This window comes from Notolepis coatsorum, assembly GCF_963971535.1.
Source record: "Notolepis coatsorum genome assembly, chromosome: 18".
Taxonomy (NCBI): Eukaryota; Metazoa; Chordata; class Actinopteri; order Aulopiformes; family Paralepididae; genus Notolepis; species Notolepis coatsorum.
The window spans coordinates 77,182,617-77,449,022 of NC_140182.1; the positions used below are offsets into that span (position 1 = coordinate 77,182,617).

General features: G+C 44.1%; 6 protein-coding genes across 6 annotated transcripts in view; 5 read left to right on the plus strand and 1 right to left on the minus strand.

The window, feature by feature from the left end:
- The first annotated feature begins 15,219 nt into the window (after positions 1-15,219).
- armc10 (armadillo repeat containing 10) lies at positions 15,220-28,450 on the plus strand. The gene is made up of 6 exons (XM_084335627.1): positions 15,220-15,720; positions 17,551-17,696; positions 18,163-18,297; positions 20,699-20,875; positions 21,795-21,866; positions 24,908-28,450. Exons 1-6 carry the CDS (start codon positions 15,444-15,446, stop codon positions 25,157-25,159), a joined length of 1,059 nt encoding a protein of 352 aa, XP_084191753.1. The 5' UTR covers positions 15,220-15,443; the 3' UTR covers positions 25,160-28,450.
- Positions 28,451-29,103: 653 nt separating this feature from the next.
- Positions 29,104-136,036, plus strand: LOC311245233 (DENN domain-containing protein 5B-like; the record flags this gene model as incomplete). Its single annotated transcript, XM_084335064.1, has 21 exons — positions 29,104-29,212; positions 41,449-41,558; positions 52,996-53,713; positions 54,334-54,521; positions 58,159-58,665; positions 63,376-63,607; positions 69,857-70,007; positions 74,660-74,750; positions 79,439-79,558; positions 80,040-80,192; positions 84,081-84,159; positions 84,277-84,352; positions 85,093-85,221; positions 87,795-87,916; positions 92,688-92,833; positions 94,382-94,500; positions 104,349-104,533; positions 106,985-107,067; positions 111,835-111,961; positions 113,815-113,989; positions 134,577-136,036. 21 exons carry the CDS (start codon positions 29,104-29,106, stop codon positions 134,758-134,760), a joined length of 3,804 nt encoding a protein of 1,267 aa, XP_084191190.1. The 3' UTR covers positions 134,761-136,036.
- Positions 136,037-137,289: 1,253 nt separating this feature from the next.
- Positions 137,290-172,226, plus strand: LOC311245405 (SIN3-HDAC complex-associated factor-like; the record flags this gene model as incomplete). Its single annotated transcript, XM_084335248.1, has 6 exons — positions 137,290-137,423; positions 139,486-139,613; positions 141,637-141,736; positions 150,953-151,079; positions 168,458-168,608; positions 171,866-172,226. The coding sequence occupies exons 2-6, from the start codon at positions 139,486-139,488 to the stop codon at positions 172,224-172,226; spliced, it is 867 nt and encodes a 288-aa protein (XP_084191374.1). The 5' UTR covers positions 137,290-137,423.
- Positions 172,227-175,595: 3,369 nt separating this feature from the next.
- Positions 175,596-183,057, plus strand: kxd1 (KxDL motif containing 1). The gene is made up of 5 exons (XM_084334834.1): positions 175,596-175,771; positions 176,329-176,436; positions 177,488-177,640; positions 178,246-178,292; positions 180,871-183,057. The coding sequence occupies exons 2-5, from the start codon at positions 176,339-176,341 to the stop codon at positions 181,125-181,127; spliced, it is 555 nt and encodes a 184-aa protein (XP_084190960.1). The 5' UTR covers positions 175,596-175,771; positions 176,329-176,338; the 3' UTR covers positions 181,128-183,057.
- A 4,257-nt stretch (positions 183,058-187,314) lies between these two features.
- Positions 187,315-215,375, plus strand: ergic2 (ERGIC and golgi 2). Its single transcript, XM_084334267.1, has 14 exons — positions 187,315-187,460; positions 188,038-188,204; positions 188,314-188,422; positions 189,007-189,053; positions 189,195-189,262; positions 189,961-190,001; positions 200,621-200,722; positions 200,889-200,984; positions 201,441-201,496; positions 202,710-202,808; positions 207,172-207,269; positions 208,945-209,107; positions 209,635-209,714; positions 214,261-215,375. Exons 2-14 carry the CDS (start codon positions 188,099-188,101, stop codon positions 214,378-214,380), a joined length of 1,185 nt encoding a protein of 394 aa, XP_084190393.1. The 5' UTR covers positions 187,315-187,460; positions 188,038-188,098; the 3' UTR covers positions 214,381-215,375.
- A 10,102-nt stretch (positions 215,376-225,477) lies between these two features.
- Positions 225,478-266,406, minus strand: part of magi2b (membrane associated guanylate kinase, WW and PDZ domain containing 2b) — a gene marked incomplete at its 3' end in the record, with an annotated part of 475,453 nt that continues 434,524 nt past the window's right edge. The window contains 12 exon segments of the mRNA XM_084335313.1: positions 225,478-225,826; positions 225,828-225,938; positions 225,940-226,115; positions 226,117-226,175; positions 230,801-230,939; positions 232,063-232,206; positions 242,828-243,047; positions 253,549-253,870; positions 255,193-255,378; positions 257,858-258,103; positions 260,645-260,837; positions 264,538-264,629. Of these exon segments, the coding sequence (XP_084191439.1) occupies positions 225,478-225,826; positions 225,828-225,938; positions 225,940-226,115; positions 226,117-226,175; positions 230,801-230,939; positions 232,063-232,206; positions 242,828-243,047; positions 253,549-253,870; positions 255,193-255,378; positions 257,858-258,103; positions 260,645-260,837; positions 264,538-264,629 (2,237 nt within the window).

The window sequence follows — 266,406 nt, forward strand, 5'->3', positions numbered from 1 at the left end:
TATGTCATTTACGACAGGCGCTAGGCGCACCTTTCTGCTTAAGTACCTGCACACAGGGTCCTGATGGCCAGTTGGCTGCTAGCCTAGGATAGAGTCACACTCATGTTGCTGACATTGCAATAAAGAAGCTAACTACTCTCCTTGTCCCGAATGATTATTTATCTAAAGCATAAATACGACATGGTGTCAGAGTAGAGGATTCAACATGGACTTTGTTAAAGTTAGAGGTTCTATGTAGGATTGCAAGTAACTGTCTAACTGCATATATAACTGTTTCCACTTGAGGGCGCTCTAAGCGGAGCCACTCATGATACCACCAGGTAGCGAGTATTTAAAGAGATGTCTCCTCCCCCTCTACCTCTTTCCCACCTGCCACGCCAAAGGCTATATAGAAACCATGCCTCTTGACCACATTATTGTCGCCGCATAGCCAGATTCTGTCAACGGGTTATGACACCCAGAGCGCTTCACAGAGTCCATTATTCGTTCATACACAGTCATACCGGTGGTGGTAAGCTACAATTGCAGCCAGAGTTGCCCTGAGGTAGACTCACGGAAGCGTGGCGAATAATCATCATATAGGCTAGGTTAGCGCCGGGAGCACCGCGTGGCTAGACGCTAGGCCAACAAGAGCTAAAGCTACGCCTACCATCAACCAAGAGGATGGCGACCAAGGGAAGGAGCAAATGGCCCTCATTCAATGGAAAGGCAGAGGACTACGAGCTCTGGGAAGAGCGCATGTTATGCTGCATGCACGGTGTGGGACTGAAGACGACGATCTTGACGGCCCCCACGGGAGACCTGACGGCAGAAGCACAAGCCCTGGACGACAAGCGTAACGCAGACGCGTAGGCCTACTGTGAGTTAGCACCACTGCTCGACGACACAAGCTTGGGGCTGATATTCCGTGACACTAAAGACAAAGGCTGAGAAAGCCTGGGGGTGTTGAGAGAGCATTATATCGGGCAAGGAAGACCCAGAGTCGTGGCCCTCTACATAACACTAACAGGACTGAGGAAGGGGCACGGTGACCGAATACGTCATCAGAGCTGAGCAGGCCATGACGGCATTGAAGAGTGCAGGAGAAGCACCAAGCGATGGGCTAATGATGGCGATGGTGATGAGAGGACTACCGGAGCTGTACAAACCGTTCACACTCCTGGTAACACACGGTTTCCCACATGACGCTGGGAAAGTTCAAGGCCAAGTTAAGAAACTTCGAGGCCTCAGAAGATACCCACCCAGCCGCCGCGAAGGCGGGAGAGAGGGTGCTGAAGGCCCGAGCGACGCCAAGGGAGAGGACCAGGCCCACGGCGGAGCTGGCGTGTTGGCGATGCGGAGAGAAAGGCCATCGGAGAGGCGACTGCACAAAGACTGTCTGGTGTAGCTTCTGCAAATCCATGAGGCACACAGACAGAACGTGCATGAAGAAACGCGACTGGACAAGATGGCGGCAACGGTCGGCGTGAGACGAATCGAGGCGATGCCCGGAGAGTAGGACTATTCTCTGTAATAGCTGCTACTGCGAACGGTGCCAGAGTGTTCTTCATTGAAGGTAAAACATTTCTTGTAGAGCCCAACGGTACACGATTTAACATAGAAGTGTACCAGATAATGTATTACCTACAAACAGAGTGTAATGACAACGACAAGTGTAATGATGATAATGATATGTGTAACGTAACTGTCAGTCACGATATTCAGACATGACATGAGATTATGGGTCATTGTAATTACGAGGATTTACTGAAACTGCAAGCAGTGACAGAAGGCATGCACATTGAAGGTGAAAAGCGTAGACCTGACAAAGAATGTGTAGTGTGCAAAACGGGGAAGTTTACTCAATTGAGAAACAGAAATCCCACAGAAAAAGTAAAGGTACCACTTGCGCTAGTTAACACGGATCTAGCCGGTCCAGTAAGCAACAAGTCCATAGGAGGCTTTAGATATGTACAGTATTTTACAGATGTGTGCACAGGAGCAGTGTTTGTTTACTTTCTTAAAGCAAAGAGTGACACACTCCAGGCCACGGAGAAATTCCTGGCAGACGTAGCCCCTTATGGTAACGTAAGATGCTTGAGGTCCGACAACGGAACCGAGTTCACAAACAGAGAGTTCCAATCACTGTTGAGAAGGTACAAGATAAGACACGAGACGTCATGTCCATATCCCCCACACCAGAACGGAGTGGCAGAGAGGAAATGGCGCACCCTTTTCGAAATGGCTAGGTGTAAGCTAGTAGGCAGTAACTTACCTAAGAGCCTATGGCATTATGCGGTGCAAGAAGCCGCTTACACCAGAAACAGGTGCTTTAATAAGCACACGGGCACCACCCCGTATACAGCACTGACAGGAAAGAAGTGTAATCTAGCTAGAATGCACCAATTTGGATCAGTGTGTCATGCTTACCTGCAGGACAGGGGAAAGCTTGAGTCCAGATGTGAAAAAGGACTCTTTGTAGGGCACGACAAGGGAAGCCCCGCTTTCCTAGTTTATCATCCCGGTAAAGGGAGAGTGCAGAAACACAGGCTAGTCAAGTTTGCCACAAAGACAACATGTGAGAGCGAGACACAGACAGAGGAGCCAGAGCTGGACTCCAGAGTAAGGTGTGAAGAAACAGAGACACCTCAGCCCAGTGTACTCAGCACGGTCGTGCAGACAGACAGTCAGCCACCCCCAGAGGGCGATGACGAGGAGCACCCGAGGGTGACGTCATGTGCCACAAGCAGTGGGAGGTATCCCTCAAGGGAACACAAACCCCCAAAGTATCTGACAGACTATGCCCGGAGAGGAAGTGACGAGGATGACAGTACACTTACCACCATTGATTACTGCTACAGGGTAAGGTGGGGTACCCCCGACCTTTTAAGAGGCCATAGTGTCCCCTGAATCAAGTAAATGGGAGAGAGCAAGGGATGCGGAGATGAGGTCCCTAGAGGACAACCACACCTTTACTCTAACCAAGTTACCAGAGGGCAGACAGACAGTGGGAGGGAAATGGGTGTATTCAATCAAGGAGGGTATTGAAGGCCACGACAAGTACAAATTATGGTTCGTAGCTGATTGCTTAAATGCAGGAGGAGGATACTCCAGGTTTAAATACGGAAGGAGTAGAATCCAGGTTTAAATACCTGAGTGGATTCCATGTTTAAATACAGAAATGGATCCCATGTTTAAATACAAAGGTGGATGATTTACCATGTTCTAAATGATTTAATTATGTGGAAAAGATCCTGAAACAATTTGACTGATGTAAGAGATGTATAGAGAAGCTGTGGGTAGCCTCAGTTGTTTGACAACCTGTACTCGCCCTGACCTATGTTTTGTAGTGAGTAAAAATTGTCATAGCATTTTGCTGACCCCACAGAGAAGCATTGAACTACGTCAAAACATGTTTTTCGTTATCCCAAAGGTACAGCAGACGAACAGCTGTGCAGAAAGGGCAGCGAGGGTTTAGGGCTTAAAGCCCACAGTGACACTGTCAACTTGTGAAGCCGAATGTGTTTCTAGCTATGACAACGCAGGAATGTGTTTATCTAGAACAACTGCTCGAAGTGATGGACACCTATGTATATATGAAGACTGTTGTTTATGAGGACAACCAGGGAACCATTGTGATTGCTAGGAACCCAGTGTGCCGACATAGATGTAAACATGTCGATATAGGATATCATTCCATCAGATCTGTCATCAGAGAAGAAAGAATTACACTGATTTATTGTCCAACGGACGACATGGTAGCAGACACTATGAGAAAACCTGTTTCCAAATTGAAATTGAAGAGATTTGCAGAGGTCATGTTTGATGTGTAAATATTGACTGCCATATTCTTTTTGATGTTCTGGATTGTACTATTTTCTTTGTAAATTGTTTTTGGAGAAGTTATACAGTGTGCTAAACAACCCTAAGTGGGAGTGTTAAAGTTAGAGGTTCTTTGCAAGTAACTGTCTAACTGCATATATAACTGTTTCCACTAGAGGACGCTCTAGGCGGAGCCATTCATGATACCACCAGGTGGCGAGTATTTAAAGAGATGTCTCCTCCCCCTCTACCTCTTTCCCACCTGCCTCTCAGAGAGAGGAGAACTCTAGTACTTCTGCTTACCATGTGAATAATAATAAACCACGCCAAAGACTAAAGATAGAAACCATGCCTCTTGACCACATTATTGTCGCCCCATAGCCAGATTCTGTCAACAGACTTCAACAGAGTTCCATCGCCACGGATGAGTTGGGACTCTCTGGACTTGCCGGGAGAATGGAAGAAGTTCAGACAGCACACAGAGCTAATGTTTTCGGGCCCGTTAAAAAAGAAAGGAGAGGAGGAAAAATGTAGCTACCTGTTACTGTGGAGTGGAGAAAAAGGGAGAGACATTTTCAACACATGGACTCTCAGTACAGAGGAAGCAAAGGTATTGAAAAGCTACTATGACAATTTCGAAGCATACTTAATTCCAAAAAGGAACACGATTTTCGCTAGGTACAAATTCCATGAAAAAACCCAGCAACCTAGCGAGTCGTTTGAACAATTTGTCACTGCATTGAAACTGCTCGTGAAGGACTGTGCATATGTGAACAATGATGAGAAGAGACCGTATAGTGTTTGGCATACACTCAGCAAAAGTAAGAGAGAAACTTTTAAATGTCGGATCTTGTCGTTAGACAAAGCAATAGATGTAGCTAGAGCTCACAAGCTGGCACAATCTCAGATAAAAAGTTTGATTGGCGCCACGAGCAGCGCGCATGAGCAGCTCGTGCACGAGGTGCACAGACATGAGCAGAAGAATGCCGCTCAGAGGTATCGCCCCAGAACAGAGTGGACAGAGAGAGCTCACAGAGTGACAGACACACGAAGGAACTGTGGATACTGTGGGAACAGAGCACACAAGGAAGGAGAGAACTGTTCGGCAAGAGGAAAACAATGCACGAAATGTGGAAAATGGAACCACTTTTCTAAAGTTTGCAGGGCAGGTAGCTTCCAGAAAAAGTCAGTGCACGAGCTGAGCATGCGCCCTGAGTCAGGCGAAGAGTCAGACGAACTATATGTAGACACCGTAACAGACAGACGGTTTGATGAAACAGAACACGTTTTTGCAGACAAATAGGAAAACAGGGCACAGAGCTCAAATTTAAACTAGACACAGGTGCACAGGTAAATGTAATTCCCTTGATAGAGTATCACAGCTTGCAAGGTAAATGCAAAATCCAGCCTACTTCACGCAGACTGACAGGATATGGTGGAGAGAAGCTTGCAGTAAAGGGCACATGCACGTTGAATTGTAAATACAAAGAGTGTGACATGTTATTGGACTTTTACATTGTAGACACTCAGGCACCCCCAGTTCTAGGCTTACAAGCATGCCTGAATATGGACCTTATTAAACTAGTGTTGTCAGTCACTGCATACACAGACAAACAAACCATCATGGAAGAATACCACGATGTGTTTAAAGGAATTGGACTGTTCCCGGGAGTGTCACATCCATATAGACCCAGATGCCACGCCAGTGGTCTGCCCACTGAGAAGGACACCGATCGCCCTGCGTAGCCGCCTGAAAAAGGAGCTACAACATATGGAAGACACACAGATCATCACCAAGGTCATTGAACCAACGGAGTGGGTCAGTGCACTAGTCATCGTTGAGAAACCACGCACAGGCAAGCTCAGAATATGCTTGGACCCAAGGGAGCTAAACAAGGCTATCAAGCGCCCGCATTACCCTTTGACGACACTAGAGGACATCACACCCAGACTAACAGGTGCACGCTATTTCAGCGTACTGGATGCAAGATCAGGATACTGGTCCATCAAGCTCTCTCAAGAATCATCAAAGCTGACGACGTTCAACACACCATTCGGACGGTACAGGTTCCTACACTTACCATTTGGACTCGCCTCTGCTCAGGATGAATTCCAACGGAAAATCGACGAGACATACAAGGGTTTAAACGGAGTAGCAGCTATAGTAGACTCAATGCAGACAAATGCACCATCGGAGCCACCGAAGTGAGTTACTTCGGGCACGTTCTTTCAGCTGACGGCGTGAAGCCGGACCCAGGCAAGATAGCTGCCATCAAGGAGATGGAGGTGCCAAAGAGCCGTGCAGAGCTGGAGACCGTGCTAGGTATGGTCAACTACCTGGCCAAGTTCGCCCGAGCCTCTCCGAGTTCAACGCACCCATGAGACAGCTGCTGAAACAATCAAATGAGTTCCTGTGGGACGCACAGCACGACGCTGCATTCCAGAAAATGAAAGACATACTCACCAGTGAACCGAGGCCAGTTCTCATCTATTTTGACCCTGAAAAGGAGCTCAGCTTGCAGGTAGACTCATCGAAGTATGGGCTGGGTGCTGTGCTGATGCAGGAAGGAAGGCCCATTAGCTACGCATCCAGATCACTCACAGACAGCGAAGTCAACTACGCACAAATCGAGAAGGAGATGTACGCAGTCCTATATGGATTCAAACGTTTCCATCAATATGCCTACGGTCGCCATGTTATGGTGCAATCTGACCACAAGCCCCTTGAGTCGATCATGAAGAAGCCTATCGCCGCAGCCCCACCAAGGCTACAGAGAATGATACTATGTGAGATTGTGGTCTGGAACACAGCCCAATTGCTGAATACACAGGAGAGGAGATAGGAGTGTTTTCAAGGGTTTTAATGAAATGAGCAACACAGGAATTGGGGGGAATAGAACGGGGTTATGTTCTGTCTTGTGGCTGCCGTGGCGGCAGCGAGCGAGCAAGTGGTCCTTGTTCTTGTCTTGGGAGCTGCTGGGCTGCAGCGGGTGAGCAAGTGTTCCTCTTCGGGGACAGGAAACGTCCAGGCAGGGACGGCGGTCCTTGGGGCACAGGAGAGAACAGGTTAGAGTAGGCAATACAAAGGATGGAATCCAGCAGAGCTTTAGGTAGAGACGTCGTACCTGGGTAGTGGTAATTAATACCACGACGGCTTCTGGTCAGCGTCGAGGAGTAGAAGTAGGCACCTCATCAGGGGAGGATAGGGTGCAGCTGTGAAGAGTGAGGTGCCTGACCGCGTGTGAATTAGGGGGATGGAGTGCAGCTGGGCTAGGTGGCGTGAAGTTAAGTGATGCTGGACGTATAAGGGTAAATGGAGGGGTGGATGGAGAAGGAGAGGATGAGGAGGAGTGTGTAGTGGATGGAGAGGGGGGTGAAGAGGAGCGTGTGGAGAACGTGAGGGGAAAAGGAGGGGGAGTGAAGTATGCCCGTGCTGTGATTATGACAGGACCCCCCCCTCTACGGGCGCCTCCCGGCGGCCCAGGCTTGTCAGGGTGAGCCCGATGAAAGTCCCGGATGAGACCCGGGTCCAGGATCATTGGCCGGGAGATCCAGCTCCGCTCCTCCGGGCCGTAGCCCTCCCAGTCGACCAGGTACTGGAAGCCGCGGCGACGCACGTCCAGCAACTCCCGGACCACGTAGGCCGGGTGGTCGTCTATCACCAGCGGAGGAGGGGGAGACAGGGGACTGGAGACCACCGGTTTGAGCTGGGAGACATGGAAGGAAGGGTGAATGCGCATATGGGGGGGGAGCTGGAGCTTGACAACAGAAGGATTTATGAGGGACAGGATCTTGTAGGGCCCCACGAAACGGGGGGTTAGTGTCCGTGAGACGGATTTGAGTGGCAGGTCCCGAGATGAGAGCCATACCATCTGACCTGGTACATAGGCGGGAGCCAGGGTCCGGTGGCGGTCGGCGAAGCGCCGGTTCTGGTCCGTAGTGCGGAGCAGCGCAGCCCTCGTCACCTCCCAGATCGTCCTGCAGCGGCGGAGATGGTCTTGCACCGACGGCACGGCGATCTCCTCTTCCTGGGCAGGGAACAGCGGGGGTTGGTAGCCCAAAGATGACTCGAAGGGGGACTGACCTGTGGCCACCGAAGACAGGGAATTGTGGGCGTATTTGACCCACGGCAGGAAGGTGCTCCAGCCGGAGGGGTCCCGGGCTGTCACGCAGCGGAGTGCGGATCCCAGGTCCTGGTTGGCCTGCTCCGACTGGCTGTTGGTCTGTGGGTGGAACCCGGAGGAGAGACTGACCGTGGCCCCCAGAGCCCGACAGAAAGCCCTCCAGACCTGGGATATGAATTGAGGGCCCCTGTCGGAGACGATGTCTGCCGTGTCCCATGGAGTCGGAAGACGTGGAGCACCATCAGGTCAGCGGTCTCTGCAGCAGAGGGGAGTTTGGGAAGAGCAACAAAGTGCACAGCCTTTGAGAAACGGTCAACAATGGTGAGGATGGCTGTGTTACCGTGTGAGAGGGGAAGGCCGGTGATGAAGTCCAGGGCGACGTGCGACCAGGGCCGACCGGGGACAGGGAGCGGACGAAGGAGCCCGGCGGGCGGTCGATGGGAGGCCTTCGCACGAGCACAGACGGTACACGCCAGGACGAAAGCGCGGGTGTCCTCTCTCATGGTGACCCACCAGAAGTGCCTCTTCAGCAGGGATAGTGTCCGGTCGATCCCAGGGTGGCACGCGAACCGGGAAGCGTGAACCCACTCGAGCACCTGGGAGCGGACAAGGTCAGGGACAAAAAGCCGGTTAGGTGGACCGTTACCTGGGTCCGGCTGGGCACGCTGTGCCTCCCTGACGATGGACTGGATCTCCCAGGTGGCGGTGGCCACCAGACAGGATGTGGAGAGGATGGTGTCGGGGTGTGTGGGACCCTCCTCTGGGACGAACTACCGGGAGAGGGCGTCTGGCTTGGTGTTCTTGGAACCAGGCCTGTAGGTCAGGGTAAAATTAAACCTGGCGAAGAACAGCGCCCAGCGAGCCTGGCGAGAGTTCAGGCGCTTGGCCGTTGAGACGTAGGCGAGGTTCTTGTGGTCCGTCCAAACCAGGAAGGGGACCTCCGATCCCTCCAGCCAGTGCCTCCATTCCTCCAGGGCTAGCTTGACCGCCAGGAGCTCCAGGTTCCCGATGTCGTAGTTGACCTCGGCTGGGGTTAGGCGGCGTGAGAAGAAGACGCAGGGGTGCAGCTTCTGGTCGGTGACGGAGCGTTGGGAAAGAACCGCCCCTACTCCGGTGCAGGAGGCGTCCACCTCCACCACGAACTGGCAAGACGTGTCCGGCTGGACGAGGATGGGTGCGGTGGTGAAGCGCCGGCGCAGCTTGGCGAAGGTGGAGTCCACTGCGTCGGACCAGACGAATGGCACGGAAGGCGAGGTGAGTTGGGTGAGGGGCGCCGCGACCAGGCTGTAGTCCCTGATGAAGCGCTGATAAAAGTTGGCAAACCCCAGGAAGCGTTGGAGCTGTTTGACGTTGGTGGGACGGGGCCAGTCGGACACCGCTCTGATCTTCTCGGGGTCCGCCCGGATCTTGCCGCCCTCAATGATGTAGCCGAGGAAGCCGATGGAGGAGACATGGAACTCACACTTCTCCGCCTTGACGAACAGCTTGTTCTCCAGAAGACGCTGGAGGACCCGGCGGACGTGCTGGACATGCTCCTCCATGGAGCGGGAGAAGATCAGAATGTCGTCTAAGTAGACGAAAACGGAGCGGTGGAGTACGTCACGGAGAACGTCATTGACGAGGGCCTGGAAGACAGCAGGGGCGTTGGTCAGTCCAAAGGGCATTACCTTGTACTCGAAGTGGCCGAGTGGTGTCTTGAAGGCCGTCTTCCACTCGTCTCCCTCCCGCATGCGGACAAGGTGATAGGCGTTCCTGAGGTCCAGTTTTGTGAAGATGGTGGCACCTTGCAGGGGCTCAAAAGCAGAGTCGATTAAAGGCAGGGGGTACTTGTTTTTTACCGTGATGTTGTTGAGGCCCCGGTAGTCGATACAGGGGCGAAGGGAACGATCCTTCTTGGAAACGAAGAAGAATCCTGTGCCGACAGGAGAGGAGGAGGGGGTGATTATGCCAGAGGCCAAGGATTCATGGACGTACTTCTCCATTGATTCTCTCTCTGGGGGGCGTGAGAGGTTGAACAGGCGACTAGCGGGGAGTGGCGCTCCAGGGAGTAAATCAATGGCACAGTCATATTGGCGATGAGGAGGCAGGGAGAGAGCCTGTTTTTTTGCTAAAAACCGCTTTTAAATCATGGTAGGCAGGCGGAATTGCAGACAGATCAATGTTCTCATTGGGGGGGTGCGAACCGGCGCCCTCTAGTGGCGGCCGAGCCGATTGCAGACATGCAACGTGACAGTGGGCGCTCCAGCTGGTCACCAGGCCGGTAGGCCAATTGATAACTGGGTTGTGTAACTTGAGCCAAGGCATGCCCAGGACAATGGGATTGTGGGGAGAGTTGGTAACGTGAAACCGAATATTCTCGCTGTGATTCCCGGATAGCAGAAGGCGGAGGGGTACGGTGTGGCGAGTAATCCGCGTGAGAAGTTTCCCGTTTAACCCCCGGGCGTCACGGGGTATCGGCAAGGTGTCAGTAGCGATGTTGTAACGGGAGACTACTCCGGCGTCGATGAGGTTCTCGTCGGCCCCTGAGTCAACCAGGGCGGATAACGGGAGTGATTGGTTATTCAGACACAGCGTGGCGCGGAATAGCATGTTTGGGCCGGAGCTGGGAGCGATATCAAGACTCGAACAGACGCCCAGTGCTACTGTCGAGCCCCGTCGTTTGGGCGAAGCGGGCATGAGGCAACAGAGTGACCTGTTTGGGCGCAGTACAGGCATGCTCCTGTGGTGAGCCTGTGTCGGCGTTTGCTGGGAGGGAAACTTGAGCGGTCGAGATCCATGAGCTCGGAGGAACTATTTTCTTCAGCGCGGGCGGCGCGACGAGGCAGACCGGGTATAGGCGAACGAGCGGTGCTAGCTTTCTCTCGACGACGTTCCCGAAGACGCATGTCCAGTTCCCTGGCCAAATGGATTAGCTCACCAAGGGAGGTGGGTCTTTCTTTGGACGCAAGTTACTGAGGAAAGAAAACAATGCCCCCAGAACATCACTGAATACTGGAACCACCGAGATGAACTATCCAAAACTAATGGAATCATCTTCAAAGGGGAGAAAATAGTCATCCCCACCATCCTCAGAGGAGAGATGCTGATCAAGATCCATGCAGGCCACATGGGGATGGAAAAATGCAAACTGAGAGCACGAGACATCATGTTCTGGCCTGGAATGGGTAAGCATATAGAGCAAATCGTGGAAAAGTGCTCAATATGTCAGGAGCGCCGCCCATCAAACACCAAGGAGCCCATGATGCCTCATCGCATCCCAGACCGTCCCTGGCAGGTTGTAGGGACAGACCTCTTCAACTGGAACAACCAGGACTACATTGTGACCGTCGACTACTACAGCAGGTTCTTCGAACTAGACAGACTCCACAGCACCACATCAGCAGCTGTAGTCCACAAGCTAAAGGCAGCCTGTGCCAGGCATGGTGTCCCGGAGACCATTGTCTCAGACAATGGACCACAATATAAGTCTATGGAGTTCGAGGCATTCGCCAAGTCGTGGGAGTTTACACACGTCACGTCAAGCCCACATTATCCTCAGAGCAACGGACTAGCGGAGAGAACCGTAAAGACAGCAAAATCACATGGACAAGGCTAAAGCAGACGGAAGAGACCCCTACCTAAGTCTCCTTGAATATCATAACACCCCAGTCGACAACTTCAAATCGCCGGCACAGCTGTTGATGAGCCGCAGGCTGCGCTCAACCCTCCCAAGCACCAACCAACAGTTGCAGCCAGGGGTAGTCAGCCCCAAAGATGGACATGACAAGCGAGTGCAGAGACAACAGCACCAAAAGAGATACTATGACAAGTCAGCTAGACCACTGCCCCCACTACACAGTGGAGAGTCTGTCAGACTCCAAGAGTATGGACACTGGAGGCCAGCAGTAGTCATTCAGCCAGCCGACACTGCACGTTCATACCACGTTCGCACCCAAGATGGACACGAGTACCGCTGTAACTGCAAGCACCTAAGGGACACAAAAGAAGAACACTTTCTGGCAAGCGACGGTCTGCCAAGCACAGAAGGCGTCGATCAATCACCTGATACCAACACCCCTGAACTGTCAGATGACTCAGAAGCGAACTCAGCTTCATACTACACCAGGTCAGGCCGAGCAGTAAAGCCTTGGGACATACTAGACCTGTGAATGTACAGGGTGTAGGCGGATCGCTGCCCTATTTAGAAAAAAAAAAAGGAGAAATGTAACTTGAATACTAATGTCTACTGAAATGGATGACTTACTAATGTTAACTGAAATGGCTGACTTACTTACCTTGTTTACCTTGTCGAATATGTTCCAATATTTAAGCAGGTTGTTCTGTGAATAAGATTTGCATACGGTAAGAACTGTGAGACAGAGTATACTTTAAGCTTTGATTACATACCTTATTCACTTGTTGAAATGTTCAAATATTCAAGCAGGCTGTTCCATAATTGATTGATTGATTGATTGATTGAAAAGTTTATTAACAGATTGCAGAATGGGTACAGTACAGTACAGCTCAATACATACAATTGTTAAGGGGATGCAGACCAGAGAAAGACTTTCGTCTTGTTTACATCAGGGTCCCCCATTTTCAATTCATCATAACATATATGACATACATGACATACAGATAGACAGTACCGCTACATCTATACATTTATGACATATCAGATTTGCAAATACAGTACTGTTTGTGATACAAAAAGTGTCCAGAAAAAGAGTGTATATACATTTGACGTAGAAACTGTACATTGGAGGAGGTTGGGTGGGTGGGGTGGGGTTGGTGGGTGGGGGCTGTACATTGGAGGGGGGAGGGGGTGGTTGGAGTAGGGGGGGAATACTGACAAAGCCATACTTGGTAATTTACTGTACAACTGGGTTAAGACATTTGTAGGGGCCAGTTTCGAATTGCAGTCTCCCGTAGGTGTTCTTTGAGAGTGTTTTTGAAGGTGGGTAGTGATTCACATTCCTTTACAGCTTTGGGTAGGGCGTTCCACATTGATGTGGCATAATTGCGAAACGTGTTTAGTCCCTTGTTTGAGCCCAATCTGGGTTTAACATGATTTGTGGAGCTCCCTCTGGTGTTGTGATCGTGGTATTCACTGACCTTTGGGAAGTATTTTGACATGTACATGGGTACCTTGGTCGCGTAGTGTATCTTGTAGACCAGGCCTATAATAAGAGTGCACACGGTACGAACTGTAATACCTTTGATACAAGAGTATATTTTTTATGTCTAACATATTAATGCTTACCTGTTTACATTGCCTGGCCCTGACATAGTGTTAACACACATGGTTAATGTTTACAAAGAATGTCTTACAGAGTAATGCATAATATTTTCTTTACTTTCAGTCTCTGTTAATAGCTTATAAAGTTTTCTTTAAAAGAAGGAGGATGTAATATTCATGCCTTGAATATGTCATTTACGACAGGCGTGCTAGGCGCACCTTTCTGCTTAAGTACCTGCACACAGGGTCCTGATGGCCAGTTGGCTGCTAGCCTAGGATAGAGTCACACTCATGTTGCTGACGTTGCAATAAAGAAGCTAACTACTCTCCTTGTCCCGAATGATTATTTATCTAAAGCATAAATACGACACAAATCTAATAGATACATGATATAATGTAGTGTTAAAGTGAGTGTTTGTTTAAAAGTGAGTGTGTGCATGTGGATGTGGATGTGTGTGCAGTGATGAGTGTATATGATGGGTTGTTACATGGAGTCACTGAGCATCCTGATGGCCAGGGCCCAGGAGTTCAAAACATTGAATCCCTATTGATTGATTGATTGATTGAAATGTTTTATTAACAGATTGCAGAATGGGTACAGTACGGCTCAATACACACAATTGTTAAGGGGATGCAGACCAGAGAAAGACTTTTGTCTTGTTTACATTTTCAATTCATAATGAGTTGAAATGAATGAATACAAATCTGATCTGATCAGATAGGGATTAAAAGTTTTGAACTCCTTTGGGCCCTGGGGATAGAAGCTCCTTCTGAGTCTCTCTGTAGGCTACTGGCCATGATACTTCAGTAGCGCTTGCCTGACCACAACAGTTCAAATAGGCAGTTGCTTTGGTGACTAGAGATCATAGTTGTGAATGTGAAATATATATCTATACAGTAATATTATTCTATGTAAGGTACTTGTTTTTATTAGCTAACGTTGTAATTGACCAGACCAACTGTCAACCGTTCACAGAAGGTTTAGAATATTTCCTCCAGCAAGGCAGCAGGTAACCATGGTAACTGCTCCCCAGACAGTCTGCACACTTAAACATACAACAGCTTTACCAGATCTGCTTTTGTTTTTCAAAGGTAAAATCAAATGTCAAAATAAACATGTACCTTTCACACAGAATTGTCAGTTTTATTTAAATCTGCACAGCTGTACTTCAGAAGTATGGTATTTAGACTAGGGCCCTCAAAATGAATGGATGGGAATGAGGAGCCTGATCCCTGGGATGAATGTTGTGCTGCTGTGTGGTCACTAGCTTACTCGTAGATGCACTTGGAGGAGACTGCTGAAACTTGACATAGTTCTACTAAATTGAAATATCCCTTTAACGTTACCTTATATATCCTTTGCGGTAGTGAATGTTCCAGGAAGTACTCTCTCGAAGGAGGGTCGGCATTTAGGAAAGACTGCATATCACATCTATGATTAAAAAGTAATGAGAAAGAGAGCCAAAAGAATTAGCACAAATTTGAAGACATTTATAAAAGTTCTGCTCTTTTAATCTTCCTCCCACTCGATACGATACCCATTTTGATTGGAGGCTGGGCGACATGTTGTCTACCGTTGCTAAGTAACTAGATGTCAATGTTGGACAACTATCATGTTACAACTGTATTATGCGGAACTTATAGTTAATTGCTTTGGATGTTTATCCTGTTTTGGCAATAACCAATTTAATTTGGGTTAAATCTTGATATCAAATTAATGTTGTGCGTTAAAGGTAACGTGCACATCGTGCACAGTTGTACAGTCCTGTCCTATTTTATAATTATATTCTATTGTGCTTCTATTTAAAATTTGTTTATATTCCATTTGATTTTATTCCACCTTTTTATTTTATTATCAGTCCGTTCTTTTCTGTCACACCAAAAACGACTAAATCAAATTCCTTGTATGTGAAAACTACTTGGCAATAAAGACCTTTCTGATTCTGATTCTGATAAACGTGCAACTCCGCGATACATCTGGTCGGCCACTATGAAACGGAAAGCGACGGAGGAGAAAAGTGTTTTGACAACTCTGCTGGTTAGCTTGCTGGCTAACGAAGGTGTCACAATGAGTGTCGTTGGGTGTGTCGCTAGATATTTCGTCCGTCCTTTCTTAACGGTGTCTTAAGTGAATTAAACGTTTGGCGGACTAAGTTAATCAGAGTAACACGAGAAGGCTTGATTTAACAATATATTTTGTGGATCGGGTAGCTGTTCGAAGCTAACGCCAATGTTAGCTACTGAGCCGAAGCTGGTAGCCTGAGGAACAGACAACGTTAGCACTAGCAGATAGCAGCAGCATGGGCGATGGCAGTGTCACTCCCAGGTTCGGCAATATGAAGGCGTTGCTTGGGATAGTCGCCGGGGCTGGAGCCTCGTATGGGATTTATAAACTCATCAGTGGCGGAAGCTTCAAGAGAAGCTACAAGAAAAGTTCCTCTAGTGAAACCCATGGCGTCAAGGGCAACCAGCCCGGGGAAGCAGCTCTACAGCCCGGGACCTTGTTGGCCAAAGTGTCTGGGCTGGATGTGATCTGTGCCCGTGGGTTTGACAGTAAGACCGCGGATGTATCATCAAGTAAGACGCTATGTAACATCTATTATTTAGTCATCTTTTTCTTTTCTTTTTTGCTCACTGACTATTGTTAGCTATTTTATCATATCATGTCAGCATGGGGGGACCCTGATGTAAACAAGACGAAAGTATTTCTCTGGTCTGCATCCCCTTAACAATTGTATGTATTGAGCTGTACTGTACTGTACCCATTCTGCAATCTGTTAATAAAGTTTTCAATCAATCAATCAAAGCAGCCCTCAACGGACAGTTATGCATAGTCTCCATTTTAGTTATGTTCAGCCTGGCTGGGGCTAGCCATGGGCAGGTATGGTATGGTTGGGTGTGTGTCTCCATTATCGTATAACAGACATTTCTTGTCAACTCTCTGGTTGCTGGCTGGGTAACCATTCAAAATGCACACCAACAACTGTGGTACACAAGCTAAACCATGATGATACAACAGTCCCAGCCGGGTTAACCCTGGCTTGTGGTGGATTACTACCTGTCAAAAAGCCATGGGATTTTCAAACGGCATTTACAAAATTGAATACAATGCCTATTTGAGTTTGAGGACCGCTGCTTTACATGTATAGTTAGTTGCATTCGGTAGTTGGGTCATTCCAACTAAATGTCCGAAAACCCTACACACAATACACTATACGACTCACTAAGGTACCCATGTACATGTCAAAATACTTCCCAAAGGTCAGTTAATACCACGACCACAACACCAGAGGAAGCTCCAAATCATGTTAAACCCAGATTCGGCTCAAACAAGGGACTAAACACGTTTTGCAATTATGCCACATCAATGTGGAACGCCCTACCCAAAGCTGTAAAAGGAATGTGAATCCCTACCCACATTCAAAACCGCTCTAAAAGAGCACCTACGGGAGGCTGCAATTCGAAACTGGCCACCGTAAATGTCCAAACCCCCCCACCCCCTCCTAATAGACAGTCTCCTCCCTACCGTATGTATATTTCTCTCTCTCGCACCCACCCACCCCCTCCTAATGTACAGTCTCCTCCCCACCGTATGTACATATATTCTCTTCCCACCTTATGTATATTTCTCTCCCACCCACCCACCCCCTCCTAATGTACAGTCTCCTCCCCATCATATGTATATACTCTCTGTCAGGATCTATGGGTAACAGTACTGTATATTTGCATATCATATATGTCACAAATGTAACAGTACTATATACCTGTATGTCATGTATGTCCCTATGCCATAAATGTCATGATGTCATATTGTCATGTATGTTGTGTATGTCATAAATGTCACTATGAATTGAAAATGGGGGACCCTGATGTAAACAAGACAAACGTCTTTCTCTGGTCTGCATCCCCTTAACAATTGTATGTATTGAGCCGTACTGTATTGTACCCATTCTGCAATCTGTTAAATAAAGTTTTCATTCATTTCATTCATTCATTCACCCTCCCACCCACCCACCCCCTCCTAATGTACATTTCCCTCCCCCTCGTATGTATATTTACTACTGTTAGGATCTCTGTTTAACAGTACTGTAACTGTATATTTGCATATCTTGTATGTCACAAATATAACAGTACTGTATATCTGTATGTCATGTATGTCATAAATGTCATGATTAGATTAGATGATTAGATTAGATTTTTAATATATCTGTATATCTGTATGTTGTGCATCATAAATGTCATGAATTGAAAATGGGGGACCCTGATGTAAACAAGATGAAAGTCTTTCTCTGGTCTGCATCCCCTTAACAATTGTGTGTATTGTGTTGTACTGTACTGTACCCATTCTGCAATCTGTTAATTAAATCAATCAATCAAACCAATTCTGGAATACATTTTGCCCCACAGGCGACATCATCTCAAAAGCACCCGGGAGTCTGGAACCTCGGCATCTGAAAATGCTGCTGTTGCTTCTTCAGAACAACACCAATCCATCTGACAGATCTCAGATCCTACTAACCTTAGGAAACACTGCCGCCTTCACTGTTAACCAGGTACATCAAAGCCAGGCTTTCTCTGTAGTCTTTGCAAGTATGTCTGACTCCTACTGTGCCTATATAGGCTATATTACTACTATGCTAATATGTCTATACTACTATGCAGTGCACTCAAGACTGCAGTACTCAAGTTCAACACTGTTTGATGAACAATGTTACTGACCCTTAGCTGCCAGAGTTGTACCCTTCCTACTGACTTGTTGTACAGAACTTGTCGTTTGGATAAAAGCGTCAACTAAATGACTAAAATGTAAATGACTGCCGGTTTTATTACCATCATTGTATCACAACAGTGTGAGGGCCGGAATTTTATAATTATCCCAAATATTTTATGTATAAAATGTTATTGTTTATTTAGCTTTTGTCAAATATTTCACTTGCAGTTCGTACAACATGTTTGTCAGTTGACATTTTATGTCGTGTTGTCAGCTGTGCATGATTATTCCATTCCACTCCTTTTTAGGATCTCATCCGGGAGTTTGGGGGACTTCATGTCATAGCTGGCTTCCTCTCGGATCCTGTGCCAGACGTTAGAGTGCAGACTCTGAATGCCTTGACCAATCTGAGCATGAACATCCGAAACCAAGAACAACTCAAGGTATTTTTCTGCATTCACTGTGCAGGACATGTTGCGTAACCCTTATTAATAGCATCCTTGTTATTTTCAAGTTCTTCATGGGGGCGACAGTGGCTGAGGAGGTAGAGCGGTTGTATGGAATGGAATGGACTGCATTTATATAGTTATTTTATCCAAAACGCTTTACAACTTATGCCTCACATTCACCCCTAACCCTTCACTCACACATTCACAACGATGGCGGAGGCGACCATGCAAGGTGCCGACCTGCTCATTGGAAGCAGTTAGGGTTAAGTGTATTGCTCAAGGTCACTTCAACACGCTGCCAGGAGGAGTCAAAATCGAACCAGGAACCTTCCAATTACCAGACGACTGCTCTATACTCCTGAGCCCTGTGTGTGTGTGTGGGTTGTTTGCGTGCGTGCGTCCATCCGTCCGTCCAGAGCTAATCTTGCTTACTACAAGGCCGTAGTGGATGAAACTGGCCAGTTGCCACGTAGGCTGACAGCAGGCCAAGGACATGACTCCTGCAATTCTGGCCCGGCAGCATGTCGAAGTGTCCTTGAGCAAGACACTTAACCCTAACTGCTACCGATGAGCAGGATGGCACCTTACATGGTCGCCTCCGTCGTCTGTGTGAATGTGATGCATAAATTGTAAAGCGCTTTGGATAATGTGTATCATGTGTGTTTACATGTTTTGATTGATTGATTGAAAAGTTTATTAACAGATTGCAGAATGGGTACAGTACAGTACAGCTCAATACATACAATTGTTAAGGGGATGCAGACCAGAGAAAGACTTTCGTCTTGTTTACATCAGGGTCCCCCATTTTCAATTCATCATAACATATATGACATACATGACATAGACAGTACTGCTACATCTATACATTTATGACATATCAGATTTGCAAATACAGTACTGTTTGTGATACAAAAAGTGTCCAGAAAAAGAGTGTATATACATTTGACGTAGAAACTGTACATTGGAGGAGGTTGGGTGGGTGGGGTTGGTGGGTGGGGGCTGTACATTGGAGGGGGGGGGGGACACTGTACACTGTACATTGGAATACTGACAAAGCCATACTTGGTAATTTACTGTACAACTGGGTTAAGACATTTGTAGGGGCCAGTTTCGAATTGCAGTCTCCCGTAGGTGTTCTTTGAGAGTGTTTTTGAAAGTGGGTAGTGATTCACATTCCTTTACAGCTTTGGGTAGGGCGTTCCACATTGATGTGGCATAATTGCGAAACGTGTTTAGTCCCTTGTTTGAGCCGAATCTGGGTTTAACATGATTTGTGGAGCTCCCTCTGGTGTTGTGATCGTGGTATTCACTGACCTTTGGGAAGTATTTTGACATGTACATGGGTACCTTGGTCGCGTAGTGTATCTTGTAGACCAGGCCCATTGCAAGTTGCTGTACTCTGTCGTCTACTCTAAGCCATCCTAGGTTGTCAAAGTGGGCCGGGGTGAGGTGGGTTCTAGGAGTCAGGTCAAGCAGTAGACTGACTAGCTTGTTTTGAGATGTTTGTAATTTGTTTTTTAGTGCCTTTGAGGTGCTTTGGTACCATGAGGTGCAAGCATAGTCGTAGTACCCTTGAATGAGTGCTCCTGCCAGAGTCTTCAGGGTAATCTTGTTTACCAGAGAGGAGATCCGGTACAAGAATCGAGTTCATTGGTTGACTTTTTTTATTACATTGGATGCCATTTTGTCACAGGAAAGATTAGCCTCTAGGATGGTAATTTCATCTTTCCTTGTGACAATATTGTCACCCACTGTAACCGAGAAGCCGTCGGTCTTGCTGAGTTTGTTATTTGAACCGAAGAGTATGGACTCTGTTTTGCCCATGTGTAATGATAGTTTGTTGTCGGCGAGCCATATGCAGATTTTGCCTAGTTCCGAGCTGAGGGCTTTTTCAACCTGTAACTTGTTCTTGTCAGAGACCAGCAGGGCTGAGTCGTCCGCAAACAGGAACAAGTTGCAGTCACAAGCTGACGACATGTCATTTGCATAAATTAGGAATAGTAGCGGTCCTAGTATGCTTCCTTGTGGAACACCACAGCTCACTGTGAGGGGGGGGGGATAGGGTACCGTTTACCTCCACCATCTGTTCTCTCCCCTCCAGGTAGGATTGTATCCAGCTCACTGATAAACTATCAAAACCTATTGCTTTTAGCTTGTCAATCAGAATGGTGTGATTGACAGTGTCGAAGGCCTTTTGTAGGTCCAGCATGACCATGCCGCAGTATTTGCCCGCGTCCACCTCTTGTTTGATGTGGTCGTTCAAATAGAGAAGGCATGTGTCAGTGGAGTGGGATGTCCAGATTGGAATTCGTAGATTAGATTTTTTTTCCGCGAGGTACTTTTCGATCTGTCATTGATAAGACCCTTAAGAACACATTTTATCTCGTCCCCATAGGTTTATGTGCCACGAGTGCTGGAGCTGATTGAGATGTCTCCAGTCAATTCTGATCTCCAGCTGGCTGCCCTTAGGCTGCTGACCAACCTCTCAGTCACGGACAAGTATCATTACTTGCTCAAGGGCTCAGTCACCCTTTTACTCTCTCTGCTCATTGTGACCAGCGAAGCGTTACAGGTGGGTTGGCCGTGCCGTCTGCATTCTTTCAGTTGTTCTTTTATAATATAATAATAGTAATAAACTTTATTTGTATAGCACCTTTCATACAAGAATCACAGCAGCAAAAGGCATACAAAATTGGCATAAAATGAGCACAAAATTGACAAAACAGTGCAGACATAAAACAAGTATAAAATAGATAGCAGCAAAATAGACAAAGCCACGGCAGGGCGGGAAACGACACATTCGGTCTACCCTTCTCGGTGGCAGGTGAATCTAAAAACGTCACCTGTCATGTCACTGAATTTTTTACTAGCCTAGATCTACTACTACTAGATCAGATGTCAAGAACACATCCCAAGTGCCTAATGGAATTGAGATGAACCAAGTCAAGTCAAGTGAGATTTATTTGTACAGCCCCAAATCACATTGGAACAACACGGTGGAACAACACCCCCTGGCTTAACCCCCTAAGAATGTGTACTGTTTACTTTTACTCTTACTCATAGTATACATTCAAATTCTTTATTGCTTATATTTATTGTAACATACTGTATACTATAACCAATGGGGCATACAGACCCTCATCTGCACCTTTTGTTTACACAGTTTATTCTTTATATTCAGAGTTAATTATATTGTTTACACTGTTTATTTTATCCTCATATTTTTATATTCAGATCAAATTTTATTGCCTATATTTATGTCTTTCTACTATTACCCCATACCTGTACCTCCCCTCCCCAAGGAGATCAATAAAGATAAATTAAGATAATTATCTTATCATAAGAAAACTAGGGAACAATTCTACCAAGTTTATTTCCAACCCTATAAAGTATCACTCCCATTCTGAGAGTTTTGATGAATATGACTAATATTTAGTTTGGAAGCAGCAGGATAAACTGTATCTGAAGCTGTTCTAACGTTTTCCTTCCAGATCCAATCTTTGAAGGTGCTGGTGAACGTGTCATCTAATCCAGATATGATGGATGACATTGTGGAAGCCCAGGTAAAAATGACTCAATTACATGCCGGTGATAAATTGAGCTAAATAACACGCTGATGGACAATTGAAGCACATTTAAATGTAAAATGTAAGCAAACCAGCTCTAAGTAGGCAGGTCATCACCAAAATAAAACCTTTTTTTTCCATCGGTAGTAGAGCCTATATTTATTTAAATAGCATATTCCACCTCTGTGAAATGGTCTACAACATAAAAACAAATCAAAACATTTGTTTTTAGTGGCGAAATGATGAAATAATTATTTTTGTCAGCACAACTTCCTGTAATCACTTTACCCGCTATAATCCATTATAATCAATCATGGAAATGGCCTTTTGAGCCTCCGAGAGGATTGTAAATAGCAGCGCGAGAATGAGATGGCTTTAAATAGTAGAGAGATCGAGATGATTGTACTGTAAATAGCAGAGAGAACGGTCATGCCGCTTTGGCCGCATTGAATTCCTAATAGTACAAATATAGATATAGTATCTACAGATATGTAAAAAGGAGTATGTACAGACAGTCAATATATATATTATATATATACAGTATATTATAGATATTTAGTTTGGAGTTGAGTTTTGTTGCAGTCTCAGAATGCCTTAAAACGCAATGAATGAATCTCTAAATGCTTTTGGTAAAAATGGTAAATGGTTGCATTTATATACTGTAGCGCTTTTATCCAAAGTGCTTTACAATTAGTTCCTCACATTTCTTTACCCATTCGCACACCGACGGTGGAGGCAACCATGCAAGGTGCTAACCTGCTCATCAGGAGCAATTAGGGGTTAACTGTCTTGTTCAAGGGACACTTTGACACACTCCCCGGGAGGAGCGGGAGTCTAACTGGGAACCCCTGGATTACCAGACGACTGCTCTACCTCCCGAGCCAAAATTAAAGAATTGGAGGCAGATTCCTTAGGATGTCAATGCTTTTAATTGATGTGATTACAAAACGTACTCCTGACTCCAATTCTTTGTTTTTATTTATTTTTATTATTCTTTATTTTCTGTCTCCTTTTTGTGTTTTCTGTCTAACTATGTGTTTATCTTTATGCTGCTGCATGTCTGTAAAATAGATTATTAATCTCAAGGGGAATTTCCTGGTAAAAATAAAGGTTAAATAAAAATTGTCTTTATAGTCGATAATCATCAATCTTTACATTAGATGTAAAAGTTACAAAAACTCCATACCTTCTCAATTTAGCTACATCTTTTCTACCTCCTGTTTTTCTATTTTTGGTTGCAGTATCTCATGCATGTTCAATAAGGCCAGAACAGGACTGTTGGCTACTTTAAAAAGTAAAAAAAAAAACACTTTGCTAACTAAGGAATCTTCCTTGCATAATTATAGACCTGTTCGCTGTATACAAACATACCACGTCCGAGCCAAATCAGCAATACCAACTGAGTCACGTGACTAAGTGGTCCCCTACCTGCGCGAGTTGCTGCGCAAAAAAAGTATGACGTGCTATGGCGAAACCTCAACACTCCCCTGACTAAAAGTCAAGTTTCAAGAGTTTATTCATCACATACTGTACATACCAGGGCATACAGTGAAATGTGGTGGCATACAGTGAAAGTTTTTTCAAACGAACAAGCTTGCCAAATCAGCATGGCTGTGAGTGTGAGTCTTTTACCTTTTACATATCTAGCTTTGGCATGGATTGGTTGGATCGCTAGCATGGCTAACAAATGCAAATATTTTTGTAGTCTGCCCCGTTGTTCTGACCAGGATTACGTTCCTTTTGCCCCCTTGATGCGCGCGCACACTGAGTCTGACGTGGACAGGGAACAGGTCTATTTTAATACCTAGTATGTCTTTTAGGGCTGTCCCCGACTAAGGATTTGGATGGTCGACTATGATTGGCCAACATTTTCCATTAGTCGACTATTGGTTGACTAAAAAAAATAAAAAAATAAGTATAATATAAAAAATAAAAATAAATTATTATTTAATTATATTTTTTTTTTATCATTCCATTTGGGCTGTGGGGGGTGCTTAATGTCTGAAGGAGTCGACTGAAGGCTTCTTGTCCTCTGCAAAAGCATGCAATTGGTCCACTGATGGATACATCTTGATATTTGTCTAGTCTAGTGCAGTGTTTCCCAAACTCTGGGTCGCGGACCCGTTTTATTGGGTCGCCAATAAAAAAAAATATATATAATTTTTTATTTTATTTTTGCCCCCCACTTGCCGGTCTAGGGAGGGTTGATAGATACTATCACATGTCCCCTCCGATACATGTGGAGTCAGCCAGCCGCTTCTTTTCACCTGACAGCGAGGACTCTCACTGGGGGAGCGTAACGCGTGGGAGGCTCACACTACTTCCCCCAGTTCCCTTCCTCGCTGAGCAGGCGCCCCGACCGACCTGTAGGAGTCGCTGTTTACAACTACCAGGATACACACCCCACCGGCTTCCCACCCTCTAACACTGCCAATTGTGTTAGTATGGACGACCGACCAAGCTGGAGGTACCGCTGACAGCTGGATTCGATACCAGTGTCTCTGCGGTGGTAGGCAGGTGCTTAGTCCGCTGCGCTACATGTTATGGCAATTCATGATGTATTTTTGTAAGTTTGGGTCCCGGGGAAACACCAAATTTCTCTTTTGGGTCTCGAGCTGAAAAAGTTTGGGAACCCATGGTCTAGTGTGTTCATTAGATGGGTGAAATCCTCTTTCAGTGCCTCTGTGCCTGTTTTTTTTTTTACTATTCGACTAAGAGGTTGGTTAGAAGTCGACTACGGCTCCTTTCGACCGATTAGTCGACTAATCGACTAATAGGGGTCAGCCCTAATGTCTTTACTACTATGCACTTAAGTTGTACCTTTCCTGCTGACCTGTTGTACAGAACTTATAAGTCGCTTGTTTGGATAAAAGTGTTCAGCTAAATGACTAAATGTAAATGTACTATAGTGTTTTCATTGCTTTTCCAATGGTAAGCAAAGAAAGCTAGTGTGGGGGTAGAGAGTTGTCAAACAGCTCCCAGCAGTTTGTAGTGTTCATACTTCCTCATTTTGATGTCGTTCCCCCCCCTTCCCTCAGGCCCCAGCCTCGGTCGTGCTGCTGTTCGACGTGCGGACCAGCCCCGCCGTGCTCCTGCGGCTGTTGACCTTTGCGGGGAACCTGAAGGCCTGGAGGCCCTCGGCCCCGGTGGCCGATGAGCTGAGGAGGAGGCAGGACTGCCTGTTCCGTGTCCTGTTGGACGAGTCTTCCCAGCTCCAGGGCAGGCTGGTCCAGCTGCTCTCGCACCCCGACGGAGAGATCCAGGCGCAGGTGGCCCGCATCCTGACGTAGATCTCCCCCACAAGGAACTCCATCCATCCTCGAACCAACCTTCATTTCTACAACTTTTACTCTGGTGCCATCTTTTGCCAAAGCCTTCATCCCACCACCTTCCAACCAAAACGGTAGCTCTGCCACCAAGCACCATCAACGGGACCAGACTGCATAGTCTCATAGTCTGCCTGGTGTTCTCGTTCTGCCAGATTTGCTCGCTTCTACCCAATTTACTGAGCAACGTCAAGATATGCCTGTGTAGAATAACTTTTACTCTTTTTATTTTTAACCAAATGCCTATGTCTGTAGCAGAGAAGTACGCACAAGCTCTTAGCTACATCTCCTTACCTTAACTCATTCACGGCCAACCACGACTATAGTCTGGTTATCTCGCCAACCATTGAGCGCCAAAACCCGAGTATAGTCGGGTTTTCGATTTGTTTTCATAATTTTTTCTTTTATTCGATTTTTCTATTCTATACAGTCTCACGGACCTCGTTGTTACCATTGGAACTCTTTCTGAGACCCCGATAGTGCAATACCGGCCGAATCCTGCTAGGTGGCAGTATCACTACCCATTGAAACCTTATTTCACACTGTGTTACATTGTATATGGTCCGGGTGGAGAATTTAGACCAAGCCAAGTGAATCGCTTCATCCGAGCACTTTGAAACGCGTTCAGCACACTTCATGCATATTTTGTGCCAGTTCATGTCAGGGACCAGATGGACATCAATACTGGAAATCGCGATCAGACAATTGGAATATTCTTTTTGGGATACCTCCAAGTAAAGGTAAGGACTATATGACATCAATCCTACTTTGATCCAACAATGATTTCACATCGATTGCAACGATCATATGTCACATACTCCAAAATGTATGCCGTTGCTGACGATCAGAGCATGCTTTGATGCATTCATGATGAAACATAATACCTATTATATACCTTTTGATTTGGAAATAGTAACGTGTCCAGGCGAGCAACGCAAACGCCTTTAGCAAAATTCACATAGCGCTCCATAATGCAGCTTCCAGGAATTTGCCAGGATCACTCTGAAACTATACAATATTCACCACAGGATAAAACGCGAACGTATACATGAAAAAATTTACTCTTTCTTACATGTTGGATGAGAGATAGTGACTGTCAAATGAGCCATAGTATTGTCTCCATAGCTATAATATAGAATATAGATATAGCTCTGCAAACATCGTGACGCACAGTGAAATTCCCTATCTTTTAAAGCGTGGCCCATTGACTACAAGGATGGATAAAATGGCTGGCGCTGAAATGGAGTTAAGATTGGCAGTGAACATTGTTTTACAATAACGCGTTCGATTAAACCCTGCACAGCTAGACCAGACGGGCAAATCGGGTCAGGGCGAGAAGATTAGGCAGACGTATATAGACGGACGTATCGAGGCCTTTCCGTGTGTCCTCCCCAGACCCGCCTTCCTCAGACCCGCCATCCCAGACCCGCCTTCCTCAGACCCGCCATCCTCTCGCAGAAGATGGTCCGTAGATCCCCACCATCCCGTAACGACTACCATTCATCACGACGAGACCTCCCGCCTGCGTCTTCTTCCAGTTGTCTCGCCTCCAGATGATCAATAAACAAAGCGTCTGGAGGAGAAAGAAGCCATTAATAAAGAGCACTTGCACGACACAGACCACCTCTCCCACTGCTTCGTCTGTCCCTGGGGGACACCTTTTATTTTATTTTTTTCTTTTTTTCTTCCAAGCACCATTTCCCAGGTGAATTCCCTGGATCCAAGCCCACTGCCAAAACGTCTCGAAGAGAATGTGTCTGAATGTCCTGTACAGAATCTACTCTATTTTACTTGCCCCCTTTTTGTGTTGAACTACGCAGAGGGCTGTTCAGCCGGACAGACGAGGTTCCCTTGCTGCTGCTGCTGCTGCTGCTGCTGCACACTGGAAGCATGCCTCTGTGACGTTGATGCATGGATGCACAGCTCCAGTACTCACAGGCCACGTCGGGGGACACACGTTTCCCCCCCCCCCCCCCAGAGCCTTTTCTGTAACTTTATTTACGTATTAACTTTTTTGGGGGGTCATGGTCTTATCTCCACAATGAAACAAAACAACAGTATATTTCTCTAACGTATAAAAAACGGAAGTCTGCGATAGTAATGATTTTTTTTCTCCCTCTTTTTTTTAAGGTTGTTTTAAGAGAATTAAAGATGAGAAGTGATTTAGTGCCATTTGTATGATAAAGTACCTTCCTCCTTAAACGAGAAGGTGAGTGACGGAACTGGCGATATGCTGTGCCTGCCTGGAGGCCTGGAAGTGTGGACCCAGACTGCTGCCTTGCCTTGTTGCACACTAACCGTTTACAGAGATGGGGGTGTGGGGGGCCTTGTCGGCCTCATGTTCGCATGTCTAGAATGTGATCGTTATTTGAATGGAATCTTTTTTCTTTTCTATAAGGTGAGCAACATCTTATGGCATGAGCCAGTCCAGGTGTATTGTATAAAAGAAAAAAATGCTGCACAATTTTGATGTTTGGAAACTCTTGTCGGACCCAAATCCAGTAGTTCTCTCAGGCGTGTGGTTTACTAGAGCAGATGGGTCGTGAGGTTAATTTATTGGTGACCTGGAGAGTTATATATATATATATATATTTAACTTACTGAAGTTTGTCAATGTTTTTGCCCAATCAAATTGGGATTATATGTCTGTTTTGTCTGCTTGAATGGTCAAATAAATAAGCCTATGTATGTTCTACTATTTCAAAGATGTTGGTCTACAAGACTTCTTCTTGTTTAGTAATAATAATGGCCAGTTGTAGGAGTTGAAAGTGCTTCCAGGGCCTGTTCAGGTAGTATTGAGGTTATGACAACTACTGTAGATTTACATTATACAGTTGAATGCTAAATGATCTTGTATTGATGTCTAATTAGCTGTTTTCCCTCCATGCTTATCAAATTAGTATTTTAAATCAAACCATTATTGTAGGTGAAAGTTCAGAATATCTTGTTATTTTTTTTATTTTTATTTCCATTATTATTATTATTATTATTATTATTGTTTTTATTTACATTTTCAACTACAGTATATTGGAACAATGCCTTTGACTATGTCAAGTGAGTTGTCTGATTTCAAGTTTGGGTAAATATGTTTGAAATGGCACAGATGATCTACATTGCTATACTTAATGTATATATCACATCTATAGTTTGTCTTTAGGGGTTTGGAACCATATTTGATTTACAATGTTGATAATTGAGTCTTGAATTTGTATACATTTGAATGGGTATATGGTTTTAAAAAGATTTATTACTGGAGTGCGTGCCTGGACTTGTTTCCCTATTTTTTATATGGTTGAATGCTCCATAGAATACTAAGCACAGTATGATATGTGGTTGACTTACTGATGGTATTTAAGGCCAGTCCGAGAGGGTTCTCAATATTAATCCTCACACTTGTATCATTTGCATCTTCAAATAAGATAACAATACGAGTCAAAAAGCAAGGATAACAAATCAATTAAAACACGTACAACTTGATTGACAAAGGTTGCAGATCAAGGTTTTTAATTCTGCAAATTGCCTCATATCCCGAATAAAATCTAATTATTTTGACACGATAATTTGGATACAACATTTTAATGTATGCGTATTATATGAGAACCTTACATACATGTGAAACCTCAGGTATATCATGCAGGTCTCCATCTCCCTCAACACAATAACACGGGGGCGGGCCTAACTGTGTCGCCTCCCCTTTTTCGTTGACGAACGATGACGCGGGTCTACATACAGCGGTTCCGAACGAATCAGAACATTGGACACACAGTGCGAGTGTAGACTGACGCCCCGCGCAGATCACCAGAAAAACAAGTGTCCGAGACCCTATTAGCTGACAATGAACATGCACAGCGCTAAGTAGAAGCGGACCGAGCTACATCATATTTCATACGGTATTATCATACCCGAGGATGAACCCACTCGCCACGGCCACGGGCACGGCTGCGTGCCGCTTCGCCCACTATTTCGTTGTGTGCGGAGTGGATCCGGACACTGGCCTGGAACCCGACGATGTAGCAGGTACGGTTCGGTGCTCCGCTCCCTCCCAGAGTGGACAGACAATGGATCTGAAGTAGAGGATGGCCGGGGGAGCAATTTTTATTTTATTATTATATTATTGACATTTAACCATCTTGTTTTAAAGATGACAATTGGCTCATAAATAACCATGTATTTTTGTGAAGGGAAGTGATAAATGTAGCCTCCGCTTATTATAAAACAACCCGATTGTTGATGCGTATAAGCGTATTGTCACAGAAGCATACAACAAAAAGTGGCTGGGCAGATGGAATATAGGACTAGCCTACATTATATAACCAGTATTTTGATCAAATGAGGTTGTACAGATATTCGAGGCACTCTAGGCCTACAGAGAAGAATATTAGCCCAGCTCTTATTATCTGTATGTATGTATGCTACACCTGCCATCACTGGAGTGGAGAACGTCGAGAAGATTACAGAAGGATACTCTGCCCTGCTCTCCGATGTTGCAACACAGAGCTGCTTCTCTAGTCTATTGTTGTCACTGTGAACATAGAGAGTTTTGTTTAAGTGGAGTATCATCTGTATGGCCCATTAGTGGCCAAGGACTGTCTGTCTCTCTCACTCTTTCTCTGTAGGCCTAGCCTATGTGTGAGTGTGATCTCTCAGATTAGTCCCTAGAGAACTCATAAACCACTGATAATCTCTTGGGTGACCAGTCAGAGCCTATGTGTGTGTGTGTGTGTGGGGGGGGGGTCATCCTATCATCCGCCTGGGTCCAGAGATAGTCAGTTTACTCTAAATAACACACTCTGTCTGTAGCATGGGGACGCCATATAGTGATGGTTTTGGGTCGCCATAGTGACAATGACAGCTACCGTGGCGTGATGTTGTCCTGTTGTGCCGATAATGTCCTTAGGACGGACCGTTAACCTCCAGCACCGGTATTGTCCTTCGTCCCTGGCCGCCGGGGTACGTTTTCAGACGTGGAGATATTCAGTTGTATCACTTTCCTCTTTCTGATCCGCCGACACCAGGATTATGAGGGTGGAGGAGGGATTTGAGTCACAACACTACATACATGCATGGTATAATTTGGATTCAGCCGTAAATCCCCAGCGAGGAGGTGTGTGTGTGTGGGGGGGGGGTTAGGGGGACATGTCCCCCTCAATATTGCGAAGAGGTAAATTTATCCCCCTAAAAAAATATAGCTAACTAAACACTTACTGAGAGCCTTACTGCATTATGATCCATTATATTTGTGTCAGTGGGTACCTGAATGTTGTCTTCTTTTCCTTTACATAAATAAAGACATTTCCACCATACATTGATGCAGAAATCTGTGCAGAAAACTACACCAGAATGCAGGAAATTAAGTGTTCAACGCTCAAAATATCCTGGGGGAGGACCCCGAGCCTTCCCGCTTAAAGTGCCCCCCCTCCCCCCCATGTTGAGACCAGACCTACACTTTGTGTGTGTCTCAGGGTGGTGGGTGCCCACCTGGGTGTTTTGTGTGTGTCTCAGGGTGGTGGGTGCCCACCAGGGGTGCAGTCGTAATATGGGCAGAGGCCAAACGGTATCCTATTATTATGCAAAGTCTAGGCACTTATCACCTAGACTTTGCATAATAATAGGATGCGCGCACTTCGAAGCCCAAACGCCGTTTGACCGCGGTTGCCCAGCACTGCACCACTGGTGCCCACCTGGGTGAGAGCACCATCACCATCAGTGTACCAACGACCTGATCAGTAGACCCCGTTGACCCAGTGCTCTGCTCTCCTTACCTGCATGTCTGTTTGAGATGTGAGTCATGGAACTAGACCCACCCTGTGGTCCCCGGAGGACAAGGCCGTATTCTAGGCAGGAGTGCTGCTTATGTGGAGCAGCTCCGCAGGGGACAAAGACAAAAGATGGCTCTGTTACAAGACCGTTTTAAACCCTGCCGCATTAGACCTATGTGTATGCGTTTCCACAGGAAACTCGTAAACACGATAACAATAACACGAAAAACGAGAAGCGTATCTTTCTTAGGACCCCGAGGGCGCCCTCTATGAAACTGGACTTTGAAGAAGCCTTTATTTGGAGCACATTGCTACACTGTCATGCAGCGAACACACGCATGCGAGATCATGGGCGACTCATAGGACACACACACAGCCGGGAGCAGACACCGGTTGCGACGTGGGGACCAATCAGAGTACTCCTGTCCGTTTTCATCAGGGACGCGACAGCGTTAGTGATCTGTTATGCAAGTTCCATTGGGTTTCTCTTTTTCTGGAGGGGAAACCCTTGTGAGCACGGGGAGAACATGCAAACTCTACACAGAACACAGAAGGCACCCGGTAGATAAGTGGGAATCGAACCCAGGACCTTCTTGCTGTGCGACGACAGTGTTCAAATTTCTTATTGAGAGTAACGTATAATAATATAACCGATAGGGCACACAGACCCTCATCTGCACCTTGTTTACATTGTTTTATTTGTCCTCGTATGTTTTTTTTTAAAGATTTTTTTTTTTAGCGTTTATCGCTTTTTACTACTGGGCAGTCCAGTAGAGAGAGAGAGGAGGAACGGGAGACAGAGTGGGGGGAAGACATTCGGCAAATAACGACTGGTCCGGGAACCGAACCCGGGTCGGCCGTGCCGCGACTCAGCGCGTTATGTGGTTCGCCACGGGGGCGCCCCTGTCCTCATATTTTTATATTCAGATCAAATTTGATTGCCTATATTTATGTCTTTCTACTATTACCCTGCCCATACCTGTATCTCCCCTCCCCCATGCTGCTACGACTCTTGAATTTCCCCAAGGGAAATGGCTGGATGGCTGTGTGTGATTGTGTGTATAATTGGTGAGTGTCTGCACAGAGACAATCTGCTCTTGTTGGCTTCTCTCAATAGATGCCTCTGTTTCTGCAGCCTAATCAAATTTCACATGACGTTCCCTGTTGGAATGCCGGACTGCCGTGGCCTCAGTCCTGGCTCGGGGAGGCTGAATGTCACAGGGAATGACATCAGAGTGGCAGGGATAGAGCCACAGCAGCCTTTCCGGAATCACTTTATTAATAAAACTGATTAGAAATACGGGAGGTGGCGTTGACGACGACCCTACATACAATGATTTTTTCCTTGAAGAATGATTTCCTTGTCTCTACTAGCCAGGGTTTCGCCGTACTGTGGCCTGTCTGGCACACAATGAGTGTCTCCATTGTCTTTAGAATCTGGCCAAACCTGGCTGGACCCTGGCTGAGACAGACACCTTCCACAACCTGGCCAGACCTGAGCCAAAGCCGGCTGGGACTGTTGTATCATCATGGTTTACCACAGTTGTTGGTGTGGATTTTGAAAGGTTGGTTTGAAAGGGACTCAAACCCAAGCATGCCAGACCAAACCTGGCCATGGCTACCTAAAGCTAACGTAGTAACCAGCACCAGTGCTCCAGGCTGACTCCAAAGGTAGATTTGTCATTTTGGCTTCATTAATGTAAACCACGGTTGAGTCGGTCGCTGTCAACCAGCACCTGCTAACGGGTCTGACCCTTTAGCTCAGCGGGTTCAAATCCACTCGGTTACATTAATATGCCCCAAGTCCTGCTGTAGATCACTGGGTGATGAATAACAGGTGTGCCTCCTCGCCGAGCCTCCTGGCAGGGTACTCTTGTCACCAACAATGGGTTCAGTAACAAAGACACCGTGAGTAACATGGGAATGAGGGCAATACCACACTTTACCCTAATTTATGACCGTGTCAGGCTAAATGCCAAGATACGTCATGCCCCGATAGCTTCCTGGCCGAAAAACATGTTAACTTTATGTGTCCGTTAAAGAAAGGAGTAAAATCGAGGCAACGTATTGTTTCAGCTTTTCCCATGTGTTTCACGTTTAGTTTTTTGTGCCTCTGCAAATCGATAGGATTGCAATTAACCGAGACAAACTATCTGCTTCTTGGATGAGAGCCAGTTGGCCTTCGTATTCAAACTCAATCCTTTTGCACTTTTCCGTATTATCTCTCTCTCTCTGATGTGGAGACGAGACGGATGGGGTAGCGAGGGTCACGGAGTTGGCGAATATGACAGACGTCCACCTCTTATGTCTGCTTACTCATCCCTAAGTGAACGTCTGTTTGAGGAATGGGGGGCGCGTCCGGAACCATTAATCACACGGTGATGGACTTCAGTTAGTGGATATTAATCCTGTTTTTGATCTTCGTCATCTTCACAGCAGGCTATACTTTCAATATAGACTCAGACTTTTCTCAAGGGTTAATACTATTGATGATGTGAGAAGAACATTCCAGTTGGTTAGTAATGCAGTGTCATCATGGCCACCAAGTGTGTGTGTGGGCAAGCGTGTGTGTGTATCTGACTGGGAGGAGATTCCTGGCAGGGGAATGGTGATCACAGCCTAAGTGGAGCAGCCATTTAGGCTTTCATTTTGACACACAAACAAACCACCCCCACCCTCCCTCTTCATCTATTGGGTTAGCTGAGAGAGAGGGTGGGGCACGTGGGTGGTGTGATCCCCACGGTTGGGGGGGTTATTGTGTCATTGCCGGTGGGTTTAATTAATTAATTGGTCCCGCTGACTACTGTGCTGACCTCTTCCTGACGGCTGCCATGTTAGCGTGGCGGAAATGGCTACCATGGCAACTAGATGTCATTCCATCTTTGTTTGAGACTGGATGCTCTCTCTCTCCCTCTCCCCATCAGTTAGTCCTTCAGCTCAAATAAAATAAAAAAGAGAGCGAGCACGGGTTATAATTACTGCTCCGTGTTCGCCATTCCTCTGGAAACCGACACCAGAGCATCTCGTCCATATCAGAGAATATTGCACTCCCCTGTTGTCATAGTAACGCTCCTCTCCCTCAGCGCTGCTGTTCTCCTCGTCCTCCTGTCGCCTCCGGCGCAGGTCTGTTGACATCACCGCTGACCACAGAGGCAGCCGGATGGTCATGTCTCTTAGCGTCAAACCAACTGTTGGGAGAAGGCTTGAATTGTGATGGAGGTTCCCGCTACTGTCGGTCGTATTGATGTTGACGTTGTTGGCTTTCTCTCTGGCAATAATGCAGTGATTTTGGGTTATTATAGCACTGTGTGAGGTAGATTAAAGGGCAATACCACCCGTTTTAAGAATTTACATATTTATAGGCGGCTGGGTGGTGCAGCAGACTAAGCGCTCGTCACCAACGCGTGAGACACTGGTATCGAATCCGGCTGTCAGCGTTGCCTCCGGCTTGGCCGGCTGTCATACTGGCTCAATTGGCAGAGTCAGCGGGAGGGAAGCCGGTGGGTGGTAATCTGGTCGTTGTAAACAGCGACTCCTACAGGTTGGTCAGGGCGCCTGCACAGGGAGGAAGGGAGATGGTGAGGGTAGTGTGAGCCTCCCACACGTTACACCTCAACAATGAGAGTCCCCGCTGGCAGGTGAAAAGAAGTGGCTGGCTGACTCTGCATGTATCGGAGGGGACATGCGATAGTATCTATCAACCCTCCCTAGACCGACCAGTGGGGGGCACATGAGAGCAACGACCAGGAAGGGGAGGGGGGAATTGGCACGACTAAATTGGGATGGGAGAAAAACACAGAAAAAAAGGTGATTTTTTTTTTAATTTGTATATGTTCGTTCTGCCCCAGGACAGTTCAGCAGTATTTATGAATATAAGATTATTTGTTGGTCCCTTGGGGTAATTCGGGCATCATAGCAGCGTGGGGTAATCAAAAGGTTCCCGGTTCGATTCCAGCTCCTCCCGGGCAGCGTGTTGAAGTGTCTTTGAGCAAGACACTTAACCCCTAACCGCTCCAGATGAGCAGGTTGGCACCTTGCATGGTCGCCTCCACCGTCGGTGAGTGAATGGGTGAGTTGTTAAAAGCTGCTAGGCTTCCATTTACCATTTACCATGGGGGAGGGGAGGTACAGGTATGGGCAGGGTAATGGTAGAAAGCAATCAAATTAGGATCTGAATATGAGAATAAATAAATGCTAAACAATATAATTAACTCTGAATATAATGTGCACCACTCTCTCCTGAAGCTAGACATCAAAGAGAGAGGGAGAACCCTCCAATCTCCATGGACTATTGTATTTATATTCTAGCACTGCTGCCAGGATTAATCCCTCATTTGGGCGTAAGGGCTCACACAAACATTTTATGGCCTCATTAAGTCTAAGGTGTGTGTGTGTGTATATGTGCACAGGATGAATGCAAGCAAGCGTATGGATATATATTCAATTTTTATTCTAAAACGCAATGCAAATTAAATAATATATTGTCTGTGACAATATAGAAAATATTATCCTTCCCCTGGAGTTGAATGTTCATTCAAACTAAGCGTTGTCTTTAAGTGGTATTTTATTGTTAAGTATGTGTTTAAATAGCTTTATATTCCAACACCTATCACTGATAGAGTGTTTGGTCAGTAACATGGGTCTCCCAGTCCCTCCGCTCTGTGGTAAACACAAAATAGATTGTCTGGTATCCCTTCTCACTTTATCCAATCGGGACAGAGAACCCTAGATATTTTAACTTATTTCAAGAAATCTTACCAAGCCAGATTTGCTTAATGCACTAAGAGATTATTTCACTAATTTCAATGTAATGGAACTATAGCATTCACTATAATGTACGATGCACTTTATGTGACAAATAAACCCAAAGGGACTTGGTTGGACTTGGACTTGAACTCAAGGACACATTTGCTTAAAACTAGTTTTTATTTCTTTTGTCAGACCATTTTTGCAGTGTGGAGTTCTCTCTCCTGATTGGATAAAGTGGGAACGGGATTCCAGAAAATGTGTTTTCTCCTTACCGCAGAGCAGAGAGAGTCAGGGAGATCCATGTTACTGACCAGACAAATCTATCTATCTAGGGACGGTTGTCGGAATGTAGAGGTAGAGCTATTATTTTAACAAACTCAAAAACACCACTTACAGCACCTTTAACACCAGGGATCTGGTTCTCTGTGTAACTCCTAATGGTGAACACTGAACAGAAGCTCCAGAGTGCAGAGTGATCTCTGTGTAACTCCTCGTGGTGAACACTGAACAGAAGCTCCAGAGTGCAGAGTGATCTCTGTGTAACTCCTCATGGTGAACACTGAACAGAAGCTCCAGAGTGCAGAGTGATCTCTGTGTAACTCCTCATGGTGAACACTGAACAGAAGCTCCACACTGCAGAGTGATCTCTGTGTAACTCCTCATGGTGAACACTGAACAGAAGCTCCAGAGTGCAGAGTGATCTCTGTGTAACTCCTCATGGTGAACACTGAACAGAAGCTCCACACTGCAGAGTGATCTGAATGAATGAATGAATGAAAACTTTATTTAACAGATTGCAGAATGGGTACAATACAGTACGGCTCAATACATACAATTGTTAAGGGGATGCAGACCTGAGAAAGACGTTTGTCTTGTTTCCATCAGGGTCCCCCATTTTCAATTCATATAGCCCAAGCTCTGTGTAACTCCTCATGGTGAACACTGAACAGAAGCTCCACACTGCAGAGTGATCTCTGTGTAACTCCTCATGGTGAACACTGAACAGAAGCGCCACACTGCAGAGTGATCTCTGTGTAACTCCTCATGGTGAACACTGAACAGAAGCTCCAGAGTGCAGAGTGATCTCTGTGTAACTCCTCATGGTGAACACTGAACAGAAGCTCCAGAGTGCAGAGTGATCTCTGTGTAACTCCTCATGGTGAACACTGAACAGAAGCTGCAGAGTGATCTCTGTGTAACTCCTCATGGTGAACACTGAACAGAAGCTCCAGAGTGCAGAGTGATCTCTGTGTAACTCCTCGTGGTGAACACTGAACAGAAGCTCCAGAGTGCAGAGTGATCTCTGTGTAACTCCTCATGGTGAACACTGAACAGAAGCTCCAGAGTGCAGAGTGATCTCTGTGTAACTCCTCGTGGTGAACACTGAACAGAAGCTCCACACTGCAGAGTGATCTCTGTGTAACTCCTCATGGTGAACACTGAACAGAAGCTCCAGAGTGCAGAGTGATCTCTGTGTAACTCCTCATGGTGAACACTGAACAGAAGCCCCAGAGTGCAGAGTGATCTCTGTGTAACTCCTCATGGTGAACACTGAACAGAAGCTCCAGAGTGCAGAGTGATCTCTGTGTAACTCCTCATGGTGAACACTGAACAGAAGCTCCACACTGCAGAGTGATCTCTGTGTAACTCCTCATGGTGAACACTGAACAGAAGCCCCAGAGTGCAGAGTGATCTCTGTGTAACTCCTCATGGTGAACACTGAACAGAAGCTCCAGAGTGCAGAGTGATCTCTGTGTAACTCCTCATGGTGAACACTGAACAGAAGCTCCAGAGTGCAGAGTGATCTCTGTGTAACTCCTCATGGTGAACACTGAACAGAAACTCCAGAGTGCAGAGTGATCTCTGTGTAACTCCTCATGGTGAACACTGAACAGAAGCCCCAGAGTGCAGAGTGATCTCTGTGTAACTCCTCATGGTGAACACTGAACAGAAGCTCCACACTGCAGAGTGATCTCTGTGTAACTCCTCATGGTGAACACCGAACAGAAGCCCCAGAGTGCAGAGTGATCTCTGTGTAACTCCTCATGGTGAACACTGAACAGAAGCTCCACACTGCAGAGTGATCTCTGTGTAACTCCTCATGGTGAACACTGAACAGAAGCTCCAGAATGCAGAGTGATCTCTGTGTAACTCCTCATGGTGAACACTGAACAGAAGCTCCAGAGTGCAGAGTGATCTCTGTGTAACTCCTCATGGTGAACACTGAACAGAAGCTCCAGAGTGCAGAGTGATCTCTGTGTAACTCCTCATGGTGAACACTGAACAGAAGCTCCAGAGTGCAGAGTGATCTCTGTGTAACTCCTCATGGTGAACACTGAACAGAAGCTCCAGAGTGCAGAGTGATCTCTGTGTAACTCCTCATGGTGAACACTGAACAGAAGCTCCAGAGTGCAGAGTGATCTCTGTGTAACTCCTCATGGTGAACACTGAACAGAAGCCCCACACTGCAGAGTGATCTCTGTGTAACTCCTCATGGTGAACACTGAACAGAAGCTCCACACTGCAGAGTGATCTCTGTGTAACTCCTCGTGGTGAACACTGAACAGAAGCTCCAGAGTGCAGAGTGATCTCTGTGTAACTCCTCATGGTGAACACTGAACAGAAGCCCCAGAGTGCAGAGTGATCTCTGTGTAACTCCTCATGGTGAACACTGAACAGAAGCTCCAGAGTGCAGAGTGATCTCTGTGTAACTCCTCATGGTGAACACTGAACAGAAGCTCCAGAGTGCAGAGTGATCTCTGTGTAACTCCTCATGGTGAACACTGAACAGAAGCTCCAGAGTGCAGAGTGATCTCTGTGTAACTCCTCATGGTGAACACTGAACAGAAGCTCCAGAGTGCAGAGTGATCTCTGTGTAACTCCTCATGGTGAACACTGAACAGAAACTGCAGAGTGATTGAGAACAGGGGGTGCTAAGTGCTTTGCCGGCTCCTCTAGTCTGTCTCTATGGTAATGACTGGAGTTACATAACTCTTGGCAGGACTTCCCCCTCTCTGCTGCAGGACGACTCCCGCTGTCTCACCCATGCATGTCCCACCTCTGTCTTGCTGACAGCACAAAGACATTTAGCTGGTGTCGAGGCCAAGGATGTGTCCCCTCTGTTCTGTCCTCTCCTTTATGACTTCTGTCCTCTCCTTTATGACTTCTGTCCCTGCAGCGCTGTTTCCTCCTCTCCTTTATGACTGTTCTGTCCTCTCCTTTATGACTTCTGTCCCTGCAGCGCTGTTTCCTCCTCTCCTTTATGACTGTTCTGTCCTCCTTTATGACTGTTCTGTCCTCTCCTTTATGACTGTTCTGGCCTCTCCTTTATGACTGTTCTGTCCTCTCCTTTATGACTGTTCTGTCCTCCTTTATGACTGTTCTGCCCTCTCCTTTATGACTGTTCTGTCCTCTCCGTTATGACTGTTCTGTCCTCTCCTTTATGACTTCTGTCCTCTCCTTTATGACTTCTGTCCCTGCAGCGCTGTTTCCTCCTCTCCTTTATGACTGTTCTGTCCTCTCCTTTATGACTGTTCTGTCCTCTCATTTATGACTGTTCTGCCCTCTCCTTTATGACTGTTCTGTCCTCTCCTTTATGACTGTTCTGTCCTCTCCTTTATGACTGTTCTGTCCTCTCCTTTATGACTGTTCTGTCCTCTCCTTTATGACTGTTCTGTCCTCTCCTTTATGACTGTTCTGTCCTCTCCTTTATGACTGTTCTGCCCTCTCCTTCATGACTGTTCTGTCCTCTCCTTTATGACTGTTCTGTCCTCTCCTTTATGACTGTTCTGTCCTCTCCTTCATGACTGTTCTGCCCTCTCCTTTATGACTGTTCTGTCCTCTCCTTTATGACTGTTCTGTCCTCTCCTTTATGACTGTTCTGTCCTCTCCTTTATGACTGTTCTGTTCTCTCCTTTATGACTGTTCTGTCCTCTCCTTCATGACTGCTCTGCCCTCTCCTTTATGACTGTTCTGTCCTCTCCTTTATGACTGTTCTGCCCTCTCCTTTATGACTGTTCTGTCCTCTCCTTTATGACTGTTCTGTCCTCTCCTTTATGACTGTTCTGCCCTCTCCTTTATGACTTGTTCTTTTTTTTTGAACAAATGTTTTTTATTTTCCCTTTAACATAAAACTAGACACACAATACATTAACAGTAGAAATCCACAATAAATCACAGGACTATGACCGACATAATAATAACAATAATGACTGTCCAGTACTTAAATCAAAATAAATGTAGATTAAAAGATATACACATAATAAATACAATACAACACATGTGCTCTCGCTTGCTCTTCCTCACTCTTTCCTTCTCCTTCCCTTCCCCCCCACCCCCACCTCAGGACCCCCTCTTGGACTATCCATCCATTTATGACTGTTCTGTCCTCTCCTTCATGACTGTTCTGTCCTCTCCTTTATGACTTATGTCCTCTCCTTTATGACTTATGTCCTCTCCTTTATGACTTATGTCCCTGCAGCACTGTTCTGTCCTCTCCATAATGACTTTTCGGTCCTCTCCTTTATGACTTATGTCCTCTCCTTTATGACTGTTCTGTCCTCTCCTTTATGACTGTTCTGTCCTCTCCTTTATGACTGTTCTGTCCTCTCCTTTATGACTGCTGTCTCTGCAGTGCTGAAGGTAATCTCTGTCATTCCACATGTGTATGTCTGGGTCATAAATAATGACCTTCTTCTCTCAGGAGAGGGCTTTGAGTCATAATGACCTTCTTCTTCTCTCAGGAGAGGGCTTTGAGTCATAATGACCTTCTTCAGAAGAGGACTACTGCTTGACCTTACTCCTAGAACCCACCTCACCCCTGCCCACTTTGACAACCTAGGATGGCTTAGAGTAGACGACAGAGTACAGCAACTTGCAAATGGGCCTGGTCTACAAGATACACTACACGACCAAGGTACCCATGTACATGTCAAAATACTTCCCAAAGGTCAGTGAATACCACGATCACAACACCAGAGGGAGCTCCACAAATCATGTTAAACCCAGATTCGGCTCAAATAAGGGACTAAACACGTTTCGCAATTATGCCACATCAATGTGGAACGCCCTACCCAAAGCTGTAAAGGAATGTGGATCACTACCCACTTTCAAAACCTCTCAAGGGACACCTACGGGAGACTGCAATTCAACACTGGCCCCTGTAAATATCCTAACCCAACCCCCTCCAATGTACAGTCATTTACCTAGTATGGTTTTGTCAATAGTCCAATGTACAATTTTGTTTGTTTTGTACAGTGTCCCCCCCCCCCACCTCAATGTACAGTTTTGCTTGTTTATACAGTGTGCCCCCCCCCCCCCCAACCACCTCCAATGTAAATTACCCAGTATGGTTGTCAATATCCCAACGTACCCAACCCCCCCCACCCAACCTCCTCCAATGTACAGTTTCCACGTCAAATGTATATACTCCCTTTTCTTGACTCCTTCTGTATCACAAACAGTACTGTATTTGCAAATCTGGTATGTCATAAATGTATAGATGTAGCAGTACTGACTATCTGTATGTCATGTATGTCATATATGTCCTGATGAATTGAAAATGGGGGACCCTGATGTAAACAAGACGAAAGTCTTTCTCTGGTCTGCATCCCCTTAACAATTGTGTGTATTGAGCTGTACTGTATTGTACCCATTCTGCAATCTGTTAATAAAGTTTTCAATCAATCAATCAATTCTTCTCTCAGGAGAGGGCTTTGAGTCATAATGACCTTCTTCTTCTCTCAGGAGAGGGCTTTGAGCAGAGTCCCATCCGGAGGTCCTTCAAGTCGAGGGTTCTGGTCCACTATCCTGAAAGCACAGAGAGAAGTCCCTTCAATAAAGATGCCATCAACATGGTAAGATACTGGAATTGGAAGGACCTTCTTTCAACTCTGTCATTTGTCTCTCGTGATTGTTCAGTAACTTTTTTTTTTCTTTTTAGAAAAGTTGAAAGCTTAGTCAGATAGTCCTAACAAACAGTGTTCATTATTAAGAGTCAGGTTCTCAAGTTCACCAGCCGTTAGTTCTCCAGCAATTGGCAGCAGTCCGTATCTGAATGCTTTAGCCTTCACAGAATGCAGTTGTGTTTTTATAGAAAACACAGAGCATTTCATGTCTCTCTTGTGTGTGTGTGCCAGACAGGATGATGAAGGCATCTCAAAATAGTTTTCAGTTTAATTTAGTTTGGAGTCATTAAAACCTTTCTGGACTTGTTTTCTTCAGAGTCTGAACTTGTTGTTGTTGTCCCTACAGACACTGAACAGACGGGTTTTCATCCCTGGGCCCTGTTCCCCGTACCTGGCTAACTGAGTTAGCCGGATAATTTCCAGCATAGCTTGACTTAAGCCAGACCTTTCTGTTCCCCGAAGTCGGATTTTCTAAATCACCATGGTAACAGATCAGAAAGTTTGAACCTGGTCCGGAGCAGGGTTAAGTTCAGTTAGCTGGATAACCTGCATGGCCACGCCCTCGCAAAGAAATGCCAGCTCGCTTCCTGAAATATTTCTCACAGTCTAGATCCCATTATACCATTCTGAATTATGTTTTTGTGCTTCGTTTTCCTAGAGGGGGCTTTTGAAATGTATAATAATAGAACTAAATGCTGATAATAAATCATATTCAGCCTATAGATTTACTTTGTCCTAAATAAAATAATGCACGTCATATACGGCGCTCGGAGTCGCGATACACGCTGCATGTGGTTATTTTAATAACTGAGCATTGCAAATGTGAATCCCGCGGGGATATTTTTAATGAATGAAACCTATCGGCCGTTTGGCTCTGATTAGTTTCATATATTCTCCGCTGTAGATTTGCTTAACGGAGCGCCCGGATTGTGTTTCATTCAAGCATAAAATTGAAGTGTCTATGCATGGATTGTGGTCTTTGTGGATTATGAATTACGAGGAATCTGAGGATTGTTGAATTGTATCATCACTCACACGTTATTGTGATATTGTAACTGGGATTAAAATGTCTGAGAATGAGATGCGCTGTTTGACGGATTTGAGCAATTGAATGAGCCGTTGACGTCACATTAATGCATTTGAGAACAAAGAGATAAAACTTCATTCAAAAGAAAAATATTCGAAACACGGGTCTCTTGTTTTTTTTTTTTTTTTTTTTTAATCTTTTTCCCCCTCCATTTTCCTCCGATTTTCTCCCATCCCAATGTTAGTCGTATGCCAATTCCCAGTCCCTTCCTGGTCGCTGCGCACTTACCCCCCACAGTCAGATCATCTTGGAGAGTGGAGGCTACCACGTGCTTCCTCCGACACACGTCCAGCCAATCACCGCTTCTTTTCACCTGGCAGCGCGGATTCTCATCGAGAGGGCGTAGCGTGTGGGAGGATCACACTATCCCCCTCAAGTCCTATCCGCGCTTAGCAGGCGCCCCGACCGAACTGTAGGAGTCGCTGTTTACAACGACCCGGACCCACCCCGCCAGCTTCTCCCACCCTCTAATACAGCCAATTGTATTAGTGCAGACGGCCAGCCAAGCTGGTGACAACCCCGGAGCTGTGAGCTGGATTCGAACAGGCGAATCCAGCTCACAGCTCCGGGGTTGGTGACGAACGCAATCTCCGCTCGGCCACCTAACCGCCCTGTACGGGTCTCTTGTATTGATGGATACACAATGGATATATCCCGTCTGGCACAGTGGTGCAACGGCTAGTGCTCACTCCTGTCAAGCGGACGACCCTAGTTCGAAACCCCGTGTTTCCAATATAATTTTTTTGGAATATAATATTAAGACCATACGCAAAAGTAGCCTAGTTTTAAGTTGAAATATTATAAATCTACATGCATTGAGGATGTCATTCTTTATATAGCTCTCAAAGTGCACCAAATTGAAGCATTTACATTGTAAAAAGAAGAAAATAAATTAGAAAAGACGGGGATTCGAACGCGGGTCGTCCGCGTGAGAGACATAAGGACCATCCATCACACCATGGTGCCAGACAAAAAACATCCACCATACATCCATCAATGGATAAGAGAGCCGTATCCTAATTCTGAAAGAGTTGAACTAATTATTTTCGCTAGCAAGATCTCATTTGATTATTCAAGCCATAAACCTACTGCCAGCAGGCACGTTTAAAGAAATATAATCTGATTGATTGGGGTAATGAGGGACTTAAAATTAGCCTATAGATTATGCATTTAACTTGTCGGCGAGGCTATTGAGCCGTACTGCATTGTACCCATTCTGCAATCTGTTAATAAAGTTTTAAATCAATCAATCAATCAATGCCATTAGGAAATCAGGATTTCTGCTATCGACACCTGCTGTCTTTTCAACTGAAGCGGCCGCGTGCAATTATCCTGAGTCTCAAGTCTGGTTCGAATGAACGAGACTGAATCAGCGTTCGAGGAACAGGAAAATCCCGGATTCAAACATCGGGTTAATTGAATCTGGATAATGGGACTCTTGATCGACTTAGTTGAACCAGGTACGGGGAATAGGGCCCTGGTCTCACTATAATATAACCTTGATGATGATCTTCATTTATAAACAACCCGTCTAACTGAAATTATGATTATTTGTCCCACGTTATGGACATCACCAGTTATTGGCCATTGTGTGTGTGGAGGATATTTGTAACTGAGGGGTACAATTCCCTGACTGTATTACTAGATATGATACTTACTACCACTACCTTTGTACTTAATATTCGGCCACCCAGTACACGGCATAAATATATTATCATGAACACTCTCACGTAGATGAAACGGATCCAACACAAATGTACGAATTAGAAACAGGTCTTTATTGCCTACACAGCGATGGTGTGTAGACTAAACACTTAATCACTTAATTACATTTATGAATTGAAATAGTATGCACTTTTATGGCAAGGAGTATTCGTCGGTATATCAATAGATAATGTCCAATCTCTGAAGGCGCAGGTGGTAAATATACAACCTGGAATAGTTAAGGAATAACAGCAATGATACTTTAATGATTATAGGCTGGATACACTAGAGGGGGTTAATCCGGTCGATTGTAAGCCGACAGGAGTAGGAGGGGGGGGGGGGGTAGAATCCAGCTGCCTCGTCCGGCCAAGGGTATCCCAGGAGAACCCACTGTAGTGCCGTTCAATGCGCCGGCGATCCTTGGACCACAGATGAAAGCAGGTGGACTCTTTGTGGGCCGGCTCTCTCCGGTCCACGGGGGAGAGATGTGGAGAGACCTCGTCTTGCAGAGCGTCTCCTCACCTTGTGTCCTCTCCAGGGGGGGGGTTCCAACACACGGTAGTGTCGGGTCTTTATCCATAGAATAATCAAAGTATCCAAAGCATAATCCGTGCCTGGGAAGGCGGGCTGTCGTCGGTAGAATAATCCGGTATACAGGTCCACTCGCTCGTCGGCTCTGGGGCTCCTCGGGTGCAGCTTCACATAGGGTCAACCACCCTGGGTAAGCAGCCAGTTCTCTGCCCGAAACGATGGGGTACTGACTACGGTAGTATTCTCACCGCACAAAGCACTATATATTAACAGACTATTATTAGCTTAATAGACTACGTCCAACTCGACGATATAGTGCCAAATATGACTATTCAAATATTAATATACACGATGTCTCAATACCGATGGTAGGCGAACTTGGCCTTACTCCCACACGTGGCATCGCGGGGAGGCTTTACGTCTGTGACTCTATTGGAGGGTAAGAAACTGGACTGAAAAGAAAGTCCTACTTTAGTAGCGCAGTATATATACGCACTATGAACAAATAGTCCCATTAGTGGTGCGGTAGCCAAATTCCTACGCGGAACTAGGACTTGTTCGTACATGTCGAGCGGTACGTTTGAACTGGGTCTGAGGGGTATGGCAGCCTGGCACCAAGGTCTCGACCAATAGTAGAATGGAGACTATTATGGGATGTTCAGTAGGCTAGAATGGATATTCAATGCATATTGTACAAGGAATATACAAGGGATATCAGGGAATATTAGAGAATATACAAATACAATTAAATATATATAAATAAATATATATTCGGTTTAATCTGGCCCTTCACAACAGCCACCCCCTGAATAGGTCCCAGACCTAATCAGTTAAACGGAGACAGATTAATCGCGTTGTCTATTTACACATAAGGGTTTGCTGTAGGGGTCAGTCAACTTCACAAAGTCATAGGGTTGTAGGGTCATGGTCATCATCGATTGTGTCTGGGAGTCGAGGCAGTTCTATGAGCCTTGCCACGGGACGGGTGTAAGTGCGACCCTGGACGAGCACTTCAGCTGCTCGGACCTTGCCGTCGGCACCGGTGATCACTTTGCTTACGCGGCCGGCCGGCCACATAGCTCTGGGCAGTGATTGATCAATAATCATGACGACTGTTCCTTCTGTCAAATTGTCTCTCTCCTTTACCCACTTCTGGCGGGTCTGTAGAGACGGTAGGTAGTGCAGTAGGAAACTGTTCCAAAACTTGTCGGCTAATACTTGGCTGTACCTCCACATTCGTCGGCCGTTCGCTTCTTCAGGCCGGTACATTGTCTGGGGTAATGTGGGATCTAGCCGCCCCATCAGGAGTGTGTTGGGGGTAACTGGGTCGATATCCGCCACATCACTGGAGACATATCCGAGGGGCTTCGAGTTAAGTACTCCCTCAATCTCCGTGAGGACTCTTTCTGCTCCTGCGTGATGTACATCCTCATCGTATTTCTTTATAATCAGCTCTGTGACCTTGTGTCGGCTGTTCAGTACGATCGGGTATTTAATGTCATCCGGTAGATTGGGGGCTCTGCGTAGGCGACCACCCACTCTGATGAGGGTGTGAGCGTCGCTCTCGGGGGCCAGGTGAATTAATCTGCTGTCGGATGGGACGGGCTTTCCTCCCTGTAGACAGGCCAATTCATCGGGGAACGAGTCTCTCTGGGCTCGCTGCAGTAGAAGCAATTCTGCTTCCTCGTAGTTAGCCGCTGACATATCAGCGGGGGACTTGCACTCCGGGTGGTACCGCAGGAATGTTCTTTGTTGTGCACTCTCTATGGACGTGCAATCGTTTATGTTAGGGTCGGTGGAGGCTACGGTGCTCAATCCACAGAACACAGACTTCTTAATTTCCACCTCCTCTGGACTTGCTGCCCTCGGGATAGGCATGGGCCACTGTCCTTCCGGGAGTCTTAGGAATGCGGGGCCGTCACTGTAGACATTGCGACGGGTGAGGTCATCCAGGGGCATCCCCCGGGTGATGACGTCAGCTGGGTTCTGTTTTGTATCAACGTAGCGCCACTCTGTTTCTCCGGTTAACTCTTCGGTTAAGTCTTGAATCTCGGTGACTCTGACTCCCACGAAGACTTTGTACTTGCATGAGTCCGATTTGATCCAGGCGAGTACCGTCGTGGAATCTGACCACAGGATTGTTCTAGACACCGGTATGGTGAGCTCACGTTGGATGAGCGTGGCTAGGTGCGCTCCGGCTAGGGCTGCGCAGAGCTCTAGACGTGGGATAGATTGTTGCTTGCGTGGGGCTATTCTCGAGCGGGCGAGGACAAATGCTGTGTAGATCTCTCCCCCTTGGTCTTGGGCCCGCAAGTAGGCTACTGATCCGTATGCGACCTCTGAGGCGTCACTGAAGACGTGTAAGTCCATTTTACATGTCTCTGGCCTCACCGTGGGTGGGAAGTAGCTTCGGCGCATATTAACGCCTGGGAGTGGGAGTGAGTGGAGCTCCATCTCCCACTCTCTCCAGGTGGATGCAAGGTGTGCGGGAATGGGGTCGTCCCAGCCCTGGTCCTTGTCCCACAATGCTCGTACAATCATTTTTGCCCTGGTGGTGTACGGTAGAATACATCCTAGCGGGTCATATTGTCGGGCGAGTGTTGTGTACACACTCCGTCTGGTGGTCGGCGCCGCCGCCGGCCTTCCCTGCTCCGTAGTCAGGGGCTTGTGTCTGTAGTGAAGCGAATCTGTTTTGAATCGCCACACCAATCCCAGGGTCATCTCCTGGGCTTCTCCCGGGATTGTAGCCATCCAGGTCTCGCTGCTGGCTGCCTTGTCCTCGGAGGAGAGGCTGCGCAGTACTTGCGGATCGCTGCTGGCCCACTGCCTGAGATCAAAGCCGCCTTTGATCAATGAGGCGCGGAGTTTAATCAGGAGAGCCTCGGCTTCTTCCTGGGTTGAAAGGCTTTGTAGACAGTTGTCTACGTAGAAGCTGTTCTTTACGCTGTGTCGGACCTCTTCGTCCGCTGCTGGGTCCTCTGCTACATGTTTCTGTAGTGCAAATGTCGCACAGCAGGGGCTGCACGTCGTTCCGAAGGGGAGGACTTCCCATTGGTAGATGGCTGGGTGCTCATCTCCTGGCTTCTCTCTCCATAGGAACCGTAACAGGGGCTTGTCCGCCTCTACTAATCTCACCTGCAGGAACATTCCTTTAATGTCCCCGCTGATGGCCACCTTTTCCTGGCGGAAGCGGAGTAGAACGCCGAGTAGGGAGGGGCCGAGTGTGGGACCGGGCAGTAACTCTTTATTCAGATTTTGGGATCCGATCTGGTAGCTGCAGTTAAATACTATGCGGTCTTTACCGTTGTGATGGACCTTGTGGTGGGGCACGTACCACGATTCAGTGGTCTGGTCAGCCTCTTTAATGTCCATCTTTGTGACGTGTCCCGCTGTGATGAGCTTCTCAATCTCAGCGCGGTATACACTCTCTTGGGCGGGGTTCTTGGCTAAGCGCCGCTCCGTGTTCAGCAGGTACCGTTCTATGGCGTCTGTCTTGGCGTGGAAAGTAGGCATTCCTTCTCGCCGCAGGAGTGGCGTGGCGTATCTCAACACGCCGTTGACCGGGACTCTCTTGGTCCCTGTCTCGAGGAGGTGAATGGCGTAAATGTCATCTTTAGAGCGAATGTCTTTCTTTCCATTCTTAAAGGGCATTTGTTCCAAGCTCCATAGCCGCTCTACGTGTTGCAGGAGTGCGGTTTCTCCCTCTGTGACTCGGGAGTGGAGACATCTAGTGGCTGTACTTCGGTTGAGAGATTTGGCGAGCGGGCCTTGGAGAGTCCATCCCAAACGGGTCTCGACTGCTGCAGGACAGCCTCGGGGTCCGGTATGAACCCGGTCTATCGGGACAATGAGGTCTGCATGGTCGGAGCCTATCAACAGGGTCGGCATAGCATTGTCTATGAGCGGGATCGGTAACTTGCGCAGATGTGCATATTTCTCCATCAGCTTGGCGACGGGGTATGTGTACCGCGACAGTCCTATTTCTTGGCTGGTGAAAGCGTCTGCAATCTGGTACCGTCGCTCAGGCTGGCCGCTTGCTGCGATAGAGAATGAGACATTCTCGCCCTTTATCGTCTTCAAATCTCGTCTTATTGTCCGAATTGTCATTTGGGTTTCGCTTCCCCGCAGCCCTAGCTGGGCCGCAGCGGAGGCGAGCAGCAGGGTCTTCTCTGACCCGTCATCGAGGACGGCGTAAGTGTCCAGGACTTTATTCTGGTAGCTTAGTGTCACACGCACTACTTTTAGGAGTACTCGGGCTCCACTGCTGCTGGCGGGATCGATGTACATGACGCTCGCTTTGCGGCTGGATGGTGCAGGTGAAGGGCGCCGTCTGTTACTGTCGTGGAGTATGTCCAGATGGGCTCCATCGCACTTGGTGCACCTTTTCTTTAAGCGGCATTCGGCTGCCATGTGTGAGCGCGCACAGCGAAAACAGCGCTTGTTGGACTTTATCCATTGACCTGCTTCCTCCGCGTTCAGCTTGGGGAAGGAGTCACATTGCGCTAGCCAGTGTTCTTTCTCACAGTAGGGGCACACTATCTTCCACTTCTCCGTTCTGGAGGGGGTACTGTGGCTCCTGCTGCTCGGTACTGACTCCGATTGGTGCATCACAGTCACCGATCTTCTTCCATCATTTAGTCGTCTGGTTCCTTCTCTGGAGCCAGGGGTGCTCCGTCCGAATGTATCTAGCCGTAGGCTGCTGACTTCTCTCGCCAGGAAGTCTGCTAGATCGAGGAGGTTCGGTTCGGGGCCATTCGGGTCTCTGTGGTCCCTCTGCCGCCTAAAGCGCTCCTGACGAGCGGGCGGCAGCTTCTCCAGGATCCTTTCCACATTTGAGTTGGCGTAAAGTTCATACTTCCCCTTCTCTCTTTGCGCTCCCAACATCCCTACCAGGGACTGCACTCTGATGGACGGGTCGTCCAGTGCTCGATTGTCTATTGCTGGGGGTAAGCGGTCGATGTGTCGGATCTCCTGGATCACGTAATCCCATATGCGCCCATACCTCTGGTCCAATGCTACCAGCGCTGCTGTGTATGGGGTGGTGGAAGTCGCGTAGGCGAGCGCTATATTATGTGCGCGGGGCACCTTTAAGTGCTGCAGTAGGATGGCGTATTTGTGGCGTTCATCCAATACATCCACCAACATGGTCTCCAGACACATGCGGAGTTCTGTATACTGGGCCCGGTTCTCTTGGGTGAAGTCGGGTACCATAGGCGTGCCAATGTATGACGCGGACTGTGGATACATCGGCAAGCGTTGGGGGAGAGGCCTCCTAGGCGAGTCTCCTCCCGCTTCTTGGTATGGGCTGGTACCGGCAGTGTACCATGGCCCGCTTGTCCAGGTGCTGTTCCTCGGTGCGGGTCGTGCGTCGTGCTCACCCGTGTATAGAGTCGGGGGTCTGTAGCGCAGCTCCGCGGGAGTATAGCCTGGGCTGTACCGGACCTCCTGGTCCGGTAGAGTACTGTGCTGTCTTCGGGCGTGGTTCTCCTCCTCTTCCTCTTCGTCTTCAGTTAGGTCATCCAGTGCTTGTAGTCTCTGGTTTAGCCTCTCCACAGGATATGCTGCTCCTTCCCGGTTGCTAGGTCTCGCTTGGACCGGTGGGGGGAGGTGGTCTGTGGGGGGTATAGACCTCGTCTGTTGGTCAAGTTCAGGGTTGTTTACTCGGCTAGGGGATGCCGCCCTGGAGGTGTGTCTAGACGAGTTCCTGGAGCCTCTGGCGGAGGGAGAGGGTGTTGTCCGTCTGATCAGCTGTTCTATTAGTTGCGCTTGCTGTCTGTCGCGCTCTGCGTCCCATAGAGCACCAGCAGCTGCTCGCTGGCTGTCTGCTCGGTCTCGGGCCACATTCTCTTCCATCTGAATGCGTCTTATTTCCAGGCGTATGTGCTCTTCTTCGCTCCGTTGCTGTATCTGCAATCGATCGCGTTCACCCTGGAGTCTATCGCGTTCAGTAGAGGCTTTCAGGCTGACGAGGAATGCCTGCTGTAGGGTCCTCTCTGCCTCGCTGGGAGAAGGCGGTTGTATAGGGGAGCCTTCCCTCGGGGTACTTCTTGCGGAGCCTTGGAGCTCTATCTCCACGGTGCTCTCCCCGTCTTCTTCCGTGCCGAGTTCTCTCTCGGTAGCGTTGTATTCCTCCCGGGACTCATCGGGGACTACTTCTTCAGTACTGGCGGGGTGTGAAGTCATGTCTGGTTCCCACTGGTCCCCACCGTGAACTTGGTCAGTTACATTAGAGCCCGTAGGGGCCTCTATGGTCGGGGTAGTCTGGGCGTTGGGGTTAGACATACTTTTACTTTCTAGTTTTACCGCGTTTACTGTTAGTAGAAGACTAGGTTGTTGACTGACAGCGTAAGCCTCTAAGTACTGAGGGAGCCGTCGTTCGCGCTGCGGGCGTTGGTTAGGAGGATCGTTTCGTGGAGTGTTCATCATAGGCCATTTCAATATTAATAACACTATATTAATATTACACTAATTACCATCCGGCTCGAAGGACCAATTGTAACTGAGGGGTACAATTCCCTGACTGTATTACTAGATATGATACTTACTACCACTACCTTTGTACTTAATATTCGGCCACCCAGTACACGGCATAAATATATTATCATGAACACTCTCACGTAGATGAAACGGATCCAACACAAATGTACGAATTAGAAACAGGTCTTTATTGCCTACACAGCGATGGTGTGTAGACTAAACACTTAATCACTTAATTACATTTATGAATTGAAATAGTATGCACTTTTATGGCAAGGAGTATTCGTCGGTATATCAATAGATAATGTCCAATCTCTGAAGGCGCAGGTGGTAAATATACAACCTGGAATAGTTAAGGAATAACAGCAATGATACTTTAATGATTATAGGCTGGATACACTAGAGGGGGTTAATCCGGTCGATTGTAAGCCGACAGGAGTAGGAGGGGGGGGGGGGGGTAGAATCCAGCTGCCTCGTCCGGCCAAGGGTATCCCAGGAGAACCCACTGTAGTGCCGTTCAATGCGCCGGCGATCCTTGGACCACAGATGAAAGCAGGTGGACTCTTTGTGGGCCGGCTCTCTCCGGTCCACGGGGGAGAGATGTGGAGAGACCTCGTCTTGCAGAGCGTCTCCTCACCTTGTGTCCTCTCCAGGGGGGGGGTTCCAACACACGGTAGTGTCGGGGGTCTTTATCCATAGAATAATCAAAGTATCCAAAGCATAATCCGTGCCTGGGAAGGCGGGCTGTCGTCGGTAGAATAATCCGGTATACAGGTCCACTCGCTCGTCGGCTCTGGGGCTCCTCGGGTGCAGCTTCACATAGGGTCAACCACCCTGGGTAAGCAGCCAGTTCTCTGCCCGAAACGATGGGGTACTGACTACGGTAGTATTCTCACCGCACGAAGCACTATATATTAACAGACTATTATTAGCTTAATAGACTACGTCCAACTCGACGATATAGTGCCAAATATGACTATTCAAATATTAATATACACGATGTCTCAATACCGATGGTAGGCGAACTTGGCCTTACTCCCACACGTGGCATCGCGGGGAGGCTTTACGTCTGTGACTCTATTGGAGGGTAAGAAACTGGACTGAAAAGAAAGTCCTACTTTAGTAGCGCAGTATATATACGCACTATGAACAAATAGTCCCATTAGTGGTGCGGTAGCCAAATTCCTACGCGGAACTAGGACTTGTTCGTACATGTCGAGCGGTACGTTTGAACTGGGTCTGAGGGGTATGGCAGCCTGGCACCAAGGTCTCGACCAATAGTAGAATGGAGACTATTATGGGATGTTCAGTAGGCTAGAATGGATATTCAATGCATATTGTACAAGGAATATACAAGGGATATCAGGGAATATTAGAGAATATACAAATACAATTAAATATATATATATAAATAAATATATATTCGGTTTAATCTGGCCCTTCACAACAATATTGTTTGAGTAATCTGTCTCTTATCATTGTCTCCTTTTTCCTCTCCTCTACACCTTCATTCTCTCTTTATCCGCATCCCTATCACCACACACACACACCTCTCCCCCCACACATACACACACCTCTCCCCCACAGCTCTGCATGCCGAGGGGTCTTGCGTTCCGCACGCAGGCTGACAGCCTGGAGCCTCAGTTCCACTCCTTCACTGTGGCCACGGACGACGGCGCGCGCTCCTACGGCTTCGTCCACACCTTCTACGAGGAGGTGACGAGTGCCCCGATCACCACCGCCATGCAGACGCTTTACCAAATGCACCACGTGGAACATCACTCCTCCTCGTCCTCCTCGTCCTCCCCCTCTTCCTCCTCCTCCTCCGCCTCCTCCCCCTCCACCTCCAGCATGGACTCTCTTGTGAGCAGCCTGGACGAGACGGACGGCGAGTCCGCGGCCGGCGGGTCCACCTGCCTCGGCTGCGTGGGTTCCTTCGACGCGTCCCAGGACACCCTGTACGTGTCCAAAGCCCTCTGCCTCCTCACGCCCCTCCCCTTCCTGCAGGCGTCCCGCCAGTTCCTGTCGCAGCTGCACCAGGCCGTGGCGTCGCACACGGCCCCACCCCTCCCCCTGGAGAGCTACATCCACAACATCCTGTACGAGGTGCCCCTGCCTCCGCCCGGCAGGTCCCTGAGGTTCCACGGGGTCCAGGGGCCGATCGTGTGCCAGCGTCCCGGCCCCGGGGAGCTCCCCCTGGGGGACTATCCTCTGGGAGAGGCCTTCTCTCTCCTGGGCGTGGACAACATGGTTCAGCTCCTCACCTGTGTGCTGTTGGAGATGCAGGTCCTGCTGTACTCTCAAGGTAACCACAGCCCTACTCAGGGGGCTACAGTGGCTTGGGAGGTCGTCTGGTAATCCGGTTTGATTCCCGGGCAGCGTGTTGAAGTGTCCTTGAGCAAGACACTTAACCCCCTAACTGCTCCCGATGAGCAGGTCGGCACCTTGCATGGTTGCCTCTCCCGTCTGTGTAAATAAAAATGGTAAATGGTGCATTTATATAGCACTTTTATCCAAAGCGCTTTACAATTTGTTTTTTTTACAATTTACCTGTTCACTCACACATTCACACACAGATGGCGGAGGCAACCATGCAAGGTGCCAACCTGCCCATCGGGAGTAATTGAGGGTTAAGTGGGGGTTAAGTGTCTTGCTCAAGGACACATCGACATGCTGCCCGGGAGGACTCTACCTCCTGAGCCACTGTCGCCCTGTGTCGTCACTGTGTCACTGTGTGAATGTGTGAGTGAATGGGTAAAATGTGTGGAACGCATTGTAAAGCGCTTTGGATAAAAGCTGCTATATAAATGCACCTTTTACCATTTGATGGGAATCATACCTGATCGCTTGTGAGTTTGGTTCCTGCTTTACACTTTTGACCAGATTTACAGTCACTTATGTGTCGTTCCTCCCTCGTCTCTCCAGACTACCAATGGCTGATGACCGTGGCTGAGGGCATTTCCACCCTGCTGTTCCCCTTCCAGTGGCAGCACATCTACCTGCCCATCTTGCCCGCACCCTTGCATCACCTCCTGGACGCTCCTGTGCCGTTCTTCATGGGGATCCAGCGGCGGGGCGGGGCCCAGCGCTCCTCCCTCAACCTGCCTCACGAGGTACAACGCTATATTAGCCGGTTTTATATACGGTGTACCATACGAGTATTCATGGTATGTGTTTTATATACGGTGTACCATACGAGTATTCATGGTATGTGTTTTATATACGGTGTACCATACGAGTATTCATGGTATGTGTTTTATATACGGTGTACCATACGAGTATTCATGGTATGTGTTTTATATACGGTGTACCATACGAGTATTCATGGTATGTGTTTTATATACGGTGTACCATACGAGTATTCATGGTATGTGTTTTATATACGGTGTACCATACGAGTATTCATGGTATGTGTTTTATATACGGTGTACCATACGAGTATTCATGGTATGTGTTTTATATACGGTGTACCATAAGAGTGTTGATGGTATGTATTTTATATATGGTGTACCATACGAGTATTCATGGTATGTATTTTATATACGGTGTACCATACACATTTACTAGTTACGCTGCCAGCCAGTATGACTTACTACCATAGTATAATTATATCTGTATCACTGTAATACTACAACTCATACATACATCTGATTAGCACTACACTCACTACTAATTTATCTATTTTGTACCCAGTTTAATCACCTGCACATTGTATAATAATTTTTTTTTTTCTTTTTTTAACTTTGACCAGTCAGCTGGTTCTTTTTAGCGTTTATCGCTTTTTCGTCGCATTCATACTTGGTCAAGTTCGACCGACAGAAGCAGGCTGAAAGGGTTCAGATGGGGGGAAAGACACTCTGGGAAAGGCACGGCTGCCGTCCGGGATTCGAACGCACTCAGCCCCAGATCCGCGCGAGCGCGGTTGTCCACGGCGCTGAAATAGCACTCGCGGTACGTGGTGAGCTACTGGAGCTCCCCTGTATAATCATTTTTACATATCTGTAGATACTATATCTATATCTGTACATATCCCTTACCTACTCTTACTAGTTATGCTGCTGGCCAGTATGACTTACTACCATAGTGTCTTTATACCTGTATCACTGTACATAATACTGCAACTCTGTACATACATTAGCACTATTACTCAGTAGTTCTAATTTATATATATTATACCCAGTTTAATCACCTCCTGTAGCCTACATTGTATATTGCTATTGCACTTTACTGTTACATTTGCACTCTGGTTGGATGCCAAACTTATTTTCGTTGTACTGTACTTGTGCTGTATGACGACAATACATTTTAATCTAATCTCATTTGAATTCGTACCACGACGGACATTCTAATAACACGTTCTGAGATGGGTATTGAAAAAGTGCACAGTCATCTTCCCTGCAGTCCTCCTAGGCCCCGTGCTCATCGCCTCTGTATTTGGTTTGCATACTGATGTCCCCGGCTCGCGGCTGGACCAACTTGGAACCACGGCCACGCTGGAACATCAGGCCGCTCTGCATAAAGCGTCTCGCTGGAGCGTCTTTGAAGCGGCGCTGCTCCAGAACGCAGCGGGTACAGAGAGCGCTGTGGGTGGTGGGAGGGGAGGCACACAGAACGCAGTGGGTACAGAGAGCGCTGTGGGTGGTGGGAGGGGAGGCACACAGAACGCAGTGGGTACAGAGCGCTGTGGGTGGTGGGAGGGGAGGCACACGGAACGCAGTGGGTACAGAGAGCGCTGTGGGTGGTGGGAGGGGAGGCACTGAGCATCAGATCTCTAGAAGAAGAAAAAAAAAACATGGACAAAAGGAATAATTAATGCGAATGAAGGATCGCAGCATATTTTTCCTGGATTCATTTTAAGAGGATACAGTACATGGGTGTTAAACTGCAGTAGTGAGCCGGGCAGAGCACAGATCCCACAGCATGGTACCATGTATAGATGTTGTGGTGGAAGCGAATATGCTCGTTGTTAGATCTTCATGGTTGATACAATCCAATACAAATTCAGGTTCCCAATTCTGGTGAGCTTGCTTCTTGAGCTTTCTGGAAAAGGGATTGTAGGGAGGTTGTGAATAACAAAGGGTGGTTTTGGGTCGAGGAGGTGAGAAAGACGAGGGATGACGAAGATGAGGGGTGAGGTCAAACAAAGGGTAGGGTGTGAGGGGAGAGGAAGGGAAAGATGAGGGGGGGGGGGTGTGGGGTGTGAACAGGGATCTTAGGTGTGGAGGAAAACCTCTACAATATTTGCTCATCAAATCAAATTTATTTGTACAGCCCTGAAATCTCAAGGAATTTCCCCCGTGGGCTTTACAGGTCAAGAAGAAGAAACACCATAGACCCAGAACAAAAACCACCATCAAATCCACATTGAATCCACTTATAGAGCATTTAGTTGTCCTTTCTGTTTTCGCCTTTTTCTATTTCAAATGCGTTGCATATTCCAGTAGCGTGCATTTCTATCAAATAGCCTGTAGCTATCGCCTGCCACACTGGCTGCTAAATGTACCGTGGTTGGTATGAGGTTTATGCCACGGCAGGTCCTGCAGTCGTGTGGCTTGAAGCATGGACGCCGAAGTGTGGGAAATAAAGAGTTCTCCTTGTTTTTATGAGTCTGTGGTACCCATCTGTGCCAGATTGCAGATTTATATCCTCGGTTTACGGTGCCTCTCTCAGGCGCTAGATCACAGATGTATATCTGCGGATGCCTCCGGCAGAGTCGTTCTGTTGACTCATGGGTCGAATGTATTACGCTATGAAATGCCCTTGCTTTTATATTCATAGATGGATAGATAGATGGGTGGGGAGAGAGGGCCACTGTACATCTCAGGGCTCTCCAGGGGTTATGGATTGATCGTCAGAGGTCACTACTGAAGGTTGTGTTGTTGTTGCTGACTGGGCTGTTCCCCCCTCCGCGCCTGCTTAGAAATGCAGATTTATTATCGGCACATACTACATCCTCCTTACGGTTGACAGGTCGCTGTCCCTTCCTCCGCACTTTCACCAATGAAGTTGTTTACAAATACAAAAGTCTTACCCCTGCAGTTTTGCCCTCTACCCGCTTTCCAGCATCTCTCCCCTGTGTAAGTGATGAGAATAATAGTTTTCTAATCCTTTATATGCTAATATGTTGGGAGTCTCTGAGAGCTTACCGTGGTTAAATGCCAAGGAGCTATTAAAGCCATGTAAATCTCCCTCTCTGATCTTAATTGGATCTTTCCACACTTGGCCCTAATGCTATACTCACTTTGTCTACATGAGATGAATAAGAGCGAAGAGTCTCTACACACCGCGAGTTGTTGGAACACATCTTGATTAATCCGAGCCAATTTAAAATTTGGTTCTAGTGGTGCATCTGGGTAGCGTAGAGGACTAAGCACTCGCCTACCACCGCAGCTGTTCAGCAGGAAGGGGATCTGGGGGAAATGGCGTGAACGTCCGGACACGTTACGTTCTCCCAGTGAAACTCCTTTCTGTCGGGTGAAAAGAAGCGGCTGGCGACTCCACATGTATTGGAGGAGGCATGTGATAGTCTACAGTACACCCTCCCCAGGCCGACAGTAGGGCAGCATGTGGTAGTCTTCACCCTCCCCAGACCGACAAAGGAGGCAAGTGGTAGTCTACACCCTCCCCAGACCGACAGTAGGGCAATGCGCGCAACGACCAGGAAGGGAATTGGCATAACGATTAAATTGGGGGATGGGAGACAAATGATAGAAAGGCAACGTTTTCGTCTGACGTCTCTGTCATCTCCAGGCCAATCTGTGTTTCGTGGACATCGACAACCACCGGGTCGAGGCGCCCGAGGACCTCCCCTCGTTCCCCGACCAGACGGAGATCGTCCAGGAGCTGAGCGAGGTGCTGCTGCGGTTCGGTCTCCCTCCGCAGGGCGGTGCCACCACCACCCAGCACACCGCCACCGCGCCCGCTGGCCTCAGCAGCCTGGTCCTGGAGGACCTGATGGAGGACAGGCGGAACGGGAACCTGGGCGGGGAGGAGCTGGCCGTGCTGGAGAGACTGCAGGCGCTGGCGCGGAGGTGTGGCGGGGGAAAGGCCCTGGCAGACGGGGGGAAGGCGCTGGGGAGGGCATTCGAGGAGGAGGAGGAGCAGCTGAGGTCGGCAAAGTTGAACGTGCAGCTGAGGGAGGTGTTCGCGGGTCGCTTCGCGTCGATCTTCGGCAGATACGAGGAGTTTGTTGTCCATAACGCTCCAGACCTAGACTTCTGGCTGACGAACAGAGAGGGAGCCTGCAGCTTTGACAAGGTACTCTCAGATACATTATACAATGGCATGCAAATTTCTTGATTCTGATTGGCTGAAACGGTGAAGTTGCCAGTGTTATTTAGTATAACACACTCCACGTGACCCCATTTTTTTTAAACTACTGATTTATTGAAATATATATTTTTTGCAGTAATACACTTTGGTTGCCTTGGGTTAAATTAATGATATACCATAGATTGCCAGCGCTATTTGTCTATGGAGAAAGTCCCCTTCTTTGCAGGGCTATAACTTTTTAAATTCTATTGCTACATTGCCATTATTAGGGCCCATTCAAAGTCCTATATGTATTGTTCATTGTGTAGCAACGTTAAACTTTTTCATTCACATATTCATAGTAAAGTATGGTCTAATGTATAAGTATGTTTTCATCTCTTTCTGCAACTTTCTCCAGAACGTGATATATAGCCCCAAATGCATTATATTGATGATGAAATACAGTTTGATGGCAATCAGCGCGATATAAAAAATTCCAACTAGACGTACTTCTAGAAGTTACTACACGTCATCTGATGTTGACCGGATGGGCGAGGGGGCGTTTATAATTCCGTGGGCAGCGTTATACCAATCATCTAATGTGGGTCAAATGTTGATAAAAGCAGTTAGTATCGAAGATGGTAACGTTACACGCTGAAACTCACCCCAGTCTCCGCGCGCCGTTGGGCGATCATCGTCGAGTAGAAATTTTATCATTATGGGATATATTATTACCCGGTCCATCTCCAGCTTGTATAATGGTATATACGTCCAAATCATGTTGTTTATCGAGTTATTGGCAATCGATCGCTATGTAGAGTGACGAGCTAGAGTGCCGGAACCTATCCCGAGTGGCCGGAAGCAATAGGGCCGACCAGCAAAACCTCTACTGCGCTTCCTGTTAAGCAGTTGCGCCGATCGGCCACCAGATGGCGCTCCTGAACCGCCAGAGAGCTCAGTGGGTCCTGCTGGTGAATCTCAGGCCAGCGGAGGGGGAATATGAATCCGATTCCAGATTTTTGAAATATTGATATAAGGACGCTGTACAGCGTCCCCCGGCAACTTTAGCATGGCCAGCAATGACGCTGTAAAGCGTTTTTAGGCAGTCAAAGTGTTAAAAACATGAAATAAACACAAAAAAGTGCAACAAAAGTGCAACTAGGGCTAAAAACCCAATGAAATAAAATAATAATAATAAATAATTATGCTTCTTAGCACACTTCTTAGCTTAACATAACAGACCTACAGTAAGTTTGGGGGAACTAATGGGATAACTGGGGTTGCAACAAAAGTGCAACTAGGTCCAAAAACACAATGAAATAAAATAATAATAAATAATATCTCCTTCTTAGATCGCTTTCACATATAGTTTTGGTGGACTCTGTGCGGTTCTGGTGGTGAAGTTGCAACATTGTTGCATTCTTCATTTGGTTCGCCTGCGTTCACATAGAAATCTGTCAGGCGCACCGAACCTTCTGAACAATGTCACACGGTCGAAAAGGGCGCTCGTCTATTGGACAGTGGAAATGTGTGTGTGGCTGCGAGCCTGTGTGTGCGCGCGCGTGTGTGTGTCTGTGTGTGGACTGCGAGCCCTCCAGATCAGCGGAGGCGAGTTTTGACATGGCATTGATCCATTGTTCTATTGAAGCACATTACCACCATCCTCTCGCTAAACAACTTGTAGACCACAGTGTTTTTATGAGTGCCCACAAGTAGCTGTTTTATTAATAATATAATAAGCCGCGTTTTTTCTTCCTTCTTCCCAAGATGCACAGATAGATAGATAGATAGAGAGATAGATGCAGTGTGCTTGTTTTGCAGTGAATGAATGCTGCGAGCAGTGGTAAGGTAATAATAAGCACTTCCTATATTTGGTTCGCGTTTGGTTCGATGAAGCCGAACCAAGACCTACGTTTTCAGGCGGACCAGAGTTTGTGTGTTTGGTCCACGAACCGAGTTCGACGCGCATTCACACAAACCCGAAAAACCGGACTATCGAATTCTGGTCCGATAATCCGGACCAAACAGCCCCTGTGTGAAAGCGACCTTAGCAGACTTCTTAGCTTAACATCCTAGGGAACTAATGGGATAACTGGGGATGTTGTTTGTTGTTTGTTGAGTCTCAAAGTCTGGGGTGATGGTAGACACATTTTTTCTTTTTTTTATTATTTTCTTTTACACAAAAATGGCCCCGCGACCCACTTTTGGGTCGCGACCCACCAGTTGAGAAACACTGTACTAGTGGATCTACTATTGGATCTACTTTCTCTGTGGATGATTTTGTGAATAAATCTCCATTATGCTTCAATTACTGTGTGTTTATTCTATAGCAATAAGGTTGGGTGAATTCGGCCATTGTTTAAAAGACATTACACATTTACATTTACATTTAGTCATTTAGCTGACGCTTTTATCCAAAGCGACTTACAAGTTCTGTACGACAAGCCATCAGGAAGAGCACAACTCTATCAGCTGAGTAACAATGTTCATCAAAGTGTTGAGTGCTACAGTGTAGGTTAGTTTATTAGGACAAGTGCATGACAGTATGGTTAGTTAGGGTTAGATTTTTTTTTTTTTTTTTTTTTTTTTTTTTTTTTTTTTTTTTTTTTTTAATTCAGATAATGGTTGAAGAAGTGAGTCTTTAGTCGACGGCGAAAGATTGGACGTGTTTCGGCTGTCCTAACTGGGGTGGGTAGTTCATTCCACCATTGTGGGGCAAGGACTGAGAATAGGCGACTTCTCTTTGATGACCCTCCCGGAGCTTGGATAGGAGTAGGTCTGAGGCGGCCAGAAGATGCAGAGCGTAGGGGTCTTGAGGGTGTGTAGTTAGAGACCATTGACCGGAGGTAGGCGGGAGCAGTTCCCTTTGCCGCACGGTATGCTAGGTCAAGGGCCTTGAAGCGGATTCGTGCAGCAATGGGGAGCCAGTGCAGGTCCCTAAGAAGTGGGGTGACATGGGCCAACTTCGGTAGGTTTGAGATCAGGCGGGCCGCTGCGTTCTGAATGAGTTGAAGAGGCTTAGTGGCAGTGGCCGGGAGGCCAGCGAGCAGTGCGTTGCAGTAGTCGAGGCGGGAGATGACTGTTGATTGGACGAGGAGTTGGGTGGCTTCTTTTGTCAGGAAGGGGCGTATCCTTCTGACGTTGCTCAGGAGGAATCGGCAGGTTCTGGTTGTCGCTGCGATGTGAGCAGAGAAGTTCAACTGGTCGTCGAGGACAACACCAAGGTTCTTGGCGGTCGGGGACGCGGTCACAGCTGCATTCTCGACTGTGATGGAAAGGTCGGTCAGGGGGGAGGATTTGGCCGGCAGGTGGAGCAATTCTGTTTTGCTTAGGTTCAGTTTGAGGTGGTTGGTCGTCATCCAGGCGGAGATGTCGGACAGACAGGCCGAGATCCGCTCAGAGACGTGGATATCTGAGGGAGGGAAGGAGAGGAAGAGTTGAGTATCGTCGGCATAACAGTGGTAGGAGAAGCCATGAGACGTGATAATGTTACCCAGTGATTTAGTGTAGAGGGAGAAGAGAAGGGGTCCTAAAACCGAGCCCTGGGGGACACCCGTCCGCAGGGGGCGGGTGGCCGACAGGGTCCCTCTCCATGACACTTGGTAGGAGCGGTCATTGAGGTATGATGACAACCATGTCAGCGCAGAGCCAGCCACTCCCATTCCTGCGAGGGCCGCGAGGAGGATCTGGTGGTTGACTGACTTGTAGTCGTGTGTTATAGGAATTAGATCATGCCTAGGGGGGTCTAACGACCCTCCGCTGCACGTCGGGCCTAACAACCACCCCTAGGCATGATCTAATTCCTATAACACACTCCTGTGCGTGATGTAATGCTTAAAGGGGAACTATCTTGTAAATGGCCTTTTTCAGTGTTTAGCATTGTTTCCTAGCTATGTGGACTTATATTAATATGATCTATGTTTCTAATTCTCATATTGGCACATTCTTCCAATTCTCCTCTCACAATATTCACCCTCACTGAACTGAGTCATCTGAAAATGTGCTGATTTGTGATGTCAGAGAGACACAGCTGCATGATAATGTGGCAGATGCCGCCACACACTCCACACAGTTACCACAGTGGTTGGAGCCCAGGCTCAAAACGGCTTAAGATCTTGAGGTAGAAAAATGCTGTTTTTGAGGACTTGATTAGAAATACAAAACGATGAATTAAAAAAATAAAGAATTACAGGAATTGTGTAAAAGTGCCGAAATAGTAAAATAGTTCCCCTTTAAGTATAAGATGAGATATTCAGATTGAATGACGTTGTGAGGATAAGGTAGTCGGTTTGCACTTATAATTGTGAAACGTGGGACTAGCTTTAATTTATTGATTCAACTTTTAAAAGTCAATTATTCTTTTTGGACCCATCCCTAGCACCCACAGTTCAGTATGTTGTTGCCAACGGTAGCTGCACATACAGTACATTAAATAAGATAAGATATTCCTATTGATCCCTTGGGTGAATTAGGGCATCATAGCAGCATGGGGGAGGGGGGAGGGGAGGTGGTATGGTCAGGGTAATGGTAGAAAGACATAAATATAGGCAATCAAATATGATAAAAATAAACAAATAAAGGGGGGAGGCAGGGTAATGGTAGTATATAATCAAGACTAGATGATTTCTCGCCTGTATTTTCGTGAAATATCTTGTTTATGGCGTATGACCCCAATGTTATAGACCAAGTATTTACGTGTGGTTTTGTGTGTCTCAGGGTTCCTTCCTCTCAGTGCAGCCTGCTCCCCACCTGCACTTCCTGTCTCGTTTCCTGGAGACGGCCATGTTCTCGTCGTTTGTGGATGGGAAGGTGTTGTCCCGCTGGGCAGACAGGGAGCCGCTCCAGAGGCTGTTTGACAGCCGCCTGGAGAGAGGACACCTTTACGACACGGACGAGGAGGACTCTCGCACCTGCCGCTACAGGAAGTGCACCGTGCTCTGCGAGTCAGGTGGGTGTTTGGAAACAAAGGGAGGTGTAACATAGTTATAGATCCTACTACTTAGTGTTACTAAGTAGCCAGCCAAATGCTGGTAAATTCTGTCTGGTGGCTGTAGGTCTGATTTTCCTTGTATTCATGGGGAGGGCGGAGGGGAGGTACAGGTATGGGCAGGGTAATGGTAGAAAGACATAAATATAGGCAATAAGATTGGATCTGAATAAACAGTGTAAACAGTGTTATATTATATCACCTAATATCTAATCTAAGTATACCAACCAAGTGTTGGAAGAAGATGGTATATCGGTCAAATACCCGTAACTCTGGACAACTAGCTAGAAGGGCAATTCATGTGATGCTGAGGACCAGGAGACCTGCTGGGTGTTACCCTGAGGACCAGGAGACCTGACTGGGTGTTACCCTGAGGACCAGGAGACCTGACGGGGCCAACGGTGCTGCCTCAGCTCAGGCTGTCCGCTACTGTCGAGCTACTTTAGCCTTTTGAGATAATTTTCCTCACTGCTACAGTCCTCGCATCACTGCACTTTTCTAGCCTTCCATTAAAATGTAATGCTCACAGCCCTACTCAAATGTTACTTCCCGTGTCGTTCCGGGAAGACCAACTCTGCAAAAACGTTGGTCCAGCCACGCCCTGAGGGCGCTGCACGCAACAATGCACAGTGACATCGGGAGGGAGCGCTTGCACAGTTTTCCGCTGACCAGTCACTGCACAGGTGCACGGTACAGTATACATGTCATACCCTGGATCCCCTGCACCTTCCTCCCAGAGAAGAACGTGGACAGTGAGAGCGAGCCTTTGGCACACTATTGTTGGAAGATAAACAAACGAATGCAAATGTCTAAATAAGATAGGATATTCCTTTATTGATCCCCTTGATGAAAATTGGGCATCATAGCAGCATGGGGGAGGGGAGGTACAGGTATGGGCAAGGTAATGGTAGAAAGACATAACCAGTGTAAATAATATAATTAACTGTGTAAAAACAAGGGTGCAGATGAGGGTTTGTATGCCCTATCGGTTATATCATACGACCTAAAATGACCTAATATCAAGTCTATGAATAACCACATCAAATATCAGGGTGTTTTCCCCAAAGCAGTGGGCAGGACTTGGGGGGATACCGTCTCTATCCGCTACCTAAACTGCATAACAGGATACGCTTTGGTCACATTATAATTCCCCTCAGCAACTGTGCAGTTTAGAGACGGAATGCCTCATCTCTAGCTCGGTTCAGGAGTTTCCGAGGCGGAGATGGAGCCGAGAGCGTAAATCTTCCTCCATCTGCCAAGCTGCTGTTTGGGTTTATAGTGTTGATTAAGTCGCTCTGCCCGTCTAAACCCAACGTCTCCTTTGCTCCAAGGGAGAAGTGGGGGTTGGGGGTTTCGGATAAGCAGCAGGAGATGATGAGAGCAACGGCACATTGTGTTCTATAATGAATGCCTCAAAAACTCCGCTTTGAAGTCCTGCCAAGCCCTCTGCAGGGACTGCAGCGCTCCGGCTCTCACTCCTCCACACACCCACACTGTCCAGTCTTTGTGACCGTCTCAGTCTGTAGACTGTGTTTTATCTTTGTCCCCCTTCTGTGCCTGTCACAATACTGCATGTTGCTCCGTTTCATTATGGTCTCTTTTTATCTCTTTGGCCCAGCGAGATAAATCTGTAGAACGACCTACCGTGGCGACGTGAGATGTTTTCGTGTGTTCTTTACAAAAGACCTTTTCTTTTTTTGTATCCACTTTTTCTCCTTATTTTCTATTTTTCTCCCATCCCAATTTCGTATTTCCAATTCTTCCCTCCCCTGTCTTGAACGTTGCTAGACTATGCCTCCCACTGGTCGGCTGTAGTGAGGATAGAAGCCTTGCATCACGTGTCCCCTCCGGTACACGAGGAGGCAGCCTGTCGCATCTTTTCACCGCAACAGCTTGAACTCTGTGGCGAGGAGTAATGCGTGGGAGGCTCACGCTGCCCCCGATACTTCCTGTTTCCGCCGTACCGGCGTCACCCAACCGACCTGTAGGAATTGCTGTCCACAACGTACAATCCCCACCCACCGGCTTTCCCACCCTCTAACACTGCCAATTGTGTTAGTATGACGGCCGGCCAAGCCGGTAGCAACACAGAGAGCTGGGCTCGATACCAGCATATCCTGCGTTAGTGGCGAGCGCCTTGCCCACTGCGCCACTCAGCCGCCCCTACAAAAGACGTTTGTTGCAGTGATACACAATTTTTTTTAATTTTGTATCTACCTTTTCTACTTTTTTTTTTTTTTTTTTTTGCACGGACTACAACGTGTGATGTATCTCATGCCAGTTAGGGCACCTTGTGTATACTGCACCTTGTGTATACTGTTTACTCTTACTCATAGTATATATTCAGATACAAATTCTTTATTGCCTATATTTATTGTAACATATAATATAACTGGGCATACAGACCCTCATCTGCACATTTTGTTTACACAGTTTACTTTTCTCATATTTTTATATTCAGATAACATTTTATTGCCTATATTTATGTCTTTCTACTATTACCCAGCCCATACCTGTACCTGTACATCCCCTATGCTGCTATAATGCCTGAATTTCCCCAAGGGAACATCTTATCGTGTCTTGATAATCCCAATGACGTATCCTCTTCCGTTCTAAAATGTCAGCGTTCCCAGTAAGTGCTCGCCTAGGCTATAGGACAAGAGATGGTCACATCATATCTAGGGTTGCTGTAGTGATGTGAAATGTCCCTGGTGTGAAAAACACTGGTATTACCGGTGACACCAGACATTTGACAAAATTACGCTTACTTTGACGCTTAGAGCTTACTTTGATTTTTAATGTTATGCGGCTAAATTGATCCACTGTGTCGGTCTGTTTTAAGCAGTGATGGGCAAGCTACTTGGAAAATGTAGTAAGCTACACTACATGTTACTCTCGATTAAATATAGCTCAACTACAATGGAAGCTATCCCCAGATAAATGTAGCAAGCTACACTACAAGAACATGGCAAAAATAGCTAACTACATTGGCACTACTTTTTTTTTTATGATTACCGGTAAGTTTCCACCAAACAAATAGGCAGGCAAAAAAAGGTTCAGTTTGATGTTTATTAGAAAACTGAAACAAGCCCTCGGTCTGGCTTTTTGTGTCATCGTTTTAACATGAACTTTTATTATGTACAAAATGTTAATAAAGTATGAGGAAAGAACTGTGGAAACCTAATAAATAAAAGGCCAAATCAATCAAATAAACACAAATATATACTCTCTCTATTGGAATGGATACTTTTCAGCACAGGATAAACTGCCCACTTTATCAACCAAAAACACACGTCTTCAATATCAGAATTTTAACTAATAATAACTGTCTTACTGCATTTTACTATTATGCTACCATGTCTATACTACCACCAACTATGCTAATATGTCTATACTACTACAGTATGTACTCAGAGTATAACACTCAAGCTCGACACTGCTAGACAAACAATAATACGTATCCTTGGCTGCTAGATATGTACCACTCCTGCTGACTTGTTGTACACAATTTGTAAGTTGCTTTGAATGAAAGCGTCAGCTAAATGACCAAACGTATTTAAATATGTAACTCTCAAAACATTCCATGGCCCCAAAATCATGTGGGGACCCCCCCTGGAGGTCCTGACCGACCCACAGGTTGAGAACCACTGCTCTAGGTGATCTTTTCCCTCTAGTGCAGGGGTGGGCAATTATTTTTCCCAGGGGGCCGAATGAGCAACTGAAAATATGTTGGGGGGCCGGGCCAAAATTCCAAACTCAATTATGCATAATATACATTTTATTTCTATATAAAAAGCAGTAAATGGCATTGTTTTGACCCCTGGTAAGAGTGTATGTTATTATTTGGCAATTAAAAGGTGAGGTTAGCTTTCAAAAATATCATTTATTCAAATAGAATTTATTTCCAAAATGATAAACAAAATGTGAAACATTAATAACAAAGGGCATTTTGAGTTTCATATACTATTGAAACAATGATTTTCTTAGCTTTCTAAAGACATCACATCATCTTATAGCAAAAATAAACAAGACATGTCACTCAACTGTGCAAAGAAAAGTGTCCCAGTTTTGTAGCCTTTTTTACTTTACATGCCTATATTAAACATTTAATGTTTTCAGAACTGTGCAAAAAAAAGAGAAATCCAGTCTCTGTTGAGCTTTAACAAGTCCATCAAAGTCAGGTTGCATGTGAGGTGGAGATGCGAAGCACAGCTGCCAGATGTTCATCAGTGAGAGAGGATCTGTACCTGGACTTGGTAAACGTCATGACTGAGTGTCTGTTCACATATGTAGGTGGATCCAAAGAGAACCAACATATTCTGAGCATGTCTCCTAAGCGTATATTGTGCGTGTGAACGTTGACATGAAAAGAAAAAAGTAAAAAAAAGAAAATATATATATATATTTAATTTTTATTTTTTTATTATCATGTAATCTTTCGCGGGCCGTACAATGCCCAGGTCTGCTCTAGTGTATGTATTATTTATGTTAGTTTGTTTTTTCTTTTCTCCACCCCCATAATATTGTTCATTTTCTGCCTACAGTGAAACATGATAGCAGCTATCTGTTAGTTAAATCTGTTGACAAAAAGTGCACTGACTTGTGTGCTGTTTGGGAACAGTTGACAATGTTTATGTAAAGCTTTTCATCAGCTTACCTGAATGTGTTCTCAAGTTAGTGCTGGGCGTGTGGGAAGTTGAGAGAAGCTTTGTTTTTGGCTGACACAATAAACACCTAAACACATATGTTTTAGGCGTTTTTTCAGTCAAACTCATAAATGTTTCCAGATAGGGCCATGGAGAGGCATTGTTGTTATTGACATCATCTTCATCAATGCCATCAGCCCTGGAAACATCGAATCCTTTTGCCATTTCGCGCGGACTGGTTCATTCATTCATTCATGGTCTGTGTTTTGATTTTTTTACTTCCTGGAGCTGGAGTGGCATGTCCCGCCCTATCCTGCCTCTGATTGGCCTACCCGTAATGTTTTGGCATAACCTTACCCAATCGTGAGTTGTCATACTCGTATCTAAACCAACCAACCAATCATAGTGGGTTTTATCCAATAGTATCCAGCTGCAGGACCGGAGAACACAACACTATCAGGACCGAAGACACTATTTTTTTTCTTTCTTTTTTCTGTTTCTCCGGACAGTAGCGTGTAGCGTTTGATCACGCTACATCACTACTTTATTCTAAAAATAGCTGCACTACAGAGACCGCTACTTGGTTCAAAAGTAGCGACGCTACCATCACGCTACTGAGAAATGTAGTTAAGCTATGTAGCGTCGCTACTTGTAGCTAGCTACTGCCCATCACTGGTTTTAAGTCATTTTCAATGACTAGTATCCATTTGTTGGACAGACGGGAGTTGATTTACAATTTACAAATAAACCAATGGACAGTAATACCTTCCATCAATTGTCTATCGTTTCATTGACAGATTAATGACTGTTCAATGTAGCTGCAGCCTTATTTAGCGCATCACGCAAACATACTGTTGCTGGTCTGGATGGTCCTCTGAGCTCCTCTAGTCGAGCTGCTGTGGGATTTAATCCGAAATATTTCCAAATCCTCCGCCATCGTTGTGTAACCTGTCATGTCATCTTTAGAGCCTCATTTCTCTCTGTCACACAAAGCTAAAACTACTCTTAAGTGAATGTGAAACTTAAGCTACACATTGAGTTCATAATGTTGTCTGACTAAGTATTAATAACTTTTATTTAGTATTTTACAAAAATATAGTTTTTTATTTGACTGTAAATTGTAAATAAATGGTGCGTTTATAGCGGCTTTTATCCAAAGCGCATTACAATTGTTTTGTTCCTCACATTCACCCACATTCACCCATTCACTCACACACCGATGGCGTAGGCAACCATGCAAGGTGCCAACCTACATGTACACATCGCGAGCAATTAGGGGTTAAGTGTCTTACTCAAGGACACAGCGACACGCTGCCCGGGAGGAGCAGGAATCGAACCGGGAACCTTCCGACTACCGCTCTACCTCCTGAGCCACTGTCGCCCCATCGAATGTGGGCACTGATATGCGAAAATGAACTAAATGGGTTTTTATTTCTATAAAGAAAAAAATGCATACACCAATGGGGACGGTTATGTACTCGGTGGAGCCTGAACAGAGTAACACCAGTAACACAGACTACCACCACGTCTAGTAATATCTTGTGTTTTGTTTCCCTCTCTCCAGCCCAGGCCATTGAGCGCAGGCTACTGAAGGCAGACCACACAGCCATACACCCCCACCTGCTGGACATGAAGATCGGCCAGGGCCGGCACCAGCAGGGCTACTTCCCCAAGCTCCAGGCTGACGTGCTGGCCCACGGACACGGCTCCAACAAGTGAGGACGCCCTTCCCACTGTCATTCACCCCCCCCCCCCCCCCCCGACACACATTGTGAAGTGACAGGGTATCTGCCGGGAGGAATGCCAAGTATCTACTGTACTACACACACGAACACTCTGGTATCACTACTCATGGGGACGTTCCATTGATTACATCCATTAACCTAGCTCCTAACCCTCAACATCTACATTTCTAACTTGAGAGAGAGATCACATGTTGGATTTTGGGTCCTCAGCTTGTAATCACCTAGTCACCTGTGGCTCCGTGAAGTTTCTGCGTTGTGTTTATCTCTATCTCATCGTACTAGCTGATACTCGATATCTTCCCCCGTTGATGCATTCGTCTCAAAATAATTAAAGACACACTGGAAACAGGATACCTTTCCTTGGAACGTTATGTTTATTCCCATAAACATACTCTGTACAAGATGGAAACCTTTCTGAAAAGTCTGACTGCTATTGAATTCCTTATTCTAATGATCTCTCTCTCTTATCAGCCCGGTGGTTGTCGCGGCCAAAAGCCTTCCCTGTTAGCCGAAGCTAGCTCATGGCAACCGGAGGGTGGGGGCTATGGGTCAGCTTCCCTTCCCCCATCCTCTAGCTTCTGAGGTCTCTCTGTCTACGTGTCTACGCTTCGTTTCTGAGTCTGGCTCAAACCAGAAGCACTCACACAGGGTTCCCACGGTACCTGGAAAACATGGAAAACATGGGATTCATTTTTTCATTTTCCAGGTATGGAAAGGCATGGAAACTGAGCAAAAGTGACCAATTACATGGAAATAGAAACGGTTGTCCTGGAAAATTGTATTGGATGATGTGTAATAAAATGTAACTATTGAGCACAGAATTAACATGAGTTTATAAAAACCCTTTACATGTGAACAGCTTTTACTGTAGATAGAAATGGATGATCCCATGTTGTAGAGCATGCTCTTGGCATCCTATATGGTATATTGGATGTTGGAATTTGATGCAGGCAACTTGGTGAGCCAAGGGAGCCTTGGCATCTACAGTGAAACTTGAGTGAAACTTCTTATGCAAGTTTATCCTCAAATGTAAGTAGCTGTGTTTTAACTGTGTGGTAAACCTGGGTTTATCAACGTTAGTTAGTAAGCAGTGCAATCTTTCGGCAGTCAGTCTGGAATTAATGTATGCATTCAAAAGTGGTGAATAAATGTTTTATGGGCCCATTGTAGTGATTATTAATATTATTTAAGTTAAGTTTTGCCATAATCATGTATTTTGCCATAATCAGGTAGCTAAAAAAAAATACATTATTTATATATATATTATTTATATTAATTTTCGGCCTTTCGGCATTCGGTTTTCGGCCAACTGTTTCCTATTTTCGGTATCAGTTTCGGCCAAGAATTTCCCTTCGGTGCATCGGAAACCCATTGGGGGGTGCGTCAGCTAGGTGGGGAGGTGACAGGGGGTGCACGGCCAAAAAAGTTTGGGAACCGCTGCTATAGATCATCACTTAATATGGTACCTGGAAAATCAGGAGGTGGTATGGAAAAAAATTTCAAGGCAAGCGTGGGAACCCTGTCACAGCTATTAACGTCTTTCCCCTAGCAACCGGTGGTCATCCCCGTAGCCACGTCCCTTCTCTCGTTACTAAGTGACACGACGCCATGGCAATGGCGCTCTTGGCACCTCTGACACACTTTAAACGCTGCTATGATTCAAAAGGCTCTCTCTCTGCGATGACCTTGGCCTTATCTCTCTCACACCCTGCCTGCTGCTCTCCTACCGTCTACCGTGGAAACACACACTGGCTGCCGGCTACTTTTAAGATCTATAGATCCGTCTGAGTAGATGCTGTCATCTACAGATATTTACATTATGTACACATTGAAAAACGGGGCTTTCTTTCAACACGCTCGGATGAGGACCGGTGCTGCTCAGATAAGGACCATATAGTCATCGAGAAGGAAGGTACTGGAGACTCAGATCATCTTTAGAAACATATTTAAAAGGGACATGTACTGCTATTCCTAGCACTATTTGGGCAACTTTACACAATTCCTGTCAGTGTATTGAAGACATCTGTACGTTTTTTTTTCAAAAAAAATGCATTGTTTTATATTTCTAATCAAGTACTCAAAACCATCATTTTTCAGCTTCAAGGTTTCAGGCTGTTATGGCCTGGCTCCGCCCATAAGCACTTTGAGTGACAGTCAGTCCACACAGTCTGCGACTGGTAGAGAGAGAGAGAGGGGGAGAGGCCGTTCTTTTTTTCTCTGCCTCTCTGGTGTGCTGCGCGCGCGGCAGCTTGTGGGGGGGGGGGGGCCCTCCCTTCCTCCCTCTCTCTTCCTTTTTTTCTTTCTATCACTCTCCCGTTCGGAGGTGTGTGTGGCGCGGCAGGTCCCCCCCCCCCCCCAAGTGCTCCTGAATGCTCTCTATCTCTCTCTCTCCCTCCAGAGTGCACGCAGAGTATGAAGAAGTGGTTTCCACTCGCTGTGTACAGTCAGTCTATGTAGATTGTGGGCGGGCATTAGCTACAACCACAGAGCCAATCACATCACTGTCTGCTACCCAGAGCCTGAGTAACGTCATTCAGGCCTTCAAATCAGGATGGCCTAATTTACTGGAGAAGGAAATGATCTGAGCTGAATCAGAGCAATCCGCCAATATGGTATTTAGACACTAAAACACATTGATAGTAGCATTGTAATACAATGCTACTAACTCCTATTACTATAATACAATGCTAAAGACTGAAAAATGACATTTATAGTACATGTCCCCTTTAACACTTTCTTCGCCAGGCTTATGTACATCATTATACCATCCTCTGCCAGCTCTATTTGTCTATGGAGAAGTTCCCCTTCTTTGCAGGGCTATAACTTTTTAAATTGTATTGCTAAATTGACATTACTATGGCCCATTCAACATCAAGTATCTATTGTTCAGGGTGTAGCAACGTTATACTTTTTCATTCACATATTCATACTAAAATACGGTCTAAAGTATAAATATGTTTTTATCGTTTTCTGCAGCTTTCTGCAGAACGTGATTTATAGCCCTACATGCATTATATTGATGATTGTATACAGTTTGATAGCGATCGGCGCGAGATAAAAAATTTCAAATGGACGTGCTTCTAGAAGTGACTACTTATCATCTGATGTTGACCGGATGGGGGGGGGGGTCGTTTACCGTGGCCAACGTTAGATGATTCATCTAGTGTAGGTGATATGATCATTAGAGCAGTTTGTATCGAACACGGTAAAAAAAAACACTGAAACTCACCGCAGCTTCCTTGTAGCGTTGGGCGATGAGCGTGGAGCAAAAATATTCCTATTATGGGATGTTGAAATATGCGATCCATCTCCAGGTTGTATAATAGACAGTATATACGTCCAAATCATGTTGTTTATCGAGTTATTGGTAACTGATTGCTATCCATTGTGTCTAGCTCGAGTCCCGGGACTATTAGCGAGTGATCGGACCGAATTGGAATGAGCACCAGTTTCCGGTTTGGGCGATCCGCCGATCGGCCACCAGATGGCGCTCTTGAACCGCTGGAGAGTTGAGAGGGGATCAACAGTAGATCTCAAGTCTCCGGGGGAGAAATATGATTGCGATCACAGATTTTTGAAATATTGATCTCAATGACGTGTTACGGCGTCATTGGCAGAATGAGCATGGTGGGGAATGACGAGTTTAGGCGTCCTTGGCAGAGAAAGTGTTTTAATAGGGTGCAAATAAAATCACTAACATTTCAACACGGCCGTGTCTTCTTCAGAGTAATCACGGGTGACACGGAAGTGATTTTTTTTATTAGATTGGATTCAAATGTATTGTCATCAAGCAGCACAAGTACAATATAACAAAAATAAGTTTGGCATCCAACCAGAGTGCAAATGTAACTGTAAAGTGCAATAGTTATATACAATGTACTGGTGATTTTAAACTGGGTATAAAATATACAAATTAGTACCACTGAGTGTAGTCAGATGTACAGAGTTGTAGTACCGGTATTAATATGTACAGTGATGCATAAAGACACTATGGTAGTCATACTGGCCAGAAGCGTAACTGGTAGGTAAGGCGGGATATGTACAAATATAGATAATAGTATCTACAGATATGTAGAAGGACTATGTGCAGGTAAATAGAGACCGGTGTGGATAGATATATATGCGTGAGAATAAATGTACAGTATATATGTAACAGTTGTGACATCGTCAGTCGTCACCTTAAACTTCGATGCCCCGAGGGAGTTTCAAACCCGTGGTTTGAACAGCACAGACCGCTATACCAAGAAGTGAACTCACTGCTTTGCAATGTGTCTATGTCTTTTAAGGGTGAGAGTGAGTTTAACCCATAGCACCGCTACTCGCCACAGTCACTTCACAACATCTGAAGTCTATCGTGACTGCACCTCACGGTACCATCCGTTACATATATATGGTATATACAGCATTTGTACATGCTATCATACAGAGCTATGGGTTATATGCAGGTATATTTTTTGCACCCTATTAAATATGATCCGTGTGCTCCAGTACTTTTTTATCTACATTTCTAACTTAACCCTACACAATCTCACACACACACACACACACACATGCACACACATCATGGCACACTGCAATGGAAGATTAATTGTGTTTTGATCATCTGTCGTGTGGCTACATAGGTGGTCCAGTCGTGTTACAGCATCACGCAGGGCTGACCCCAAGAGGCCGACAACCACTGAAACCTCAGGACTGGACAATGAACAGAGAGAGGTACACACACACACACACACACACACACACACACACACACACAGAGCTTTTCAAAAGCTCATGTCTCCTATTCGGTGGAACACAATGGTGGAACGAACTTCCCACCACAGCCAGGACAGCTGAAACCCACCCAATTTTTGCTTAAAACACACCTCTTGAAACAATATCTGAAATTAAAAAGAAATACTATTATGTACCTTGCTACTGTGCTTACTATACCTATCGTGCTAATATGTCTACACTAGTACTATGCACCCAGAGTGTAACACTCAAGTTCGATACTATTTAACGAAAAATGCCACTGACCCTTAGCTGAGAGATGTACCCCTCCTGCTGACTTGTTATTCACAATTTGTAAGTTGCTTTGGATAAAAGTGTCAGCTAAATGACCAAATGTAAATATTTGTAAGCTTTGAAAATAGAAGACCTATCGTCACACCTGACGAAGACCTGAACATTGTTTGTCCGTCTGTAATTAAATAGCTTTTCTGACATGACATTTATGACATAGGGACATGCATGACATACAGGTATATAGTACTGCTACATTTGTGACATATACGATATGCAAATATACAGTACTGTTACCCAGAGATCCTAACAGAAAATATATACATATGATGGGGAGGAGACTGTACATTAGGAGGGGGTGGGTGGGAGAAAATATATACATACGTTGGGGAGGAGACTGTCTATTAGGAGGGGGTGGGGGGAGGGGGGGTTGGACATTTACGGTGGCCAGTTTCTAATTGCAGCCTCCCGTAGGTGCTCTTTAAGAGCGGTTTTGAATGTGGGTAGGGATTCACATTTTTTTACGGCTGTGGGTAGGTCGTTCCACATTGTTGTGGCATAATTGCAAAACGTGTTTAGTCCCTTGTTTGTGCCGAATCTGGGTTGCACATGATTTGTGGAACTCCCTCTGGTGTTGTGGGCGTGGTATTCACTGACCTTTGGGAAGTATTTTGACATGTACATGGGTACCTGTGTGGTGTAGTGTATCTTGTAGACCAGGCCCATTGCAAGTTGCTGTACTCTTTCATCTACTCTAAGCCATCTTAGGTAGTCAAAGTGGGCAGGGGTGATGTGGGTTTTAGGAGTATGGTCAAGTAGTAGTCTGACCAGTTTGTTTTGTGATGTTTGTAATCTTGTTTTTAGCGCCTTTGAGGTGCTTTGGTAGCATGAGGTGCAAGCATAGTCATAGTACCCTTGAATGAGTGCTCCTGCCAGAGTCTTCAGAGTATTCTTGTTTACCAGAGAGGAGATCTGGTACAAGAATCTATTTTGTTGGTTTACTTTTTTGATTACATTGGATGCCATTTTGTCACAGGAAAGATTTGCTTGGATGAAACCCAGGTATGTAATTTCATCTTTCCTTGTGACAATATTGTCACCCACTGTAACTGAGAAGCCGTCGGTCTTGCTCAGTTTGTTATTTGATCCGAAGAGAATGGACTCTGTTTTACCCAGGTGTAATGATAGTTTGTTATTAGCATCATCAACATCATGGATGAATTTCATGGAGTAATTTCAATCAGGCTTCAGAACGCACCATAGCACTGAAACTGCTCTTACAAAAATAATTTGTGACCTCAGAATAAACTCTGATGCAAACAAAGTCTCAATTCTCGTCCTATTAGATCTAAGCGCAGCGTTTGACACGATAGACCATGATATCCTAATAAATCGTCTAGAAAAGTTAGTTGGTCTTTCTGACTATGTATTAAACTGGTTCAGAACATATATCAAAGGGAGAAAATATTACGTCAGGCTTGGAGATCATTCTTCTGAGAAACATGACACCTACTTCGGAGTTCCACAGGGGAGATGCCTTGGTCCATTATTATTCTCACTATACATGCTGCCACTCAGAGACATCATTAGAAAACACAATGTATGTTTCCATAGTTACGCAGATGAGACATAATTGTACATCTCCGCTGAACCAAATTATCACACGGCTATTAACTCCATTTCCGCCTGTCTCTTAGCAATAAACAAATGGATGACGAACAACTTCCTAAAATTAAATGAGGGCAAAACTGAAATGCTACTAGTCGGTCCTATAACAAAAAGAGAAATGTTACAGAGCAATATGGGGCAACTTACTCCTTGGATCAAATCCGAAGTTACAAGTGTTGGTGACAGTGTTATAGTGGCGGCTAGGTGGCACAGTGGGCAAGGCGCTCGCCACCAACGCAGGATATGCTGGGTTCGAGCCCAGCTCTCGGCGTTGCTACCAGCTTGGCTGGTCGTTCATACTAATACAATTGGCAGTATTAGGGGGTGGGAAGCTGGTGGGTGGGGATCGTACGTTGTGGACAGCGACTCCTACAGGTCGGTTGGTGCGCCTGCGCAGTAGAATCAGGAAGCGACAGGGGCGGCGTGTCCCTCCCACGCAGACCCTCGCCTCTGAGAGATCGCTTTGCAGGTGAAAAGATGCGACGGCTGCCTCCTCGAGTACCGGAGGGGACACGCGATGCAAGGCTTCGTCCACATTGCAGCCGGCTTGTGAGAGGCATGGCCTAACAACGTTCGAGACAGGGGAGGGTAGAATTGGACAATACGAAATTGGGGAAGGGAGAAAAATAGAAAAATAAGGAGAAAAAGTAGATAAAAAAAAAAAAAAAAAAAAGATGTTGGTGTTATAATAGACTCAGACCTAAGCTTTAAATCACACATCAACAAGGTGACAAAAACCTTAGAATAATAGCTAAGGTACGGCCATTTATAAATAAAAAAGACGCTGAAAAACTGATCCATGACTTTATCTCAAGCTGACTTGACTACTGTAATGCACTCCTCACTGGCCTCCCAAAAAAAACAGAACAACTCAAACTCATTCAAAACTCGGCAGCTAGGCTACTAACTAGAACCAAGAGGAGAGACCACATCAGTCCAGTATTAGCTAACCTACACTGGCTTTCGGTAACATTTAGAATTTATTTCAAGGTTTCAAGGTCTTATATACAAAGCACTAAATGGAACAGGACCAAGCTACATTGCAAATTCTCTAGTCAACTATGTGCCTCCTAGAACATTGCGATCATCTACTACTGGTCTATTGAAGGTTCCAAGCCACAGTCTAAGGAAAATCTGGGATGCAGCCTTTGCAAACTATGCACCAAAGTTATGGAACACACTACCTATGGACATTAGGGAAGCTAGATCTCTTAATATTTTTAAAAATAAGCTAAAAACCTACCTCTTCACCATAGCCTTCTAATACACTCCGCTGTTGATTGTACTGTAGCACTATTTTACTCGGTCCATTCTATTGCATAATTTTACTATCTATTCTACTTATTTTATTGCGCTGTATTATTTTACTGTATTACTTTTGATTACAGGTTCAAAACTGTCGGGTATTAAACTGTGTGGGTATCAAACAAGAGACTGTCAGGCTTTAAAACTGTGTAGGACCCGGGCCTAGAACTGCACCCTGAGAGAGGGAACTGCGCCCTGAGAGGGAGGTTTTCCCTGAGTGGGAGGTTCGAGGGTCAAAGTGGGTATAAAACAGGAGGGAAGACTGTCAAGTTTTAAACTGTGTGGATACCAAACAGAGAAGGTAAAGACGGCGAACTGTTGAACAGTAATCCAGAACTATTTTATTGCACTGTAAAAAAAATATATTTTATCTATTCTATTCTACTATTTCATTGCATTGCACTATTTTACGCTGTCTATTTTATCTTACTCTTTTTATTATTGTCTATTTAAAACTGAATCAAACCATAAACAAGGTGGCCTGTTGGGATGTTACGTAGATCCTAATGTGAAAAACTGATTTTATGTGTCTGCACTTTATGTGCTCATTTTATGCCTGTCTTTTTTCTGTTGTGAAGCACTTTGAGCTGCAGTTTCTGTATGAAAGGTGCTATACAAATAAAGTATATTATTACATTATATAATCATATTATAATTCATTTGTATATTATATTTAACTATATTTACACTATATACTATTATATTATGGTATTATTGTATATATCATGTACTATATATCTCGTATCACATTGTATATGTTGTATACACTATTATATATATACAGTATAGTATACCTGCAGTATATTATAGTAATGTGTACTATATGTATGTACTGTAATGTGTACTGTATGTATGTTTAAAAAAAATAAAAAATAAAAAAAAACATAAGTCTTCAGGGGTAGGGCCCGACAAGCCTAGTGCTTCTCCCCAGCCCTTTTCGGACAATTGGACAATGCTGCAATAGTAGCTGGTAAAACTTTGGCGATTTATTGAATGACCATTGTTATGTGTCTAAAACCCGAAATAAAAAAATAACTGAACACTGAGGTTACCCTCATTTACAGCGACGACGAGCTTACGAAACAAGACTATAGTTTATCAGCAATTTCATACATATAGGCACAATAAATAAAAATAAACAATAAAGAATCATCTAAGATGGTTACAAGTCGACACACAGTGGTCGGAGATCATACTTTTAAAATGCAGCACACAAGTATTTACATGATACATGATGGTAGATCAAATGAGTGGAGCAATGACCTACATAATGAGTTATAGATATGACGTACAGAGAGATATGGGTAATGACATCATAGATGGATATGAGTGAAGGCTATGTATGTGAAATGTAATTGTTTAACATCTGTGGATGTGCCTGTAATTCTCCGTCTTGTAAACTAGTAACTTGGTTTATCCGATAGAAGCACACATTCGGGAGGCGGAGTCTACGTCAGTCCAAGCTGCTTAACCCCTCCCCTTCGGCTGTCACTCAAACCCACCGGGAGTTCGTCGACGGGCTGCTGAGTGAGTGTCGTCTGAAGGTAAGAGACCCCCCCCCCTCTGTGGTTAGCTATCGTTCCCCAACGTTAAAACACTTCATCTGCTTATTCAGGGTATCTGCGGGGTATTAATATGCCTTAAGTATTGAATTCACAATTCTCATTCACACCTTAAAAGGTATTGCATTTAATTTGCACATGTATTAAATTTCTTGGGGGGGCACCCCGGCTGTCGGAGATTAAATGATATTAAATATGAGTTTGAGGTTTTTGTGGGGCTACCGGGAGCTTGGTGCATCTGGTGAGAGCTTGTATGGAATTTAAAATGGCATGCAAGTGCAGCCGCCAGTTCAGTGTTGCTATGTGTTGTTTTTTGCTAGTATGGTCTTAAATTGGTATAACATTTTGCTCTTAAGTGGTATTAAAAAGTTTTTAAAGAGTCTTAAATGTAACTTGTTGAAACCTGCAGATACCCTGTTATTGTTCATGGGTAGCGTTGCTAGTGAAAGTCTCTGCTTCGTAGACCAAACGGATGCTGATGGAGAGGATGGGGAAGGACAGCGTGGAACTGGGTCAGGGCGAGGCCAACATCACAGGCCTGCAGGAGAACACTCTCATCCACAGTCTCTGTGACCTGCTGGAGAGGACCTGGGGCCACGCGCTGCTCCTGAAACAGGTCAGACATATGCACATGCCCACTCACGCTAGTACACCATATTTAATATGCACCAGCAGTAGCCTGTATGACCTACAAAAACATCTGGGACTGCGTGTTCATATCTGCATGTACATTGGTGAGTGTATAGCTAGGCCTCCCACTGGTTTGACTGATGGGGTGGATGTTGGTGAGTGTATATGCTAGGCCTCCCAGTGGGTTGACTGATGGGGTGGATGTTGGTGAGTGTATAGCTAGGCCTCTTGTTGGTCCCTGCTTACAAACAAAGATCACGTGACGCCGTCGTGTCACGTGAGGTAAAAAGATGGACCGACCAATCAGAGGCCACGCTTCAGGACGCACTCGATGACGTCGACTGGGGAATGCTCGAGAGGAGCGCCAGTGACGTCAGCGAGTTCACAGACACTGTGGTGAGCTTCATAACAACACTCGCTGATAGTATTGTCGCCACAAAAAAGGCGAGGGTGTTCCCGAACCAGAAACCATGGGTGGACAGTACTATCAGAGCAGCCCTGAACTCTCGCACCACTGCTTATAACCTGGGCAGAGAGTCAGGAAACATGGAAGAGTACAAGACAACAGTCTACACTCTGCGCAAGGCTGTTAAACTTGCTAAGAGGACGTATGCCGACAAGATGGAGGCACAAATGGCACAGAATGACACAAGAGGCTTATGGCAGGGACTGAGGGCTATAACTGACTACAAAGTCAGCGCCCCCTCAATGGGGAGCGACAACGCCTCCCTCGCGGACCAGCTCAACACCTTCTACGCGCGGTTTGGTGCAAACAGTGGCACTGCTAGCTCAACGGCTAGTGACGTCACTGGTGCGCCGGCTGTTGTGGAGGGGGGGGGGCATCCGCGGGGGGGCGGGGACGCTCTCTCATTGACGGTACACAGTGTGAGAAGAGCATTTATGCAGGTGAACACCAGGAAGGCGGCTGGCCCAGATGGAATAACAGGACGCATACTCAAGTCCTGTGCTAACCAGCTAGCCCCTGTGTTCACCACCATATTTAATCGATCCCTGAAGGAGTCAGTGGTCCCTGCCTGCTTCAAGATGTCTACCATTATCCCGGTACCAAAGAAACCCTCCCCAGCAGGTCTCAATGACTACAGACCGGTGGCACTCACCTCTGTGGCCATGAAATGTTTCGAGAGGCTGGTCAAGGATCACATTTGTGCCTCCCTCCCCAGCGATATGGACCCTATGCAATTTGCATACAGGCCAAACAGGTCCACTGACGATGCGGTCTCCCAAGTACTGCCTCTCTCACCTGGACCGTCAGAAGGGGGGGCTATGTGAGACTGTTGTTCATTGACTACAGCTCAGCGTTCAACACCATAGTCCCCACCAGACTGGTGGACAAGCTGATCGAGCTGGGTCTGAGCTCCGCTCTGAGCGCCTGGGTACTGGACTTTCTGAGTGAAAGACCCCAGGCGGTCAGGGTGGGGGGTCAGACCTCCAACACCATCACCCTGAGCATCGGGTCCCCCCATGGCTGTGTTCTGAGCCCCCTGCTGTACTCACTATACACACACGACTGTGTGGCCAAGTTCAGCTCCAACTCCATAGTGAAGTTCGCAGACGACACGGTGGTGGTGGGGCTGATCTCGGACAACGACGAGAAGGCCTACCGGGAGGAGGTTGAGGTACTGGAACGCTGGTGCCAGGACAACGGCCTGCTCCTGAACATTGGTAAAACCAAGGAGCTGATAGTGGTGTGTGTGTCTCCTGCTGTCCTCTCCTATAATCCACGGAGGATAAACGGGGCCACCGTGGACAGGGTGAGCAGCTTTAACTACCTGGGGGTCCACATCTCAGAGGATCTGACATGGTCAACACACATAGACACAGTTGTAAAAAAGGCGAAGCAGCGCCTCTACCACCTGAGACAGTTAAGGAAGTTCAGAGTATCAGGGAAGATACTCCAGTCCTTCTACTCCGGAGCTGTAGAGAGCATCTTGACTGGAAACATCACTGCCTGGTATGGTAACAGCACGGCACAGGACAAGAAGGCCCTACAGAGAGTGGTGCGCTCTGCCGAGCGTACCACGGGTATTGCACTATCTCCCCTGCAGGTTCTATACAACAAAAGGTGCAAATCCAGAGCCTGCAGAATAATGAAAGACCCTCACCACCCCAATAACAGCCTGTTCCAGCTGCTGAAGTCAGGCAGACGCCTGCGAACACCAGCTACTAGGACAGAGAGGCTTCGGCTCAGCTTCTTCCCCCAGGCCATCAGAGCCTTGAACAATGAACACTGAGGGTCACAGAACACTGAACCCTACACACACAAGCACACATTAGCACACACACGACACACACGCTGTGCACACTCGCACACTAGCAGCCACTTTAACATGAGAAAGCACTCACTCATGCTGCACACGCCCACACTTATGGACACAAAGAAAGGTCACTTTAAAAATAGTATAGTAACAGTGTATTGCACTACCTAGGGACCTAGCATGTCCTTCATGCTCTGTAAATAACTATGTACAAATACCGTGATGTCCCACTATGTTACCTGTTTATTGCACAATGTTGTCTATTGGATTCTATTATATGTTGTACTACTGTATTGCACATCGTTGCGGGCAAGACCACCCGCATTTCATTGTATACTTGTATGCCGTGACAAATAAAACTCTTGACTTGACTTGACTTGACTCCCAGTGGGTTGACTGATGGGGTGGATGTTGGTGAGTGTGTAGCTAGGCCTCCCAGTGGGTTGACTGACAGGGTGGATGTTGGTGAGTGTGTAGCTAGGCCTCCCAGTGGGTTGACTGATGGGGTGGATGTTGGTGAGTGTATAGCTAGGCCTCCCAGTGGGTTGACTGATGGGGTGGATGTTGGTGAGTGTATATGCTAGGTGTTACGCACCCCAGTAAGGGGACGCAACACAAGGCCACAGACACGTTAGGTGAGGGTGTAGTGACACAACCATGAAACAATTTGCAAAATAATAGTATTTATTTCACAAAAAGAACCAAAACACAGCAACACAGAGAGCAAGGAGGACTACCTAGTGGCACCAAATAAAATAGTAAAAGGAAACAAAAACCCACCCCCCTTTACAGGCGCTGAACGCCCAAAAGTACAGGTGGTGGTGCCCACTCTAAAGCTGGTGTCTTTAACATCAGGTCACCTACGTGATGCAAAATGTAGACCCCAGGGTATCTTCCTGTCCTCAATGTCCCTGTGTGCGAAACAAAAGATTAATACAAAGAAAAGCAATCACCATAGGCTGGGTGACACAAGGGAAACAATTATACAAAGGGTTAATACAGAAATGTACAGCAAACTAAAGAACACCAAAACACAATGAAGTGAACCAGAGCTTTCACCAGCTCTACCAAATGTACCTAAGAACCAGAGCTTTTACCTCTGAAGAGCCACTGCTCTATATACCTAACGACACACAGAATTATCACCAGAGACAGAGAGACACCCACCACCACAATGAGCCAAAAGAGCTAACTAACACTGCACAAAATGGGATATATAAAGGGAGAGTGGATGTTGATTGCAGATCAACTTCAGCTGCCGTTACACTGGGGTGAGTTGCTGATTGACCAGCTGGCTGCTGGTGCTGCAACTGGGAGACGCCTGAGAATGGGATATGTTACACAGGAGGGAGACAAAAACAGAACAACCAAAACATGCCTATATACACACACCCAACAGATAACATACATAACCCCCATATATATATATATATATATATATATATACACATAAGGACACTGTCCGTAACACTAGGCCTCCCAGTGGGTTGACTGACAGGGTGGATGTTGGTGAGTGTATAGCTAGGCCTCCCAGTGGGTTGACTGATGGGGTGAGTGTATGCTAGGTGGGTTGACTGTTGACTGTTTGTTCTCAACAGGGGAAGTCTGCTCTCTGGTCCCACCTGCTTCACTACCAGGCCACCCAGGAGAAGATGGAGTCATCTGCTGAGCCCTTAGGTCAGTGTAGACCCCTGCTATGTATTTCATGTTTGTGAAACCATGTACATAATGTACTTATAAAATCGCTGAGTTCTGGATTGTGACCCGACATGTCAAACACTCTTGGCTCTTCAGTGTCCACCGGGTCGGACCAGAAGAGGCTTGACGACGGAACTCTGCTCCTGAAGGGATCCGTGATACAGGATATGAGGTAATGAGAGCCCGCCCACTTCATCCGTAGACGCAGGAAGGTTGTGGTTCATGTGTCTTTTTTTGCTGCACCTTGTTGGATGTGAAGAACCTCATGTTACTAACTCGGATGTGATGTTACTAACTCGGTCACTCAGACATTCACTTGCAGTTAGCCACTCTACCCCTAATGACTGTTCGCTTTATGTCAAATGTATGTCATGAACTCTTAAATGTTCCATCATATACTCTCATTTGGTTCTATTCCAGTGAGGTTGTGAGAGCTGCGATGTCTTGTTTTTTTTTTAAAGATTTATTTTTTGGCGTTTTATCGCTTTATTGCTACTGGGCAGTCCAGTAGAGAGAGACAGATGAGGAATGGGAGACAGAGTGGGGGGAAGACATTCGGCAAATAACGACGGGTTCGGGAATCGAACCCGGGTCGGCCGTGTCGCCACTGGGGTGCCTGCGATGTCTTGTTTTGACAAAATCTCATCGCTAATGGCTCTGTATAAATGCTTGACCAAACAATACTGAAAGATCAGCATATTGTAAGCATAAATTACCTATATTACACAACACATTTTGAGGATTAATTCAATTTAGATGACAATAAAAACACACTTCCAAGGAAAAGAAAACATAAACATTTCAAAATGAAAGGAAAATGCATTTAATAAAGCCCTACTTGTGTTGAGTAGACGGGTCTAAATGTATGATTAGCGTGAGGAAAAGACGTTCTGACCGTTCCTCCCCTCTCAGGTTTGTCCAGACGATGAGCGAGGGACTGTCTGAGGTGGGCCAGGCCCGAGCCTGGATCTATCTGGCTCTGGAGAAGAAGCTGCTGTCTCAACACCTCAAAGAGCTGCTCACAAACCAGGAGCTACTCCGGTAAGAAGTACCTTTTTATGAAAACAAACCCCTGTGACCGGAATAGGTTTTTATCTACAAACGCGTGCACCGTTGTATCTCGCGTCGTCTGTCACTGTTGGACATGCATCTGATTAGCACCATTAATCAGTAGTACTAATTTATATATTTTATACCCAGTTTAACACATCCTGCGCCAAAAACGTCGTACAACGTGTTTCAAGTTCATGCTAATTCTGCCAATCCACGGCGTACCACGTTATTGAGATCATATTTAATTTTTTCGCCATGTTATTCATATTTCCCTCACGGAGCCTGGTCTGATGCAGTGTGAGCCGGCACAACTCTGCAACGCTTCAATACTGCCCCCTGGTGGATGATCGGCGAGTTGCCAAACCGGAAATGGCCGAGTCGATCTCTGTGCGTCTCCGAAATGCGTCCGGCCACTCTCATATTGTTGCGGGACTCTAGACCAGACCTGGGCATTGTACGGCCCGCGGGCCGGATACGGCCCGCGGGATGATTCTGACCGGCCCGCGAAAGATTACATGATAATAAAAAAAAAATAAAAAAAAAATAAAAAAAATATATTTTTTTTAATATTTTTTATTTTTTTATTTTTTTACTTTTTTCTTTTCATGTCAATGTTCACACGCACAATATACGCTTAGGAGACATGCTCAGAAGATGTTGGTTCTCTTTGGATCCACCTACATTATGTGAACAGACATTCTCAGTCATGACGTTTACCAAGTCCAGGTACAGAAGAGGGAGCTCCACAAATCATGTTAAACCCAGATTCGGCTCAAATAAGGGACTAAACGCGTTTCGCAATTATGCCACATCAATGTGGAACGCCCTACCCAAAGCTGTAAAGGAATGTGGATCACTACCCACTTTCAAAACCTCTCTCAAGGGACACCTACAGGAGACTGCAATTCAACACTGGCCCCTGTAAATATCCTAACCCAACCCCCTCCAATGTCATTTACCTAGTATGGTTTTGTCAATAGTCCAATGTACAATTTTGTTTGTTTGTACAGTGTCTCCCCCCCCCCCCTCAATGTACAGTTTTGCTTGTATATACAGTGTGCCCCCCCCCCCCAACCACCTCCAATGTAGATTACCCAGTATGGTTGTCAATATCCCAGTGTACCCAACCCCCCCCACCCAACCTCCTCCAATGTACAGTTTCTACGTCAAATGTATATACTCCCTTTTCCTGACTCCTTCTGTATCACAAACAGTACTGTATTTGCAAATCTGGTATGTCATAAATGTATAGATGTAGCAGTACTGACTATCTGTATGTCATGTATGTCATATATGTCCTGATGAATTGAAAATGGGGGACCCTGATGTAAACAAGACGAAAGTCTTTCTCTGGTCTGCATCCCCTTAACAATTGTGTGTATTGAGCTGTACTGTATTGTACCCATTCTGCAATCTGTTAATAAAGTTTTCAATCAATCAATCAATCGATCCTCTCTCACTGATGAACATCTGGCAGCTGTGCTTCGCATCTCCACCTCAGACATGCAACCTGACTTTGATGGACTTGTTAAAGCTCAACAGAGACTGGATTTCTCACACTGAATGAAAAAAAAATAACTGAAGAACACTAAAATGTGGAAATATAACAAGTGAAATGGGACACTTGATATTTTTTTTCTTTTTTTTTGCACAGTTCTGAAAACATTAAATGTATAATATAGGCATGTAAAGTAAAAAAGGCTACAAAACTGGGACACTTTTCTTTACACAGTTCAGTGACATGTCTTGTTTATTTTTGCTATAAGATGATGTGATGTCTTTAGAAAGCTAAGAAAATCCTTGTTTCAATAATATATGAAACTCAAAATGCCCGTTGTTATTAATGTTTCACATTTTGTTTATCATTTTGGAAATAAATTATATTTGAATAAATGATATTTTTGAAAGCTAACCTCACCTTTTAATTGCCAAATAATAACATACACTCTTACCAGGGGTCAAAACAATGCCATTTACTGCTTTTTATATAGAAATAAAATGTATATTATGCACAATTGAGTTTGGAATTTTGGCCCGGCCCCCCAACATATTTTCAGTTGCTCATTCGGCCCCCTGGGAAAAATAATTGCCCACCCCTGTTCTAGATGGTATTTTCGTATGAATGTATGGATGAAAAAGTAAAACGTTCCTACATCCTGAACGATAGATAATCGATGTTGAATGGGCCATAGTAATGTCAATTTAGCAATACAATTTAAAAAGTTATAGCCCTGCAAAGAAGGTGAACATCTCCATAGACTTACAGTGCTGGCAGAGAATGGTATAAGATGCTCAAATTGCGTGGCAGGGAATGTGTTAATCACCTGTATATTACTATCGCACTTTACTGTTACATTTGCACTCTGGTTGGATGCCAGACTTATTTTCGTTGTACTGTACTTGTGCTGTATAATGACTATACAATACATTTTAATCTAATCTAAGCAAACTACACTGTGATCTGTGAAAACACCCTCCAGACACCACTAGGTGGCAGTATCACCAGGATCTCTGGTCTTTTACTTCTGCTGACCCTCTTTTCTCTTTGTGCCGCCTGACAGACAGCTGTATAAATCGCACGCATTCCTGCTCTGTGAGGAGGAGAGGGAGCAGTTTCTGTTCCACCTGCTCTCCCTCAACACCGTGGACTACCTCTGCTTCACACACGTCTTCACCTCCATCAGTGAGTCATGTTACTTCTTCAGCTTTTTTTTTTTAAATAATTTTTTTGAATCTGAGCTTTTTCCACACAGATGGTGTGAATAGCACAAATCGCATGGTAGCTGATATTTTCAATTCTTAATGCTTTCATATGGGGTCCTAAATCAGATACAGGTCTGATTTGTTTTAATTAGCTGGCCTCCACTGCGTTCAACTTATGAATTGAATCATAAACTGTGACTTCAGTGTCCTCCATGTTTACATTCATCTTTATTGTTTATTTGCGCATGCAGGTCAGTTCAGGAGCATGACCAGTTCACACTGGAATCTGATATTGGCCACATTTAAAAATGTATGTGAACAGCCAAACAAAAAAATCTGATCTGAGCAATAAATCAGAATTGAGCACTAAGGCTTGCAGTGTGAACGTAACCTTATATACAACGAAGAGAGAGAGCGGGAGATGATGATGAGTCATGGTAATGAGTTGGGATTCTAACCCACTACATTATGAATACATGGTATGTGCCCTTGGGCCACCAGACCACAGTAGCGTCTAACGCCATGAAGACGCATAAAGTCACAAAACAATATACCCAAATCGTTCTGGTTGCGATATATATAACTCCAAATACTTCCAAATCAAAGGTATATACCATGTACATATGTGTCTTCACAAAATCATCCAGCAGGGGGGGTCGTTTTAACTCAACTGTGATCGTTACCAAAAGCAAGTTTTACGTCCGGTAAACTACGACACTGTGATCGGTACAGAAGCATGTTTTACGTTACCCAAGATAGACCTTACCTCGGTCAGAAAGTACTCCAAAAGGAATAAATCCCAGTCGATCCCATGGCGATCACAATTACTCATGTATATTGGGCATGGCTACCATACGGGAAATAATAGCTCTGAGGCACCAAATCTTCCACCGATTGCTATGTTGTGATCCACTCCTAGGCAGAAACAGCCGGAGTGGATCACAAGACAAGTGATATCCCCAGTTCCCAGTTCAAAAGGTAGGCGATACTACCACCTGGTGAGATTTGATCGTCATTGCAATTCCAACGTAGGCAGATGAGCCAGGGAGATATAGGGAGCTGTATAGAACGGGGTTCAAAGGAAAAATATCAAAGGATCAAAACCTGAGTATACTCGGGTATGGCGCAGAAAGAGTTAAAGGTGATGGCATTTTTATGTAGACTAATACTTTTTTTTTTAAATTGTTTTGAATAATACATTCACAGAGCTTAGAATAAAAGTATTGCTTTCCCCCCCATAAGAAATTATTGGTTAATTAATTTATCATTATCAATTTACCAAAATGAATGTTGTTGTTTATAATTATGTTCCGTGCATGTTATCCCATTTATCCACGTGGAATGCACCTGATTGGATAAATGTCATGCTGTTGCTCTAGTGCAGCATCTAGTGGCTGAAGGTTGTCTATAATATAGCACCTTTTTTAAACAACTGTAAATGATATTGTCAGGGACGACGCAACAAAGTCCAGGACTTATTTCCACCGTTGTCCCTGTTGTTCTATCAGTCCATCCGTGTCCTACAAGATGGAGACAGTCGTTCCAACAACTACAACATGCTACATCTTAACATTATAATCTATTTACATTTTCAAAAGGGGCATTAACTCATTCCCCGCCAACAACGAGACAGAGTATACTCGTTATTTGATCGTTATTTATTTTATTCGCTATTTCCATTCATAAATCATCCAGGAAGGCTGTGGTACCATAGGCAATGTGTCTGAGATCGCAAAGGTCCAATACTGCCGCCTGGTGGTATATGGCCGATGTTGCTCTTCCTTTGTGACTCTGTGTATGTGGCTGTGTATCATTGAAATTCATCCGGGTGGAGTTTTCGAGTAGCCTGGACCGAGGGGTATACCTGATCGCATTGAATCGCTTTCGGGACGCCCGATTCATTATTCTATGGGGGGTTATGCCGTGGCCCAAATGGACATACGATCTAGCAGATGGCAATCAAATAATTGGAATATTCTTTTTGGAATTTCATCGGCCACAGGTAAGAGCAATTTAACGTCAATTTCAGCTTGGTTGTGCATTGTTTTCATAGCCATCGCCCTGATCAGCGTATGCTGTTGTACTAACGAATGCCGTTATTGACAATCAATTAATCAGAAAGGCCCCCCCTCCCTTTCATGCATGCATGATGGAACATAATATACCGATCATATGCATTTGAATTTTTTATTGTAGCGTGTATAGGGACGAAATGCCAATGGATTAACTCAATCAGCGCCTAGAGGTCGCTGTTTACCTTGTAGTAAGAAGGCCAGCGCTTTAACACTTTGAATGTCCATCACGAGAATTCTCTGATTTTTTTTATTTATTAGCGATCTGAATTCATATTTCATCAACCGAGTCTACCGTTGGTAATCCTGCCCCGCCAGGCGCTCAGATGTGAAAAAAGCGCCCCCTATCGTCTCCCAGATGGTAATGCACCATTTTGGATTGGACTCGATGAAAATGGATGAGAAAAAAAAACTCCGGAATCCACATTTTACTTCTCACGCATGTAACCGGAGCACAGCGTGTAATATGTGTTTTACAGTATACGCGATTATGCGTGGGATCAATAAAAGGATAGATTTTTGGAATGGCGATCAGGAATTGGAATAATCCATTTGGATACCGTCTGATCTCAGGTAAGGAATCTATTTTACCAGTCTTAGGATAATCAGACCCGTTTTCACGGAGATATAAGCTTTTCGCCTATAATGTGATATGGCTGTTTGACTGTAAGAGCGATCAGGAACTGAGAGAATCAATTTTCAGCGTGTGGCACCAGCGTGCACACGTACACATAATATCGATAATCTAGCGTTTATTTGAAAACGATTCATAAATAGGCCGGAAAATGACAACGTTCTAGAATATTACAGTACAGGGCGATTATCATGGAATCTTTTATTTTTCCGTGAAAACGAGGGCTTTTCAAAATGCTATAAAACAGAAATGAACCGATAAAAAAACAATCCGATTCGACAATGTTGACTGGAAATGAGTCATTGATAATGCGACGGGCAGATTAGACACATAATTTAAAACATAGATTAGGCGATATTAATGCTAACATTTAAGTTCAAGTTCCTTTTATTGCCACACGGTGGGCATTCAAGCACTAAATGTGCGCCCCCTGCTGGGCACTGAAAGTGTTAAAGAATAGGGGTACATGGCGGTGTTTGCAGGGCTAAAAACTATTAAATATTATAGCTATGGATCTAATAAACACATCAATTGTCAGTGAGTTTCTTCCGGTCAACATGCAAAAAAACAGATAATTTATTCATACATACATTTCCGTTTTATACCGTGGTGAATATGAGTATAGTTTTAGAGTGATCCTGTCTAATCTCAAGAAACTCCAGCAACGTGCTTCAATGCATTTCCTTAGAAATCGTGCCATTTCTTGCTTGATTTATGAATCATTCTGAAATAAACGCTAGATTATCGGTATTATGTTTCATCATGCACGCACGAGGTTTATATGCTTTGAGCGCCACCAACGGCTTATATTACACAGTACATTACAGACACACGATCCGATGGTGGCGAAAAAATCATCTGATCAACGCAAGATTGGTAACCTATAGTCCTTACCTCATATCTGATGTACTGCAAAAAGAATAATCCAATTCCTGATCGCCTTCCAAATATTGATCGCGGTCGTCTTTCCAACGTTTATGCACAAACGCATGAATCCACCGTGCTCCAGTGTCCCCAATCCGTGTTTTATAACGTTAGTCATGCCCAAGAAGGAAAACCCGGACGGACTTCTTAGATCGATGCACAGCCCAAGCCAGAGGGATTCAAATGATGTGCAATACCGGCTGCTAGGCGTTAGGCGGCGCTATTGGCCGTTTGCGATCTCAGAGCCATTCCCAATGATAACATCAGGCTGGATTGATGAATTATGAATGGATATAGCGAATAAAAGAAATAACGATTAAAACCCGACTTTTCTCATGATTGGCGCTCAACCACCGGCGAGATAACCCGACTTTTTTCGTCATTGCCGCTGAAACAGTTAAGTATAATATGCGTCGCGGGCTATTACTAGCCTCCCAGGAATTACCCTAATCCGCTCTAAAACCATACTTATATTCACCACGGTATAAAACGAGAATGTATGGATGGAAAAATATTCCTTTTTTACATCTTGAACGATGGATACTCTATGTGACTGTCAAATGGGCCATAGTATTGCATCCATAGCTATACTATTTAAATAGTTATAGCCCTGCAAACAAGGTGAGCGACTCTCATCGTTTACAGCGGTGGCGGTAGCTACTGCAGGATGAGGCTAATCCCCGGCGGTCAATGATGAGATAAATATGCTTATAAAAATATATAATTTTCCTTTTATTATTTTTTTACCTATTTCGGTGTATTAAAATGACCATGTCCTTATTTGTAGATGTTATCTAAGATGAGATAAGATATTCCTTTATTGATCCCCTTGGGGTAATTCGGGCATCAAAGTAGCATGGGGGGAGGGGAGGTACAGGTATGGTCAGGGTAATAGTAGAGACATAAATATAGGCAATAAAATTGGATCTGAATATAAAAATATGAGAAAAATAGCAGCTAGCAGCCTCTGTTTAATGTTTGAGGATTATTCACTGAAGAGACATTAACCAGGATCACTCCCAGACCTGTGAAATGTCTGTTCTGTTGGTGTTGCATTCTACAATTTTTATGTGAAGAGAATAATAGTTAACATAATGTTTTAAAACCTTGTGTTTCTGCAGGTATTCCATATCGCGTCGTCATCATGCCTGTAAAGAAACTGAACATCGCCATGGCAACAGTGAACCCTTGGATCTGCGTGTCAGGAGAACTGGGGGACTCAGGGGTCAGACAGATCCCTAAGAACACACAAGAGATCTTCTTCCAGGTCCGTCCACATGCACCCATGTAGGGTTAACTACATATATCTAGCATACATGTAGCTAACGATATATACAGTATATATATATATCGTGATGTCTACTTGGGTATGGAAAATCACATGTTGGATAATCCAATTGATCATTATATTGGACTGCAGGGTAATGGGAAGGGTGACGCACTATAAAAATGAAACTGTAAATTAAATGTTCTCAAATATTTTAGAAATCTGACTTAAAGGTGTTGTAAGTGGTATTTCTTTGTTAAAATAAGTGTTAAATAGCTATACATTGCAACAGCCATCACTGAGTGTTTGGTCAGTAACATAAACATAGAATACATTTTCTGGATCCCTTCTCATTTTTATCCAATCGGGAGAGAGAAACCTTGATATTTGTACTTATTTCAAGAAATGTTGCCAAGCCAAATTAGTTTATTGCAGATTATTTTACTTGTTTCAAGCACATATTTGCTTAAAGACAGTTTCTGTTTCTTACTGTAGAGCGGAGGGACTGGAAGACTCACATTAGTGACCAAACACTGCATCAGTGATGGCTGTTGGAATGTAGAACTGAATATATTTCGGCATATAGACAACAAAAAAAGTTTAACACTTACTTAATAATTACAGTACTTATTTTTCCTTAATATTCATCATTCATTTGGATAACTAAATTGTGTATCAGGATTCAAAATCCTGTGATTCAATAACAAATTATATATGATAAACATCAACATATTGCCCTGCCAACACCCATGGTGAATACTTTATTAGTGTTTGCAGTGTTTCCCCTAGGATTTTTTTCAGGTGCGGTGGTAGGCCCCCCAAAACTACTAGTTTTTTCACGGGGTGTGCGTGTCACGGATACATGGTGTCAACAGTGTCGTCATAGACGCGCGCAGTAAGGCGGTTGTTAGTATCGGTGCATTTCCCTACACTGAGCTGAAATGAAACGATTGCACATAAATTAGCTAAATAAATATTAACAAGGTGATTGATTGAATGGAAATTGTATTAACAGATTGCAGAATGGGTACAATACAGTATGGCTCAATACACACAATTGTTAAGGGGATGCAGACCAGAGAAAGACTTTTGTCTTGTTTACATCAGGGTCCCCCATTTTCAATTCATAATGAATTGTAAGTAAGGGTGCAATTAGCACCGTGCAATCCATTCTTTGTGGATCTAGCCCTGAGACTTGTTAAGCGCGATGCTAGTCAGTCTCGGAGTTGTCTCGGAATGGATTTGGTAGCTTTTTTCTGCGTCTCCGTAGACTGTGCCGCACCACCGTTTTAATGTCTTAGTGAAGATTGATTTATATGAAAACCGATTTATGTATAATTTAGCTAGCTCGCCAACGTTACTGTGAGCAAACTTTAATAAAAAAATATTTTCTTTTTATAATTTTTTTTTTTTTTAAATGTCTGGATGGGCGGGGCATCCCGTTGGCGGGGCAATGGTAGGGGAAACACTGGTTTGCACTGCTGTGCCTCATCCAGATACTGTCTATTCAGAGCTGCTCTCACACTAGGCCCTGTGTGTGTGTGTCAGTGTAAGAACCTTGGCAGGCTGAGCACTCTGCAGCTGGGGCAGGAGAACTCCGGCCTGCTGGCCAAGTGTCTGGTGGACTGCGTCATGGTCTACAATGAGATCACTGGACACACTTACAGGTAAGATCTCTCTTCACGCTACTCTGATTTGTCTAGAACTAGTGATGGAACAACAACCTGTACCATCTATATGTATTGTAGGTCAGTTACAATAAGCAGGCTAATGCAGTACACCACAGACACTCAATGCACTACATAACACGGGCGACAGTGGCTCAGGAGGTTAGAGCGGACGTCTGGGAATCAGAAGGTTCCCGGCTCGATTCCAGCTCCTCCCGGCAGCGTGTGGAAGTGTCCCCGAGCGAGACTCTTAACCTCCTAACTGCTCCCCATGAGCAGAGCTCCTCCCGGCAGCGTGTGAAGTGTCCCCGAGCGAGACTCTTAATCTCCTAACTGCTCCCCATGAGCAGGTTGGCACCTTGCACCGCCGTCGGTGTGTGAATGTGAGGCATAAGTTGTAAAGCACTTTGGATAGAAGCGCTATATAAATGCATTCCATTTACCATTAGTTACTAACTGGTTCTGGCTTTGTGACCAGGCTGTTGTGTGTTTATGTTGTACTCGCACGTCTTTGTTAAATACAAAAGGGGTTGCATGTTCTGCCTTTTTTTTTTTTTTTTTTATGTAATATCCTTAACCAAGATCAGAGTCCTGGGCCCTCATTCATCAACGTGTCTTACGCACAGATATGTGCTTAACCTGTGCGTACGACCATTTCTAAGCAAAGAGTGGGATTCATCAATTTCAACTTGAACTTGACTTCGTGCTTATGTGTACGCACAGCTCGGAGCACACTTAGCTGACGCCCAGTGGTAGAATATATTATTACAACAAGGAAATGAGCTTCTGTGCATTAGTTTCAACACTGGCATGTTCTGTATGAACCGTAATTCATTATAGTTCATTGTAAAATAGCAACAGTAGTGTAATTATGGTCAAAACCCTATAAATAGCATTTGGAATAATAGATCTTTCTCTCAGAATGAATGCAGCATGGTTTATATAGCGTTATCGGAATATACGGGGTGTACAGACTGACTGCGCTCCGCGTAGCTCAACTCGTTATTATTTTGCGCACAGACCGCAGAAACACGGGAACGTTTTGATTATATTTAAAAGGCTTTACGTTAAACGAAACGAGTGGAATTTCGAAGCTGTAAGCAGAATACAAGTCATATGAACACCCACGATATAGTGTTCTTCCCCCTTTTTACTGTATAAGAAAGAATAAAAAACGCATTGCAATGACACCAGGGTGTATGTGTATTACAAAACCCTTGCAATAATGTGTCTTAAATGAATGAAAAGCATACATGCTCTGGACACAGAGCATATCGTGTGGGTGATATGACTTGTATTATGCTTACAGAATTCCACGTATTTAGTTTTACAATGTCAAAGCCTTTTAATGTAAATCAAAACGTTCCCGTATTTCTGCAATCTATGCAAAATAATAACGAGTTGAGTTATTATATAACAAAGAACATATTACATGCTGGTATGCTGATAGAGTAAACTATTATATGAATATGATATGATATAAGGTATACACTGGTCCGTCGCATACACTGGTATGCGCAAGTTACTGTTGCATAATGTAGGCCAGGGGTCAGCAACCTTTTCGACATGGAGTGCCTGTTTGAAATATAGTTGTAACTAGTGTGCCTCAACAATATTCCATGCATCGTCATTTTTTTCTTCTCATAATCAGGTCTTTTTAATGATAATTTTTACATTATTACATCATTATTGTTATTATTAACAATATTATTATGATGGTTGTATCAACCCTAAATCTGAGTTGGGGGGGGGGGGAATGCAATGCAGACAAACAGCTGCATACAGTGCGACCATTTCACTCACATTTGCCCATTCATTTTTGGACACATCACACACCATCGGTGTGTGTACTGTACGTGTGCTGTCATAGCTCCACCTACAGGCCTAATGGAGAACACCAGGAGAACACCAGGATGTGAATGGAGGGTGAATGTGAGGTATATCGTGAGATTGTGAGATTGATCGCAAGACTACACTGTAAAAAAAAAATTATTAGTTACCAGAACTTTAAAATATTGAGTTCAGTTACTGTGCATTAAGGTTTTCAGTTTTCAATCCATAATAAGTTAACAGAAAAATAAGTACACAACCACATTATTTCAACCTAATAAAACTATGTTTATTGTCATTGTTTTAAGAACACAAGTTGACTTGGTAATACTCACATTTTGAGTAAAAAAATTGCTTTTAACATGTGCAATGTTCAATGAAATAGAAAAATAAATAATACAATTTGTTGATTAATCCCACTGGTCACAATGGTGACCGTAATAATGTTTTTGTTATAAGGCTCTGCAAATGTTACTGAATGATGTAGCAATGTATTTCCAGCTAAATTGAAATAATAAACAAATAAAGGGTCTCAATTAAATATGTGGAAGTAAAAAGAACCTGTGGGAGGATTTCAACAAGATAAATGCGACAACAGTGCAAAATAGTTCACTATAATATTTCAAAGCAAAAAATAAAATAAAAATTATTAAATTATTTTCTTTAATTTTTTTTAATTTTTTTTAGTGCTGCCCCCTGTGCCTATGCAAATGCCCCCGTGTGCCTATGCAGGCACGCGTGCCTAGGGTTGCCTACCCCTGATGTAGGCTATGGCTGCTATTATATGTAATTCATATAGGCTACCTAATAGTATATGATTTTTAGAGGCATCTATTTTGTTGTCGGTAATACCGACAACAAAATAGATGCCTCTAAAAATCATATAGCCAATCGAACACAACTAATAAAGGCATTCATATTACAGCACGGTTATAATGACACACAACCAACGCCAAACAGTGGTCAACGAACGGTCTTTATTAGTATTTTGAGCTGTCCAGGCAGAATTGCAGCAATGGTCTTAGGGAGCCGTTTATATCTGACATCACCGTTTACAAGTCCGCCTTTTATTTATCCCATAACACGCGTTGTGTCTTCTTGGTTCGACAGCAGTAAACAATCTCCGTGAAGTTTCTCAGAGTTCCGCTCGGGTCAGTCCATTATTTCACATCCCATGGGGGGGGTTTCATCACTTTCATGACCATATATGGATAATCATGCACGAGCATTGACGGTAGAACAAGGTGGTATTTATCAACACGGAGGAGCATAGGACCTGCGTACGCACGGTTGATAAATCCCAATATTTCTGTGCGTGCACAACTTCTAAATTCTGTGCTTACGTGTGGAAATAGAACATTTTCTACGTCACGTTGATGAATGAGGGCCCTGGTCTCTTCCCTTCCCATTCAACTATGTGTCTTTCCGCCTGCTAGATCTCCCCGTCTCCTCTCTGTGTCGGTGTAGGTAACAATCAGCGGGTCGTGAAGAAACCTATTATAAAGCTACGAATGGACACACTTAAGTGTTTCAACGTGTGTGTGTTCTTAATGACTAGATGAAGGACCCAGAGGCCTTTGTATGACTTGAGATGGGACTGGGCTGATGGGGGATAACCCTTGTGGGTACTGTGGAGGTCCTCCAGGTGCACACGTTAGAACCAGCTCATCTTGTGGGTACTGTGGAGGTCCTCCAGGTGCACACGTTAGAACCAGCTCATCTTGTGGGTACTGTGGAGGTCCTCCAGGTGCACACGTTAGAACCAGCTCATCTTGTGGGTACTGTGGAGGTCCTCCAGGTGCACACGTTAGAACCAGCTCATCTTGTGGGTACTGTGGAGGTCCTCCAGGTGCACACGTTAGAACCAGCTCATCTTGTGGGTACTGTGGAGGTCCTCCAGGTGCACACGTTAGAACCAGCTCATCTTGTGGGTACTGTGGAGGTCCTCCAGGTGCACACGTTAGAACCAGCTCATCTTGTGGGTACTGTGGAGGTCCTCCAGGTGCACACGTTAGAACCAGCTCATCTTGTGGGTACTGTGGAGGTCCTCCAGGTGCACACGTTAGAACCAGCTCATCTTGTGGGTACTGTGGAGGTCCTCCAGGTGCACACGTTAGAACCAGCTCATCTTTGGCAAGCGCCCCTTCAACTGCAACAAGGAGCACACTGAGGTTTGACATGTAGGCCACACACTTGTTGACTGAGTGGTGAAATTGATTGTAGTTTTCGGATCTTAACAAACTGCATTGGTCATAAAGCACTGTACATTTTACTGCCAAGCAAGCACTGGTGACACTTCAGAATCATCGACGGTGAACAGCGATCAAGCTTTAGTGACAGACACTTAAGAACCGTGAACATCGATCAAGCATCAGTGACAGACACTTCAGAACCGTGAACATCGATCAAGCATCAGTGACAGACACTTCAGAACCGTGAACAGCGATCAAGCTTTAGTGACAGACCCTTCAGAACCGTGAACAGCGATCAAGCATCAGTCAGCGTTTCCGTTAGCCGGTAATTACCGGTATTTGACCGGCAAAATCTGTTGAAGTCCGACATATTTAATCTCTCCGGTCTTAATGTCCGGTGAAAATAATGCCCTCTAAGCACAATTTGATTATTTGAATTGTATTAAAATAGGCTAAAATTAAATAGCCTATGCGATGAACGAAACAATCATTACATTTGTTTCATCGTTGCTTCACCAAGCAGGTATAATAATGTTGTCAGCGAGAGCTTAGTGCATGTGTAGCTGCAGAGCCGGAGCAGCAGCGGCACAGTGCAGTACTCCAATTCAGCCATTGGCAATTCAGCTGTTGGGTGGGGGGCGCTGTTGAGCGGTCCCCAGATAGAGCCAAAAAACAGCTGAATCTGCTGCTCTGCAGCGCCATACTCTTTGCAAATAAGTCGTTGCGAGGTGGAGAGTCATCACGCAAACCCACGATAATGTTGCCGTCTCTCTCTGCCAAATTTCTCAGTTCTTCGCTTGATATAATTAATACAAATGTCCAATATAACGGAATTCGTTAGCTCATAAAAATGTGATTTATAACAGACTGCTGTTTAATAATGTCGGGCGACTGCCCACAGACACCTATTTGATTTAAAGTCGGCAGCAGCACGGAGTCTCGGGACTTATTTTATTTGGAATATAATGATTGTATACGCAAAAGTAGCCTAGTTTTAAGTTAAAATATTATAAATCTACATGCCTTGAGGATGTCAATTATTTTTATGCTCAATAAACTCTGACCGGAATTTCTCTCATTTGACCGGTAGATTTAAATCTACCGGACCCTGAGACCGGCAACAATTTTTTCTAACGGAAACCCTGATCAGTGACAAGACTCTTCATAACCACGGAAGGTTGAACAGCGATCAAGCTTTAGTGACGAGACACTTCAGAACCACGGACAGTGAACAGCGATCAAGCTTTAGTGACGAGACACTTCAGAACCACGGACAGTGAACAGCGATCAAGTGAACAGCGATCAAGCTTTAGTGACGAGACACTTCAGAACCACGGACAGTGAACAGCGATCAAGTGAACAGCGATCAAGCTTTAGTGACAGACACTTCAGAACCTTGAACAGCGATCAAGCTTTAGTGATGGACACTTCAGAACCACGGACAGTGAACAGCGATCAAGCTTTAGTGACAAGACACTTCATAACCACGGACAGCGATCAAGCTTTAGTGATAGACTGATTGATTGAACATTTTATTAACAGATTGCAGAATGGGTACAGTACAGCTCAATAAACACTTGTTAAGGGGATGCAGACCAGAGACTTTCGTCTTGTTTACATCAGGGTCCCCCATTTTCAATTCATCATTGACACCTCACAGAAGGATCGTGGCATTTTGGAACCCACCACCACAAACAAGCAATATTGTTCATAAATAAAATTATTAAATTGGCACAGCGGCCTATTAAATATTGGTACATTTACAGATTGGCCGGTGATTTAGCATAATGACAGTTTGTCCCAGATAAACCTCAACATATGCTACCAAACAGTGGCAGCGGCAGCCAGAATAGAATCAGCAGGCAGGGCCTATATATTAAAGGGGAACTATCTTATAAATGGCCTTTTTGAGTGTTTAGCATTGTTTCCTAGCTATGTGAACTTATATTAATATGATCTATGTCTCAAAATTCTCATATTGGCGCATTCTTCCAATTCTCCTCTCACAATATTCACCCTCACTGAACTGAGTCATTTGAAAATGTGATGATTTGTGATGTCAGAAAGACACCGCTGCATGTTAATGTTGAGATACAAGATGAGCTGCACACAGTGGCTGGACCTGGAGCCCAGGCTCAAAACGGCTTGAGATCTTGAGGTAGAAAAATGCTGTTTTTGAGGACTTGATTAGAAATACAAAACAATGAATAAGAAAAAAATATATATTACAGAGGTGTTCCATAGACTCACATGAATTGTGTAAAAGTGCCCAAATAGTGAAAGAAATAGTAAAATAGTTCCCCTTTAAATAACTTGCACTAGCTAGCTTATAATGGTAGTGTCTGGTTAGGAGTGAGGGATAATGGAGGTACTATCCAAGAGGGGGTCCGGGAGGCGGGGGTTCGAGCTGGAGCATATGTGTGTAGGGTTTTAGAAAATAGGTATTAGGGGTATATTATATACTAACATTTATATAATTGTAATTTCGCTGGATATACACTGTATACGGTTAAAATGTTATTATAGACTATTTTTGTTTTATCTTGTTTCTGTACTTGCATATATTTTAACCACCTTTACTGAAAGTTTCATTATGCATTGTGTGTTGAGTACTGACTTTTAATAATTTTTGTTTTGCAATAATAAAAAAAATATAAAAAAAAAAAAAAACTTGCACTTTTTTTTTTTTTTTTTTTTTATTGCACATTACTTTTACATTACATTCCATAATGATGCACACAAGCAATCTTATTTTTCTTTTTGTTCAAAAACTATTTTACAGCGGCATATAACAAAAAGATTAAATAAATAAACGTTCTTTCATTTGGCGGATTTATACATAAAAATAAACAGGATAGTTAAATACTCTATTCTTGCTGGAAAATAGGAAAGAGACCAAAAGACCAAAGCATTAGAAAGGCAAAATTCCAAGACAAAACAGAGAATATACTGTACCTTCAGACATTAATGTAGTAAGAATAACACTGTGAACTTGTATATCATCTTCATCCTCCCTCAGACCCTTTAAATCGGGGGTCTCAAACTCAATTTACCTGGGGGCCGCTGGAGGTAGAGTCTGGGTGAGGCTGGGCCGCATCAAATATTATATATACCGTAAAGCCTCAAATATAAGATGGGTCTTCTATTTACCTCAGCTGCATAGGGCACCAGGCCTATTTTAGAGAGGCTTGTATAAAAGGCAGGCCTTAATTTCTAAAAATGACACTCATGGACATAATCCCTTCATTTTCAGACTATTATTATTATTATTATTATTATTATTATTATTATTATTATTATTATTATTATTATTATTTATTTTTATTTTTTAATACGTACATTGTCTGTCTACATTTATTTAGACTAGCATTGGTATTTAAATATTGAGTGCAGTTGAGTAATTGTGGGATTAACGTAATTCACACACTGAAGTTGGAACTGTCTATACTAGGTTGTGGGGTCCGGGGACGGTTTAGCCGAGCGTGTGGTACCTTCTCGACTTCCTCAGTTGAATAGAGTTGTTTACATGCAGTAGCTTTAGCTACTAATGTTATCATAGCATCATGGTCTGTAATGTGTGAACTGGACAACGCCAGCCTCGTCTGCCAATGCCATATAGATAGTGAACGTTAACGTTTGCAAACGAAGTCAACGTCATCCAGCTGACACCACAGTTCTAGATATTATGACAACGTTAGCTAGCGGCTAGCGCTAAAGCTAACCAGAGGGAAACGTTAATGTACGGTAGTCAGTGTAGCGGGAGGCAGCACTTGATTTTCATTGGCAAGAGTTTATCTCATTCTATATCACGGCACGAAAAATAAAATAAAAAAAACTTTTTTTTGCTACCTTATATTAGACGCCGGCCGGCCTGTGTTTGTCTAAATGCATCAACACCCCCCCCCTTCATTATAAGAGGCTCCTCCTTTATCGGAGGTCCCTCCTCTATTTGAGGATTTACGGTATATATGATTTTTTATTTTTTTTGCTAAATCAACTCTGCCTCTCTTTGTTAACTACAACAAGCAATGCTGTTTTTTATTTAAGATGAGGTCGGACTCTGCACTGACTGATTTGTGTTCATTGTGCTGCTTTTATAAAGCCTCAAATGACGGCTTACAATATTTCATGAAAGCAAAGTGTTTTGTTTGTCTAAGATTTTAAAAGGTTTAAACTTTACAGCACTGACAAAGTTGAACAAAGTGCTGTACAAGTCCCACAACATAAAAAATTTAAATAAAAAATTTAAAGAATGAATTAAAAGATTTTTTTATTTTTTTTTACTTTGATGTCAAGTAGGGGGCCGCAAAATATCATCCAGCGGGCCGCAATTGGGCCGTGAGTTTGAGACCCCTGCTTTAAGTAATCCAACACCGGTCCCCATGCCTTATCAAACACCTTTCTCCGTCCTGTATTTTTTAATCTAAGCCTAGAGGGTCTCACCCAGCTCTCTCATCCACATTCAAATGAGGGTACTGCATCAGACTTCCAGAGTCTCAAGATGAACTTTTTAGCCAACACAGCTGCACCTAGATATATCGGTTATTTTTCATTGCCAGAGTACAGAGTAGCATCATCGCAAGAGCCCAGAATGGCCACTAAGGGGCAGGATTCCCACTGTTTATTAAAAGCTTTTGAATAAAAATCAAATATAGCAGACCAGAACGTGTGTAGGTTGGGAGTGGGACAAGACCAGAGTTGATGTGTAAGGGTACCATCTTGATTTTTACATTTGTTACACAATGCTGATACACTAGGATTAAAGCTAGTCCTCCGTGCTGATCCTGTCATCCAGGGCAGGTGTATCATGCATAGTTGCTGATGTTGAATTGCCTCAAAAAGCCTTGGTTTCTGCACCAAATGTCTTCCTCTGCAACTTCTCATCTCATCTGCACCTTTGTTTCTCATAGTTTTATATTCAGAGTTAATTATATTGTTTACACTATTTATTTCTTCAATTTTTTATATTCAGATCAATCAATTATCAAATGTATTTGTATAGCACGTTTAAACATGACTCTTGTCAACCAAAGTGCTTCACATAGCTAAGCTAAGTACAAAGAAAAGTATAAAATAAACAGAAATAAAATAAAATCAACGGATAGACAAAGGAAAAACAGAACAACACGTCAACAAGTACAGCAAGAGTCAAAGTGAGTCAGGGAAGGCCAGGCGATATAGGTGGGTTTTGAGTTTTGATTTAAAAGACTCTATGGAGGGGGCAGATTTAATGGACATGGGGATGCTGTTCCAGAGGTCAGGGGCTGCGACCCCAAAAGCACGTCCCCCCCTAGACTTGAAGTTAGACCTACGAGTGGTTAGGAGACCCTTATCAGCCGATCTGAGGGCCCTGGCGTTGGTATAGTGGGTGAGGAGGTCTGCTAGGTAAGCAGGGGCTTTACCATTTAGGGCTTTATAAATCAATAAGAGGACCTTGAAGTCTATTCTAAAGCGCACCAGGAGCCAGTGGAGGGAGGCAAGTACAGGGGTGATGTGAGCTCTCTTCCGGGTACCTGTGAGTAGTCTAGTGGCAGCGTTTTGGGGGAGTTGTAGACTGGCTATGGTGGATTTATTTAGCCCCAGGGACAGGGACCTATATTGCCTATATTTATGTCTTTCTACTATTACTCTGCCCATACCTGTACCCCCATTCCCCCCTGCTGCTATGTCGCCCAAATTTCCCCAAGGGGATCAATAAAGGAATATCTCATCTTATCTTAATTTCCTGTACCTCCCCTTGCCTTGACTCTGGAGAGGATGGTCAGCGCACTTCCCGTACCGTTGATGTGACCCTGTAAGTCAAAAGTAGTGCCTCTTTCCCTCCAGGTTCCCGTGTGGCCGCTGGCTAGGGAAGGGCGTAGGCGATGGCAGCTTGGAAAGGGTTCTGATTGGTCAGCTGGTGTCGCCAGGCGGCGAGGAGGATGCTGGGAAATGGAGCGGGACGCCTCCAGAGTTGGGATCGCCGCCCCAGAGTGGACGGACGGTGCTGGGATCGTTCAGGGGCCGCAACAGTACGTATGGAGCAGAGTGCTCTCATTCCATCCTGGTAGCAGTTGTCACTTATGGGTAAAGCTGCAAAACCAGACCTCGTCATCATTTTCACCTGAAAGGTTGCTCATAAAACGAACCCTTACCTTAACACTTTGAGAGCCACTCACGGCTAATCTCGTGTTTACGATAGTTACGTTGAAAGCCACTCACGAGATTTCTCGGAATTAATAATTTTTAGCGATCTGAAATCATATTGCATCACGCGAGCCTACCCAAGGGCCGCCGGCGATCAGATGTGAAAAAAGCACCCCCTATCGTCTCCCAGATGGTAAATCACCCTTTTGGAATGTACTCAATGAAAATGGATGGGGGAAAAAAAATATTCCAGTCCACATTTCACTTCTCACCCATGCAGCCGGAGTACCAGAGTTCATTCAGGGGGCTCTGAGCCTCGCGGATCATGAGTTCTACTGTATACACGTTAGATCTATACACTTATCGATTTTTTCTAATGGTGATCAGGAATTGGAATATACTAGTTGGATACCATCTGATGTCAGGTAAGGAATCCATGTTATCAGTGTTAGGATAATCAGACTCGTTTTGATGAAGATATACGCTTTTTTGTGATATGTGCTCCAGCGGTTTCACTGTAAAATCGACGAGGAAATGAAAGCAGCTATTATCAGCACGTATACTATTGATCATCTAGCGTTTATTTGAAAACGATTCATAAATAGGCCGACAAATATCAACGTTCTGGAATATTCCAGTAAAAGGCGATTATCACAGAATGGGCTGTTTTTCACCTCAAAACGGGTGCTTTTCAAAATGCTCTCAAACGGCACTGAAAGTGTTAAAAGAACACGCCAACATTTTGGGTGCTAATTTCCCAAAATGTTGGCGTGTTCTTTAACTTTAACTGTAACCTTACTGGAGACCTGACCCAACCTAAAGGTTTTGTGAGCTACATCAGACCGCCTCTGTTTTGGTCATGCCATGCCCCTTTTGGGGGGATAACAACAGGGATTAGAGGGTGTTTCTCCATAAACTACAACTTTAGGACAAAACATAAGATAAGATATTCCTTTATTGATCCCCTTGGAGAAATTCAGGCATCATAGCAGCATGGGGGGGGGGGGGGGGGGGGGTACAGGTCTGGGCAGGGTAATAGTAGAACACATAAATGCAGGCAATACAATTATAGTACAGTACGAAAGTAAATAAATGGCAGTATAAACCATTGAATTAACTCTGGATATGAGCAAAGGTGCAGATGAGGGTCTGTATGCCCTTCAGTTATATTATACATTACAATAAATATGGTCAATAACACTTAGAATCTGAACAGGGATGTTTGATATTGGCTTTTTTACCTATACCGATATTGTCCAACTCTTAATTTCCGATACTGATATCAACCGATACCGATATATGCAGGGTCCCCCCCCCCCCAAAAAAACGGAATAATTTCAGGTAATTAACATTACATATCTCTTGTCGTGGAATTAAAACATTATGCATACTTTTGACAATAAATAAAATCAGAATTTGTTCTTACTTGCTTGCCTGGGTAAATAAAGGTTACATAAATGTAAAATAAAAAAAAAAATAGGGGCGCCCCAGTGGCGAACCACATAGCGCGCTCAGCCGCGACACGGCCGACCCGGAGTTCGACTCCCGAACCCGTCGTTATTTGCCGAATGTCTTCCCCCCACTCCGTCTCCCATTCCTCCTATGTCTCTCTCTACTGGACTGCCCAGTAGCAATAAAGCGATAAAACGCCAAAAAAGAAATCTTTAAATAAATTTTTTTTTTTTTTTTTTTTATACCGATAATTTCCGATATCACATTTGAATGCCAATATCGGCCGATAATATCGGACGTCCCTAGTTAAAAACGTATATATACGTGATTGGCCGTCAAGCGTTGGCTCCCAATCACATATATATACGTGAATGGCCCCAAATGTGTTATGGCAATATGCACTTTAAAGGAGCTCTGAGCTCTTTTATGCACTGTAGCACTGTTGGATTTTTAGGAATTCGCGGGTCATGTGAAATATTTCTTCTACTTCAGGGATTGCATTGTATGTATTCTTGTATGTTTTTTCTACTGTTTTATGCTGAAATGAGCATTGCACCGAGACAAATCCCAATCAACCATGTGTTGAATTGCACCAAGACAAATCCCAATCAACCATGTGTTGAAATGGCAATAAAGTATCTATCTACCTAAGTTGTAAAGCGCTTTGGATGAAAACGCTATATAAATGCAGTCCATGTACCATTGGTATGTTAACTAAAATGACATCTTGGATCTAATAAAACATTTTCTTTCCCTTCCCAATGTCCCCATTCCATTGTATCCCCCTTTCTCCCATCTTCCCTGTTCTGTATTCATCCTCCTCCCGTCTCCATCCTCCTCCTCTCTCCCCTCTCGGTCTCCAATTCTACGTATTCTCCTCTCAGGAATGACATCTGTTGAGGTACAGGAGGACATGAGAGAGGCTGCAAACAACCTCGTCAAACACTTCCACAAACCAGAGCAAGAGGTATTTTATTTTCATGCCTCGGCCTTCGGGTTGTCTGTTTTGTTTTTGGATGTGTGAGATTATGTGCAAAAATAGTGCTAGACCTCAAATATAGATAATTAGATAATAGAGATAATTATATATATATATTAATATTTCTTTCTTTAAATATTATTATTTCAATAATTTGCACACATTAATTTAGTTTGACAAGTTATTGAGTAAACAAGTTTGAATATGACCACCAGTGATGTCATCGGGGACATTGAATCCTCGTGTTGTGTTAATTACAGCTCCATGAAATTATTTAGATGGGAAGAATAGCAACACCTTGTCTTATAGTATTATCATTTTATTGAGCTGTAATTAACACCAAAAGGTGCCCCTTTTTAAAATTCTTCCCAATCGCCCGTCACAAATTAGTGTGAACAGGAGAGCAAGTGTAAAACCTCTAACAGAAGAACATCTCAAGCGAGGCCTTTAACCTCCAACAACAGAGCCCATTACCCTGGTTCCTTCAGCCTGTGTCTGGTCTGTGTTGTGTCTGGAGCGGCGTGATTTATTAGCTGTTTATTCTCCAGTGTAGAATGACGTCGCAAAAAAACGACCCCTGGCCTTACTGGTGTGAACCTGTCCAAAAAGCCCCTTAGAATAGAAGACTGTTGATGGATCGCCGCAGTGCATCATGTAATGGGCCTTCAGCTCGTTGTAATTAGGTTTTTATGGGTGCTACTTAGAGCACCCCTCTGGTCGGTAAGACAAGCGCTGCAGCTTTAATATATGGACTCCGCTAAGCAGATTGAAGCAGCTAGGAGTGAGTGATGAATGAGAGAAGATGCTAGTTAGAAGTTACATGCGTTTCCAAAGAGTTTTCTGCTTTGGGTGATTCCACACAATATTACTTTGCCTTACAGGGTATCTGCAGGGTAGGGCTGACCCCGAGATTAGTCTACTAATCGATCGAAAGGAGCCATAGTCGACTGACAACCTCTTAGTCAAATGCAAAAAAAATAAAAAAAATATTATTATTATTATTTTTTTTAACCATTCTTTCCAAAAGAAAATAGGCCTAGAAGCATGGCTAACGCTAATGGCACGCATACCAGAGGCTAACTGCCTAAGAAAACAGGCACAGAGGCACTGAAAGAGGATTTCACCCATCTAATGAACACACTAGACTAGACAGACATTAAGCACCCCCACAGCCCAAATGGAATGATAAAAAAATATATATATATATTTTTTTTTCATAGTCGACTAATAGTTGACTATCGGCTCATTTTGGCGACTACAAGTTGACTATACAAATCCTTAGTCGGAGACAGCCCTACTGCAGGGTATTAAAAGGTAAGGCCTTGAAAGGTATTAAAAAGTTTTAAATTTCTTTTGCACAGGTATTACATTTTGGGGGGGGGGGGGGGGGGGGGGAGCAGCCCGGCTGTCGAGAGATTAAATACTATTAAATATGAAATGTTTTTGTATTTAAATCATTGTTTATTGCGGGGCTACTGGGAGCTTGGTGCGTCTGGCGAGAGCTTGTATGGAACGTGCACGTTCAGTGTCGCTATGTGTTGTTGTTTTTTTGCTAGTATGGTCGTGAAATTGGAATACAATTTAGCTCTAAGTGATATTAACTCATTCAGCGCCAGGGGTCGCTGTCTACCTTCTGGGTAGAACGCCATCGCTGTAAGTCAATGGGGAGACTGCGAAACTTGCGAGTGCTTAAAATATATGAAATATTATAGCTATGGATCTAATGGATTGTTTTTTCATCCGTACATTTCCGTTTTATACCGTTTTGAATATGAGTATAGTTTGGGTGATTCTTAGTAATCCCAGGAAAAGACGCGATAATAGCCCTAATCCAGTTATCACGTTGTCATTTTTCGCCTGATTATCGAATCTTCCTGACATCAACGCTAGATTATCGTTGTCCGGCATTGCATATGAAGGAGGAGGGGGGGGGGGGGGGGGGGCAGCCTCATAGGGTTATGTATCGTTGTAAATGCTCGTCCTGCCGGAGTATTTAAACCCCGCCCGCACAGCTCAGATCGGCCCAGAAAAGAAACTACATCGTTTCTAATGGAGTGCAATACCGGCTGGAAGGCGTTAGCAGGCGGTATTGACCGTCTGCCAGCTCAGACACACTCCCAATGATAACATCAGGCTGGATGGATGAAAAATGAATGGATATAGCTATTAAAAGAAATAACTATTAAAACCTGAGATTTCTCGTGATTGGTGCTCAACGCATGGCGAGTTAACCTGACTTTTTTCGTCATTGGCGCAGAATGAGTAAAAAGGTCTTACAAAGTCTTAAATGTAACTTGTTGAAAATGTATTTCAAACCTTTATTTCAACTAAGACACTGAGGTTACCCTCATTTACAGTGATGACGAGCTTACAAGACGAGCAATTTCATACATACTGTATAGACACAATAAATAATAATAAACAATAAAAGATCAGCTAAGATGGTTACAAGTCGACACAGTGGTCGAAGATCATATTTTTAAATGAAGCAAAAGAAGGTAGAACCTTCAGCTTCAGGGTCAGTTGGAGGGCATCCCAGGTGTTGGAAGCAGTTTTTCCTAGTTTGAACATTTGAACGTGTAGAATAGGTTCCAAGATTCCATTCTAACAGTGTAAGGGGGAAGTTTACCAATAAGGACTTTAAAAATAAACCAATACCAATGATGGTTACGCCTTTCAACCAGAGAAGGCCATCCAACCTTTTCATAAAGGACACAGTGATGGGTATCGTATCTGTCACCAGTTATAAATCTGAGGGCAGAATGATAGACCGAGTCCAGAGGTTTAAGAGATGAAGCCGCAGCATGCCCATAAATCACATCATCATAGTCCAAAATGTATAAGAAAACGGCTTCAACAATCCTCTTCCTACTAATCAGGGGAAAGTTGGATCTATTTCTGTACAGGAAGCCAATTTTCTTTTAACGTAAAGGATGAGCAGATTTTTTGGCCTCTGATCTCTTGACGATCTCTCTCCCCCTGTCTTGTGTTCCTCTTTCTCCTCTGCTAGAGTCGTAACCTTATGGACTTGTTTCAAGTTAAAGTTTTGTTTTATTTGTCACATATAAGGTACATGTACATTACAGTGAAATGCTTGGTTCTGTATGAGCCCCCTGAGATTGTGCTTCATACAGTAAAAAGAATACAGACCAAACACTACAAAGTACAAAATGCAAACATTTGGTAGAGAGGTAGTCCAAATATTTTAGTAATAAATAGATAAAATATGATGTAGTGTTTAAAGTGTCTAAAGTGAACGTTAAAGGTCTTGTGTTTCTCTTCGTAACCTGGTGGTCTTGTGTTTCTCTTTCTCCTCTGCTAGAGAGCTAACCTGGTGGTCTTTTGTTTCTCTTTCTCCTCTTTTAGAGAGGTAACCTGTGGTCTTCTGTTTCTCTTTCTCCTCTGTTAGAGAGGTAACCTGGTGGTCTTGTGTTCCTCTTTCTCCTCTGTTAGAGAGGTAACCTGGTGGTCTTCTGTTTCTCTTTCTCCTCTGCTAGAGAGGTAACCTGGTGGTCTTCTGTTTCTCTTTCTCCTCTGCTAGAGAGGTAACCTGGTGGTCTTCTGTTTCTCTTTCTCCTCTGTTAGAGAGGTAACCTGGTGGTCTTCTGTTTCTCTTCCTCCTCTGCTAAAGAGGTAACCTGGTGGTCTTCTGTTTCTCTTTCTCCTCTACAAGAGGTAACCTGGTGGTCTTGTGTTTCTCTTTCTCCTCTGCTAAAGAGGTAACCTGGTGGTCTTCTGTTTCTCTTCCTCCTCTACGAGAGGTAACCTGGTGGTCTTCTGTTTCTCTTTCTCCTCTGCTAAAGCGGTAACCTGGTGGTCTTCTGTTTCTCTTTCTCCTCTGCTAGAGGGGTAACCTGGTGGTCTTGTGTTTCTCTTTCTCCTCTGCTAGAGAGGTAACCTGGTGGTCTTGTGTTTCTCTTTCTCCTCTGCTAAAGAGGTAACCTGGTGGTCTTGTGTTTCTCTTTCTCCTCTGCTAAAGAGGTAACCTGGTGGTCTTGTGTTCCTCTTTCTCTTTTGTTAGAGAGGTAACCTGGTGGTCTTCTGTTTCTCTTTCTCCTCTGCTAGAGGGGTAACCTGGTGGTCTTCTGTTTCTCTTTCTCCTCTGTTAGAGAGGTAACCTGGTGGTCTTCTGTTTCTCTTTCTCCTCTGCTAGAAAGGTAACCTGGTGGTCTTCTGTTTCTCTTTCTCCTCTGTTAGAGAGGTAACCTGGTGGTCTTGTGTTTCTCTTCTTCCTCTACGAGAGGTAACCTGGTGGTCTTGTGTTTCTCTTTCTCCTCTACGAGAGGTAACCTGGTGGTGGTCTTGTGTTTCTCTTTCTCCTCTACGAGAGGTAACCTGGTGGTCTTGTGTTTCTCTTTCTCCTCTGCTAAAGAGGTAACCTGGTGGTCTTCTGTTTCTCTTCCTCCTCTACGAGAGGTAACCTGGTGGTGGTCTTGTGTTTCTCTTTCTCCTCTACGAGAGGTAACCTGGTGGTCTTGTGTTTCTCTTTCTCCTCTGCTAAAGAGGTAACCTGGTGGTCTTGTGTTCCTCTTTCTCTTTTGTTAGAGAGGTAACCTGGTGGTCTTCTGTTTCTCTTTCTCCTCTGCTAGAGAGGTAACCTGGTGGTCTTCTGTTTCTCTTTCTCCTCTGTTAGAGGTAACCTGGTGGTCTTGTGTTTCTCTTCCTCCTCTACGAGAGGTAACCTGGTGGTCTTCTGTTTCTGTTTCTCTTTTGCTAAAGAGGTAACCTGGTGGTCTTCTGTTTCTCTTTTGCTAGAGGGGTAACCTGACGGTCTTGCTATGCGGCGAGGCAGGGCTGGGATTTTCCTTGGAGCAGTTCCTCCTGCACGGGTTCAAGTCTAACCGCCTCTTCCAAAGGAATGTGTTCGTCTGGGACTTTGTGGGTAAGTACTGTGTTTTTGTGTGTGTGTTTATGCACACATCAATGTGTTGGTGGATGCCCATGTTTTTAGACACTAACTGTATACAGGGAACACACTTTTTCCAGTGTCTGTCCTGCTATTGTCTGACTCCATCTAGTGGTGGATAATAGTATTTTCTCTGCCGCATGAATAGTACTCTACTCCAGGGGTTCCCAAACTTTTCAGGCCGGGACCCAGAAAATAAGGCGTCAGAGAGCCGTGGCCCAATGCACATCGTGAAGCTTTTTTTTTTTTTTTTTTTTTTGCCATGCGACCGATTTTTTAAGCCAAATATCACTTCGATCCTATTAAGTTAGTTCAAGTTAGTTATTCATTTATATGTGCTATTTATGAGAGGGCTAACTTGTTGCAAAATAATAATGATAATAATAATAGCCTCATTAAAATACTATTGTTGCTTTGGTTGTTTTCAGCGTTTTATGTGCATAATCTGTTATTTAGTTTGAAATGTTCGTTGAAATAAGTAGATTTTTCGTTTTTGTTTATTTATTAAGTTAACACTTTTAATCGCCATGGTTAAATTCATAATTTACCATCCCTAGCCAGCTCTATTTGTCTATGGAGAAGTTCCCCTTCTTTGCAGGGCTATAACCTTTTAAATTCTATTGCTAAATTGACATTATTATGGCCCATTCAATGTCCTATATGTATTGTTCAGGGTGTATCAATGTTATACTTTTTCATTCACATATTCATACTAAAATACGGTCTAAAGTATAAGTATGTTTTTATCGTTTTCTGCAGCTTTCTCCAGAACTTGATTTATAGCCCCAAATGCACTATATTGATGATCAAATACAGTTTGGTAGCGATCGGTGCCAGATGAAACATTTCAACTGGAGGTACTTCTAGAAGTTACTACGTATCATCTGATATTGACCGGATGGGCGGGGGGTCGTTTATAATTCCGTGGGCAACGTTATATCATTCGTCTAGTGTGGGTCATATGGTCATCAGAGCAGTTTATATGGAACACGTTAGAAAATAACGCTGGATCTTACCGTATGTTCCTCGCGCCGTTGGACGATCAGCTTGGAGTAGACAGTTTTCGATTATGAGATGTTGATATAGATGAACCATTTCCAGGTTGTATAATACTATATACGTCCAAATAACGTTGTTTATTGAGTTAGGGCGAGCGATTGATTATCCAGTGTGTTGAGATGGAGTCCGGCTACCGATCGCGAGTGCCCAGACGAAATATGGATGAGCACTTCCTGTTTGGCGCGCCCCTCCCTCTTGGCCGATCTGCTGATCGGCCACCAGATGGCGCTCTTGAACCGTTAGACAGTTGAGTGGAGCTCACCAGTACATCTCATGTCTCCGGAGGAGAAATATGATTTCGATCACAGATTTTTGAATTATTGATATCAAAGACGAGTTACGGCGTCTTCGGCAGAATGAGCATGGCTAGGAAAGACGTCCAAAGGCGTTTTCGGCGATTAAAGTGTTAATATAAAACCATATAGTCACATTTTAGAATACAATAGAATAGAATTTTAGAATACAACTAGAAACACTGTCCTGGCCTGCTTCTAAGTTCAGTGGCCTGACATTTTCTTTTTCTTTTTTTTTTTTGGGGGGAAATCATCTTGCGGCCCTCCAGTGGCTTCTCGCGTCCCACCTTTGGGTCGCGACCCCGACTTTGGGAACCACTGCTCTACTCTGTGCTGCATGACTTTTATTTGTATTTTTTTCGTTAAACAAGAAGCAACCTAAACAGATTCAGAGTGGGCATGTTTTCCGATCTTTATATTGATTAGATCCTTCACTGTGTGCTACGTGACTTGACCTGCCAATGCTCGCTCCCACAGAGAAAGCGGTGGTTTCCATGGAGACAGCGGATCAGATGGGTGACCTGCGCGGCTCGACGGAACCGCTCGGCCTGCCCTGCGACTCGCTGTGTCACTACGTCAGCGCCATCAACGCCTCATCACGGAACATCGGCAAGGAGGGCAAGTTCCAGCTGCTGGTCTGCCTGGGAGTCAGGTGAGCAGGTCCAGATGAGATGAGATACAATAAGATGAGATGAGATACAATAAAATGAGATGAGATACAATAAGATGAGATGAGATACAATAAGTGAGATGAGATCAAATAAGATGAGATGAGATTAAATAAAATGAGATCAGATTAAATTAGATGAGATCAGATAAAATGAGATGAGATGAGATAAAATAAGATGAGATCAGATGAGATAAGATTAAATTAGATGAGATCAAATAACATGAGATAAGATAAGGTGAAATGAGAAGATGAGATCAAATATCACGAGATAAGATATCCCTTTATTTATCCCCTTGGGGAAATTGGGGCGCCATAGCAGCATGGGGAGGGGGGAGTGGAGGTACATGTATGGGCAGGGTAATGGTAGAAGGACATAAATATAGGCAATATAATTTGATCTGAATATAGAAATGAGAAAGGATGGGCATGGTGTAAACAATAACTAGTCACGAAGTTGGCCCATTATTGGCTACTAAAAGATTATGCATGGTGAGATTGAGGGCAGCGAGCGTGATGCGGAGCTCCCGTTCCAGATGCAAACAATAAGATATTCCTTTATTGATCGCCTTGGGGAAATTCAGGTGTCGTAGCAGCATGGGGGAGGGGGGAGCGGAGGTACAGGTATGGGCAGGGTAATAGTAGAAAGACATAGATATAGGCAATAAAATTAGATGTGAATATAAAAATTAGGGCTGGGACTTTATTGCATTAATTTCAATTAATTAACTGCAGAAAGAATTAAAAGTAAAGAAAATTGATGCATTTAATCGCATGATGATTTTTCTTTATAGTGTAAGAATGTTACCTTTCAAAGGAGACCAGACGCATGCATGTGCTATAAGTATAAAGTATAATAAATCGCAAATAACTTTTTTTCTTAGTCTTTCCAATAGTCAACTGGTCTGGATTGTACTTGAAAGTACTGTGTTTTACTTTTACCTCGAAAGTGCTTGAGTTTACAAAAGGTCCTTTGCGCTATATATTATTCCTAGAATTGCTGCACTTTGTTAAAAATTGCATTGGTCTGTGTAGTAGCTAATACAGGATTTTGCTGCTTAAACGTATGTATAATGTATATTCATTGATTCACTCGTATACCAAAATTCATTTGAATTGAACATTTTTGCTTTTCGCATCAAATATTAATATGCGATTAAAATGTGATTCATTTTCATTAATTAACTATAAAGTCTAGAATTAATTCGATTAAAATGTTTAATCTAGTCCCACCACTAATAAAAATATGAAAAGATAAACGGTGTAAACAATATAATTAACTTTGAATATAAAAATATGAGAAAGATAAATGGTGTGAACAAAGGTGCAGATGAGGGTCTGTATGCCCTATTGGTTATATTACATTACAATAAATATAGCCAATAAATAATTTGAATCTGAATATATATATATATATATATATATATATATATATATATATATATATATTATATACACACTATGAGTAAGAAAGGTAAACACACAACGATGGCAAGAGGATTTGGAAATATTTCAGATTAAACCCTGCAGCAGCTTGACTGGAGAGGAGCTGAGGACCAGACCAGACCAGCAACAGTATGTTTGCGTGATGCGCTAAATAAGGCTGCAGCTACATTGATCCGTCATTGATCCGTCAATGAAAGGATAGAAAATTGATGGAAGGTATTAGTGTCCATTGGTTTATTTTTAAATTGGAACCTAACACCAACTCTATCTGTCCAACAAATCGATACTAGTCATTGAAAATGTATTAATAACAGACATAGACGGACAGACACAGCGGATCAATGTAGCTGCATAACGTTAAAGATCAAAGTAAGCGTCTCTACAGATATTGAGCATCATTTAGTCAAATGTTCGGTGTCACCGGTAATACTGGTGTTGTCGTGAGTTTATTAGTCATGGGAAATTTCACATCACCGCGGCAACCCTAGATATGATGTGACCATCCCATGTCCTATAGCCTAGGGCGAGTGCTTACTGGCAATGCTGACATCTTAGACATAGAGGCATTAGAGGACAGAAGAGGATACGTCATTGGGATTATTGAGAGGCCTCCTATTGTATGTGTTGTACATTAGGCCCATGGCACCTCAAGGAGGCGTAAGAGAAAGTGAAAACAAGATAAGATTTTCCTTTATTGATCGCCTTGGGGAGATTTGGGCATCATAGCAGCACGGGGGAGGTATGGGCAGGATAATGGTAGAAAGACATAAATATAGGCAATACAATTCGATTTGAATATAAAAATATGAGAGAAAAACTAGGGCGGCTATGTGGCGTAGTGGGCAAGGTGCTCGCCACGAATGACTGAGACGCTGGGCTTGCCTGTTCGAGCCCAGCGCTCCACATTGCTTTCAGTTTAGCTGGTCGTTCATACTAATACACATTGGCCGTATTAGAGGGTGGGAAACTGATGGGTGGGGATCGGGCGTTGTGGACAGCGACTCCTACAGGTCGGTTGGTGCGCCTGCGCAGTAGAATCAGGAAGTGTCGGGGGCAGCGTGAGCCTCCCACGCGTTACTCCTCGCCACTGAGAGATCGAGCTGCGCAGGTGAAAAGATGCGACTGGTGTTACCTCAAGTACCGGAGGGGACTTGTGCTATGTATGACTTAGTCCACATTGCAGCCGGCTTGTGGGAGGCAAGAAACGGCGTTCGTGACAGGGGAGGGTTGAATTGGATGATACGAAATTGGGATGGGAGAAAAATATAGAAAATGGGAGAAAAAGTGGATCAAAAAAGAAAATATGAGAGAAAAACTGTAAACAATATAATTAACTAAGAGATCGAATTAAATATATTTATATTCGATCTGAATATAAAAATATGAGAAAAGTAAACGGTGTAAACTAGGGCTGACCCCTATTAGTCGATTTGTCGACTAATCGGTCGAAAGGAGCCGTAGTCGACTAACCAACCTCTTAGTCTAATAGTAAAAAAAATTAAATATTATAATTTTTTTATTTTTTATTTTTTTATCATTCTTTCCAAAAGAAAAGAGGCCTAGAAGCGTGGCTAAAGCTAATGGCATGCATACCAGAGGCTAACTACCTATGAATACAGGCACAGAGGCACTGAAAGAGGATTTCACCCATCTAATGAACACACTAGACTAGACAAATATCAAGATGTATCTATCAGTGGACCAATTGCATGCTTTTGCAGAGGACAAGAAGCCTTCAGTCGACTCCTTCAGACATTAAGCACCCCCCACAGCCCAAATGGAATGATACAAAAAAAAAAATATATATATATATATATATATATATTTTTTACCAATAGTCGACTAACGGCAAATTTTGGCCAATCATAGTCGACCATCCAAATCCTTAGTCGGGGACAGCACTAGTGTAAACAAAGGTGCAGATGAGGGTCTGTATGGCCTATCGGTATTATTATATGTTACAATAAATATAGGCAATAAAGAATTTGAATCTGAATATATACTATGAGTAAAAGTAAACGGTATACACAAGGTGCAGTATAGGTAGTGGTTACGTCATTGCCGTTTTTCGTGTTTCACCCTCTGTCCAATGCAATGTAATTCCCCATTGCCCATTTCTAAATTGTCTCGTTTAAAACAAATAAAGCATTAACATTTGCATGGTGTACCTTTCTGTGCTTATTCATCCGCAATCTATAGCTCAACATGAAAATATTCACAATTAATCATAAAAGAAAATCGCCAAATTTTATTTCAACCAAAAATGCTTAAACAATAATGTTAGTGATAGAAGGGAACTCATTTTGTGCAAAATCTTCCTGCGGCAGAATTGTTACAATAGCCGATAATCCATTTTCCCAATGATAAATCCCTAATACGGGTGGAACAACCAGTGACGTCAGACTACACCTCCCTATACACAAGGTACTGGCATGATACACGTCATACATTGTAGTCCGTGCAGGTTTTGGTGGTTAAGAGTCGACACACTTAGTGGAGTTCTCCCGCCGTTAGTTCTCCAGCTGCTGGATTCCGAGCGATTGGAGAGACCCAGGAAGTGAAGTTATTCCATGCAAACCCTTTGGTCATTATCCGTATGGAGGACAACGATATGGATACAGTTTGAAACTGGTCTAATATTCTCCCTTTGGGAATCTGCGGTTGTGTGGCCCCCTGCTGGTGATATTGTGTCATGTGAAAGTGACACAGTTTCCCTCCTCCCTGAGGCCCCAAGCCAGTGGTCTGCAGCAGGACCAGTCTCTGAGGTCCTTTCAGCTTGACCCATTTACATCACGTATAGTTACTTTAGGGAGGGGATTTTGGGGTAGTTATAACTCCAGAACATAAAGCTGGGTGGAATTACTGGGCCCTCTGTGAGACCGGTGTCTGTGTGTATATATATAATAGAATTCCTTGGTTGAGACGTTCAGTGTGTCTTGTCAAATCGACCATAGTCACACGGTGGCCATTTTGCTCTTATGTCACGCTCAGGTTGGGATTCCTTTCCACCCGTGTGAATGCGGTCAACGTCCCTCTTTCTCCTCTTTCCTGTCGCTCTACACACTATGTGCCATCAACAACACATTTCAACTAATTAAAAAGGCTGATAGTGTCGTTAGTCTTCTCTCTGGGCCAGGAAGGACAACGGGATGGGAAAAGCGCAGAGAGGCATTTCATCAGCGACTCAGTGCATGTGTGTGTTTTTGTGGGTGTGTGTTAATCGGCATGACAAATAAAGACTTCTTCTTCTTGCGTACTGGACAGTGGCGGCTCGCCACTAGGGGCGCAAGGGCGCCGACCCACCTGCTGGCCAGCTGCTGTTAAATCAGAGAAGAAGACAATAAAACTTTTTCGTTTTTGTGTTTTATAGCCCTATAAATAATATAAACATGTTTAAAATGAATAATATTTACTCATTTTAAGTGTTTGTATTTCCAATGCACAATATAACGTTATTATCTAAATTAAAAAAACATCGTTTTCATGAGCAGGAAGTGACGTTTTTTTTTATTTTTTCGTATTTCTCGCCCGGGCTAGAAGCGATAGCGCTCTGAGTGCGCGTCACAGTTTGATCGCTGTCTCCGTCACAGCCAATCAGTGCATACGGCGTTGTGCGTTGAAATATGACTATTATGTTGGAATCCGAGCGCGATTTGAAGCGGTCTAGGCAGCAGCGTGAACTTCCGTGAAGAATTTCCATAGCCGCATTCCGCGGAGACGCTCTCTGATTGGCCGACGCCAGTATTTTTTTCCATGGCAGAATTTCACAGAGACGATCTCTGATTGGCCGAATCCAATTTCTAATGTTCCAATTCTAGCTTCTAGCTTGGTTCCTAGGTTGGTCTAGGTTGTTTGTCTACTGCTGGCCATTCATGAAGCGAGACATTGCTGATTGTTTATTTATTTTATAACACAAGACTATGACTACCAACTGCCTAGCCAGCCGTGTATCAATCTTGGATGCAATAATAACGTTACTTACCACACTGACTATGTCGATGGCTCATTGATTTAACTACTGCAGCTCTCTCGGATTGAAAATACGTGGATTATGGCTTGTTCAATATCGTCTATGTTTGAATGAATGAATGAATGAGAACTTTATTAACAGATTGCAGAATGGGTACAATACAGTACGGCTCAATACACACAATTGTTAAGGGGATGCAGACCAGAGAAAGACGTTTGTCTTGTTTACATCAGGGTCCCAGATTTTCGATTCATATCGATAGTTTAATAGCTAGCCTTGGCTCGTTTAACAATATGCAAAATATGTGTACAGCCCTGTACTCATACTGAAGTTATTCTTGGTATATAATAGGTCTGATTGTGTAACGAATCGATTCCACGTCGCGCTGTGTGTGAGAGAGAGAAGGAGAGAGGGAGAGATCTGCCTGTGTTTGGAGACGGGCGAGTTTTGTTTCTAACTTTTCTATTTATATTGTGTTTCAAGTTGTGAATTAGAGTCTAGACTATACTTTATTTGACTGGTTGTGTGTTGTTGTAGTAACAGCTGAGCGACTCGTTCATAAGAGCCGATTCATTGCCGTGAGCGTGAGTCGAATCGCTCACGTCTTGCCATGAGTCTTGCGTGGTACAGTACTGTACTGTACATGTTTGCAAAATATTTGGTATAGCGCCCCTAGTGGCGAAGTACCCACCGGCCGCCACTGGTACTGGAGAGAGTATCTATTGGTACCTATGGCTCCTGCTTTGTGTTGACATTGTATTCATCAGTTTTACATGTTGAAGATTTGGCCTTTTGCTCTCCACCAGAGCCAGAGGTAGGCCATGGTCAGAACCAGTCTGAACTGGTTTTTGACCATGTCAAGTTCTCTTGCGCACTGGCGCAAAGTAGGTTGTACTGTGATGCTGCTTGGGTTTCAATCAATCACATTCACTGCTCATCAGCCGAAATCCTCTCGGCTGTGAGCGCAGATGTGTCATGCGTAGTGTAGGGTAGACTTCTGGGTAGTGTAGAGGTCAAAGCACTCGCCTGCCACCGCAGAGACCCGGGTTCAATTCCCGGTAGCAGTGCTTTCGGCTTAGTCGGTCGTCCCTACGAGCACAATTGTCAGTGTTTGCGGGTGGATAGCTGGTGAGGGTATGAGTCCTGGTCGTCGCAACAGCGACTCCTATTCGGTCGGTCGGGACACCTGTTCAGCAGGGAGGGATAGCATGAACCTCCCAGTGAAATTCCTTGCTGTTGGGTGAAAAGAAGCAGCTGGCGACTCTACATGTATCGGAGACATAATTATGGTAGTCTACACCCTCCCTAGACCGCCAGAGGAGACATGTGGTAGTCTACACCCTCCCCAGACCCACAGTAGGGTAGTGCAATAACCAGGACTGTGGCACATGGTTCAGGAGGTAAAGCTAGTTGTCTGGTTAATCGGAAGGTTCCCGGTTCGATTCTGGCTCTGAGCAAGACATTTAACTGCTCCCAATGAGCAGGTTGGCACCTTGCACGGTTGCCTCCACCGTCGGTGTATGAATGGGTGAATGTGAGGCATACGTTGTAAAGCGTGTTGGATAAAAGCTCTATATAAATTTGTAAGGCCCAACCCCATGGGCCGGACACGTCTTCTTTAAACAAGTCAAGAAGAAACATCACAATAAATCAAGAACAAAACAAAAACACCATGAAATCCAAAATAAAATGTTAAATAAATGAATGCAACACGCTCAGACATACCCCACGCGAAGGTAAAGAAAAACTCACAAAAAATCTAGCAATAGGGAAAAAGCACCACAGGCAATGTTGAGGGGAGAAACCTTAGAAGGGCTGTTCTTAGATAGTAGTGTTGCTATAAAACTGGCTAAACAGTTGGTAAGTATGTACATATACATGTAATGAAACACAAATAAGTACATGCAATAGCAACTGGGGTACATAAGAACATTTTGAAAGATTGAAAATAGAGCTGATGACTGATCCGCACTGTCCGGCAGCCTCTCTGTGGGCTCCGTCGAGACTGTGCTTAATTTTTATAGTTTTATGAGTTTTTGATGTACCAACTGTTGGTGCATCTAATGTATATGACCGTCAGTCACTCATAGACATTGGATTAAGTTACACTTACCGATTGGATTGCTCTCTGGATCGGCTCGCCGAGAAACAACAATGGCCTGACGAGATCTTGAGAAGAAACGGCAACGGCCAACGCAAGCAGGGGGGAAGACGACGAGGAAAGAGAGCCGGTGTCCGAGACAGGTTGCGATCCAGGAGGCACAAAACACCATTACCCAGCATATTGTTGGCCAATGTACAATCGATCGAAAAAATAAACTGGACGACATCAGAGCGAGGATTCAATTCCAAAGGGACATTCGGGACTGCAATGTTCTCTGCTTCACCGAGACGTGGTTTAACGCCGGACGTCCCGAACCACCGCAAAGACCGAACGGAGGAAGATTCCGGAAAGAAGGGTGGTGGAGTAGCCTTCATGTTGAACGACAATTGGTGTGATCCAGGCAACGTGAAGGAACTATCAAACCACTGCTCCCCAAACCTGGAGTACATATCCATCAAGTGTCGACCATTCTTTCTCCCGAGAGAATTAACATCTGCCATTCTGATCGGAGCATATATTCCACCTCATGCAAACACTGGCGAAGCGCTTTCTAAGCTACACGACGAGGTAAACAAACTCCAAACAGCTAATGTTGACGCTGCTATTGTGGTTGAGGGCGATTTCAACAGCGCCAATCTTAAAAGAGTTTTGCCAAATTTTTATCAGCATGTGACTTGTCCCACCAGAGGCGAGAACATATTAGACCACTGCTACTCGCAATTTAAGAACGGGTACAAGTCTCGGGCTGTTAGCACACTTGGCAAATCTGATCACGACACCATCTTTCTTTTACCAAGTACAGACAAAGTCTCAAGCACGTCCCTGTAGTAACGCGAGAAGTGAAGCGTTGGTCTGTGGAATCGGGGAACATGTTGCTAGCGGCACTAGAGTGCACAGACTGGGACGTGTTCCGCGAGAACACCGACAATATAAATGACTACACTGAAACAGTGCTGGACTTTGTTGGTGCTCTGGTAGAAGAAACAATCCCCTCTACCACAATTAGAGTTTTCCCAAACCAAAAGCCCTGGGTAGACAAATCCGTCCGTGAGGCTCTGAAAGCGCGCACCTCGGCTTATAACGCCGGGCTTGTGACAGGCAACATGAACGAGCACAAGGCGGTGAGATACAATGTAAGGAGGACAGTAACCGAGACAAAACGGCGCTACACTCTACTTTCAGAGGAAGGTAAATTTGGACATCATCCGCATAGCAATGAAAAGAAACATGTTTGTGTAGAATAGAACATAAGGGCAGCATATATAAAGAAAATAACAAGGGACCCAGGATGGAGCCTTGGGGAACACCACAGGTAAGAGGGGCCACATTTGCGGAGAATTCACCCAGATGAACAGAGAAACTCCTATCAGTCAGGTACGACTGAAGTAACATATGGGCAGTACCTCTGATGCCAACACACTGTTCTAGGCGGGATAAAAGGGTCTTATGATCCACCGATCTACCATAATAGCAGCACACCCAAAGTCCACAGTTAAAACAAGGTCATTGAACATTCTTAAAAGAGCAGTATCAGTGCTATGACGAGGTCTAAAACCCGACTGAAACTTCTCATAGATGTAATTTGTCTCTAGAAAAGATTGAAGCTGGATAGAGATTACTTTCTCCAGCACTTTGGACAGAAAGGCCAGTTTAGAGATGGGCCTAACATTTTTGAGAACAGAACTGTCCAAATTAGTTTTTTTTATTAGTGGCTGCACTATAGCATGTTTAAAAGAAGTTGGAAAAATTCCTGAACTAAAACAAGCATACGCCAAAACAAGGATAAAAGAGCCAACTGAGTCAAAAGCCTCTTTTAAAAGGCGAGAGGGAACACTGTCAGAGAGGCAGTTTGTGGGCCGCAACTCACGAACAACATCGGACAGTGAGGACAAGGATATGGGCTTAAACTCCTCAAAAGCAGCTTGGCACACAGGTGGAACCGAGGGGTCAGGGGCAGCAAGAGGGGGTACAGCAACGCCTCTACTTCATTAGGCGCCTAAGGAAGTTCAAAGTGAGTCAGAAGATCCTTAAGAACGTCTACTCATGCACAATAGAGAGCATCCTGATAGCACCGCACAAGACCGTAGCGGACTACAGAGAGTGCCCCGTTCAGCTGAACGCACAATTGGAGGTGGGCTTCCCACTCTCCAGGACATTTACAACAAGTGTTGCAGGGGCAAGGCTAAGAGAATAATCAAAGACTCTAGCCACCCAAACAACTGCCTCTTTGAACTGCTGCGGTCAGGCAAGCGATACCGGAGTCTCATGGCCAGTACAGAGAGACTCCGAAGGAGCTTCTATCCCCAGGCCATCAGGATGCTCAACGACAATGACACTATGTAACAAAACATCAACTACACTCACAGCACACACATCCACACGTACACACTCACTTTAAATAAACACGCACCGTAACACCCACTTTACTCACTTTAGACACTTTAACACACTTTATATTTATTGGTAAAGAGATTTGCACTACAATTCATACCTCATTGCACCTTACCCTAAGACTTAGTTGTACCTCATCCCATTTCTGCATTGTACTGTAACTCACTGTTACTCTTTTTTTTACTCTGTATTGTATATATGTATATTGATACTCTGTATTGTATATATGTATATTGACTGAACACTTTTTGTTTACATACTTTTGACTTTCTATTTTTATACTTTTTATCTAGCACACTCTCAGGAGCTCATACAGAAAAAAGCATTTCATGGAAAAGTATTCTGTATTTTACTATGACAACTAATAAAGAAACTTGAACTTGATTTGAGGTATGGGGGTGGCGTAGAGAGGATCGCATCCTCCCGGCCATCACCACGAGACCCACTCACAGGGAGACACAGGGGACAGGCGTTAGACAGTTTGTGTGTTTGTGATGGGCGGACATAGCAATAGATGCATATAGTACACATATGTGAATAGAATAGATACATGTAGTAAGCATATATGTGAATAGAAGTACTTAACCCAGCAATGAACTAGAACAGGCATGGTTTAGACGTTGTAGGTCGGACAGAAGACGGTATGAAGCTGATCCATGACCTCAATGGTGCACATAAATGCAGTCCATTTACCATTTACATGCAGGGAATTGGTATAAAGAAAATTGGTTAGAAAAGGTCTTGTTTTTTTTAATAGATTTATCATGTGATTTTGCAGGTTAAAGTCGGAACTATTTTTAACTTTGTGCCACAATTTTGTGTGGTTTTGAATGGTGGCGAATGAGAGACGAAAAAACCCATTAAAGCTAATGTGACCGTGTCCGTACTCCGAGGCATGACTAGTTATTCAAACAGGAGCAACGCTCCTTCCATGGGAACAGTCCATGGCGTGCAATTAGCTGCTTACGAAGTGGAGACGGGTTGCCGCAGTGATGTCGAATTTCCTGTGACTAATAAACTCATGACAACACCGATATTACCGGTGACACCAGACATTTTACCAAATGACTCAATATCTGTAGTGCTTACTTTGATCTTTAATGTTATGCGGCTACATTGATCCGCTGCGTCTGTCCGTCTACGTCTGTTTTTAATTCATTTTCAATGATTAGTATCCATTTGTTGGACAGACAGAGTTTACATTAGGTTCTAATTTAAAAATACTATTACCATCTGTCACTTTTCTATCTGTTCATCGACGGACAGATCAATGTAGTGTGTAACTGAGGGGTACAATTCCCTGACTGTATTACTAGATATGATACTTACTACCACTACCTTTGTACTTAATATTCGGCCACCCAGTACACGGCATAAATATATTATCATAAACACTCTCACGTAGATGAAACGGATCCAACACAAATGTACGAAGTCGAAGTATGCGTTTATTACTACACAGCAATGGTGTGTAGAGCAAGCACTTAATCACTTAATTACATTTATGAATTGAAATAGTATGCACTTTTATGGCAAAGAGTATTCGTCGGTATATCAATAGAGAATGTCCAATCTCTGATGGCGCAGGTGGTAAATATACGACCTGGAATAGTTAAGGAATAACAGCAATGATACTTTAATGATTATATACTGGATACACTAGGGGGGGTTAATCCGGTCGCTTGTAAGCCGACAGGAGTAGGAGGGGGGGGGGGGTAGAATCCGGCTGCCTCGTCCGGCCAAGGGTATCCCAGGTGAACCCACTGTAGTGCCGTTCAATGCGCCGGCGATCCTTGGACCACAGATGAAAGCAGGTGGACTCTTTGTGGGCCGGCTCTCTCCGGTCCACGGGGGAGAGACGTGAAGCGACCTCGTCTTGCAGAGCGTCTCCTCACCTTGCGTCCTCTCCAGGGGGGGGGGTTCCAACACACGGCAGTGTCGGGGGTCTTTATCCATGGAATAATCAAAGTATACAAAGCATAATCCGTGCCTGGGAAGGCGGGCTGTCGTCGGTAGAATAATCCGGTATACAGGTCCACTCGCTCGTCGGCTCTGGGGCTCCTCGGGTGCAGCTTCACATGGGGTCAACCACCCTGGGTAAGCAGCCAGTTCTCTGCCCGAAACGATGGGGTACTGACTACGGTAGTATTCTCACCGCACGAAGCACTATATATTAACAGACTATTATTAGCTTAATAGACTACGTCCAACTCGACGATATAGTGCCAAATATGACTATTCAAATATTAATATACACGATGTCTCAATACCGATGGTAGGCGAACTTGGCCTTACTCCCACACGTGGCGTCGCGGGGAGGCTTTACGTCTGTGACTCTATTGGAGGGTAAGAAACTGGACTGAAAAGGAAGTCCTACTTTAGTAGCGCAGTATATATACGCACTATGAACAAATAGTCCCATTAGTGGTGCGGTAGCCAGATTCCTACGCGGAACTAGGACTTGTTCGTACATGTGGAGCGGTACGTTTGAACTGGGTCTGAGGGGTATGGCAGCCTGGCACCAAGGTCTCGACCAATAGTAGAATGGAGACTATTATGGGATGTTCAGTAGGCTAGAATGGATATTCAATGCATATTGTACAAGGAATATACAAGGGATATCAGGGAATATTAGAGAATATACAAATACAATTAAATATATATATATAAATAAATATATATATTCGGTTTAATCTGGCCCTTCACAACAGCCACCCCCTGATTGGTCCCAGACCTAATCAGTTAAACAGAGACAGATTAATCGCGTTGTCTATTTACACATAAGGGTTTGCTGTAGGGGTCAGTCAACTTCACAAAGTCATAGGGTTGTAGGGTCATGGTCATCATCGATTGTGTCTGGGGTAATGCAGGATCTAGCCGCCCCATCAGGAGTGTGTTGGGGGTAACTGGGTCGATATCCGCCACATCACTGGAGACATATCCGAGGGGCTTCGAGTTAAGTACTCCCTCAATCTCCGTGAGGACTGTCATTAGGACTTCTTCCGCCACAGTCTGGGCCCCAAGTACTGCGTACAGGGCTGTCTTTATGGAGCGCACTTCTCGTTCCCAAGTGCCACCGAAGTGGGGTGCGTTTGGGGGGTTGAATTGGAAATCAACCTGTGCTGGAGCGAGGTGGGTCTTAAGTTCTGGGCCCATAGCTTGGAAGCTCTCTCTCAGCTCTCTTTCGCCGCCTTTGAAGTTTGTCCCATGATCGGACAATAGGGTAGACGGTCTTCCTTTCCGTGATGTGAATCTTCGGAAGGCCATAAGGAATGAGTCTGTGCTCATGGTCGGGAGAAGCTCGATGTGTATCGCTCTGGTGGTCATGCATTTGAATACAATACCCCACCGCTTCTCGGTTCCTCTTCCTTTCTTTATGTGCAGCGGGCCAAAGCAGTCCATACCCGTTGAGTGGAATGGCTTGTCACCGATTCGGAGGCGACATGGAGGAAGGTCAACCATCCTTGGTATGCTGGGCTGCGCGCGCCACTTGCGGCAGTCTAGACATGTTCGCTGGAAGCGTCGTACCGCCTCTCTTCCTTGTAGGATCCAGTAACGACGTCTGATTTCCGCGAAGACTCTTTCTGCTCCTGCGTGATGTACATCCTCATCGTATTTCTTTATAATCAGCTCTGTGACCTTGTGTCGGCTGTTCAATACGATCGGGTATTTAATGTCATCCGGTAGATTGGGGGCTCTGCGTAGGCGACCACCCACTCTGATGAGGGTATGAGCGCCGCTCTCGGGGGCCAGATGAATCAATCTGCTGTCGGATGGGACGGGCTTTCCTCCCTGTAGACAGGCCAATTCATCGGGGAACGAGTCTCTCTGGGCTCGCTGCAGTAGAAGCAATTTCGCTTCCTCGTAGTTAGCTGCTGACATATCAGCGGGGGACTTGCACTCCGGGTGGTACCGCAGGAATGTTCTTTGTTGTGCACTCTCTATGGACGTGCAATCGTCTATGTTAGGGTCGGTGGAGGCTACGGTGCTCAATCCACAGAACACAGACTTCTTATTTTCCACCTCCTCTGGACTTGCTTCCCTCGGGATAGGCATGGGCCACTGTCCTTCCGGGAGTCTTAGGAATGCGGGGCCGTCACTGTAGACATTGCGACGGGTGAGGTCATCCAGGGGCATCCCCCGGGTGATGACGTCAGCTGGGTTCTGTTTTGTATCAACGTAGCGCCACTCTGTTTCTCCGGTTAACTCTTCGGTTAAGTCTTGAATCTCGGTGACTCTGACTCCCACGAAGACTTTGTACTTGCATGAGTCCGATTTGATCCAGGCGAGTACCGTCGTGGAATCTGACCACAGGATTGTTCTAGACACCGGTATGGTGAGCTCACGTTGGATGAGCGTGGCTAGGTGCGCTCCGGCTAGGGCTGCGCAGAGCTCTAGACGTGGGATAGATTGTTGCTTGCGTGGGGCTATTCTCGAGCGGGCGAGGACAAATGCTGTGTAGATCTCTCCCCCCTGGTCTTGGGCCCGCAAGTAGGCTACTGATCCGTATGCAACCTCTGAGGCGTCACTGAAGACGTAAGTCCATTTTACATGTCTCTGGCCTCACCGTGGGTGGGAAGTAGCTTCGGCGCATATTAACGCCTGGGAGTGAGTGGAGCTCCATCTCCCACTCTCTCCAGGTGGATGCAAGGTGTGCGGGAATGGGGTCGTCCCAGCCCTGGTCCTTGTCCCACAATGCTCGTACAATCATTTTTGCCCTGGTGGTGTACGGTAGAATACATCCTAGCGGGTCATATTGTCGGGCGAGTGTTGTGTACACACTCCGTCTGGTGGTCGGCGCCGCCGCCGGCCTTCCCTGCTCCGTAGTCAGGGGCTTGTGTCTGTAGTGAAGCGAATCTGTTTTGAATCGCCACACCAATCCCAGGGTCATCTCCTGGGCTTCTCCCGGGATTGTAGCCATCCAGGTCTCGCTGCTGGCTGCCTTGTCCTCGGAGGAGAGGCTGCGCAGTACTTGCGGATCGCTGCTGGCCCACTGCCTGAGATCAAAGCCGCCTTTGATCAATGAGGCGCGGAGTTTAATCAGGAGAGCCTCGGCTTCTTCTTGGGTTGAAAGGCTTTGTAGACAGTTGTCTACGTAGAAGCTGTTCTTTACGCTGTGTCGGACCTCTTCGTTCGCTGCTGGGTCCTCTGCTACATGTTTCTGTAGTGCAAATGTAGCACAGCAGGGGCTGCATGTCGTTCCGAAGGGGAGGACTTCCCATTGGTAGATGGCTGGGTGCTCATCTCCTGGCTTCTCTCTCCATAGGAACCGTAACAGGGGCTTGTCCGCCTCTACTAATCTCACCTGCAGGAACATTCCTTTAATGTCCCCGCTGATGGCCACCTTTTCCTGGCGGAAGCGGAGTAGAACGCCGAGTAGGGAGGGGCCGAGTGTGGGACCGGGCAGTAACTCTTTATTCAGATTTTGGGATCCGATCTGGTAGCTGCAGTTAAATACTATGCGGTCTTTACCGTTGTGATGGACCTTGTGGTGGGGCACGTACCACGATTCAGTGGTCTGGTCAGCCTCTTTAATGTCCATCTTTGTGACGTGTCCCGCTGTGATGAGCTTCTCAATCTCAGCGCGGTATACACTCTCTTGGGCGGGGTTCTTGGCTAAGCGCCGCTCCGTGTTCAGCAGGTACCGTTCTGTGGCGTCTGTCTTGGCGTGGAAAGTAGGCATTCCTTCTCGCCGCAGGAGTGGCGTGGCGTATCTCAACACGCCGTTGACCGGGACTCTCTTGGTCCCTGTCTCGAGGAGGTGAATGGCGTAAATGTCATCTTTAGAGCGAATGTCTTTCTTTCCGTTCTTAAAGGGCATTTGTTCCAAGGTCCATAGCCGCTCTACGTGTTGCAGGAGTGCGGTTTCTCCCTCTGTGACTCGGGAGTGGAGACATCTAGTGGCTGTACTTCGGTTGAGAGATTTGGCGAGCGGGCCTTGGAGAGTCCATCCCAAACGGGTCTCGACTGCTGCAGGACAGCCTCGGGGTCCGGTATGAACCCGGTCTATCGGGACAATGAGGTCTGCATGGTCGGAGCCTATCAACAGGGTCGGCATAGCATTGTCTATGAGCGGGATCGGTAACTTGCGCAGATGTGCATATTTCTCCATCAGCTTGGCGACGGGGTATGTGTACCGCGACAGTCCTATTTCTTGGCTGGTGAAAGCGTCTGTAATCTGGTACCGTCGCTCAGGCTGGCCGCTTGCTGCGATAGAGAATGAGACATTCTCGCCCTTTATCGTCTTCAAATCTCGTCTTATTGTCCGAATTGTCATTTGGGTTTCGCTTCCCCGCAGCCCTAGCTGGGCCGCAGCGGAGGCGAGCAGCAGGGTCTTCTCTGACCCGTCATCGAGGACGGCGTAAGTGTCCAGGACTTTATTCTGGTAGCTTAGTGTCACACGCACTACTTTTAGGAGTACTCGGGCTCCACTGCTGCTGGCGGGATCGATGTACATGACGCTCGCTTTGCGGCTGGATGGTGCAGGTGAAGGGCGCCGTCTGTTACTGTCGTGAAGTATGTCCAGATGGGCTCCATCGCACTTGGTGCACCTTTTCTTTAAGCGGCATTCGGCTGCCATGTGTGAGCGCGCACAGCGAAAACAGCGCTTGTTGGACTTTATCCATTGACCTGCTTCCTCCGCGTTCAGCTTGGGGAAGGAGTCACATTGCGCTAGCCAGTGTTCTTTCTCACAGTAGGGGCACACTATCTTCCACTTCTCCGTTCTGGAGGGGGTACTGTGGCTCCTGCTGCTCGGTACTGACTCCGATTGGTGCATCACAGTCACCGATCTTCTTCCATCATTTAGTCGTCTGGTTCCTTCTCTGGAGCCAGGGGTGCTCCGTCCGAATGTATCTAGCCGTAGGCTGCTGACTTCTCTCGCCAGGAAGTCTGCTAGATCGAGGAGGTTCGGTTCGGGGCCATTCGGGTCTCTGTGGTCCCTCTGCCGCCTAAAGCGCTCCTGACGAGCGGGCGGCAGCTTCTCCAGAATCCTTTCCACATTTGAGTTGGCGTAAAGTTCATGCCTCCCCTTCTCTCTTTGCGCTCCCAACATCCCTACCAGGGACTGCACTCTGATGGACAGGTCGTCCAGTGCTCGATTGTCTATTGCTGGGGGTAAGCGGTCGATGTGTCGGATCTCCTGGATCACGTAATCCCATATGCGCCCATACCTCTGGTCCAGTGCTACCAGCGCTGCTGTGTATGGGGTGGTGGAAGTCGCGTAGGCGAGCGCTATATTATGTGCGCGGGGTACCTTTAAGTGCTTCAGTAGGATGGCGTATTTGTGGCGTTCATCCAATACATCCACCAACATGGTCTCCAGACACATGCGGAGTTCTGTATACTGGGCCCGGTTCTCTTGGGTGAAGTCGGGTACCATAGGCGTGCCAATGTATGACGCTGACTGTGGATACATCGGCGAGCGTTGGGGGAGAGGCCTCCTAGGCGAGTCTCCTCCCGCTCCTTGGTATGGGCTGGTACCGGCAGTGTACCATGGCCCGCTTGTCCAGGTGCTGTTCCTCGGTGCGGGTCGTGCGTCGTGCTCACCCGTGTATAGAGTCGGGGGTCTGTAGCGCAGCTCCGCGGGAGTATAGCCTGGGCTGTGCCGGACCTCCTGGTCCGGTAGAGTACTGTGCTGTCTTCGGGCGTGGTTCTCCTCCTCTTCCTCTTCGTCTTCAGTTAGGTCATCCAGTGCTTGTAGTCTCTGGTTTAGCCTCTCCACAGGATATGCTGCTCCTTCCCGGTTGCTAGGTCTCGCTTGGACCGGTGGGGGGAGGTGGTCTGTGGGGGGTATAGACCTCGTCTGTTGGTCAAGTTCAGGGTTGTTTACTCGGCTAGGGGATGCCGCCCTGGAGGTGTGTCTAGACGAGTTCCTGGAGCCTCTGGCGGAGGGAGAGGGTGTTGTCCGTCTGATCAGCTGTTCTATTAGTTGCGACTGCTGTCGCGCGCTGCGTCCCGTTGAGCACCGGCTCGTTCTCGGGCCACATTCTCTTCCATCTGAATGCGTCTTATTTCTAGACGTATCTGCTCGTGTTCGCTTCGCTGCTGGATCTGCAGTCGGTCGCGTTCAGCAGCGGCGTTCAGGCTGATGAGGAAGGCCTGCTGTAGGGTCCTCTCTGCCTCGCTGGGAGAAGGCGGTTGTATAGGGGAGCCTTCCCTCGGGGTACTCCTTGCGGAGCCTTGGAGCTCTATCTCCACGGTGCTCTCTCCGTCTTCTTCCGTGCCGAGTTCTCTCTCGGTAGCGTTGTATTCCTCCCGGGACTCATCGGGGACTACTTCTTCAGTACTGGCGGGGTGTGAAGTCATGTCTGGTTCCCACTGGTCCCCACCGTGAACTTGGTCAGTTACATTAGAGCCCGTAGGGGCCTCTATGGTCGGGGTAGTCTGGGCGTTGGGGTTAGACATACTTTTACTTTCTAGTTTTACCGCGTTTACTGTTAGTAGAAGACTAGGTTGTTGACTGACAGCGTAAGCCTCTAAGTACTGAGGGAGCCGTCGTTCGCGCTGCGGGCGTTGGTTAGGAGGATCGTTTCGTGGAGTGTTCATCATAGGCCATTTCAATATTAATAACACTATATTAATATTACACTAATTACCATCCGGCTCGAAGGACCAATTGTAACTGAGGGGTACAATTCCCTGACTGTATTACTAGATATGATACTTACTACCACTACCTTTGTACTTAATATTCGGCCACCCAGTACACGGCATAAATATATTATCATAAACACTCTCACGTAGATGAAACGGATCCAACACAAATGTACGAAGTCGAAGTATGCGTTTATTACTACACAGCAATGGTGTGTAGAGCAAGCACTTAATCACTTAATTACATTTATGAATTGAAATAGTATGCACTTTTATGGCAAAGAGTATTCGTCGGTATATCAATAGAGAATGTCCAATCTCTGATGGCGCAGGTGGTAAATATACGACCTGGAATAGTTAAGGAATAACAGCAATGATACTTTAATGATTATATACTGGATACACTAGGGGGGGTTAATCCGGTCGCTTGTAAGCCGACAGGAGTAGGAGGGGGGGGGGGGTAGAATCCGGCTGCCTCGTCCGGCCAAGGGTATCCCAGGTGAACCCACTGTAGTGCCGTTCAATGCGCCGGCGATCCTTGGACCACAGATGAAAGCAGGTGGACTCTTTGTGGGCCGGCTCTCTCCGGTCCACGGGGGAGAGACGTGAAGCGACCTCGTCTTGCAGAGCGTCTCCTCACCTTGCGTCCTCTCCAGGGGGGGGGGTTCCAACACACGGCAGTGTCGGGGGTCTTTATCCATGGAATAATCAAAGTATACAAAGCATAATCCGTGCCTGGGAAGGCGGGCTGTCGTCGGTAGAATAATCCGGTATACAGGTCCACTCGCTCGTCGGCTCTGGGGCTCCTCGGGTGCAGCTTCACATGGGGTCAACCACCCTGGGTAAGCAGCCAGTTCTCTGCCCGAAACGATGGGGTACTGACTACGGTAGTATTCTCACCGCACGAAGCACTATATATTAACAGACTATTATTAGCTTAATAGACTACGTCCAACTCGACGATATAGTGCCAAATATGACTATTCAAATATTAATATACACGATGTCTCAATACCGATGGTAGGCGAACTTGGCCTTACTCCCACACGTGGCGTCGCGGGGAGGCTTTACGTCTGTGACTCTATTGGAGGGTAAGAAACTGGACTGAAAAGGAAGTCCTACTTTAGTAGCGCAGTATATATACGCACTATGAACAAATAGTCCCATTAGTGGTGCGGTAGCCAGATTCCTACGCGGAACTAGGACTTGTTCGTACATGTGGAGCGGTACGTTTGAACTGGGTCTGAGGGGTATGGCAGCCTGGCACCAAGGTCTCGACCAATAGTAGAATGGAGACTATTATGGGATGTTCAGTAGGCTAGAATGGATATTCAATGCATATTGTACAAGGAATATACAAGGGATATCAGGGAATATTAGAGAATATACAAATACAATTAAATATATATATATAAATAAATATATATATTCGGTTTAATCTGGCCCTTCACAACATAGCGCATTGATCACATACTGCGCAAACATACTGTTGCTGGTCTGGCCTGGTCTTCTGATCTCCTCTCCAGACGAGCTTTCGCTGCTGTGGGGTTTAATCCGAAAAATATTTCCAATCCTCTGTTATCGTTGTGTAACATGTCATATTGTGTCTCTAGAGCTTCTTTCTCTCCTTCACTTGAAGGTAAAACTACTCTGTGGACCGCAGCTATTTTTAGGTTTCACTTTCATTTACAGTCAGTTTATAATGTTGTCTGACTTACATGCTTGATAACCGGTTCAGTGTTTTACAAATTAGTGTTTTTAAGATTTTATTTGAATGTGGGCACTGATGTGCGAAAATTTACTGAATTGGTTTCAAATCTATTAAAAAGAAAAAAATGCCTTAACACCAGTATCACCAACTACCGCAAGCCTAGTGGAGGCAATCATAAATTAATACAATTATCTCCTATGTATTGTGGTTGAAAGAGGAAGTCAGGAGAAAGTAAAACCACTCCAGTAGCTGCCTCGCTGTCGCCTTACTCACCGCAAATCATGAAACATGATACAGACCTTCATTAAGCATTTATGGGACCATTATTGACCACTAAACCTGTTTGAATCGACAGGGACCGGCTGCTCTCCCAGTGGCTTCCCCTGTTGGCGGAATGTCCCCTGACGGCGCGGACCTACGAGGAAGGGGCCCTGCTGAGGGACCGCACGGCCGTGCACTCTCTCTCGCGCATCCTTCACACACTCCACGACTTCACCATCTCCCTGGAGACGTCCCTGGTCAAAGGGGTCGACCTCTAACCCCCTCCGGCTGAGCATCACGGGATGTGGAGTCCGGCTGCACACGCTCTCTACAGCCCCGTTTGGAAGAACTCCTGACTGGTTCGGCCTCAACGACGTCAGAGTGACGTTCCCTCGACGGGGTCCGAAAGTTAGGTAAAAATCGGACGATTAAAAAAAGAGCCAGGGCCGGCATGTTCAGAACTAAGACTTTGTTTACGGAAAGGACAATGGACTTGAACAAACTCACTGAACGTCTGGGATAGGTGTGGAGCAAACCGCTATCCCAGTATCGGGCCCACTGGCAGATCCTGCTTAAAAAAAAAGAAAAAAAGTATTGCCTTGTTCTTTGATGTACATGTACTATAATATTGTTTGTTATGATTTTCTTATGCTTGTTTACACTGTGATATTCTGTTTCCTGAAGGTCATTCCTCAACGGCGATTTACACTAGATAACTTTGCACCGAGCTCGCACCATGATCCCTATAGGACCGCCTCAGCATCCTCTCTCTCGTTGCTTTGATGCTTGCACTTGAATTTAAACTTTAAACACATGCATGGCCAAATCGACTTTTTCTTTTCTCTCAGTGGGTTGTAAATCTAATGTACTGTAGCTGCGGTTCTCTCTGCACATTCTCTCTACTTTTTCTTGTCTGCTTTATGAATGGGTCTTCACGGTAACTATACTATGTACTGTAAAAAAAAAGCAGGAATATTCAATAATATGTAGTAAGATAATTATCTCTTGCTATCGTACGACTTCTGGCTTGTTCCTTATCGTTTGATTCACTTTTCTTCTGGTCATATACAGGGTTGTGGTTGTTTACTGTTTAAATGCTGGGCCGAAACCAAACTTGTGTCCTAAATTGTGTTTTCTTTTTTTCTCTCGTTTTTATTAATTGTGGTCCATTCGTCATATAACAGTTTTATGACGTTTCAAGTAATATTACATCTCGTCAACGTTTAGTGTGAAACATTGTATCCAGTGGTTCATACTCTGTACTGCATTATGTGAATAACCGTCATGTTTTTTTTTTTTTCTTTTTTTTATCGTTTAATTGTCTTTGGGACGTTGAGACACTGGATACTAGAGTACAGGTCATTGGAAAAAGCTAGATATTATATTGATGTTGCATTTACTACTTTGTTAAACTGTTCAGAAATTATGTAAAGGCTGTATCCTGCACTGACCTGCAAGCACTATCTAACCCACAATGACCAAGCCTCTATTACCATCTGAATATAGATTAGAGTAAGCAATAATTTATTATTATTTCAGTATTTATGAAATGTGTTGTTTAAGATTAAAGTTGACATTGACATAAGTGTCACTTTGTTGTTATTTGCGCCACAAGCCCATTCAAAGCCATCTGGAATAATTTTGAGTGGATAGGCTTGTTGGGTAACATGGATTTACAGCTGACAAATAAGCTTTTCCCAACTAAGCTAAATATAGGTCTGTTTTTGCTCTGATGTTGATAAACAAAACGACAAGCATTTTACCATTTTTAAATTAACTTGGGCTACAGTTTTACAGTGCAGCTGTCACATAACCACTAGGACATTTCTGACCGATATCAAACCTTTATTTAAACTCGAAAGGCAACTGAGGTTTACCCTCGTGTACAGTCAAGTTGAGTGTACATACAGAAATAAGCCAAAGAAAAGCATCACATGGCATATACAAATCACAAGTAGTACTAATTTGTATATTTTATACCCAGTTTAATTACCTGTATATTGCTGTTGCACTTTACTGCACTTTATTTCCGTTGTACTGTACTTGCGCTGTATAATAATACATTTGAATTGAATCTACTGTCCACTAAACGTACAGTGTGCTTAATTGTAGTGAGCTGTATACAAGAAGCACAGGCTAAATTGGATGACAATAGTTTAATTAAAGCTTGTGCTGTATAATGACGATACATTTAAATCGAATATAATATAAAATCATAACAAGGCTAGGCAAAAAGCAAGGATAACAAATAAATTAAAACAGCCTACAACTTTCCTTTACAAAGGTTGGAGATCAAGGTTTTAAACTCTACAACAGAGGGGTATGCATATATGCGTAGTATACTATATAATTATGGAAAAAGAAATCACCATTTTGGTTAGATTTATGATCTATTTACTGTAAGGTGCATGGCTATTATCTACAATCATTTTCACATGGCGTTTACAACAACCGTGCCTCGTATTTACAAGTGCGTGCGCAGTCTAATTGATTGAACAATACACCTCTCGCGCTGAGTGAGACTCATAGACCGCCAGACAGGCCATCTGGCATCCCATAGTAAAAGCGATAGGCTCCACCCCTTTGCTTACATTCTCCAATGTACCATAGCAACCAGAGCCGAGCCCCCTGTTCCCGCGCAATGTTCCCATCCTTATAAGGGCAGCAGAGCGCAGACGCACTGAAACGTCAGCCCTTTATGCAAATCAGGTTGATTGAAGAAAAAGAAAAAACACCCGGCTCGACTCTGAAATGGAGGCGTGGATAGTACGCATGCGTGCTAGATCCACAACTCTACAGCGCCGTCCGCCTACCACACAGGCGAGACATCAACAAGAGAGAGCGGTTTTTACTGATGCTGGTTCGCTTTTCACAAGTTAAATTGTAACGACGCTTTCTCGAGGTTGTTACTTTGTATCAACTGAGCCGGACTCGCGACAAGGTAACGTGACGTTTGGCTTGTATTTCTCTTGGCGCGCGCGCGCGGACATTTGCAGCACGAGACACGTTTTCAGTTCTCTAAGGATAATTCAAAACAAGCTTCGAGATGTCCTTTGAGAACAATTGCACATCATTTTGGGGCCTACAGCGGGATCAACTACGGTGACAAACTTTAACTTTAGGTCACCGTTTAAATACTTTTTTATACTTAGGTTAAGTGATATGCATGCGTACGCTGCGACCGGGGTGTTTTATTGGGTCTTAAATGCGTGATGGCGAATAGCGTATCGTAGAAGCATCCCGGGCAAGAATGGCTGTTGTTATTTTGGTTTGCAAAGCGCAGCAGTGGGACTATGCAGAACAATTTTACGACTTCATATCGTATATAAGCCCAAGTTGGATCTCTCACGCACGCCCACCCTGGATCTCACGTACCCTGGGTGGGCGTGAGAGATCCAACTTGGGCTTATTTACGATATGAAGTCGTAAATCAGTCTACTATGCCAACTAATTTACGTTGTGTTTTTTTTTACGTTAATTCAAACCCTAATCGATGCACGTTTCAACAATCAAAAATGTGTTCCGACTTTAACTCGAAAAACCGTGGCATTTAAACTTGTAGTGCGTACGCAGTTGTAAGTAACGACTGTTACGGTGACGCGGTCCGCGAATAACAAAAGAGTCGAGATCAAATTACACGGTGATATACAATTGTTAATATTTTATCCTAAATTGAGAATTCGTCTTTTTTTGCTGTTGGAATACGGTCGCCTTTTTATTTCTGTGGTTTGTTTGACCGCAGGAAGTTGAGGTTGGCCGGCGGCTCGTGCCTTCGAGCGGAGAGACGGTCATCATAAAATGGGTGCGCATCGTGAAGCCGCTCGTGCCATGCTTTGCTTCCTCGCGCGAAAGTGGCCGGTTGAATTGATCGATGCACACTTTTCCACCTCGATGGAAATAATATAGAATAGAAGTACTTTATTAATCCCGATGGAAATTCAGCACCACAGATCGCTCACAATAAACATTTAGGTAGTGAACAAATAATAATTTATTTTAATTTTTAATTATTTTTATTTAAAACAATCTATCGCGTTAACTGTCGATTAGGCGCGTATAACTAGCGTTTTTAAGACAATTCCGCAGTGTTAACTGTTTATTTTAATTTTTTTGCACAAATCTCATCACACCCCCTTCTCACTCCGCCTTTGAACTGTGTTGCCATGTTGCGTGACGTCACGTACTGTATTCTGCTGCTCCAGTCTGTGGTGCTGCTGCACTGTCAGGAGACCCGGAGCACTGCTCCGTCTGGGGGGCGCGGCTCGCCGTTTTTGCCGCAGTTCAGGTCCACATGTGCTGTGTAGATTTATTTTTGCCTAGCAACATACATCTTTACGTCCAGTAACGTTACGCCCCAAAAACCCTGGCTTCACTTTTGGCTAGTTGGGAGTCTATATATTTATATATCGCCAATTTTGTGCTCATTTTATGCCCGTCTTTTTTTTTTTTTTTTTTTTTACTGCTGTGAAGCACTTTTGAGCTGCAATTGTTGTATGGATGGTGCTGCTATACAAATAAAGTTTAATATTATATTTTCGCGTTTTTGAAGTCTATGGCAACACAAACTCGTGTGCCTATTTTGAATTTTTACAGATCGTCTTCCCGTCGTATAGTCAGGTAGTCTATGCTGTCATATTCTTCTGCATTCCAAAATCAAGAGCGCATACGTGTGAACGCGGTGTGACATGATCTGTCTCCTTGCTGTCTGACTGTTGACCTACTTCCCTCATTTAGGTCGGGAACAGGAGCAAGGCTTGATGCTACAGCATGCATACTTTCACCCGATGTTTATACTTATTACTGCCATGTGCGTTAGACATTTTATATATATATAATAAATAAAAATACTGCACCAAATCACCCAGTTTCATGACTGGTGAGTTTAAATTCGAAAGACCAATAAACCATGATTAAACCAGCCCCCTTACACCCCCAAATAAAAGCTGTTTAGCTGTCTCATTGTGATAACTTAGATTTTGAAATATTTTCTGTGTTGTGGACAGATGTTTGGCTTTCACAAGCCGAAGATGTACCGGAGTTTGGACGGCTGTTGCATCTGCCGTGCCAAGTCGTCAAGCTCTCGCTTCACCGACAGCAAGCGCTATGAGAAGGAGTTCACAAGCTGTTTCGGGTAAGAAATGGAACACATTATTAGATTGGGGGCTATTCTCGATCCTCGCTCCACAATGGTGGAACAAACTGGCCAATTTTCTGTAGTCGATTTAAAAACACCTATTCAAACAATATCTGAGGGAAAAAACTAACATTCTTAACGTCTTTTACTATTATGTACCTTACTACTATGCTACTATAATTACACTACCTATCATGCTAATAGTCTATGCTACTAGTATGCACTCGGAGTGTAACACTCAAGTTCAACACTATTTGAAGAACAATGCCATTGACTCGCTGCCAGAGTTGTACCCTTCCTGCTGACTTGTTCAGTTTGTAAGTCGCTTTGGATAAAATCGTCAGCTAAATGACAATCTAGATTAAATTAAATTAAAATGTATTGTCATTATGCAGCAGACATACAGTAAAGTTAAACAGTAATATACAATGTACAGGTGATTTCAAATGTCACCACAGTGAGCTGTGGTGTTCCACAAGGAAGCATACTAGGACCGCTACTATTCCTAATTTATGCAAATGACATGTCGTCAGCTTGTGACTGCAACTTGTTCCTGTTTGCGGACGACTCAGCCCTGCTGGTCTCTGACAAGAACAAGTTACAGGTTGAAAAAGCCCTCAGCTCGGAACTAGGCAAAATCTGCATATGGCTCGCCGACAACAAACTATCATTACACATGGGCAAAACAGAGTCCATTCTCTTCGGTTCAAATAACAAACTCAGCAAGACCGACGGCTTCTCGGTTACAGTGGGTGACAATGTTATCACAAGGAAAGATGAAATTACCTACCTGGGTTCCATCCTAGAGGCTAATCTTTCCTGTGACAAAATGGCATCCAATGTAATAAAAAAAGTCAACCAACGAACGCGATTCTTGTACCGGATCTCCTCTCTGGTAAACAAGAATACCCTGAAGACTCTAGCAGGAGCACTCATTCAAGGGTACTACGACTATGCTTGCACCTCATGGTACCAAAGCACCTCAAAGGCACTAAAAAACAAATTACAAACATCTCAAAACAAGCTAGTCAGACTACTACTTGACCTGACTCCTAGAACCCACCTCACCCCTGCCCACTTTGACAACCTAGGATGGCTTAGAGTAGACGACAGAGTACAGCAACTTGCAATGGGCCTGGTCTACAAGATACACTACGCGACCAAGGTACCCATGTACATGTCAAAATACTTCCCAAAGGTCAGTGAATACCACGATCACAACACCAGAGGGAGCTCCACAAATCATGTAAAACCCAGATTCGGATCAAACAAGGGACTAAACACGTTTCGCAATTATGCCACATCAATGTGGAACGCCCTGCCTAAAGCTGTAAAGGAATGTGAATCACTACCCACCTTCAAAAACACTCTCAAAAAACACCTACGTGAGACTGCAATTCGAAACTGGCCCCTACAAATGTCCTAACCTAGTTGTACAGTAAATGACCAAGTAAGGCTTTGTCAATATTCAAATGTACAGTGTAAAATGTGTGTGTCCCCTTCCCAACCCCCCCCCCCCCCCCCCCCCACCTCCAATGTACAGCCCTCACCCAACCCACCCAACCCCACCCCACCCAACCAACCTCCTCCAATGTACAGTTTCTATGCCAAATGTATATACACTCCTTTTCTGGACACTTTTGTATCACAAACAGTACTGTATTTGCAAATCTGATATGTCATAAATGTATAGATGTAGCAGTACTGTCTATCTGTATGTCATGTATGTCATATATGTTATGATGAATTGAAAATGGGGGACCCTGATGTAAACAAGTCGAAAGTCTTTCTCTGGTCTGCATCCCCTTAACAATTGTATGTATTGAGCTGTACTGTACTGTACCCATTCTGCAATCTGTTAATAAACTTTTCAATCAATCAATCAATCAATCAAGGTATAAAATATATAAATAAAAAAACTTGTGAGAAAAGGCATTTTAAACACACTGCACACTCACACAGACTGACACACTGCTAAGGATCATAATATTCAAGGATAGATTTCTCTTTCTCATTGAAGGTTGTGTGAAACTCGATCTGGAGAGATTTGTAACGCTTGTGTGCTGCTGGTGAAGAGGTGGAAGAAACTCCCTGTGGGATCCAAGAAGAACTGGAATCATGTAAGTGATCTACTGATGTACTGAGACAGGCAAGACGTCATCCGCACTGAATCCTGGTGGTCGCCATGCCTCTTTTTTGGGGAAAACAACTCTATGAATATGATTGATTGATTTTGATTATTTTATTTTCGTATCATGGACACTTAAGTGCCCAACCCTCATAAGACACCAAACATACTGTTCCAGTGTTGCGTTATTACATTACATTTCATTATCTAAATACGGATGACATGAATACAGATTACAGCTTGGTCTTACACAAAGTATTCTGTCTTCTCTCCCAAGCTTGACGGATAAAATCTGCCCCCCAAAAAAGTTCCCTTCCTGAAGCACAACTCAAGTTGTTCATATTCATCCTGCTCAAGAAAATCAACATAAATGGAAGACATTTTACTAAAAAGTACTTTTTAAAGTATCCATAAGTCCTTGTAAACGGGACAGTAAAACACAAAATCAAATCAAATTGATTTGTAAAGCCTGCAATCACAAGTCAACACTTTAGATGCCACGCCTCTTCCAGGAAGTTATCACCTCATGCCAACCATTAGACCCATGTAATCGATCACCTTGTTTGTAGAGCTATAACCATATTCTATATTATAGCTATGTATACAGTACTATAGTCATTTGACACTGGGTTCTTCCGGTTAAGATGCAAAAAAGAAAAGAGAAATTCCATCCATACGTTCCCGTGTTATACCGTGGTGAATATAAGTATGGCTTTAGAGCGGTCTATCGTAATCCATGAAATGCTGAGTTATAGTCCTACACATCGATTACATTGTAGACGCTAGCGTTCCTCGCCTGGACCCGCTATTGTTCCGGATTCAAATCCACATTATCGGTTTTATGTTCCATCATGAATGGATGAGGGGGGGGGTCGTTTCTGATTATTCGAGCGTCAGTAGCGGCATTCGCATTGAACACTAAAAACGGTTACCAGCCCAATCGCTATGAAAGCATTGCAGGATCAAGCTAGAATTGACGTCAAATCGCTCTTACCTTTGGCCGAAAGTAATCCATAAATAATGTTCCAATTTCTTGATCGCCATCTGGTAGATCCAATCCCCATTTTTCCTTATTTATTATTATTAAAAAAAAAAAAAAAAATCTGTATTTTTGCTCCCCCATCCCAATTTAGTCGTTATGCCAATTCCCTTCCTGGTCGTTGCGCGCATTGCCCCACTGTCGGCCTAGGGAGGGTGTAGAACAGGGCTATTCAACTGGCGGCCCGCGGGATGATTCTGACCGGCCCGCCAAAGATTACATGATAATAATAAAAAAAAAAAAAAAAAAAAAAAATTATTATATATTTTTTTTTACTTTTTCTTTTCATGTCAACGTTAACACGCACAATTGAGCCAAAAGTCACTCAATTAATGACAGATTTCATTGATAAATTGAGGGAAAACTTTGCAAGTTGATTTGATGAATTTGACATGTCCAGATAATTGATGCATTTTGTGAGCAACCCATTTGCCAATGTAGCTGCTATTTCCACAAAAGGACAAGAGTTCCTTGCATCACTTCACATTGATGAAGGTCTCCTGCAACTTGAAATAATTGACATGCAAGCATCATCTGCTCTGAAGCAGGCACTTGAGAATGAATCCACCACAACATTTTGGATAAAGTGTATTCATGTCAAGACATTCCCCACAATAAAAACGCTGGCAATATCTGTGCTAACAATGTTTGGCTCAACATACACCTGTGAATCCAGTTTCTCTCACATGAATGCCATTAAAACAAGCAACCATGCCTCCTTGACAAATGAGCATTTGCATCACTGTTTGCGGGTAGCTCTCACTTCCTATGAACCCTCTTTCTCTGCCATTGCCCAGTCAAAGAAGTGCAATCGCTCTCATTAGATGTGTGTATGTAGGCTAGGCCTGTCTGCCCCCCACCCCCCTGATGTTTGAGAGTTAAGAGTCGACAATAAGTGCTAATAAGATGCTGTGATTTGCTGTTGTTGCACAGACATGAAGCACTTTTTCATAAGCTCAGCTGCACTATAAATGTGTTTTTTTGTTCAAGTGTTGATGTTAGAATGTTCATATGCACATCATGCACTTGTTTGTTTTTTATTTAATTTTTATATTGAAATGTTGAAGAGGAGATGTTGCAGTTGTTGCACATAAATGAAGCACTTTTTTTGAAAAGTATACTACTTTTGCAATGTAGTTAAAGGGGATCTTATAAATGGCCTTTTTCAGTGTTTAGCATTGTTTCCTAGCTATGTGGACTTATATTAATATGATCTATGTCTCTAATTCTCATATTGGCGCATTCTTCCAATTCTCCTCTCACAATATTCACCCTCACTGAACTGAGTCATCTGAAAATGTGCTGATTTGTGATGTCAGAGAGACACTGCTGCATGATAATCAGCTGAGTTTCCACACAGTTCCCACAGTGGTTGGAGCCCAGGCTCAAAACGTGTTTTTGAGTACTTGATTAGAAATACAAAACAATGAATTAAAAAAAAAACATATTACAGAGTAGGGCTGGGCGATATGGCCTAAATATGATATCACGATATTTTCTGACCTTTCGGCGATACACGATACGCATCACGATGTTTTTCTTTTTTCCCCCCAAACAATTCATTATGAGGCTTACCAAGACAGTATTTGAGTTTGCAAGCTAACATTAAAGACAAAATAAAATACCCATGCATTTAGCATTTTTATATTATATATTAGATTTAGATTATTGGATTATTAGATTATATATTGCATATATTTAGCAATGAGATATTATATGATTTAGATACGAAATATGATGAATTGAAAATGGGGGACCCTGATGTAAACAAGACGAAAGTCTTTCTCTGGTCTGCATCCTCCAGTCCACTGTTGACTGTTGTTGTATTGAGCTGTACTGTATTGTACCTATGCTGCAATCTGTTAATAACGTTTATATTCATTCAGTCGGCAAACAGAATCAGTTTGATTGACAGTCGCGTCTGCCAATTACGTCACATCGCTTGCACCCGCCCTGCTGTTCTTAGCACCAATCGGCAAGCGCGTATTAATTTTTTACTTCCGCTATTGGAGAGCTCAATGAAAACAACAATGGCAGCGGTAGCTCGCCGCGGCTGACTTTTACCTTTTAGCTCTGCAGAATGACTAAACGACTGGAGGCATAATGATTTTACTGTAACGGATGTTATAATAAAAGCATTTCCATACATCTGTCTGATTGAAAACGTTATTAACAGACCGCAGAATGGGCACAACGGAGTCAGCACGGGCTGAGATATGAACGGCTAATGCTTGCTATATCTAGGTCGACCTCGGTCGTTGCTATGTAAATACGCTGATGTTATTGAAAGTGTAACTATATAACGTCAATGCCACAAAACGAATGCCTTTGTTATCATAAGTAGTAACTTTTGATGCAGTAGTGTGTGTGGGGCGGCGCTGTTCAAAAGTGTCAACGTGTGGACCAGATTGACGCAACACAAGCCTCTTGGGCAAAACATCACGATATCCACGATACGTTTAAAAAGTGTATCGTTAATGAACTGTACCCGATATTTATATAATATCGTCATATCGCCCAGCCCTATTACAGAGGTGTTCCATAAACCCACAGGAATTGTGTAAAAGTGCCCAAATAGTGAAAGAAATAGTAAAATAGTTCCCCTTTAAATAAAAGTTGTGAAAATGTGGTTGCGTGTTGTGTCAAGTGTACATATATTCATAGCACGGGGAGGCGCCGTGGCAGTCCGGCCCCTGGCCCCTTGGGTTTCTGACAATGTGGCCCCCTGAACAATTTAGTTGAATAGCCCTGGTGTAGAACTACCACATGCCTCCTCCGATACATGTGGAGTCAAGTCAGCCAGCCGCTTCTTTTCACCTGACAGCGAGGACTCTCACTGGGGGAATGTAACGCGTGCAGAGGTTCACGCTATTTCCCCCCGATCCCCTCCCTGCTGAACAGGCGCCCCGACAGACCAGTAGGAACCGCAGTTTACAATGACCAGGACACATCCCCCGCCGGCTTCCCACCCGCTAACACTGCCAATTGTGTTAGTAGGGACTAGTGTTGTCAAAAATATCGAAAAATCGATACATATCGATTCTGAATATTTAAAACTGTTTCGATACTCATTTCCCGCAATATCGATACTTTCTGCAGTATCGATACCAGCTGGCTTGCTCGCAGTGTTCTACCGCAAGTTGTTAACAGACAGACACACGCTGTTGCAGAGCACGCTTGCCCCTCCTCCTCCTCCCCCTCAGAGACCAAAAGACACACGCTGCTGCAGCCCTCCCCCTTACAGACCTCACAGTTTGTCAACAAAGATTTTAGCTCCGAATATGGCAAGTGCAGAGCCTCCGCAACTTGTGCTTGTGGATAAAGAAAACAGCAGAAGTGCTGTTTGGAGTACTTCGGGTTTGAAGTAAACGACGAAGGAAAAGCTAAAGATGCCACGATGCCCATTTGCAAGCGTTGTTACAGAGCAGTGCCAACGATACAGCTATTAGCTAACGTTAGCTTATGCTAGCTAGCTGGCCACCTTTATAATTACTTCATGGAAACGGAGTAACGTTAAGTCGAGTTCATACTACACTAGTACACCGTACACGTATGAACTCGACATAACGTTACCCTGTTTCCATGAAGTGTTTAATTAGCAGCAATCTTGTTGAAAATGTAATGTTAATAAATGCTCAGAGTCCGAGCATAGCTCCGGAGAAATATCTCTCTCTCTCTCTCTCTCTCTCTCTCTCTCTCTCTCCGTCATGAAAATTGTTGTAGTTGTTGTTTTAACCAAATAAAAAGCAGCAGCACTATTGCATAACTGAGTCATGTTTGCTATGTATTTCTTTCTTTAGGGGAGTTTGTTTCACAGTTTTAGCATGATGTTTTATAGATGGCTAGGTTAAACAGGTTTTTGTTTTTAAGAGGGGGCCGGGTTTGATTTAGATTGGATAATTTAGTTATTTTTAAATGTCTGATCTAAAGATAAACAAAGGGTTTTAAAAGTGTTATATTTATCTTCTCTTATAGTACCAGAGAGAAGCTGAGGAGAATCAACCAGCAACAAAAACAAAATTTGTTAAAAAAATATATATATATATACATATATATATATATATATATTTTTTTTTTGTTATCGAAAATGGTATCGAATATCGATACTTTTCAAGGTATCGTATCGAAGTCGAAATTCCAGTATCGTGACAACACTAGTAGGGACTACTGACTAAGCCGGAGGTACCACTGACAGCTGGATTCGATCCCAGAGTCTCTGCGGTGGTAGGCGAGTGCATTATCCACTGCGCTACCCAGCCGCCCTCCAATCCCCATTTGCTCAACGTTATATAAATGACCATAACATACGGATCAAGCATAGTTGACGGGCTTCGATGTAACCGGCTGAACTGTGCGCCTCCCCGAGAACCAAAAATGAAATCTGAGACCTGGGGTCATTCCACAGCCCAGGATACAATGTTAGAAATGTAGCTTGATACTGCCGCCTGGTAGGATGCAGCCGGTACTGCACCTTCGGATTCCCGCTATGCATTTTTCAGCCAACACACAGCACCCTGAGATTGAATAGGGTATTCAAATCAGAAAAAAAGGAAAAACAACCCAGCAACGAGAATCTTCGTTTATGGCACTGAACGGTTGGGGCACAGAAACGAGAATTCTCGTTTTTGGCAACCAAAGTGTTAATGTCCCCATGCCAGACAAGTTTCTTTAAACAAGTCGAGAAGAAACATCACAATAAATCAAGATAAAAAAAAATCCACCATGAAATCCTAAATAAATGTAAAATAAATAAATGCAACACTCTCAGACATACCCCAGCGAAGGTCAGGAAAAACTCACTAAAAACCTAGCAATAGGAAATGTGGAGGAGAGAAACCTTAGGAGGGCCATTCAAGAAACATTGGGCCTCATGCATGAAGCGATATAAGAACAGATTTCGTTCTTAACTAGCATTTCTTCTTATTTTGTTCTTACCTGGGAGGCTGGGATTCAGCAATGTTGTCTTATTGTTGCTTTTCTCTCAGGCAAGACCAAATTCTAAGAGTGGTCGAGAGCACTCTTACCCAAAATAAAAAAGCATACCATTGGTTAATTGCCCCCAAATACGACTTTACAAAATACAGAACTTTTCAATAATAATAATAATTATTATTATAACTTATTGCGTGCGTTCTGTCTGAAATGGAATATATATTGCTGTTAGAACAGTTATGCTCTGGCCGCCCAAGCCATTGATTGATTGAAGATTTTATTAACAGATTGCAGAATGGGTACAATACAGTACGGCTCAATACACACAATTGTTAAGGGGAGGCAGACCAGAGAAAGACTTTCGTCTTGTTTACATCAGGGTCCCCCATTTTCAATTCATTATGACATACACACCATACAGATATACAGATATATAACATGATATTTATGACATGACATACAGATTATGCAGTACTGTATACGTAGCATAGAATGCATATTTAGAGATCGTCTATCAGTGGTTCCCAAACTTCTGTTTTATGCGGACCATTCGATTGTTATCAAGAACATTTGCGGACCACCTCGTATGCAAACCGTAAAACATAAATAAATAAACAACTGACTTTCCGTTCTCAGAATGGATTTGAGAGTGCCATCCAGTCTGACTTGGAGCACGCACTGTACTATGCGCACTGCCAGTCATCAGGCTATATATGCAGAGATATTCAGACTCTAGATCTATTTGCAGAGCCAGATGAGTGGCTGCTTAACCATTAAGTATTTCCCAACCTGTGCGATTGGCTCTTGACAGTCGTTCAGTATTGACAAAGCCTACTTTGCTGGAACGATTCATTTTGCACGTACTGTATACAGTACGTGTGTACTATGCGCGCACTGCGGGAGTTGGCCAGAAGCGCGCAACTAGCCAACTACTATTATATTACTACTATATTAATAGTCTATTCCACTATATAGCTATAGGTGCTGAATGATGACAATACATTTGATTCCTATCTAATTCTGATCCATCGCAAAGCGCGCCAGCGCTTGAATATGGCCAGGGGATCCGCTCATACAATGCAGACTAGGGCTGGGCGATATAACTAACGATAAATATCGCGATATATTTTAATAATCGATATCGAATATCGAAATAAATAAAAAAATCGAAAAATCGTTTTTTTTTTTTTTTTTTTTTTTTTTACCTGCAACAGGGCAGTTTTAAAACCAGAGACAGTGGACAGACTTGTCTTTCTTGCCTGCAACTTAAAGTAATGGCTTTGCTTGTCCAAATGACAATACTGACCAAATTCAGATTTCTTTTTCTCTTGTCCATTTATTTTGTTTGCTTTCTAATTTAAAATACATTTTGAAACAGTCTGTACACAGTAGGCTATGTGTGCTAGCAGAACTAGACTCCAGTCACGAGTCACAGTGCACATTGTCCACATTGTCCACCAAAAAAGCGCCAAAAGATCGAAAATAAACTAGCAGAGCCAGAACTGTTCAACTCCTCTGGAGCCACAGCCAGCAGAGAAGCCGGTTTACTTTAGCTTTTAAACCAGCTGCAGCCTGAGAACTGGAGTGTGAGGGGATGTAACACTAAAGATGGTGGAAATGACAAAGAATTGCTGCAAAATAAACATACATCTGTTGTTAAAAAAAAATGTTTTTTTTTTAATTTTTTTTATACTTATAACAATTCGATAATTATCGATATCGAGAAATAAAATTATCATATCGTTATCGCGATATGATTTTTTTCCATATCGCCCAGCCCTAATGCAGACCCACGGCTCTCGTATTATGAGCCCGCGAGGCATGTCTCTGTATGCAAATGACTTGCGCGAGAACACGCTTTCCAGTTTAGAATGAGTGGGATTCGTCATTCAAAGAACAGATTTGGACTTTAAGAACGGCTTGATGAATGTGGCGGTGGCTTTTCGTATTGTTCTCTTAACAGACAGGTAAGCAAGAAATATAAGAAAAATAATAAGAGTATTGTTGAATGAGGCCCATTGTTTGTTCATAAACAAAAATGTTAGGACAAAACTCGAGGATATAAATCATGCCGAAGGTGATCATGGCTCCCATTTGATTACGGTACATTACTGCAGAGCGTTTGACCTCCCTACTGAAGACAAGGGGCGTGAAAATGGATCAACGTTAACTTTTCACATTGTTCCGACCGCTCAATGGTGGCCAGTGTTGGAAAGTTATTGCAACAAAACAAACGATGTACATTGTTATACAGACCAAATACAATGGTGGTCAATAGGAAAAGTTGTCTGTGTGTGTGCCCCCCCCCAAGAAAAGTAGGCGTGGCTACAAATAAAGCAGAAGTACCCAGATGTGCCGGTTCTGATGTATAGCTAGCCTGTTGACTCCATTCAATAACACCACAGTGTTTACATGCCTTCCCTAGCTCAGCCGTGTTCATGGCAACGGTTTCCTTCTGATTACAGTCACATGTTGATTAGCTGCCAACGTGGTTATGTGGTTATGCTGGGGAATAGGATGAATGTTTTATAGCCTACTCTTGTTGATAATCAGGGCTTTCCCTAAACAATGGTATATAGAGGCACAGCGCCACTAGGAGAACGCGCCAGTGCCACCCTGCGTTTTATTTATTTTTACAGTGAAAGCTTGGGGCCAGCTTAGAAACAGACTGTTTCAGTGTGTGTCTTTTCGTGTTCAACATTAAACTATTGCTTATAAAAAATAAAATGACCTTACTCTTTTACTATTATGTACCTTACTACTATGCTACTATACTTGTGCTACTACCCATCATGCTAATGTCTATATCTATACTACTATGCATACTACTGTGTGTAACACTCAAGATACTATTTGATGAACAATAACCCTTAGCTGCCAGAGTTGTACCCTTACTGCTGACACAAATTTTCACAATTTGTAAGGCGCTTTGGATGAAAGTGTCAGCTAAATGACAATCTATTGTGCAAACTTATACACTTAAATAAATACGCATAAATAGATAACTTATTTGGAACATACCCTTGTGTTTTCTATTTGATTGAAATTATGTTTTTAAGTAGCAGGAAATTGCTTTCTTTATTGGAAGTTTTGTTTTGCCTCCTGGGGCCGCCCCCTAGTTGTGACTCTTGTTTGAAAATCCTGTGGAAAAGCCCTGATAGGATATAAAGCCTCTGGCGTTGGCAAAACCATTGACGATAATAATAGTCAACCTCCTCTTCTCCTCTTTCCATGCAGGTGGTTGATGCAAGGGGGGGTCCGAGCCTGAAGATAACCTCTCGACCAAAGAAGATAAAATCTCTTTCCCATAAGAGAGCGAGGCCGAGCCAGATCAGCAGGCTGCAGAACGAGCTCAAAAGAAACCGTTAGTATTTAGTTTTTTTTTAACTCATTGGGGCCCTTCAGCGCCAGTGCTTTATCCAATGTAGGATAGGACTTACTTGCGAGTGCTTAAAATATATCAAATATAATAGCAATAGATCTAAATAACACGTTGATCGTCAGTGAGTTGCTTCCAGTCAACATGCACGAAACGCATAATTTTTTCATACATACATTTCCATTTTATACCGTGATGAATATTAATATATTTCTAGAGTGTTCTGTCTCATCTCAATAAACTCCAGCAAATCGAGCTTAAATGTATTTCGTTAGAAATCGTGCCATTTGTCGCTTCATTTATGAATCGTTTTCAAATAAACGCTACATTATCGATATTATGTGTCATCATGTGTGAACAGAAGCGGGGTCTGAAAAATCGCTTCTCCGTACTCGCCGCGAACCTCACACACGCTCCGATGGTGGTGAAAGAAACATCGGATTAACCCAAGATTCGTAACATAAAGTCCTTACCTCTCATCTGATTTAGTGCAAAAAGATTAATCCAATTCCTGATCGCCATTCCAAATATTGATCGTGTTTATTGATCCAACGTTATATGTCCAAAACACATAATCCACGCTGCTCCGAGTGTCCCCAGTCCATCTGTTATAACGATACTGCATGCCAGCGTTTCCGTTAGCCGGTAATTACCGGTATTTGACCGGCAAAATCTGTTGAAGTCCGACATATTTAATCTCTCCGGTCTTAATGTCCGGTGAAAATAATTCCCTGAGTCTAAGCACAATTTGATTATTTGAATTGTATTAAAATAGGCTAAAATTAAATAGCCTATGCGATGAACGAAACGATCATTACATTTGTTTCCTCGTTGCTTCTAATAATGACAACGACGTTGTCAGCGAGAGCTTAGTGCTGGGTGTGCAAACTTTTGTGAAGCTGCAGAGCCGGAGCAGCAGCAGCACAATGCAGTATTCCAGCAGTACTCCAATTCAGCCATTTTCAATTCAATGTTGGGTGGGGGGCGCTGCTGTGCGGTCCCCAGAAAAGAGCCAATAACAGCTGAATCAGCTGCTCTGCAGCGCCATACTCTTTGCAAATAAGTCGTTGCGAGGTGGAGAGAGTCGTCACGCACACCCACGATAATGTTGCCGTCTCTCTCTGCCAAATTTCTCAGTTCTTCGCTTGATATAATTAATACAAATGTCTAACGGAATTCGTTAGCTCATAAAAATGTGATTATAACAGACTGTTGTTTATTAATGTCGGGCGACTGCCCACAGACACCTATTTGATTTAAAGTAGGCAGCAGCACGAGTCTCGGGACTTATTTTATTTGGAATATAATGACTTTATACGCAATAGTAGCCTAGTTTTAAGTAAAAATATTATAAATCTACATGCCTTGATGATGTCATTCTTTTGTTTTGTTGTCATTCTTTTGCCTATCAATTGTTTTTAAGCTCAATAAACTCTGACCAGAATATCTCTCATTTGACCGGTAGATTGAAATCTACCGGACACTGAGGCCGGCAACAATTTTTTCTAACGGAAACCCTGCTGCATGCCCGAGAAGTAAAACCTGGACCGGACTTCTTAGATTGATGCACAGCCCCAGCCAGAGGGATTCCAATGATGTGCAATACCATCCGGGAGACGTTAGGCGGCGGTATTTGCCCTTTGCGAGCTCAGACCCATTCCCAATGATAACGTCAGGCTGGATGGATGAAAAATTAATGGATATAGCTAATAAAAGAAATATCGATTAAAACCTGAGATATCTCGGGTCTTGGCGCCCAGAGCATTGCGAGTTAACCCGAGAAATCTCGGGGTTGGCCTCCAACGGGTTAACGTTCGCTTCAGCAAGAGATTTTGGTTAACACTCCTCACTAGGGGTGTAAAGGTACATGTATCTGTACCGAACCGTTTCAGTGTGTACCGTACCATACCGAATGGCTGTAGTGTGCACCGAACGAATGCAACGGTATGTTAACCGCCCACCGGGGGCTGTTTTTTTCACAATCTAATATAATAATAATTTTTTTCTTTACAAGTCTGTTATTAATTTCAATATAGAATATTCGTTGACAGCCCTACAAGTACAATTAGTTACTGCACACTACATCACCCCTGAGTGGAACATGGAAAGCCAAACTTCCCCCACTGTACCGAAAACCCGTACCGAACCGTGACTTCAAAACCGAGGTACGTACCGAACCGTGGTTTTTGTGTACCGTTACACCCCTACTCCTCACCCCACCCAATTTCATCAGTTATATAAGCTCAAAGTTTAGATCACACATTCTTGACACCTAATGCACACTCCTACACAAAGCTGTCTACAGTTTAAAGGCTGGGTGACAGTTGCAGGTGGGTGTAAACAACTCTGCGATAAAGTAGCAAGGGGGATCAATTTGTCCTTTTAAGTCTTTTGCATCTCGTTCCAACTGCTGGGAGCAGCAAATTGGAAGGAGTATGTCACCTCACAGCCTGCTAAAAACCTGCTCAAGAGGACAAAAATATGCACCAAATCCGGACATCGGCGACCAAATTAGAAATGGGGCTAACTTTGAATCGGGTATATACAGAGTATCACTAATAACCAAAAATTAAGCTTGTCTGAACATTTATGAGTGATGTAGTTATCAGAAAAGTAAATGGACTATATAGTTCTATGTCTTTTCAGCATAAGGAAACCATGCCTTTATGGCTGCGTTCATCGTCATTTCCATGGACACTGAATAAACAAGGCTGCACAGATGCCGTGAAATTAACTTTTTTAACTTTTTTCAACAAATCTTCGGTTCTTATTTATATAATACAAAAGACAAAGTATGGGGGGAACAATAATATAACATAGGTAGCGCCAGTTAATTTACCCTCTTTGGGCCGAGATGTTTCACAGTGGTACGCAGGTGGAACTTCGTCCAACTCTCTGCGTAGAATAATAATACTAATAATAATAAACTTTATTTGTGTAGCACCTTTCATACAAGAATTGCAGCAATGCATAAAGTGCAGACATAAAATAAGTATAAAACGAGCATAAAGTAGACTGCGGCAAAATAGACCAAGGTAAGGCATAGAACATTAAATCACATAATTTTTCATATTGGGATATAACTCATTCAGCGCCAGGGATTAGCCTGGTCCCGTTCTAGCTATGCCACGCTTTAAAGTTAGGAGTGCGTCACCTTGTTTGTAGAGCTATATCTATATTATAGCTATGGAGACAATACTATAGTCATTTGACAGTGACTTTCTTCCGTCGAACATGCAAAAAAGAGAAAAAAATGTCATGCATACTTTCGCGCATTATCCCGTGGTGAATATAAGTATAGTTTAGGAGTGATTCAGGATAATTCCTGAAAAGCTGGTTTAAAGGGTGCTACGTGTATTCTTTTTTTTTATCCACCTTTTCTCCCATTTTCTACATTTTCTCCCATCCCAATTTCGTATCATCCAATTCAACCCTCCCCTGTCACGAATGCTGTTTCTTGCCTCCCACAAGCCGGCTACAATGTGGACTAAGTCATACATAGCACAAGTCTCCTCCGGTACTTGAGGTAACAGCAGTCGCATCTTTTCACCTGCGCAGCTCGATCTCTCAGTGGCGAGGAGTAACGCGTGGGAGGCTCACGCTGCCCCCGACACTTCCTGATTCTACTGCGCAGGCGCACCAACCGACCTGTAGGAGTCGCTGTCCACAACGCCCGATCCCCACCCATCAGTTTCCCACCCCCTAATACGGCCAATGTGTATTAGTATGAATGACCAGCTAAACTGAAAGCAATGTGGAGCGCTGGGCTCGAACAGGCGAGCCCAGCGTCTCCGCATTCGTGGTGAGCGCCTTGCCCACTACGCCACGTAGCCGCCGGGGTGCTACGTGTATTCTTATAACCGTTGACGTTTCTTGCCTGGACACGCTACTATTTCCAAATCAAATGTATATAATAGGTATTATGTTTCATCATGAATTCATCACGTTTTTTTTTTTTTTTTTTTAATGCTTTGATGGCCAGTAACGGCTTTCTTGTTGAACACTACAGCTGGATCGATATGAAAACATTGTTGGATCAAGCTGAAATTGATGTCCTTACCTTTGGTCGGGGGTATTCCAAAAAGAATATTCCAATTGTCTGATCGTGATTTCCAGTATTGGTGTCCATCTGGTCCCGGACATAATTTGGCACAACTTATGGATCGAGTGTGCCAGATGTGTTTCGCAGTGGTCGGATGAAGCATTTACTCCGTCTAAATTTAGCGCCCGGAGGGATTTAAACGTAACACACGGTCAGGAACAGGGTTTACTGCACTCTTGATACTGTCACCTAGCCGGATCTGGCCGGTACTGCACCCTTGGGGTCCCAGTATGCCTTTCAACGGCAACATACAGGTCTGTGACATTGAATAGAATATTAAAATCGAAAAAAAGAAAAACAGTCCAAATAACGAGTTTACTCGTTGTTGGCATTCAACGCATGGCGCCCAATAACGAGTAAACTCGTTGGTGGCGGGGAATGAGTTAATAGGCCTCTTTTTTACGGTTTGATTATCACTGATGCACATAATATAGACATTTAGATGTTTAGAGCTGTCAGAGCCATAGGTCTTTCTCATATACTTATAATATATATATATATTAACACAATCTCTGCCACGCAGTTTGACCATCTTATAGCAGTAATAGAGGCAAAACGGCGTTACAGGGATAAAGTTGAACTTCAGTTTGAACAGGCTGACTCTAGAGGCATGTGGCAGGGCCTCAGAACAATGACAGATTACAAAGGCACCCCCCTCAAACTGAACAGTGACATCTCCTTAGCAAATGATCTCAATTCCTTCTATGCGAGGTTTGAGGCTGTGAATAACAACACCAGCCTACAAACCACGGCAATGGGGGGGGGGGGGGGGGGGGGGGGTCTGCTGATGGAGACTCAGTGTTCAGGGTAACGGAGCATGAGGTGAGACGGATCTTTAAAAAAGTGAATATCAGGAAGGCAGCAGGACCAGACGGCATCCCCGGCCGCGTCCTAAAAGTCTGTGCCGACCAACTGGCCCCGGTATTCACTGACATCTTCAACCTGTCCTTGGAACAGGCTGTCATCCCCACCTGTCTGAAGAAGTCCACCATCATCCCTGTACCCAAAAAATCTACGCCCGCTTGCCTCAACGACTACCGCCCTGTAGCCCTCACCTCCATAGCCATGAAGTGCTTTGAGAAGCTAGTGAAGGGCTACATCTGTTCCTCCCTTCCCATCAACCTGGACCCTCTGCAATTTGCATATCGCCCCAACAGGTCCACGGAGGACGCCATAGCCCATGTGCTGCACACAGCAGCATCACACCTGGACAAGAGGCAGGGGAACTATGTGAGAATGCTGTTCATCGACTACAGCTCAGCATTCAATACCATAGTCTCCTCCAAACTCATAGCCAAGCTCAGGGACCTGGGCTTGAACTATGACCTCTGCCAGTGGGTCTTGGACTTCCTGACGGGCAGACCCCAGGTGGTAAGAGCAGGCAACTGCACCTCCTCATCCATCACGCTCAACATAGGGGCCCCCCAGGGCTGTGTTCTGAGTCCCCTCCTCTACTCCCTGTACACGCATGACTGCGTAGCACAGCGGAACAACGACACCATCATCAAATTTGCTGATGACACAGTAGTGGTGGGCCTGATCTCTGCCAACGACGAAAGGGCCTACCTGGAAGAGGTAGAGAACCTGTCACAGTGGTGTCAGGAGAACCGCCTCTCCCTGAACGTCAGCAAAACAAAAGAGATGATTGTGGACTTCAGGAGGTCGGGGGTCAAGGACTACAGCCCCCTCAGCATCGACGGGGCACCGGTTGAGAGTGAACAGTTTCAAGTACCTCGGAGCCCACATATCCGAGGACTTGACATGGACCACACACATTGACAGTGTTGTGAAGAAGGCACGACAACGCCTCTACTTCCTCAGGCGCCTAAGGAAGTTCCAAGTCAGTCAGAAGATCCTTAGGAACTTCTACTCATGTACAATAGAGAGCATCCTGACCGGCAACATCACCTCCTGGTTTGGGAATAGCACTGCACAAGACCGTAGCAGACTACAAAGAGTGACACGTTCAGCCGAACGGACAATTGGAGGGGGGCTTCCCACCCTCCAGAACATTTACAACAAGCGGTGCAAGGGGAAGGCTAAGAGAATTATTAAGGACTCGAGCCACCCGAACAACTGCCTCTTTGAACTGCTGCGGTCAGGCAAGCGATACCGGAGTCTTAAGGCGAGCACAGAAAGACTCAGAAGAAGCTTCTATCCCCAGGCCATCAGGCTGCTAAACGAACAATAAACACTATGCAACAACCATCAAATGCACACAGCACACACACCCACACGCACACACTCACTCAAACAAACAATACACTGCAGCACCCACTCTCCACACTTTAGATCACACAAACACACTTTATATTTATTGATAAAGGATTTGCACTACAACTCGTACACCTACTGTAAATTGTACCTAAATTGCACCTCATCCCATTTCTGCCTTGCACTATATAGTATTGTATATTAGTACACTGCACAGTATTGTATATTATATGGTAACTCAGTTACGTCTATTCTGCATCGAACATTGTACATATGTCTAAACTGAACACTGACCTCATTTTTTTTACTTCTAATTTTACTATGTTATTTTATTTCATACTTATCTTGTCTTGCACAGTCTCTGGAGCGTAACAGTAAGAAGCATTTTGTATAAAAGTATTCTGTACTTCTGTATGACAACTATTAGAGAAACTTGAACTCTCACTGCCAGTGCTGTAAGCCTATGGAGTCGCTCATCTTCTTTGCAGGGCTATAACTTTTTAAATATTATAGCTATATCGACATTACTATGGCCCATTCAACATCGGGTATCTTATCGTTCCGGATGTGGGAACGTTATATTTTTCCATTCATACATTGTTGTGTTAATACCGTCGTGAATATAAGTATGTTTATGTTTTTGGTCTGCAGTAATTCCTAGAACGCGAGTTATAGGCCCCGACGCATATTATACATAATCAATTAACGTTTCGTCCGTATACTCGCTACATTAAAAAATTCAAATGCATATGATCGGTATACATTATGCTCCATCATATGTGAAGGGGGGGGGGGGGGGTTGTTTATGATTCCTTGATTGTCAGTAACGGCTTTCTTTAGTACGACATCATACGTTGATCAGATGGATTGCAATGAAATAAATGGACAATCGAGCTGGAATTAACGTTAGATACCTCTTACCTGTGGCCGATGAGTCTGGAGAAAAAATATTCCAATTATTTGATTTCCATCTGCTAGATCCGTTTTCTGTTTGTATGACGCAATAAACGGCGAAAGCATATTGATTCTTGCGTCTCGAAAGCGATCCAATGCACTAGAGCAGTGGTGCCCAACCAGTCGATCGCGATCGACAGGTAGATCGCGGGCTGATTTCAAGTAGATCTCGATTAATAAAATTAAGATTATTAAAAAAAAAATCTTTTGCTAAATCAACTCTGCCTCTCCTTGTTAACTACAACAAGCAATGCTGTTTGTTATTTAAGATGAGGTCGGACTCGGCACTGACAGATTTGTGTTCATGATGTTGCTTTTATAAAGCCTCAAATGACTGCTTACAATATACAATTTTAGCTGGTAGCTCTCGGCTAGGTGGTAAATTAAAAAGTAGATCTTGGTTCAAAAACGGTTGGGCACCCCTGCACTAGAGTGTTTGTCTGGATCCACATAACAACAGAGCTCTGGCCGGTACATATTCACAGATGCACAGAGTGCCCCATCCGGTTTAGAGTGGGTGCAACATCGCCCGGAATTCACCAGGCGGCGGTATTGAGCCGTTGCAATATCAGACAGAGTCCAGAGTCTCCCAGAGCCTTGCTGGATGAATTATGAATGGCAATAGCGAATAAAGGAAATAACGATCATAAAAACGAGTAAACTCGTTATTGGCACAATTCGATTGGCGGGCAACAACGAGTAAACTCGTTCTTGGCGCAGAAGCAGTTAAGGCTGTCAAGTTAACGTGTTAACGCAAAATTCTTTTAACGCCACTTTTTTTTTTTTTTTTTTTTTTTTTACTAGACTTCACTCAGGTTCATTATTGATTCTCATTGATACTACATGTTTCTGACTCAAAGTGTGTGTGTTTGTGTGCGAGAGAGAGAGAGAGGGGTGGGGTGAGAGATGAGGAAGGGGCAAGAGAGAGAGCTGGGAGAGGTGTGTGAGAGGGGGGGGGTGAGTCCTCAGCCCTTGTGTCGGTGAATGTGTGTGAGAGGGGGGGGTGAGTCCTCAGACCTTGTGTCGGTGAATGTAACAAGTTCCTAAAGTTTTTCTTTCCCTTATTATTTCATGCACACTTTATTCATTGTTTTAAATTATTATTTTCTTTTAAGTAATTTTGTGCATCACTCTGTTTGTTTTGAATTTGATGCAAATTTGCAATGCATGAGGGTCGTCCTTTTGTGTTAAATGGCTGCTTAAACAATAAAATAGGGATGAATAGTTCCAAGTGTAAAGTTCAACACACTACTGTGTAGGGCTGCAACGATTAGTCGACATAATCGACAACGTCGATTATAAAAAAATCGCCGACGAGAAATTGTTGCGTCGATTAGTCATAAAAAAAAAAAAAAAAAAAAATTATTTAATTTTTTTTTTTTTTTTTTTTTTTTTTTTTGTGCACTACCTATCTTTGTGAGAGTGGCTTCTCAGGGTTCCAGACAACATCATAACATGATGATCCCATAGCAAATTTTGGACATTGAAAACATTGTTCCCCTGCAGGAGATGATGATCAGACTAGACACACAATACATTACACACGCACTCACTCCTCTCACTCACACACAGCGATCAGAGTAAGACACACACATACACACTCCTCTCACTCACACACAGCGATCAGAGTAAGACACACACACATACACACTCCTCTCACTCACACACAGCGATCAGAGTAAGACACACACACATTCACACTCCTCTCTCTCACACACAGCGATCAGAGTAAGACACACACACATTCACACTCCTCTCACTCACACACAGCGATCAGAGTAAGACACACACACATACACAAATTACACAGTACACACCTCTCACTCACACAGCGATCAGAGTAAGACACACACACAAATTACACAGTACACACACTCCTCTCACTCACACAGCGATCAGAGTAAGACACACACACATACACACACACACGGACTCCTCTCACACACAGCAAACAAAAGTTATTTAAAGTACACTTCCACTTTAATTTGTATTATTTAATTTATTTATCTTGTTATGAGTGATTGCTGTATTGTTCTTCAAATACATTTTCATTTAAAGTGGCTTAAAGATCCAAATTCAAATGTTTCATGAGTCATTATTTTAATTTGCTATGGGATCATCATGTTATGATGTTGTTGTTTGGTCCTGACAAGAGTCTCAAAGTCTGGGGTGATGGTAGACAAGCAACTCTGAGGTCATGCTCAATGTCCAATCTGTTCCTCTGCTCTGTCTTCAGCTGGACCAGAGCTGAGAAGCCACTTTCACAAAGATAGGTAATTTAAAAAAAAAAAAAATAATTGTTGTTGTTTACATTGGTTTTCGATTAGTCGACTAATCGAAAAAATAATCGGCAGATTAGTCGACTACCAAATTAGTCATTAGTTGCAGCCCTACTACTGTGTTAGTAATCATTACTATGTAATGTTACAGTTAGTAAATTGGCATCTGTTATTTTTTTGTTGGGCTTTTTTTTGTTTTATTTTTTTATTTTGTTTTACAATGCAGTTTGCACATCTTAACACATCTGGCGCCAATAACGTCGTACAACGTGTTTCAAGGTCATGCTAATTCTGCCATTCCACGGCGTACAACGTTATTGAGATCATATTTAATTTTTTCGCCATGGTATTCATTATTCCCTCACCCAGCCTCGGCTGATACAGTGGGAGCCTGCACAATTCTGCAACGCTTCAATACTGCCGCCTGGTGGATGATCGGCGAGTTACAACCGGAAATGGATCTCTGGAGATCTCCGTCCATCTGGCAAATGCGTCCGACACTCGCATATTGTTGCGGGACTCTAAACACACATCCGTGTATATCGGGGTTAGAAATTAAAAAAAAAAATCAAGGGCTTTTTTTGCCCCCCTTAATTGCTTTTCGGGGGCTTTTTTTTGTATTTCGGGGGCAAAATTTTTTTTTAATGAAAATTAACATAAAGATTATAAAACATTTTTGACACTTTTTTTTACAGTCTTCGTCCCTATGTTTGATAACGTAATGTTAATGTCTCCATATATAGGGCTCTACGCTAACCTTTTTCCCAAGGAGCACATGTGCTCCTAAATAAAATGTTAATAAATAAAATCTAAATACAAATTTAGGAGCACACAGAAATTTAGGAGCACAGTGACAATTGTTCAAGTAACACACACACACACGCACACGATGTGTGACATCATGGCTTGGTTTCATGTTTTGAGGTACCTTCAATTATCTGTAAATAATACATACATACTCTATCTAAATAGATTAAATATTATTGTCCCTGAGTGAGGGCAAGTTGTGTTGTTGTTTTGATATAATAACCGGTTGCCTCTGGATCAATGAATGTCTAATATTGAATAATATTATTAGATATTTTATTTTTAACATCCCTAATTCCAACAGTCAAGAGGCTTGTTTCAAATTGATGAAAAACCCCACACACGCAACGTTTGTGAGTATAGGCTCTGGCCAGATCGATCAATGAAATACGTTGCGCGCTCAGCGCTGTGGAATGAAGGAAATGCGCATCGGGATCGGATTTGGATGTTATTCTTTTGGAGTTGTGTTACAAATGGAATGGTCTTTCCCCACCGAACACAAGTTACTTAACGTTACACAGGTCGCGCTATGCAGATGCTTAGCTTGCTAACGTTAAGATAGCAGTGTAATGCTTGATGAGAGCAGAGCGCTCTCTCTGTGTTCGCAGCACCTCTCAAGTGCCTGTAACACGCAGCGGGCCCCGCCTCCCTCCTCCTTGGAACAAACATTCCACCCAAAAACTGAATTTCAGTCCAGTTTCAATCTGAACTATTAACAGCGGAGCTGTTTTGTAATCTTCACAATCACTCGTCTGTCTCGCACACTGCAAGTAAATGATTTTTCCGGTTTGCACACACACATATTATTAGGGGCAATACGAGGGAAATGCTCGCACTGTAGAGCATATATATAATTATATATATAATTAGTAAACTGTCAGGGGCTTTTTTTGCCCCCCTTAACTGATTTTCGAGGGCATTTGGTCAATTTTCGAGGGCATTTTGCCCCAAGCCCCCGTTAATTTCGAACCCTGGTGTATATCGATCGCTGCCATAACTCAATAATCGATATGATTTGGGCGTTTATTATTATTATTATACAAACTGGAAATGGATCTAGTAGGTCACCGTCAAATAAGTGGGATCTTTTTCCTCCAGTCTCATCGGCGAACGGTAAGAGGACGCTGACGTCATTTTCAGCATGTTTGTTTATTATTATTAATGCAAACTGCTCTGATCAATATATCACCCATACTACATAAAGCATTTACTGACTATCACGGAATTATAAACGACCCCCCCGTTCATCCGCGCATGATAAGTCATAACGTTTAGGATCATGTACAGTTGACATTTTTAATATAGCGTGTATCGGCAACAAACTGCAGTTGATAACGTTTATGCCTATAACTCACGTTCTAGGAATTACTGCAGAAAACGATAAAAACATATTTATATTCTAGACGGTATTTTGTATATGAATCTATGAATGAAAAAGTATAACGTTCCTACATCCTGAACGATAGATAATCGATGTTGAATGGGCCATAGTAATGTCAATTTAGCAATACAATTAAAAAAGTTATAGCCCTGCAAAGAAGGTAAACATCTCCATAGGCTTAGAGTGGTGGCAGAGAGTGGTATGAGACGGGCAAACTCCGTGGCAGTTAATCTGTTAAGGCCATGGTTACACTGGGGTTTTTGTTTTTGTTGCTGAATGATTACGTTTGCTGCCCTAGTTAAAAAGAAACGCCGTTTTGGCAGGATAACGCGTTGCCAGTAGGAAAGCCAGTAGCAACGCTGAAATTGTGTTTCCGTTTTGGATACTCGGCAAAACTCGCCGACAACGTGCCATGTAATCTGCGCGAGCCGGATACGGAGCCGTTGTTGCTCAACGCCCATGCGCAGTAGAGACCTGCACGGTTATTTCCAGTGTTTACAGCAGAGCTCCGGTTGTCTTTCGAATAGACGCGTCCCAAATAGCTGCAGCTACCATGTTTTGTCAAGTTATTGTTATAAGGAGCCCAGTCCAAGCTACAACAGTCTGCATTCCCTTAACAATTGTTTGTATTGAGCCGTATTGTATTGTACCCATTCTGTTGAATAAAGTTTACTTCATTCTGCTAGCATTAACGATTGCATGAGCAGCTGGCTAACGTGAGCTAACGGTAGCTACCTACCGTAGCTGCCTAGCTACCAGACCCTGTTAGCTCAGAGCTCCTCTTTCAATCTTAACAAGCATTAAACAAAATGGCCCAGTTATCTATTCACCTTTGTTTAATACATGAGGCGTTGTCTAATGTTATCTAGCTACTGATGGCTCCTGATATCATCAGTTTGGTGCTGGCTGGCTAATGTGAGCTAACGTTAGCTACTTCCAAACCCTGTTAGTTGTTATAAGGAGCCCAGTCCAAGCTACAACAGTCTGCATACCCTTAACAATTGTGTGTATTTAGCCGTATTGTACCCATTCTGCAATCTGTTAAATAAAGTTTACATCCATTCATTCTGCTAGCATTAACGTTACCAAGCTGCTAGCCACAATGCTATACTGTTGTACTGGCATATTCCATTCACGTTGGCATGTAGCTAACAACATCTGAGATCTTTTTGTGAGACTAAACTATCCGCTCTTGGTGGTCAATTGTGTTGATGTTAGTTTTGTTTCATCAACAAATGAGGCAGAACACACAGTGAATGTATCCGTTTTGTTTATTGCACTTTCTTTGCTGAAAAATAAATGCTACATTGGCTAAATGGCTCACGCGAGGCATTTAAAGATGGGTTTTTTTTTTTTTTTTTTTGCAGGAAATGTATTTGCACATTCAACTTCTGATTGGTTTAAAATTGCCTTCATGTTCGCCACCTACTGCTTTGGCATTGTACTACATCACTATGCTCAGGAGGCAAAACCAATGTCTAACTTGCCTGCCATTACGTTGCGTTCTGGAAAGCGAAACTGACCTTGAAAACGAAATGAAAATAGCCCTGTGTGTAACCGCAGCCTTAGTTACTTGAAGATTCTCAACAGTATTTCTCATGTGGCCATTAGGGCTGACCCCTATTAGTCGAATAGTCGACTAATCGATCGAAAGGAGCCGTAGTCGACTGCCAACCTCTTAGTCGAATGCAAAATAATAATAATATTCTAATTATTATTATTAGGCTATTATTATATATATTTTTTTACTTTTAATTATTTTGTATCATTCTTTCCAAAAGAAAAGAGGCCTAGAAGCGTGGCTAACGCTAATGGCACGCATACCAGAGGCTAACTGCCTAAGAAAACAGGCACAGAGGCACTGAAAGAGGATTTCACCCATTTAATGAACACACTAGACTAGACAAATATCAAGATGTATCCATCAGTGGACCAATTGCATGCTTTTGCAGAGGACAAGAAGCCTTCCGTCAACTCCTTCAGACATTAAGCACCCCCACGGCCCAAATGGAATGATAAGAAAAAGGAATTATACTTTTTTTTTTTTCATAGTCGACTATCGGCTAATTTCGGCCAATCCAAAGTCGACTATCCAAATCCTTAGTCGGGGACAGCCCTAGTGGCAATAAATAAACATGCATTTTTTACATAAAGCAAGCATTTGTCGACTCATGTTGATAAGAGTATTAAAACTTGAAAAATATCCATTTAACACTTGAGTGCCAGCCATTAGACAAAGCAGTCTGTTGCGACGCCACCACTAGATAGATAGGGATCCGTCACCTTGTTTGTAGAGCTATAACTATATTCTATATTATAGCTATGGATACAATACTATGGCCCATTTGACATCACCTATCTATCGTTCAATATGTGAAAAAGAATGCATTTTTCCATCCATATGTTCCCGTGTAATACCGTAGTGAATATAGGTATGGTTTTAGAGCGGTCTAGGATAATTCATGAAATGCTGAGCTATAGTCCTACATGTCGATTCCACTATAGACGTTGCCATTTCTTGCCTGTATACGCTATTATCCCGAAATCAAATCTATATCATAGGTATTATGTTCCATCATGAATGCATGAAAGGAGGGGGGGGGGTGTCATTTCTGATGATTTGATTGTCTGTAACGACATTCCTATTTAACACTAAAAACGGTTATCAGCCTGATCGGTATGAAAGCATTGCAGGATCAAGCTAAAATTGACGTCAGATCGTTCTTACCTGCGATTATTCCAAAAATAATATTCCAATTGTTTGATCGCCATCTGGTGCATCCAATGTCCATTTGGCCCACGGCATAATCCACAACAACATATCGATCTGCGATATTTGATGTGCGTCAATGGAACCGGGACCACCATTCGCCTCGGCCAACAAGGAAAAATTAAACCTGAGACCTTTGGCCGTCCCTCAGGGGAAGATACAAGGTTAGAAAGGGTGCTCGATACCACCATCTAGCGGGATGCAGCCGGTATTGCACCTTGGGGACCTCAGACTCATTCCATATGGTATCAACAGGCTCCCAGAGTGGATAATGAATAAAAATATCGAAAAAAAGGAAAAACGACCCAGAAATGACTTAAGTCGTTTTTGGCACTGAACGACTTAGGCGCAGAAACGACTTGATTCGTTTTTGGCAACCAAAGTGTTAAGGTAGATTTAGAACGGATAAGAAATATGCGATTATGGACAATCATGCGATTAATTAGATTACATATTTTAATAGATTGACAGCCTTAATATATATATATATTTAAGCATTACATCACGTGATGGAGTGTGTTATAGGAATTAGATCACACATATGGGTAGTTGTTAGGCCCGAGGTGCAGCCGAGGGTCGTTAGACCCCCATAATCGTGATCTAATTCCTATAACACACAACTTCAAGTGGTGTAATACTTTTATACGATGGCCGAATTCACCCAACCTTATTGCTATAGAATAAACACACAGTAATTGAAGCATAATGGAGATTTCTTCACAACCATCCGCAGAAAAAGTAGGTAAAAAAGAAAGAAATTGCCTCCGTGTCTAGAAGCAGAGGGAGGTTGCTTCAAAGCATGCCATCTAACAACAAACTTCATATAAATCCTGCGATGTATTATTGTTTTGACAATGGGTCATGACAAACCAATTACATAATCCAACATTGTGTAAACAACTAACGTATTCCAGTTGACTGTATCTTTTTTTAATTATTCGTTACGAATGTATCCATACTTCCATTGTGTCCGGGACATCCAGTGAAATCGCTTCGTGCGACAGTGTCCTTTTGCAGCAGAGGGAGGTTGCTTCAAAGCATGCCATCTAACAACAAACTTCATATAAAATGACTGCTATAGAGCCACACTCCGTTATGCACAAGTTTACAGACATACATGACATACAGATAGACAGTACTGCTACATCCAAACATTTATGACATACCAGATTTACAAATACAGTACTGTTTTTGTAGGGTGATTATGGTTTATTTACATTGAGGTTCTGGGGTCACGTGGAGTGTGTTATACGAAATACCCCACCTACCAATCTCCTACCTACCAACCTCCTCCAATGTACAGTTTCTTCGTCAAATGTATATACTCTCTTTTTTAGACTCTTCTTGTATCACAAACGGTACTGTATTTGTAAATCTGGTATGTCATAAATGTATAGATGTAGCAGTACTGTCTCTGTATGTCATGTATGTCATATATGTTATGATGAATTGCAAATGGGGGACCCTGATGTAAACAAGACGAAAGTCTTTCTCTGGTCTGCATCCCCTTAACAATTGTGTGTATTGAGCTGTACTGTATTGTACCCATTCTGCAATCTGTTAATACAATTTTCAATCAATCAAATAACAACCGGTAACTTCACTGTGCTTCTTAAACATTGATTGGTGTAAATCGTGTCGGTGCCCGCGGCTTTACATATTCGGGGTAACATCATACATATACATAGATCAAAATGTACAATGATGAGTTAGTTTTCGTTAATGTCAGCATGTCTTTTTTCCTTTTCCGGCTTCTCCTGCTGTATAAGTTTACAGACTTATATTATTCAATGAGACTGCCAGCCAGCTTTTGCGCGACGGACTCAGCCTCAGAACCCCCCCCCCCCCCCCGCGATTAATATTTTACAATGGGTCATGACAAACCAATTACATAATCCAACATTGTGTAAACAGCTAACATATTCCAGGTGATTGTATCTTTTTTGAATGAGTCGTTATGATGAAATAAATACATCCATTCATAAAGATTATTGTCCGCCATATTTGTTTCATTCTGAAAAGAATGAACGGCGGATTAATTTTTCTTTTATCTACTTTTTTCTCCTTTTTCTGTGCTTTTTTTCTCCCCATCCCAATTTTACCTCTCGTGCCAATTCTCCCTCCTCTGTCCTGATCGTTGCTCGCATATGCCCCCCACTGGCCGGTTGTAGGGAGGATAGAAGCCTGGCATCACATGTCCCCTCCGATACATGTGGAGCCAGCCTGTCACATCTTTTCACCTGCCAGCGCGGACTCTCATTTGGCGAGGAGTAACGTGTAGGAGGCTCACACTGCCCCCGCCATTTTTCCTGACACTGCCAGTGCTGTGCAGGCGCCCCAACCGACCTGTAGGAGTCGCTGTTCACAACGTCCAGATTACCACCCATCGACTTCCACCGCTAACTCTGCCAATTGAGTTAGTGTGACGGCCGCCCCAAGTCGGAGGCAACGCCGACAGCCGGATTCGAACCCGGTGTCTCTTGCGTTGGTGACGAGCGCAATGTCCGCTGCGCCACCCAGCCGCCCTTGAACAGCGGATTCATTTGAGAGAGAAAAAGTTATTCGGTTGTGGGCGGGTTCTGGGGTCACGTGGAGTGTGTTATACGAAATAACAACCGGTAACTTCACTGTTTCAGCCAATCGGAATCAAGAAATTTGCATGCCATTGTATAAATATATATATATGCCTTTTCCCCCATTCTAAGGTACTTTGAGTTTCATTACAAAGTTCATACGGCAGGAAATGTATTCAATGGTGTCTGACAGTTCTATGGCAATTTTTAAATAGACTGTAATAAAAGAGTAACGAATGCACCTAACTGTCCTTTTTAACGTGCACTGTTTTTTTCCCACCAGACTCCGATGCTCACAGCACCACCTCTAGCGCCTCCCCGGCCCAGTCTCCCAGCTACAGCAACCTCTCAGACGACGGCTCAGACAACGAGCTCAGCCCCGGGTCCAGCCGCTCCCCCGTCTTCTCATTCCTGGATCTGACCTACTGGAAGAGGTACGTCAGTCTGACGCGTTTTAGATTAGATCAGTACAGTACAATGAAAAGAAGTTTGGCATCCAACCAGAATGCAAATGTAACAGTAAAGCGCAATAGTAATATACAATGTACAGGTGATTTAAACTGGGTGTAAAAATATAAATTAGTACTACTGAGTAATGGTGCTAATCAGATGTATGTACAGAGTTGTAGTATTAATATGTACAGTGATACAGGTATAAAGAGACTGGTAGTAAGTCATACTGGCCAGCAGCATAACTAGTAAGAGTAGGTAGGGATATGATATAAATGCAGCTATTTACCATTTATGTATAGATGTATAGATATAGTATCTACATATATGTAAAAAGGATTACAGCATTATTGTTACTATCATACAGAGTTACATATGCAGGTGTATAAGTAGGTATATAGAAGGATTATATGCAGGTATATTCAGACGGATCCATATGTATATAGTATCTACAGATGTGTAAAAAGGATTATATGGAGGTATCTACAGACGGATGGATATATATATATATATATATATATATATATACAGTAAGAATGTCGGGCACATGCCCACATCTTAACATAGTTGTTGTTGTTGTGACCCACTGTTAATTTAATTAATTTGTGACAAAGAACTAATTAACCTGCTGAAAACAGCCCTTTTTTCTCTCTGCCTCAACATCGACTGTGGGCGGAAATTCAATCAGATAATAACAAATGATTATAAGGCATAGGAGTGTCTATGCATCATTACGAATGCGCAAATCAATCTGTTAAATTGGATTGGGAATGAATGGAAGAAAATCTTTATATAATTGCTTTTTTTTTTTATATCCACTTTTTCTCCCATTTTCTATATATTTTCTCCCATCCCAATTTTCGTATCATCCAATTCAACCCTCCCCTGTCACAAACGCTGTTTCTTGCCTCCCACAAGCCGGCTGCAATGTGGACTAAGTCATACATAGCACAAGTCCCCTCCGGTACTTGAGGTAACAGCAGTCTCATCTTTTCACCTGCGCAGCTCGATCTCTCAGTGGCGAGGAGTAACGCGTGGGAGGCTCACGCTGCCCCCAACACTTCCTGATTCTACTGCGCAGGCGCACCAACCGACCTGTAGGAGTCGCTGTCCACAACGCCCGATCCCCACCCATCAGTTTCCCACCCCCTAATACGGCCAATGTGTATTAGTATGAACGACCAGCTAAACTGAAAGCAATGTGGAGCGCTGGGCTCGAACAGGCGAGCCCAGCGTCTCCGCATTCGTGGCGAGCGCCTTGCCCACTACGCCACGTAGCCGCCCTTTATATAATTGCTTTTAAGCATATATTTTCAAACAAATAACTTTATGATGATTTTAAGATAAGATATTCCTTTATTGATCCCCTTGGGGAAATTCACGGGCATCATCGCAGCATGGGGAGGGGAGGGGTACATAATATGGGCAGGGTAATAGAAGAAAGACATAAATAGAGTAGAGGCAATACAATTAAATCTGAATATAAAAATAGGAAATAAATTGTGTTAACTAAATCTATAACTCTGAATATGAAGATATAAGAAACATAAACAGTGTAAACAAGGTACCCTAACTGGCATGATATACGTCATGTTATAGTACGAGCAGGTTTTGGTGGATAAGATAAGATGATCCTTTATTGATCCCCTTGGGGAAATTCGGGTGTCAAAGCAGCATGGGGGGGATACAGGGTGGGGGATGCATAGCTTCACAGTCCTATATACACTATAGGTACACTTAAAGTATAGATACAAATACAATATAATATAATTAAAACAATTACACACACAAGATAGTCCAGTGATATTAGTGTCTAGTGCAAATTATACAATGGCATGCAAATATCTTGATTCTGATTGGCTGAAAGTCAAGTTAGACGTTGTTATACACTCCATGTGACCCCATATCCCTCCCACAACCAAATAACTTTTTTTTTCTTTTTTTTGAATGAGTCTGAATGAGATAAGATATTAGTATTAAAAAAAACTAGAAATTAGTAGTCAATAACCATTGTAGCAGGAATGTTGGGTTACCTATCGCTCGTTAAAAAGTGAGCTAGGTGCAATACGGTTTGTAATTTCAAGCACATGTCTTAAATCCGGTTAGATTAAAAGCACATAGTGTGTTTATATAATGATCGGAGCTGGATAGCATATGTAGCTAATTAGCTCAATGCTGTATATCTGCATAGTCCGCCGTACAGCTAGCCAGCCATTGTATCTGTTCCCTGGCTTACTCAAGAAAATGTTGTTCCCGGCATGCGGGAACATCAATGTCAAAAGCACAAATTAAAGCTCAAAGCTTGTTAGCCAACCTAGCTCCGCTCCGCCCGGCCATAGCCAGTTCCATACCACGCCGTTAGCATTCACTCCAGGTCATCCTCCAGGTTCAAATATTCTTCGGCCATGACTATCAGAACCGCCTCCGTTCTTTGACTTTGGTCCTTACCGGACCTCGCTAGGTTAGCCTGCACTCCGGTCAGCTCCGTCTGCCTGTCGGCCAGGGCCCTCTCCATGTGCGGTAGCCGCTCGCTCAGTCCCGTGGCCTTCCCCGTGATCAAGGCAACCTCTCCAACGTTAGCCAAGGCTCTTGTTCGAAGCGTTTTCACCTCTTCCACCACCGGTTCAATAGCCGCTCCCATCTCCTCCGTCACCGATTGACGATAGGTGTCGAAGTGTTTGGCGAATCGGCTTACCATCTATGCCGCTATGTCTTTGCTAATGGCTGATAAGCTAGCTAATGTTAGCTCAGCCCCTGCCGCGCCAGCTGCTGTACCCTCGGTTGCTGGCGTCGCTACAACTTGTCCAGCAGTCCGCCTGCTCGCCATATTCACAAAAAAAGCTTATAAAGTGATCAACCAGTAACTAAAAATAAAACAAAGACTAGGGGTAAAAAGGTATTTTTTTTTTCTCAAGTTTATGGGAACAGCTGTGAAACACGTCCTACTCCATGCCGCCTGGCTCCGCCCCTCCATGTTTTCTATATTCTATATAAATATAGGCAATAAAATCTGATCTGAATGAGAAAAATAAACTGTGTAAACAATATAAATAACTCTGAATAGACAAATAAACTGTAAACAAAGGTGCAGATGAGGGTCCGTTTGCCCTATCCGGTATATTATGTTACAACAAATATAGGCAATAAAGAAATGATGTGATCGTTTTGGTGTGCCTACACCCCTGACATTTCAGTAGATGCAACAGTGTTGTAATTCAGTACAATGCTTCTCCTCATCCAGACAGAAGGTGTGCTGTGGTATCATCTACAAGGGGCGCTTCGGGGAGGTGCTCATCGACCCCCACCTGTTCAAACCCTGCTGCCGCAAGCAACAGCGACAACAGAAGCAGCCGGAGGAGGAGGAGGGCTACGAGGAGGAGGACGAGGAGGAGGAGGAGGAGGAGGAGATAGAAGTGGAGGAGGGCCAGGCAGGAGGAGAGGAGATGAAGGCGGAGGAATCTCAAGCGGAGGAGGAGGAGGAGGAGGAGGTGGTGAAGGAGATGCCGATCAGCGAGGGAAGCCCGGAGGCTCCGCTGATCCATGTTACAGCACCTCCTGCCGAGGAGGAGGTGGTGGTGGTGGAGGAGCAGGAGGAGTGGTGACACTGCGTTCTCCGTTGTGCACATCTTTGAGGAAGTCTCGAGGTGCTCTTGGTTTTGAAGCACTTATAGAAGAAGTCACCTCAGATTGCCTTCAATCAAAGAGCAGCTGAAACTCCCGTTGTCTTCTTTATAATGGTTTGTTTTTTGTTTAACTTATGGACTCTTTTTTTTGTTTTTTTTGTTTTAAGGTTTATTCCACCTCGTCTGTTATATTTAATATTCTTCCCGTCCTGATGATTTGAGCATTGCCCACATGTTCTAACTGTCTCTTTTAGGTGAAATGCTGGAGCTCTAGTTTGCTGGAATATTTTAAAGGTTTTATTCCAAAATGTTATATCAATGGCCGAAGAGCAAAACCTCCTAATCTGCATAAAAATAAGTGGGGGGAAACCTCCTATCTGCACTTTGCGAGGCACTAATACCTGGTTGGTATTGTTAACACATAATATAGTAATAAAGTCCAAAAACAGTGTTTTGTATTGAGTATCCTTAAAAAAATTGCATTCTGCGAGAAAACACGTTTTTAGTTTTCTCAAAAATATGCATTTTTCAGATGGTTTTGCGCTTATACATTTCGAGGAGGAAATGTTTCTTGAAATTCGTGACTCACTATTTCAAAAATACAGATGATCCCGTTCCAAAAAAAATTGGTTATTGGTTATCTAAGGTCTCAGCCTAATATTCCATGGCATAGTATACATTCATGGCTGCGGTAATTTATTAAGAGTTACATGGTGTATATCTAATTTTGGAATGAAACCTCCACACTAGCAGATCACAGACCTGTACAGTAGTCTTCTTTTTGTGTTTATCTATACATATTTCCACTTTCGGTGTACAGTTTGTTTATCTAAACTGTATTAGCCCTTATGTGTGCGTGTATGTGTGTGTGGATATCTGGGTCCCGTTTGAATAAGGCCTATTCGGCCTATTCACAGCATCAACAGCAAATACACCAGCCTTAACTATATGTGTTACAGACGGTGCTTAGTGTTCATTCTGAATTGTAATTAAGGAACAAAAAAGGGACAATAGTTTGATTTGTTGTGGCCTCAGCAACAAGTAGTGCATTTTGCATGAATGGTGACAAGCCTGCTCATCCATGACACCTAATGATCAGATGCATGAGTCTCCTAAATTGCATGGCCTTATAAAACGTAATTTTGTATTTTAATCTTACACTTTATTTTTTTTTGATCCAGTAAGCTGAAATTTCAAAGTATTTTTTATATGTAATAAGAAAGAAAAAAGATCATGGACAAATATTAGAAGTGTCTATAATATTACAACAAAACGGCAGCAAAACACCACAGTCAGTCAGTCTATAACTCATTCAGCAATATTGATGTCAGATTTCTGTCATTCCCGGGTCAGTAGCCTAGTTAGTAAAATAAATACTTTATACCAGTTGAAATGCTATGCTATGCCATTGCCTCTTATATACCACACAAGGGTGTTGTGATATATACTACCTTATTTATCAAAACGAAAGCCAAAGCACATTTAAATCCACCCAATGTCAAATCAATGCAGGTTTTTTTTTATGGACAATTGTGCTTGTCCCAGGTCATTTCTATGTACTTTATGGTATTTAAAACAAATAAAATAAAAATAACACTAATAATGAATTTCATACATGTCATATACTGTATGTCGTCGTGGGGCACAGTGGGTATAATGTGTACATATGGGGTTGGGATGAGGGTTATTGCTCCTACCGTGGTTCTATTTATTTATTTCATATTTATTTGTATCACCGCATCCCCAGTTACAGTCGTCTAAATACAAATGGACTTGGTTAATCTTTTGAATGGTTTTTGTACTTCAGTAATTGATCGAATGTAAATCTCAAAGCAAGTTGTGTTTTTAGCCTTGCCTTGAATTCACAGTTGTCAATATTTGTGAAATGTTGGTTAAGTATTTATTTACTCCTCAGTTGCGTTGCGTGCAACCTAACTTATTCTGTGTTATCACTTTGGATCTGTACCATGTATCCCGAGAGGTAGATCTACGACCAAATGTTACTTTCCTCCCCTTTACCTTGTAGCCTAAGGATGTTACATAATGATTAACTTGGTAGAATAGCTGGACTTTCCTAGATGTTAGTGCTATACTTGCATGTATTGTAGCTATGCATTTACTTAGCTTACAAGTTAGACAGAACAGTTTTGTATTTTTTATACATCATGTATTTTTTTTTACTTGTCCCTTTAATTAATAAAAAAAAATGAGTTTTGTGGACTTATTGAAAGTGTTTCTCGATGTCTTTGTTACTATTTGTAGCCCCATAACCAAAACTACAGTCGGTAATGGAAGCTAGTTTTATTTGTTTAGTTGACTAAATGAGCTCAGTGAAATGTTGATTCAAGGACTACAGAACAGGTATTCTACATCTTGAGTTTTTTTTTCTAATGGTATTTGATGTATTTTATGGCTGTACAGTGTTTGTTTACATTGGTAGACCCAATGCTTGTAAACACAAAATTAAACGGATATATATGCTATTCTAATTTACAATGGGGAATGTCCCAAAAAGCACATTTTTAATACAAAGCAAATTCTTCCAAGAATGTATAGATCACTACACTGTATGGTGAAATATGGATCGTGTGGCTTTAAATTCCTAAAAGGCTAAACGGATTAGATGGTCCACATGGCACTGGTAGGATAATGGATCAAGGGTTGTAATTTGGCGAGTTCACCAGAAACTAACCTGTGGCCGCCCAATAGTCTCAACAACCAACAAAATAATTGGTTAAATTAGCCTATTATCTCTAGAGATCCGTTGGCCTTATTATCTACTGTAATCTGTATATTTGCTGATTCTATTTAGTCCACTGTACATGCTATGCTTATTTGGGCTACATTATAAACTGTGGTATTAAGTGGGTATAAACCTTTATTCCATGAAGAAGATGTTAAAATGATGCTTTGTCCCCGTGAGAGACCAGACCGCTGCGCAACCTAGAGTTGTAAACCACCTGGAATGCAATGAGGACAAAATATGAACCAAATATATTTTATTTATATAAATTATTTTCTTTCTAAATCAGTCCCCAAAAATATGATTTTAATTTCGAAATTGTGTGCGGATTTTGTATCAAGTTAATTGCGAATTGTAAACGCTTTGATCGCTTCTCATGTTGTAGGCCTACAGCAGTGCCTACACCTATATGAATTGAAAATGGGGGACCCTGATGGAAACAAGACAAACGTCTTTCTCAGGTCTGCATCCCCTTAACAATTGTATGTATTGAGCCGTACTGTATTGTACCCATTCTGCAATCTGTTAAATAAAGTTTTCATTCATTCACAGTTGTAGAATAACCGGAAATGGATGTCATGTGATATTTCTTTTACAAACACGGAAGTGCCTGGTTTTTAGGTTTCAGCAGCCTGGCTAACTGTAATAATTATATGGTTTCAGTTGTTCAACAACGTTAGAAACTCAGTTGCTCTGGTATTTGGGCTGTACGTGGACGCTTTTAACATAACTGGTCATTTACATAGCGAGATTCACGCAAACACCGGTTGTGGAGCCTGCAGTAAGTAGCACGCTTAGCTTAGCACGCAAGCTAATGTCATGTTTATCATTCATATGAGTCACCTAGCTGTAATCAAAAGCTTTATCAACATAAACCAACAAGTATTGTAGGCTCATTTAATACGGCGGGAGTGAATCCCTCCTAGTGAAAATGCATTGAGTGTTGGAATGCATGCAATGTAAGGAATATCAGCATGGCTAGATGTAGACAAGAATCATATTAAATTGATGTGTCCACGATTCAACGGCTTCGGGTTGCTTTTCTTCATTATGTTTTGTTTAACGGTCAAAGTCAATGTTGTTTTTCAGGTGGACTGTTGTTGTTTATGATACACTGCACATATAAGTCTTGTTTTTCAGGTTAACTATGGTTGGTCATGGTTATGACACTACCTTTAACAAATAGAAGTCTTGTTTTTCAAATCGACTATGGTTGGTTATGGTTATGATACACTACATTTAGCAATAAGGAGTCTTGTTTTTCAAGTGGACTATGGTTGGTTATGACGCACTGCTTTTAGAAATAAAAGGTTTCTCAATAGAAGTTTGTATTTGCAGCATCTTGATCATGGTGGAGCCCACAGCTTCTGGAATGTTCTGCAGCAGAATGCTCAGCATGGTGAACTCTGAGGATGTGAACGCCATCATTCAGGCTCAGAGACACATGTGAGTGACGCGTTCTGCTTCTCCAAAAACACACAATGTACAGAATGCAGTTAATGAGTATCTTGCGTTACTTACAATGAAATCCATATTAGATTAGATTAGATTCAAATTAAATTGACAGTACAACGAAAAGAGGTTTGGCAAATGTACTTTTACCCTAAAAGGGTTTAAGCCGAGGAGTGTTCTCTGTGAATGCACAGGCATGAGTATGGTGCAGGCTTTTTTCTAACATGTTGTAGTACCTTCTCAACAATGTACATTTCCAAAAAATGGCCATTCCCCTTTAATCAAACTATTGTCATCCAATTTAGCCTCTGTGCTTCTAGTATACAGCTCACTACAATTAAGCACACTGCATGTTTAGTGGACAGTAGATTAGATTAAAATGTATAGTCATCATACAGCACAAGTACAGTACAACGAAAAGAAGATTGGCATCCAACCAGAGTGCAAATGTAACAGTAAAGTGCAATAGTAATATACAATGTACAGGTGATTAAACTGGGTATAAAATATATAAATGAGTACTACTGAGTAATAGTGCTAATCGGATGCATGTACAGAGTTGTAGTATTGATATGTACAGTGATACAGGTAATGGTATAAAGAGTCGTACTGGCCACAGTGGCCAGCAGCGTAACTAGTAAGAGTAAGTAAGTGATATGTACAGATAAAGATATAGTATCTATAGATATGTAAAAATTATTATGCGCAGGTATGTACAGACATATGTGGATATATATATATATATATATATGGTAAGAATAAATTATATTATATATACAGCATTATTGTACATGCTATCATACAGAGTTATATGGGTTATAAGCAGGTGTATAATTAGGTATAAAGAAGGATTACATGCAGGTATATTCAGACAGATCCATATGTAACGCATCCCTAATCCCTAATGCATGCAGAGTATAATTGTAAAATGCATAGTATGATACAATTTGAATGCTTTCAATTCAGCTGTGTAGTTAATCGGCGAAACACTCTATGAATAGAATGTGAAGATGACTGATGTCTTGCTGAATTCTTCTGACACCAGGCTGGACCGCTTTGAGAAAACCAACGAGATGCTGATTAACTTCAACGGGCTGTCGAACGTACGGCTGCAGCAGATGAACGAGCACTTCCTGCTCCACACCCGCACCTTGGTGGAGATGAAGAAAGACCTGGACAGCATCTTCAGGAGAATCAGGTCGCTATATTTTCATTATTATTATTTTTTATAAATCAGTTTATTTGCTTTTTTATTTACAAAATTGATAAAAAATGTATAGAAAATAAAAAATGTAACATAAACATCCACCACCCGCCCACCATCCCCACAGCCCACAGTGGATCAGGAGGTAGAGCACTCGTCTGGTAATCTGAAGGTTCCAGGTTCAATTCCGGCTCCTCCCGGCAGCGTGTCGAAGTGTCCTTGAGCAAGACACTCAACCCACTAACTGCTCCCGATGAGCAGGTTGGCACCTTGCATGGTCGCCTCCGTCATCGGTGTGTGAATGTGTGAGTGAATGTGAGGAACAAAATTGGATAAAAGCACTATATAAATGCAGTCCATTTATCCACTGCCCCAGCTGAACCGCCCTCCCCACCCAAAATCCCACCACCCACTCCCTCCCAATCCCAGGACACCCACCCACCTCCCCCACATCTCTAAGATACAAAAGAAGAATACAGCATTGACATATTTGATTTCATTCATGCTGTTGATATTGATTGTTTTGTTTCAAAATCAGAACCCTTATTGTTTATTTTGCCTCCTTGTCTCTCTGATGGATATACTCTCCTCATACCTAGGACACTAAAGGGAAAGATTGCCAAGCAGTACCCAGAAGCTTTCAGCAGTGAGTTGGCGTTTTTGTATTATTGCATTAGTCTATCTTACCAGTCTACAACTAGATCCACCAATCGTATCAGTCTGTTCTGCCCTGCAGGAGCTAACTGCAGTGAAACAGAGAAGAATGGCTTTAAAGTTTAAAGTTAAAGTTTTGTAGTTACCCATTTTTCTCTAAAACAGAGGAAAATTGGACTCTTTATCTTTATCACAAGATAAAATGGATATTGAGAAGTTCAACGTCACGTATAACTACATTTTGAAAGGAATTTTGCAGGGCAGTATTGGTCTAAACATCAGTATTCACCCTAAAATGTGTGCTGAATATACCACATATTTACACTTATATATTTATATTACCGCATATATATATATAGTGAAAAAAGTAGTAGAACGCGCTCACCTCACTAGACTTGACACTGGGTGCTGTAACCTCTGATATCATACATAAAAATAGGGAAACAATGTCCAGGCACGCACTCCAGGTTTTTCCAAATTTATTGGCAGCCTGTAATCATGACGTTTCGGTGTGAACACACCTTCTTCAGAATGGCTTGCATGGCTGCCAATAAATTTGGGAAAAACCTGGAGTGCGTGCCTGGACATTGTTTCCCTATTTTTACGCATATATATATACCCATATTGTCTGAATATACCTGCATATTATAACCTCTAATATACTTGCTTGTACATACATCAACCTTTATTTATACTCAAAGACAATTGAGGTCACCCTCATTTTCAATGTCGTCGAGACTTTACAGACATTTCAATGCACACATTTCTACAATATAACAATAAATATCAATAACTATCTATATAGTATAAAATCAGCACACAGATTGACAGAATAAAAAAAAAAACAATGCATAAATTGCAGACATAAGAATAGATATAATTATTTAGATAATATGTTTCAATATGTAAACATTAATAATACAGAATCACGTCTTAGAAGAGTAACTTGTGGTGTTCCACAGGGTTCCGTATTGGGACCCAAGTTATTTATACTTTATTTAAATTATATTTTTACAGTATCGAATATTTTGAAAATTGTTACGTTTGCTGATGATACCAATTTACTTTGTTCAGGGGAGGACATAAAATAATTATTGAAAACAGTAGAAAGGGAATTGATAAAGTTAAAGAAATGGTTTGATAGGAATAAGTTGTCTCTTAATGAAAACAAAACAAATGTATGGTATTTGGTGGTGTTCCTACCGACTGTGAAATTAAACTGAATTTAAATGGAACCTAAATTGAAAGAGTATATGAAACAAAATTCTTAGGTGTGATTATAGATCACAAACTCTGTTGGAAGCCACATATACAATATATCAAAGGTAAATTAGCCAAATCTGTTGGCATTCTGTACAAAACAAGGGAGCTGTTAAATCAGAAATGTTTGCATATATTGTATTTTTCACTTGTGGTGCCATACATGTCATATTGTGTTGAGGTCTGGGGGAATGTTTATAAAACAAATATAGATCCTATTATTAAACTACAGAAAAGAGCTATTAGAATAATAAATAAAGCTAGTTACCTTGAATCGACAAATCCATTATTCATAAAGTCCTGCACATTAAAATGTGTAGATATGGTTTACATAAAAACCTTGGAGATGATTTTTCGTGCTAAGAGTAAGAACCTACCAGCTTGTATTCAATGTCTCTTTCAACCAAGAGAAGGAAAGTATAATTTAAGAGGGTTGTGTATTCTTAAAACATGTAAAAAGGTAAGAACTAATGTAAAAGCTAGATTTGTTTCAATCTTGGGAGTTAAATTGTGGAATAGTCTTAGTGACGGGTTGAAGTTGTGCACTTCTCAGGGGAGATTTAAAAAGGCCCTGAAGGATAAAATAATTCGGGAGTACGGTTTTGAGTAAAACATCAAACATTTATTTTTCTCTTTATTTTTTTTTCTTAAAGAAAAAGAAAAAAAATTATTATATCTTGCAGCATTTTGAATATGTACATTTGTGATTTTTTTATTTTCCTTTTGAAAGTCCACACATGTGTTTTTGATTTATCTGTAAACAAAGACCGAAAATAAACTATTCGTAATCATCATATAAAAGACAATAAAAGTAGTGCAATGTAAATGTGCAGACTTAATAATGGCATAATAAGTACAAAAGTACAATGTCGCTCGAAGGCATGTGAACCCCCCCGTGGAACAGTCAGTCCCCCAAAACACCCCACACATCAAACCCTACCACATCCCCATCCAAGACGCACCCCCCGATAAAGCACATCATGACCAAAGGAAAAACATTAAAACAGCCTGTGCGCTGTTATATATATACTGTATTATATATATATATTTATTCTCACGCATATATACCTATATTCACCTGTCTGTACTTACCTGCATAGTCCCTTACTATATCTATCTGTACATATCCTACTCTTATTAGTTACGCTGCTGGTCAGTAATAGTCATCACCTGTACATTATAGCTGTTGCACTTTACTACTACATTTGCACTCTGGTTGGATGCCAACCCTGTTTTCGTTGTACTGTACTTGTGCTGTATAATGACAATACATTTGAATCTAATAAAAACCTCCCCTGTCCCCCACAAAGACGTCCATGAGTCGCCCATCCTGGAGGACGACGATGACGAGTTCGATCCCATCCCCCCCAGCGTCGCCACGACGACCACCACCGCCACCTCGGAGCAGAGCACGGAGTCCTGTGACACCAGCCCCGACGTCATCTCCCCCACCGTGAGCCGGTGCTCCGAAGATCTCTCTCAGGAGCTGCCCGACACGCCCACCTCCGACATCCCGGAGACGGCCGTACTGAGGGACGAGGGACCAGACTCGGTAGCCGCGGAGTAGACGGACGTCGCGCGGCAGGGCGTCACGTTTTGAACCTCGCCTCCTCTTTCAGGCGCACTGTGATGCCTGTATTGAACATGATTGGACGTGGCAGTCCTCACGGTCCCTAAACCCCAAACTCTAATATTAACACTTTATCCAAAGGGAGGCCACTCTGTACGTTTGATTTTATTTGTGTATGTGTGTAGAATTTGCCCTTTTTTTATTGACGCCAGCTGAATCTTTGAGTTGAATTTTGGGACGGGGAGGCCACACACTAGAATGGAGGATTTTTTGTAGTCACGCTTGCTTTCTCTGTGCTTGTCCGAGAATGATCAGACGATACAGAGGATTCTTGTGTTTTGAAGATCTGAACCCTGCGTTACTGGCGGCAACCTGAGCACAATGGGCTTTTAAATTATATGAATTCTGAGGATATATTTGACTAGAAGCAAATATTGTTGGTCAAAGCTATTTGAAAGTTGGATTTTATTAAAGCGGTACATAAACCATCTGGTCAAGGTTAGGCCAGTATTATTACATGGCCAATACTAATATTGCTCTTATTGCAACTACATCATCCAAAGACACTTTTAATAACAGAAATGATGCTTGATAATGTAATGAAGGTTTCAGTATTAATTAATTAATATATTAATGCGTATACGTTGCCAGTACTAGTTAGTTATGCATTTATTAAAAAATTGTGTTGCACACTCATACGCAGAGTTGGAAGACGTACCAATAGGCTTGTTTGAGATTGGTGAGGCCTGCGCAGTTTTTACTACTGCCTTGCCAAGCGTGTTGCGTGACGGTTAGAATGTTGTCCGACTTACTCTGGAAATCTGACTAGGCGAGCCGTGGAAATCTCACGGGAGCAAGCCACGCGCAGTCTTTACCTCTCACCTGACTGCTTGATGCAATGCATGATGGGAAACGACTTGCTCTCGTCTGCGCAAAGCGCCCATTGGCTCAGAAAAGTTCACCACCCACAAGGAAGTTATGAGATGTCTATCAGATAGACGTCTCATTCTTATTATTATTGGATACAGGAGTTTGTGTACCAAGAGCTTCTTCAAATAACGTTATCTTATCCATCATTATTCCAAGATAAACTTCATGAACTGTCAGACAGACACCAAATTATTTTGATCAGAGTACTGACATTCACAATTGAATGCTTTACACATTCCTCATAAATGCTGTCTTAATAACCATCTCTGTGTAAACTATAGAATCATCAGTCGCAGTCAACCAGTACCTGCTAACGGGTCGGACCCTTTAGCTCACCTGGTTGACGCGGCTGTTGCGGAGCACAAGATCATCAGTTAATTTCCCTCTCCGGTCACAATTCTCCCCCCTCCTCAGTCACACGGGGTCCCCCAAGGCTCAGTCCTCGGCCCCCTGCTCTTCATCTGCTACATACTCCCCCTTGGTCACATCATCCGAAAATTCAACCTCGACTTCCACTGCTACGCCGACGATACCCAAATCTACATCGGCACACAGTCACCCCACAGTCACATCGAGTCCTGCATACTGGTTGACTGTGACTGATGATTCTATAGTTTACATCTGCAATGGAGTTTATATCAAAATAACAATATCAACCCCCCTGAATAAATAGTTGGTGATTGCTTCAAGTCGATTCTACAGACGGACTGTTTCTATCATTGGAATTAAATAATTATAATGATAATAAATACGAGAATTATGTTTTGCATTTAGTCATGACTCAATGAGCAACCTGAGCATTACCGCTCATATGTACAGTATACTTCACTTAGCCGTCTGGATCACCTGCCGACTCCTCCCCCGGCTGCAATCGGCTACTCTCGCTTGTATTCAAGGCGAGCCGAAAGTAATCTCAAACAAGCCTACTTTTTCCAGGCTGTGAGACAAGCAGGCATAGAGGTAGCCCCTTTCGTGATGGTGATGCACGCCAACAAGGTTTGGCCGAGTGAATCTACAGTCCCTGGCTTCCCAATAGGAAACCATCCTATTTTAACTCTGAAGAACTGGTCCGACGCGAAACGTTTGTTATAATAATAATAATTTCAAAGGTACTCACAGTTGCATGAGGGTCTTGGACAGAGAATCGCAATGGTTTGAAAGCTCGGCGTTGCTAATAAACATTTTAAATATTTTTTAGAACACCGCAATGAGGAGTAGGGTATATCTGCAGAGCCGCCCTGCCGTCTCTGATGTTTACATGTTTATAGAAAATATTTAAAATGTTTATTAGCAACGCCGAGCTTTCAAACCATTGTGATTCTCTGTCCAAGACCCTCGTGCAACTGTGAGTACCTTTGAAATTTCTCTGCGATACTTGTATAACAAACGTTTCGCGTCTGACCAGTTCTTCAGAGTTAAAATAGGGTGGTTTCCTATTGGGGAGCAAGGGACTGTGGATTCACTCGGCCAAACCTTGTTGGCGTGCATCACAGTCACGAAAGGGGCTAGCAAGCATAGAGGCAGCTTTGCGTAGGAGTGTGATGTTGTTGTGATACGTTTAACTTGAGGTAATAAATGTAGATTGTGATGACCTCTTTGTAGATGTCTTGCTATAGCATGTTTTCTATCCAAAGCGACTTGCAAATTGTAAACAACTAGTCAGCCGGATTGATTGAAAACTTTACCGACATTTACCGGGGCCAGTTTCTAATGGCAGCCCCCCGTAGGTGCTCTTTGAGAGCGGTTTTGAAAGAGGGTAGGGATTCACATTATTTTACGGCTGTGGGTAGGGCGTTCCACATTATTGTGGCATAATTGCGAAATGTGTTTAGTCCCTTGTTAGAGCCAAATCTGGGTTGAACATGATTTGTGGAACTCCCTCTGGTGTTGTGGTCGTGGAATTAATTCACTGACCTTTGGGAAGTATTTCGACATGTACATGGGTTATGATCTTAGTGGTGTGTATCTTGTAGACTGATTGATTGAAAATGTTATTAACAGATTGCAGAATGGGTACAATACAGTACACCTCAATACACACAATTGTTAGGGGGATGCAGACCAGAGAAAGACTTTCGTCTTGTTTACATCAGGGTCCCCCATTTTCAATTCATCGTAACATATATGACATACATGACATACAGATACAGTACTGCTACATCTATACATTTATGACATACCAGATTTACAAATACAGTACTGTTTGTGATACAAAAAGAGTTTAAGAAAAAGAGAGTATATACATTTGACGAAGAAACTGTACATTGGAGGAGGTGGGGGGGGACTTTACATTGGAGGTGGTGGGGTGGGGGGGGGGGTGGGTAGGCGGGGTGGGGGTAACTGTACATTGGATTATCCACAAAACCTTACTTGGTTCCAAGAAGAGGGTCTCGTGTATTACTGGGTTAGGACATTTACTGTACATTGGAGGGGGTTGGGTTAGGACATTTACAGGGGCCAGTTTCGAATTGCAGTCTCCCGTAGGTGCTCCTTGAGAGTGGTTTTAAAAGTGGGTAGTGATTCACATTCCTTTACAGCTGTGGGTAGGGCGTTCCACATTGATGTGGCATAATTGCGAAACGTGTTTAGTCCCTTGTTTGAGCCGAATCTGGGTTTAACATGATTTGTGGAGCTCCCTCTGGTGTTGTGGTCGTGGTATTCACTGACCTTTGGGAAGTATTTTGACATGTACATGGGTACCTTAGTCGTGTAGTGTATCTTGTAGACCAGGCCCATTGCAAGTTGCTGTACTCTGTCGTCTACTCTAAGCCATCCTAGGTTGTCAAAGTGGGCAGGGTGAGGTGGGTTCTAGGAGTAAGGCCAAGCAGTAGTCTGACCAGTTTGTTTTGTGATGTTTGTCATTTTGTTTTTAGCGCCTTTGAGGTGCTTTGGTACCATGAGGTGTGTATTGAGCTGTACTGTATTGTACCCATTCTGCAATCTGTTAATAAAGTTTTCAATCAATCAACCAATCAAAGGTGCACACATAGTCGTAGTACCCTTGAATGAGTGCTCCTGCCAGAGTCTTTAGGGTATTCTTGTTTACCAGAGAGGAGATCCGGTACAAGAATCTAGTTCGTTGGTTGACTTTTTTGATTACATTGGATGCCATTTTGTCACAGGAAAGATTTGCCTCTAGGATGGAACCTAGGTATGTAATTTCATCTTTCCTTGTGACAATATTGTCACCCACTGTAACAGAGAAGCTGTTGGCCTTGCTGAGGAAGGGGACATCTCTGGCAGCTAAGGGTCAGTGACATTGTTCGTCAAATAGTGTCAAACTTGAGTGTTACACTCTGTGCATAGTAGTATAGACAGCATGTTCAAGTTCTTCAAGTTCAAGTTCTTTAATAGTTGTCATACAGAAGTACAGAATACTTTCATACAAAATGCTTCTTACTGTTACGCTCCAGAGACTGTGCTAAACAAGATAGTATCAAATAACATAATAACATAATATAGCATGAATTTAGAAGAAGAAAATGAGGTCACAGTTGTTCGGTATAGACATATGTACAATGTTCTGAGTTACCATATAATATACAATACACAACTATGCAGTGTACTAATGTACAGTACTATCTAGTGCAAAGCAGAAATGGGATGAGGTACAATTTTTGGTACAATTTACAGTAAGGTGTACGAGTTGTAGTGCAATCCTTCATCCATAAATATAAAGTGTGGGGAGTGGGTGCTACAGTGTGTTTGTTTAAAGTGGGTGTGTGCTATAAAGTGTGTGTAGTGGGTGCTACAGTGTGTTTGTTTAAAGTGAGTGTGTGCGTGTGGATGTGTGTGCTATGTGTGTTTGGTGGTTGTTGTTGTGTAGTGTTCATTCATTGTTCGTTTAGCAGCCTGATGGCCTGGGGATAGAAGCTACTTCTGAGTCTTTCTGTGCTCGCCTTGAGACTCCTGTATCGCTTGCCTGACGGCAGCAGTTCAAAGAGGCAGTTGTTCGGGTGGCTCGAGTCCTTAATAATTCTCTTAGCCTTCCCCTTGCAACGCTTGTAGTAAATGTTCTGGAGGGTGGGGAGCCCCCCTCCGATTGTGCGTTCGGCTGAACGTGTCACTCTTTGTAGTCTGCTTTGGTCTTTTGCAGTGCTATTCCCAAACCAGGAGGTGATGTTGCCGGTCAAGATGCTCTCTATTGTACATGAGTAGAAGTTCTTAAGGATCTTCTGGCTGACTTGGAACTTCCTTAGGCGCCTGAGGAAGTAGAGGCGTTGTCGTGCCTTCTTCACCACACTGTTAATGTGTATGGTCCATTTCAAGTCCTCGGATATGTGGGCTCCGAGGTACTTGAAGCTGTTGACTCTCTCAACCGGTGCCCCGTCGATGCTGAGGGGGCTGTAGTCCTTGACCCCCGACCTCCTGAAGTCCACAATCATCTCCTTTGTTTTGCTGACGTTCAGGGAGAGGCTGTTTTCCTGGCACCATCCCGCCAGGACCTTGACCTCTTCCAGGTAGGCCCTCTCGTCGTTGGCAGAGATCAGGCCCACCACCACTGTGTCGTCAGCAAATTTGACGATTGTATTGCTACTCCGCTGAGCCACACAGTCGTGTGTGTACAGGGAGTAGAGGAGGGGACTCAGAACACAGCCCTGGGGGGCCCCTATGTTGAGGGTGATGGATGAGGAGGTGCAGTTGCCTGCTCTCACCACCTGGGGTCTGCCAGTCAGGAAGTCCAAGACCCACTGGCAGAGGTCATAGCCCAAGCCCAGGTCCCTGAGCTTGGCTATGAGTATGGAGGGGACTATGGTATTGAATGCCGAGCTGTAGTCGATGAATAGCATTCTCACATAGTTCCCCTGCCTCTTGTCCAGGTGTGATGCTGCTGTGTGCAGCACATGGGATATGGCGTCCTCCGTGGACCTGTTGGGGCGGTATGCAAATTGCAGGGGGTCCATGTTGATGGGGAGGGAGGAGCAGATGTAGCCCTTTACTAGCTTCTCAAAGCACTTCATGGCTATGGAGGTGAGAGCTACAGGGCGGTAGTCGTTGAGGCAAGCAGGCTTGGATGTAGCAGTATAAGTAGTAGCAAGGTACATACTTGTAAAAAGACAGTAAGAAGGTTTGATGTTAACATTTAAGATATTATTTGATATTGTTATATATATACGAATTCATGTTTTGCGATAACTGAACTACAATAATTGGATCTGAAATTGTTCTTTCTTAATCATGCTATACCATTTAGCTACCACAGGAGGGCGATCAATCTAAATCAACGCACTTCTAATTAAGGGTCAAAGGGTAAGACCGTTCACTACATTGGTAACCAGCCAGGGGCTGTACTGTACTACTAAATTACTTATACTCCATGTTTCGGATAAGTTTAAATCCTCCAGATGCAATAAAGAGCGTATTAATCATGGATTGATCAGACGGCAGGATCGATTCGAGGTATTGTTCCATTCATCCGGACACACGGTGCTCCGCGATCGTTGTAGTTCGATTAGAGAGTGAGACTTTGGATAGATTACCTGCAAGGCTGCATCTGTCATCCAGCTAAACTAGCTAAATGTTACTTAGCTTGGTACTATTGGGCAACGTCAGCACACGGCAGCTGTGTAGTTGGGGGGGGGGGGGGTAAACAAGGTCGCTTTAGATTTAGAAGAAACGAGGAAGCACGTGATGTAGCTAAATATTGTGCCACTTATATTGTGTACTTCCGCGTTTCATGGTGCTCGTGAGGGGGGCGCCGATTCGAGTCTCATTGTATTTATTTATTTGATTCGGATAAAATGAATGAATGTTGATTAGAGCCTTGACGCAAGTGGCTGTAGGTAGCTAAGTCAAGGCTAATCGACATTAATTCACGCGCTCCCTGTCCCCCTCCCCCGGCTCTCTCCCACCGGCTCAACATACCGGAAGTGTTGCGGTGCTACCATAGATATATGGGTGCTACGATAATAATGAGCTGGAACTGACAGCTGGCGCAACATCAATACACGTCAGTTTTACCTTTGTTGATCTTTAGTTCCTACATGAAGGAACGCCTGCCTCCAAATCGGTGAATTACTACAGCCACACTCTTCAAGATGAGGAGACTAAACAAGAAGAAGGCTCTGAGCCTTGTGAAGGAGTTGGACGCGTTCGCCAAGGTTCCCGAAAGCTACGTGGAGACAACAGCGAGTGGTGGAACAGGTAATAACAGTGCTGTAGCTCACTGCTTTGCTTCATTTATTCATTCAGGTTTCTATCTAATGGAATAGTATACGAATGACAAATTCTCCACGACTTGCTATCTTTCTAGTTTCTCTGATAGCGTTCACCTTCATGGCCATCCTTGCCTTTCTGGAGTTCTTTGTGTACAGAGATACATGGATGAAATATGAGTATGAGGTCGACAAAGATTTTAGCAGGTAAGATGACTGCTGAGTTGAGTTGTGTATAATGTTGTTCAACTCAGACTGTTAGACCTGCGGTTTTAAATATATCTATACGCTTTTATTGTTGACTTATTCCCTAGAGAGTTAAAGGTGCTGTATGTTGTTAAAATAAGTGATCTGCATGTTAAAATAATAAGCTCTACATTCCGACAGCCATCAATGTCTGGTCAGTAACATGGTTCTCCCAGTCCCTCCACTCTGCAGTAAACTGAAAACTTTTTCTGGAATCCAGTTCCCACTTTATTCAATCAGGAGAGAGAACTCCACACTGAAAACATTTTGCTTGAAACAAATAAAATAATCTGCCAGTACAGTAAGCTAATTTGGCTTGGTAAGATTAACTGAAATAAGTACAAATATCTAGGCTTCTCTCTCCTGATTGGATAAAGTGTGAATGGGATACCAGAAAATGTATGTTGTGTTTACTGCAGAGTGGAGGGACTGGCCTGTCAGAATGTAGAGCTACTTAACACTTACAGCTACTTACTTACAGCAAAGACAAAACAATAATTCACCAGCTACTTCCATATTAACCTCCATTTTCCTTCCAATTTCAGTAAATTAAGAATAAATGTTGACGTCACAGTTGCCATGAGATGTCAGTGTAAGTACCTCTGTCTGAACCCTCATGGTTCTTTAATGTGCTGTAGCCTACTAGAGTGTGATCTAATTCCATTAAGATAACACTTTTTTACTTCCAAGCCCAGCTTACCTGATTGACTTGTGTGTCCGTGGACGACTGCAGTTATAGGTGCTGATGTTCTAGACCTGGCAGAGACCATGGTTGCATCAGACGGCCTCAAGTACGAACCGGTGAGTCTGGACAGTATGGCCTCGGTAGTTAACATGTCCTCTAATAATATTGATTATTATAAGCTCAGGAAATAAAGTGAAACACTTAGACAAACTTAAAAACCAAGCGTGTCAACTAGGGTTGGGTACCGAACTCTGTACTTTTAAGGGTACCGGCCGAATTACATCAGTACTACAGAGTACTACTGATTCATGCTAGATCAATTGATACCAAATTTCGGCACCTTTACATGTTTAGTATAAGAGTGTAATATACTAGACAAGAGAGCGTTTTCCCAAAATATATATATATTACTCTCCCGTCTCTTGGGTCTTTGGAAAGACCAGACGAGGTCAGATGAGTTTGATAATATTTACTGAGGATGGCCAGATAATGTTTATATTTAAACATTTAAAAACATAATACATGATCATGCATTTATTTTGTGTAGTGTGTTACAACAATAAATGACAATGTTGAAATTGAGAAGTTTGGACACATTTTTTTTTACAACTGAAAAAAAAGTGTTGTTACAGAGAATTAAGTATAGAAAAAAGTTACTGTTGGGATACCAAATTCCAGGAACTGGTACTGGTATCGGTTCAAATGTGAACGGAACCCAACCCTAGTGTCAATATCATAGCTTGTGTTTAATTCAGGCGATTGTGATGTAATTCTACACTTCCTGGATTTAAATGACATTTCTTTCATCTTTCAGGTCAACTTTGATCTTTCTCCTGAACAAAGACTGTGGCACATGTAAGACATGACTCCTCTATAAACCACTGACACCACTTCCTCCCCGCTAAATTAGGAAAGTTATGAGTCCTAAACATTTTATTTAATTTCAAACCTTTATTTAAACTCGAAAGGCAACTGAGGTTTCCCTCATTTACGGTCACGTCGAGTGTACATACAGAAATGAGCAAAAAGAAAAAGCATATAAAATCCTAACGATAAGACAACAAGACGAGGCAAAAAAGAAGGATAACAAATCAATTAAAACACGTACAACTTAATTGACAAAGGTTGGAGATCAAGGTCTTAAACTCTGCAACAGAGGGGAGAATCTCAAGCTTTAAGGACTGTTGGAGTTCATTCCATGAACTAGAGGGGCATCATAGCAAAATGCAGATTTACGCTGTTCAGAGCAAACTCTGGGGACCTTAAGGACCAGCCAGTCACTAGAACAGGTTCCAAAATTCCAAATAATGATGTAGTATAAAGAGGTATCTTACTAACAAGGGCCTTTTTAAAAATGAACAAATACCAGTGTTTGTTGCGCTTCTGTCAGAGAGGACAAACCAACCTTCTCATGAAGGACATGGTGATGAGTGTCTTGTTATATCTGATCTGGTAGTATAACAAGGAATAATCACAGACACGGAGGTACTCCGTAACGAGGCTTTATCTTGATAGCAGGTAAAAACCATAACAACACAGGTGCGCAATCACCACGTACATATACAGGGCGAGTACGGCGATCGCCCTGGGACAAACCCAACCCAATACATAACATCTCCTCCCCACTTAGCATAATGGTACCCCTAAGTTGCAACAGCCCGCATGGCAATACAACATCATAATAATATATATATATTTTTTTCTTTTTCATTTGCCCGGTCAACAACATTCCAAAAAATCTAACAGTCCACTCTCCCCCTTTCCCATTTTGGACACAGACTTTTTTTTTCTTCTTTTTTTTACAGTTTTTTTTTTTTTTGTATAAGTCTTTCATTTAGGTAAGTCTATAGATCCAAACGAATGGGTGGCCGCCGTTCCCGACTTGGATATCGGCGGTCACCACTGTCCATTTGTGGCGTCGGTGGCATGGACTTTGGTGCCGGGGTGTCGGCGTCATCATCACCCTCCTGGGTGGGTGAGGCCACTGTAGGCTCTTCCAGGGAAGGCAAGTCAATTGACACCGGCTGCATAGTTGGAGTGTCATTCAAAAACAGCTCTGTAATTCCAGCAGTGGATTGGGGTTCCCTAGGGGTCTCTACACTCCCCAATAACTGCTCTGTGTGCCGTTTCCACACCAGATCGCTGTCTGTCTGTACTGTATAGGACAGCGGTCCTGTCTGTCGGACTACAGTGGCGGGCACCCACTTCGGTCCACGATGGTAGTTCCGTGCCAGTACGTGGTCACCAGCACTGAAAGCCCTGGTCTTGGCTCTCAATGCTCTTCTTCTTACTTGCTTATCCTGTTCATGCCACACAATTTCTGCTTCCTCTGGTGGTCTGAGAAGATCCAGGTTGGTGCGCAGCGGTCTCTTAAGGAGCAGTTCTGCTGGGGATGCCTTGGTGGTTGCGTGTGCGGTGTTCCGGTAGGTTAAGAGGAAACCGTGAAGGCGTTGGTGGAGACTACCTTGTCCCTGTGACGCCTTTAGGCTGTGTTTCAAAGTCTGCACAAATCTCTCAGCTAACCCATTAGTTGCTGGGTGGTAGGGTGCAGATCTAATGTGTTTAACTCCGTTGACCTTTAAGAAAGTGTCCATCTCCTGAGAGATAAATTGGGGCCCATTGTCACTCACCAGTTGTTCTGGACACCCGAAATGGCTAAACATTTCCCCCAGTTTCTCAATGGTCCTCTCAGCCGTTGTGGATTTCATTATTGCCACTTCGGGCCATTTGCTGTGGGCGTCTACCGCCACAAGGAACATTTTCTCTTCGTACGGCCCAGCAAAATCAACATGTAGCCGTTTCCATGGCTCACTTGGCCACTCCCAGGGGTGTAGTGGTGCCGGCTGGGGTGCATTACGGACCCGCTGACAGGTGGGGCATGTCTTAGCCTTTTCTTCGATGTTGCTGTCCAGCCCGGGCCACCAAAAATAGCTACGTTTGACCTCTTTCATACGGACCATGCCACAGTGTCCCGTATGAAGTTGTTGTAGCATGGACTTACGCAGCGAAGGAGGGATGACCACTCTTCTTCCCCAGAGCAGGCACCCAGCTTGAGTCGACAGTTCATGTTGTCTAGAGATGAAAGGCTTGAGCTCGGGTGTGTCCTTCATTCTCCCCCCCTTTACGATGGAGTCCATTACTTGTGAAAACACTGGGTCATTCCTAGTGGCCCTCCTCACCTGTTGCGCGGTGACTGGTGCATTCTCCACTTGACTGAAATAAAAGATGTCAATCTGACCCGGGCCTGGCTTTGACACGGGTAACGGTAGCCTGGAGAGGCCGTCTGCGTTACCATGCAATTCTGACTTCCGATATTTAATTGCATAGTCATGGGCAGACAAGAGCAATGCCCATCTCTGCATCCTGCTTGCTACGAGCGGTGGGATGCCCACATGCGGACCTAGTATGGTCGTGAGTGGCTTGTGGTCGGTCAGGAGTGTGAACCGTCTCCCGAAAAGGTACTGGTGAAATTTTCGTATGCCGAACACGATGCTTAGTGCTTCACGCTCTATTTGAGCGTAATTTGATTCAGCCTTGTTCAGTGTTCTGGACGCAAAAGCAATGGGTTTCTCTACCCCATCCAGCATGATATGGGAGATAACCGCCCCTACTCCGTATGGGGATGCGTCACAGGCCAGCTGTATCGGCAATGCCGGGTCAAAGTACGTTAAGGCCTCTGACCTCAGCAGCGTCTCTTTTGATGCTACGAAAGCCTTCTGACACTCCTCAGTCCAGGCCCATGGCTTCTCCCGACAGAGCAGTTGGTGCAGCGGCTTCAGCGCTGTCGAGAGACCCTTCATGAATCGTCCATAATAGTTCAGTAGTCCCAAGTATGAACGGAGTTGGGCCACATTTTGGGGGGCAGGAGCCTCCACAATGGCCTTAGTCTTTGAAGGAGCCTTGTGCAGCCCTGCAGCGTCAATTACATGGCCGAGGTATTCGATGGAAGACTGAAAAAATTCACATTTCCCTTTGTGGACTCTGTCCATAATCCTGCAGCCTCTGCAGGGTCTCATCCAGGTTCTGAAGATGGTCTTTGTCATCCTTCCCCGTCACCAGGATATCATCTAGGTAGCATTGTACCCCAGGCAACCCACACAAAATCTGATCCATCGCCCTTTGGAACAGAGCAGGGGCTGAGGTTATCCCGAATGCCAACCGACAGTACCTGAACAACCCTTTGTGGGTGTTAACCGTCAGAAACTTTCTGGAGTCTTGATCCACGTGCATCTGCAGGTACGCATGGCGGAGGTAAATTTTACTGAATTTCTGGCCGCCAGACAGGCCAGCGAACAAGTCCTCGATAAGAGGCAAGGGGTATTTCTCCACTTCCAGCACTGGGTTCAATGTAGTCTTGAAATCACCACATACCCTTATTTCCCCATCCTTTTTTACAATGGGCACGATGGGGGTACTCCAATCGCTGACGCTAACTGGCTCCAGCACCCCACTTTTCACCAGAGCATCCAGTTCCGCCTCCACCTTGGGCCTGATGGCGTAGGGCACTGGCCGCGCTTTCAAGAACTTAGGTGTGCTGCCTGGTTTAACTCTCAGCTTCACCGTAATGTCCTTCATGCTTCCGAGCTCCTTTTTAAAAACATCAGCATGTTTCTTAAGAACTGCGGGTAACCCTGTGTCCCCCTGTGTCACCAGTCGCACCGCGGGCCAGTCCAATTGTATTTTCTCCATCCACGCCCGTCCCAGTAAGGAGGGGTAGTCGCCATGCACCACATAGAGTGGTAGTTTAGCGTGCTGTCCATTCAGCTCCACTTTGACCTTTGTGACCCCTTTTAGGGCCACCGCTTCTCCGGTATATGTCTTCAGCACCACTCGGGCTGGCCGCAGTGGTAGGTGTTTCAGTGTTTGTCGATACACTCTGTCTGACACCAGTGACACCGCCGCGCCGGTGTCTATCTCCATACGCACTGGTTTCCCCTCTAGCAAAGGAAACACCCAGTAGCCACTAGACCCACCCGCCACAGTTAGTATGTGTAGTGGATACTCCTCGTCAGAGGAGTCACTAACAGCCTTGTGTTCCACCTGGTATACGCCTTTCTTGGTCCTAGGTTTGAATGCCTCTTTTTGAAACCTAGGTTGTCTGAGCTGCGACGGTGCTTCGCTCCTCTTATTACGGCATGCCCGCTCAATGTGGCCCCTTTTGCCACAGCCCCGGCACTCTAACTCCTTGCACCAACATTCCGTCGCTTGATGCCCTGGCTTGCCACACCGAAAACACATGCCCTGTCCTGACATTTGTCTTTGGTTTACATTAAAAGCCTGATGCACTTTGGCAGACGCACTCAGTTGTTGTGCCTCTCTGGCTGCCAATTCCATTGACACACTAACATCAATGGCCTTTTGTAGGGTGAGCCCATGTTCTGTTAACAGTCTTTTTTGTGCTGCCTCACTTTGCAGTCCACACACAAGTCTATCCCTGATGGTGTCATTTAATACCTCATTAAATTCACAGTGTTCAGATAATTTCCTAAGTGCTGCTACAAACATTGTTACAGTTTCCCCCTCCTCTTGATTCCTCCTATGGAACCGAAACCGTTCCGCTATCAGGAGTGGTTTAGGAGAAAAGTGTCCCGTCAATGCAGTAACAATCTGTGCATATGTCATTTCCCCCGGTTTTATCGGTCGTACCAAACTTCGTAGAGTGTTGAAAGTCCTTGCCCCAATCACACTCATAAACGTGGGCACAATCTTAATGTCTTTAATGTCATTTGCGAGCACAAAGAAATCAAATCTCTCCGTATATGAACTCCATTGTTCCACGCTCTCATCAAAGGGGCCGATACTCCCCAATATTCCAGCCATTGTTCTTGTTACGACATGCACTTCCTGTTTGTCTGTACTGTTGTTATCACTGGCTGTGTCTAGATCCGACATTCACACACACATCAACGTTACCAGTCCGCCGCATAGCTCCGTTAGCCGCTCAGGGTACACGTATTAGCTCCGTTGCTAATGGCAACCAAATGTCCTCCACTTAGTTTCCAAAGTCCAACTTTTCTTCCGACCAAGGATGCCGCGCAGTTCCGTCGTCCTCGTCACCAATTTGTTATATCTGATCTGGTAGTATAACAAGGAATCATCACAGACACGGAGGTACTCAGTAACGAGGCTTTATCTTGATAGCAGGTAAAAACCATAACAACACAGGTGCGCAATCACCACGTACATATACAGGGCGAGTACGGCGATCACCCTGGGACAAACCCAACCCAATACATAACATGTCTTATCTATCATTAGTGAGGAATCTGAGGGCAGATTGATGGACCAGTCCAGGGGTTTAAGGTTGGTTAAACTGGTTAGCTTAGGGCTAACTGAGCTGCTGCCAGCTGGTTTACAGCTAACCGGTTAGCTTAGGGCTAGCTGGTTTACAGCTAACCGGTTAGCTTGGGGCTAACTGCGCTGCTGCCAGCTGGTTTACAGCTAACCGCTTAGCAACTCTACTAGGTCTATCCGAAAATCCGAAAATCCCTGAACATGATATTGCATTGGTTTGATAGATTATTAGTTACTGGGTATTTCAAAGTACCTCATATTTGGTGCCATTTTGAAGCTAACAACTAGGGCTTTCCAATGATATAAAATAATTGTGTGATTATCATCATAATTTTTATTATTATGGTTCATATGTAGTTGCACTTGAACTTGTTGAAATTAAACTTGGAAGATAAAAATTAATTAAATTAACTTTCCTTGCTAATGATTTATGTATAATGAATGGAATGTAGACAATCCTGTTGGCAATATAGAACAGCTGACAGATTAGAAATAGCATCTATTGTTCAAAAGTTATTAATTAATTAATGAAACTAGATTAGATAAAAAAATAATATTTTTTTTTACATATTGTGATGGTAATTATAAAACTTTCATGTGTGTGTTAAAATGTTCCTTCAAACTTACCCCATTATCTTCTTCCTTCTAGAACATCTCCCTTCTAGAAGGATTTTTCCTGGGTAGAGAATGACTGTGCTCTTCCTGGAACTCAGCATCAGCGCTAGCATGGGAGCTAGTTCCAGCATCTAGACATTCCCGTCAATTCTAGGTTCATAAAATGAGATATGTTACATATAGGAATATGACCCACTAATGAATACACTAAATACATCAATGTGGCTATTTGAAAACACTGCATTTGCGAAATAAATACGTCAACTGTGTTGCCGTTAGCCGTGCGTTAGCACGCAGCTAGCGCTGATGCTACCGCAACGACTGGGAAGAATGTTATGCGCCCACGGTACATTTCAAAACAAGCTTTTTGATGGAAAATATGACTAGAATCTCTGGAAAAACATCTCACAAACACTATAGACGGTCATAAAAGTTAACGAATGCTATAAGAAGTCCAACAGATTAGTATAAACAGTACTTACACGGTCGTTTAGAAATGTATAGTAGAGCGCAATTCCCCGGAGAAATTTTGTCTGCGACTGCCAGCGCTGGGGGAAACTACTAGAAAACTCGAGCGGCGGTCGACGGAGGCTTTTATAGACTTCCGGTCAGAGCTGCAGATTGATATTTGCTGTGTGTGTGGGGGCCGGTGTTCCTAATATGGTCAAAAAAAATGGTGTCCCTCCGCCAAAAAATGGCTGAACAGTGCGGATATGAATAGACAGTGCGCTGTCTGTACGCCGCCGTGTAATTCGATTTGGAAGAAAGCCTAACTGAGCTGCCACCAGCTGTTTACAGCTAACCGGTTAGCTTAGGCTTAGGGCTAGCTGAGCTGCTGCCAGCTGGTTTCTATTTGGAAAACTAACAATTCTAATACGCTTTTTACACCTTTTTATTATAATAAAAAAAAATCATTTACACAACATTTAAACAACTCAATTTGACAAGTGAAATAGACCTAAATTTAAAGTGCTCAGTAGCTGCTTTATTGTTATTAGTATTTGATTAGATTAGATTCAAATGTATTGTCATTATACAGCACAAGTACAGTTACGAAAATATGTTTGGCATCCAACCAGAGTGCAAATGTAACAGTAAAATGCAATAGTAATATACAATGTACCGATGATTAAACCTGTTAATACCTATAAATTAGTACTACTGAGTAATGGTGCTAATCAGATGTATGTATGTACAGAGTTCTAGTATTAATATGTACAGTGATACAGGTATAAAGACACTATGGTAGTAAGTAAGTTGTACTGGCCAGCAGCGTAACTAGTAAAAGTAGGTAAGGGATATGTATAGATATAGTATCTATAGATATGTAAAAAGGATTATATCCAGGTATGTACAGACTGATGTGGATAAATATATATACTGTTACAAAGGGTCAGATTAAACCGAATATATATATTTATTACTTGAGATATATTGTATAGTATTTGTATATCGCCTGATATCCCTTGTATATTCTTTGTACATATACACGGAATATCCCTTTACCTAGTACAGGCCAGACCATAATATTCGTTCTCCTATTGGACAGCGACCCCCTAGGCGCCACGGCCATACCCCCAATGTCTAGTTCAAAGTCACCGCTAAGACATGTCTCAACATGCCCAGGTTTGCGCAGTAATACGAGACAGAAATAAGGCTGGTACTAGATTATTCACTTTACGTATAAATACGGCGCAGGTGGATACAGCAGTAATCTTAATCTTAGTAACAAGTTGAAGCCTTCACCCCGATACAACGTGCTGTGAAGTGGGCCCGTTTTGCCCCAAAATAGAGCCTTGAGACCGCGTGCGAATTGATAGCTGAAGTGTCAGAGTTTAACGCTGTATCGTCGAGTTCGACCTATTCTATTATTAAGTAATAGTCTATTATGTATAGTGTATCGTGCGGCTACCGTTCTACAGTGACCAGCATTACCAACGTTTCATCGTACCGAGCTAGTGTGCTTATCCAGGCTGGGCGGCCTAACCTTGTGCCGTCATCCGAGGAGCCCTAGACGAGAACCGTGTGGATATGTACACTGGATAACCTACACCGACGACTACAGAGCCCTTTTCGGCTGGATTATATTGCTTTGGTCCTGTGGCTGCTGGAGCAGAGAATCGTCTACCCCCACTACCGTGTGGGACTTACCCTGTGAGGAGCCCCGTCGAGCCCGCCTCTAGGACTCTGAGGCTGGCTGGCTTTCATCCATGCTGCAGTGCATACCGGAGAATAGCTGTTGCTTTGTCTACGGATCAAGGGATTATTGCACCGTCTCCTGTACCTGGAGTCTCCTTATTCCTCGTTGATCCAGACCTTTGCTACCGACAAATCCTCTCCCCTGCTGACTTGCAACCGGAGGGAACCCCCCTAGTATCTCCAGCTGACCTACGAGTGTACCTTATATAATTCTTATGCTACAGGTCAGGGGTGTACAGTGCGACATATATATCGCACGTGCTACAGCAACAGCTGTCTGTGCGATGGATGGATTTACTTCAGTAGCACTGGTGCGATAGGGATTCGGTTCATATAGATACTCTTATTTTGAAAATCCTGTAGCGGGTCTCATTTCTGCCCACGCGCAGCTCCAGCTAGGCTCCGAAAGCTAGCAACGTTCAGGTGCATATGATACTCTTATTTTGAAAACTCTTGTGACAACTTGACGAGTCGTATCCGCCCTATCCGTGCTTCAGCAAGGAGCAGCACGTTGGTCGGTTGGTGCGCACTGCTGCGTTAACACAGCAGTGCGCCTACACGTCCCGAAATAAGTCCGTGGTGTTTTTTCTTTCTCGCAACGGGTCAAATGCATCTACATGCTTTGCACCGTCGCCATTCCTTTATGCGCACATCGCCCGAAATTAACGTTTATGTACCATTACAATCACTACAACGTTAGCAAGCTAACAAGCAAATCCTGATCAGAGGCGCAGAGCCAGCAGACAGTGTGGAAAGGGAAATGGGGGGGCACTCTCTCCCCTTCCCTGTGTGTGTGTGTGCGTTTGGAAAGACGATGAAGTCACTAGTCGGGACTCAGGACAGGAGTATATTATAGTAAACTGAGGATGGACAGATAATGATGATATTCAAATATAAACAAGTTTCGAGAGGAGTGGAAGTTTGAAGACAGACTAGACTACAATATGATGCGGGGGTGGTGAGTTGAAACAGTGTGTGTGAATGAATGAATGAAAACTTTATTTAACAGATTGCAGAATGGGTACAGTACGGCTCAATACACACAATTGTTAAGGGGATGCAGACCAGAGAAAGACGTTTGTCTTGTTTACATCAGGGTCCCCCATTGTGTGTGTGTGTGTGTGTGTGTCCCAACCGACCCCACTTCTATGTTTCAATAAATTATTTGCATTTAAAACTATTAACGCTGACTCATTCCTTCAGTCCACTCAAAATTATGCTAATATTCCTTATGTTGTTTATGATATTAATTGAAAAGAGAGTATCATAGTAATAATAACACATGGCGATATACTAAATGACAGCCAAACATGGCACTGCAACTAAATAACACAAATACAATAGGCACATTTGTGACTGTTACAAATATAACACGTTTTATACTTGTGCTACAAGATTTTGGCCTGTGGTACAAAACTATCAACCTCTGTAGCACCAGTGCTATGTGCAAAAAAAGTTAACGTACAGCCCTGCTACAGGTGGTATTAATTATCCCCTTCGTAATATGCTCATGGACTTACGCTCTTGACCTATTCATGCACATTCTTCGCCTTACAAGCGCAACTCTAATTCTCAATAATGTAAGATAATATTGATGCTCTTCTAATAAATATTACAAACAGTACTTTCTTTGTTAAGCCGTGTTATTGTGGGGGTGTTCATCTCATATACATGTGTACTGTATGGCCAGTAGTAATGTACATAACTCAGTAGTGGTTTAATGATACCATACTTATTCAATACAGTCAGGGAATTGTACCCCTCAGTTACATATACGATACAAATAAATATATATATAATACAGCTATCTGCTATCATACAGAGTTACTGGGTATAAAATATATAAATTAGTACTACTAAAGTTGTAGTATTATTCTTTGTTTGTGATCCGCTTCGCATCACTGTGTTGTAGCAGACACAATTTTAAGAAAAAAGTCAAATCATGGCTCCTCGACAATGTTCAAAAACTAGATTTAAAAAATGCATGAAAATGTTGTCTGATACATTGTCTGTGGCTACGTTTGTACTGCATTTAAAATGTTTGTATTTTGTCAAATTGTTATTTGTGGTCATGTTTTGTATTGCTTGTCTGTCTGAGACCAAGGACTACAATGGAAATAAGTAGACTTTTTTGTGTAGCATCCTTGAAATTTTTTCTGGAATCTTGTATTTTTTTTTTAAATGTAATTAAATCAAATAAAATAAAATCACTCTATTCATATATTCTATCTCCAATTGACCTTATCTCGAACCCCGCCCTCCTCTCTCGATCCCACCAATCTCGTCTCGGGAGGATCCAGAAAAGAGGGCGGGGTTTGTTGGTATAAGTGGTTTTTATTTACCCCTCGTCCTCCCTCTGTTGTCAGGATGCTGCTGCACATCCAGGAGCGGCTGAGGGAGGAGCACTCTCTGCAGGACGTCCTCTTCAAGACGGCCATGAAAGGAGGTCCCACCGCTCTGCCCCCCAGGTCTGTTGTAGTGGGGGCGCGTTCTATTGAAGTCTGTGTGTTCATGGGGCCTTGAGGCAAAACTACGGGACGTGTGATGATAAGATATGCAAATTATATTCTAAGTCTATCTTTTGAAGTGAAATAACAAAAATTTTCTTCTGCCTCTTGCTCTGTTTTCTACCAGAGAGGACAACCCCACTCAGCCCCTGAGCGCCTGCAGGATACACGGGCACCTGTACGTCAACAAGGTGGCCGGGAACTTCCACATCACAGTGGGCAAGTATGTACCTGCGTGTCGATAACTGAATCATCTCTTGTCATTATCTCTGAACTCTGTCTACTACTACACCCTAGGCTTTGTTACCCATACTGTACGAACTTTGAACTCTGTTGCCTATACTCCATTTATACCTACTTACTGCTTTCACTGTCTACAACTGCCCTACACTGTAATCATAATGAATTTAAACCCATTAGGGCCCCTGAGCTGTCCAGAGAGATGCCCGACTAGAAATAATAGGTCCCCTGGGCTGTCAAAGAAGTACCTGACTGGAAATAGTAATACGGCATAACAAATAGCATAACTTGGGGAATTTACAACCGTAGGAATTAGCAGCTTGTGATGGTAGACCTCAAGGGAATGAAGTTGTGCATGTTATTAATTGAACAAAGTGTTTTCCACACTTTCCATCCTAACTGGATCATAATGACCTTTGACCCCCCCCCCCCCCAACAGGGCCATCCCACATCCCAGGGGCCACGCTCATCTAGCAGCCCTCGTCAGTCATGACAGTGAGTCTCTTGCACGTTTCACAAAGACAAGTCAAGTTGTGTCCTACATACATACTTAGTAGCTACTTTATTAGGTACATTTGTACACCTGCTTGTTATATAAATGGTAAATGGCTGCATTTATATAACAGCTTTTATCCAAAGTGCTTTACAATTTTACCCATTCACTCACACATTCACACACCGATGGCGGAAGCAACCATGCAAGGTGCCAACCTGCACATCGGGACCAATTAGGGGTTAAGTGTCTTGCTCAAGGACACGACACGCTGCCTGGGAGGAGCGGGAATCAAACCGTGAACCTCCGGATTACCAGATGACTGCTCTACCTCCTGAGCCACTGTCGCCCCTAATGGAAATATGTAACCAGCCAATCACGTGGCAGTAACTCTATGTATAAAAGCATGCAGTCATGATCAAGAGGTTCAGTAGTTCAGACCAAACCATCACAATGGGTGTGATGTATCTTGAGTATCTGCTGTAAAATGCTGATCTGGGATTTTCCACTCCCTACCTAATATACCTGCATATAATCCTATTTACCTACGTGTACACCTGCATACAACCCATATAACTGTATGATAGCATGTACAATAATGCTGTATACTCTATATATATCCACATCTGTCTGTACATACCTGCATAATCCTTTTTACATATCTGTAGATACTACATCTATATCTGTACATCCCTTACATTACCTACTCTTACTAGTTACGCTGCTGGCCAGTATGACTTACTACTACCATAGTGTCTTTATACCTGTATCACAGTACATATTAATACTAGAACTCTGTATCTGATTAGCACTATTACTCAGTAGTAATAATTTATATATTTTATATCCAGTTTAATCACCTGTACATTGTATATTACTATTGCACTTTACTGTTACATTTGCACTCTGGTTGGATGCCAAACTTCTTTCGTTTGTACTGTACTTGTGCTGTATGACGACAAGACATTTGACTCTAATCTAATCTAAAGTGTCCACTGAGTGTGGATACGGGACAGATTGATGAAAAGAAGGAGATGCTTTTTCTCTTTGTTGATTGGTCCTTTTACACGTCATGGCAACAACGCGCATCTTAATTCACACAGCAACACCCAAAGACATGTTTATGCTACCTGGCCCGTACAACCCATATGAAGTAAAACTTGCTGAATACACATTTGAATGACTATTGATCGTTTTCACTCCTTGTCTTTTCAGCCTATAACTTCTCCCACCGCATCGACCACCTGTCGTTTGGAGAAGAGATCCCCGGCATCATCAGCCCTCTGGACGGGACGGAGAAAATCGCAGCTGACTGTAGGTTCATGTTGCCTGATACCAGATGAGTGTGAAACATACCTTTAATATAAGATGTTCCTTTATTGATCCCCTTGGGGAAATTCAGGGGCGTTATAGCAGGGCAGGTAAAGGTATGCACAGGGTAATAGTAGAAAGACATAAATATAGGCAATACAATTAGATCTGAATATATAAATGAGAAATAAACAATATAATTAACTAGGAATATGAGAAAAATATACGGTGTAAACAAATGCGGGTGAGGGTCTGTATGCCCTATCGGTTATATTATACGTTGCAATAAATAATTTGAATCTGAATATATATATATATATACTATGAGTAAAAGTAAACGGTATATACAAGGTGCAGTATACACACAGTACCATAACTGCCATGATATACATCATATGTTGGCTACTACAGACTGGTAAAAGGAAGTCTTCTCTTTCTTTAGACCTGCCTGCCTCAGTCAGAAGCTCCTCTCGTTCTCTCGGTGTTGATGCTGAATGAACACGACGCCACCCCAATTTTAGCATCTGTAACCTTGGGTGCCTTTGAGTTTTTCTGTTTGTTTTTTAAAGATATTTTTAGGTAGGGATGCACCGAATGGGAAATTCTTGGCCGAAACCGATACCGAAAATAGGAAACAGTTGGCCGAAAGCCGAAAGGCCGAAAATTATTCATAGAATAGAATTTTTTTTACCAATGTTGTTCAGCTACCTGATTATGGAAAAATATATGATTATGGCAAAACTTAACTTAAATAATACAAACAGTACTGTATTTGCAAATCTGGTATGTCATAAATGTATAGATGTAGCAGTACTGTCTATCTGTATGTCATGTATGTCATATATGTCCTGATGAATTGAAAATGGGGGACCCTGATGTAAACAAGACCAAAGTCTTTCTCTGGTCTGCATCCCCTTAACAATTGTGTGTATTGAGCTGTACTGTATTGTACCCATTCTGCAATCTGTTAATCAATCAATCGGAGAGAGAGAGAGGCGGACATCTGTGCTCTACTGAGCGCACCTTTCTAGTCCCCAGATGACTTTGGCACAGTAGACGCGCGACAGACAGCGTCAATGTGAGAAACACAATCCCTCCCCCTCTCGCTCTGAATAATATGCATATTAGATCACTCAGTGATTAACCGCAACGGGCATATAGTAAATAAGGATAAAGTATGTTAAAGATGCATTTATTGGACTCGTTGCGCGCAGAGTTTACATAGAAACAGCGCGACTCCCGAGGAGATGCATTGCTCCCGAGTCCCAAGAGGAGGACGCAGGACTGAAGAGCTCACAGCGTGCATGTAATGAATCCGCGTTTTGATGACATCATCACAACAACACGCGTTAGGTTACAGGTTGCTTCTGTTTCGGTGATATATTTTCGGTGAAAAAACTCTTTCGTCCGAATTTTCGGTGCATCCCTATTTTTAGGGCATTTCATCTTTATTAGATGGGAGGGTGAGTGACAGGAAATGGGGGATGGAGAGAAGGGGGAAGACAAAGGTCTTAGGCCAGATTCTAACCCCATGACATTGCGACCACATGGTATTCGCCCTAGTGTGTTGAGCCACCAGGACGCCCCGGGTGCCTGTGAGCTTTACCTGTGAGTTTTACCAGTTAGCTTTACCTGTGAGTTTTAACTGCAGGTGTTACCTGTGAGTTTTACCTGTGAGTTTAACATGCAAGTGTTACCTGTTAGCTTTACCTGTGAGTTTAACATGCAAGTGTTACCTGTTAGCTTTACCTGTGAGTTTTACCTGTTAGCTTTACCTGTGAGTTTGACCTGTTAACTTTACCTGTGAGTTTGACCTGTTAGCTTTACCTGTGAGTTTGATCTGTTAGCTTTACCTGTGAGTTTTACCTGTTAGCTTTACCTGTGAGTTTTACCTGCAGGTGTTACCTGTGAGTTTAACCTGCGAGTGTTGCCTGTGAGTTTTACTTGTCAGTTTTATGGGAGACTTTGTAGGCACAGCTTTTAACTGGTTCTCAGCTACAGCTTGGAATATTTGACCCGTTATGAGCAAGTGCAGCCTAACACCGGTTCCTGACAGGCAGCGAGCGAGCGAACTGGAGACGAAATCGCGCGTGCGGCACTGTCCTGATATGACGCGGCGTGTGTCCAAGTGTGTCTGTGTGTGTGTGTTACCTGGAAGCACAGGGGCAAAGCAGCCTGCGATTCTCTACCAATAAAAAGTGTTTAGGGGCGGGACTCTGCCGCATAATCGCTCAACTAGAGACACAGCGAGTGAATATTTGAGGGGTGAACGACATCGCTGCTCAGTTCGCTGTCGCTCGCGGCAGGTCAGGATAGTCTGATTGAAACGAATACATTTTAATCACTTTTTCTCGCTCGCTCGCGTCGCTCTATGTCAGGAAGGGGTGCAAGGGCCTGTGTCGACCGGGGACGTTTTATGAGTTGTCAGCTCCTTTCTGTCATTCATTTCTATGCTACAGACGCGACAGGCGCGCTCCTTTTCCCAGCGCCGCGCCTCGCGTTTTAGCGCTCTCGGCGGCTAGCGTTTTTTGGCGGAGCGCCCCCAGCGCATAAAGTTGAAACTAGTTCAACTTTTGGAGAGGAGCGGCGCTCATCAAGGTAACTTTTTTCGACCGACCAATCAACATCGAGCAAGTGGCGGAGCCGCGGGAGTCGCGAGACGCTCTGGAAACGCTCTGGCCATGCATATTTTTGCTTTTCAAAGCGGTCCGCCTTGAAAAAAACGTCCCCGATGGACACAAAGCCTAAGAGCTTTGGGCACCTTTTTGGATGCTCCAGTAGGCTAGAGACTAAAGGTTTTTACAAAATATATAACCAAAACAGAATAAGATATTCCTTTATTCATCCTCTTGGGGAAATCTGGGCGTCATGGCAGCATGGGGGAGGGGGGTACAAGTATGGGCAGGGTAATGGTAGAAATACATCAATCAATCAATCAAATTTAGATCTTAATATAAATTAGAAAAATAAACCGTGTAAACAAAGGTGCCCTATCGGTTATATTGTATGTTACAATATAGGCAATAAAATGGAATAACCTGCAACGTTTAGGCTTGCAAAAAATAAAATCATCTTTTGCAAACTTTTGTTATGAACTGGCTTTGATCTATTTTATTCTGCCTTTTATGTTCCATGTCTTGTTGTTTAGTAGTTACTGTTTTGGTTATGTTTTGCAAATGTTTTTAGAAGCAAAAGACCTCTTAGACTGGCGATGTCACTTGCTAACTAACTGAAGTTCTCAGCCTGTTCCATGTCAACGACCCCCAAATTGATGCATGTTGGGCTGCAGACTCCCATTTGTCTCGGGGACCCCCATCTGACAAGATCTTGGTTGTTAGATGATTATGTCCAGAATTCAGCCATCATTGATATAAAGTGTTTGGTCAGTAACATGGGTCTCCCAGTACCTCCGCTTTGCAGTAAACGCAAAATACACTTTATCCAATCAGGAGAGAGAACTCCACACTGAAAAGAATCGTCTGACAAAAATAAGAAATAAAACTACCGTAATTCCTCTAATAGTAACCCCGGCTTGTATTTGTTTTAACTGTAGCGGGTACCAGGCTTGTATTAGGAGGAGGCCTGTATAAGAGGGAGGCCTATATTTCAAATTTTACGGATCATAATGAATAAATCAACATTTTGTGTCAGTTTGAACCCAGTAAAATGTACTGGGTTCATTTATTGAAACCAAGTACTGTATGAAATAGTAAACAGTGCAATTACAGGTGGTCACTGGTCATTTCAACGTTTTCAAAGTGAAATCAAGTAACTAGCTCAGTATGCAGCTCAGTATATTAGTAACCCGGCTTGTATTAGGAGGCCGGCTTATAATTGCTTAGCTCAAGAGCGCACCCGGCCATTAATAGAGACCCGGCTTGTATTTGAGACCCGGTTACTATTAGAGGAATTACGGTATTTCTAAGCAAATTATGTGATTGGATAAAGTGGGAAGGGATACCAGAAAAGTTAATTTCTGTTTACTGCAGAGCGGAGGGACTGACCAGACAATCTATATCGGTGATGGCTGTCGGAATGTAGAGCTATTTAACACACATTTTAACAAAAGAAACATAACTTCTAGTGAACGAAGTAGTGAGTTTAAACTATTCACCATTTTTCTGGGGACCCCCAGGATGTCCCTCCCAGACCCCTCTCTCACATTCACTCACTCTGTTAACCACACTGCCGCTAGTGGCGGCTCACAGGCAATGCACTTTGTGTAAGACCAGTTAGCTTCGCATCCATAATATCATACGTGTGTAAACCTTGTTACAAAAATTATGATTACAATAAAGTTGATAATTGTTATCACTGTGTTCTGTCTGTGGTGACCTAACTACCGTTTTGAATAATTATTTTCCAGATAACCACATGTTCCAGTATTTCATCACCATAGTGCCCACCAAGCTGAACACTTACCAGATCTCCGCAGACACACACCAGTATTCAGTCACCGAGCGGGTAGGTTAGAGTGTGTATACACGTATCTAAATGTGTATTGGGCTGCAGTTACACTTGTGGTTTTCAACATTAGTTCTTAAAAGATTAATCATAAACATCTGATGTTCTGAGCATTAATCTGTGTCCACATTTGGCCTAGAAATGCTCATTATGTGTCTCCCATGGCTGGATTGTGTCTGCAGTGCACTATTTGTGCGTTGTGCCCAGGAATTGTAGAATTCCTGTCACAATGCAGACTTGACACTTGGTCTGACTCATCATCGGATCCCAATCTGAGCAAAACGTTTTGGGACCGCCCCCCCCCCCCCCCCCGCCCCCCCCCATCACTGTGTGGGACCGCCCAGACCCATCACTGTGTGGGACCGCCCAGACCCATCACTGTGTGGGACCGCCCAGACCCATCACTGTGTGGGACCGCCCAGACACATCACTGTTTGGGACCGCCCAGACCCATCACTTTGGGACCGCCCAGACCCATCATTTTGGGACTGCCCAGACCCATCACTGTGTGCCTCCTGGTGTGATCAGATTATAAAATCAAATCAAATCAAATCAAATTTATTTATAAGGCCCGACAACACACGTTAATGTCCCCATGGGCCGTACAGGTCTTCTTTAAACAAGTCAAGAAGAAAACATAACAATAAGTCAAGAACAGAACAAGAACACCATAAGGTCCAAATTTTTTTAGATGAATGCAAATAAATGAAAGAATGCAAGCACTCCCAGACATACCCCACGCGAAGGTAAGGAAAAACTCACTAAAACCTAACAATAGGGAAAAAAGCTCCACAGGCAGTGTGGAGGAGAGAAACCTTAAAAGGGCCATTCAAGGGGGTATCTCCCTTCTTAGATGTTGGTGATAGTAGTGTTGCAGATGGACAGTTGGTAAGCATGCACTCATGTGTGTAGTGAAACACAGATGAGTGCATGCAATAGCAACTGAACATTTTGAAAGATTAAAGATAGAGCTAATAGCCATAGCAACTGAACATTTTGAAAGATTAAAGATGGAGCTGATAGCGGATCTATTTGAGGCACAGGGGCGGCGCAAAGAGGGTCACGTCCTCCCCGTCTTAGTCACGGGACATTCAACACTCCGGTCATTGCTCAGGGACAGCCGGAGACAGGGAGATAGGGGGCGGCGCAGAGAGGGTCGCGAACTCCCCGACAGATAGGGGGGAGGGAGAGTTAGAGAGTTCCCATGTTTGTGGTGCTGCAAAAGAGCAGACATGTAGTACCCTGTAGTGCCATGTAGTACCATGTAGTACCCTGTAGTGCCATGTAGTATCCTGTAGTACCCTGTAGTGCCATGTAGTACCCTGTAGTGCCATGTAGTACCCTGTAGTGCCCTGTAGTACCATGTAGTACCCTGTAGTGCCATGTAGTACCATGTAGTACCATGTAGTACCCTGTAGTACCATGTAGTACCCTGTACCCTAACTAAACTAGACGGATTAATCTAAAGGTCAGTCCTCGACCAGGTGAGATCAGGGTAGGTTGAAGGAGAGAGAGAAAAGATGAGTCTTAAGCAGGGATTTAAAAGCTTCGACAGAGCAGGCGCCCCTGATGACGGCAGGTAATTTATAAAAAATAAAAAAATAAAAGTCCCATTGACAAGTATAACCATAGCCTGGATTCACTACTAGTAAGTTGTATATAATTTCTTCCACAGGAGAGGGTGATAAACCATGCGACAGGCAGTCATGGAGTCTCTGGGATCTTCATGAAGTACGACATCAGTTCCCTCATGGTTAAAGTCACAGAGCAGCATATGCCTCTCTGGAAGTTCTTCATCAGGCTCTGTGGCATCATAGGAGGCATCTTCTCTACCACAGGTATTATAGAAACATCTTCTATACCACACTGCAGGTATTATAGAAACATCTTCTCTACCACAGGTATTATAGAAACATCTTCTATACCACACTGCAGGTATTATATAAACATTTTCTCTACCACAGGTATTATAGAAACATCTTCTATACCACACTGCAGGTATTATATAAACATTTTCTCTACCACAGGTATTATAGAAACATCTTCTATACCACACTGCAGGTAGTATAGAAACATTTTCTCTACCACAGGTATTATAGAAACATATTCTCTACCACAGGTATTATAGAAACATCTTCTAACACAGGTATTATAGGAGACATCCTCTCTAACACAGGTATTATAGGAGACATCTTCTTTACCACAGGTATTATAGGAAATATCTTCTCTAGCACAGATACTATAGGATATGTATATAATAGAAAGCGCGAACACAACCATAGCTCATATGACAATGATTCTTGAATCCCAACTGGAAGCCTGTGACATGACCCTCAGCATGTGAACCTCCTCTCCGTCCTCACAGGCATGCTGCATGGAATGGTCAGCTTCCTGGTCGATGTTGTTTGCTGTCGCTTTAAACTGGGCCCTTACAAACTACGAGAGGTAAGAAAACTAAATGCATACAGTATATGAACGCTACAAGCTGTGTGTGTATATATATATATTAGTGCTGTCAATAGATTAAAAAAAATTCACGAATTAATCTCACAATTTTCTGTAATGAATCTAGATTAAAGAAAATCGCATTTTTCGACTTAACCCATTCAGTGCCAACCACGAGTATAGTCGGGTTAACTCGCCATCGCTTCCATGCCAATCACGAGTATAGTCAGGTTTTAATCGTTATTTCTTTTATTAGCGATATCCATTCATTTTCATCCATCCAACCTGATGTTATCATTGGGAATGGGTCTGAGCTTGCAAAAGGGCAAATACCGCCGCCTATCGTCTCCCGGATGGTATTGCACATCATTGGATTGGATTGGCTGGGTATGTGCATCAGAAAAGAAACTCTGGTCCGGGTTTCCCTTCTCGGGCATACAGCTAGAGTAGATACTATTGCAGCTTGGTCGAGTCAGGGGGGCAGCTTGGATTATGTGTTTTGGACTATAACGTTGGATCAATGGACGCGATCGATATTTGGAATAGCGATCAGGAATTGGATGAATCTTTATGCATGACATCAGATGTGAGTAAGGCCTTTATGTTACGAATCTTGGGGTAATCGGATGTTCCTATCACCGCCATCGGAGCGTGTGTGTGTGAGGTTCGCGCCGACCAAAGTACGGAGAAGCGATTTTTCAGACCCCGCTTCTCTTCGTGCATGAGGACACATATACTATCTATAATTTAGCGTTTATTTGAAAACTATTCGTAAATCAAGCGACAAATGGCACGCTTTTTAACACTTTCAGTGCCCATGACGTCATATCACGTTTTATCAGCCCACAACGTTTATTAGCGCTTTACTTTTTTTTTATTAGCGATCTGAATTCATATTTCATCAACCGAGTCTCTCGTTGGTATGCAGCCCCTGTAGGAGCTCAGATGTGAAAAAAACCGCCCCCTCGTCTCCCAGATGGTAATGCACCCTTTTGGAATGGACTCAATGAAAATGGATGAGAAAAGAAAAATCTGGAATCCACATTTTACTTCTCAGGCATGTAACCCGAGCCGATCGGATTCATTGTGGACCCTCAGAACAACGTGGAATACATATGTACAGTATGTAGCGTTGGATCAATAAAAACAATCGATATTTGGAATGGCGATCAGGAATTGGAATAATCTTTTTGGATAACATCTGATCTCAGGTAAGGAATCTATTTGACCAGTCTTAGGATAATCAGACCTGTTTTAACGGAGATATAAGCTTTCCCCCTATGTGTGTGTGTGGAAATAAGATAATCGATTTTTCAGATCGCCTATATAGCGTGCATACGTACACATATACTATCGATAATCTAGCGTTTATTTGAAAACGATTCATAAATAGGCAGAAAAATGACAGTTTTTGTGTATTCTAGAATATTCCAGTAAAGGGCGATTATCACGGAATATTTATATTTTCCTTGAAAACGAGGGCTTTTCAAAATGCTATAAAACGAAACTGCACAGATGAAAAAAAAACAATCCGTTTCGACAATGTTGACTGCAAACAAGTCATTGATAAGCGACGGGCAGATTAGACACAGCCATAATTTAAAACATAGATTAGGCGTTTTAACGCTATCATTGAAGTGGGTGGTGGCACTCGAGCACTAAATCGTGCGCCCCCTGCTGGCACTGAAAGTGTTAAGGAAATACATTTAAGCTCGATTTGCTGGAGTTTATTGACATGAGACAGAACGCCCTAGAAATATATTGATATTCATCACGGTATAAAATGGAAATGTATGTATCAAAAAATTATCAGTTTCGTGCATGTTGACTGGAAGCAACTCATTGATGATCACTGTTATTTAGATCTATTGCTATTATATTATTATGTTTTATGCACTCGCAAATAAGTCCTATTCTCCATTGGATAAAGCGTTGGCACGGAAAGGGCCATCAGCAGAGGGCGCTGTTGGCCCGGAATGAGTTAAGACCGAAGCTTGTAACAGATATTTACTTGAGTAAAATCATGGAATTAATGTAGAATCAACACAAAAAGTATATTTAGATTCAAAGACTATTTGGTAACACTTTATAATAACACTCAGTTATAAGACCTTTATAAGGTATTTGTAGATAATGAACTAATCATGAACAAATCATTTACATACATTCGTAAATTATTATTAAATCATTTATAACTTTGTATAACATAATTAGTTCTACATTATTTATAACTCATTATCAACATTGTTTGTACTTGATTTGTTCATCATTAATTAATGTTTAAAGCATTTGTAGATGCTTTGAAAAATGGATATGAAAAAACGACTATACTGTACCTCCATTTATTTGTTCATGTACAACAAATGATTTGTTAAGACATTCATAAAACATCTATAAATCATTTGCCGATGCTATTGTGTGCCCTAATCTAAAGTGAAGCCTATTCATCATTAACAAATGTCTAATAGTTAATTATTTGTTTACTTTTTCATCACCTGTTACAAATGTTGTAGACAGCTTTCGGATACACCCTTCTTTGTGACATCAAACAGTGACAGAATTAGGACTATAGATAAATGCAATTTTATTAACATATAAAATACATGTGCATGACATATAGTGTAACATGGGGGGCACTAGGACCCAGGAGTACCCTGGCCAGGTATTGACAGAGTGTGTAGAGGAAGTATCACGCGAGTGAGACTTGACTTCGACGTGTGTTGCCGTCTGTTGAATGGAAGCACGATACATTAGCAGAGCCAAGTTATTCGTGCTGCCCCACGCTTTTAACACATTCGGGGCCATTGGGCTGAGTCTAATTAATCGCAAGAGGACCGGGGAATGTAAACAAACCTGGTGCTGTTTGTACAGCTAAATCTATACTTTATAGTATTGCTATCTGTCCATTCTCATTGTCAATTGAGTCCATAAACCGTCCCTTCAAAATGGCTTAAAGAAAAAAAAATAGGTTCTCATTTTATAGCGCCGTGAATATAAGCGTTATATGGGATTTGGGACTAGTATATTTTCTGGAAGGCTAGATATAGAGCTAATAGCTGCTAACGTTATATCCAATGGCATTTCCGTTTTACAGATGCTACAGAAATAACTCAAACTGCATATGATCGGCACCATCCCAAAGCATGTATGCATGAAAGGGGCGGGGGGCGGGGGACGTTGTTTATTATTATTGATTACCAATAACCGTGTTCGTCTAACTAGCCACATAGGCCGATTGCCTGGATGGCTATCAAAACAATGCCCGATCAGGCTGTAATTTACGTAAAAAAGATCTTACCATGAGCCGGTTGGATCCCCCCGAGCATTTCCCCGTTATCGATCGCCATCTGGTAGATCGATATGTCCATTGGCTGATGATAAATCCCCTTATTGCATAGTGAAATCCGCAATTCAAAACGTATCCCATGCAACAGACAACAGCTATCGCTTCAGATGAGTAGAAAACTACATTAGAGACCCAAAAAAAGAGACAACTTCTGCCACAGGGAACACTATTATCGCGTTAGCGCCCCTAAGAGGATCTGGCCGGTATTGCATGTTGGCGAATTCAAAGAGTAGGGTAAATCTGCAGTGCCGCTCGGCGACCTTGAATAGGTTATTAAAATGGAATAAAAGCAATAACAACTTCCCACGGATATATCCGTGCTTCTGTCCACAATGCATGGATTCGAAACACGGATTTCTCCGTGGTCCGTCCCCAATGTGTTAAGGTATGAGCAGGCTAAACACCTTTTTTTGTTGGTAAATCTATTCCATCATTTCCGACCTACAACTCTTATATGTTGTCTAGACGTACTTGATGTGGTGGGCGCTAACGTTACATTTGAATTATGTGTTTGTTCCTAATGTGTGCGATGATGACACGAGGGTAATAATTATTTACCCTTGTGTGTCGTGTCATCATCACATACCGCAATATACTGAGCACACATTAGGAACAAACACATAATTCAAATGTAACGTTAGCGCCCACCACATCAAGTACGTCTACACAACATATAAGAGTTGTAGGTCCACCGCGCAGGTGATTGATTGAATGAACATTTTATTAACAGATTGCAGAATGTGTACAATACAGTACGGCTCAATACACACAATTGTTAAGGGGATGCAGACCAGAGAAAGACTTTCGTCTTGTTTACATCAGGGTCCTCCATTTTCAGTTCATAATGAATTGTAAGTAAGGGTGCAATTAGCACCGTGCAATCCATTCTTTGTGGATCTAGCCCTTAGTGTTGTTGTTAGAACATTTTGATGTTAAAACAAATCTCAGACGGGGCATCCTGGTGGCTTAGTGGGCTATGGTGTGCGTCAGGTAACTGCAGTGGCGTGCGTTTGAGTCCAGCTTGCAACCTTTATTCACATGTCGTCCTATTTCTATCTTTCCCATGTTTCCTGTCTCTCCACTATTGTCTAATAAAGGGGGAAATACCATAAAATAATAATAAAATAAAACTGATGTGTTTTTGAGTCATTTCCCATTGTAACACAGCAGCTCATGGTTTCATATCTCTGTCTTCCCCAGGAGGGTCTTCTCAACGAGCAGGAGGGTCTTCTCGACGAGCAGGAGGGTCTTCTCAACGAGCAGGAGGGTCTTCTCAACGAGCAGGAAGGACCCATTCCAACAGAAAATCACACCCAGTGACAGGAGTCCCTAATCCTCCTATTGGACACTCGGCGTCTCTCCACTGGCAGCCGTCTCCCTTGAATCAAGTCTTACCGACAGCAGTGGGATCCTCTGGAACTCTCTAAAGCAGTGTTTACACACAGTGCTTACACATCATCCAACAGAATTATGTACATATTTTTATTCTCTTGTTTTTTAGTCTGCGGGGATAAGCCACTCACAAGACTTGAGTATCCCACTGCGAAGAATTGCATTCAAGAAAACGCACTTTGGGTGGAAAGGGATCCCATCCTGAGCATGACACACGAGCAAAATGATCGCCGTGTGAATATAGTCGATGACCACAGACTGTCTCAGGACGGCCAAAGCGAGTGAGCTCCTTCATATCTGACCTCACGGTGTGGATTCACTGACACAAGAGCGGGATGTAGGCTGTGATCACATTGGACGCCTTTTTCTTGTGCTCAAACACGAGGTGGTGTACAATTGAAATCAAGCAATACCACTGATTACCGTTGCTATCTTAGCTAACGTTACATACATTACTACTCGCAGCCCTCCAGGCGTCGCTGTTCATATCTCGGTCGTGGTAAGACCTGGTCATACAAACAAGGTTTGTCGGAAACGGACAAAATTAGCTTCTCCACCATTATAGATGGATTGGTTTGTTTTGCTGTTGATTTCTCTTCAGATACTTCAGATTTGTAATCCCTCCCCTCGTTTGATTTGATTGGTAGTAGTCGACGTTGATGTCGGTGCACTCCGCGTCTAAGGTTGAAGCTTTTTCAACTGGGAGCGCCCCGAAAAGGCGCGTGTTTGGAGGAGATGCGCGCCTGTCGCGACAACCATAGAAAAAAGGCGTAGGCGCACTCAGAAAGGCGTCCGATGTGATCACAGCCTTAGTGTGGAAAGGAGCGGCCAGGAATCGTGACGATGATGATGACCAATATTTTCCTGAGTACTCATGTGGGGAATAATGATTCTTGGGAATATGATGGTGAATAAAATATGCTTTTTCACAAACCTAGTAATAATACATTATTTTTCACGTTTGTCTCTTGTTATATACTGTATTTTTTTAAAGGAACATAAGAATCTGCTGCACACTTGTAGATCCAATGGGAAAATTGGATACATAAGTATGTTATGTTATAGCTATATTTACGTAATTGTATATATACGTTTTGTATCGGCAAAAGTTTAAAAAAAAATGTATACAAAAAAACAGCATGACTGGAAGTCTAACTAAATGCTTGTGGTGGGGGGCAATATACTCCCCACTGGACCAAGCCAACTACCCTGATGCAAACAGCAATATTATAATGATGGTTAATTTTAATGTTAAGAGAACGCTAGGGTTAAGTTTATGGTTAGTTTAAGGTAACTGGTTAAGGTTATGGTTAGTATAAGGTAACTGGTTAGGATCAGGGGTGTAAAGTACTTGAGTAATTGTACTTCGTTACAATATTTATGTACTGTTTTTGGGGATTTGTACTTTACTCAAGTATTATTAGGTTTGTATACTTGTACTTTTACTCAATTACATTTCAGAGAAAAAATACATACTTTTTACTTACTTTTCAAATGCAGACCTACAAAGTACAAATCTCGCAGGTCCAACAATTTTAATTAGTATATTTGTTTTTCTGCCCGAACTAACGTTAATGTTATTAATCCTGCGGCCGCACTTTATTTAAAAACGGCCAATCAAATCCCCATCAATGGAAAATGAGCCCGCCCATACCCAGGCATGTTGGTGATTTCAAAGCTGGTTGCACATGTTTTATTGACGTCACGTGCATGTGCGCATAAATGTTCCCTCGCGTGCGCACAGGATGTAGCCTTCAATATATAAAGAAATTATATTGTCAACAGATATGGTGGAAAAACAAACAAATGTTTTTTTCTTTATTTTTTTTTAAGATTTTTTTTTTGGCGTTTTATCGCTTTATTTCTACTGGGCAGTCCAGTAGGGAGAGACAGATGTGGAATGGGAGACAGAGTGGGGGGAAGACATTCGGCAAATAACGACGGGTTCGGGAGTCGAACCCGGGTCGGCCGTGTCGCGGCTGAGCGCGCTATGTGGTACGCCACTGGGGCGCCCCAACAAACAATGTTTTAAATGTAATTGTAGTTACATTGTTAATTTAGTTTGTATATTTACTTTTCTAGTTTTTTAAGTTAATTCAATTAAAGAAATTGTTTTACACACAAACACAAAAGCAAACTTAAAATAATCAGACAACTTGTGTTTACTTGAAAATTATTGGTGATAGTTTGATTCATGGCGCTGAATCCCCTTTCACATTCTGCAGTGCTGCATGGAATGACTTTTGTGCATAAGTATTTTACTGTAGTGTAGTGGTGGTTGCATAGGATAGGATGGAATAGACACAGAGCTCCCTGCCCCTTCCCCTCAGGTTTGGTGTGAACGATGGTCTGACTCAGGCAGAGCACGTTCACACCAAATCTGTGAATGCGATTGCCATGAAATGGGTTGCATTCCATGCGCTATTATGCTTATGCGAGGTAGCCAGGGACACGCGACGAGTCGAGTGCAGCGCGTTCTTGAGCGCACATCAATCGGCACCTCATACATGTGAATGGGGTCAGCTAGCCAGTATCTGGTTTGGTAAACTGGCAAGCTGAACCCATTTGTTTTTATTAGCATTGCTACAAAATGCTAACAAGCTTTCAGTGGATATTTTCATTAACCTCTTAGCATGCAAGAGGTTACGCACTACGGCTCAGCTTCTTCCCCCAGGCCATCAGAACACTGAACTCTCCACACACAAGACAAGTACACACACATACACACAACACACATTCGCTCACACACAAACGGTCACTTTAAAAATGGAAAGGACACTTTAAAGGAAAGAGGAAAATAAAGGTCACTTTAAGGAAAGAACCGATGTGGTTCTTGTATAGTATAGTTTAGATATAGTGAAGTCACCAACTGGGCTATTCTTGTTCTGATATAATCAGAACCTAATCTCTAAACTGCTCTGCGTTGTGTGTAAACCTTACAAGCCCTGTGGTACTTTAAAAAACCAGGAAATGGTTTTACACGATGGCAACAAAGAGGCGGCGTTTGAAGAAAGAGTCATCGAGAAGAGTTATGTAAAGAATCCGGTTTTTAATGGGATTCAAAAAACAATTACAAATCAAAGATTTGAAAGAACAGTGCAATGAGTTCTGAAGGAAGCAATCGCTATGCCGAAGGTCATCAGAATTCAGTCTAAAGTTCACTTTAACTAACTAAAAAGCATCAATCTCGTCTCGGCTCCTTCTTCGATGGTAGATGGTATGCGTCTCAATGCGTCGCCGCGGTCCTCCGTCCAGTAGGGGGAAGAATGTAGAGTGGGTGTTGCTCGCTCCGTGTTGTTGGTGGGATTCTGGCTATCTTGATCTGACCCACGTACTTTAAAGACTAAACTCCTCCCGCCAGACTTTACGTCATGAGGGCGGGTCTTTCTATGAGCCAGAGGGCTTCCGATTGGAGAGCCCGTGTTGCCACGTTTGATTGGCTGAAACTAGGTGGAACTAGGGGGCTGTCTTTTTTGAATAGACATGTCCCGGAAATCCTTTTAAGGTCTGGTCTCGCTGGAGGACCAAACTGTACTTAACAGCTGCAGTTTGGCAGTTTCTGTTGAGGGAAGTAATAAACAGGGGGGGTATGCGGGCCAGTCTATTGTGTCAGTGTTTGTGGTCAACAAGCCAATTCTATTAGTCTATTGTCTCTGAGTTTCGGCCTGGGGAAGTGAGACAGAAGTCTGTTGTGTAAGAAGGTAGATTCTATGTGCTAACTCAACTTTATATCGCCTACCCTCCCCCTCTGCAGGAGACGAGCAGCGATCTTTGTGAGCTAAAGTGTATGGTGTAGTGCATTACCAATGATGCCAGGCTGACGTCCGCTCCCGTACATGTTATTATACATTTTGCTTGTGAAAACTACCACAATAGCAAGTATAGCATAAGGATATAGAGTAAAAACTGTATATTGTATAGTAGTGTACATAGGACCCAGTGCCTTAAATCTGTAGCTAACATTGTATTGCACTATCTCAGGACTTTAGCATGCCTATTTTATGTCTATTTTATTACCCGTCTATTATGTCTATTTTATTATTAGTATTATTGCACAATCAAAGCGGGCATGGCCACCCGCATTTCACTGTATGCCCTGGTATGTATGTGACAAATAAACCTCTTGAATCTTGCAACATGTGGGCCCTCTTGAGGACGATTTGCCCAGCGGCACTTTGGCGACCTCTAGCGGCTTGGGTGTACATATTTTTCAATACAATATATATCGAATTAAAGTCATATCTGTTGCCTGTCGATAGACGTTTCAGGCGACAAAATCCGTTCAGCGGTTCTCGAGTTACATGCCGATTATGTGAGGCGTGCGCCGAAGTAGATGGCAGACTTTTAATTTTTTCAAATACCATTCCCGACTCGAGCCTCTACCTCCATCAATCATTTGGCGATCTTGAAAATTCTTGGACAGGATTGTGACCAATGAGTAGGGTATTCCAATGGTACCCCACGTGGGAATGAGCGAATTAGGGATCTAGGTGAAAAGTCATGAGCCAAAACAGGAAGAGAATTCTCTCGTAGAATGCATTGAAGTCTATGAGAAAATCATTTACTGAGCTCTCTCACTTTTTACCAAAACCGCTTCTAATCACTAATTTCTGAACAGATTTTTATGAAATTTGGACATGTAGTACACATGACTTCAGGCTATAGACCCAGGTGTTTTTTCAGCCATACCAATTTCTTGGGAAATACTACTTCTGGACTACTAACTACTACAGAAAAACGTGAGTAACAAGTTTTTCTACAACTCAAGTTTAGACCTATGTTACTCTATTTCATTAGCATTAAAAGTGAATGATCTTTATTGTATCAGAAACTTCAGAATGAGGGGGCGGCCGGGTAGCGCAGTGGACCAAGCGTCTGCCTACCACCACAGAGACAGTGGGATTGAATCCAGCTGCCGCGGTACCTCCGGCTTGGTCGGTCGTCCATACTGACACAACTGGCAGTGTCAGCGGGTGGGAAGCCGGTGGGGTGGATCCTGGTCGTTGTAAACAGCGACTCCTACAGGTCGGTCGGGGCGCCTGCTCAGCGAGGAAGGGATCTGGGTGAGGTAGTGTGATCCTCCCACGCGTTACACCCAATGAGAGTTCTCGCTGTCAGGTGAAAAGAAGCGGCTGGCTGCCTCCACATGTATCGGAGGAGACATGTGATAGGCTTCAACCCTTCCTAGACCGGCAAGTGGGGGGCAAATGCGTGCAACGACCAGGAAGGGGCTTGGCATAACGACTAAATTGGGATAGGAGAAAAATACAGAAAAAAGGAGGAGAAAAAGTTGATAAAATAAAATAAACTTCAGAATGTCATCTTTCAAAAGAGACCAGGCTGATGCATGTGCTATAAGTATAAAGTATAGTATTTTGGTTTGCAAAAAAGTATGCAGTCCTCAAAAACGAAAACTAAAATAGCATTGCTACAAAATGCTAACAAGCTTTCAGTGGATATTTTCATCAACCACTAACCGTTAATGCCGATTTAAAAATTATTCAACTATTTGACAAGAACCTTAGAATGTGCAATGTCGAACCCACGTATACAATAAAAAATTAAAAAATAACTAGTCTTAATTTTTTTCAAGGCTGTAGTTTGGCCAACTTTACAACTGGATGCTGTGATGTGAATGCTGTCCGTGTTAGTTTACCTTGACATGTTTTTTCAAATTCGATGGAGAAGTGCATTAAATCATTTTAATGCAAAAAAAGTGTCCTCTGTTCTTTAATTTCAGCATTGTCTATCGCAGAACACATTCCATTGTGGGCCGAGTGCATGCTTGGGTTTCATATTGCCTAAACACCAGCTGATGATTTCACTAATTGGCTCACCTCTTCAACTAACTCACCTGGTACAATGTGTAGTTAAAATGAAAACTTGGCCCACGATGGAATAAGTTTGAGACCCTATCCCTTGCAATAAAAAAAAGTTTAAACTTTTTAGAAGTACATTTAAAAGTAGAAACTTTTTTACTTTTACTCAAGTATGTTTTTAGCCAGATACTCTGACTTTTAGAGTAAGATTTTAAGAAGGTACCCATACTTTCACTTAAGTATAATTTCTGGGTACTTTTTACACCCCTGGTTAGGATACGAAACGTAAATAAATATATTACATATACAATACGTAAATATATTACTTATTGCTATAACATAACGTACATTATGTACCTTTTTCCTGTGGTTCATACGTACTATAATTACGTATTTTATGCGAGATCGGGCTGCAAATGTAGGGTTTCAATAACCACCGTGGATTTTCCCTTTAGGTGAGAACAATAATCTTTAAAAAGAGCTTTGGATGTGCAGCAGACTCTACTTCCGTTTCATATTGCATGTCCTTGTGAAAACAATCAGTCGTAGAAATGGTTTTAAATCAATAAATCCATCGGGAAAAAGAATATTTTACACCATGTCAAGAATTTATTTGACAGTATTTCAGAATATCTTTCAGTAAACAAGTTTTTTTCCCATTATTTTTTAGCAAAATGTAATATATCCGTACTGTCGCATTTCATAAAAATAGTTGTTCACGTCTTTGAAACTACAGTATCAATGATACAGTAAACCATATTTGTAGGAATACAGCTGTACAAGGTGGATAATACACAAGTAACACTACAGTTATACTTCATCTCAGCGGGGGCTTCATGTACGTGCCATCCTTCACAGATTCCAATATAGAATTGTTTATTTTTCTGTATACAAAACCACTCACAGCAGGCAGGGGACTGCCTCGACAAAGACCAAGGGTCGAATGATGTCATGTTTTCACCTTTTTTGACCTTTTTATACATACAGTGGAACACTCAGCCTAATGGTGGCACCACTCTCCGACAGCCCAATGGTGGCACCACTCCGACAGCCCAATGGTGGCACCACTCCGACAGCCTAATGGTGGCACATTCGGGTGCTCCTCGTAAACAGGTTGCCAAATGTATCATGTGACTGATATATATATATATACAATGTGACGGTGGATTTGGGTGCTTGTTTACGTCAGATAAAAGATCAAAACTGAGTTGAGTAATCATCGAAAGTTTACCACTTGTACTTACAACTCGGTCAGACACTTGGGTGCAAATTCCCATTGGTAAACTTAGAACTTTACTAGATTTAACATATTTAAGAGGGGCCGACCCAAACATGCCATCATACTGCATTCAGTCTTCTGAAATAGTTTTTTTTCTATCCCAATCCCCTGGAAACTGACCTAGATGGGTCACCAGGGGGCTCGGAGGGTGAGAGTGGTGGTTGTTTCAATGAGAACAAATATCTTATAGAGAGAAATGGATGCGGGAGGACAGGATACCGACTTGTTTGGTGTTTTCAGTTTCAGTAGCAGCATGCCTTTTACTATACCAGTAACATACTTTTACAAATTCCAACAGATGTGACATTCCAACTTCAATTTCAACAAAAGAGTTCATCCGAAATAATCGAGTCGAGATTTTTCTATAAAGCGTTTGGCGCCGAGGGGGCTCCACTGTGGAAGAAGTTGGTATATTTTCTTTATATAAAAATGAATAAATAAAGCTCGGAGAGAGAGACTCGTCGGACGGAGCAGAAACCAAAAGCCTACTATGCAGGTTTACCTTCGAGAGAGATGTACTCTCTCACAGAAGAGACAGGCTACATGACGTTGTCCCCTCTTCGAACGCTAGGGGGGAAAGGGCAAACGTATAGTCTACATAGGTAAGAGTGCATCGAGATAACTGTATGTATATTTGGGGTTTTTTCGATCCAAAGATAAGCAGCGACGCCGCCTAAGACCAGGCTTATGTGTGTGTGTGTGTGGTCTCTACCATCTGCTTTACATCCTGTTCCTAAAACACACTCACGCAGAAACAAAAGCGATCACAGTAACAGCTCTGCATTAGTTTCAGTAAGGCACTCCGCCCCACCGCGTGTCCCAAATGTCCCTCCTCTGCTCCCCTACACCTGTGCCCCCCTCCCTCCCTCCCACAGTGATGTGGTACATTTAGCAAAGTAAAAAGGCATAGAAATGTTGGGGGGTGGGAGAAATATAGACTGGACGAAACGTTTTCGTTGTGCAATTTGAATTAATAGAGAACAACCAACAGCTCATATCTCTGCGTTTTTTTACGACCGTGCGACTGACTTGTGATCCGAGTCGTGTTCGCACGATAATGAAGTTATCCTAGTTATATGATTACTGGCAAGCGTCTTGCTCGCCTATTGAACTGGCTTGTTTATACCTATTGTATACATTGAAAGTACTTCTCATGCACCTTACATCTATCCAGCCACGCCCACCTCCGGCTATGTATATAATCCCGCCCGCTACCTAGCGACGGGATGCAGAGGAGGTTCCAACCCTATGGACCGCACGAGAAACAGGGCTCTCTGTCAGGTTCATGAGCTAGAACCCAACCAAGGGACCTGGCGAGGACAACGAAGCTGCAGAATACATGTCCTCCACAGGCGTTGTTTGTGACACCACCTCCCCTTCGTCAGGGCCACTGTGCCTTACATTCTAACAAACCGTTGACTGGTAGGTGGAGGTTCAGGATGAGTCCTGATACCCTGATGTAGCCGCTCCTTTATAACCTGTGTACCAGGCGGGGGGGGGGGGGGGGGGGACGGGACGTCTGGTATGCCATGTGATCACTGGCATACTGAGGAGACATCCACTCCTTGAGGAGGATTGCTCCTTTAACCCAGGCTGACAGGTTCTCGACTGTGCGAGAGCAGGGCTCGACCGTGCCTGGAGGAGACACGCTGCCCCTTTGACCATGAGCCACACAGGGGGCGTTTAGAGGGCTGACTGCTCAAAAAACAGTACCTGTTGAACCACCAGGGCGTGCCGGTCCCCCAGACAGTGTTGTAACACCTGGGACCAGATGCACGACTTCCCATTCCCAATACGTTAACTGTCATGAGAGTGACACTGAACATTCTGTAGATCTGTCGATTGAATGTGAAACCTCATGAAAATAAAAAGATTTAAAACAATACGTTAACTGTAGGGCGGCAGAGCAGGCCAGTCCCGTTAGGGGGGGGTCAGCAAAAGACCGTCCCGTGGGACGTGACCCTGCCCCCGGGTCCAGTGGCCGAGGCCTCATATCATTTCGTTTTTCTGTTTGCGGCTCAAACCTTCCGCTCACGCTTGCTCACCGTCGGACGGGAGCAAGCCTGAACGGAAAGTTTGAGCCGCAAGACATCCGCCATCAGAGAGACCACACCTGGGCTGGTTGGTGGTCTACCCAGACTGACGGGGACGCCGGGGATCCTCCTCACACGCGAGGGACCCTCCACGGCCTCCGGGCGGCTCAAACTCGGCACCGCACGCCGCGAGGGCTCACCCGCCTGCCATGACAGCACGTCCAGGGAACCCCCGCGATGAGCGGTGGAGGCCGAGAGATGGAAGCGCCAGTGGAGTCCTGAAAAGGACTTTTTGGTTGGTGGCATTGCATCTCTAAACTAAATTCACTTATCAAACACTACCTCTAACTCTCACACTGCAGAGATGCTTCTGAGCAAAACACTTTCGAATGAAAGAACAAGGGAGGAGGAGCACAGTCACGCCACAGGGTTATACAGTATACATAGCCGGAGGTGGGCGTGGCTGGATAGATGTAAGGTGCATGAGAAATACTTTCAATGTATACAATAGGTATAAACGAGCCAGTTAAATAGGCGAGCAAGACGCGTAGCCAGTAACGAAATATAACTCACTGAATGCTAATATGAGCTAACAGATTTCTTTTTTAAACCACTCAAAAGTTCCATTTGATTGGTGATGTGGGGGAAATGAAAGAAGGATTTGTTTCACACAAGTACCAAAGTGTCGGCTCCACGAAGGGTGTGCGTCCCTGTGTGTGAGAGGAGACACTGCATCTCTCAACGGTTTGGGGAGGGTTCGCCGACTTCTCAGAGTCTTTGATATGTAGTTATAGACGAGGTTGTGGAAATATGGATCTTTTTAAAATAATGTCCCGGTATTTTCTTTGTAATCTTTTTTCGTTTGTTTGTTTTCTCTTTACAATGTATCTAACTACAACGAAAAGAAAAACACAGATAGGTATGTTTTTTGAGATGACCAAATGTACATATTTTTCACATCTTTACATTTGCAGTATATGATATATTGATAGGCATGTAAGATCTAAACATATGTCTTGTTAATGGAGCTCTCTCTCTCTCTCACTCGCTCTCTATCTCTCACACTCTCATCAGTCAGTGCCGTGTCCTCCAGGAGCCTCTGGGGTCTCAGGGTGACGTTTTGGTGACAGTGCCTCCGCCTCCCATGGCCCTGCCTCAGTCTCGTTCTCTCCTCTGCACAGAAAGTGAAATCCTCCTCGACGTGCCGTACATCTCTCTCTCTCTCTCTCTCTCTCTCTCTCTCTCTCTCTCTCTCTCTCTCTCTCCCCCTCTCTCTCTCTCTCTCTCTCTCTCTCTCTCTCTCTCTCTCTCTCTCTCTCTCTCTCTCTCTCTCTCTCTCTCTCTCTCTCCCGACAAACCGTGTCCTCGTCTGAGGCTGCATTGCACTAAAACCGTTCAATCCGAGTCCGATATGAGTAGAGTGGTTAAAGGTACAAGTCGACGGCTCAGCGCAGAACCACACGCACAATAGTGATTCTGATTCTTCTGGTGATATTGAACGTTTGAGTTCTCGTTAAGTTCTCGTGTCCGAGGGATTGAAATGTCTGCGTGTCGAGAGGACCGTCTCCCGTCACGTTATACACTATATGTTGCAACAGCTGTTGAAGGTCCATCTGCTTCTCTTCTTTTTTAAGGTGGTGGGTGTAGTTACTGTAGTAATCATCTTGTAAGATATGAAACAAACCAAAAAAAGAAAGTTTTCAGAAGGAACGGAGATGGATAGATAGAAAGAGAGAGAGAGAGAGAGAGAGAGAGAGAGAGAGAGCAGGAGATACACATATATTTCTCTCAGATCGGATGGTGAATTGAACGTGTGTGTGTGTGGGGGGGGGGGGGGGGGGTTGCCTATGTAGAGCCAGACATTCTGAGCCAGTCCAAACTAGCTAGATCCAGTCTATCTGCTTACTGTGGAGGTCCAGGACCTCAGGGTGCCGGGCAGTTTATCAGACCCGGGGACGTTCCAGGGCCCAGGGGACGCGGCTGCACTCCTAGCAGCGGGGCCCTCCGTGACTTTGGAGGGGCAGCAGAGCCCAGTGTGGCCGGGGGCCCTCTCTTCATCTCTGGGCAGCGGACCTCTCGGCTCCATCCTCTCCTGGAGGTTGACACGTCCATCGCCGCCGTCCCCCGCTGCCCGGGAGCCTCCATTCAAATTCACACTCAGATATGGGTCCCAGGGCCAGACCGTGCTTGTAGCCTGAGTGTGCAGGTCCTTTCTCTCACAGCAGGGGGTGCTAGTCTCCCTCCCTCTCTCTTCTCTCCATGGACCTCCCACGGGAGGCTTTGGGAGGCAAGGGCCATGGTTGGGTCTCTACTGGTCCCCCTTCCACCTCCCGTCCCCCTGAGGGGTTCCCTGCCCCTGATGGTGTACCTCTGCTGGGTGGACCTGCCACCAGTGGCCCCTCTCATGGAGCCTTGGTCTGTCAGCTGTGGAGCCTGGCCTGCCATGCACACTGTGGCCTCTAGAGAGGAGCTGGTAGGGGGAGTCTGGGCTGAGGCTAGATGGGATGAGAGCAATGCAGTGGGCTGGGGATCCTAGGGTCACTTCCTGCAGGGCAGGGTGGCTGTAGGAAGGGTATCCAGGGCGCGCACAGTCTGCTGGGAGGCAAGGCAATGAAATTAGAGACGGGCTAAGAAGAATAAAGCAGAGCATGCACCACAGAGAGAGATAGAGTAGAAGAGAGAGAGAGAGAGAGAGAGAGAGAGAGAGAGAGAGAGAGAGAGAGAGAGAGAGAGAGGACATATGCACACCTGCACGTGCACACACACACACCACAGCACACCTGTAGAACACTGTCATGCAATAATGCATGCAAATGCCCGTGAGCACAGCACACCCTGTAGGGCCTCATGGTGGATATGCTAATCCAAGGATCTATCCACATACCCTCAGCCTGATTCGCACAATACAGACACGTTCATCGTCATTACCCAGGGTAGGAATCACTGAGTGCATGAAAAACGCTACACCCCCCCCCCCCCCCCCCCCCGGTAGATTGGTTTGCACAGCCGCTGTGTGAGAAGATGACCTCGCGCAACGCAGACAACAGATTCACTTTTACACATGCTCCACTTCACTGCACCCTTCACCACGATACAGGTTCATCTAGAGGTTCACTTCAAACATGATTGCTTTTTCTACTACACGCACACGCACGCGCACACACACACACACACACGCATACACACACACACACACACACACACACACACACACACACACACACACAACACACACACACACACACACACACACACACACACACACACAGTGTGCTTGTATAAAACACACAAGTCTGCCTTTTTTTTTTATACGTGAACTCATGCAAACGTGCACAAACCCACTAACGCACCGCACTGCATTCACACTGACTGTACACACACAGTATGTATACACACACACACATGCACACAGCAGAATTAGCATGGAGAGAGAGAGAAGCATGCAGCTTTTCACGAACCGTGTCTTTAGAGTGGCCCATTAGGAAGAAATAGGGGAGCTTAGAGTGTCACCTTTCATGCACATGGAGAGGTTGGAAGGTACCATTCCTAAGGGAGGGTAAGTAAAAGCCTATACCGATCATTAGACTTCAAGCAGAGGGTTTAACACACACATCGCTACTGTCGGGCCCTCGTATCTCCAATTGGGTGATTTTCGAATCAGGTGAATCGTCATTTTGACAATCTTGGTTCCTTTTTTCCCCCTCTCGCCTATGGGGAAATGAGCAGTGTTTTCCTTTTACCAGTCATTTTGGGGTCAGCCCTATGTTCCTACAGCCCTATGTTCCCACATCCTATGTTCCTACAGCCCTATGTTCCTACAGCACTATGTTCCTGCAGCCCATGTTCCCACATCCCTATTCCTACAGCCCTATGTTCCTACAGCCCTATGTTCCCTCAGCCCTATGTTCCTACAGCCCTATGTTCCCACAGCCCTATGTTCCTACAGCCCTTTGTTCCTCAGCCCTATGTTCCCTCAGCCCTATGTTCCTACAGCCCTATGTTCCTACAGCCCTATGTTCCTACAGCCCTATGTTCCCACAGCCCTATGTTCCTACAGCCCTATGTTCCTACAGCCCTGTGTTCCCTCAGCCCTATGTTCCTACAGCCCTATGTTCCTACAGCCCTATGTTCCTACAGCCCTATGTTCCTACAGCCCTATGTTCCTACAGCCCTATGTTCCCACAGCCCTATGTTCCTACAGCACTATGTTCCTGCAGCCCTATGTTCCCACATCCCTATGTTCCTACAGCCCTATGTTCCTGCAGCTCTATGTTCCCTTAGGCCTACATCCCCACAGCACTGGTTCGTTAACGTTACCGTTTTAACACTAAAGGACCGGATGTTGCGATTTTGTTGCGCCCCGCGCAATGAGAATGCACCAACGCTGGTGATGTCAGGTGACAAAATCTGCACTGCTAAGCTAGTTTTGGCAAGCGATTTTCCTTTTTAACTGCTGCTTCGAAATTGGAAATCCCCTGCCTTATCAGAGACTAGAAATGTATATTAGAAGACCTTCTTCACAGTAAAGAGCCTGTGTGAATCACACATGAAGATTGTAATATAACCCATTAATTTTCTCATGCCCAAGAACCTGCCCTCCCTTATTTTGGCAAGGGAACTTATGACACGTGTGAGAGAGGTCTATTCACTTGAAATGGACGTTTACAGGGTTCTCTAATGTTGTGAGAAAGTTTGAAGTCCACATGAAATGGCTAGCAAAATACTATTTGATTCCACATATTTATATGTTTCCTGAAGAAAAAAAAAGGAAGCTTGGGGGGGACTTTTGATTTTGATTGGCGTTTACAGTAACCAATAGTGCTTAATCTACATTATGGTCGACCCATTAGCTAGCAAGCTAATGTTAGCAACATACGTTAGCAACGTTACGCAACATTAGCTAGCAAGCTAACATTGAACATTTGTTAAAAACTCCAATGTATAACCTCAAAATTACACAGGTGTCAATCTGAAAATGTTGTTGTTTTTCTTTGTCCTTGAAAAGTTCACCGCTTGAAGGTACCAGGTTGTTTTGCCGGACAGCAGCGATATATAGGATTAGGATACAGACATTTAGGAGCTACCGCTGGTTCACATTAGCCTGGTTTTAGACAGCAGTTGAGTTACATTTTCACAGGAACACAGAGAGCAGAAGATGGTGAAGCAAGAGGCATAATGCAGAGTGGCATTAATGACAAGGTTAGGTTATCAAGTAGAAGCAGATCAGAGTAAAGCTTTCATCGTGTTTTTTAGTGTATCCTTGGGTCAGAAAAGTACAGAAGCTACAGTGTACTGCAAGGGCAGAGTTCCATGAAGTTGCCATGATGTCAAGCAAATCATGTGACAAGTCCACAATGCAATGCAGCTGGCTGTAATGTGGATGCCTGCTAGCCATTACTGTCCCATCTTTGGCAATGCTGACGTCAGTACCTGGCAACTAACTAACGCTAGCACAACTGGCTAACATTATCTAGCTAGCTAGCAACATCCTGGTGATTTTGTTAATTGGTGTCGTGGAACTGGACTCATCAATTATGTCGTAGAAGGATCTTCATGATCAATATAGGTTTAATAGTGAAACACATAGTAACAAGGTACATGCTTGTTAGTGCTCTCATCCTGGCCACCTGGGAGAACATGGAGCCAGGCAGCTCTCTTGTGGATAGAGCAGGGTGGGGTTAGGGGGGTTGGGGACATTGGTCCTCATTCTCAAACATGTTCATAAGTACCTTTGTAAATATCTTGGTAAAAATTTTGTACTAACAAATTTACAAAAATCCTCCTCCGGATTCCTGAACGTGTGAAACTGTCTCCCTAAGTGGCCAAAATCTTCGCAGCTGGGTTTCCTGAATGAAATACGTCACTCATTCTTAAACATCAAAGCACGTTCTCGTACACCTTAATTTGCATACAGACACGCCCGCCAGTTCCTTATAAGGCTAAGGAGGCGTGTGAAAAACAGCGAGAGGTTTGGCATTGCATCTGCACCATGCTGACCCATTCAACAGGTAGCGCAGAAGCGATTTGCGACTGATCTCAAAATGAGATTAGATTAAAATGTATTGTCATTATACAGCACAAGTACAATACACCATCCAACCAGAGTGCAATAGTAACATACAATGCACAGGTAATGAAACCCAGACATCTAATTGAGTAATGTCAATACTGAACAACTGTGCGCTTGTCAAGAGCCAATCGCGCAGTCGTTCAGTATTGACATTACTAAATGAGATGTCATGCTAATATGTCATGTTCTACAGACTTACTGTGCACTGAGGCTGCCTCACTAAGCCTTTTCTCCACGCATTTATTTAGTTCTAGCAATAGGAATAAATCAAACCAACAATAAATAATATCATAGCGAAGAAGACAGTATATGGCATATTAATACAGTATATTCCACTATACAGTAGCTATATCCGCGGCGATCGGTTTAGTTCTTATTTATTTAGTTTGCAGTGTGTGTGTATAATGCACACAATGCTTCATTGAGTCAGGACTATAAATGCAAAACGTAATTGTTAATGATATAAATATTGTCATATTTATTATCATTATAATTATTTAATTCCACGGATGTCTGTAGTATTGGCAATCCCCAATGACTTGTCCCAGAGAAAGCTGTTGAAAACACGGGTGCACAGCGGTTTGTCTGACTTACGGCTGCCTTTTCAAGTTCGTAAATCCTACAACGAATTTACAATACAAAGCCTTTTCGAGAATGCCGAATAAGTATGTAAATCGAGTTACGGAGGAAGTCCTTGGTAACTTTTACGTATGTCCGTTCGAGAATGAGGACCCATCTTCCAGGTCAAGTTTAATCTCTAGCATGGAAGAGCAAGAGGAATAGTGGAACAGAGAGTACGATTGGATGTACAGATAGGGGCTTAAAGCTGCACTATGGTAGCTCCACCTTGTCTAAACATGGAGGATGAGAGAAAATGGCAACAAAAAAAGTATTTCTTCCAGCAAAGTGACTTTGGGCACTGTTCACTGAAAAAGTTCCATACTGCAGGTTTAACGGGTGGAAAGCACCGCAGCTCATGGATAAAAGTTATATATCACAGTTTTTAACGGGTGTCCTGGACATGACGTCACAAACACCTGTTCTGGGGTTTTCACCTGAAGGCAGCAGCGGTTAGGGAAAGCACTGCAGCTCATGGATAAAAGTTACATAGTGTCGCTTTAAATGGGTGTCAGTCAGGAGAACCCACCATATTCCGGGACCTGTCCGCTTCCCCTCTTCAGCAGCAGCCTGACCCGCCTCCCCCCTGCCTTGATGAGTTCAATGGCACGGGCATGAGTCATGTCTCGAGTGCTGTCCCCGTTAATCTCTATGATCTGGTCCCCTACCTGGGAGAGACACAGGGACGGACAGGGCAGATAGCCAATGAATCAATAAGAGTATATATATGACTGCCCTTAGTAGAACAGGAGACCTTGAAGAGGACTGCCCATTTTAAAATGAACTACAGCCAAACCTTTAGTGTTGTTGTGGTTTTTTTTCCATACAAACTATAGATATACTGTAGCTATTCATAGTATTCCTGTGTTTTATTTTCATACACACTATAGATTTACCACATTAATACTGCAGTGATTCATAGTATTCCTGTGTTCTTTGATACACACTATATTTACCACAGTAATAATACTGCAGTGATTCATAGTATTCCTGTGTTCTTTGATACACACTATAGATTTACCACAGTAATACTGCAGTGATTCATAGTATTCCTGTGTTCTTTGATACACACTATAGATTTACCACAGAAATACTGTAGTGATTCATAGTATTCCTGTGTTCTTTGATACACACTATAGATTTACCACAGTAATACTGTAGTGATTCATAGTATTCCTGTATTTTTTCCCCATACACACTATAGATATACTGCAGTGATTCATAGTATTCCTGTGTTTTTTTTGTAAATGGTAAATGGCTGCTTTTTTTATATAGCGCTTACAAAGCGTCCAAAACGCTTTACAATTTGTTACTCACATTTACCCATTCACTCACACATTCACACACCGACGGCGGAGGCAACCATGCAAGGTGCCAACCTGCTCATCTGGAGCAATTAGGGGTTAAGTTAACCTCCCTGATTGCCAGACGACTGCTCTACCTCCCGAGCCACTGTCGCCCGTGTAGTTTTGTACACACTATATATTTACCACTGAAATACTGTAGCTATTCATAGTATTCCTGTGTTTTTTTCCATACACACTATAGATTTACCACTGAAATACTGCAGTGATTCATAGTATTCCTGTGTTTTTTCTCATACATACCATAGATTTACCACAGAAATACTGTAGCGAGTATGGTATTCCTGTGGTTTTACCATGGAAATACTATGGATTCTATAGCAATCCACTGTAGTATTACTATAATATTTGGTGTGTCCCAAGAAACACACAGGAATTCACTTGTGTACATGTGAGGCAGCTTTTGGAGAGAGGCGTGCGGGCTCACCCTCATCCTGCCGTTGCGTATGGCGGGGCCGTCCTCCGCAAGGCGCAGCACAAACAGGTCCATCTTGTACTCTCTGCCTCCGCGGATACTGAAGCCAAACCCCTTCACGCTCTTCTCCAGCTCCACCGTGAAGTAGTCAAAGTCCTGCGGACGATACAGGATGTAAACGATGCACAGCAAACGCTCAACAGGCGGAGCGACCAAAAATATCCAATCCCATCCACTTTATTTATAAAGCACATTTAAAAACAACAAAGTTGACGAAAGTGCTGTACAAGTCCCACAACAAATATTTACATAAGATAAAAAGATAAAAAGCACACAATACACAACACTCAAACTGTGTGAAAACCAAAAGCCAAAGGAAATAAATGTGTTTTGAGGTGTGATTTAAACACCTGCAGAGTGGGGGCCTGCCCAACCATGCAGAGGCAGCTCATTCCAGAGCTTTGGGGCTGCCACTGCAAAAGCACGGTCCTCCCTAAGCTTCAGCCTGGACTTCAGGATCAGAGGACATGAGGGACCTTGGAGGAACATAAGGTTCCAGCAGGTCCGAGAGGTAACCCGGTGCCAAGCCTTTTCAGACATTTAAAAGCAAACAGTAAAACCTTCTGCCACAACTCAAGTGGGTGCCACCTGCAGAAGTTCTCTGACGACTCCTCCATCGTAAGCTACATCACCGACAATGATGAGGAGGAGTATAGAGCCCTGGTGGAGAACTTTGTGGGGTGGAGCGACAGCAACCACCTCCAACTCAACACCAGTAAGACCAAGACCAAGACCGGTGGACTTCCGGAGGGGCAAGAAGAGGCCCCCCCCGATTTCCATCACCATCCGTGGGGAGGAGGTTGAGGAGGTGGAGTCATATAAGTTCATTGGGGTACACCGGAACAATAAACTGGACTGGTCGGACAACACAGAGGCCCTCTACAGGAAGGGACAGAGCAGGCTGTTCTTCCTGAGGAGACTCAGGTTCTTCAATGTTTGCAATAGACTGCTGCAGTCATTCTACCAGTCTGTAGTGGCCGGCCAGCGTCCTCTTCTATGCTGTGGCATGCTGGGGGGGCTACACCAACTCGAGGGACACCAACAAACTCAACAAGCTGGTGAGGAAGGCTAGCTCCGTGGTGGGAGTCGAGCTCGTCAGACTAGAGGTGATGGCAAAGAGGGGCATGAGAAGGAAGCTGGCTGCTATCCTGGAGAATCCCTCCCATCCCCTCTACGACGAGCTAGTCAAGATGAGAAGCACGTTCAGCCACAGACTCAAACCCCCCGACACTCAACTAACCGCCTCGGACAGTCCTTCATACCAGCGGCCATCAGGCTCCACAACAGTGGGCAGGGACTGCTGCCAGACATCCAACTAGAACTAATAGGAACCTAAAAAGGACAATAACACTACCTTATGCATACTGCACCTTATGTGAATACTGTGATACTGTGAATACTGTATATTTCAGTTAGTTAGATAGTAAATTATAACACTACCTTATGCATACTGCACCTTGTGTGATACTGTGAACACTGTATATTTCAGTTAGTTAGATAGTAAATTATATTGACTTATTTGTTTACACTGCTTGTGTTGTTTTTACCACCTGTACCCCCCCCCCCCCATCCCCCATGCTGCTATGATGCCTGAATTCCCCCAAGGGGATCAATAAATGAATATCTTATCTTATCTTAAAATCTATTCGAAAACACACAGGAAGCCAGTGGAGGGAAGCCAGTACAGGGGAAATGTGCCCTCGCTTATGTGTACCAGTTAGCAGACGATAAACTTAAATAGATAAACAACATACTGGCATAGTAGCCCAGAACCAAAATATATAAGGAAAATACCGTCTATAGATATAGGCATAAATGCATATATTAGATGATCAAATGCCGTTTGATACCGATCGACGCTATATTAAAAATTTCAACTGTACATGGTCCTAAACGTTGTGACTGATCATGCGCGGGTGAACGGGGGGGGGGGGGGGGGGGGGTCGTTTTTAATTCCGTGATCGTCGTTAAATGCTTCATGTAGTATGGGTGATATATAGATCAGAGCAGTTTGTATGGATAATAATAAACACAAACGCTGAAACTCACGGCAACCTCCTCTTACCGTTGGGCGATGATACTGGAGCAAACAGATCCCAGTTATGTGATGGGGATCGAGGCGATCCATTTCCGGTTTGTATAATAATAATAACAGCCCAAATCATGTGGATTATTGAGTTATGGCAGCGATCCATATCCACGGTGTGTGGCTAGAGTCCTGGGATGATAAACAAGTGGCCGGACGGATTTAGGGGACGGACCGAGCTCCAACGGGCATATCCGGTTTGGCAACTCGCCGATCAGCGACCAGGTGGCAGTATTGAAGCGTTGCAGAGTTGTGCCGGCTCAGACAGCATCAGACAATGATCCGTGAGTGAAATATGAATACCATGGCGAAAATATGAAATATGATCAGAATAACGTCGTACGCCGTGATCTGGCAGAATTCGCATGAACTTGAAACCCATTCTATGACGTTATTGGCGGAGAAAGTGTTAAACTGTCGTGCACAATATGAGACCTGTAAGAGTAGTCTAATCCTTAAAGATGTGATTTCTTGTGATTTCTATTTTTCTCCCATCCCAATTTCGTATATCCAATCCTTCCCTCCCCTGTCTTGATCGTTGCTAGACTATGCCTCCCACAGGTCGGTTGTAGTGAGGACAGAAGCCTTGCATCACGTGTCCCCTCCGGTACATGAGGAGGCAGCCTGTCGCATCTTTTCACCACAGCAGCTCAAACTCTCAGTGGCGAGGAGTAACGCGTGGGAGGCTCACGCTGCCCCCGCTACTTCCTGCTTCTGTCGCACCGGCGTGTAAGACCTGTAGGAGTCGCTGTCCACAACGTCAAATCCCCACCCACCGGCTTTTCCCACCCTCTAACACTTGCCAATTGTGTTAGTATGAACGACCGGCCAGCCGGTAGCAACGCCGAGAGCTGGGCTCGAACCCAGCGTCTCCTGCGTTAGAGGCGAGCGCCTTGCCCACTGCGCCAATCAGCCGCCTGATTTCTTGTGATTTTGACTGCCGACACTTTGTTGTTGGTACATGATTCTAAGAAAAACAACCCAAAATACATGTGATATGTTTTGAATGTGCAGAAACAATACAGGAGAATAAATATTTGAAAGCAATACAAAATGCCTGAGAGCCTTACTGCATTATATTCCATGATATTTGTGTCAGCGGGTACCTGAATGTGGTCTTTTCCTTTACATAGATAAAGACGTTTCCACCATAAATTGATGCAGAAAAGTACACCAGAATGCAGGAAATTAAGTGTTTGACGCTCAGAATTTCCTGGGGGAGGACCTCCAGACCCCCCGTTTAACCCACCCTCCAAGGCAGAGGAGACGTCGAGGGAAGAGGGCTGGAATCCGAAACAGACTGAGATCGAGGGCTCACAGGACAACCCTACCCAGCATATTGTTGGCCAATGTACAATCCATAGAAAACAAACTGGACGACATCAGAGCAAGAATCCAATTCCAGAGGGACATTCGGAACTGCAACGTCTTTTGTTTCACCGAGACTTGGTTGACTCCGGATGTCCCGAACCACGCAATAGAACCGGCAGAAAACTTCTTTGCTCTCTGCAAGGACCGAACGGCAGAAGAATCTGGAAAGACAAGAGGTGGCGGCGTAGCTTTCATGGTAAACAAGGAATGGTGCGATCCATGCAAAGGAATGGTGCGATCCATGCAAAGGAATTGCTCCCCAAACCTGGAGTTTATTACCATCAAATGCCGACCTTTTTTTCTTCCGAGGGAGTTAACGTCCATCATCCTGATCGGAGCGTATATTCCACCACATGCAAACACTGGGTTTCGCACTCTCGAAGCTACACGACGAGGTAAATAAACTTCAGACAGCTAATGTTGACGCTGCTATTTTGGTTTTGGGCGATTTCAACAGCACAAGTCTTAAAAAGGTGTTGCCAAATTTCTATCAGCATGTGACTTGTCCCACCAGAGGCGAGAACATATTCCATTGCTACTCGCAATTTAAGAATGGGTACAAGTCACAGGCTCTTAGTCCTTTCGGCAAATCGGACCACGACGCCATCTTTCTTATGCTAAAGTATAAACAAAGTCTCAAGCGCGCCCCTGTAGTAACGCGAGATGTGCAGCGTTGGTCTGGGGAATCAGAGGAAGTGCTCCAAGCTGCACTTGAATGTACAGACTGGAGTGTGTTCTGTGATAACACAGACAATATTAATGACTACACTGAAACGGTGCTTGACTTTGTCTGTACTCTGGTAGAAGAAACAATCCCCTCTACCACAATTAGAGTTTACCCAAACCAAAAGCCCTGGGTAGATAAATCCATCTGTGAGGCTCTGAAAGCGCGCACCTCAGCCTACAATGCCGGGCTTGTGACAGGCAACATGAATGAACACAAGGCGGCGAGCTACAACGTAAGAAGGACAGTAATAGAGGCAAAACGGCATTACAGGGATAAAGTTGAACTTCAGTTTGAACAGGCTGACTCCAGAGGTATGTGGCAGGGCCTCAGAACGATGACAGATTACAAAGGCACCTCCCTCAAGCTGAACAGTGACATCTCCTTAGCAAATGATCTCAATACCTTCTATGCAAGGTTTGAGGCTGTGAATAACAACACCAGCCTACAAACCACTGCAATGGAGGGGGGGGGGGGGGGGGGCACTGCCGATGGAGACAGGTTAACAGAACATGAGGTGAGGAGGACCTTTAAGAAAGTGAATATCAGGAAGACAGTAGGACCGGACGGCATCCCTGGCCGCATCCTAAAAGTCTGTGCCGACCAACTGGCCCCGGTATTCACTGACATATTTAACCTGTCCTTAGAACAGGCTGTCATCCCCACCTGTCTGAAGAAGTCCACCATTATCCCTGTACCCAAAAAAATCTACACCCGCTTGCCTCAACGACTACCGCCCTGTAGCCCTCACCTCCATAGCCATGAAGTGCTTTGAGAAGCTAGTGAAGGGCTACATCTGTTCCTCCCTCCCCATCAACCTGGACCCCCTGCAATTTGCATATCGCCCCAACAGTTCCACGGAGGACGCCATAGCCCATGTGCTGCACACAGCAGCATCACACCTGGACAAGAGGCAGGGGAACTATGTGAGAATGCTGTTCATCGACTACAGTTCAGCATTCAATACCATAGTCCCCTCCAAATTCATAGCCAAGCTCAGGGACCTGGGCTTGAACTATGACCTCTGCCAGTGGGTCTTGGACTTCCTGACGGGTAGACCCCAGGTGGTGAGAGCAGGCAACTGCACCTCCTCATCCATCATGCTCAACATAGGGGCTGTGTTCTGAGTCCCCTCCTCTACTCGCTGCACACACACGACTGTGTGGCACAGTGGAACAACAACTCAATCATCAAATTTGCTGATGACACAGTTGTGGTGGGCCTGATCTCTGCCAACGATGAGAGGGCCTACCTGGAAGAGGTAAAGAATCTGTCGCGGTGGTGTCAGGAGAACTGCCTCTCCCTGAATGTCAGCAAAACAAAAGAGATGATTGGGGACTTTAGGAGGTCGGGGGTCAGGGACTACAGCCCCCTCAGCATCGACGGGGCACCGGTTGAGAGTGAACAGTTTTAAGTACCTTGGAGTCCACATATCCGAGGACTTGACATGGACCACACACATTGACAGTGTAGTGAAGAAGGCACGGCAACGCCGCTACTTCCTTAGGCGCTTAAGGAAGTTCCAAGTGAGTCAGAAGTGTGAGGGCTGGGTAGGAACTGCATGCTTCCCAACGAGGGGGCGTGCCGAACATTCAGCTCACGCACCTGAGAGTGGTTGGCATTCAGCTCGTCGGGAGACTACAAGAACTGCTGACTGCCTTCCACTCATTGCCAGGTCGTTCCGTTGCTACCATCTACCGCCGCGTCTCTGGGGTGAGACGTTGTGCCATCTACTGCCCTACTCTCTCTCTCCATGGGCCTTGTTCCTGGTGTGAGACATCGTCATCGCTCTCTATGCTTCCACGGGAGGATTTCTATGTTCTCACTCCTTTTACGTGGGTCCTGTTTGCTGAGTTGTCCGTCGGCAGTGTTCTGTGGTGTGAGGCATCGTCATCGCTCTCTATGCTTCCACGGGAGGATGCCTATGTTCTCACTCCTTTTTCATGGACCCCTGTTTGCTGTGTTGCCTGTGTGTCGACTAAGTGTTCTGGTGAGTCTGAACAGGATCAGCCTCAAGTTGTTTTTACTGAACTGGCGCTGCTGTGATGGCTGCCTTTCTGATCGCTCCGACGAGACTGTGCTTCATTTTGTTAATTTTTATAGTATTAGGAGTTTTATTTGCACCAACTGTTGGTGCATTATATGTGTATGACCGTCAGTCAATCATTGACATTGGATTAAGAAAAACTTACCGTTTGGATTGCTCTCTGGATCGGATCGCTGAACAGCAGAAATGGCCCACCGAGATCCTTTGTTATGCCGGCCACGGACAACAACAAAAGCCGCCGCGAAGACGAGGAAAGAGAGCCGGGGTCCGGAACAGACTGAGGTCCAAACGACACAGAACCACATTGCCCAGCATATTGTTGGCCAATGTGCAATCGATAGGAAACAAATTGGACGACATCAGAGCAAGGATCCAATTCCAGAGGGACATTCGGGATTGTAACGTCCTCTGTTTCACAGAAACTTGGCTGAGTCCAGATGTCCCGAATCATGCAATAGAACCGGCAGACCACTTCTTCGTTCTACGGAAAGACCGGACGGCATTAGAGTCACTAAAGAAGAAAGGAGGCGGCATCGCCTTCATGATAAACAAGGAGTGGTGCGATTTAGGCAACACAAAAGAAATGTCTAACCACTGCTCCCCAGACCTGGAGTTTATCACGATAAAATGTCGACCCTTCTTCCTCCCAAGAGAGTTAACGTCCATCATCCTCATCGGAGTGTACATTCCACCACACGCGAACACTGAGGTCGCACTTTCAAAACTTCACGACGAGGTAAACAAACTCCAGGCAGCTAACGTTGACGCGGCCATTTTGGTCTTGGGGGATTTCAACAGCGCGCGTCTTAAAAAGGTGCTGCCGAATTTCTATCAGCATGTGACCTGTCCCACCAGAGGCGAGAACATATTAGACCATGTATACTCGCAATTTAAGAATGGGTACAAGTCACAGGCTCTTAGTCCATTCGGTAAAAGCGATCACGCCGCAATTTTTCTTTTGCCTAAGTACAAACAGTGTCTCAAGCGAACGCCGGTGGTCTCGCGAGAGGTTAAGCGTTGGACCGTGACGTCAGTAGAGTCACTCCAAGCAGTGCTGGGAAGCACAGAATGGAGTGTACTCCGTGATAACACAGCCAATATTAACGAATACACCGAAACGGTGATTGACTATGTCTGTACTCAGGTAGAAGTAATAATCCCCACCACCAAAATTAATATCTACCCAAATCAAAAGCCCTGGGTAGACAAATCCGTCCGTGAGGCTCTGAAAGTGCGCACATCAGCATACAACACCGGGCTGGTGACAGGCAACATGGAAGAACACAAGATGGCAAGATACAACGTCAGGAGAGCAGTAATAGAGGCAAAACGGCGTTACAGGGATAAAGTTGAACTTCAGTTTGAACAGGCTGACTCTAGAGGCATGTGGCAGGGCCTCAGAACAATGACAGACTACAAAGGAACCCCCCTCAAACTGAACAGTGACATCTCCTTAGCAAATGATCTCAACTCCTTCTATGCAAGGTTTGAGGCTGTGAATAACAACACCAGCCTACAAACCACGGCAATGGGGGGGGGGGGGTCTGCTGATGGAGACTCAGTGTTCAGGGTAACAGAGCATGAGGTGAGACGGATCTTTAAAAAAGTGGATATCAGGAAGGCAGCAGGACCGGACGGCATCCCCGGCCGCGTCCTAAAAGTCTGTGCCGACCAACTGGCCCCGGTTTTCACTGACATCTTCAACCTGTCCTTGGAACAGGCCGTCATCCCCACCTGTCTGAAGAAGTCCACCATCATCCCTGTACCCAAAAAATCTACGCCCGCTTGCCTCAACGACTACCGCCCTGTAGCCCTCACCTCCATAGCCATGAAGTGCTTTGAGAAGCTAGTGAAGGGCTACATCTGTTCCTCCCTCCCCATCAACCTGGACCCTCTGCAATTTGCATATCGCCCCAACAGGTCCACGGAGGACGCCATAGCCCATGTGCTGCACACAGCAGCATCACATCTGGACAAGAGGAAGGGGAACTATGTGAGAATGCTGTTCATCGACTACAGCTCAGCATTCAATACCATAGTCCCCTCCAAACTCATAGCCAAGCTCAGGGACCTGGGCTTGAACTATGACCTGTGCCAGTGGGTCCTGGACTTCCTGACGGGCAGACCCCAGGTGGTAAGAGCCGGCAACTGCACCTCCTCATCCATCACGCTCAACATAGGGGCCCCCCAGGGCTGTGTTCTGAGCCCCCTCCTCTACTCCCTGTACACACATGACTGCGTAGCACAGCGGAACAACAACACCATCATCAAATTTGCTGATGACACAGTAGTGGTGGGCCTGATCTCTGCCAACGACGAAAGGGCCTACCTGGAAGAGGTAGAGAACCTGTCACAGTGGTGTCAGGAGAACTGCCTCTCCCTGAACGTCAGCAAAACAAAAGAGATGATTGTGGACTTCAGGAGGTCGGGGGTCAAGGACTACAGCCCCCTCAGCATCGACGGGGCACCAGTTGAGAGAGTGAACAGTTTCAAGTACCTCGGAGCCCACATATCCGAGGACTTGTCATGGACCACACACATTGACAGTGTTGTGAAGAAGGCACGACAACGCCTCTACTTCCTCAGGCGCCTAAGGAAGTTCCAAGTCAGCCAGAAGATCCTTAGGAACTTCTACTCATGTACAATAGAGAGCATCCTGACCGGCAACATCACCTCCTGGTTTGGGAATAGCACTGCACAAGACCGTAGCAGACTACAAAGAGTGACACGTTCAGCCGAACGCACAATTAGAGGGGGGCTTCCCACCCTCCAGAACATTTACAACAAGCGGTGCAAGGGGAAGGCTAAGAGAATTATTAAGGACTCGAGCCACCCGAACAACTGCCTCTTTGAACTGCTGCCGTCAGGCAAGCGATACCGGAGTCTTATGGCGAGCACAGAAAGACTCAGAAGGAGCTTCTATCCCCAGGCCATCAGGCTGCTAAACGAACAATAATCGCTAAACGAACAATAATCACTATGCAACAACCATCAAATGCACACAGCACACACACCCACACGCACACACACACTCACTCAAACAAACAACACACTGCAGCACCCACTCTCCACACTTAGATCACACAAACACACTTACACTTTATATTTATTGATAAAGGATTTGCACTACAACTCGTACACCTACTGTGAATTGTACCTAAACTGCACCTCGTCCATTTATGCCTTGCACTATATAGTATTGTATATTAGTACACTGCACAGTATTGTATATTGTATGGTAACTACGTCTACGAACATTGTACATATGTCTAAACTGAACACTGTGACCTCTTTTTTTTCTTCTAATTTTTACTATGTTTTTATTTCATACTTATCTTGTCATGCACAGTCTCTGGAGCGCAACAGTAAGAAGCATTTTGTACAAAAGTATTCTGTACTTCTGTATGACAACTATTAAAGAAACTTGAAACTCATAACTTTCATTTCATTCATGGGCTCTAGAGGATTCACCTGTGTATTTTTGTTCTCCCTTAAAGGGAAGGTGCCGCTTTTTAGTTTGTAAATAGATTATGCCCTTGTTTTGGCTAACTCTCATACCTGTCTTGTGTTGTGCTATTGGGGTCGCATACAAACCGTAACAAGAAGATCCTTAAGAACTTCTACTCATGCACAAGAGAGAGCATCCTGACTGGCAATATCACCTCCTGGTTTGGGAATAGCACCGCACAAGACCGTAGCAGACTACAGAGAGTGGCCCGTTCAGCCGAACGCACAATTGGAGGTGGGCTTCCCACTCTCCAGGACATTTATAACAAGCGTTGCATGGGTAAGGCTAAGAGAATAATCAAAGACTCCAGCCACCCAAACAACTGCCTCTTTGAACTGCTGCGGTCAGGCAAGCGATACCGGTGTCTCATGGCATGCACAGAGAGACTCAGAAGAAGCTTCTATCCTCAGGCCATCAGGATGCTAAATGACAATAACACTATGTAACAACCATCAAATACACTCACAGCACACACATACACACGCACACACTCACTTTAAACAAACAACTCACTGCAGCACCCACTTTACCCACTTTAGACACTTAACACACTTTATATTTATTGGTAAAGAATTTGCACTACAACTCATACCTCATTACACCTTACTGTAAATTGTACCTAAATTGTACCTCATCCCATTTCTGCATTGTACTGTATATTGTATTGTAACTCAGTTACTTTTCTACTCTGCATTGTATATTGTATATATGTATATATTGAACACTTCTATTTTATACTTATTATACTTATTTTATACTTATCTATTTTTATCTAGCACAATCTCTGGAGCAAAACAGAAAGAAGCATTTTATATAAAAGTATTCTGTACTTTTGTATGACAACTAATAAAGAAACTTGAAACTTGTTACATTTGCACTCTGGTTGGATGCCACACTTCTTTTCGTTGGACTGTACTTGTGCTGTATGATGAAAATTGAAAATACATTTTAATCTAATCTAATCTAATCTAGGTGTCTCACCTGTGGCCTGAAGTCTGCAGGGAGCCCCAGGGAGAACTGCGTGGCTGCGGGGTGCGGTCTGTAGTCCAGGAGCCCCGGCGGGTGTCTGTAGTCCAGCGTGGGTGGCTGCCGGTAGTCGGCCACCGGCGGGTGACGGTAATCCACCGGGGGTTGCCGGTAGTCTGTGAACGGAGGCTGACGGATGTCGGGTTTGACGTCCTGTCTGGCTTTCACCTCTGACCTGTGAGACACACACGCGAAGCAGCAGGGTTAGAGGGGAAGTTTGAGAGAGAGAGAGAGAGAGAGAGAGAGAGAGAGAGAGAGAGAGGGAGAGGGAGAGGGAGAGGGAGAGAGAGAGAGAGAGAGAGAGAGAGAGAGAGAGAGAGAGAGAGAGAGAGAGAGAGAGAGAGAGAGAGAGAGAGAGAGAGAGAGAGAGAGAGAGAGAGAGAGAGAGAGAGAGAGAGAGAGAGAGAGAGAGAGAGCGTCCGTCACCCAGGGAGCCACAGACACCACCTTTTCCACCGCCTTATTGATTCTGTGTCTGGTGCCGAGTGCCAATCTGATCTTATATATAGACTTTTTCCAGTGGAGTTAAGTTGCTAGGGAACAGTTTATTTCCTGCCAGCTATTTATATTAGCAAACACTGCGACAGGAAACCCATTTAGAATGTTTAAATGTCAAGTGTGAGAAAGTCTAATACAGTGGTGCCTTTTTTGGGCCAAGACCCCCTATCATCGCCAGCAGCCTGGGTAACCGGTCTGCCCTAGTCCAGCCCTTTGTAAAAAACCTGGGCGTGCTCTTTGACCCCGAGTTTACTTTCAATAGGCAGGTAAACTCGTGGTGAAGGGGTGTTTCTTCCAGCTCCGGTCCATAGCTAGGATCAAGGCCATTCTCTCCCCCTCAGACCTTGAAAGAGTCATTCATATCCTCACTATGATACTATTGTAACTGCTGACAGGTACCCAGAAGAGAGCTCACCCCTGTTCTTGCCTCCCTTCACTGGCTCCCGGTGTGCTACAGAATAGAATTCAAGGTTCTCCTATTAGTTTATAAAGCCCTAAATGGTAAGGCCCCTGTTTACCTAGCAGACCTCCTCACCCCCTGGCCTATACCAACGTCAGGGCCCTCAGATCGGCTGACAAGCGTCTCCTAACTACCCGTAGGTCCAATTTCAAGTCTAGGGGGGGGCGTGCTTTTGCTGTCGCAGCCCCTGACCTCTGGAACAGCATCCCCATGTCCATCAAATCTGCCCCCTCCATCGAGTCTTTTAAATCTAAACTCAAAACCCATCTATACTCCCTGGCCTTCCCTGACTCACTCTGACTCTTGCCTTGCTTGTTGACGTGTTGTTTTGTTTCTTTGTCTGTCCATTGGTTGTTTATATTTTCTGTTTATTCTATACTTTAGCACTTTTCTTTGTTTTTAGCTATGCGACTTACTGTGAAGCACTTTGGTTGACAAGTGTCATGTCTAAATGTGTGGGAATTTTATTTTCGGCCCTCAATGTAGATACTTTCTGTTTATCATGGGTATCTGTGAAATTCTCAGCCATTATTGTTTCTATTTGGCTCAGTCTGTTGGTGTTAGTAAATCCTGTCAGTGTCAAAGCAGGCTTCTAACAGAGTATAGGATGCTATTAGAAATAACAGCAATAAGTAAATAATTGAATAATCTAATTACTTATATTATTGTCCACGCACGCACGCTCTGACTCCAATTTTTGTTGACCTGGTGTAGAATGATGTGTTTATGTTCATCATGGTATTAATTGCTCATAAACAAAGACATGTCATAATATATCTGCAAGTTTCCCTAAAAGCTCAAAATGTGCTCACAATGCAGAAAGTATTAGCCTCTAAATGGGTCGTCACAACACAGCGGAACAAGGAAACATAGGCCTGTTTACAGTTTATATACTCGTTCAAAACACTTGTAACTGGAATCAGCAACTTTCTATGTTGCATTGGCTATTTGCTCTATGTGTCAATGATTCAAACAGAGCAGTGGAGAAAGCTGATGGGTGACATGATGGAAGTCTGCTGTTATGCGTTAAGTGTAGATCCTGAATAAATGGTGGAAATGCACAATATGAAGCTGCTGGGGAAATTAAACTAGCAATATTGAAGATTAAGAAAAATTAAGAAAACACCACCCCCCTTTGAGCATCTAAATGCCCCCCCACCCAAACTTTATTTGATAAAGTTACTGCAGAGAATTTGATTCCATTTCTGTATATCTGTATGTCATGTCATAAATGTATTGATGAATTGAAAATGGGGGACCCTGGTGTAAACAAGACGAAAGTATTTTTCTGGTCTGCATCCCCTTAACAATTGTTTGTATTAAGCCGTACTGTATTGTACCCATTCTGCAATCTGTTAATAAAGTTTTCAATCAATCAATCAATCAATTCCACAGTAACGCATTTGATGGAAACTCATCAGAAGAAGACGACTGGTGAAGTGGGCGTTCTAAACACAGACGGAGCTATGAAAGTGGATTCTTACCAAGCTCGGGTGAGCCAAAAAAAAGTTTCTTACCAGAAATTGTTGTATCATATTACAACAATGAAGTAGGTGTGATTGGTGTGTGAGTGCATGTTGTGAGTTTGAGCAAATCTGAGCAAACCCCTGAGATTATCATACAAAAACAGCTTCTTTCCCTTAGCTGTCATCTCCCTGAACTCTGCCACGTTAATAAACTCTGACTCCATTGCCTACACCCTGATGCTCTGTTACCCATTCTGTATAACTCTGAACTCTTTTGCCTACTTAATTTATTTACCTACCTACAGTACTGCTTTCACTGGCTACAACTGTAGACACTACACTGTATTCATAGTAATCAGAATAATTCTTAACTACCCACTTCACTGGGCGGCTACGTGGCGTAGTGGGCAAGGCGCTCGCCACGAATGACGGAGACGCTGGGCTTGCCTGTTCGAGCCCAGCGTTCCACATTGCATTCAGTTTAGCTGGTCGTTCATACACATTGGCCGTATTAGGGGGTGGGAAACTGATGGGTGGGGATCGGGCGTTGTGGACAGCGACTCCTACAGGTCGGTTTGTGCGCCTGCGCAGTAGAATCAGGAAGTGTCGGGGGCAGCGTGAGCCTCCCACGCGTTACTCCTCGCCACTGAGAGATCGAGCTGCGCAGGTGAAAAGATGCGACTGCTGTTACCTCAAGTACCGGAGGGGACTTGTGCTATGTATGACTTAGTCCACATTGCAGCCGGCTTGTGGGAGGCAAGAAACAGCGTTCGTGACAGGGGAGGGTTGAATTGGATGATACGAAATTGGGATGGGAGAAAATATAGAAAATGGGAGAAAAAGTGGATAAAAAAAAACTACCCACTTCACTATTGTCTACCCATATATACCGCATATATACATTATATATCTATTAGGGGTGTAAAGGTACACGTATCCGTACCGAACCGAACCGTTTCAGTGTGTACCGTACCGTACCGAACGGCTGTGTAGTGTACCGAACGAATACAACGGTATGTTAACCACTAACGACTGCCCACCGGGGGCTGTTTTTTAATCTAATATAATTATTCGATTTTTTTTTACAAGTCGATTATTAATTTCAATATAGAATAATCATTGACAGGCGGCTGGGTGGTGCAGCGGACATTGCGCTCGTCACCAATGCAAGAGACACCGGGTTCGACTCCGGCTGTCGGCGTTGCGTCCGGCTTGGGCCAGCTGTCATACTAACTCAATTGGCAGAGTTAGCGGGTGGAAGTCGATGGGTGGTAATCTGGACGTTGTGGACAGCGACTCCTACAGGTCGGTTGGGGGACGCCTGCACAGCAGAGACAGGAAATGGCAGGGGTAGTGTGAGCCTCCCACACGTTGCACCTCGCCAATGAGAGTCCGCGCTGGCAGGTGAAAATATGTGACAGGCTGCCTCCTCGTGTATCGAAGGGAACACGTGATGCAAAGCTTCTATCCTCCCTACAACCGGCCAGTGGGGGGCATATGCGAGCAACGTTCAAGACAGGGGAGGGGAGAATTGGCCCAGTGGAATTGGGATGGGAGAAAAATTGAAAAAGAGGAGAAAAAGTGGATCAAAACAAAAAAAGAATAATCGTTGACAGCCCTACAAGTACAATTAGTTACTTCACACTACATCACCCATGAGTGGAACACTGTACCGAAAACCATACCGAACCTTGACTTCAAAACCGAGGTACGTACCGTGGTTTTTGTGTACCGTTACACCCCTAATATCTATCATATATAACTGCATATTGTTAGATTACAATCTGATAGGCTTTTGTTGATGGTTATCAGCCTCCATCTCCTCTCCCGGCCATCTCTGTGTTGTGTATTTGTTTTGTATTGTTGAGGCAATCGTTCGGTGGAATTCTGTATGCATCCAAAATAACGTAAGTTGAAAGTCCAGGTTGGATCAGAAAAGGATGGTTTATTTGCATAAACAAAAGGTCTCGTACAGAATGAAACAAATTGAAAGTCCGAAACTAAATTTGAAAAAGTTCTATCTCTCTTGGTTTTTGCGGCCTAGCTCGCTAGCTCGCCTCCTCATGGCTTCCCTTCCCCCTCCTCATCAGGAGGAGGAGGAGGCCTGGTGTGGTCGGTCTCGCTATCCAAACTCAACTGATCTCCTTGGAAAAGCGCATAGTTTAGGAGTCGCTCTCTCTCTCTTGTTGGTGCTATCTCTGTCTACGCTGAGGAATGCTGACCTCGAACAGCTCCGCTATCTCGCCTGGGTTGCCTAGGCGACCCGCCCCACTATCTTTGTTTTGACTCCGTCCCTGGCTAATTGGCACCTATCTCGTCACCCTAGCAACCGCTTTTGACCCATATACAATGGGGGAAATAAGTATTGAACACATCAACATTTTATTCAGTAAATGTATTTCCAATGAGCGTATTCAAGCGAAATTTGCACCAGACGTTTGTGTTAACTCAAGAAATCCAGACAAGAACTCTAAACATTAAAGTCCATATGTAAATAAAGTTATGTGTAATAAAGTGGAATGAAACAGGAAAAAAGTATTGGACACACTAAGAAAAAACAGTACACTGCAGCAAGGAAAGGCAAGGAACTAGCTGAAAAACAAAACTAATTAGGAGGCAACTCTACCTCCTATCTGTGCTAATAATGTCAACTGGGTTAGAATATATTGATGCGCTATAAAATGTTTTTTTTGTTACCAAGGTGCCACACAAGAAACATCAAATGATGGGTAAAAGCAAAGAGCTCTCAAGACCTTCACAAACAGATTGTTGCAAATCATGTAAATAGAATTGGCTAAAGATGTATTTCACAACTTCAGAATCTTCCAGTAAGCACCATTGGGGGCATTATCCATAAGTGGAAGCAACATCACTCCATCATCAACCGACCATGCACAGGGAGTCAGAAGGATACTTAGAAGAGTAGCCAGAGAGCCATGGACCACTAGGAAAGAGCTCCAGAAAGACTTGGAGGCAGCAGGTACAACTGTGACAGAAAGGACCATAGGCAATGCACTCCACCGCCATGGCCTCTGTGCGTGCTCAGCCCGCAAGACTCCACTACTGAAAAAAAGTTTAAGCTTGTTTAAAGTTTGCCTAACAACATTTGGACAAGCCAGTGAATTACTGGGAGCATGTACTCTGGTCAGATGAGACCAAAATGTTACTTTCTGGCTGTCACACAACACACCATGTTTGGAGGAGAAATAGCAGTGCACATTACCCGACAGTGACGTTTGGAGGTGGAAGTATCATGGTGTGGGGCTGCTTCTCCTCTCCTGGTACTGGTAGACATGACAACAATCCAAAGCATACAGCAAAGGAAACTTGCAGTTGATTTCAGAGAAAGAAAATCAACTTGTTGGAATGACCCAGTCAATCACCTGACTTAAACCCAATTGAACATTTGTGGAAGCATCTGAAGATCCAGATTCACAAGAGGCCCCTCCGCAATCTTCAAGATTGAAAGACAATCTGTGTAGAGGAATGGGCCAAAATCACACCTGAATACTGCAGGTGATTAGTTACATCATACAGAAAGCATCCTTGGAGCTGTCATTACAAACAAAGTATGATGAAATAATGATTACTCCACTAAGTATTGAATTAATTTCAGTTAGTGTGTTCAATACTTTTTTCCTATGTCATTCCACTTTATTACACATAACTTTATTTATGTATGGACTTTAATGTTTAGATTTTTTTTTTCTGGATTCCCTGAGTTAATACCAAAGTCTGGTGAACATTTCACTTGAATGGCCACATTGGAAATATATTTAAGGGACAAAATGCTGATGTGTTCAATACTTATTTCCCCCATTGTATCTCTCCTCCTCACAGGCCCTGAACTCATACAGAACAGATTCAGTCTAAACGGCTAAACACGATTAAAAGGTGTTTACCTATATTATAATATAATAATGCAGGACCTGTTCAAAGGTCTTTAATTGGCATGCAATTATCCTCAATGTTTAGCGGTTAGCACACACGGTTAGCACACACACACACACCGGAACACACACGCATGCATTGTCTCTTGTAGGATCACCGATGCGATTCGTCTCTGCGATTAACCCATCCCGTCGTCCTTCCCCCCAAGGGCAGCCGGGAGCAGACAGGCGTCGGCGAGGGCCGCACCAGGGGACCAATCCAAGTGCTCCTGCCCGTCTTCGTCAAGGACGCCACAGCGTTAGCGATCTGTTGTTGTGCATGTTTTTCCATTGGGTTTATCTTATCGGGGGGAAACCCTTGCGAGCACGGGGAGAACATGCAAACTCCACACAGAAAGGCCTGGGAGATACCCCACCTGGGTACCTGGCATCATGGAAACCTGGTCCCCAAGCGGGAATCGAACCCTGGACCTTCTTGCTGTGAGGCGACAGTGTTAACCACTACACCACCGTGCCGTTAGTACCTATGTACTTTATGTACTTTAGAATTAAAAGGTGTTATAGCACTATACTAGTTATATAGTAATTATTTCTGTCATACTCAATGAAAACAAGCCATATCCTTCAATATATATATATAATGTATTTACTGCATATATATATATATATTATTTAATAACATAATACATAATAATATAATATATATATCCATATCTGTCTGAATATAACTGCATATAATCCTCCTACCTATATACCTACTTATACACCTGCATACTGTATATAACCCATACAACTGTATGCTAGCATGTACAATAATGTTGCTATCATGTAGCATATATATATATTTATTCTTACCATATATATATATATATATATATATATATATATCCACCTGTCTGTACATACCCGCACATAATCCTTTTACATAACCGTAGATACAGATATGCGCCTGTGAGCCTCTGCTGCGGCCAGTAGAACCACACAGCAGGAGGCAGAGGCAATATCATGCTTGCTTTTTAAACTTTTATAAAGCTCCCGCTTGTACTGAGGGCATAAATCCACAGCGCTGCCAGTGGAACTCTGAACGTCTTGATCTGAGATGCGCAAGCGTGCGCACACAGACACACACAGATCTTTCTTTTTCTGGATTTTGACAGGAAACAGAGCCCTGGGCTCCATGCATTATAGAAGGGAGATCTGAAGGTAAATTATGCACTCACACCGTCAGAGCTAAGTGGTGTTACGCAACAAAGCAGAGAGAGACCTGGGACTGAGAGTCTGAATGGTGACAAAAGTGGTCTGCAGTCTCCTGGAGTTAGTGGCATGGAAGAAGAAGATAACTCACTCTGTTTATACACACGGCCTGTCATACACCCCCTGCCTTCTGCACGCACACGCACGCACGCACACGCACACGCACACACACAGCTTACAGGAGCACTTCACCATGAATAAATAAATAAATAATTTATTTTGCACATAATCTCACACATATTCACAAACTGTCAAGACATTCATTCAGTTAGTTATTGAGAGTTAATGAGTTAATTAGTTTGAATATGATGTTATTGGAAGACACTGAATCCTGACAATTACAGCATCCTGTTCCACTCGACGGGGTCGGTACCGACCCCTTTTGACCTTATTAAATTATATGCATATTTTTATGAAGATGCAAAATAATTTGTGATTTTAAAATAAACCGTTTTCAAGTATTATCATCACTACTATGTCACAAATACATGTATAATGTAAAACGTTAGGTTGGCAATAGTTTAGCAATAGGTTAAAAGTGTACTTATATAATTTTAAGTTTTCTATTTGCGATTGCCAATTTGACCCGGAACCGGAAATGGAAATGTTGAACCATGGGAATTGAAGCTTTTTTGCGGCCATTTTGTAGAGGAGATCGCTAGCTATCTGCCAGCGTTGGAATTTCTCCGATCTACACTTCCTGGCAAGTTCTATGGGGGTTAAAAGTTCAGTGTTCTGAATGAATTATGTCAATAATTGTTATGATTCGCGATAATAAGCTACAAAAGGTAACGTTTTTGACAAATATTGAAACGCAGTCAGTTTCCCCACACTATTGTTACCATGTAGGAAGAATTAGATCTGAAATTAGTTTCAAAATGGTTACACTGTGGGGGAAATAAAATAGTACAGTCGATTACAGTAAATATCAGTATCTGTTATTATGCAAGCCTGGTGATACTATATCCAAATTGAACTCGGCCATTTGAAAGATACTATATGTATATATATATAAATGTGCGAATTGGCTATAATAAGGTAATGTATAAGCATATATTCTATATTCTATAATAATATTTCAAATTGCATTGGTCCGGATGGGAGAATTCAGTACTGTATATACAGAACCTTCAGTTTGATCATCTTCCCTTTATTAATTTCCTTAGATCTTTTGTACACATGATCTCAAGAGGGTACTGAATGAGCTCAGTGGCAGTTTTTTAAGTTTGGTCATTATTATCATGGTTTTATTCACTGTCAAAGATGAAAAGAAAAATCATAATTCATATTTTCCTTTGTTTCATCACAATTTAAGCAAGCCTAGTAATAGACACAATATTTCTGACACTGAGAATACATTCATTGAGGTCCATAGATGTTCCTAGATACCAAGAATATGCAAATAGCCCTTGTAGAAGTGGAGCAATATTCCATTAACCTAGGTATACATTTTATGCAGATTTTCACCTGGGGTGGAACAGGTGGCGGAGATGGAATAAACAGCAATGGTTTGAGCTGTAATCAACACAACATGAGGATTCAGTGTCCTCCCCCTTACTTACTGACTCTGAATAACAGTCAAACTAAATGAAACGTTTGCAAAACTGTTTCTGTTTTATGTGCAAAATAAATCAGCACTGATTTCTTTTTAAAAGGAGTTAGGTAGCATGTAATATCATCACCGGCTCAAGAGAGCGTTCCCACTGACTGTTATGCCTAATTTATACTCAGATGTCAAAGTGGTTGCAGCGAGCCTGCCGAGCTCCCTACTGTACGTGCAGCCATAGATATATATAAACACTAGATGGCTCAAGGCAGAGTATCCCACGTAGTTCACCGGCGGCCATCTTGCTTGAGTGGACTACTGCTTTAAGGTGATGATCTGCACAAACAAAAATACTCTTAACTCGCTGAAATCTTGACGGATTTACAAACGGTTTGGTTTATTACAAACGTTATTAACGTGGCTATGACGTGGCGCACCGGTCTAAATCACATTGCATGCGTGCACGGCGAAGGATAATAATGATGATCTATCGTTGATTTCAGGAAGATCCGATAATCAGGCGAAAAATTACAACGTGTTTATTGAATTACACAAAAACGCTGTTTTTGTGTAATTCAAGGGGCGTGGCACTCAATGTCTTAATGTGAAAATTAGTTTTTTGTCTGCACTTTATGTGCCTGTCTTTTTTGCTGCTGTGAAGCACTTTGAGCTGCAATTCTTGTATGAAAGGTGCTATACAAATAAAGTGTATTATTATTGTTATTATTATTATCATATCTCGGCCTTAACTCAATCAGCGCCAGACCCGAGGAAAGTCGGGTTAACTCGCCAACCGTTCAGCGCCAGACCAGAGTATAGTTTTTTTTTTTATTCGATATTTTTATTAATTTCTCTCACACGGACCTCGGGGTTACCATAGGGAACCACTCTGAGATCACTAGAGTGCAATACCGGCCGCATCCGGGCGCAGTTTCTTTGGTCAGGCGAGTCTAGCGGTTCACTCGATGGCATTGAAATGCGTACAATGCCCCCGATGCATGTGTTGTGGTGGATTATGTTGACGACATGATGGACACCAATACTGGAAATCGCGATCAGACAATTGGAATATTCTTTTTGGGGTACCTCATAGTGAAGTTAAGGACTATATGCTTTGATCAAACCATGATCTCAACGACCATGTGTAACGTACTCCAGAACGTATGCCGTTGGTGACGATCAAAGCATCAAAAAACGACCCTCCCCCCTTTCATGCATTCATGATGAAACATAATACCTATTATATACATTTGATTTGGAAATAGTAGCGCATCCAGGCGAGCAACGCCAACGCTTTTAGTAAAATTCACGTATGCGCCGTTTTATGGAATTAGCCAGGATCACTCTGAAACTATATTTATATTCACCACGGTATAACACGCAAACGTATACATGAAAAAAATTATTCTTTTTCACATATTGAACGATGGATAGTTGATGTCAAATGAGCCATAGTATTGTATCCATAGCTATAATATAGAATATAGACTCTCTTAGAGCGGTGGCACAGTAGGAACAAAGATGCTCTAGGCCCGCGGCGCTGAATGAGTTAAGTGACGTACCTGCCGTCGTGGAGGTAGAGCTGGGGGGGGCCGGGACCAGGAGGCTGAGCGACCGGGCTCTGCTGCGTCCCGGCCGGGGGGGGCTGGATGGGCACCGGGGCCGGTTGAGTCGCCGCCGTTTGGCCCGTCTGGGCCGGCGTCTGACCGGGCGGGGCCGGAGCTTGGCCAGTCTGGGCCGGCATCTGACCCGGCTGGACCGCCGTCTGGCTGGGCTGGGGGGTGCCTCCCTGGACGGACTGGGCTCCGGGGCTGGGCTGGGCCTGAGGACTGTGTTTCTGGGTCATGGGACTCTGTTTCTCTGAGCTCGGTCCAGAGTGGGGATCTGCAACGAATGAGAGTTGTCATGGTAACCTAGGTTTTCACCTAACGACAGTGATGTTTCATAGCAACAGAGGGATGGTGTTATGTGAGAGGAACAGCTGGAGCTAGAGAGAGAGAGAGAGAATGTGAACAAATTGGGGGGGGGGGAAAGAATGAGCAGGCTGTAAAATGAATTGGAAAATTAACACGTTGTGATCGGATATTAGACACCAGTGTTATGTCATGTATGTGCTCATGACCTCTTATTATTATTTAACCTTTATTTAACCAGGCAGGTCAATTAAGACCAAATTCTACAATGACTGCCTGGTGAGAGGACAAAAGGGCCTCTCGAAGGGTAACAGGGAAAAGGGACAAAAAAATAAAAGAGAAAAGAGAAAAGAGACAGACAATACATACATCACAGAGGTAAGGGAAATAATTAAAACAAACAACCAAATAAAATGACAAGGTATGTAATACATGAAGCAGAACAGTTAACCAACCTCTTAGAATGCAACGTCCCACATATGGGAAGTTTTTCGGACTTTTTGCAACCGGCATTTTGGCGACCCCTAGTGGCTCGGTGTGCATATTTTGTAATACAATATATATATATCGAATTAAAGCCCCATTTGTTGCCTGTGGAGAGCCCTTTCAGGTGACAAAATCCATTGAGCGGTTCTCGAGTTACATGCCGGTATTTGAGGCTTGTGCGAAGTACACGGTATTGCGCAAAATACGACTCCCGACTCAGGCTGCAGTAGTTCCGTCAATCTAGATCCGATCTCGTTGTAGCCAATGAGTGTGGCTTACCAATGAAATACCACATGGGGATGTATGAATAATAAATAAAAAAAACTACCTCTGGACTACTAACTACTACAGAAAAACTTGAGTAACAAGTTTTTCTACAACTCAAGTTTAGACCTATGTTACTCTATTACGTTAGCACTAAAAGTGAATTTTCTTTCTGGAATCAGAAACTTCAGAATGTCATCTTTCAAAAGAGACCAGGTTCATGCATGTGCTATAAGTATACAGTATGTTGTTTTGGTTTGCAAAAAAAGTATGCAGTCCTCAAAAACAAAAACTAAAATGGCCAATTTTGGGGGAGCTTGCTAAGAGGTTAAAAGGCTTGGTGACAACTGCAAGTGTGTGATAGAGTCCTAAAAGTAGAGTCTGTCTCTCTCTCATCTCCCCCTCTCTCAGGGGAGTATGTGTCTGCGGTGAGTTATCTGATGATAATTCAGGGAGGCTTTGGCTAAGTCAGGATGACTCGCCCCTCAACCTGCAGCTACTGGCCTGGGTGGACAAGGTGACGTGTTGAAAACGCACTCTTACCCTCCTCCGGTATGATGTGCAGTGTGACGGTGAGTCCCGCGTCCTTGATGAGCTTGACGATGTCTGCGTGGGGCATGCTGATGATGGACTGTCCGTTCACGGCCAGGATCCTGTCGCCCACCTTCAGCTTCCCGCAGCGGTCTGCGGGGCTGCCCTCGATGATGCGCCCGATCTTGTGAGGCACAGCTGGGGAAACGGGTCACATAACGGGGGAAGTAACGTCACATAACGGGGGAAGTAATGGCACATAACGGGGGGGGTAATGTCACATAACGGGGGAAGTAATGTCACATAACGGGGGGGGGGGGGGGGTAACATCACATAAAGGGGGGGGTAACGTCACACAACGGGGGAGTAATGTCACATAACGGGGGGGGGTAACATCACATAAAGGGAGGGTAACGTCACACAACGGGGGGGGGTAACGTCACATAAAGGGAGGGTAACGTCACACAACGGGGGGGGTAACGTCACATGACTGGGGTAACGTCACATAACGGGGGGGGGGGGGGGGGTAACATTGCATGGATTCCGAATAAAAGTGTTGGAAGAGTATGGATGCTCCAACACTGAGAATGTGATCAGTATTCAGACTGTATCAGCCTGGAAAGACTTACATCGCCAAGGGCAAAGCAGAACGACTTTTTTCAACTCTGGGAACCATATATGTCTGTCATGCAAAAAGGAAATGTGGGTGCTACTTAAAAGGAAACTATAGCATTCTTTTTTACTATTAGTGTATATATATATATATTTATTTTTTTATTTTTTTTATAAACAGGTTGAATGTGTATGAATGGAGATTGTGGAAAAAAGAAAAAGTGTGTGAAACCTACTTGTGTACAATTCCAGCTGTAGAACGGGTCCTACTGTATGCATCCTTCAACACCTTAATTGTTTTTCATGAGCCTTGACGGTTCGTAAAAAACTAAATTGACAGTTCCCTGGAAATAGTGAAGCGGCTTGAAACTTGATCGTTGTAATTTCACTGCATTAAAGTCTGCAATTTTCATGCCAATCCATACGTTTTTAGCATAAATAAAGACGTCGCTGCAAAGAAATGTGATGAAAATCCCAGAGGTGCTACATAATATGTCCTGTTATATACACTGATGTTTAAGGTGTCAAGAATATTCCAATTTGTGAATAAAATGATCAGAAATAGATGACTTGAGAAATAGCTTGAGAGTCCTCTGTCTCTGGGTAGCTGGGGGAGATAGCGTGAACCTCCGCACATGTTACGCTCTCCCAGTGAAACCCCTGGTTTTGTCACAACAGGCGTCTCCTCTAAACTATGCGCCTCGCGTTTTTGAACCGACATCAATGTCAACTTCTTGTCGACGGACCAATCAAAATCAACTGAGGGGAGGGATGACAAATCTGAGGTATGTGAAGAGACATCGACAGAAAAACAAACCAATCGATAATGGAGGAGACAACCTTGTTTGTACAACCAGGTCTTACCACCGAGATATGAACAGCAACGCCTGGAGGGCTGCGAGTAGTAATGTATGTAACTTATGTAACGTTAGCTGAGGTAGCAACAGTAATCAATAGTAATGTATGTAACTTATGTAACGTTAGCTGAGGTAGCAACAGTAATCAATAGTAATGTATGTAACTTATGTAACGTTAGCTGAGGTAGCAACAGTAATCAATAGTAATGTATGTAACTTATGTAACGTTAGCTGAGGTAGCAACAGTAATCAATAGTAATGTATGTAACTTATGTAACGTTAGCTGAGGTAGCAACGGTAATCAATAGTAATGTATGTAACTTATGTAACATTAGCTGAGGTAGCAACAGTAATCAATAGTAATGTATGTAACTTATGTAACGTTAGCTGAGGTAGCAACAGTAATCAATAGTAATGTATGTAACTTATGTAACATTAGCTGAGGTAGCAACAGTAATCAATGGTAATGTATGTAACTTATGTAACGTTAGCTGAGGTAGCAACAGTAATCAATAGTAATGTATGTAACTTATGTAACGTTAGCTGAGGTAGCAACAGTAATCAATAGTAATGTATGTAACTTATGTAACGTTAGCTGAGGTAGCAACAGTAATCAATAGTAATGTATGTAACGTATGTAACATTAGCTGAGGTAGCAACAGTAATCAATAGTAATGTATGTAACTTATGTAACATTAGCTGAGGTAGCAACAGTAATCAATAGTAATGTATGTAACTTATGTAACGTTAGCTGAGGTAGCAACGGTAATCAGTGGCATCGCTCGTTGCTCCCTGTGTGCCCTGTGCACTTTCCATTCTCTATGTACACCCTTGCCTCGCATTGGAGCACAAGAAAAAGGCCTCCAATGTGATCACAGCCTTTGGGGATGGAGGTCAGAGCTACTCACTGATGATGGTCAGAGGTCAGAGCTACTCACTGATGATGGTCAGAGGTCAGAGCTACTCACTGATGATGGTCAGAGGTCAGAGCTACTCACTGATGATGGTCAGAGGTCAGAGCTACTCACTGATGATGGTCAGAGGTCAGAGCTACTCACTGATGATGGTCAGAGGTCAGAGCTACTCACTGATGATGGTCAGAGGTCAGAGCTACTCACTGATGATGGTCAGAGGTCAGAGCTACTCACTGATGATGGTCAGAGGTCAGAGCTACTCACTGATGATGGTCAGAGGTCAGAGCTACTCACTGATGACGGTGGCGTTCTCTGGCCTGTTGAGGGAGCTGATGATGACGAAGCCAAAGCCCTCGTTTTCCTTGCGGTGGATGACCACGTCGCTGGTCTGCAGGGCGGAGCCCTCAGGAGGGGGCGGGGCGGCGGGGGCGGGGCCAGCAACGGCAGCAGCAGCAACAGCAGACGCAGCGTCGCTACGGGGAGAACTGTGCTGCGTGGATACGGAGCCAGGACTACGACCATTCACTGGACATAACTCACCTGGAGGAGAGAGAGAGAGAGACGGGGAGAGAGAGCGACAGGGAGAGAGAGACAGACAGACAGACAGACAGACAGACAGACAGACAGACAGACAGACAGACAGACAGACAGACAGACAGACAGACAGTCAATCTCTCTCTCTTACTGTGGTGTCAGTGAAGGGACATAAGGGATAGCAGTATACTTGTTGTGGAAACAAATTTCGACAGCTTTCTAAGAACAAAATACCCATTTGCAAAGAATATGAAGCTCCGTATTGGCCACCAGTGTCCACTACCTGCTAGTCAGATTCTCACACCACCGTGTGTACCAACCTGCTAGCCCAACCAGTCAGATTCTCACACCACCGTGTGTACCAACCTGCTAGCCCAACCAGTCAGATTCTCACACCACCGTGTGTACCAACCTGCTAGCCCAACCAGTCAGATTCTCACACCACCGTGTGTACCAACCTGCTAGCCCAACCAGTCAGATTCTCACACCACCGTGTGTACCAATTTGCTAGCCCAACCAGTCACATACCACAGTGTCCTCATATTTTTATATTCAGAGTTAATTATATAGTTTACACCGTTTATTTGTTCTCATATATCCATCTAGTTAAATGCCTATATTTATGTCTTTCTATTATTACCCTACCCATACCTCTCCTCCCCCATGCTGCTATGATACCCACATTTCCCCAAGGGGATCAATAAAGGAATATCTTTTTTTTTATCTACTTTTTCTCCCCCTTTTTCTGTATTTTTCTCCCATCCCAATTTTAGTCGTTATGCCAATTCCCCTCCCTCCCTTCCTGGTCGTTGTGCGTATTTGCCCCCCCACTTGCCGTTGCCGGTCTAGGGAGGGTTGAAGACTATCACATATGTCTCCTCCGATACATGCGGAGTCAGCCAGCCGCTTCTTTTCACCCGACAGCGAGTGAACACTCATTGGGTGAGTGTAACGCGTGGGAGGATCACACTACCTCCCCCAGCTCCTTCCCTCGCTGTGCAGGCGCCCCGACCGACCTGTAGGAGTCGCTGTTTACAACGACCAGGATACACCCCATCGGCTTCTCACCCGCTGACACTGCCAATTGTGTCAGTATGGACGACCGACCAAGCCGGAGATACCTCTGGCAGCTGGATTCGATCCCACTGTCTCTGCGGTGGTAGGCAGACGCTTAGTCCGCTGCACTACCCGGCCGCCAATAAAGGAATATCTTAACAAGTGGCCTGTTGGGATGTTAGATCCTAATGTGAAAAACTGTGATTTGTGATGTGTCTGCACTAGTGCACTTTATGTGCTCATTTTATGCCTGTCTTTTTTCTGTTGTGAAGCACTTTGAGCTGCAGTTTCTGTATGAAAGGTGCTATACAAATAAAGTTTTATTATTATTATTATTATTATTATTATTATTATTATTATTATTATTATTATTATTATTATTATTATTATTATTATTATTATTATTATTATTATTATTATTATTATTATTATTATTATTATTATTATTATTATATATTATCTTAACCTGCTATCCCAACCAGTCAGATTCTCCTCACACCACAGTGTGTACCAACCTGCTCAGTGTGTACCAATCTTCACACAAAATATACAGTATATGTGGCAACATACTGTATTCGACTGTGCTTTTATTTTGGGGCAAGTTTGCCTTTGTTTTCAGTATATTGCCGCCTTTAAAAGACTTCAAAAGAAATCCCACTTTTTAACTGTAGGCTATATGTCCTCTGCACTGTTGCTCCATGACTGAGATGAGTTGTTTGAGATGCTTCAAATGTTGTTTTCAGATGCCAGGGAGCACAGGGAATGGTTTGGTAGTTAGTCATCTGAAGGGGTCAGGTTTTGTGGGTTCTGCTTCATTTGAGAATAAGTAAGTGATTTGTTTCAACAATGTGTACAGTACACAGGATACTTTCATTCCACAAAAAAGAAAACACCTTCTCTGACAAAATGAATGCAGGACATGAACTTAAACTCTATTCATAGTGCTTTAAATATGAAAACCAATTCCTTTACCAAAACACGAGCACTAGCCACAAAGTATGCATATAGTCAAACACAGATCAAACAACAAGACAACAGAGGAAACCATTTCATTAGAAATCACAACACTTTCACTGGAGCATGTAATCATTTGGATATGTGGAAATATCGAGTGATACGTCAGAAAATAAATGTTTTCCAGGTGGATATACTAGTATGTCTGTACGTAAGGTGGATATACTAGTACGTCTGTACATAAGGCGATGGATATACTGTATGTCTGCACGTAAGGTGATGGATATACTGTATGTCTGCACGTAAGGTGATGGATATACTGTATGTCTGCACGTAAGGTGATGGATATACTGTATGTCTGCACGTAAGGTGATGGATATACTGTATGTCTGCACGTAAGGTGATGGATATACTGTATGTCTGCACGTAAGGTGATGGATATACTGTATGTCTGCACGTAAGGTGATGGATATACTGTATGTCTGCACGTAAGGTGATGGATATACTGTATGTCTGCACGTAAGGCGGTCTCCTCACCGGGCATCTGGACTCTCCTCCTCACCGTCAGGCTGACCTGGCCGTTGCGAGCGGCCGCGTGCATCAGGTCGATCACGTATCTGTGCGGTTTCCCAGCAACCACCATCTTATCCACGGAGATGAGCTCATCGCCCGGTCGAAGCCTCCCGTCGCGCTCTGCCGGAGTGTTTTCTATTATCGCCCCGATCACAATCTGTTCAACGACAATCTATATTAGCAGCGTAGAGGAAGGAGAACTGGACAGAACATAGGTATATGCCTCGTCTCCACTAGCCAGGGTTTAGCCGTACTGTGGCCTCGTCTCCACTAGCCAGGGTTTAGCCGTACTGTGGCCTCGTCTCCACTAGCCAGGGTTTAGCCGTACTGTGGCCTCGTCTCCAATAGCCAGGGTTTAGCCGTGCTGTGGCCTCGTCTCCACTAGCCAGGGTTTAGCCGTACTGTGGCCTCGTCTCCACTAGCCAGGGTTTAGCCGTACTGTGGCCTCGTCTCCACTAGCCAGGGTTTAGCCGTACTGTGGCCTCGTCTCCAATAGCCAGGGTTTAGCCGTGCTGTGGCCTTGTCTCCACTAGCCAGGGTTTAGCCGTACTGTGGCCTTGTCTCCACTAGCCAGGGTTTAGCCGTGCTGTGGCCTTGTCTCCACTAGCCAGGGTTTAGCCGTGCTGTGGCCTTGTCTCCACTAGCCAGGGTTTAGCCGTACTGTGGCCTTGTCTCCACTAGCCAGGGTTTAGCCGTACTGTGGCCTCGTCTCCACTAGCCAGGGTTTAGCCGTACTGTGGCCTCGTCTCCACTAGCCAGGGTTTAGCCGTACTGTGGCCTCGTCTCCACTAGCCAGGGTTTAGCCGTACTGTGGCCTCGTCTCCACTAGCCAGGGTTTAGCCGTACTGTGGCCTCGTCTCCACTAGCCAGGGTTTAGCCGTACTGTGGCCTCGTCTCCACTAGCCAGGGTTTAGCCGTACTGTGGCCTTGTCTCCACTAGCCAGGGTTTAGCCGTACTGTGGCCTCGTCTCCACTAGCCAGGGTTTAGCCGTACTGTGGCCTTGTCTCCACTAGCCAGGGTTTAGCCGTACTGTGGCCTTGTCTCCACTAGCCAGGGTTTAGCCGTGCTGTGGCCTTGTCTCCACTAGCCAGGGTTTAGCCGTACTGTGGCCTCGTCTCCACTAGCCAGGGTTTAGCCGTACTGTGGCCTCGTCTCCACTAGCCAGGGTTTAGCCGTACTGTGGCCTCGTCTCCACTAGCCAGGGTTTAGCCGTACTGTGGCCTCGTCTCCACTAGCCAGGGTTTAGCCGTACTGTGGCCTCGTCTCCACTAGCCAGGGTTTAGCCGTACTGTGGCCTTGTCTCCACTAGCCAGGGTTTAGCCGTACTGTGGCCTTGTCTCCACTAGCCAGGGTTTAGCCGTACTGTGGCCTCGTCTCCACTAGCCAGGGTTTAGCCGTACTGTGGCCTTGTCTCCACTAGCCAGGGTTTAGCCGTACTGTGGCCTCGTCTCCACTAGCCAGGGTTTAGCCGTGCTGTGGCCTTGTCTCCACTAGCCAGGGTTTAGCCGTACTGTGGCCTTGTCTCCACTAGCCAGGGTTTAGCCGTGCTGTGGCCTTGTCTCCACTAGCCAGGGTTTAGCCGTACTGTGGCCTCGTCTCCACTAGCCAGGGTTTAGCCGTACTGTGGCCTCGTCTCCACTAGCCAGGGTTTAGCCGTACTGTGGCCTTGTCTCCACTAGCCAGAACTGAGCCACAGATGACAGAGACTGTTGTGTGTTGCCATGGGTTTAGCTTGTGTACCACAGTTGTTGGTGTGAATTTTGAAAGGTTGCCTAGCAACCGGAGAGTTTACAAGAAACGCAAACCCAACCGTTGGAGACGCAAACCCAACCGTACCGAACCTGGCCATGGCTATGGCCCCCAGCCAGGCTGAACATAGCTAATGGAGACGAGGCAATAGTGGAATCACACGGTCATCACCGTCGTCACCTGATCCGGTTTATCAGTTCGTTTCAGGGTCACGGAAAAATGTGTTAATTTCACCCTCCTGTTATTCTCGGTTTTAAACATTCCTCCTCAAATTGGGACAGTTCGTGAGGCGTTACATCAGAATGGGAGGTGCTATGTAGTAAAGTGGGTCAGGACAGAGAATCTGAAGCAGCTGTTGGAAGATCTGTGTGAGGGTGTCATTTGTGTGTGTGTGTGTGTGTGTGTGTGTGTGTGTGTGTGTGTGTGTGTGTGTGTGTGTGTGTGTGTGTGTGTGTGTGTGTGTGTGTGTGTGTGTGTGTGTGTGTGTGTGTGTGTGTGTGTGAGGTTAGGTCAGGAGTATAATGTAATTGGAGAAAGACGTCATCACGTCAGGATTTGGTGCCAGTTCTATTGAAGCCTGTATTAAAATTCTAAATATACCAGCTATCTGAGGAAATATACATCAACCAATATATCAAACGTTAGCTAGTTAACACATTCAGCGCCAGAGGTCGCTGTGGGCCGTATGGCCATGTGTGCCAGCGCTTTAATGAATGGGGATACATGCCGGTGTTTGCAGTGCTAAAACTATATTCAATATTATAGCTATGGATCTAATAATATAGTCGATTGTCATGGAGTTTCTTCCGGTCAAGATGCAAAAAACAGATCATTTTTTCATCCATACATTCATGTTTTATACCGTGGTGAATATGAGTATTCTGTGTAATCCCAGGAAACGACGCTAAACAGCGTTTAGTGCATGTTACTAGAAACCGTGCCATTCCTCGCTTGGATCAACAATCAATCTGAAATCAACGCTATATTATCGGTATTATGTTTCATCATGCATGCATGAAAGGGCGGGGTTTCTATGCTTCAATCGTCACCAACGGCATACGATGTGGAGTAACGTTACATAACACTACAAGATCACAACGAAGGCATGCTCGGATCAACGCAAGATTGATACCATATAGCACTTACCTTGACTAGGATGTACTGCAAAAAGAATATTCCAATTATCTGATCGCCATTCCAAGTATTGATGTCGATCGTGTTGCCAACATAATCCACCAAAGTACATGAATCGGCGGTCCTTGATTATACTCAATCCATGTGTTATAAACGTTACTACTGACCGACTAGGAAAACCTGGACCGGACTTTTTAGATCGACGTACAGGCTGAGCCAGAGGGATTCCAAGGATGTGCAATACCGGCCGCAAGGCGTTAGGCGGTGGTATTGGACGTTTGCGATCTCAGACCCATTCCCAATGATAATATCAGGCTCCCTCCATGGATTATGAATGGAAATAGCGAATAAAAGAAATAAGGACCAAAACCCGACTTTTCGGGTTTGGCGCTCAAGCGATGGCGAGTTAACCCGATTTATCTCGGGTCTGGCGTCCAATGTGTTAACAATACAACATATTGCAGGTGATTCTGACATCTGAGGTAATAGGTGTGTTGTGAGGTTAGGTGTATGTGAGGTTAGGTGTGTGAGAGGTTAGGTGTGTTGTGAGGTTATGTGTGTTGTGAGGTTAGGTGTGTTGTGAGGTTAGGTGTGTGTGATGTAACGTTAGGTGTGTTGTGAGGTTAGGTGTGTGTGACGTTAGGTGTGTTGTGAGGTTAGGTGTGTGTGTGAGGTTAGGTGTGTTGTGAGGTCAGTTTGTGTGAGATTTTAGGTGTGTTGTGAGTTCAGTGTGTGTGAGGTTAGGTGTTGTGAGGTCAGTTTGTGTGAGATTTTAGGTGTGTTGTGAGTTCAGTGTGAGAGAGGTTAGGTGTGTTGTGAGGTTAGGTGTGTTGTGAGGTCAGTGTGTGTGAGAGGTTAGGTGTGTTGTGAGGTTAGTTGTGTTGTGAGGTCAGTGTGTTGTGTGTGAGAGGTTAGGTGTGTTGTGAGGACCAGCCCGTCCCATACGAGCCTTGTCACGGGCGTCCGGACTCACAGCCTGCACGGCTTCGTCTCCCCCCAGGATGCGGAAACCAAACCCAGTCTTCTCCCTCAACAGGTGAACCTCCACCTCCTGGTACTCTAGGCCTGATGCACCAGGAGAGACAAGACAAGAAGAGATTACATTATTATTATTATTATTATTATTATTATTATTATTATTATTATTATTATTATTATTATTATTATTATTATTATTATTATTATTATTATTATTATTATTATTATTATTGTTGTTGTTAGTGTTGTTATTATTATCATTGTTGTTGTGGTTATTATTATTATTTATTTATTGTAGATGTTTAATATAGGTGAGGAAACATGACATTAAAACATTCTTTCTGACATCTAAAATGACAATTTAGTCATTTAGCTGAAGCTTTTATCCAAAGCAACGTACAGGTTGTGAACAACAAGTCAGCAGGAGGGGTACGTCTCTGGCAACCAAGGGTCAGTGGCATTGTTTGTCAAATAGTATCAAGCTTGTGTTACACTCCAAGTGCATAGTAGTGTAGATATATTAGCATGACAGGTACTAGGGCTGGACGGTATGGTCTAAAATGTATATCATGGTATAATTTGAAGCATAGACGGTAACGGTATATATCACGGTATATTCATTTATCTTAAAATGTCTATATAAATGCTTCTGAAGGGGTAAAACACTGGTATGGCAGCTATTATTGTACTCTTGTATTACTAGGACATATTTCACATAGTACAGAGGTATTTTAAGAACATTTATTGTGCAAAACTGCCATAGAAAAATGCAAAACCTTTTTCAAGTTACTTCCATCTCTGAAAAACACTTTTTTTCATGAAATACAATCAAATCAAGCGGCACAAAGTGAAAATTAAAACTACAGCAGGACAGGAGGTTTCTTTCCCTCAAACAATTCAAACACAATACAACTCCAACTTAACTTAACTTTAGTGTACATGTTTGACAACGTAGAGAGAGAGCGAGAGAGCGAGATGTAATAGGTTTGAGTTTGAGGTTTGAGCGTCCTAAGCTGCCGTAGTTGATGTCACACCAGGATTGTCAACACACAGAGTTGGAAACAGGAGCAGCCCCGATGGATAAAGCGATAAAGAAACAAATAGCCAAATAAATGTGAAGTTATCTTTGAACCTCTGTTGTCAATATAATCCCCCCCCCCCTTTCCTCACTAATGGAACTGGTGCCGCAGAGTCACGTTAGAACGTTAGCTTAGCGGCTAACGTTAGCCCGTTGCTGTGCTAAAGCAAGTCTCCTCTCAGCCTCCTTAGCCAAATTGAAATGCCAAAACTATATGGCAAGGTCCGTGAGCAAGTGGAGAAAAACTCAGTACAATTAAACACTATGCAACGACCACTGCAAACGTCGAGTGAATCGTCAAGTAACGTTAACACTTTGGGTGCCATGGGTTAAATTCATGATATACCATAGATTGCCAGCTCTATTTGTCTATGGAGAAGTACCCCTTCTTTGCATGGCTATAACTTTTTAAATTCTATTGCTACATTGCCATTATTAGGGCCCATTCAAAGTCCTATATGTATTGTTCATTGTGTAGCAACGTTAAACTTTTTCATTTACATATTCATACTAAAGTATGGTCTAATGTATAAGTATGTTTTCATCTCTTTCTGCAGCTTTCTCCAGAACGTGATATATAGCCCCAAATGCATTATATTGATGATGCAATACAGTTTTATGGCAATCGGCGCGATATAAAAAATTCCAACTAGACGTAGAAGTTACTACACGTCATCTGATGTTGACCGGATGGGCTAGGGGGCGTTTATAATTCCGTGGGCAGCGTTATACCAATCATCTAATGTGGGTCAAATGTTGATCATAGCAGTTAGTATCGAAGACTGT

What these genes read in the sequence shown, in the direction of transcription:
- armc10 (XM_084335627.1), top strand. Translation starts at nt 15,444, where the DNA reads ATGGGCGATGGCAGTGTCACTCCCAGGTTCGGCAATATGAAGGCGTTG. An exon ending in GACCGCGGATGTATCATCAA is followed by an intron (nt 15,721 to 17,550) that starts GTAAGACGCTAT and finishes TTTGCCCCACAG; the next exon opens with GCGACATCATCTCAAAAGCA. An exon ending in ATGACATTGTGGAAGCCCAG is followed by an intron (nt 21,867 to 24,907) that starts GTAAAAATGACT and finishes CCCTTCCCTCAG; the next exon opens with GCCCCAGCCTCGGTCGTGCT.
- kxd1 (XM_084334834.1), top strand. Translation starts at nt 176,339, where the DNA reads ATGGTGGAGCCCACAGCTTCTGGAATGTTCTGCAGCAGAATGCTCAGC. An exon ending in AGCATCTTCAGGAGAATCAG is followed by an intron (nt 177,641 to 178,245) that starts GTCGCTATATTT and finishes CCTCATACCTAG; the next exon opens with GACACTAAAGGGAAAGATTG. An exon ending in GTACCCAGAAGCTTTCAGCA is followed by an intron (nt 178,293 to 180,870) that starts GTGAGTTGGCGT and finishes TCCCCCACAAAG; the next exon opens with ACGTCCATGAGTCGCCCATC.
- ergic2 (XM_084334267.1), top strand. Translation starts at nt 188,099, where the DNA reads ATGAGGAGACTAAACAAGAAGAAGGCTCTGAGCCTTGTGAAGGAGTTG. An exon ending in GTCGACAAAGATTTTAGCAG is followed by an intron (nt 188,423 to 189,006) that starts GTAAGATGACTG and finishes TTCCAATTTCAG; the next exon opens with TAAATTAAGAATAAATGTTG. An exon ending in AGGCATCTTCTCTACCACAG is followed by an intron (nt 209,108 to 209,634) that starts GTATTATAGAAA and finishes CCGTCCTCACAG; the next exon opens with GCATGCTGCATGGAATGGTC.